This window comes from Anastrepha obliqua, chromosome 4, assembly GCF_027943255.1.
Source record: "Anastrepha obliqua isolate idAnaObli1 chromosome 4, idAnaObli1_1.0, whole genome shotgun sequence".
Classification (NCBI taxonomy): domain Eukaryota; kingdom Metazoa; phylum Arthropoda; class Insecta; order Diptera; family Tephritidae; genus Anastrepha; species Anastrepha obliqua.
In genome coordinates, this window is record NC_072895.1 from 93,762,182 (window position 1) to 94,050,539 (window position 288,358).

The following is a 288,358-nucleotide window of genomic DNA, read 5'->3' on the forward strand; positions in this document are numbered from 1 at the left end:
GCGATTTTTTTGCCTCCCCACAAATCGACCCGGCCTAATATGTATATAGATAGGCTACGCTGTATAAATTTTAATAATTTTACTAGAAATATAACGTGATTTTAAATAATGTATAGGCATCGAAAATAAACACATTAGTCGCGCTAAATCTAAAATAAAAACTGAAATCTATAAAATATGTTTACAGTATCAAATATAAAACATCAATTATTAACTAAAATCCCATGCCCTGCAGCACACTCAGGAGCGGCGGTACAGCTCTGTGCTTCTTGTCGTCATCGCTGCGACACTTTTTCGCATCCTCGTTGCGTTTATTATTTGTGCTGTCGTTAACATCGCCATCGGCATCGTTTTTGTTATCGCTATTCACTTCAGCCTTCGCACTATCATCAGAAATCGCGAGCTTATTGTCGGCTTTGTCGTCATTTTTGAGCGCAGCCGCCATGCCACTTCTTGCTTTCAACGCAGCAGGATTGTCATCGTTGAAGTAGTTATTGTTATTATTATTATTATTATCGGTATTGCTATTTTCTTTAGTGCTACGCACAGCTGTTGTCGCAGCATCCGCCGACGGTGCGACATCATCTTCGCGCGCATCCTCTGTCTCTTCCGGTGCTCTAATGATTTTTATGATATGTTGAACGTTCGTTACGGGGCCATCAACGTTATCGGTTGGCTGGTGCTGCGCTGCACGAGAAATCTGTTCGTCGAGCAATCGCTTGCACTCCTCGATCTGGTTCTTCCATGCGTGCACGGCAAACTGCGCTTGTTCTAGGAATTCGCTGGGTGGCAAATCAGATGCGTCACTTTTTATTGGCATACCGAATTCGTTGATAAGTATGCGTGCCTTAGTGGACGCTCCTGTTGAATTTGACTTGGCGTTCGTATTGACGTTTTGATTGTTGCCGCTGTTGCTGTAATCGCCGCGTTGTCCATTTGTTGGCGCCAGATTGTTGGTGTTTTCATTGTCATTATCATTGCGATTGTTGGTGCTCAAATAGATTAGTTTATTTTGATTGTTGTTGTTGTCACCGTCAGTGTCAATGCGCTTAAAACCGCCAGTAACATCAATATAGCCCACGCCAGACGAATTATCGCCGCGATGGCCAAATACCTCTTTACAACTAGCCTTACTCTGCGGCGGCCTTTTTGGATTAGTTGGATTTGTCGGATTAGTCGGATTAGCAGCCTTGGATCGTTCGTCCTGACAAGCACCCAAAAAATCTCCCTCCAGTTCGTTTATCTCTTTTACAATCGCCACTGCATGTTCGCGCATGCGCTTTATCAACAACGTCACATGCTCAATCGTATCCTTGGTGTCCTTCACCGCCGCATCCAAACGTGCTTGCTGTTCGGGCGTTTGTCCGTGGCACACGTATGCCGACCGCTGTTCCTGGCCATAGCGTTGTGAGTAGTGGTTGTCGCTTATCTCACGTTTCGGATGCGTTGCTTCATCGTCCGTCATACCAAGCCGATCTGCTTTCTCCATCTCAGATAGTCTATCCTGTTCGCCCGCATCTTGCTCCCTCTCTGCACCGGTTTGTAGATTATCTAGTTGTTGAACTGGCTCATCTTGGCCTTCTTCAACTTGCGCATTGTCCATTCGGCCCTGTTGCATGAATGCTTGCTCGGCATCTGAGCTGCCCACATCATTCTCTGCATTCGCAAACGAGTCGTAATAATTCGCGTCTTGATAAAAAGCGTCGGCGTAGTTGTCGTTGTTGTAGAGTACCGCGCCATCGACCTTGCTGGTGGACCACTGCAGTAGCATTATGAGTAACAAATAATATAGCAACGGTTGACGTCTGCTTATCGTCATCTTTTTTTCAAATGCTCAATTTTTTCACAAAAACATAAATAAATAACTAGAAAACAAAAAAGTCAAAAAAAGTCAAACTTTATATATTATATAAAAGGTGGAGGCATAAAAAATTACATTTAGGGTTACGAGCAGAGTTGTTTCCGTTAATAAATAATTTAATTTTTAATTTACTTTGGTAAATATATAAAATAAATAAATAAATATTTTTAAAGTCTTTTGAAATTTTAGCATAGATTTTGTCGTTTAGCTTATTAAAAATTGCTTCAACAGGGAAAAGAATCGCATGAATTAATGGGAGGGGTGATAAATTTCACCCGATTTCAATGATGTTCGAAATCGAATTCGAAACAGCTGATTGCCAGATAACAGAAACTTCCAAGAACGATAGAAACAAGATTGCGCCCATCAGATTGTGCGTGACGTCACATTAGCTGAGTTGTGTAGTGCTGCCAACCACTTGCTCTTCGCAAAAAATTTTGTATTTTTTCATACCTAAAATGCGAAAATTTTTAAGTTTGTTGTTTGTTTCTTTTTTTTTAACTTAAAGCTGCTTGCCAGTGAAAAGAATCGCATGAATTAATGGGAGGGGTGATAAATTTCACCCGATTTCAATGATGTTCGAAATCGAATTCGAAACAGCTGATTGCCAGATAACAGAAACTTCCAAGAACGATAGAAACAAGATTGCGCCCATCAGAGTGTGCGTGATGTCACATTAGCTGAGTTGTGTAGTGTTGCCAACCACTTGCTCTTCGCAATAAATTTTGTATTTTTTCATACCTAAAATGCGAAAATTTTTAAGTTTGGTGTTTGTTTCTTTTTTTTTAACTTAAAGCTGCTTGCCAGAAAGGGGACTGAATTGGCCTCAGAGACCTCCTAATCGGTCATCGACATCTTCCTGACAGTTGTTAAAGGGAAACTGCACAAATTATTTCTCAGGAAAGCGTAGGAAAGAAGGAGCTCCATTTCTTCATGGGCTATTTCGAAAACCCTTTGACCCCAGTACAATATACTTACGAAGGACTCAGAAAGTTCTTTGGACTCCTCGCCATTCTATTTCCAAACTCGTAGCTGTGTTTACCGGTTACTGGACGATCGGCACTGATGCGGAAAAGCAAGGGTTACCATTAAACCCCCATTGCAGAAGCTGTGGGGACCTTTCAGAGAAGTAGACTGTTGAGCACTTTCTCTCTAAATGTCCCGATTTGGTAGCTAGACGATTAAGATCACTGGGTGCTCCTTTCTTCGACAGAGTGGGGTGGTGCACTAACCTAAATCCCATCAATCTTCTCCATTATATCAACAGCTCTGGCTTACTGTAGATATCTGCCTGTTGGAGATCTCAAAATGGTATGAAAACGGCGCTTTAGTGCTACTTGAGGAGTGCCAGATTGGCACTTCAACCATTTCACCTACCTACCTTAACTTAAAGCTACCGAAACTGTAAGTTAAAAAAGGTTCACTCTGAGAAGATTGTAGAGTTAATGAAACAATTGTTGATTCTTACAAAATTTGATATTTAGAAAGTGAAAATTTAATTTTTTGCTCCTTTTAAGGTTATGCAAGAATATTAAATCTTCTTCTCTCAACTCTTCTTGCGAATTAATACCATAGAGGTGTAATCGTTTCTTTCGATCCTCAATCCTTAGTGGGACATAGGGCATCAAGAGGTGTATTCATAGTAAAAATAAGCAACAAAATACTAAAAAATACTGAAGAAACCACAACGACATTTTTACAAAAAGAGTACCTTACCTTGTTACATAACCTGAAATATAGCAAAAAAATCGTACCCTTAAAAAAAGAGTTTATCTTAACAAAAAACTCATAAATTAAATTGTACATAACCATAATAAATTTATTTAAAAAAACGCACATTTTAAAGACAATTTGTCACGCATACCAAGGTATTTCAGTAATTCAATAAAATTTTGGTATTTTATTTTCTTTAAATGGGCATTTGAGTGCGTTTTTATATCCAAAGCTAGGCAACACTGCAGTAGCGAGAGAGAGATTTGACTGCTGAAAGGAGAAAAAACCAACAATAACCGCAATCGCGCGCAATGCGACCAACTGTTAAAAAAAGTAAAGCTAAATAAAAGTGAGTGAATTATTGAACTAATTTTTAAAAAATATATATTTTACAAAATTATAAACATTTAAAAGTAATAATTAGAACAGGCTAGAAAAATTTTATGAAGAAAGAACTAAAACTTCGAGGCTAAATAACAAAAAAATCTGGCCATTCTGGTGCTACTCATTGTGCTCACTCGTTGTCAAATTTGCTGAGAGCAAAGTAACGGTACCACGAAGGCGCCATCTCATTATTCTTTATAATTTTGAATTGAAGATTTACGTTGAAACACGGGTTTCTTTCTCATTTCTTATACTTATTTAATACATCCAAAACTCTTGAAAAGTCATGAGTGAGTTGAGCAACGTCTTAAAAAATGATGATTTTCAATACTATTTATTTTACAAAAATAAGAATATAGCATTATTACATCATGATTCGACTTGTCTTTAGCAAAATTTAAAAGAGAATTAATAATTGTAAAAGTTATCGCTGTTTGTGTGTGGAGTCCCTTTCTCCATAAGTCCCTTGCGGTGGTCATCACAAGTCCTTGGAGATTCATTTAAAATCAATCGGACAAGAGAAATTAGTTTTAATAATAGATAATCTTGTACCTGATTGAAGTTTTTTTTCACAATTAATAATATGGCGGCCTCAGGAAATATTTTTCAGATTTTCGAGAAAAAAAAACCGACAATTAATTGTTAAAAAAAATCGAAATTTTGAAAAAAGTCCTTCGATCAGGCACAAGTTTTTTATGATTTTCAAAAGCAGTACAAATTTTATTGAAAGCTACCAAGCGGTTTTTTAGTTACAGTGATCACCAGTTCGAAAAACATAGTTTTGAGAAAAACACATTTAAAGTTTTGTTTTTGTTTGCTTTTTTAATGGTTGAAAAACTCGAAAAGTATTTGTCGGATTCACTTCAAATTTTCACACAATATTTTTGAAATAATATACTCCAAGAAAATGCAAATAAAAACAATCAACTACCCCTAACCCCATAAAGCAGTCTCTGCTATCTAGTTATGAAATCGGTGACCCCAACTGCTGGCTGCTAGGCGGTTCCGTCTACTCCTTAGAACCATTTTTGCTCTCAACTTATCATAATTCATTTGCTGAACCATCGCAACATAAATTTAAGAGCTCCTAACATCGTTGTATGGGCGACCGCCGTAGCCGAATGGGTTGATGCGTGATTACCATTCGGAATTCACAGAGAGAACGCAGGTTCGAATCTCGGTGAAACACCAAATTAAGAAAAACATTTTTCTAATAGCGGTCGCCCCTCGGCAGGCAATGGCAAGTCTCCGCGTGTATTTCTGCCATGAAAAAGCTCCTCATAAAAATATTTACCGTTCGGAGTCGGACAGTTGTACGTCCCTCCATTTGTGGAACAACATCAACACGCACACCACAAATAGGAGGAGGAGCTCGGTCAAATACCCAAAAAGGGTGTACGCGCCAATTATATATTTTTATATATATATATATTTTTTTTCACAATAAATACCGATGTTTTAATGATAATAACATTGGCGCATTTTCCGAAGAAGTAATCAATGTCTACTGAAAACAAATGTCAATTTCACAATTTTAGAGTAATTTTGCGTAACCGCTGCTACGCGATTTCAAAATGGGTGCAAAAAATAACAATAGCGATTTCAGGCACGTACCAATCGTTGGTCTTTAGTGTTCGAAAACGGAACAGAAAAAATTCAAAAATGTCAGTACGTTTTCGGTGATAATTTCATGCGGAACCGAGTTGCAGTATATGCTCGATAGTTTCATTTATCGTCACACACTGAACATACACCATATTGACATTCTGTTGGTGTGAGAAATTTTGATACTTCCGCAATGGTATGGTAATTTGACAGTAGTGGTGTATACTTCCGCATATGCAGAAGTAGTTGATTTTGTTGTGTGTATTAACGATTAGTTTAGTTAATAAAGAAAACTGTATACACATAAAGGAAGATGCAAAAATAAATGTTTATGTCTACATTTCAAAGTTAGGCAGTGAGCGACCAGCAAATTAATAAGCTTAAGTTTTTTGTACACCAACAAAGCTGCAGTATTGTTTGATAAAGCATTAAGAGAAATAACATTGCATAGTTTTTGGTGTAACTAGAAAATTCGGTGAACTTGAAGTTTTGTACAGCGCGTGTGCACTCATTCTAACAAATGTATTGCCCATATGTATAGCTAGTGCTCGCAGTCATGTACACGGCAACAGGCGCCTCTCTGGCGGTATGTATTTTATTTTCTTTTGTGCCGTTTGTCATACATATGCAGTGCTGCATGTGTACATATGTATGATAATTTAGCAAATAAATATTTTTAATAAATAAATTTATTTCTTCCAATAGTTTATAATTCAGAGTTCCCTGCCAGCTATGAAAATTTAATATACCTATATATTTGACGCTATTGGTAATCATATTGTAAATATATTCATAACATTCCTCACTCTCGACAATATGTTTTATAACGCAAACTTCATTGCAACCCTGTTTTATTTCCCTTTTGTATTCTGTATCGTGGCATTTGATCCAGTGCTCCCACCCCCCAAGAATCCAAGCCCACCAGATTTGATACAAAATTGCAGCTGATTGAAATTTTCCAAGGGAAAATTAAGCAAAAAATGTAAATGTTTGTAACAGGCAAAACAGCAAACAGAATAAAATAACCTTCACATAGCACAACACTTTTTTTATTTCCCTTTTACAAACACAAACAACAGACAAAAATCGATTCGGAATAAAAAACTTCAAATACTCAGCCGGTTTTACTTATGGAGCAATAAGATGCGGTTTTGGAAAACATTTTTTAATATTTTAAGGGGGTCTTCTGGTCTCCAGCGAAAAAAAAATCGATTTTTTTTTTTGCATAATTTTGTTGTATGTGTATGCGAGAATACGCCACAGAAAGAATTTTTTGAAAATCGCATTTTTTCACATTTTTCTGGGCACCGAAGTGTACCCTCCTCCGGCCGTTTTTATCATAAACTTTATCTTTAAACGCGTTTCCCCGAAAATCGTGTTTTTTAAGCATTTTGGTCACACTTTTCATAGTAGTTATACTCCGATTTCAATGGTTTTGGTCTTAAAAGGTTCGGAAAACTTACCGCTAAGTTTCCCCGTGTACGATTTTTGAAATTTTTTTTCATTCCATTTTTATAACCTTTTAAAGTTCAAAAAATGAGCAAAAAAAAATTTTTTTTGCAAATTGTTGCATAACTTTTGAAAAAAATTAAAAAAAAAAAATCTGTCATGGGAAAACTTAACCAGGGCAACTCTGAAGACAACGCATATCTAATTTTTGCTTTCTGATTACCCAGGTCGAAAAACTGTGACCAAAATGGAGACCTGTTTCGTTTGGAGGTGGACGTCTTCAGCGCCATTTCAAGGTCGCGGGTGTTAATTTTTTTCAAAGTCAAAACCATTTTTTAAAAGCCAAGACATGTACCTTTAAAATAAAAAATAAAAAATTTTTTAAATATTCACAGGATTTGTCACAATCAATCCCCAAAAAAACCCTTCATTTCAGGGCCTCGAGACCAGAAGACCCCCTTAATTCAAATTACTTTAGAATGCGTATATTTTAAAGTTTGGATTATAAATTGTGGTTGGTATTATTGGTTGCAAGTTTACAACATTTTTCCGAACATTAAATTGCTCACATGAACACTCAATAATTCAATAATTGATTTTTATTAAATTCATCGCTGAACATTTTCTTTCAGCAAGTGCGCTGCTATGGGGTAAAATTTTCAAAGTTAACATATGTTTTAGCAGATTATGGAAATAAATTTGGAATATGAATTTTTTGTTTTATTATTTAATTTAATTATATCGCTTATAACCATATCTTTTAAGTCAAGAAGTAAACATGCTCTCCATTCTACACTAAAAGTACACACAAGTATAACAGTTAAACTGCCATAGCCGGAAAATTGTCGCAGTAGGGTGGTACACTTAAACTAGCGTAGTAAATTTGCTGCAAGGTAGGTGGCAACACTGTTGTGATCAGGTGGCAGCAGAGAGCATTCATCTTTTTCTCTGGTGTCAGACGCTGACTGCGCTGCTTTTGTCGAGCAAGCTAATTGGGGGCCTAAAGCGCCTCACCGACATTTATTGCAATTGACGCTTTAGCTTTAATTTGTTTGCTTTTCGCCTTCGTTCCGTTCGCTCCAATTTATTCGTGCTCGCTAAAACGTGGATGCAAACTTTCTTTCAGTTAAAGAAATATTTTAAAACGTCGTAAGTTTCTGTTTGTTTTTTAAGAAAAACCTAATTTACTGTATTTTGTTGTTAGAGTTGTTGCTGCAAAAGTACGTAGTCGGGAGTGCACATTCTTTTCACCTCCAACTAAACGCGAACGCTTCGAGTATATGTATGTGCGAATTCAGGTTGCGGGACTTTCTCGGCTACCACTGACTGCGTGCGAATTGTTGTTGCGTTGCTTGAATTATTCGCGTGTAGCTTCATAAAATTCCTACAAAGTGCAAATTTGTGTTCTCCTATGGTGTGAAAAAAGTGAAAATTTTAGTATCAAGAAAATATTTATTATAATTCTTTTTAATTCTGTTCGTTAAAGTGAAAAGAAAAACGATTGTCTTTTGTTGTTGTCATTCCCCTTCTTAGATTAGAAGCGGCTGAATTTATGAGTTAACTCGTTTGCCCGTGAAAACAGCGAAATAGCGGAAAAGCAGCGTTGGTAATTGTAGCGCGCACATTATCAGCAAAAGCGAAAAATTTGCATATTTCTCTAGGTAAATATGAAGTATTAGTGTATGTATTTGGAGTAATCAACAGATTGCATGACATACGAATTTGCATTGGAGTGGATTTTGCGTGTTTTGTAATTGTGCCATTCTAATTAGAAGCAACAAGTGGTTGCGTGTACGTACATATGTACATACATAATATATGTGCCAATAATGTGTTTATCATGGTCTCATTGGATATTATTACATTTTTATTGAGGAGGCAGTTTGAAAGGTGTCAAAGAATTATTGACACGAAAAGACTGCGAACTTAGTACAAACTTTCAGAAAAATGGTGTTCAAAGAAAATCTGTTTGTCGCAACAAACTAAGGTAGAAATGTAGAGTTTGCCTCGGCTCCGACTCCATGTGTTCTCCCCTCACTTGTTTTGAGAGAAATATTACGAATTTTTCAATGAAATTCACAGGAGGTGTTCATTTCTTGCTTATTTTGCTAAAACTAGCACCAACACTATTCTGTTAATAATAGTTTTTAAGTTATTTGTTGATAAAGTTTGTCTTTTACCTTCACCAAATTTTGATAGAATAAGTGCATTTATCACATTTATTTTAATAAATATTGAAACTATATTAACATACACACACGTTTTTAACTCTTTTTATTTATTTATACCACAAATTAACCATTTATATTGCATTTTATGCGCGATTTATTATTCCAAATTTTCACTATATTATGAATATATTATATATATTCTTTTTTATATATTAAATATCTATATATAAAAAAGAATAGTTAAAAAATTTTAAAAAGAATATATACACCTTAGAGGTTGTAAACCCCCATTCCCTCATATTCTAACAGAAAAGAGTGTGTGGAAATTATGTTCCTATGTTGCTTCGTTTTCAATCGCATTCTATTATTTTTTTTTATTTTTTGCTTCTGGCAGCACTCCATTCAGCCATGCTTTTCAGTTATTGTAAATTTAGCTGGCATATTTGGAGTTAGCAACTTAAAAATGCAATATAAATGGTTAATTTGTGGTATAAATAAATAAAAAGAGTTAAAAACGTGTGTGTATGTTAATATAGTTTCAATATTTATTAAAATAAATGTGATAAATGCACTTATTCTATCAAAATTTGGTGAAGGTAAAAGACAAACTTTATCAACAAATAACTTAAAAACTATTATTAACAGAATAGTGTTGGTGCTAGTTTTAGCAAAATAAGCAAGAAATGAACACCTCCTGTGAATTTCATTGAAAAATTCGTAATATTTCTCTCAAAACAAGTGAGGGGAGAACACATGGAGTCGGAGCCCCTCATATTCTAACAGAAAAGAGTGTGTGGAAATTATGTCGCGCGATTTTTTATTCCAAATTTTCGCCTGCGGCGCTTTTTTTTTCTTTTTTTTTAAATATATATATGTATATATATATATCATATATTCATAATATAGTGAAAATTTGGAATTAAAAATATATATATCATATATTCAAAATGCATACAATCAAACATACTTTACTGAAAATCAAGCATTAATATATATATGTATATAAATATATACATATATCCATAAATATACCTATATATATATATATATATGAATAGACGTATATAATATAGAAATAATTTGTAAAATTTTGTATTTCTAGTCATTTATTATCTTCTAAAATTGTTTATTTATACGATGTCTGGCAGCACTTCGGCTGGTTGTAGTAACCAAAATAGGAGGATTCTTGGTCAATTTTACAATTTTTAAACTCAAATAACTTAAAAACTATAAGGCTCCGGCAAGTGAAGTTTTCACTTTTGGATAGTAGAATAGCCCCTCTACCCCCCCTTATACCCCTTTTTTTAAAAAAGTCGGGAGAACACATGGGTATTTTCCCTTTGCCTCATAATTGTCTCTCTCCGTCATACAATTTTATGTTGTATATTATCATTACATTCTTAGTAGACTCGACTACGACATATTACTTAGAATTGTTTTTTCGTAGCCGAATACTTTGCTGGTGTCTTTTATTTATCTTTTAAACAAAATTAGTTATTTGAACGTGCAATATATATTACAAAAACAACAACGAAAACCAAAATACGTCGTTTGCTGCGTTGTCTGAGAATTGTTTTCACATAAACAAACAACAGAAATGTAATTGTTCTTGTATATCGTGAGCCAGATAGCGCAAGTGATTCTTGCATATCGCATAAATAAGAAAACGTCTTTACTGGCCTCTGGTCACGATACAGCATGCTTGACTGCGCTTTGTATGTGTTAGTGCAGTCGGGTGGCGTCGTGTCACACATACTTGTTGTCGGTAAAAATCAAAAATTTTAGATATTAGCGTCAAGCACCCGACACGCACACATATAAAGTTATTGTCGAACAATGCTTGACCGTCACCAGAGGCCATACTGCTCAGAAAACGGAAATCGGTTAGAGTTAAAGCTAAATACACACCAGGCAACCGTTGCAGCAACACGGCCATGTTGAAGCAACCGTTGCCTCGTGTGTAGCTGTGTTGCCATATGATTTTCGTGTTGCTGCAACCGTTGCCTGAAATATCAAATAAATTTGATTTTTGGGATAGGTTGCTGCAACCGTTGCTTCGTGTGTATCATTGTTTACTGCTTTTACTCGTTCAGTTCGTTGAAAACAAGCGAAGAAGAAGGTTCGTGCGGAGTAAAATAAAGTGAAAAAGGAAAAAATGGCAATTGAAAATAATGAAAATTATGTTAGTTTTATTAACGAATATAAAAATTTGAGAGAGCTGTGGGATATAAGTAGTGAAAAATATAAAACTTCGTAGATGGCATCGCATGTCTCAACGACAATATTTTCAATAGCTTGTGGAGATACCGCCGTCGAAAATTTCAAGTCCGCAAAAGAGTTTTCTGTTGAAAAAATACCGCAAAGTTATTGCCAGTCTAATTTCTGCTGACATTGCCTCTCTCATTATGGTATCTTGTTTCGTTATTTTGGCCTTTACGAAGTCCAACAATTTTCTAAACAGGGCTTCCTCCATCCTCATGTAATTTTTATAGTCCGCTGGCTCATTTTCCTTCAGTTCTTTCAGCAGCCTCTCGTTTGAAAATTCGATTTTTTTAAAAGCCAATTTTTGGACCAAATTTTCTTTCTCTTCTTTTTTTTGCATCTCTTCTTCCTCATTTTCGTACAAAAGTTCGTCAAATATAATAAGAGAAGTAATTTTACGTATTTCGTCGATCATTTAAAAAATTTAATTTTACGTATCTTCCGCTTGTACCTTTCCTGCACCACAGTTATACACAGTACTGAGATTGCAGCAACGGTCGCAACGTGTTTCTTAAACAAAGGCAACACGTTGCTGCAACGGTTGCCTCGTGTATATCTAGCTTAAAACCCTATCTGCAAAAATTTGGAATCACTGAACCAGAAAATACAAATACAGCTACACTTGTGGACAAAATAATAAGTGTAACACCCACCACGCCCATTAAAAAGAGCAAGGTCACATCATTATAACTGTGAAAGTCCCAACCTCCTAGGAGGTCCCTATAGAACCCTCAGGAGAAGTTTAAAAATTAGGTTTTTTCCGACCGCATTTGCAGTTTGTACTGAAATACAGTTGAAGAGAAGTGTATACACTAGTCGTCAACCCAGCAAGCATTTAACTTAGGTTTTATAATTCATAGCACTTCTGAAAATGTTGTTTTATCGTAAAAGTTATGAGGGCCGCTGGCGAAAATTTAGGCTTAAAATTGTCCGATTTTGCACTATTTCACTATTTATACAAAATTTTTTGTAACATGTACTATGTATGTATATTTGAAAGCAAAAAAGCGCCGCAGGCTAAAATTTGGACTAAAAATCGCGCGATTTTTATTCCAAATTTTCAGTATATGTAAAAATATTTGTTTTTGTAACATGTATGTATGTATATTTGAAAACAAAAAAACGCCCCCAAAAATAATAATAAAAGAATTATTCCCTTTTGGTTGACTGGGGTTTTCTTATTTCGCTTTGCTCTTCTTTCTCTCATCGTTCGTTTGATAGTTCGCTCCTCACATTTATTCTGCACGGTATTACAAACGTTTAGAAGAACATTTGTAATAATAGAATTTTAATAGAATTTGGAGTATTATTTAGTAAAAATAGCTTTACATCGAATCTTCATTTAATAAAGAATGTTTATAAGTGAAAATTGTTACTTTTCTGTGTTTGTATTTAAGTGAAATAAGCCTCTGTAATAGGGAATTTTTTCAAGCTTATGCAAAAAATAAGTATTTTCAACGTTAAATATTGCTATTAATTCTTAATTGTAATTTTTGAATAGTACTATAAATCAAAAGGCTGATATAGTGACTACATTTGCGTGTTATAATTTTTAAATTCGATCCACGCACTTAGACATTATAAGCAAATATATCGTGGTAGAAATGGAAAGCTCAGCCAAAAACAAAACAAAAAGAGAGTTCAACTTAAATTTAACCGCTAGTATTTCAATAACCAGTATATCCTCCATGGCTCTGTATAAGTTTGCCTATTCTATTGGGCATGGATTTTATTAATTTTTGGCAAGTTTCTAAAGGGGTAGCATCCCATATTTCCTTGGTTTTCTGCCACAATTGCTCCTTGTTTTGGAATGCAAAGTCTGCCAGTCTCCTCTTCAAATCACTCCACAAGTTCTCAATAGGATTGAGATCAGGGGATTGACTTGGCCATTGCATACAACTTGCATTTCTTAGCCATGCGACACCAACCTCGAGGTATGTTTGGGATCATTATCTTGCTGATAACACCATCTCAAAGGCATGTTTTCTTCTGTATATGGAAGCATAACAGTTTGCAAAATATCCCTATACTCAACCGCGGTCATTGTGTCTTTTATCCAAAATAAAGGACCAACACCCTGCCAAGAGAAACATCCCCACACCATAATGTTTCCGCCTCCATGCTTAATGGTCTTTTTGGTATACTGAGACGCAAATTCTTTGCCTTTCGGGCGGCGTACACTTCTTTTGGAATCATTACCGTATAAATTCATCTTTACTTCGTCACTAAATAAAATATTTCGTCACTTTTTTTCTCCAGTAGGACCACACAAATCTCTGTGCTCATTAGCAAATGCTTTTCTTCTCTGTATGTGCACTTTTCGTAGAAGTGGAACTCTTCTAGCTTTTCCTCCTGGTAGATTAGCGTCCACTAAACGCCGTCGTATTGTCCGCGAGCTTATATTCAATCCCATTTCTGCTGCGATTTGTCGCGAAGACACAAAAGGATCCTTTTTGGTCATAAGCACTATACGGCGATCCTCTGCTGGGCCCGTCAATCTTGCCCGTCCACGATTTTCTTTCTCACACTTCTTTTTTAAAGAGTTCCTAACAAAGTTTTCCGACCGTCCCAATGTATTGGCAATGCAGCGATACGTTTTCTCTTCCGCACGAAGTTTCTTCACCAATTGAAGCTCTACCTCGGTGCAGTGGCTATTACGACCCATTCTAAATAATTATTGAACCAGTCAAAATAATACAAATTGAACAATGCAGCAAAACATACTTGATAACACTTCAAATAACAAGGTATTTTCGAAAAAATGCTGATACACCTATTTTTATGGCCAAGCGAATTCAATGAAACAATCATTACTTTCCAATAACACGCAAAATTACCAATTGAGTCGCAAAAATGTTTTTTACTTACGTTCTAGTTTCCCTTTTGTTTCATTAAAATGTAGCGGTATCAAAAATAAATAACAGTTATTACACTATTGGGCGTAACATCAGTACAGATTCAGCACACACCTATTATTTTGTCCACAAGTGTATATAATCGCTAAATTGTTATACAAATTATTCCAAGATAACGATCCCAAGCACAAACCCTCGGCAAAGTATACACGCTCCAACCGTTGTATCAACATGCGCATGTTGGATGAGCGGCTGTATCATGCATAGAATAGTTGTACAACCGATCTCCACCAACGGTTGCATGAAAATTAATATGTTTTAATTTTTGGTGGGCGGAGTTAGCGGTTGTAGAATGAGTTCGAACTTATTTGCTTACATTCTTCTTTTTAGACATTTACACAGATAAAAAAGAAATTAAGAATATATTAAAGTTCAATTAAAAAAAAATAATAATAATAAAAAATTGAAAAAAATTAAAAAAAATTGAAAAAAAAACAATTAAAAAAAATAAAAAAATTAAAAAAAAATTAAAAACAATTAAAAAAAAAAAAAAAATTTCATCAATTATTATTATTGAACAAATCTTACTTGATTTCTGCATTCTGCCAAATATTCAACACCACGAATATGGAAATAATAAACTTGGACAACCCGTTGTATATCATGTTGGAACGTACATACACATAGTAGAAAAAGTCTGCGTTCACCTATGCAAATATTCTTTGCATTAGAAAAAGTTCAAAACAATAAATATTTCAGAAATTTTTTTAATGAGTTTTATTTAGTTCACTTAAACGTAACTATCACACATTTTTCGCTACCAATAACAAAATCAAATTTAAAATGAGATCACATAAAATTAAAAAGGCCATTCAAACTAAACGGAAAAAGTTTGCGTTCACTCCAATAATAATAAAATAAAAAGCTTAAGATCATAGAAATGTTTTAAAATTAATAGCTAGTTGGATATCCACGCCTTTTTATGACTTCTAGAAGGCGTATTTTCATTGATCCAACTAGTTTGGCTGTTATTTCTGGACTTATGGCTTCCCATTCCTCTTTAAGCGCGTTCTTAAGCATTTCCTTGCTAGTTACTGTACGCTCTGTTAAGGTCAGGTGTGTTAAGGTCAGGTCTGCTGTGTGTTTCGGGTCGTTGTCCTGTTGGAAAACAAATCTTTCACCGAGTCCCAGTTTGATTGCACTTTCTCTCAAATTCGTTTTTAAAATATCGAGATAATCATGTCTGTTCATTATCGACTCAATAAACTATATATTTCCAACGCCCGAACTAGCCATACACCCCCATATCATGGCACCTCCTCCCCCATGCTTTACCGTAAGTACCAGATTTTGCTTTCCAAGTGCCGTTCCGTTTTTCCTCCAAATAATTTTACGACCTTTTATCCCGAAAATGCAAAACTTGCTCTCATCTGAAAAAATCACACTATTCCAAACTCAGGTGGCTTAAGTCGATTTACTCGCGATATGAAGGGTTGTTTTCGGGCCACTCTGCCGTGAAATCCGATTCTTTTTAGAATTTTTCTTACTGTATCTGGATGTACTTTCTTTTGGTATTTTACTTCTATGTCTTTTGAAATTTGGCTTGCTGTTAATCGTGGATTAGACTTCACAAGAATAGTTATGTTGCGTTCTTCTCTTTCCGTCAGTTTTTTTGGACGCCCAGAACGAGGCTTAGACTCCAAACAATTCGTTTGCTAGAAGTTGTTTATCACTCTTTGGACCGAGGAGTATTGCCTCCAAACAATTTTCGCGATTTCCCGATAGCTCTTACTATTTTGCCACAAACTTACAATGATTTTCCTTTCACCAATATCTATTTCTTTTCGTCTTTGGCCCATAGTAACAAAAAATGTATTTCTAATATCAATTTTTCCCTCTTTAGATTTGTTCTTAACCGCGTCAACTACATGAATGATTTAAAATTAAATTTAACGTAATTGCCATGCAAATAATCGTCACTATTCGAAATGAACGCACACTTTTTCTGCTCAGCCTATTTAAGTAACTGTACTATAATCCCGTTATCTGAACACGACGCAGCTCAAACTCCAAACAATTTTATTCATACCCTCTACGAATAATTTTCTTTGAAATAAGTGAAAAGAAATAACTGAGAGTTTTAAGATAAACACGTTAAATTATTTTAATACTTTATAACAGTGGGTGAACGCAGACTTTTTCTACCATGTGTACATACATATATACTAAACAGCCGTCCAACGCATTATACAACTTGTTGATGCAATGGTTGGCGCGTGTGTACTCTACATTATACAGGTATATGCATGGCTTGGTAGCTCTATAGTCGCTCAGAATTGTTCGGTAAAATAAGTTTGTTTTGTTCTAAGAATAAATAAATAAATATGTGCATTACTTTCGGTCGGTAACTACTTCAAACATTTTTCCTTATCAATTATTTTCGTATGAAAAGATTTATGAGACAAACTGTATGTTACACTTTAAAATATAACTTTAATTATGAAAATAATTATTATTCAGTATTTGGTTCTTGGATTTATTTGTAAAACCAACATACATACTTAATGGAATTCCACTGAAGTTATAGCCTTGATAAAGAATCCAAAGTTTGCTCTTTAAAACTAATTATAATCGTTTTCTGCCAGGAAGCTTATAAAGTTAAAACTTTTAAAAAGAGTCCGGTCCCAGAGTTGTTCTTAGAAATGTTATAAAAAAAATGGTTGCCTAGCTTTCAATGATTTTCATGCTTTCAATGCTCAGCAAAACTAAGAAGTTACACAGAATTAATAAAGGGTGGATCATCGGATAGGTTCTTCATAAAAATTATATACAAAAATATGGTTGCATATCTTTCTATAATTTCCTAGAAAAAGTGCATAGCTGGATAATCTTAATAAAGGATGGGCGATTGGTCAATAATAGCAACTATTGAAAAACCGGGAAAACTACTGGTCGAATTATCTCGTTTTTTCGGAAGTCCAAAAAATATTTCTATTCATTTTGAACTCATTATTCTTTTATATGGATGTAGTTTTAATAAATGTTTAACTTTTGATAATTCAATATCAGTACAAAATTATGCAAAGTGGTATAGGTTTGTGCGTAAGAGGACTAAGTTTAGATTTATTGAGGATTTTACGCATTTAGTGTTTGCGAAAGATTTCCCGTACCTTATTATCGCAGTATTCGTATCGATGATAACAAAATCACCATTCATAAATATCTGTCCCAAAAAACCTTATAAATCTTATTGATAAAATTAAAAAATCTAACTTCAGATCTCTGACGTGCATATTTGGGCAATATGCATATCGCTCGCCATTGGGAAACGCTATAAAAGCTCATGAACCGCAGAACACTGCTATCATAACATTTTCAAACATGTTCAAGTTCGTGATTCTATTGTCGGCAATTACCTGCGCACTAGGTGCAACTGAGCCTGAGGGTCTCGTCCCGCAATTGGATGGACGTATTGTCGGTGGTGCTGCTACAACCATCAGCACCTTCCCATGGCAAATATCCTTGCAGCGTTCGGGCTCTCATTCTTGCGGTGGATCGATTTACAGCGCTAACATCATTGTAACCGCTGCTCACTGTTTGCAATCGGTTACCGCTTCCGTGCTGAAGGTCCGCGCTGGTTCGACATACTGGAACTCCGGCGGTGTATTAATACAGGTCTCCGCATTCAAGAATCACGAATCTTACTCCTCCAGCTCCTATAACAACGATATTGCCGTTATCCGTTTGGCCTCTTCACTTTCGTTCAGCTCATCCATCAAAGCCATCTCTCTGGCTAGCTCTGCACCTGCACATGGCGCCGCTGCTGCTGTGTCCGGCTGGGGTACTCTAACATACGGTGCATCATCCTTGCCCAGCAAATTGCAGTATGTCGATACGAACATTGTCAGTTTGTCTAAGTGCGCTTCGAGTTCCTATGGCTATGGTAGCCAAGTTAAAGGCGCCATGATCTGTGCTGCTGCCTCCGGCAAAGACGCTTGCCAGGGTGATTCTGGTGGCCCATTGGTATCTGGTGGAGTGTTGGTTGGTGTTGTATCCTGGGGTTACGGTTGTGCATACTCCAACTATCCCGGTGTGTACTCTGACGTGGCTGCTCTTAGTTCGTGGGTGGTTAGCGCCGCTAGCTCAGTTTAAAAGTTTATATAGACTCAATAAAAAATTTGCAAGTGAATAAAATTTAAAAATTTTCTTTCGAAATATATTTTCGTTTTTATTGGAATATTATTGGTTTTTTTTTTACACACAAGCCAATAACTCAGGAAGCAATAATATAGGGTGGGCCATGTAAAATTTGCTTTTTGAATCGGCTATAAAAAAAATAATCAATATTTTTTCAAACTTTTTTTTTTATTTTGAAGATTGAACATTGTCGTAAATGAATGAAAAATAATGTCGTTCAAATGACTGCCACGACTGGCTTTACAGTAGGCTATTCGTTCAACCCAATTTTTAAGCACATTTTCGATTGTTTGGGCTCCAATTTCATAAATGGCAACTTCGATTTCGTGTTTCAAAGCATCAATCGTCTCTGGATGGATCGCATAGCGTTTGTCCTTAACGGCTCCCCACAAAAAATAGTTCAACGGTCTTAAATCACAGCTCCGAGACGCCCAATTGATATCGGAATTTCAGCTGATTATTCGGTTTTCAAAAACGGTAGCCAAAAGTTCGAGTGTAACTTTGGCTATGTGATAAGTTGCACCGTCCTGTTGAAACCAAATGTCGTCCATGTCATCCTCTTCAATTTTTGGAAACAACTCGTTGAGCATGTCACGGTAACGCTCGCCATTTACTGTAACTGCGGCTCCTCGCTCATTTTCGAAAAAAAATGGCCCGATGATGCCGCCAGACCAAAAACCGCACCAAACAGTGACTCGTTGTGGATGCATTTGCTTCTCTACAGTAACGTGTGGATTTTCTGAGCCCCAAATCCGACAATTTTGATTATTGACGTAGCCACCGATGTGAAAATCAGAAAAGAAGACTCACCACTTTGAAAATTGGTTTTCAATATTTCTCAATTTTGTTCAAGCGTATAGCGTCCCATTTCGTAAATGTCAAACCTTTAAGTAAATTATGAACACATTTGACATGTCATTTGTGTTACCATTCTCTAAAAAATAGGTGGTTCAAAAAGCAAGCGCTATATGGCCCACCATGTAGTACTATCAGTTTATTGGCGTGCGGCTTGCAATGGTGGCCCTGTCATCCCAGATTGTTACATGGATCTTTGGAATGTATTTAGAACAAACTTTTTCTCTAAATCTTGGTTTGCGTCTCTCAAAAAATCTAGGCAAGTGGCTTTTATGCTAACATTTTTTTTTGCAGAAATATAATACAATTTTTTTTTTTGCATGAATAGTTACCATATTTCATATTCCTTATAATATTTTAAAACTGCAAGCCGTTTGAACGCATCGATAACAAAAAGTAAAAAATAGAGAATAACCTACATTTTTGTGAACCGAAGGCATTTATTTAAATACCTACAGCATAAGCATGATGAATTCAGGGGGCTACTGATTGGTACAAGAAAGTCATCAATCAAAAAATGTTTAGGTTAGGTTAGGTTGACCTGGCTGGCTGAAAGCCATCACATAGATCTATTGGTCCTGGCGGCCGCCGTAGCCGAATGGGTTGGTGCGTGATCACCATTCGGAATTCACTGAGAGGTCGTTGGTTCGAATCTCGGTGAAAGCAAAATTAATAAAAACATTTTTCTAATAGCGGTCGCCCCTCGGCAGGCAATGGCAAACCTCCGAGTGTATTTCTGCCATGAAAAAGCTCCTCATAAAAATATCTGCCGTTCGGAGTCGGCTTGAAACTGTAGGTCCCTCCATTTGTGGAAGAACACCAAGACGCACACCATAAATAGGAGGAGGAGCTCGGCCAAACACCTAACAGAAGTGTACGCGCCAATTATTTATTTATTTTTATTTTAGATCTATTGGTCCTTAGTGGTACCAAATGGAGCCTGATCCCTACGTTTCCTTGTAGTAGGCTTTTTGTAATAAGCCAGCGTCTTTTGCGAATCTAAGTAAGCTCTGAAGCTCTATTCCCGAGGCATTCTAACCTCTCATATTGCAGAGCTCCTAAACATTTCATTCGGGTCCTAGCTAATGCAGAGCAAAAACATAGCAGGTGTTCTAGGGTTTTCCTCTCTTCCAGTTCATTGCAAAATCTGCACCTCTCGTTGTTTGTAATTCCTATCTTGTATGCGTGCGCCTCTAGTAAATTGTGGCCTGTGGCCAGCATGCTTACGATAGTTCTCCTTTCCTTTCTAGACAGGGCTAGTACGAATCTGACGAATCTGAATCTGCATTCTGTGTACACATGACTTTCGCGGTTTTACAAGTGGCTAGATTATTCTACCTCCCGTCTATCCGTGTTTTCATGTCCGTAGCGATGTCATTGGGGCTTTTGTTCCGCCCTTTTTTATTTTTCCCAGAAAAAAACCTTCTTCACTGTTAATGAGACATGCCCCTCTCGGCTCCGATTTTTCTTGCCATATATCCGGCTGGATACAAATACCAATATTCACTAAATGGTTTGAACATTCCCCACGGTTCACAAATACTTCAAAAGAAAACCCAGCGCTGCTCATTTTAACGGCTGCTGCGATGGTATTAACAACACCGCCATACAAAGCATCTTTGCAGGAAAGCATAAGGAATGTCAAGGAGCGAAAGAATAAGCCACTTAAATCCCGTAGCGGTAAGAAGCGTAGAAAGCCAAATAGGGAAATTCTTCGAGCGAATCTGAAGAAACTTTGCAGCTGCCGAGTTCAGAAGAAGACCCTTGGAGAGGCACCACCTAGTAATGACACGGTGTGTGCTTTTTGTAACAAGGTAACGAAGGCAACCCAACGTGGCTATCGTATTTACAATGCGATTTAGTTTGGGCACACAATAAATGCCTCCCTAAACGGCAAGCTATTTTTGTTTACGAGTCTTGTAAGCCATCTTAGAAAATTGGGGCTTAATATCTCTTCAAAACCTGCTTGTCTATCTATGTATTTTATTTGAAGTTTTTGTTAATCTAGTTTAAGAATTTTCATAAATTATTTAAAAATATACATCTGTACATATGAGTAAAATGTTTGTTTTTGTTTGAAGTTCTGAATAATAGATGAAACTATAAAAAAACTTCATGGGTCTTACTTTTGTACATGTTTGTTTGGGGCTTAACTTTTCCAGGAGTATAGGCGTGTAATGTGATACTAATATATATATCACTTTATCCGAATAGACTATATCACATTATCCGCCAAATTTTACAAACCTCCCTTTTCGACTATTTTTGATTTCAGTGGAAAATCTAACGATTGGCTGAAAATAGAATACTCCAAATTCAATATTAGCTACACAATACTTCAATACACTGTATTAAGCAATAATAAGTTAATAAAAGTTTGAAATTATGAAGTAATAGCAGAAAAGGGATTACCTATATCACAATACCCGAAGTTACTCTACTCGTTCGCATATTAAGTTTTTAGGAAATATGGAAATGAGTGCTTGAGAGGAGTATACATTTTTTTATTAACACTTGTCATTTTTCCGCTTACTCTTATCTCGACGATACTCAGTAAAAAAATCAAAAAATCCACAAACTGCGCCACACAATAACACCAACCCGCCCTTCGCCATACCCGATGGATTTTCTCCGAACTTTAACAAATCGCTGGGAATTGTGCCCTGTTTGTGGCCAGCTTAAATAACTAAGTAAATAATTTTCTTTTTTTCACAAATGGCATACAAATAAAATAAGTCTGTTTTGTCGGAATCTACTTCAAAAATGTTTCCTTATCAAATATTTTCGTATGAAAAGATTTATGAGACAAATACGCATTAAAATACAACTTTGATTATGGAAATAATGATTACACAGGCCAACAACCAAAAAACTTTTTCGATAATTTTAACTAACTACTTTGTAATTTGGTGTCCTGATTACGAAAAAAATTATTAAAAAGTTATATCACCCATCAATTTTTCACATTTTACAATTAAGTAAAAATAAAGTTTATGTACCAAAATGTATCGGATATATTTTTAACGTTTTAAATACTTTTTAGTTGGCAACATTATTAAAATGTAATCAGATTGGCAATGAAGGAAAATGTTTTTAAGTTGGTAGTTCTTATAAATTTAACAGCTGTTAGCTTTCTTTCAGTGAGTTATAACCTCAAATTGCTGTGCGTTTTTTGTTCAAAATTAAAATGGTTAAACGTGATTGTAAAAATGCTCCTAACGCTTTTTGTTACATATGTATGTGGTAATTTTGTCATTAAAAAAAATCAAAGGGAAATTACTGACTTTGTAAAAAAAGTTTACTTTGCATATTTTGGTTTAGAAATCAGTAATCAAGACAAGTGTTGGGTTCCGCATAAAGTATGTTATGTTTGTGTCGAGGATCTAAGGAAATGGCTTAAAAAAACGAAGAAAGCTTTTAAATTTGCAGTACCCATGGTATGGAGAGAGCAAGACGATTGTTATTTTTTCTGTGTAGATGTTAGTGGATATAACTCCAAAAATAAAAAAGCTATTATCTATCCTAATGTTACATCAGTTGATCAGCCGGTAGAACATGGCCCGAGCTTTTCTGTCCCTGTGTCACCTGAGGATATTGATGACGTTTTACAGTCTAGTTGACGACTACAAGTCGCCCGGGCCAGATGGCATATTTCCTGCCATGCTGAAGGAGGGTGCAGAGTTCGTGACAGCAGCCCTGAAGAAAATCTTCTCGGCATGCCTGGCACTGGCTTACATACCACGCTCTTGGAGGATGGTGAGGGTCGCTTTCATCCCAAAGGTTGGAAAAGACGACTACACCAGCCCCAAAAGCTTTAGACCAATCAGCATGACCTCTTTCATGCTGAAAAGTCTCGAACGACTGGTGGAACTGCGCATACGTCAGAAGTCGCTGAAGGCTCACCCTCTGTCTCTATTTCAGCATGCCTATCAGAGTGGAAAATCCTGCGAGTCGGCACTGCAAAACCTTGTTGCTAGGATAGAGCTGGCCATCGACAGGAGGGACTACGCTATGGGTATCTTTTTAGACATAGAGGGGGCGTTTGATAATGCCACTTTTGATAGTATGTGTAACTCTGCTAGTAGGCACGGCGTAGACCGGGTGCTAGTAAATTGGATTCGTTCGATGCTGGCCCAAAGAATCGTTTCGGTGCGAGCAGAGGAAGATCTGCTGGTGTCATCTGGGGTTAACAGAGGCTGCCCCCAAGGCGGCGTGCTGTCTCCGTTACTCTGGTGCATGGTAATCGATCCTCTGCTCACCACCTTAAACGATTCGGGAGTCTACGCACAAGCATATGCGGACGACGTTGCTTGTTTAGTAACAGGCTCTTCGCTTATGAACATCTGCAGGAAAGTGCAGAAAACTCTGGATCGGATTGACACTTGGTGCTGTGCGAACGGGCTGTCGGCAAATCCCGCCAAGACTGGTATTGTCCTCTTTACCAGAAGGAGGAAGCTTGACGGAATAGTTCTGCCAAAGCTAAAAGGAGTCACAATCCAGCTATCCAAGGAAATTAAATATCTAGGAGTAATCCTCGATAGTAAGCTCCTATGGAAATCACACGTTGAGACAAAGGCATCCAAAGCGCTGACAGCCTTCTGGCAGTGCAAAGGTGTCTTTGGGAAAACGTGGGGTCTCTCTCCTAGCAAGGTCCTATGGATCTACACAGCTATGATAAGACCCATTATCACCTATGCATCAGTGGTCTGGATGAGTAGACTATCCCTAGTGGGAGTCAGGAGGACCTTATCGAGACTACAACGCACTGTGGCCATCTGTTGCACCGGAGCTTTTCCGACTACTTCAGGCCCGGCACTAGATGCTCTGATTGGTTTACCACCACTTGATGCTTTCATCCGAGGAGAGGCCCTGAAGGCCATCTGCAGACTGAAACACAGTGGGAACTGGTACGGCCCTTGTCCAGCATTGGAACACAGAGAAGGCATGGACATCGATCCAACGATTCTCTCCATGCCCCTTGACTCAATGCCATCAAGAGTCGTACTTGAAAAGAGATACAGTGTAGTGTTACCAGAGGCTCAGTTGTGGGGAGACTCAGAAAATGAGCCCGGCAAACACTGTTTTCGCATTTTTACGGATGGCTCCAGGACCGAGCATGGCTCCGGCTCTGGGGTCTACGTGGAATCCAGCGGGACAAAACTGCACTTTGCTCTTGGAATGCATGCATCTGTGTTTCAAGCGGAGGTGTATGCAGTTCAAGAAGCGATGAACTTTGTTGTGGAAAAACGATGGAGAGGCAGATCTATTTGTGTCTGCAGCGACAGCCAAGCAGCGCTTATGGCCTTAGACAGCCCTCAAACCACATCAGGGGTAGTGAAGTCCTGTAAATCCAGGCTGAACTATGTCGGCAGACATAACAGCCTGATGCTAACATGGGTCCCGGGACACGTGGGTATCGCGGGTAATGAGACCTCTGACTCCTTAGCTAAGATGGGCTCTGAAGCCAACTTCTTTGGCCCAGAGCCCGCTTTGCCACTCCCCTCTGCGGCCATCACGGCCACGGTTAGCAAATGGGTAACTACTACCCACAAGCGAGCTTGGCAGGCTGAGAGAGGCTGCAGATGGACAAAACTGATGTTACCTGTCATGTCCGATCAACTGTCGCAAACCCTTCTGTCATTAAGCAGAGGGGAGTGCAGACGGCTGGTTGGACTAATGACGGGCCACTTTCTGTGGGCAAAGCACATGGAAAGGTTGGGCATCTCAGACAGTGTACTCTGCCCAGCTTGTGAAGAGGAGGATGAGACGGCGGACCACTTCCTGTGTGTCTGCCCCGCCTTCGCCCGAATCAGGTTTGAGGTCTTTGGCACTGATGTGTTAAGAAGCGACCATCTTGGCTCCTTGGCACCACAAGATCTACTCAGATTTCTTCGGAGATCGGGTAGATTTAAAGAAAATTAAAAGGGAATCCAAGTGTAGTACAATGGACTCAATTAATGTCTGAGTGCTGCACTTGCTAGTTGTCCCGACAAAAAAAAAAAAAAAAAAAAAAAAAAAAAAAAAAATACAGTCTAGTTTCGAATTTAGTCAAAGTCAATCGACTGATATTCTATTTGAATTGGAGACTTTTAGATATGCAAATTCAACCTTTCTAAATTTTAAAGCTGAAGAGTAGTACTTTGCGAGGCCGTTGTGGAAAATTAAAAAAAAAAACTTTACCTTGCTCAAAAAAAAATTTAAAAAATGGCCAAAATCTGCATTTTTTGACTATTTAACCTCAAATTGCCAAAAATCCTGACGTGCTGGAGCATTTTTAAGGTCATATTCGTTTTCAGGATAAAAAAACCTTCAGGAAACACCCATAGCGGTTTTAGAAACTGTAAAAAAGCGAGATTTTGCAGGCCTGTGTTATCTTGCATTTGGTTCTTGGATTCACCCTGAAGTATAGCCTTGATGAAGAAACCATAGAGTTCTCTATAAAACTAATTATAATCGTATTCGGCCAGAAAGCTTATAAAGTTAAAACTTTTAAAAAGAGTGGGACCGGCTGAGTTATTCTCAGAAATGCTATACAAAATATGGTTGCCCATCTTTCAATGATTTTCATGCTTTCAATGCTCAGCAAAAGTAAGAAGGGTGAGTGATCGGATAGGTTTTCGTAAAAATTATATTAAAAAAATATGGTTGCATATCTTTCTATGATTTTCCTGATTTTAATGCTTTCAAAGTAAAACGTTATACAATCTTAATAAAGGGTGGACCATCGGATAGGTTATTCTTAAAAATGGTATGAAATATATGGTTGTATTTCTTTTAATGATTTTAATGTTTCCAAAGTGAAAAGTTATATAATCATAATAAAGGGTGGGTCATCGGCTAGGTTCTTCGTCAAAGTGATATACAAAAATATGGTTGCATATCTTTCGATGATTTCAATGCTTTAATTACCTAGAAAAAGAGAAAAGTTAGATAATCTTAATAAAGGGTGGAGCATTGGTCAATAATAGCAACTATTGAAAAACCGGAAAAACTACTGATCGAATTCTCTTGTTTTTTTTTTGGAAGTCAAACAAATATTTCTATTATTCATTTTGAATTCATAATTTTTTCATATGGATGTAGTTTTAATAAATGTTTAACTTTTGTTAATTCAATAACAGTCAGTGGAAAGAAGAAAACAAGTCATTGAGAGTTTTAGTTACACGGGCAGCCTCAAGGCAATCTCAACTAGCGCCGACACTTGTCTGGCAGATATTGAAACACCGGTTATAAATTGACAAAATTATGCAAAATATCAAAGGTTTGTGCGTAAGAGGACTAAGTTTAGATGGCACGCGCTCAATTTATTGAGGATTTTACCCATTTAGAGTTTATGAAAGGTTTACCGTATTTTATATTCGCAGTATTCGTATCGATGATAACAAAATCACCATTCATAAATATCTGTCCCAAAAAACCTCCCTATAAATCTTATTGATAAAATTTAAAAATCGAAATTCCCCAACATATCTAACTTCAGACCTCTGACGTGCATATTTAGGCGATATACATATCGCTCGCCATTGGGAAACGCTATAAAAGCTCATGAACCGCAGAACACTGCTATCATAACATTTTCAAACATGTTCAAGTTCGTGATTCTATTGTCGGCATTCGCCTGCGTACTGGGCGCATCTGTACCTGAGGGTCTCGTCCCGCAATTGGATGGACGTATTGTCGGTGGTGCTGCTACAACCATCAGCACCTTCCCATGGCAAATATCCTTGCAGCGTTCGGGCTCTCATTCTTGCGGTGGATCGATTTACAGCGCTAACATCATTGTAACCGCTGCTCACTGTTTGCAATCGGTTAGCGCTTCTGTGCTGAAGGTCCGCGCTGGTTCGACATACTGGAACTCCGGCGGTGTATTAATACAGGTCTCCGCATTCAAGAATCACGAATCTTACTCCTCCAGCTCCTATAACAACGATATTGCCGTTATCCGTTTGGCCTCTTCACTTTCGTTCAGCTCATCCATCAAAGCCATCTCTTTGGCTAGCTCTGCACCTGCACATGGCGCCGCTGCTGCTGTGTCCGGCTGGGGTACTCTAACATACGGTGCATCATCCATACCCAGCACATTGCAGTATGTCGATACGAGCATTGTCAGTTTGTCTAAGTGCGCTTCGAGTTCCTATGGCTATGGTAGCCAAGTTAAAGGCGCCATGATCTGTGCTGCTGCCTCCGGCAAAGACGCTTGCCAGGGTGATTCTGGTGGCCCATTGGTATCTGGTGGAGTGTTGGTTGGTGTTGTATCCTGGGGTTACGGTTGTGCATACTCCAACTATCCCGGTGTGTACTCTGACGTGGCTGCTCTTAATTCGTGGGTGGTTAGCGCCGCTAGCTCAGTTTAAAGGTTTAAATAGCCTCAATAAAAAATTTGCAAGTGAATAAAATTTAAAAATTTTCCTTCGAAACATAATATTTTCATTTTTATTGGAATATTATTATGAAGCAATAATAATAATAATAATGTCAGTTGATAGATAATAAAATAGTAGTATTTGGGTAGTAGTAGTACTCCTAGATTGTTACATATATCTTTGAAAGAAACTTTTCCTCTAAATTTTGGTTTGCGTCTTGATGCTGTCTCTCAAAAATAGGAACCTAAAATTTTATGTGACTTCATTTCTATAGGTTGAATTCAGGAAAATAATTCAACTTGATTAAATCACATTAGAAAATCATTTAAATATCACAAACGCCACTTGGACATACATACCATCATACATACATGTATACTAAATAATCGAAAAGCTATTAATCCTCAACGCTTTTCTCTCAGCAGCAGTTTGTTATTGCGGAAAATTTAGCACATCTCCTTCCATACAATTCATGCATAAGAGCATTTGTTTGCCCCGCAGCAGCAATAATTTTAGCAAATGTTCGCTTTATTTTTGCATTTATTTACTCAGCTGCCAACACCTTGCTCCAATCGCTGGCAACGTCATCAACAGTGGGCAGATATGCCCACGAATGCGAGCACTTCCCAACACTAGCTCAGCCCACTTTCATCGTCACGTTTATTCGTTGTCTTGGATCGCTAAGTTTACATGATCTACGTGTTTTTAACATCTCTTTGTTTTAAGTGGTGTCTGTATTTTGTATGTATTGTATTTTTATTTCTTTACTTTCCAGAGATCATTGAACGCTTCATTGCCTACCTTTTCTTTGTTAGCCAAACAGGCAGTCAATGCGCCGACTACGTAGCTGGTAACTGATGATGTTGTGGCAAAGGTAAATGCCTTTCTCTTTTGCGCAATCGCGCAAATTTTCCCTTCAAGCGACAACGAAAAGCTATTTAGGCAGCACAGCCAAATTTTTCAATGGTGGTGCTGATCAACGCCAACGTTGCAAAGGGGTCATTAAAATATTGTTCGCACATACATACATACATACATATGTTTGCACATAGAAAACGGATAATTTTTGTATTTGATTTTTTTTTTACAAACTTGATTTGGTATTTCTGTTTAATGTTTGTCCAACGAGGCGCATGTGGAAATGTCAAAAAATGAGATATCAGATAGTCGCCCAGATTCTGAAACCGGTATTAGCCGTGTTAATGACGTGCTGGCTGCCAGTCGACTCTCCTTTCTGCCAGCTGCCTCTACAGTAAAAGCGCCACAAAAAAAAAACTAGTTGCTCGCTTTTTGCAGTGCACTTACCTTTGTCACATTTTTGGGTTGCTGGCAGTTGTTAGCGCCTTTGTGTCACTTTGAATTATATTTACTTTTATTAGAACTTCGCTATTTTGTATTGGAGTAATTTTCAATAAACAGTTGAATGTTTTCCTTACTTTTTATCGCTTCAAAAGACTAAATTATAATTTAAATATATTGAATTTTTTTTTTAATTTTATTTACTGATTCCCATAAATTAATTAAGTAAGCGGCATTTATTTCATACTAACCTCAAGGTTACTGAACTGTATCAACCTGCTTTTTTTGATTTTTATAGTAATTTGAATGCACTTTCTAATAATAAAGAGTTAAAAGTAATCAGTTGAATTTGACTTGACATGAATCATCATTTACATAAGTACATAATTTATATATGTACGAGGTGTGTTCAAAAAGTATCGCGAATTTTGAATTTTCACAGGTTACGTATATTCGAACTTCGATTTTTTTGTGGCGATGTGATGGTAATGATGTCTCTCACTCATGCCGACGAGTTCGGCCATTTTGAATGTTCAGTTAATTGTTGACAGCTGCTTTGCTTGCACGTGTTTCTGCTCGTTTTCGATTTTTACCTATTCAAAAAGATGAACTAAAGGACCTGTATCAAATTTTGTGTGAAAAATGAAATTAAGTGCGCAGATGCATTCCGAATGTTGGCTGCATCATACGGAGAAGCTACTTTGGACCAAAGCAACGTTTATCGGTGGTACAAAATGTTCTCAGAAGGCCGAGGAGATGTGAACGACGAAAAGCGTGCCGGACGCCCGAGCACTTCAACAACAGAGGAAAAAATTGATGAAGTGAAGAAAATGGTATTGGCCAATCGTCGAATCACCCTTAGAGAAGTTAATGAGATGTTGGACTCTGTCCGCGACGACCCAAATTTGCCCCAGAGGGTCATAACTGGTGACGAATCGTGGGTTTATGGTTATGACGTAAAAATCAAAGCTCAATCATCGGCCTCAACAACCGCGCTGTTAGTTCTGCCTTCTCCAAACTGGATACAGGGGCAGAGCGAATGGGTCTGGTGGTGAACGAGGCAAAACGAAGTACCTCCTGTCTTCAAACAAACAGTCGGCGCACTCGCGTATCGGCACTCATGTCACTGTAGACAGCTATAATTTCCAGGTTGTAAAAGACTTCGTTTATTTAGGAACCAGCATTAATACCGATCAAAAATGGGCAAAAACAGCGTTTTTTGCACTTTTAGGTTAGGATATCTCAAAGTCCTGACGGGATAGAGCAATTTAAACCCCGGATTCGGATTCTACGCAAAAAATTACTTCGGAAATGACACTACACTTTTATAGAACATTCCGAACCCATTTTTTTGCAGACCTGTGTAATGATTAGAAAGGCATAAGCGGACGGACAAACATTTGTTTTATGAAATTAAATTTTATATTATAAATAAATTTATTGTTTTTGCAAAGAATAAAATGTTATTTATATGTTCTATAATGAAGAAAATGAAGTTAGAGCTGAAGTTAGTCTTGAGTGCTATTTATCTGTCTATTGCGGTAATTTGTTATTCATTTTGTGTAAATTCAGTAACTTTGGTGCTAGTTTAAAGTAAAATAATGTTCATTAAAGCTTTCCGGTATTAAAGTAAAAAAAAATTACTTTACATTACAGCTGATACAAAAAATATGAAAGCTGCATATTTTTATCCACACCAGATTTATTACTAAAAAGTGACAGCTAATGATGATAGATAATTTGTCTTGTGTTAAAAATTACAGCGCTAACTTAATAGAGGTTGAGAAAGCTAATAAAAATTGCTTTTGTTCAGGCTTTTTTTGTTTGCTTCCTAAAAACACTTCGAAAATTTTCATTAGGGAGTTTACTTTTTAACAATGCATACATAAACGCGCCTACATTTAAAAATTCGTATCTGTGTGGGTATACATTTTTTCTTAATTTTCAAAGCAGCACTTCAACTGATTGTTTGCCTTTAATTAGTGATTCTTTCCAATTTCATGGATTTCGTATATAGTATAACTACACAGATGTTGGTATTTATATATTTTATACTTACATACAAGTATGTATGCACAAATACATAATATAATTTGGCAGCCATTGACTTCTTGAGGGCCAGTCAGCCGCCTCATTTCACCATCTAATTCCATTTACGCTTCACCCTATCTACTTTTCTACCTCCACATACATATTTTCATTGAAACCAAAAGTGTATTTTGCTTACGTACAACTGCATAAAACCACTTTCATTTTCTCCATTAACTGTTGCATGTGTTATTATTGTAATTATTTTATACCATTGGCTGGTTGATCATTTCGTGTGGCAGCACTGCTGTCGGACTTGTGTTGTAAGTGAAAATAATTGCAGACAAAGCAATTTTTTCAAAGTTTTTCACATTTATAATTTATTATTTTTTCTGTATATTTTTATTGTATATTTTCTACAGACACTGTTACTGCACTTGAAGCAATAATTTTTTTAAGGCAGCGTAAGGCTTCGCATTGCATGTAACCAAATACTCCATTGCATATAAATGGGGAGAAATATACATAAATTATGATTTTGTTGTTGCTTTTTATTCTTTGCTTTTTAAACAATATGGCGTTGTTATTCCAAGTGTTTCGCTGATAATAAAAAATGAAAGTCATTAACATATCGATGGTTTTCGAGAAAAGTGACACAATTCAAAAATACAAAATACTGAGTTGGGACAGTTTTCTAGATAAGTGACGCGCCAATTCGATTACCTGACAAAACGACACTAACGCCATCTCTCAGAATTGCTTCAAGATTCGCTTATGACGCTTTTCCAGATAAAAATGTAAAAACTCTGTAGTTGATTTTTGCTTTTAACGGCAAAACTCCGAATTCGAGTTAATTTTGAGTTGTGTCGCTTTTCTCGAAAACCATCGATATATGTATATAAATAAATTTACATATATACTTCCATATAATATATATATACATATATGAACCAATAACCAAGAGGTAACGCACTTTTTATCCTGGAATCATATTGGGCCATGCTCTTGTTTTGGTGCGTATCGAAAACACTAAACTCATTTACCCAATAAAAAATCACTTTCAGTAGCATGATTCAGGACTTATAATATACCCAAAACTCAATACAACAAAAAGAAAACAAATAATATATAAAACAGAACTCAAATTTTTATTTAATGTATTTTGTTTTTATTTTTAATATATTATTTTTTTTACAATAATATTTAATTTTTAATATATTACAATATAATATATTTTTTAATATTTAAATTTTTATTTTTAGTATTAACAGTTTTTTATTTTTAATATATTAATTTTTTTATTTTTAATATATTATATTTTTTACAATTTACAATTTAATTTTTAATACATATATTACAATATATTTTTTTTAATATTTAAATTTTTATTTTTAGTATTAATTAACATTTTTTTATTTTTAATATTGTATATTATTTTTTATAAGAATACTTAATTTTTGTTTTATTTTTAATATATTAATTTTTAATCTATTAATTTTTTTAATATTTAATACTTAAAATTTTGTTTATTCTTTATTTTTAATATTTACATTTTTGTTTATTTTTAATATATTAATATATATTAATTTTTTTTATATTTTAATTTTTAATGTATTAAGTTTATTTATATTTTTAATACAATATTTATCTTTTTTTAATATTTAATAAATTTTCTAAAGAAAATAATCGTATCCTTAAAAACAAGCCTTTGTTGGGTTTGAGTTGCCGATTCAACTCGATCTGACTTGATTTGATTTAACTTGTATGTACAGTAATTTGTCATGCATTTGATTTGACATCAGATCCGATACAAGTCTATTTGATTTTATTTATATGGCTGCCTTGATTTGATCTCCCCTAATAAAATTAGGTCTTACTTGATTTGTCTTGGCCTGAGTTGTGTTGATTTTAATTGACTTGGCATGGCCACTGTGCTGGCCTTATTTTCGCGTGGCCTGAGTTGCTGTGATGACTTGACTGACTTGTGCTATTACCGTTGATTTGATTTGATTTGATTCCCTCGATTTTACTTGACCTGATTCTTTATTCTACAGATTTGATTTCACTTTATGACTTAATTTGATTTGACTGTATGGCATGATTTGATTTCTGTTTATGACTTGATTTGATTTCACTTTATGGCATGATTTGATTTCTCTTTATGACAATATTTCTCTTAATTATAAATCGACTTGAATTGACAATACGATAAGACTTGATATGATCTGATTTGATTTGCTCGACTTGACTGTATTCGAATTAGCTTGACTCTTCACCTGATGGCTTGATTTGTTTTGAATTCACTTCCACCAGACAGATTGATGTGATTTTAGTAAGCTTGTTTTAGCTATTCTACTTAACTTAATTTGACATGGAACAGAAGAATTGGAGGTTTGCACTTCGACCAGAAGATGTGTTGTACCTCTACTCATCACAATACCTCATCGAAACCCAGTTCCCTAAGTAAACCTAATATGCAGCTGAGTTGCGTTAAGTGTACGTGCCTTTCTTCTGGCTGCTACAGGTCGTGATGACTATTACTTCTTCTAGCTATGGCGTCGCAATCGTGAAGAACGTGTATTGAAGTTGATCGCAAAAAAGACAGAGCCTATACAGATAGCTGCGTAACTAGCAGTGACTTGTGAGAATCCCATTGAGCATCTCAGTTTGTCCTTAGGAAGGGTTATGAGTTGCATGAAGCTCTTTTGATTAAACGCTCCAGTAAGGACTTCGTCTGACGTAGTACCATTATTTGGTGCCAGCTTATATTTCTTCTTTGGTGATATGTTGTCTCAAGGCAAGGAATGACTGTGGTCCCATTAATAGCGAGACCGAATTAGTTTGACAACTTGACGCCTTGACTTAACCAAGTGGAGTTGATTTATATATGTACATATATGTATATATAATTGGCGCGTACACCCGTTTTGGGTGTTTGGCCGAGCTCCTCTTCCTATTTGTGCCATGCGTTTTGATTTTGTTCAACAAATGGAGGGACCTGCAGTTTCAGGCCGACTTCGGCAGATATTTTTTATAAGAAGCTTTTCATGGCAGAAATATACTCGGTGGTTTGCCATTGCCTGCCGAGGGGTGAATGCTATTAGAAAAAATTTTTTTTTTCTTAACTTTGGTGTTTCACCGAGATTCGAACCTACGTTCTCTCTACATTCCGAATGGTAGTCACGCACCAACCCATTCGGCTCCGGCGGCCGCCGGAGTTGATTTACTATGAATTAATTTGCCTTGGCCTAAGCTTACTTGATCTGATTTTTTTCTGACGACTTGATTCGATTTGAATCATTGATTTCCTACGCGTCGACAGGATTTAACCAACCCATTCGGCTCCGGCGGCCGCCGGAGTTGATTTACTATGAATTAATTTGCCTTGGCCTAAGCTTACTTGATCTGATTTTTTTCTGACGACTTGATTCGATTTGAATCATTGATTTCCTACGAGTCGACAGGATTTACAATGCGTGATTTGTCCTGATGGTTTGACTTGAGCTGGTTTGACGTGGTTTCGCATCAGTTGAGTATCTTATATCTTATATGTATATGGTTACCAAGGATGATAGGCTATCAGGTTTGACCAATCTGAAATGGTGAAAAACGAAATTATACGAGTAACTTCGGCTGCCACATCACCGAGGACTCGGCCGCAAAATTCTGCCCGCTCATTTCACACATATTCACACACTCGATCAGTCAGTTGAGACGGCAACGAAGTAATGGGTGTGTTGATTTGTTTTTTCATATATCACCAACACAATTGCAGTTTTTCATAAACAAACGGCCCCGGTCAACTGATTCGTTCAAATTCGCTGAGAGCCGGTTAACAGTCTGATCCTGGTCACACCTCTAAAAATCGTTTCACTATGGCCATCCCCTGTGTGACGTCAGCCAATCAGCTGATTTCTTCAAAAACACTGAGAGCCGGTACACGGTCTGATCTTGGCCACACCCATAAATCGTTTCACCATGTATGGATGCTCTGACTAGAGTTACCTCATTCTATTAAATTTACGCCTTACACAAATTTGCACCTTATTATACCAGAACTAATATAATACTGCATATTTAACAATTTGTGTTCAAATTCTGATTGAAAAGTGTGAAATTTGGTTGAAAATTGGATGAATGTTTAAAATTTTTGTACAAAGTTTGAAACATGAACTTGTGATTTTTGCAATACAACGAAATATATTTCTATAACAAAGTAATCAAATTTTAGTTAAAAAAAAAAAGAAAAAACGTATCCATATGTGGTGACCTTATGTCCACTATGTCGCTCATTTCAAGATCATATTTCAATAATTCAATCAACTAATTTATTTCTTGTTTGAAATGGCATTATTCACAGTACAAAAATGTCTTCTGCCAATCAGTTGCTTTTCTTCTTCAGCTTTAATCTGCGTATCGAAAGTTTTAATATATTGAGCGAAATTTTTCTTTTTGTACGAATCGAAAATTTCCAACCATGCATATGCTTGGTATACGAGTAGACACGGCCCATAGTTTTCCAATTTTTGTGGCCCTCTTTCGATGGATTTCCTTTCGTTACGCTACGGCTATTTTTTCATCAGAAAAATCAATTACAGCACAATATTCAATTAGTTGATGTTGCCGACAAAACTCATTTGTAAGTGGAAATGATTCAGTGCAGCGGAGTGCATGCCCGCACTCCTCACTGGCGCGATCGCCAATCCAACAAACTGGCAAATTGATGTGTTGTTTGTTATTTTTACGCTATTTTGTTTTGTTTTTCAATCTTTATTTTAAATTTTCTCAATTTTCATTATATTTCATCACTCATTATTGCTTTCCATGGTAATCGTTTAATCGTATTTTCAATTACTTTATTTACTCTTTGTATTTCGTTCTACTTATTTCCATTCGTCTTATAAAGACTGTTGTTGCTGTTAATCGTGATCACGCAAGTGAGCGTCGTCGGCAGTGTAAACACGATTCGCTTTGGTTTTGTTGTTTGACCCAGAAACTCTCGAATTCCATAGTCGGTACGAGTTCATCGCATTCAGTTGATTGACTGATATCCAACCACTGACTCACTTCGTATGGTATAACTGTTAGTTTGGCACATTGTGGGGTATGCAATGTGCACTTACACCTAATGACTTTTGCTGGTTCCACAACTGAGTGAGTTTGGAATGAAAGTGGCTTACGTCGATTTGTCGGACCATATTTGGTGTTTTGAAAGAGTTCAAATTGTAAATTTTTAGTCGATGAAATAATTAGAATTGTTATGAACAAATTTGTAAGAGAACACTTTTTTGCTATTGGTGTTTTCGATTTGATTACAAATTTAGCTTGAAAGCAGCAACTAATTTACTCTAATTTAATTGCATGATGTTGCCCATTTGACCAATAATCCCCCTAATATTAGTCTCATTCAGGTAGAAATTTTTGTGTTATCTAAATAACCATATTTTATAACAATAGCGATAACAAAAAAATGTTTTTCTATATGAATTTCTTCATATGCAGAATTATATAATTATTAACGTAAGGCTAAAAGAAACTAACACAGTTAGAGTTTAGTGAACCGAAAACTTTGGAAGAATATGCCACAAGAGAGAAGAGAAATGTGGACTGAACAATGAAAGAGAGGATGAAGACGAGTGAAGCACCGTACCCAACTCCTATCCTAAGCGCAAATTTCAATAACAGTATAAAATTTCGATTTCCACTTTGATGTTGAAATATTAAAAATTTGCTTCAAATAATGATCGCCCCACGGCATGCAACGCAAACCACCAACTGTTTTTCTACAATTTGTGGGCAATAAACATCAAGATGTATAGCACAAGTCCAGAAAGAGGTTTGGTCCAAAACTGGCGGTCTCTTATTTTATTATATGTATATTTGTGCTCATATACAGGGTCCGGCACGCGAAGTGTTTTAATTAAAAATTCCCAAAATATAGTTTGAAAAATTAATTACTTTTATTCAATTTAAAGTAAAAAATGTGTGAAAATAATACAAAATTAAGAATCAATTTACTTTTGCTCGATATGACCACCTTTTGCCTTTACTATGGCCTTGAGGCGGTCCAGAAGCGAATCGCAAGTTGCCCGAATGTGATTTGCAGGTATTTTGGCCTACTCGCGGACCATGACTTTTTTCAGCGCCTCGAGACTGGTGAGTCTTTTAATTCGGACCTGGCTCTCCAAATTGGCTTAAAGAGAATAATCCATCGTTTTATATATATATATAATTGGCGCGTACACCTGTTTTGGGTGTTCCCGAGCTCCTCCTCCTATTTGTAGCATGCGTTTTGATTTTGCTCCACAAATGGAGGGACCTGCAGTTTCAGGCCGACTCCGGCAGATATTTTTTAATATATAAGAAGATTTTCATGGCAGAAATACACTCGGAGGTTTGCCATTGCCTGCCGAGAGGTGAATGCTATTAGAAATTTTTTTTTCTTAACTTTGGTGTTCCACCGAGATTCGAACCTACGTTCTCTTTGTGAATTTCGAATGGTAGTCACGCACCAACCAATTCGGCTACGGCGGCCGCCCATCCATCCATCGGATTCGCGTCTGGTGAATTTTAAGAGCCATTGTGTGGACGTTATGAAGTTCGGAACGTTATTTTTTAGTCAATCTTCTTCAGTCAGTCTTCTGAGTTCTCTTGAAACGTCCATGATCTGCCACTGAAATGTTTGTCTGCCGACGGCTTCAAAGCAACCTTCAGAATACTTTCGCGGTAATATTTCGCATTTACCTTGACGCCAGGCTCGTTGAAAACGATTGAAGAGCGCCCATCTGCGATTACAGCTGCCCAAATCATTACCCAAATTCCCGTATGAATGGTCGGTCAAATAAACCCTATCGTTTTGTGGATTTACGAATTGCTCAATTTGAAAAATTTCCTCGTCAGAAAGCGCAATGTTCGGAAAATTTACCGGCTTTCGCAGTTGCTTCGCTCTCCCAAGTCCGACTTGTTGCTGCTTTGTGAGATCATGCGCCTTTTGGATCTTGTAATGTTTGACTTAGAGATCATTTTTCAGTATGCGGCGGATGCTAGAGTCAGATATTTTCAGTTCTTTCGCCATTTGATGGGCACTTCATCGGTGGTCGGGGATTTCGCTCAAGCCGCTTCTTCACTTTTTGAACTGTTTCACGTGACGTTGCAGTCTTTTGATGACCACCTCCATGACGTTTCGCGATGTTACCAGTATCATTGTAACGAGTAATGGTGCGATACACAAAGTCTTTATTTACTTTAAGGTGCTCGAACTCACGAACAATCGCTGGTTATGGTTTTCCAGCCAAATATAATGCAATCACACTCTAACGTTTGAAATCGATTACCGATTTTCTTTTTTCGCGTTTACTCTCCGCAAAATGCTTTCGTGCGCTTGTAAACAATACTCTGGACCAGGGGTGGGCAAAAGCCGGCCCGCGGGCCGGATCCGGCCCTCTTGCTAATTTTATCCGGCCCGTTGAAAAATTCCGCACATAAATTTTTTTAAACTCTTTTATGAGATTTTGTTGACATCAGCATTATTAGTGTGCGTACTGTATATATAATAGTCTTATCAAAATGGGCGGTCGGCTAACTACACTAGTGTGGACGATGTCGTGAGCTTGAAACAATCCTCGTGTGTTTCACACGGGTCGCTCGCGACGATCGCTCTCAGGGCGGTTTTTTCGTCAAACACAAAGGAGATCGCGCTAGGTTCGAAATGCCTGTGAGTCCGGCATATGCCATAGATGACTAGATGTGAAACTCTTTTTCTCGTGAGAGCGCTGAAAAATGTGCATTTTTTATAACATTTTCCAATATTGCCACACCGGTAGAAACATGAATTGGGTATTTTTGAATCAAAGGTCTGGAATTTTTAGTTTCCACACCACCATTGAAGTTAGTATTTAGTGTGCGGTTGCCCAATAGCCTTATATCACTCGTAAACACCTACATATACTAAAAATAAGCACAATCCGTACGAAATATGTACATAAATAAGCAAAAAATTTAAAAATTTATATGTAAATGAAATTATTTAAAACTGAAATACAAAAGTAATTTAATAGTAATAAAGTTATGAACCCGAAAAACATAAGTTATAATTAAAAACATGACTTAATTATAAAAGAAAAACTACATGATTTTCCTGAATTGCAAAATAGAGCTTGGCTAAACGATTTCTCATTTTTAGTAGATATCGTAAAATATTTGAATGAACTAAATATAAATCTACAAGGGAAAAAACAATTCGCTTTCAATATGCACTCAAACGTCAAAGCATTTATGACAAAACTAAGTTTATTTGCTGAAAACTTTAATAATAAATTATTAAATCATTTCCCCTCATTGCAAGCACGGCGAGAATCATTGAAAAATACAGATTTTTTTGAATATAGTACAATAACACAAGACCTGCATTCTGAATTCCAAAGAAGATTTCAAGATTTCAAAGCTATTGAAAAACCTTTATCATTAATTAGCCAACCTTTCAATTTCGATGTGCAAGAAGCCCCTGTTGAAATTCAACTAGAACTAATTCACTTACAATCAAATATTTTACTAAAAGAAAATTTTCACTCAAACGAATTGAGTGCTTTCTATGGCGCTTTGAATGATGAACATTTCAAAAATTTTTTGAACTATGTTCAAAAATACCTTGTTTTATTTGGTTCGACATATATTTGTGAAAGAACTAAATATCGATCACAAATTACTGACGAAAATCTACACTCGGTATTAAGGATTGCTGCAAGTGATTTGGAACTCAATTTTGAAGAAATAATGTCAGATGAACATTCGAGATTTCACGTTTCGCATTAACTTTAAATATTTATTTTACCGTTTGATGTTTTTCTTTTCTTTTTTGAATTCTATTTACTATTATATTTACGAAATGCAATATAAATGTTAAATTGTAATAACTATGTGTCAATATAAAATAATTTGTATCATCAAGACATAAATAAGTAACAAAATAAAATGTTTCATTGACTGGTTTATCTAATAGGCATTTATTTATAAAAATATTTCTTTAAAAATTATGTGACATATTTTATTCAAATTGAAATGATACTTAGTGTTTTTGTCAAAAAAAAAATTGGCAGGGAAAAAACTCCATCCAAAACATCCGCTTGTGCAAAGCATATGCGGTATAGTCCTCCGGCCCGGGAGACATTTTGAAAATTTCATTTTGGCCCGCGCTTTAAAGTATTTGCCCACCCCTGCTCTGGACTGTCATTTAGCCAACTAACAGACAGCTAATGCCCGTACAACAGCTGTGCGAGAGGGCTGAAGTTGGTTACACTTCGAGTGGCGGACCCCGTACAAGTATGTACGATTGAAACATCAAACGAGAATTTCCAGTGCATCCTTGCATTTCTGATGTCTGTGTGTGTAAATCGGCACTTTCTCTCTTGTCGCTTGGAAACATCGTGGTTTTTGAATCCTCCTAAAGCATTCATCTACTTACCTAACCACCCTGTGTTTCGATGCATTTACGTGTGGCATCTCACATTCTTTGCTTTAATCTGCGCTTTGTTGATTCTATAAATTTGTGTGCTTCAACCGCCAGAAAGCCACCATGAAAGTGGCGAAAGTCACCTTATATTAGTGTGAAAGTTGTTACAACCGTCTAATGAATAGTTTGGCGAACAATTTGGTATTTTAGTTTCCGTGGACTTTTACGTTCTTTTTATGAGATTTTCTCTGAGAAATTCCTAAACAAATGGTTATTTCATCACACTGCAACCGGACATAAACCTTTAACCCCACATCTCCTCTTTCAAACAAATGTGTTTTAACATCTGTCACATTTCTGTTTTGACCTTGTCACGTTTTCTCAAGTTGGCACCTTCGGGTCTTAACATTTCATTATCAAAATGGCATCAAGTAAATCAGTGCCCTGTATTCGCGCATCTAAACGGTCCGGTAAAATGAAAATTGCGTTGGCAAACTACGAGGTGATAGCTGATGTTAAGGCAGTGATAACAGGAAATTTGGTAAGACAGATTTGTTTTAACAGTGAAATTCGCTGCCTCCCCTGACGTTTCTGTTTTAATAGAGTTCTTTGAACATAATTTATGAAAGGTGTAGATGTGGGGAAAGAAAATATCCAACCAATTTAACTATCCATGCTCGCGCTATCCCATTACTATTTGTGCCTCCGTGACTAACATTCAGAGCGGGAAATTTGAGCGCGGTCATACTAACATTAGTTAATCCTGAAACGACTTAACTTATCCGCGTAAAATTCATATAAAATGGTGAACTTCAATGTTGAGGCTTATTTGTGTTTTTACTCCCAACTTGCAGTTCTGTTGGAATTTCATTTATTTATCTCTTCCTTTGAGCTACTTCCATAAATGTGCTGCTCAATTATACACAAGTGCAGATAAACATTTACGATTGCGAAGTCAAGTGCATAAAACATCAAGGTGTACATATATGTATGTATGTATGTATTTATACTGATAAATTAATTGGCAGAAGATTGACTGACAGCGAATCGAAAGCGAGTCGCTGCATTTTTAAAGCACAAAAGCCTCACGAAAAAATTGCTAAAGCAAATCGAGCAATCGCTGGCTCTTTTCGCTATCATGGAGAGCCAAGGAACGAAATGAGAATACAAATTACGGATCCGTATTGAAGTGCACGCGCTCGGCATATACATGAATTTATATATACATACATTTGATAAATATATCTGAATGCCTGCATAAAAAATGTAAACAAAACAAAATTCGCAAAGCAGTCAGCTGTGGCGTGCCTTTGCTGCCGCCATATTGAACTCCTTGAGGTTGTGTGGAAATATTACTTTGCTCAGCTATTTGGCATGATTTGTTGGCAATAACAAATGTGCGATCATGCATTTGTTAATACTTTTCGATTTGTTTTTCGTTAAATGAGGAAACACTCATACATACATATACATACGTATATACAAATTTCTTTGAAAATTGTTAGTTTATGATTTTGCATAACTAATTGAATTAACATGGCCAAGGTCGGACGGAATAGTATTTAGAATACATTCATTTATGGCTAACAATTCGTACATTTAATCTGTATAAATAAAAGAAAGTCATGTTAGTTACACTATTTATACCTAACTCGAGAACGGCTGAACCGATTTGGCTGAAAATTGGTGGAGAGGTTGCTTAGAACCAGGAGACGGACATAGGATATTTTTTATCCCATTCGAACGCGTTTCCGTGAAGTCACTTTAAAATGTGGTATAACAAAAACGCATCTAATATGGAACACCAAAACGCAAATGAGAGCTAAACGTCATTCTGTCTATGGTTAAGTAGAAAATTTGATAATATAAATTTTGTCAGAATGGCTCGACTTCGTGCTTCTCAATCACAAGAGCAAAGCGAGGCAGCCCGTGAAACGGCTCGGTTGGTAATGCGAAATCGTCGAGCGAATAACAGATATCAACAAGTAGATCATTTTCGACGCACAAGAAGAGAATTGTCAACTGCTGATTTGAATCGAGCAGCGTTTCGATATGATTGCAACACTCATTACTGCTTGCATCCTAGCGTTTGCATTGGGCCAATGCACGTTGTTTGCGAGTATTGTGGCGCATTGAAGTTTTTCGGAGAAACGCCCGGAGTGTGCTTTCTTAGTGGAGGAATGAAATTGCCATTATTGACTTTCTTGGAGGCGCAATGATTTTACTGTCTGCCAGTAATTCCAAGATCAACGGCTGCTGACGAAATCATCGAATCTATGGCGCTATGTGAAGAAACTTCAGCTGACAACAAAAATGAGAGTTGCATTACTTAATGACTATCGGTAATGGTCGAGTACCTGTCGACGAATCGAGCGGATTGATTTCATTTTCTCATTGAAAGACGAACTTATCAATAAAGTATTCCCAAACATCATTAATAACTACAAAAATAATGAATGGTTGAGTGAGCGATAATATAATAAAAAAACTAACTTAATAAAATCAAAAATCTGCTTTGTTATTGCCTCTAGGGCGGAACAAAGTTCGCCGGGTCAGCTAGTATTTATATAAAATAAAGTTTGATAAAATGTAATATTTTCCTTATTTCAGACTACACAAATGTCAAGGCATCAAAAAAAAACATAGCAAGAAATCACGAAGCATAAAATTAGCAAACAAACGCAAATTTTACGTCATTCGCAACAATTTAGGTTTTTCTTTTTCAGCAAGCAAATAAAAATGCGTCTAAATAAAAGAAATAAAAAGAAGAAATTTATTAACATTAGTAATATGTTTGACTGCAGTCTGCACACTTTTTGGAGCAATTAAAAAAATGAGCATTGCTAAGAAAAAAAAAAATAATTCTTTGCATGACCTTGGCCGATGATGAGTTGCACAAAAAAATATGTAGAATAAAAATAAATAACAAACGCCAAACAAACAAATGAAAATGAAAATTTTCAATTAATTGAAAATGAGTTCATGCGCTGAATGAGCAAAGGCACTGCAAAGCGCAACGTTTTGTGATATTCTCTATTGCTAGTAGAAAATAAAAACAAATTGCCAAGAGTTTCGCACTGAAATTTCACTGCCATTTCTTGTCGAGCGTCAGTGTTTGCACAACAAATGGGTACGAAACATGAGAGCAATGTAAAAAGCGTGCATGTTTATTTGGCAACAAGGAAAATATCAGTAGAACAAAGTCTTCAAATTTTACTGTTTGTGCTTCAATGCACTAATAACGGTGTAATATTTAAATGGGGCGAATTCCTATTGTACCATGGCTTTTTAGCTTTTAACTGTTATATTTCTTTTTATTCCAATAAAACAAATAATTATCCAATGAGATCAGCCCCAAACGTTACACGATAGTGTCTAAAAAGAAATACCTATACCCTACACCTTTGTGTATCCGCACTAAACATCTGTACATATTTTTTCTGTTTGCTTTTTATTCTGACAACTGCCTCAAACAAAGAATCACGCTTAATAACTTACATATGTACAGTGGCTCAATAAAGAACCCAGACACCCAAGTGATATGGTTTTAAATTGAAAAATATATATTAAAATGCAAATCTAATGCGTTTATGGGTCACATTCATTTACGTTCTTCAAGCGTATTTTTCGAAACTACAAAAAACATAAACAAACTTCAACGTATTCGTACATAGAAAATACAAACATAAAAACTTAGCAAAATACATGACAAAACAGAACTCAGACTTTTATATAAAGTAGAGTTAGACAAATAATAATAATTAAAAAACAATATAATTGATAATTAGCCGGCAAGCATTTATTTTTTATCACAGCATTCAGTCTTCTTGGCATAGATTCGACCAGCTTCTTGTCTATTAAAGGATCTACCCACCCCCATGTTTACCATAACTGTCGGACGTAAGCTTTTTTATTAGCAACTCTTCATTAGCTCTTCTCCACAAATATGATTGTCCGTCTGACATAAATATGTTAATCTTGCTTTTATCTGGAAATAAAAGGTGCCTCCAGAAGAAGTCGAAATCCGTATTCCCATCACGCTTTGCAAATTGCATACTCTTGCGTCGGTTAATCTCGTTGATGAAAGGTTTTTTTCGTGCAACTCTTCAATTATTTTTTAAATTATTCTTTCGCAACACTATACGTATACTTTTGGGGTTTCAGTTAATATTAAGGTTTTGGGCGACTTCTATTGCGAGTTTAGGAACGCTCAAATTTGGATGTTTCTTAATTTGTTGCACTAGTCACCTTTCATATGCATCCGAAAACTGTTATGGTCGTCCCGATTTCTTCTTATTTTGCACGGATTTGGTTTCTTTGAAACATCTCATCACGTTGTACACAGCCGTTCGGGATCTATCCACTATTTCTCCGATTTCCCGAACTGTTTTGCCCTTTCTTTGATGACTAATAATTAAATTTCAGACTGCCATTGTGCTTTGTCCACTTATATGTTTGTTTGGACATTCAACAAAACACGGCTGAAATTTTATTTTATGTTTAATACATTGGGCTCTTTCTTTGCACTGCTCTACCGAGAGCAAATTAATTGTGAGATTCCCCGTTTTAAAGTGCCAAACAATCGCAATAATGTCAGATGTCCGACTTCTTTTTTGACACTAATTTAGCGAATGCTGCATGATACATTTTTTATAACAAGGATGTAATGGATTTGTAAATTATTATTACTTTTTTTAAAATCCCATTTAATGAATACCCAATAGAAAGATATAAAAATATTTAACTTGCATTTCTTCGAAAAATTTCGAATTTGAATCTGCATGCCAAGTATGTCCGAGTTCTTTATTGAGCCACTGTATATATGTATGTATATAATTGGCGCTTACACCCTTTTTGGGTGTTTGGCCGTCTTGCGTTTGCGTCTTGATGTTGTTCCACAAATGGGGACAGATATTTTGTTATGAGGAGCTTTTTCATGGCAGAAATACATTCAGAGGTTTGCCATTACAGGCCGAAGGTCGACCGCTATTAGAAAAAACTTCTTCTTCATTTTGGAGATTCGAAACTATGTACTCCGAATTCCGAATGGAAGTCACGCGCCAACTCATTCGGCTACGGTGGCCGTCGCTTAAGCGGTTATATACAGTTAGAAGGCCGAAAAAGCGAATTTTGCAGAATTTTTTCTGAGAAAACTTTTAAATAATAATAAATAAGCAAACTAAATTTTTTTGACAAAATAGGGGTTTCTCAAAAAAAAACAAAAATCGATTTTTGACCAAAATTTCGACCTTAAATTGGTTATTAAAAAATATATATATCGGGGAGAAAAAATCTTCGATCAATTACTAAAAAATATATTTAAGAAGCTCGTGTTAAAATTTGAGACTAATCGATTCAGCTATTTGCGAGTAATGTTGGTCACCGACTTTGAAAACACCATTTTGAGAAAAACGCACTGCCGCTCCGGCAGCAAGCACTATGAAACGCCTTTTCAAATTTGCGTGTAATTTCGAAAATATCAACCGGAACGATATAAAATTTTCTGTGTATTCTTAAATATTTGCACATTAAGAAAAAAATCTATTTTTTGAAAATTCTAACTGCATATAACCCCTAGAGGATTAAATAGGATAAAATCTCACTATTGTTGTGTTTGGAATAAAAAATCATCAGCTGAGTTATGAGATGTACCTTAGGTTGTAAGTTAGAATCAACTTGGGCGTCAATGCATAACGCAAACGCCTAGTTTTGGTTTGCCCTCTAATGCGCGAAAGCTTTTAAGCCAATCTTTATTGCACCGCAGTTACCCTTTTATGCTGTAAATCATTTCAGGAAAACATCACATAAATTTCTTTGCTTACTTCTATAGTTTCTTGCATTACATTGTCGCCGTTTTCTGTGCTCTTTTCCACATCTCAACTTTTAATTTTCTCAACAAATATTTTTCTGCTCGCCTCATTTGCGTTTTTGCTTGCCATCTTTACTTTGTCGCGATCGTGCTGCCGCGATCATTGTGCCAATTTTTGCTGCGCTCTCTTTTATTTTCCCCCTCCCTCTTCACATTGTCGTTCGAACGCTTGCTTCTTGCTATACCGCATGCGAACTTCGCAAGTTTCTATTTGAATACGCGTACCTACATACAAATGTAGGTATGTAGCACTTGAGCAATCGCGTTTTATGGCAAAGTTTTTGCAAATTATTTGCAATCTCCTACATTCCATTTGCATTGGCGCGTATTTACCAACCATATAAAGCGATAGCAATAAGTGAAATAATATGAAATAAAAACAAAAACAAAACGCATTACCTACCTACATAAAGATATGTATGTACGAGTAGGTATTTAAGCGTCACGTATCGCCTTCATGCGGGTATCTTGTCGATTTTGTGCAAAGAAGAAATGAACTGGAAACGCTATTCACTCGTTCGGCACGATTTGTGTAAGCGCGACAAGTGCGGTGGTTCATGGCTCGACTACCCACCCAACAACAGTTAATTGCTTCATATTTGCGCTGTGTTTAAATTAGTATATACAACACCTTTGTGTGTTTCCAATCTCATTTAGGCCATTTTCAATTCATCAGTTATTTGCGGTTCTTTCGAAAATAAACCGCACATGACTAAGCGTTACTGCCTAAAAGGAGCCAAGCCCATTGCGCATACACCCGCTTTTGCTATATAGCAGTCACTGCAGCTTGGGCGTTGCTCACTCTTTGTTACGTAGTTGTTTTATTAGTAAAAAATATGTAAATATTTCCCTTACTATTAAAATTTTCTCATGCGCTATCAGCAATCTACTACATGCATACATTCGCTAAACACAAATCTTCCCTAGTTTCTTTTTTTAGATTTCCATTCTTTTCACATAACTTGTGACCGGTGGTTGTTTAGCACTTTTTTCCTTAAAATTCAATTTTTTTTTTCACTCCTCCATTTGTTTAGTTTTTGTATCGCCTTTTCTCAACTATTTTTGCCCATTAAGTGGTTGGACTTGCTTTGCGAATTTCGCTTTTTCTAATTGTCAAGGCTGTTGAAATATGACGTATGCACTCTTATGTATTTGTGCACACATTACTCTGGTATTCTATATATGTATATATGTATGTGTTGGTCATAAATCGATATCGCTTATCTGGCATGAAGGGCGCGCTTACTAAATTTCTATTAGAGTATTGGATTTGCAATTTGTTTAATTTGTTGACAAACACCTCCATCCTCGCCTTATCATTCGTCTTTTTTCAAGTGCTTTTTAGTACCATAATCTCTTTATGCTGTACATTTCCGGTTTTCGTCATTATTACATTCATAGATATATTCATATAGATACATATATATCGGCCGCCGTATCCGAATGGGTTGGTGCGTGACTCGAGAATAAAGAAAAAGTTTGTTTAGAGTTCGCCCCTCGGCAGGCAATGGCAAACCTCCGAGTGTATTTCTACTTTGAAAAAGCTCCCCATTAAAAACGGCTTAAATGGTCGCTCCACAAATAGGAGGAGGGGCTCGGTCAAACACCCTTCATCTGCTATATTCGCCGTGACCGAAAGGTTCTTAAATCTTCCACAGCATATTTCTCTTAAGTCAAAAATAAACTTTCCGCACTATTTCATGTCAAACCAAACATGAGCCGGGTGATTTATGTTTATGCTGTAGGAGAGACGATCGTGTTTTTAAGACATAAGCGAAGGCAAGTCATTATCTTTCGTAGGCAACAGTTTAGGGAGGATTGCAATGATTGTGATACGCTTGTTGTTAAGTTCCATGTTGCACATCCATACAGAACTACCGACTTCACGTTGGATCAAATATTTTTTTTGTGTGTCTGGAGATGTGGGTGATCTACATACCTTGTCTATCATGCCAAATGCAACGCGTCCCTGAGATATTCGGTTGCGTATGTCAGTTGTTGATCTGCCGTTTTTTGAAATTGTGAAAAGGCGAGAGGTCTTCGATGCGTTAGAATGGAAAAACTAATAATAATTAAACTTTACTTTAATTTGTATTAGCTTGCATGAGAAAAGATAAATCATCTTCTGAAATCTTATTACAGGATCCGGCACTCGAAGTGTAACCAACTTCAGACCTCTCGCGCAGCTAATGCACGGGCATCAGTTGTCTGTTAGTTGGCTAAATGACAGTCCAGAGTATTGTTTACAAGCGCACGAAAGCATTTTGCCGAAAGTAAACGCGAAAAAAAAAATCAGTAATGGATTTCAAACATAAGAGTGTGATTGCATTATATTTGGCTGGAAAACCACAACCAGCGATTGTTCGTCAGCTCGAGCACCTTAAAGTAAATAAAGACTTTGTGTATCGCACTATTACTCGTTACAATGATACGCCATGGAGGTGGTCATCAAAAGACTGCAACGTCACATGAAATGGTTCAAAAAGTGAAGAAGCGACTTGAGCGAAATCCCCGACCCCCGATGAAGAGCCCATCAAATGGCGAAAGAACTGAAAATATCTGACTGTAGCATCCGCCTCATACTGAAAAATGATCTAAAAGTCAAGCCTTATAAGATCCAAAAGGCGCAACAAATCAAACTTGAGAGAGCGAAGCAGTTGCTTCGCTTGGCCGAAAGCGGTCAATTTTCCGAACATTGTGTTTTCTGATGAGAAATTTTTCAAATTGAGCAATTCGTAAACTCCCAAAACGATAGGGTTTATTTGACCGACCGTTCATACCAGCAGGCAACACCCGCCACAGGTAATGGTTTGGGCCGCCGCAACCGCAGATGGGCGCTCTCTAATCGTGCCTGGCGTCAAGGTAAATGCGAAATATTATCGGGAAAGTATTCTGGAGATTGCTTGGAAGCCGTGCGCAGACAAACATTTCGGTGGTAGACCATGGACGTTTCAATAGAACTCAACACCGTTTCTCAAAGCGTGAGTGAACCAAGAATGGCTAAAAAACCATGTTCCGGACTTCATAACGTCCACACAATGGCTCTCAAATTCACCAGACGCGAATCTAATGGATCTCCGTTCTCGTTGGGCCATTTTGAGAGCAAGGTCCGATCTAAACGGTTTACCAGACTCGAGGAGTTGAAAAGAGCCATTGTCCGCGAGTGGGCCAAAATACCTGCATGTCACATTCGGCAGCTTGTGATTCATTTCTGGACCTTCTCAAGGCCATAGTCAAGGCTCAAGGTAGTCATATCGAGCAAAAGTAAATAGATTCTTAATTTTGTATTATTTTCACACATTTTTTACTTTGAATTTAATAAAAGTAATTCTCCAAACTAAATTTATGAAATTTTTAATTGGTTACACTTCGAGTGCCGGACCCTGTAGTAAAAAGTTATTCAAAAATAAAACAAGTTGGATGATTAATTTTGTGCCACCTTGTATTTATATTCACACATAAAAGTGTAGTTATTTAAAGTTGTTTTTTATGAGGTTATTCGTATCTTTTTACGATTACTTGTTTTTCTTTTTCATGCTTCTTTTTTCCCCGCTATTAAGCTGAAACGATTGCATTGTTTTCAGTGACTGGTGTTGCGTTGCTCTGATGAGTGGGAGAAACCGAAGCTGGGTGGTTGCTTTTAAACATTAGCTCTTGCCGTGCCCTATTACATTGCAAGGTGCTGATTACACTGGTGTATTTGCTAGACTGCCTTCGACGCTTGTGAAGCCTTCTTGTTTTCAGCAAATAGCCTTGAATCACTTTTCATTTGCTTATCGATTTTGGGTTTTAAAGCTTGCAAAAAGAATAATAAAGCATAAAAAAGATTCACGCCAAATAAGTGGCAAATAAGGTGAAAGAGACTGCAAGATCGTGGCCCATGCGACTTGCACATATTTAAGTGGCTCAATGGAGCGAGGAAATAATTAATAAAATGTGTGCGTGTTCGTTTTAGTGATTTTTATTTTATATTATTTTTTTTCGAATAACACAGGCCGACAAAATTTAACCAACATTCAGACCCAGAAACCAGACTATATATTTCCGAAGGTTTATGATGCGCTGAATCCAAATCTGGCCTCAGAATTGCTCTATCAGCTCTGGTTTTCGAGATATCCTAACCTAAAAGTGCAAAAAACCTCATTTTTGCCCATATTTGAGGTTATGTAGCCTTGCAGATGTTTTCTTTCACCAAAATTAAAGGATGGCATCTTTAAATACAATCCTTCTTTTTTCAAATGGCGTTTTGTTTGCTCAAATATCATTTTTTTCGCAGAGATATCGCATTTTGAAATTTTCATGTTTTTTTTTGTATTTTTTGCACTTTTAGGTTAGGATATCTCGAAAACCAGAGCTGATAGAGCAATTCTGAGGCCAGATTTGGATTCAGCGCATCATAAACCTTCGGAAATATATAGTCTGGTTTCTGGGTCTGAATGTTGGTTAAATTTTGTCGGCCTAGTTCCATTAAACACGAAAGATACGATTATCGTAAAAACTCAAACTAATAAATTAATTTTAGTTATCAATCCGAATTTTGCATGGACAGAGAAGCAGATATTAGTTTAAATTATTTCGGATACTTTTCCTTGTAGACTAGTGTAATCACATCGAATTGGGTTCCAGTAAACACGGACGAATGAGTCAAGCAGCAAGCGACGAATGAGTCAAGTCAGAACAGTGAAGTTATTTCGAGTTTCCTACTTGCAAGGATGATAGATTACAAGGTTGGCCATACGAAGCAAAATTGTGGGAGTCATTTCTCAAGTATTCTTACGCTCGCCCAATCAGTCGTTGCTCAGATGGCAACTAAGTAAAATGACCAATGGCTGCGTTGACTTTTTCTTATATCATCAACACAGCCTTAGTTTTGCCGTAAACAAACCGCCGTCGCATCCCCTTTTACGTCAGCGAATCAGCTGATTCCTTCAAAATCGCTGAGAGCCGATTAACGTTGATTAACTAATGTTAGCCACGCCTACCGAATTCTGTTCATCAAGCCTTACTTCCAGTAGTGAAGGGAAAGGCCAGTATAGCTACTATCCATTGACGAAACTACTTCGGCACTTGCAGAATATCGGGCGTTTTGCTTGACCAATCATACGATGAAAAAAAAACACGAGTTACTCGTTACATAAATACCAGCGTTAGGTAATTGGTGAACTGCCCGCTTGCTTCAAAGGCCAAACTTGAGAATTTCGAAAAGTAAGTTCCGATAGTAAGTTTATTTTTCGGAAAGGTGACTCGTATCTCAACTTCCTTAACGTTTGGCATTTTGCTACTTTTCATCTATTGCAAAACGAAAAAAAAAAAAAGATTATTCACCGTCTCACAACTAACCCGCCGCAATTCTTACAAGAATAAAAAAATAGAAAGAAATGATTCGAACGTACACAGATCGATATCGGTGAAAAATTTTTGAAAGCGTGACTCAAAAAATCAATGTGTCGTTAATGACATTTGATTGATATTTTTTTGTGTGGGAGAGTGGCGGTTGCTGTTTAAATGCTCGCCCTTGGTAGTATATAAATCTGGGTAATTTTTGAACGCACGTTTGACAACTATTCCATGAGGAATGAACACTTCCAATGCAAGATTAGTGAGTTGAAATTAACTTAAATTAAATGTTTCTCTTTCTGAAGACTATTCAATCGAAATTCTTTGAAAAAAAGGTTGAAGATATCTTTCTTAAATAAACTTTTCGGTAAATAGGCTGTAAAGTAAAAAAAATTAATATCACCATTATTCGGAAAATCAGTTGTCTTGCCAAGTCTAACCGCACTATAAGAAGCTCTTCTTATGCGTACGTCCAGTACTGCAAGAAGTGCTCGTGAAGTTTCTGTGTAACCTCTTTTTCGAGAGTCCGGACTGTCTAGGTATGGTCTCGTGGGACGAGATTGCACAGAAGTTCGGGATAGTTCAACTGCAGGTTAGGGTATGACTGCTAAAAGGGTACTTTTTTTTTAATATTAAAATGGGTCTTTATGGCATCCAGGTGATCTTTTTGTATGCGTGTATTTTAATTTTTTCTCTTAATTGTGTTGTATACCTACTAAGAAATGAAGAACTGGCACAAACGAAATTTTCATTTAATTCACACTCATCTCTACACTCTCGTCACTGACGGCTTATATTATCTTAGCATTTTTAGCAAACCACCACAGTCCATGAAAAAAAAATGTATTTTAATTACAATCAATTAACATTTGCCTCACACACACATGCATACATACATACCTATCTATTTATGAATTAAAAATATCGAATTTATTTTTTTGCTTTTCAGCATTTTTTGGCAGCGTCCAGCAACGCTTTTGAACGCTTCGCGATTCATAAACAAAGAACGGCAACATGTCCGCAGCAGTCGCAACCTCGCAAACGACAACAAGAACAAAAACTGTAAACAATGCACCGTCACCTACAAGGAATAACAACAATAATATAGTCAAAACAACAGCAAAAGTTTCAACCTCTAATGTCGATACGACGAACAAAGCCAGCAAAGGCAACAATAACAATAATAACAACAGTAACAATAAAAGCAACACTACTAATAACACCAGCGGCACCGGTGGTGGCAACGACAATAACGAAAGTAACAACAGCAAACAGCAACGTCTCAAGTATATTGCGAATGTAGTGCGCGCCCTAGTGACGTCACGTAAGCCGCCGTGCAAGTTGCGCGAAGTATTACGCGAGTATCCGGAAATCGAAGGCGAACCATTGAATTTTCGTAAGCTCGGCTATCCATCGGCCAGGGATCTGCTAAAGGCGACAGGCGAATTCAATTTTATGCAATATGGCGAAGAGGTGAGTGGAGAGTGTGAAATTTATGTAATTTAATTTCCTAGATAGCAAATGAAAAACTAGAAACTCATGAAACTGAGATTTTTGTGCCTTTATTAGCGAGTTTTTTGTGTAATTTTGATGTTTCTAACTTCCGGGAACTTACTGCCAAAACGCCGCACGTAAACCACTTCATTACCGGAGCAGTGCAATAGGAACTAAATAGGAAACGGGAAGAAGAAGAAAATTTTAAATTCTTTTCATTCGAGAATTTCACCTTGTGTACATTGATTTTCAACTTAAACGAAACTTTTCGAACAACTGCATGTTCAAAATAATTCCAATTATAAATGTTGACTATTTGAAGATTTTGGTTAAAAAAAAAATAAATAAATAATAATAGGAAATTAGAAGATAACGCACCGGAATTTATTAAGTTTAAAAAATAAAAATTACAACTGAAAACTTCAAAATTCATGTTTCATAGTTTGTAAAAGTTGTGTATTTGTGTAGTTATTTTTTGTATCGAGTTTTTTTTTAAGAAAAGTTATTAAGGTTAGTAAAAATATAAAGAAGGAACATTTTTAATGTTATTTTGTTTAATTTTTTTATTTGATTTTTTTTAACAGCAGTTATTAAGATTAGTAAAAATGTTAATGAGAAACAGTTTTATTGTCGTTTGCTTTTTTGAAATTTTTTTAAACAGAAGTTATTAAAATTGGTAAAAATATTAACAAGGAAAAGTTTTAATGCTTTTTGTTTGTTTTTAAGGCTTGATGTAATAAGAAACATTTTAAATGTTGTTTTTTTTTTGGAAACTTTTTTTTAACAGAAGTTATTAAGATTAGGAAAAATATTAAGAAGAACATTTTTAATATTTTTTTTCTTTGAAAATTGTTTTTTATTTAAAAAAATTTTTTTAACAAAAGTTATTCAGATTAGTAAAAATATTAATAAGAAACAGTTTTAATATTTTTTTGTTTTGAATTTCTTTTTTAACAGAAGTTATTAAGAATAGTAAAAATATTAATTATTTTTTTGAAAATTTTTTTTTAACACAAGTTATTAAGATTAGTAAAAAATATTAACAAAAAACATTTTTAATGATTTTAATTTTTTTTTTTAATTTTTTTTTTAGCGAAGGTTATAAAGATTAGTAAAAATATTAAGAAGGAATATTTTTAATGATTTTCATTTTTTGAAATTTTTTGTTTAACAGAAGTTATTAAGACTAGTAAAAATGTGAAGAAAAAACATTTTTAATGTTATTTTCTTTTAATTTTTTTTTAACAGAAGTTATTAAGATTAGTAAAGATAGTAACAAGGAAGTTTTTGTTATTAAAATTTGTTGTGGGTTTTTAGATAAAGAATATTTTAAATTTTCATTGCACATTTGTTTTTGTTTTTCTAAGAATTATAGGTTAGTTTGTAAGGTTAGAATTTTGTTGTTGTTGCTTTTATAAGGATTTTAGCAGGCGTTATTGTGGTTTGCAAGTTAGGTTTTAGACGATGAGCAACCTTATTTTTTTTTTTAAATGGCGACGATAGATTAGGGTTTTTAGGTCAGCTTTTAAAGGGTGGTCTAGAGCTCGAAAATTTAAGGTATTTTCACGAATTTTTTTTTTTTTTAATAAAAAAATGAAAAACGATATTTAAATTTTTTAGGCTTTTTTTTAACTTCTTTTACATACAAAAATGAAAACAATTTTTGTTTTTTATTTTAATAATTTAAAAAGTGGTGCTGAAGTTGACCCTCAAACCCGCAAAATTGGACTTGGACAGTGTTGCCCCTTTTGGCTCTTCTATTTATCTGAAACACAAAAAGCAATGAATTATTAATCAGTAAGGCTGCAGCTATGGCGCGGTTTTGAATTTGACGCTCTAAAATCGCTTTTTTCAGTTTTTAAATAAAAAAATATATAAATTATTGAAATAATAATATGATTCTAGTACGGGCGATAGTAAATGTTGTGAGCAACATATTACAATTTCAGACGCTTGCGGTTGAATAGTGTTTTTTTTTTTTATTTTTTAACAAAACCAGACTGAAAAAAGACGTTTCGAGATAAATCAGTTTAAAGTTTGAGGCAAAGGAGTGATAATATTGAAAATTTCGGCATGAAAATTTCAGAGTATATTCTTAAGATACTATACTTTCGAAATATCGAAAAAACAAAAAAATCGATTTTTTGAAATTTATAGGACGCCGGGGAGTCCCCTTAAACGATGAACAATTAAACATTTTATTTTTTTATGAAAGTAGAATTTATTAATATTTATATGTTAAGTTTTAGATTGTGAATATTTCTTTGTATTATAATATATTTTTTTATAATATTTGCGAATTTTTGTAATTTAAATAGTTAATAAACATAAACTAGCTCAGTTAAAGGGTTTTTAAAAAAATAGTTTGTTTATTTTCGCATTTTTCGTTTGTGAGATCAAGGCCGGTTTAACAATAAACAAAAAATTAAATTATTGCCATTATTTATTTGTCGATATTTCGACCTCAATTATTAGTCGTTTTCTAATCTAGTTCGTGTTGGTTGTCCTTTTTTATCTCTTAAACTTAAAATCCTCTGTGTATCTGTGTTTACTTTGTATGGAAAACAATAACAGTTGTATATGCCCTTATGGATGGATAAACTCTCGCTTTAGTATGTTATATGTTGATGATCTTCCGGATGATTTTTTCCCGCTTGTTCACTCTTCTCGGGATTATAGGGCCTCGACAAGACATTTGTCTTGCGTTGGTTACAATAATCTATTTGATTTCTCACAGGTAATTAGAATGCCGCTACCAGTCCTAAACTTAGGAACAACGCCTTCTTACTGCTTGGAGCGCCATCTGTGTTTTACAGTTTTCTGCCAGAAGGATCGCACAGATGGTTGAGCAGTTCGCTAAATTTGGTGTGTCTGCGCTATTACCGCGGTTGCCCGCTCCAGATGATTAATCCAGTTAAAAAACATTCAGCTTATGTTATAAAGTAACTTTTTTTCCAAAAAATCGTTTTCTTTAAATACTAAGTACGCCCAAATCGAGTATACTCAATAAAGCATCGTGTGTTTTTTAAGAATTTGAGAACTTATAAACTAAACAGAAATATTGTTGAAATTAACTGTTTTTTATTGCAATCTAGTAGATAATTTCATAACATTTATTTTTTGAATATGATATCCGGAATATGTCCGCCGCAGCTACGAGTTACATGGTTCAGTTTTTGACTACTTTTTCTAGTAAATCTGAATTATAAATAAAAATGAAATGAAATGAAAATAAATTCAATTCTTGGACGAGCTGTATTTTATAGGCACGTAAACCAAGAACCTTCGATAAAAGTTTTCACGTAGTCGAAGGACAAAGGCCAACAAGTTGAGATTGATGACAAATAGAAATTTCGTCATTTTCTTCAACACCTCACTCGATGAACTTGCACGAACAGATTTTTTTTTTTTTTTTTCACCGTAAATTTCCACAATTTCGAAGCGTTGTTCTGCCGTTAAACGATTCATGATGACTTGCAAAATGACATGTAAACAGTTTGGCATTCTCAGCCGTCCAAGCGTATTTATCGATATCGTTAGTTCTCATAGAGCTAAAAAAATACTAATAATATTCTTTTTTCGTCCAAGATGAAAACCAACTTTTTAATCGCAAGCAACTTCCACTGCATTCTATTTTTGCGGACAATTCGTTCACTTTTTTTTCTAACTTCATTCTTCTTGTATACTAATTTACTCACCCTGTGCCTTTTGTTCTCCGTCACATAGTCGAAATTCAAGTCTTATTGTCTCTTTAAAATTGTTTGCTCTGCTCATCTGCTTTTTGCTACACGCTTTTGTGGCAGTGCATCCCCAAGACGCAGCCAGTTTGTCTGTGCCGTTTCTTTCGAAAGTTTTCTAAAAATATACAGTTCTAGTGCAACGAACTTTGGCCCCTGAAGAGTGTAGAATATTTACATAATAAATACAAACCTCATATGGATGTATAAACATATGTACATAAAATATTTATTTGCCTAAAATTGAAGTGCTTAAATATCACGAAAAGTTAAGTATTTTTCACCGCCAACTATTCATGCAAAGTTATTATATATTTAAATAAAAAAAAAAAACATTCAAACAGCTGTCAGTGGCGGCTATTTAAGGTCAGTTACAAAACAAGAGCAAATGTGCTCGAAAATGTTAAGTTCAAAAGCATTGTAAAAATATTTGTCGAATTACTGCATAGTGTGAGTGAAAGAGAGCTTTTATTTTGTTGTTTTATTTTATACATTACTGCAATTGATCACTTTCGATGATCAACATTTGAATAACCTCTCTGAGTATGGTTTTGATTTTCCTTTTCAAATAGTTTTTCCTCTCCATTACATTCGCATCGTTTTCTCATTCTAATTTAAATTCTCGCTCTTTCTCCCTTCATTTGCTACAGACATACATAAATGCCATACCTAGCCAAAAATCAGCGCACATCTCGTCGATGGTGAAACAGCAGAAGGCGAGCAAATCGACACGGATTACAGTGGCACCACAAGTGAGACAACCGAAACGCTCCGATCAGAGTTGGAATAAGAGCAGCTACTCATCAAACGTCTTCCAGCGCTTGCCGGCGACGGGTCAGCAGCAGCAGCAGCAGCGTTGGCGTAGTAACGTGAACACTGCCGCAACGGGGGCTGGTGATCGCAACAATAACAATTCGCAGCAGCAAAACAATAATAATCGCAATAGCACAGGGGTTGCCGGACAGCAACAGCAACAACAGAAAGAGAAAACGCAACAGCAAAAGCAAACACAATCGCAACCAAAAACACAGCAACAACCACAACAGCAGGCACCAAAGTCACCACAGAAGACTCAGCAACAACCACAAAAATCTCAGCAGCAACAGCAAAAACAACAAACGCAACAGCAGCAGCAGCCTGCTTTGCAGCGTCAGAAGTCAGTCGGCTCAACGAATAAATCTAGCGGCGGTAGCGAAAAGAAAGATCTGCGCGAAATGTTGAATGCGAAGTCGGCGCAACAGCAAGCCAATGGCGGCATAGCCAACAACGGCAATCAGGTGCCTACCTCAACAGATCTGCGCGAACGCTTGAATGCTAAGAGGCAACAACAACAACAACAACAGCAGCAGCAACATCAACCACAGCAGCAAAAACAGTCATCTGCAGCCGAGCAGCAGAAATCATCGCCGCGTCCGATTTTGGGGCAGAATAACAATTCGGCGATTGCCATTGCTTCGACATTGATATTGGCGCAGCGCGAACAAAAGTTGCAGGAGCAGCATCAACAGCAACGCGCACAGCTGTTGGCGGCGCAACAATTACGTCAGCAGCAGCAACAGCTAATACAAAAAAATTTGCTGCATCAACAACAATTACAAATGCAGGCGCAACAGCAGCTGCAGGCACAACAGCAATTGCAAGCGCAACAAGAACAACAACAACAATCGCAGCCGCGGCCATTGATGAGCATTAGCGTTGCGAAGCCTGGTGTGGGCGTTGGTTCAGTGCAGGATCGCTTGCGCATAGGTATTAATAATAATAACAACCACAATGGAAATAGTTATGCGGCGTCGACAAATGGCAGCAACACGCCAGAAACGTCACCAGCGCTGTCATCTACCGGCTCTGACAAGCTGCTGACGACCAGTCCATTTGCTGCTTCGGCGGCAATGCAGCAGCTGCAGCAACAACAACAACCGCAATTTCATAAACAGCGTTACATCGTCAAGCAGCAGCAGCAGCAACAACAACAGCAGCAGCAGTTTGGTGAAGCTAACGGCCAGGTAAATGGCTCAAATACTCGCACATCTATTTGTATGCCTTTTTTTACCGCTCTCTTTTCGTTCGCTCTCATTTCAGCACGTTATACCGCCACGCGTTTTCCAATTCAACCCCAAACTCGATCCCATCACATCATTGACGCAATATTGTGTGGTGCGCCGTTATACGCCTCCTGATTTCAGCGCCATACGCTCGAAATTCTCACGCCTCTATCAGTGTCGCGTCAATGTGAATGGCACCATTTTCTCCACATACCCCAATGAGTATCTGCACGAACATCTGGCAAAAATTTCATGTGCCCAAAAGGCCATTGAGCAGTTGAAATTGCAAGAGGCACGACGTCCATTGCCGTTGTTTTCAGAAGGCGATACCGATCTTATCGATAAACTCTACAATGAATTGCAACAGCATCCACATGGTATATTTGCCAAAAATATACCGGAGATGTTCGAAGAAGCATACCAGCAGGCATTGCCCGAACATTGGTGGACACTGGTGCAGACGTCACCCAGATTCACAACCGAATCGGCGACTAATAATGCTGTGATTGTGTTTGCTAACGAGGAAGCAGATAAAGACAAAGGTAAAATAATCATTGTGATGACGAGTGCATCTCGTTTGGATGGAAATTTAAGTAAGAAGTACTATTATAGTGTTAAGCAGTGGAAATCCAAATTAAAATGTGAAAAATGAGTCTTATTTGTTGGCTACCAGTGAAAAAGTGCGTGGATACTATGAGTGACAGAACAGATTCGTTAATCAATATTGAAGTAAGCACATGAAGCAAGGAAGGAGGAAGTATTGATTCTTAAAAACAGTACTCGTACATAAAATAACGCATCGTATTCTAAGCTCGTTATTGCGGCTATATGTAAAAAAATTCCCCTAAAGTAATTGAATGTGATTTTAAATGGACTTCAAATTCTAGCACTGAACTGAAACGATTACGGAAAATTTATAAAAACAAGTGTTTTTCCATTTGGAATTTCTGACATAGAAAATATAGTTTTTGAAATCCAATAGTTAACAAAAATTTACATAAAGGTCCCGGCGGTATGCCAACACCAAACAAATACAATTAAAACGCGCCATATAACAGGAAATTACATTTCCTATCACGTCTTAGGTATAAGTCAATCAGTAAGCAGTTTCGACAAATTCTAATATAGAGCAACCTCCACAGCACGCCTCAACATGATATCGATAACAAATCGTATCATAAAAATCATCACGAATCACGGCATGACATCATAGTATGCATTACATCACACTTATATCACTTCAGACAATATTCATCTTATCACAACTACAATATCAAATCATATTATGTCACAGAAATCACATCATAACATCACATCAGGGCAAATACATCAGATCACAACATAACATAAACTCACATCCACATCACCTCGAATGAGGGGGACTTTTAGATGAATCACGAAGGCGGAGCTGAGCGTTCGGAAGTTTATAACAGATCCTTGAGGGTTTTCTAAAGTCTTTTAGATGTCATAAAAGATACAGATTCTATATACATACATAGGTACATTCATACATATGTATGAGGTTATAGAAAAATGTGAAAATTATCAGCGTTTAAGCATTGAGTAAGTAATAATATAGAGTCACAATCTGGTCCCTCACCTCACAGTCACAGTACTGGCACCTCATTTTCACACGAATCTATTGTTCGTATCCTTTTTGTAAGAAGTGAAAAGAGTAAAAGTACGTGGCATCACAACGGCGCTTTAGTGCTACTTGCGGAGTGCCAGAGTGGCACTTTAACCATTTCACCTATCAAAAAGTACGTTCACATATGCAGTAATTAGCAATAAATCCAGGAAAGTAACCTACTTGTCACATATGGCAAATTACCTGCAAAATTGACAATCAGCTGTCAATACTGTTTTGAACGATTTTTTTTTTTTTTCAAATTGCTTTGGTGGGATAATTTTGGAGTTTTTGAAGTTAATTATTAAAATATGAAGAAAAGACAAGGAGAAGGAATAGTTAATTTAAATGCGCAATTTGCTGGTAGTAATAGACATTTAGAGGAAATCGGTAAACGACGTTTACTGAGATTTCAAAAAATTATTGCAGCAATACGCAAGCGCAATTCGTAATTACATTTTATAATAAGTAATAAGAGGACAAGGCGTTTATGGACGCAAGCTTTTTTCTGTAATATGAATGCATAATTAATAATATTTAACAAAAATTTTATTAGAATTATGCCTACAAGGCTGTTTTCTTTGCCGGCGTCCATTGTAAAGGTTTTCCAATAAGAGGTGTTATTTTAATATTCAAAGAAAAATGCTATTATATTTTTTAATATAAATGATCGGATGTTTATTTCATTATAAAGAGGAAGGTATGCCGTTAATAGTGGAAAATAACATCAGGCAAATGACCACCTCTACCACGCTTACAGGACAATATCCTTTTCATGAAATTTTCCTTAACCGAATTGCAAAGTAGCTGCTCTATATCCTCGATAGCCTCACGAATTCCATCTTTGAGCCCTTGAATCGACCCTGGGCTGTTGGCGTAGACCTTCTCTTTCACGTGGCCCCAAAGAAAAAAGTCACAAGGTGTTAAATCACAAGAGCTCGGTGGCCAATTGTGATCACCTCTTCGAGAGATGACACGATCCGGAAACTCCGTAAAAGATCAATGGTTTCGTTGCTTGTGTGGCACATAGCGCCGTGTTGTTGAAAATAAACGTTGTTCAGATCAATACCATCCAATTCCGGCCATAAAAAATTGTTAATCATCTCTCGATAGCGCAATCCATTCACCAATAACACCTGTTATTGGAAAACACTTTATTTAGTTTTTCCTTTGACGTTTCTCTTTACACTCGTAAAAATAATTATCGATAGCATAGGGTTGTATGTAAAAAAGTATGGTGATAATCTAGGATTAATTTATAATCTTAGATTTCGGGGGAGAAATTTTGTCTGGGTGACCTCGCTTTTTAATTGCGGATTGGAAGTTAAGCACGAAAAAGTAGATAATCTACTTATACATATGTGAATGTGATATAAGAAAGGAACAGGATAGACAAATCATCGTTTCGAGTTATAAATGCGACCAATAATGGCTTTGCTCGTATACACATAGAGTAAACGACGCAGAGTTCTGCGCCTCTATCATAAACAGTGAGAAAAAATGGGAAAATGGATGGATTTTGCTAAACATTTGTTCCTTAGTTGGCTAGACTACACTGAACCCCTGATATTCGGTTTTTTTATTCGGGTTTTTTTCGATTAAATTAAGTCTAAAATGATTATTATTTTTTTTTTTCTGAAGCATTCCAACAATACCAAATACACGTGGCATAAAAAGTATGCGTTCACCCAATTCGAATTTCTTTGCAGTGTGAAAAGTTTTAAATTATTCTTTAAGTTTTTTTTTTTGCAGTTTTGCATTTATTTATTAAAAACTAACTCTTACACAGAATTCAGCATCAATAACTTAATTAAATTTGTAATGAGCTCACATAAAATAAAAAGATAATTCAAATTGAAGAGAAAAAGGTTGCGTTCACTTCAAGAACAATTAAAAGAAAGTAATACGATTAGATATATTCATGAATTCAATAGCTTGTCGGATAGCTACGCCTTTTTATGACTTTTAGTAGGCAATTTTTTATTGACAGAATAACTTTCCCATTCTTCTTTGGGGACATCTTTTAGCATTTCTTTGCTGGTTATAGTTCGTTGTCGAGAGAGATTTTCTTCTAGAGTACCTACGTCCCATAAGTGCTCTATGGAGTTTATGTATGGTGATTGTGGGGGTGTATGCAGTTATTTTGAAATATTATAGAGCAACCAGAGCTTAACAAACTCATTTGAGTACTGCTACTTTAATCCCGTTATCTCACAAAGACGCAGCTGAAATTCCGCGAATTTTTTTGCGCATATACTCTTCGAATGGTCGCTTTCAATATTGGTCACACGAAATTGCTGATAATTTTTAAATTTTTCCAACTCAACACTTTATAACAGGGAGTGAACGCATACTTTTTATGCCATGTGTAAGTCTACATTTGAGGTAACAAAATTTTTGATTTTTGCTCGTTCAGAAAATACTGTGCGCCGCAGCGATGCAAGCGACGTGCCGAACGCACAGAAACTTAACAAAATTCGCTAGAAATGCTCGTATTCGTTGTTATAAGCCAAATATATGTATGTATGTACAGGGTGAACGATATGAAGTGTTACCAACTTCACACTGCTTGTATCTGTAAAACAGCTCTTGACATCAATGACAAAATTGTTCTAATGACAGTTCAATATATTGTTTATAAGCCATCAAAAGCATTTGCGTCTCGGTTTTTTCTGTGATGAAATTCAAACGTAATAGTGTGATTGCGTTATATTTGGCTGGAAAATCACAACCAGCCATTGTTCGTGAGCTCAGTCACCTCAAAGTGAATAAAATGTTTGTGTATCGCACTATAAAACTTTACAATGATAATGGTAGCATTTGCAAAACGTTATGGAGGTGGACCAAAAAAAAACCGCAACAACGCCAGAAATGGTTCGGAAAGTGAAGGCTCGACTTGAACGAAATCCACGTCGAAGTGGAAGAAAAATGGCCAAAGAACTGAAAATATCGCAAAACAGTATTCGACGCATATTGAAAAATGAGCTCAAGGTCAAGGCTTACAAGCTCCAAAAATCACACGATCTTTCACCCCAGCAAAAAAAAGTTCGGTGCGAAAGAGCAAAGGAGTTGTTGCGCTTGCACGAACGTGGCGAATTTCCTAGCATTGTGTTTTCTGATGAAAATAATTTCCCAATTGAGCAGTTCATAAACACTCAAAGCGATCGTGTTTACTTGACCGAACGCTCATACGAGAATTTGAGCCTACGTATGGCCACTCGAAGCAATTTCCCATCGCAAGTAATGGTTTGGGCCGCCGTGTCCGCTGATGGATGCTCTCCAATCGTTTTTATCGAGCCTGGTGTCAAAGTGAATGCGACTCATTATCGGGAAAAGGTTTTAGAAGCTGATTTAAAGCCGTGGAAACGCAAACATTTCGGTCGTATACCATGGACGTTCCAACAGGACTCGGCGCCGTCTCATAAAGCTCGTGTGAACCAAGAATGATTAAAAAATCATGTTTCACACTTCACACAAAAAAGTTATGGTGTTTTGAATAGGTAACACTTCATATCGTTCACCCTGTATATGTAAACATAGATAGAACTACAGCAAAAAAACAAAGCAGCACTGTTTCAAAGCTAATTTCTAACTTCACGGCGTTAATACTTATTTTGTATTAAACTAAAATAGTCCCCATTCGCTGCGAATGTCGCCATTCTGCCGCGCAATTGGAAGACATATTTATATACGTATGTACATATATACGTAAAGGGTCCTTAAAAGACGCGTTGTTGTTTTAAAATAAATTATGTAAAAATTTAGATAACAGGTTTCACAATTTTTATCCGAAATACGGCTCTTAACAATTATATGTAAGAAATTACATAATTTAAATGCCCACAAAAAATATCTACAGCAAGGATAATAGAATTAAAAATATTTTATAAATATATTATATTAAATATGCGCTTGCGTTTATGAATGGAATAGTTTTTGTTGTATGAAAGACCATTTTAGAGTGCTTGGCGGTAAAGCGGCCATTGCGCTGCGTATGTTGTTGGTCAGCGCTTATGCAGGTATTTTGTTTTTATATTATACAATTTTTGGAATTTCGACTGGTGGATGAGAAATTTCAATGAACAGCGAGCATATACAGTCACTCACACACTATTTGATACAGATAGGATTTTTTTGTAAAGTGTTCTATATTTCACAATATTTTACGATAATTTATTTGTTTTATTTTATTTCATTTCTCAACATAAAATACAACATAAATACGAAATACATTTCATCGAAATGCAGGAAAAAAAACATATAGAGAATTCACGCCGCAGTTTAAATGATGCATTTAAAAAAAAGCAACTATTTATTTCTAATTTTTTTTTTTTAATTTTAAGTTTGTTGGGTATCCTTTATTATTAATTACAGCTTGAAGTCTACGTGTCATCGATTCAACCAATGGTTTTGTGTATTCTGTATTCATATCTATGTATTTGTCTTCAAAACTGATTACGAATTTTCGATTACGTTCAAACCCGGTGATTGCGCAGGAGTTTCAACAAATGTCGTTACCGAAAGTCGTCTTCAATTTGTAATTTTCTAGCCCTTTCAACCAAATTTTCTTGCAGAAATTTTAAATAAAAACCAAATAAGCGGTTGCATCCAAAAGAAAATATTAAAATATCAAAAATATTTTATGGTATTTCCATTATACAAAAAAATCTTACATTTTTTATTGTTGCTATTTAACAATATAATAATAAACAATTTAATAGCGAAAAATGTTTCTTCATAAGAGAAATATGGCAAATTAAAATAATTCAGTTACAGTTTTGAGGTCACAGCTTAAATGATGCACTGAATTAAAAGTATTCAAAACACATAAATACATTAATATATTTAGATTTCATGATTACGGCTAATACTTAGTGGGCTTCCCTTTTGATTAAGAACAGCATTTAATCGGGAATTCATAGATTCTACAAGTTCTGCTGTATAATCGAAACTAATTTTATCCCATTCTTCCTGTAGTGCCCGTTTCAGATCAGAAGCATTCGAAATATTGTGGTTTCTTATTTTATTTTCCAGCACTGACCACAAATTCTCAATAACGTTGAGATCTGGACTCTGTGCAGATGTCTGTACTACATGTGGGCAGTTCGAGATAAGCCAAGTTTTTGCAATACCAGATGTATGCTTGGGATCGTTGTCTTGGTAGAACCTAAACGAGTCCTTAATGCTCATTTTATCCGCACTTTGTACTAAATTATCTTTTATCAGATCCAGATACATCTCTTTATTCATGTTTCCTTCGATAAATGTTAAATTTCCGACGCCTGAATAGGACATGCAACCCCATAGCATCACACTGTGCTTAACTGTAGAGCGCAAATTACATTTGCTTTCATCCACAAAAACAACGAACGAAATGTCTTTGTTCAAATGTTGTCTGCAAAACTCTATTCTTTATTTTCTATTACGAGCATTAATCAACGGTTTATTTCGGGCAGTCCTTCCATGAAAATTTTCTTCGCGCAGAACTCTAGGAACAGTTTCAGGGTTACAGATTTTGCCTAAGTATTTTTCGACTTCGTTCGTTAATTTGGGAGCGCTTAAGTAGTGGTTTTCTTTAACTTCGCAAACAATCCGCCTCTTATCTGCATCATTAAATATTTCATTTGGCGCAGATCTGCCCTTATCTTCTATCCTGTTTTCGTGGCGAAACCTTTCTATAATGTGCTGGACAGTTGAGGAACTAATAGCAACAATTTCTGCAATTTTCGTTGGCTTTTGGCCTCTTTATAATATCGAATAACGTCTTCCCTTTTTTCAAGTGAGGTTCGTTTTCTCATTTTAAAAAATTTTAAATTTTTTCATCTTTTCTTTACAAAATTTTTTTGAGAATGACTTAAGACGCTAAGCTAAACAGAAAAAATACATTTCACCGTTATTACATTCTCCGACAAAATATAAAATACACTGCATCATTTAAGCTGTGAACATACATATTTTGATGAGAAAACTATTTGTTTCTACGTTTTTTCAGCACTCTTTGTTTTTGTTATTGTTCTTTCTGCAGTGGTAAACAGTATCATATCTCGTTACAAGTCGTATACATTTTTTTATTAAATTTAATAAGTATCGAGTAATTTTCTTTTTCCCAAAAAAGTATTGCCTACATTAAATAAACAGTGAGGCACTGTATGGCAAACTCTCGCATATTACAATTTCGTTTGTTGAAATATGCGCCGCGAGTAGCGGCACTTTTAACTGTATCACTTAAGCTGCGGCGTAAATTATCTGTATCATTTTTTGCTTTTTTGCAATACAATGAATTGAGTAGACACTTTTTTGCACTTTATGTTGAGAAATTAAATAAAACAAAAGAAATAAATTATCTGCATATTCTGTTTTGCTATTTTCGCAAAATATTGTGAAATATAGAACACTGAACAAAAAAATAGTACCTGTATGAAATTAGGTGTGAGTGACTGTATGCACATACGTATATGTGTATGTGCATACGTTTACCGTACGCTTGCTCAGTGCTCAGGCAAACACAAATCGACACTGCATTTGCTTCGGGTCGATTTCTTTTGGTGTATACGAGCAAAGGCATCGTTCTCGCCAATCACAACTCGTCACGGTTTCCCTTCCTCTTTTTTCACCCGATCGATCGTATCAATTCGCCCGTTTGCTAAAAATTGAGTGATTGAGATACTGTCTTATTACTTATCCAATACTTGAAGTACAGCTTCCGATAAATAAAAAAATTGGGCTTTCACGAAATTTGCTTCTCTATTCCACGAACAGGTAACCATAATTTATCAAAGCAAAGGAGGTTCTATGTCAATAAATTGCATTTAAATAAGTATTTTATATTATCATAAAACTCCTTGCGTCAAGGCAAAGACAATCAACAATTTCTATTACCAATAAACAAAAACATTTTTTGTGTTTTTTTTTTCTAATTCAATCATCTATTTTCTCCGAAACAGCTGGCGCTGCCGGTGCAATCATACAAATGGACGGCATTGCTCTACCCTGGAAGCAAAAGTATTGGCAATTGTACGTCACCTACTGTGCTTCGACGGTGGATGTTTGGGCGCGTCTCTTCGGCAAAGAGTATAGCGAGCGTTTCGACAGTGTGATGGGCGAAATCGATGTGCACATGGCAACGCAAAAGACACGTCCACTCTCGCTCGCTTGCAAAAACATCTACTTGGTGTGCATCAACGAGTGCTGGCATCGTGTTCGCGTCGAGGAGTTGGACAAGCCAAATGCAACGGCGCGTTGTTTCTTCATTGATTACGGCGATAGCGATTGGGTAGCGGTCAGTGAGTTGTATATTTGTGAGGCACAATTCTTACGTTTGCCCGCACAAGCAGTGCCACTGTTACTATTCGGTTTGGAGGATTTCGCTGGTAATCCGAATGCGCGACGTCACTTGGATGCCATGTTGTCGAGCAAGTCGGTGGTGGGTGAGATTTTGACCAAGGAGAGTGATTTCTACAATACAGAATCGAGCGCTTGTGGCAAAATACAAGTGGTGTTGTATGACACCTCAACCGAGGAGGATGTGAATTTGAATCCTTTGTTGCTGAGCAAGATTTGTGATGACACACCGCCGCCAGAGATTAAACACAAGGGCGCCACCAATGTACTGGTGTCGCATATCAGCGATGAGGGTGATTTATACTTGCAGATACTCAACACTGACTTTAAATATGTGCAGGTGGGTAGTGGGTATTAGCGGATGAACGACATGGGCTTTTGATGAGCGCGTATATATTTTAAAAATATCTAATATTCTTTTTAGAAACTAATTCAACAACTCATCGAATCGAAATTCAAACGCGATCAGCATAAAATCAACGCAACCGATTTGAAGCGCTCAAATCTCTTCTTGATTTGCGATGACACAAATAGTGGCGAGACACAGTGGTATCGTGGCGCGCTCGCGGACGTGCCGAACTATAGTGCCGACGATGAGGAATTCGATATAGTCTATGTGGATCATGGTGTAACACGACGCACGCACATTTCCAAAATGTTCCGCTTGGAATCGTTGAGTACGGCGTTGAGCAAATTTCCACGCCAGGCTATACGTGCGCGTCTGCACAACATACCGCCCATAACAAAGAGTATAGTGGGACGTATGCGCGCTTTGCTGCCGTCTAATTGTGCTGCTTTTGTAAGTGAATGTCTTTGCCTTTGCATCACGTGGTTTTCCAGGTGCCATTCTTGTAAATCTCCAACTCTGTTATATCCATAGGTTAAAATGAATAAACCAGGCAAGTTACCCTATGTGACAGTTTACCGTCGCCACGAGAGTTCCGATATGTTGTGTAATATAAACGAAGATATACGCATGGAAGCCGAATTGGAGTGGTAGATATGCTTTTATATATGTTAAAATAATAAAAAAAAAATTATTTTGAACCTCGCGTTCATTTTCAGTTCTACGGCTTCGAATGGCGAAGACGACGATGTGCCAATCAATGGCAAACATTATGGACTCGCTAAGGACGGCAGCGGTGCCAGCCTGAATTCACCAACAACTCAACAAACATTTGTCGAAATGACCCGCGGATTAACCATAACTTCTTCAGTGCCAAATTCACCACATAAAGTAGCTGAGTTGCCAAAATTGCAAAATTACTCTGCGATACCGCATGACCCCAATGATTTTCTAGAAGTACGCGTCACTATGTCAGCGAATCCTTCCAATTTTACGGTGAGTTGGGCGGCGAGGGATCGATAAAGTATACCATCAGCTCAAATTTCTTTATTTATATATTAATTTAACCGAAATAAGGGGGCTTGTAATGTATTTTGTCACGTCATTATTTTGATATTTTGGTGGAAATTCATCTTATGGGTAGGCTAGTACTTCTAGGGCGGTCAACACATTTGCAGTGGGAGCATTAAATAGTAGTTTGTATATTTAGAATTTTATTTGATACTCCTTGAAATGTGAAAAGTCGAGCCAAGAAGCACCGAGAGATTTGGTAACTCCTAAAACACTCCAGCTACAAAGCCCATTGTATTTAAAGCTCTGGAAAGTGAAATGGTAGATAGTAAAGGAGGAAAGGCGAGAAGTAACAGAAGGAAAGAGATAGGATAGAATAGGGAAATAGAGATAAACCTGTAAGAATTTTCCAGATTCTTGGGCAAATCTAAAAATATCCTCCAGTTTGATCGAACGAATTTTAGTCGTTCTCATGACATCGGAACCCAAAATTCGCAGCTTTGCACTAACAAATGCAGGACATTCACAGAGAAAATGCTCAGTGCTATTCGCCTCCTCCAAGCAAGACAGGCAAATCGGATCCTCAATGATTCCAATGGTGGTCATATGCTGACCCCATAACCCATGTCTTTTTTTTCAAAGTTATCAACCAAATGTATTTTTTCCAAGTTTTAGAAGAAAGTCTGACAGTTTTCTGTTCGGACTGGTCACAAACACTTTGTGTTCTAGACGGGTCATCGCTCTTTATGTAAATTGGATAATCGCTGATCCACTTCTTGATTCCTGCAAAACCGATTCCGATTATTGCCTCTAGTCCCTGTGGGGGAGCCGCTGATCCACAGTTGGCCAATTCATCGGCAATTTCATTCCCTTGAACACCGCAGTGTCGTGGCACCCATATAAGTACAAGCTTATTCTGTCTTGCAACAGAATTAAGCTTCTTCTTACATTTTTGAAGAATCTTTGAGGTTTCGACTTTACGTCGGAAACTCCAATGGCGGTTAGACTTGCAATTATCGTTCTTATGTGTGCTTAAGTAAGCCCATAAATGTGTTTCGAATTATTAAATATTAAATTAGCGTTACATTTTCTTAAGGGTATTATCGTAGCGGCGGAAAGGTTATGTTAGGTTAGCCAAGTTGCTTGTCTAAGAAAAGACAATCGATGCCCCTAAGGCCCATTGTGATAATTCCATTTGATTTCCATGCCTGTTTTATTTATTTTAGCTGAGCTGCTTAAACCACTTAGATCTTTTTAAGAAGGTAATTAGTCCCTCTAGTGAGACATTTTGCAAATTACCCAGGTCTTCAAAGAAATAATCGCCAAGATATTTGGCACGGCGTCTTTGAAGTGCAGGACATTCACAGAGGAGGTGTTGTATCGACTCAATTTCTTCTTCATCTCCACAGCTCCTGCAGAGGTCATTGTGAGGTACACCCATTCTACTGGCTAGGGTGCCAATAGTACAGTGATTGTTACAACACCTGTGAGGACGCTGGTAGTTGATCTGTGGAATCCAAGCAGACATTTTCTCCTTTTAAGATTCAGTTTTGGCCAGTGCGCTTTGGAGACATCATCATCACCTTCTATTGGTAGCGGTGGAGAACACCCATAAAAAACACTTGTAGAATGCTGATTAGGGCGGGATGGATTTAAAAATCGCTCATTGCTCTGTGAAAATCGTATTCTAGGGATCAAAATAAGAAACTTTGCCGAAGGAACCATACCTCTAAAACGAATTCTGATGCCCCCCAATTTGGGGGATGTCCCATTTTTGGCCTTTACATGAAAAAATCAGCTAAATGGCTATGCTTTTTCTTTATTTTTATTTATTTATAATAATATCTATTTTTTCTCTTAAGAAATTTATTTAGTCAGAACATATGTAAATGAAAAAATTAATTTAAGTGAGTTATATAAAAGAAACTAAAAAGTTCGACCCATATTGGGGGACATCAGAATTCGTTTAAGAGGTATGGTTCCTTCGGCAAAGTTTATTATTTTTATCCCTAGAATATGATTTTCACAGAGCAATGGGCGATTTTTTTTGCCTCCCCACAAATCGACCCGGCCTAATGCTGATGGATTGCCAATCCTGGTCGGGATGTATCGTATGTATATATATATGTGCATTCGTGTATTTCTGGTCGCGCAGTACCGCCGACTGCCTGGTAAGGGCAGAAATTCGTTTGCCTGTAATAGCCAATGCCCCTTTATCCAGCACAAAGTAGCAGTTTGCTAAAAATTCGTATAAAATCATTTGAGATTGCAGAACCCACCCGGCTGCACCAAAAATGAGTATGCGATTTATAAATAATTTTTATATGCCACCTCCAAGCGCCAAATGGTTTTTATGAGGAGCCATTGTCTGCCATTGTCTGCAGAGGAGCGACCGCTATTAGAAAAAATTCTTTATACCAATTGGTGTTTCGAACCTGTGCACTTCTGACTGGTAGTCATGCACCAACCCATGTAGCCACGACGGCCGCATGAGTAAGAGCGGCAATATGCATAGCTACCTACCTTGGCTTCCACTATGTAACGAATGTAGCCAAGCGATTTATGGGTTTATTTAGCTTCCAGAGAGCCCGATCTTAATTATGTGTATGGATCAATGAAAGAATATATTCAATGCTTCGAAAACTGTTTACTTGAGTAGTTGCAGTATCGTTGGTCGGTAGGTATAGCTAGTGAAAAAAACATGGGTCCAAGAACCAGGCTACACTTTCCCGCCTTCGGTTGTCACCTTATGTCCAAGATACGTGACTCCTGTTTTGAGCAAGGCGCACTTCTTTCAATTCAATCACAATCGCTACTCTCACCAAAAAAAAAAAAAAAAAAAAAAAAAAAAAAAAAAAAAAAAAAAAAAAAAAAAAAAAAAAAAAAAAAAAAAAAAAAACTTAATTACCAAAATTTATCTACCAACAAAAGATAAAATTATTTCTATAAAAATCAAGTACTAATTGTGCTATGCACTGAAGGACTTCCTCAAAGTTTTTTCAGATAGCCGCCAAAAACTGTTACCCATAATGATTTTGTCATCCAGATAGACTAAACACGTTTTCCAGTGGAGCTCCTCAGTACATCTTCCATCAATCCTCAATTCCCATCTGCCATTAACCAAGTTTGAAATCAAGCGTGTAAAACTATTTCGCACCGAATAAAGCGCAGAGAGGTGCCATCTAACCGCTATCTGCCTACCAACCGCATATTTTTCTTTCTCCCCCCTTTTTTTCGTGACTTCACTCAGCTTTCTATAATCTACACAAAACCGAGTGCTACCATCTTTCTTTTTAACCAACACAACCGGTGAACTCCACGGGCTTATTTACGGCTAAATGACATCACTTTGTTGCATATCTTGGACTTACTGAGTACAAATCTGAACTCTTCAGAATAGCCAAAGAACATCAGGTTTTTGATATATTCGGTGCAACTTTACTAGGTGTCGTTAAACTTGAGGTTATATTTATAACATCACAGGTAGGTAGGTAGGCTTGGCAGCCGCATCGCACAAAGGAATAGCGATGCCTCTTAGACTACGAAATGGGTCCGTTGTGGGACACAGGGGCTGGACTATATATCCCCTTCCAGATTGAATCATCCTACGCTTTGGACAAAGCGCAAAAGGTTGTTGATACCTAAAGTGTATATATTATCCAAATTCATTGAGAAGTAGGATCTTAAATATCGGTTCCTGCTTCTGGCTAGAGCCGGGCATGTGCAAAAAAGGTGTTAAAATCTTTCCAACTCCTCTTCATTCCTACAGGTAAGACAAAAATTATGCATGTAAACGTCTAATCTTCTTGCGTGATTTGTCATGACACAATGTTCTGTGACCGCCCCTACTAAGGTCCTGATTTGAAGTGTACTCAATTTCATAATATTCTTGGAAAGACGTAAATTTAGCCTTGGCCATATTTGCCCAGCAATTTCACAGGTATTGGCACTAATCCATATTTAATTTACAGCATTGATTGGTGCGTCTATAACAAGAAGCTTACAAGTTGCGGGCGAAGCCCCTATAAAATGACTTATGCTTGGCATACAGGTACCTTCTCTTGCAAGTTGGTCAGCTCTACCATTTCCTGGTATATCTCTGTGGCCTAGGATTCAGCATAAGATAATACGCTACTAATACGTTTCCACGACAGTCGGTTCTACGTTACCGAAACGACCCGGATTAATATCCGGCCAAGGACTGTCACTCCAGCAGCATTCCCCGTATGTAAGTATGGGGAATGTTTATGCTGCTACAACAACAACAACAACGCTACTGTTTAGCCACCTCATTAAGAGATTGGCGACAATGTAAGACACTTCTTGATATTATTTGGACTGCATCCAGAGCCCGTAGGGCAGCTTGGCTGTCTGATAGAATACAGATATCTTTTGATGATATTCTGTTTATCTCTAACCATCTAAGGCATGTCATGAATAGCTTTTTTTTGCGCTTGAAAACTACTACAGTGATCCGGTTGTTTAAAGGATTCACTAATTAAAGGGCTTCGTAATATAACCCGGATCCTACACCGGTAGCCATTTTAGATCCGTCCGTGTAAATCTTAACGGAACTTCTTCAAGCCATTCCAGTCTAGAAGGGATTTTCACTGAGACATTCCTTTCGAAGCAGATAATAGGAGAGTGATAATCACAATCATTGAGTGTATCCGTTTAGGAGTCTAAGATGGTTGAATGTCCTTTTCTGGCAGTCTTCCATTGTGAGCTCGCTTTGAGCCTTCAAGCGAAACAGGTCGCTGAATATTTGAGACGAGATCAAGGGGTGTAACATGTTGATGGGATGTATATTTTTTAATGTATCACAGACCATTTTTTTATTTGTATCTGTTGAATTTATTTAGTGCGAAGTAATAAAAAAAGTTCACTTGATTATACCACAGGTAAATTACACTTTTCTCATTATCCGTTTTTTTCATCTCTGATCTTTCATTAGATTCAACCCTACAAAGACTATCCACGCCTTCGTGATCTCATGAAGGAGCTGCAGGAGTACTGTGAGAATAATGATGAATTCATACCGGCTGATATGGTGGAGATAGGACAAGCCTATGCGGCCAAGAATCCGGATGGTTTCTATCATCGGTGAGTGACCCAACAAACATTTCTAATTATTACGTATTTTAGAATGCAATTGGAAAGTTTTTGCTGATGCTTTAATTAAAAAGATTGGGTATGGGAATAAGTTTCCGCCCTCGTAAAAGAGGTGTCGCTGCTGATACTATTTTTGTGCTCGCTCTAGTAATATACTGGCGATTTGAAGGTGTATACGTGAGGTCTCAATCGCGGTAGTTGACATTCGTCTGAAGCTTAAAGATCCTTCTTTATCTGGCGTCAAAAATGTCTACGTTCGTCTCGACAAAACAGCATTTGCGGGAAGTCATGCTTCATTATTACCTTTTAAAAAAAAGTGCAGCGGAAACGTATCGTATATTGACCACTGTTTACGGCAATCACGCTCCATCAAATTCAACTTGTAAAGAGTGGTTTCGACGCTTCCAAAGTGGCAATTTCGACGTGACTGATACAGATCGCAAAGGGGCACCGAAAAAATTCGAAGATCCTCAACTACAACAATTATTGGATGAAGACGCATGTCGAACCCTCTAAAGAGTTGGATGTTGATAAATCAACCGTCGGTAAACGTTTGTAGGCGAGGGGAATGGTTCAGAAAGCAGGTAACTGGGTGCCACATCAATTGAAGGAGAGGGATATCGAGAGACGTTTGGTGACGTGTGAGATGCTTTTTGAATGGCAGAAAAGAAAAGGTTTTCTTTCGATGAAAAATTGATCTATTATGATAACCCTAAGCGTTGAAAATGTTGGAGCCTGCCAGGTGAACCAGTTCATCGACAGCGAAAAAAAATGCATGCTTCAAAGTTATGTTGTGCATCAGGTAGGATCAGAAGGGTGCCATCTATTATGAACTTCTTACACCACTGAAACCATCACTGCAGAAAAGCGGCCGGAATGAGACGGTAGACATGACAAACTGATTTTGCTGCATGAAAACGCCAGGCCACATGTTGCTAAATCGGTCCAGAAATATTTAGAGGGACTGAATTGGGTATTCTCGTCCCACCCGTCATGTTCCCCAGACATTGCAACTGGCGCCGGTTAGCACGAGAAACGACTGGCGCGCTTTGTTAAATTCGGCCAAAATCGCGTAAGCGGTTAGCGCGCCAATTAAGAAGAAGAAGAAGAATTGGAAAATCTCGTCCCATCCGCCATCCCCATACATTGCGCCTTCGGATTATCATCTGTTCCGATCAATGCAGTCAGCCCTTATTGGAGAGCGGTTAACTTCTTACGAGAGCATCGCAAACTGGCTCAACGAATGGATCGAGTCGAAAACTCTAGAACTTTTCGTCAGAGCATACGGATGCCTCCTAAAAGATGGAGTAAAATTATAGCTTCCCTTTAAATAATTCGTAACTTTGGCTAAGAAAGAACGGACACTTATTCCCATACCAATATTACAAAAATAAAAAAATTACTGAAAAAAATAGTTAATCGCTTGAGGCAGTCGTTTAGCAGTTATTCTGTGTTTCTGGATTGTGAAACATTTTTATTTCAATATTTTTCTCGTTATTTACTCTTCACCTTTCTAATCAATTGCATCCTTTTACAGTGTTGTTGTGGTGAACACGTACAATGGTGATATGATACACGTTTGTTTCTGTGATTTCGGTGATATTGCAATATTGCGTAGCGACCAATTGAAAATATTACCGGCCAAATATCGTCAATTACCAAAAATGTCGATACAAGCTAAATTGCATGGTGAGTAAATAATGGCGAATATTTTGAGAGATACGCCAAGACGTATGCAATTTTATTTATTCAATTGCCATTCCATAGGCATTAGCGCCACGCACGGTGACTGGAGTTTGGAAGATTGTCTACGCTTCCGTCAACTAACAGTCGGACAAAAATTTGTAGCGTCCATAAAACTTATTACATACGATAAATTAGGTTCACCTGACACACCAATGCTCGAGCTAGAATTGATTGATGTGACTACAGATGAAGATGTTTATATACATGAAATATTGTTGCAGGAGCAGCGTGCGGTCAAAGATGGCGCTGCTGCGAGTAATTAATAAGGCTGCTTGGTTGCTAATAGACATAGACGCAACACACGCACTCGGACTAAAAGGACTATTAACTATTGCGCGTAGATTTTAATGTAGGATAAAGAAGAGAATAATTTTCTTATTTGTCTCTTGAAGCGTGCGTTTTGCGTTTGTGCATTTTTTCTGTTTTTTTTTTTTATTAATGTTAAAGAAATTTGTCGCTTAAATAGTTTCGGCGCAAAAAAAAATGAGGTTTATATAAATTGTATGCGAACTGCTACGATATTCGATTTTTGAAAAACATTGTTTATAAATTTTTATTAACGAAAATGCACCGCTTCATTTTAGTTTTAAATGTCAGCAACAAAGATATTAATTATTGATTTATAACACTTTGCTTTTGTTAAGATTTTGAAATTTTTTTTTAATGATTTATTAAACTTTTGTTATATTTATTAATGAATGACGCTATATAATGCAACTCGTCGGCATTAATTAATCTCATTACTTTTTATTAAAAAACAAACACAAAAAAGCATCGAACTTGAATTGAAACTCCTCATATGTCAACTTTCAATATTCGTTTGAGCGCGAAAATCACATTCCGTGCATTAATTCTCATACACTTCATATTTTCGCGTTTCGCGTTTTGTTGGCACTTTTATTAAGCTAAGTCGTTTAGCTGTTTACTCTTCACAAATGTTGATGAATTCTACTAACGAAATTAATGTTTTTATTTTTTTTACAAATGAAATGAAATTTAATTAATTACCAAACGAAAAGGAAACTCTTCGGCATATGCGCGATTTTTTTAAGCATACGAAGATATCGAATCTTATAATTTTTCTTTTTAAAATGTTTAACACGAAATAATTTAGTATTTAAATTATAGTTTATGTTGTTTTATGTAATACTCGTATTACTAAAAATTAAAATAATAAAAAGAGAAAAGAGATGTAAAAAAAAAAAACGAGAAGTAAAGATTATTAAAAATGGAAAATTAAAATGTAGTACGTTAATGAAAACAGTAGTCGGAGAAGTCGAGTGAGAACAACTGATATTATTTTCGAAAAAGTGACTACGCAGAAAAGTAATGCAGATCGATTTTTATTTTATTTTTTGATGTTGATGCAACGAAATTGCATAGAAATAATTTTCTACTACCCGCAACGGATAGATTATGACAGAAATTGCGATCTGCTTACATTTAAATCAGATGAACAGAAAATTGTAAAAAAAAAGTTTTAGAAAAAAAACGAAAAATATATATGTAACATATAAAAAAAAAGAAATGGATTTACCATTCGAAATAAATATAAAAAACAAAAATGCCCAAAATGTATAAAAAAAAAATAAACAAATGGATTTACCATTGAAAAATTAATAAAAAAACCAAAAATGCCCAAAATGTATAAAAAAAAATTCAAATGTATGCAAAAACAAATAATAACCCTATGGTAAAATATCCGTAAATAAATGGGAAAGAAAACTTTTTTTGAGCAGCGAAGTTGAACAAAATGTGGACTTAACTGATAAAAAAACTTGATTACAAAATCAAGAAAAAAAAACGAAACAAAAAACAAGTACTGAATAATACTTGAAGCTTTTAAGATTTACTATTGGGCAAGGTGCACTCATTAAAGGTGGTGGCACTAGACCAACAACAATGTTTTGTACGTTCGATTGTCAAAGAAAAGTATTGGCAAAATAGAAAACAAAGAATGACTTCGCCTTATTGCATTCTGGGCTGACAGCCCAGCGAAAAAAAAAAAAACAAATCAGCTGATTTACTACCTTTACATACCACCTTTAATAGATTCGCCTTGCTGTTAGCTGAAAAGCTCAGTAAAAGCAAAAGAAATAAAAATATTTGTTGAAAAATCGAATGAAAATGTATGTGAATGAATTTTTTTTGTATGAAAAAGTATTCACAAAACTGATTGCATAAATAAATGTTTTGTTGTTGTTCTTGTAGTAGCAAAAACATTCCCTATACATGCACGGGGAGTGCTGCTGGAGCTGGGACAGTTCTTGGCCGGATATATAGTAAATCCGTGTCGTTCCGCTAACGTAGAATCGACTGTCGGGGGGAACGCGTTTGTAGAGCTGTGCTATTAATTGATTATTGAATATTTTAGTTAACCGTAAATTGAAGTTCAATCAATTCGAAATGTAAATTATTAAAAACTGAAGTCATGCAATTGAAAAATGTTTTACTCAAACTGCTCGAGTACTGAAGTGAATGCAAAGCACTAAATATATTACACTATTTGTTCTTTAAATATTACATCATATGTTCTATAAATATTATATTCCATTTAAATCTGTCACAAAGATTTGCTGAAAAGTGTAATGTGCGACAGAAGTCACTTTAGTACCAAAAATGTGTGATTTCAACTAATGCAAATCTAAGATTGCTAAAATAACAGCTTTTAGTCGGCTTAAGTCATACCGTTATGTGGCTTGGGACAACTTTTCAGAAATGCCCCTTCGATTTCGCAAAAAGGTGCTCTAGTGGTTTCTGTCACGCAATGCACTGCTATAGTCAATTTTATTTATCAGATTGTTCATGAAAATTCTCAAAGAAAGCATTTTGTTTCACGCAAATTTGTAAGATTGGAATCTACTACTTTTCATACATCAATACATTAAATTTTGCTAAATCAAGCAATTATTCAGTTTTGTGAATACAAATTTAAGAAGTGCAAAAGTGAGAAGCTTGTAATTTCATTTATCGTTCTAACCGTTCTAAGTTGTGGCATTTTGTTCGACTTCCTTTTGCTCAATACCCACAAAATAATTAAATATGCAAATTACCAACCTACTTTTGCTTAGTGAGTAAGCTTCAAAATCCATATACATATAAAATTACCAAATTATTAACAGAAAAATAACAGAAAACAGCTAATATCCAGCTATACATATACATATGTAAACACATACATATAATGTATCTATGTACTCCCAAACACATACATATATGCAATAAAATGAAAATCAGTGTGTAATATGCAAATTCAGCAATAGAAGTTAAATGTTTTCACTTTTCTACTTTCCATAGACTACTAAAGGGTGATCCGATTGGAGGTAAATTTTCCAATAGTATTTTTTTGACAGATCACGCGTGACTACTATCAAACTAAATGCATAGTTTTTTTCAGTATTCATTGAAAATTCATCATGACAAGATTTAAGCCTCAGCAATGTTTAAACATCGCACAAATGTATTATGAAAATCGACGTTCTGTAAAAAGTGCTCATCGTGCGCTTAGGCCAACTTAGCAATGTTCAGCGATGAGGCCCATTTTTGGCTTAATGGCTACGTTAAGGAGTTATATACAGATAAAATTAAATAAAAATCGATTTTTTTTTCTTTTTTTGTATACAGGGTGAACGATATGAAGTGTTTCCAACTTCACACTGCTTGTATCTGTAAAACAGCTCATGACATCAACGTCAAAATTGTTCTAATGACAGTTCAATATATTGTTTATAAGCCATCAAAAGCATTTGCGTCTCAGTTTTGTTGAATTTTTTTTTTCTGTGATGAAATTCAAAGGTAATAGTGTGATTGCGTTATATTTGCCTGGAAAATCACAACCAGCCATTGTTCGTGAGCTCAGTCACCTCAAAGTGAATAAAATGTTTGTGTATCGCACTATAAAACTTTACAATGATACTGGTAGCATTGCAAAACGTGATGGAGGTGGACCAAAAAAAACCGCAACAACGCCAGAAATGGTTCGGAAAGTGAAGGCTCGACTTGAACGAAATCCACGTCGAAGTGGAAGAAAAATGGCCAAAGAACTGAAAATATCGCAAAACAGTATTCGACGCATATTGAAAAATGAGCTCAAGGTCAAGGCTTACAAGTTCCAAAAAGCACACGATCTTTCAACCCAGCAAAAAAAAAGGTCGGTGCGAAAGAGCAAAAGAGTTGTTGTGCTTGCACGAACGTGGCGAATTTCCTAGCATTGTGTTTTCTGATGAAAAAAATTTCCCAATTGAGCAGTTCATAAACACTCAAAGCGATCGTGTTTACTTGACCGAACGCTCATACGAGAATTTGAGCCTACGTATGGCCACTCGAAGCAATTTCCCATCGCAAGTAATGGCTTGGGCCGCAGTGACCGCTGATGGACGCTCTCCAATCGTTTTTATCGAGTCTGGTGTCAAAGTGAATGCGACTTATTATCGGGAAAATATTTTAGAAGCTGCTTTAGAGCCATGGACCCGAAAACATTTCCGTTGTAGACCATGGACGTTCCAACAGGTCTAGGCACCGTCTCATAAAGCTCGTGTGAACCAAGAATGGTTAAAAAATCATGTTTCACACTTCATTTCATCCATACAATGGCTTTCGAATTCGCCAGACGCAAATCCGATGGTCTATTCTCTTTGAGCCATTTTGGAGAGCAAGGTGAGGATTAAAAAATATGCCAGTATGGATGCGCTGAAAAAAGCGATTATACGAGAATGGGCCAAAATACCTCAAGATCACATTCGTGCATCATGCACCTAATTTTTTGACCGTCTGAAGGCTATAGTCAAGGAAAAAGGTGGTGAATATATGTTAAAATTTTAATCATTTTTGAACAATTTTGTCTTTGAAATCAATAAAAACTAATTTCACACAAAGAAGTTGTGGTGTTTTGAATAGGTAACACTTCATATCGTTCACCCTTATATATAAAGGGTTTTCCAATAACATGTGTTATGAAGGAGTGGATTGCGTTATCGAGAGATGATTAACGATTTTTCATGGCCGGAATTAGATGGTATTGATCTGGACAACGTTTATTTTCAATAAGACGGCGCTACGTGCCACACAAGCAACGAAACCATTTGTCTTTTACGGGAAAAGATTCCGGACCGTGTTATCTCTCGAAGAGTTGATCACTTTTGGCCACCGAGAACTTGTGATTTAATACCTTGTGACATTTTTCTATGGGGCCACGTGAAAGAGAAGGTCTACACCATCAGCCTAGGGTCGATTCAAGACCTCAAAGGTAGAATTCGTGAGGCTATTGAGGATATAGGGCAGCCACTTTGCAATTCGGTTATGGAAAATTTCATGAAAAGGATATTGTCCTGTAAGCGGGGTAGAGGTGGTCGTTTGCCTGATGTTATTTTCCACTATTAACGGCATACCTTCCTCTATATAATGAAATAAAGATCCGATCATTTATATTTAAAAATAGCATTTTTCTTTGAATATCAAAATAACATCTCTTATTGGAAAACCCTTTATTTAAGAATACACACAGAAAATTTAATATCGTTCCGGAGAATATTTCCGAAGTTACACGCAAATTTAAAAAGGCGTTTTCGACTTAGACTCAATGCTTTTCAAACTTTAAACGCGTTCTTCTCAAAAGGGTGTTTTCAAAGTCGGTGACCAACATTACTTGAAAACGGCTAAACCGATTAGTCTCTAACAGAGCTTCTTAAATATATTTTTTAATTAATCGATTAATTATCGAAGATTTTTTCTCACCGATAAATATTTTTTTTTTTATAAACAATTTAAGGCCGAAATTTTGGTCGATTTTTTTGAGAAACCGCCATTTTGTCAAAAAAAATTATTTTGCTTATTTCTTCGATTAATTGCTAGATTTAACATTACTTTAGCCAAATCTGTTTAATTTTAGAGAATCTAGTTCAGAGACATAGTTGTCACCGCAAAACGTCGTTTTTGAGAGGAGCTCCCGGAGATCAGCTGTAGCTCCTTTCCAAATAAATATTTTTACTAATTCTTATTCTTAAAATACAGTTAAAAGATAACCATAATATGTGCACAAATTTTACGATCAATAAATTAAAAAGTTTTCTCAGAAAAAATTCTGGGGAATCCGCTTTTTTTCGGCCTTCTAACTCCTAAAGAAGTAAAATTGCCGTATTTGGGCTGAAGAGTAACCCGAAGCCATTCAAGAACAGCCCTTACATCCATTAAAAATACCCGTTTGGTGCGGCCCATAGCCTGGAGGAACCAACAGCCTATATTTCTTCAAAGACGAGGCTGACGCTAGTGTAACAGTGAATGGCGAACGCTAACGCGCCATGATAAACGACTTTTTGATGCCGGAAACTGAAGCAGGTGATCTCCAAAACATTTGGCGCTACTTGTCATACAGCCCGGAAAGCAATGGATTAACTGCGTTGTCGTTTTGGTGACCAGTTTATCTGTCGTTTTGGACCAGTGGATTGACCACCAAGATCGTGTGATATTACAGGGTCCGGCACTCGAAGTGTAACTAACTTCAGACCGCTCGCGCAGCTGAATCACAGGCGTCATTTATGGCTTTTTTAATTAGTTACACTTCGAGTGCCGGACCCTGTACACCTCTGGACTTTTATTTGTGAAGGTAAAATCCAGCTTCGACTGAGGCATTGAAGGCCAACATTACGAGATAATACCGACCGAAGTCCTCCAGTGAGTCATTCAAAATTGGTGTTTATGGATGGTCGGCCTAATCAATTTGAATTTTCGTTGTTTTATTTCAAATTAAAATCCGATACCTCTAAATTGATCATCCTTTACTCTAGGTACCTGGTACTTATAATAAATTTGTGTATTCGCTGCCCAACATATTGTCATCGAAAATGTGAGCCGATTCCATTATGAAAAACGAAGCAAAACGTTAAAATCCCTTTTCTAAGAAATATTCGAAATTTAACCAAAATCTGCAATAAATCATATAGTGGCTAGCAAGAAATCGCAGGGGGCAAGTGCAAGTGGCTCCTATACATACAGCCTCATCATGCGTTGGGGATCAATCGGCTCAAAAATGTCGAGAATATTTCTCTTTGAGTGACTGCCATTACAATAATACATCTTTAAATCAAGCATAAGAAAATTACTGACATGGAGCCCCATAAAAGTGGGTAACGTTGACCAGCAAATCTTACACAAAAGCGCGGAATGCCATTCATCTGCCACCGGCGGCACATAGTAAGCATACATTTTGTTGTTGTTGTTGTAGCCGCATAAACATTCCTCAAGTAAGTAAGAAAAATGCTGCTGGAGTGACAGTTCTTGGGCGGATATACGAGGGTTGTTTGAAAAGTCCCTGCAAAGACAGAGAGAAATGACACTACTGCCGCGTATCGAAGTTATGTTTAATTAGTAGCATTCCTTGGAAGAACACACACCAAGTTTCAGTCAGATCGGCCTATTTCTTTGTGTTTGGCATTCGTTTGAATCGAGAGGGTGGAGTGATTTTCCTTTTCAATCACGGCAACGCACCAACTCAGGTCTCAGCAGTTGTGGTCGCAAAATTAATGGCAATAGGGTTCCAACTCCCCCAATTTGCAGAAGTGGCTGGCGGGAAAGAGATTTTATTCAAACGAGGAGGTGATTGCAGAAACGAGTGGCTATTTTTCCGACTTGGACATATTTTTTTCTATGAAAGGGATCAACAAACTAGAACAGCGTTGGATGAAGTGTATAAGCCTAAAGGGAGACTATGTCGAAAAATACAAAAAAGGTTAACAACAAAGAATTAAGTGGTTTTTATTTTTGCACGGACGTTTAGAACGACTCTCGAAAATCCGGGTCGTTTCGGTAATGTAGAAACGACTGACGTGTGAACGCATGTTTTGTTAATATCGTTCGATGAAGGCGCTCGCCACTTATTGGTATCGATATTTCAGGGGTTTCCAGTATTGCCCTAAATGGTATAGCAGCTTAAACGGGATAAGTCCTGACTACTTTTCCAGCAGAATGCATATGAACAGTGCTCGTATACGCCAGCAACCTTTGATCTCAGTCGTGTTGGAAGCCGATGATGGCTTATTATTATTTAGGTTGCGCGCTGCTGCTTTAAAACTAACTTAAAAGTGGAAGACCTCTGATGTGTAGTTCCAATACAGCAACTCTTTAAGGTGTACGTATCGCTGGTGCCTATCATTAACGCCTAATAAGAGACGTGAACCACCTATTTTTCGTCAACCACTGACACAAATTTTCTTACTAATCATTGAAGAACAGGAACAAATTTCTGATGTTAGCAGAGACGGCTGTTTGGCCATTTGAAATGTAGGAGCAATCTACCATCGTGACTGTAAGTTCTAGACAAATAATGACGCCCACATAATAGAGATAAATCAATTATCGACACTTAAACCGAGCAGACGGACGTAGGGTATCCTTCACTCGTAACTAAACAGAATATTTATAAAAAATCACCGGGGAATATTTTGTATATCGAAAGCATATTTGCCAAATCCTGAGGAAGACCAATGGAAAACAACTGGACATACATCAACTCTCATCAACACATCGCTGATTTTAAAGCCGCCTTTGGTAGCACAGACAGAAATCACCTCTGTGCCGTTTTGCGTGAATAGCCCCGTGGTAGCCCCGCAAAACTAATATGGCTGTGTAAGATGATGTTGAACGCCACCGCAAGCTGCGTTAGAATTGGCATTAACCTCTCCGAGCCATTCGATACCAAACGAGGTTTGAGACGAGGTGATTCTCTACCCTGTTACTTTTTCAACCTCTTGCTGGTACCTCCCCCACTGGTACTATCTTCCACAAGAGCACCATGCTACAAGCATATGCCGGTGCCATCGACATTATCGGCGAAGCCAAGTTTGCTCGGCATGCTCCAGTTCGAAGAGATAGGCACGCAATGTGGGCCTTGTGGTGAATAAGGACAAAACATAGAACCTGCTGTCAACACACAAGGAGTTTTTGCGTCTTAGACACTTTGTCAGTGCTGACAACCAGCCAGTTGAGAAGGATTTTGACTACGTGGGGACCAGCACCAGCAACAAAAATGACGGCAGCCATTTCTAAACTATGCTGCGCCTGTCTGGTTGCCTGGAACTAGTGACACGCAGTGGATAAAGTTCCCGACTAGCCAAAACACTGCCATTCGGACAGCGATAGGTTACCTCTTGATGTCCGCTCTTCAACACCTTCACAATGAGGCACAGATGCTCCCTGTAATGGAGCACAATAAACTGCTCAGCAAGCAGTTCCTGTTAGAGTGCTACCGCAGGTTTCACCCTTGCAGACACCTGCTTGAGCCAGAGCCGCCTTCCAGGCACGTCAGGAGACACCTATTAAACTACGCCGACGAGATTGAGGACAAAACTAACAGATATTTACTGGACCAGACAGTGTTTAGACAGACATCAAACGACATTCATCGGGAGACCGTTACCACCTTCTTAAGCTCCCGACCACCGAATGCCGTAATCGGAGTCCAACCACCACCTACAGCAGATGAAGAGCTCCAGCTCCCCCGCGAGACCCGTACTAAACATATGGGCATGTGAAAAGGTGGTTAGTGTCGTGCGGAGTGCCTTCACAAAACCACTCATCTAACACACCGCTCCCTCTGGACCCAACCTGTCGAAACAGCAAGTTTCCTGGGCTTACCGTTATATGAGTTAGAAGAAGACGACCGGTGATATACACTACACTGACAGGGCTTGTATTGCTGCTACAACAACAACAACAATAACGGCTGCATGGAGATGAAGCGGAGAATAATTTTTGCCTATAGGTGTTACTTTGGTCTCACTAGACAATTGAGCAGTAGAGCTCTCTCTCGAAGCACCAAACTGACACTCTACAAAACGCTCCAGTCATTCCCGTCCTGCAATATGGTGACGAAGCATGAACGATGTTAACAGTAGATGGAAAAGCTTTTGGGAGCCTTCGAGAGAAAAATTCTACGTAAGATTCTTGGTACCCTCCGCGTTGGTGAGGAGTACCGCGTACGGAGGAACAGCGAGCTGCATGAGCTTTAGTTAAGCGTGTAAAAATGCAGCGACTACGCTGGCTTGGCCATGTTTCACGTATGAAACAAAGACGCTCCAGTAGGGCGAATCTACGACACGGTACCCCAAAAAGGAAGACAAGGAAAGGGAAGGCCACGTTTTCGTTGGAAAAGCCAAGTGTTGCAGGACCTGATAGCGCTCGGGGTTTTAAACTGGCACCAGCGAGCGCAAGACAGAAACAGCTGGCGCGCTATTTTGGACTCAGCCAAAACTGACATACGGTTGTACCGCCACATAAGTAAGTAAGCATTAATTGAAGATAGGATGTGGCTACTTTTGTGGGTAGATTACTCCTGTACAGTTCTTCGAAAGATAAACGAGTACTAATTTTTAGTTTAAATGTTGGTTATTTTTAAAATATTTATTTTTATTATATTCGCCTGTCGAAATGTTGCGAGTTTCATTATAATAAAATACAACAGGAGGGGCTTAAAGGGGTAACACCACTGTAGAAATTTCAAAAAATTGATTTTTTTTTATAAGCTTAAAAAATTCTTTGAACCTTTTAAAATACAGAACAAAAAGTTTTATACGTTACCGAAGTTTATTTCATAAATATTTTAAGCTTTTAACCAAGCGTTAGTGACTGCTACCTAACGACTTCTCCAAATTTCCAAACTTTAAACGCGTTTTTCTCAAAACACGTTTTCTGAAATTGGCACGCAGCATAACTCAAACAATTTTAAATATTTTTAATCAGGTTTTTCACTACGTCTGTATAATAACCTTCTTAAGAGAAGAGCGTAGGGGATTTTCGATAGATTAATTTAAACGATTGTTATAATTATTTAAGTGCCGTTTTTTAGTCCAAAATAGAGTTTTTTCCTTCAAATGCTTGCTAATTCCACAAAAATAAATATTTTTTAAATCCCCTACGTGTTTCTCTAGCTATTCTTATCTAGATTAAGAAAAAAAATGTTTCTTTGTTCCAGATTAAAATTTGCACCCTCTATGCTGCGTGCCGCGGAGCTCCTTCAAGAGAAACCACATTACAAAAATATCTCCAATGCCGCCATTTTGTAAAATTTTTCGATCAAACTTTGTAGTTTTGTATTTTAGTATATAAGTAATAACTTCCCAAATCAGAGTGATTGTTTTCCTTTTCCTTCTATACAAAAAAAATTGTTTAAAAATCGTGTTTATTTTACGCGTGTACAGTGGTGTTACCCCTTAAATTCTGCTTCGTTAACTAACTGCTCGAAAATTAATTGGTAGAATCCAGAAAATGTGCAATAATCCATAATGATTTGCTGTTGGTCATTCTAGGCAAATTTAATATTTAACGATTGCAGCTTTTAGGCGCATCTTTTTTGATTAAGCAACGTTCGTATGTATATGAAATATGAGTGAAGTAAATTGCAGACGACAAATGCAACAACGTTAGCAGTAATGTTGGTCTTTCAAAATTTCTCCTTTGACTGAGGGGAAGCAGACATTTTAAGAGGAAGTGACATTGCAAATCAAAAATATGGAAGTCAGCTCTAATTTGGTTGTGTCGGTTAGTACGCCATTAGTAAAGTGCTAAATAGCTGAACTGTAATATCGGCGTTTTAGCAGATATTGGCGTTCAGCTTATTGCCAAACGCTGGCATAAAAGCATAAAAAGAAAATAATGCAATTGGAAAACTTTTAATGTCTAAATTCTTTTTAATATTTTACTCCTGTGTATCTCATTGAATACCAATCAGAAAATCAGCAACAGAATTAATTGCCAATATTTGAAGCCGCATGATTGGTGTATAACAGTTGCTCGCTACTGAGGCGCTAATGTGAAGCGCACTGCTTTGCCAACCGCTACTTTACGTCTCATAACTGTGGCTGTAGCTCGTCGGCCTCCAGATATACATATGTCTGTACTAGTTGGAATACCATCGCTGACAGATGTTAACCAGCCGAACTGCTTGTGTTTGCACGTCTCTTTTTGACTTTTCAGTCAATCAGTTTGTTAAAGAAACGCGTCAATTGCACTCTAAACTGTTGCTGTGCGTTCGTGAGTGAAAAGTGAATCAATGTGAAGTCAATTTCTTATTAAATAAATAAAAGTTTAGCGGCACAAGAGCAGGAAAAAACCTCTACTAGTTTGCATATCAGCTGAGCGAAAAGCAAAAATTTAGAAGAAAAAAGTGAACGAGTGTCGGAAAGTAAAAATATTATAAAATTTTTTGAAGGCGCAACGCTTCTGCATGTTAGCAATTATAACCAGCAGACACCAAACGCACTCGCAATCGTCTGTTATGGCGACCGACAGCAGCAAATAGGCAGAACATCTAATAAAAAATGTGATTTTCATGTGCAAAATATAATTAAAAACTATCAAAGTGTGTATTTGAAAAAAAGTTAATAAATAAATTTAAAATAAAAAATATTAGAAAAAATCAACACCGTGCGCTGCATGAAATATATATGTACATATTTTTCGCTTTACTTGATAAGCGCAGGAATTTGGCGTCGCATCGGCTTCGGTACGCTTTGGATAGAGGCAAGCATAGAAAGACAACAGAAATTTTGAATACACCAACCAACGTTGACCAATTGCAAGTAAGTTGCTATGGAATGCATTTAATATATGTATGTACATATGTAAGTATATGTGTACAATTTATGTATGCGCATGCAAGCAGTGGTAACAGCAGTAAAAATTACACATTTTTTTGACACTGTTGCTGCCTGCTGTGTAAATACTGAGATTTCGTTTAAAGTGCGAGGTCAAAATATTACCTGCGGCAATCAGCGAGTGCGTGTTTTTGGTTTTGAAACTGCTCGTGCAAATTGTAGGCATATTAAAATCTGTTATAGTGATAATACTTATATATGAAAATATGTATTTAATTTTTATAAGACATTTTTGAAAATGAAAAAATGAAATGATTTTTTAGTTCAACGCTCAGTGCAGAAAATTCTTGTTCCTCATTCGAACTACAACTTTTTAGTAAACATTAAATCTATTTACCTCAGCGTTGCGCTGTGATTTGTGATTGTTGATAAAAACCACACTCTTACATTTATTTACCACTGCACACATCTATAAGAATGTTTTTTCATATACATATGTATATACATGCATATGCATATAAAAATCTACAATAAAAATAATAACTTTATACCCAGCAGCAGCTGTAAACAACTTTACTTTTCTCACATCATCTGTGTTGTGGTTGCTTAACGGGCTGGCTCTCTGTGCGTTATTGCGTTGTCCGTATGTGTTTACATATATACAAAAACACATCAATACATCGTCAGCATACGAAAAATTAAATGAGCACACATAAACATTGTATGCTCATAAATGTGTATGCATATAAATCTTGTTGCTGCGACTTTATTATTCTTTCCCTATTGCGTTCACTTGTTCTGTATTTTCGTTTCAGACTCAGCTCCACGCAAAGTGGGTGTTCAGTAATAGCATTTGTTTTTTATTCAAATTAAAAACAAAAATGTGATTAATAAGAAACTGTTTTAAATAATTACTTTATAATTACAACTAAAAATGGTTACGTGCTATAAAAAGCTCACAAAATTTAATTCCCTTTGGTACAAAAAAGAGATTACCTCAATTTCCTCACAGCGGCTGAGCCCAAAAGTTAAATAATCATTAATTGAGAGAATATGATTCAGTGCTTTGTAATAGTAGTAGTTGTTGTGTTGTTGTGGTGCGGATCACTAATCTGTGAGCACTGCATGAGCCAAATAACAAAAGTGAAAGAGAAAGAGAAACAAAAACAAAATGTGATTAAAACAATGCATTATTTGGTAATAATTCTAGAATTGCCCTTCGTTAAGTGTGGTCAGCTGTTTCACAACAACAATATGTAATATAATTTCATATACATACATATGTATGTATGTATTTGCTACTATGATTAAATTTACAGGTTACTTTGTTTAATGTTATAATAAATTTTTATTTGAAACTTTATAAACCCCCTTCGACTGAATACGCCTTTGTTAAAGTTTACCAATTCTAAAAGTAGTTGTTGATCTCAATTTCCGAAACAAGCTTCAGTGCAGACAGCACTTTACGTTGAATCTTTTCTATGGACTGGAAACGGTAGCACCGGATGAGGTCTTTTTATTTTATTGAATATCCAGATGTCACATGGAGCTAAATAAGCGGTCTTGTGTGCTTATGTCACTTGACGGGTCGAGTTTATGGTCAAATGACAACGAACAATGCATTCAGTATGAGACGTCTCATTATCGTGCCGCAAAAATCAAGAGTCGTCTCGCAACAATTTTTGCCTATTTTGCGAACAGCTTCAAGTAAGCGATGCAGAACACTCAGATAGTAAAGGGTGGTTAAGTTTCAAGGGCTGGTGTTGACTTTGAATAAAATATAATTTTTTTAGGAAATTATTGTCATTTCTCTTTATTATGATAATATTGGAGTGGCTCAATTGCGTATGGAACAAAATATCGGCCAAATGGCTGCTGCGGCCTCGGCGGCACACCACCATCCGATGGTCCAAATTTTCGATGACGCTGAGGCATAATTGAGGTTCTATGCCGTTAATGTGCCGAATTATCTCATCCTTTAGCTCTTGAATTATTTCTGGCTTATCGACATACACCTTTTCTTTGAAATAACCCCAAAAAAAGAAGTCCAACGGTGTGGTTAACGTTTAGGTGTGGTTCACATTCAACATTGGGCCTTGAAATTTAACCACCCTTTATAATAACAATAGTAGCCCTAGTCCCATGTAGATGGTCATTCGTGTCCGGCCCGTTTTTTTATGAAACTACTGCATGGTGCAGGTTTCATACCATTTGTTTATGATAAAATATTATTAAAATAAAAAATACAAAAATTGAAGAAATCTCTTCAGTTAGGTTTAGTTAAAGTTTAGAAGATACCTTATGCATTTTTTCTAATTTTCTGTTGGCGTTATATAGTAGAAATAAGCGCCAACCCATCGACATGGGATTAAGCGGTTAGGGGTAGCCAGAAGAATAACCGCGGGATTAGTATTCTAAATATCGCCTATAAGGTTCTAGTGAGCGTATTGTGTGAAAGGCTGCAGCCCACCATCAACCAACTGATTGGACCTTATCAGTGTGGCTTCAGACCTGGAAAATCTACCATTGACAAAATATTCACAATATGCCAAATCTTGGCAAAGACCCATGAAAGGAGAATCGACACACACCATTTTTCGTCGACTTCAAAGTATTTATGGTATTTGTATTTTATCAAAGCAAAAGCACAAAGAGCAATAAGTAGCGCATCCGTCGCTTGCATCCTAAAGCGATTATTGACATTTAACAAAAAAACAGTAACTGATCACAGTTTCCTCAATAGCACTCAAAGAAAGCACAGAATCATGAGTTGACATTTTCTGAAGTCGGACAGTAGTTATGCGCAAAGGTCAGTGCATTAAGCACAAGAGGAAAATCCAAGATTGTTTGAATTCTTAGAAACTCCTATCAACTGAGCTTCAGATGAGCTTGCAAATTGGCTTTCAGTAGTGCGCGAAAATTAAAAATCAAAAATGCGCATGTTTATTTAAATTAAGATATACAACGATTCGAAAAAATATACAAAACCTTTCTTGTATTCACGTGTACATGTATTTGTAAGCACATACATACATAAAACAATTTGTTTAAAACAAATCCAATTTAGTATTTGCGTCTGCTGAAATCTTGCCTTACCTTTTTTGTATTGTATAATCATATTTTTCAATTTTATTAATTTTACGATACATTCTTGGGCTGCAACATTTTATCACGATTTATTTACTTTTTGCATGTACGTATACGGACATACATATAAGTATATACATATATATTCATACATTTGAATAAGTACAGCCCGCGAAAAAAATATAGCACCCCAACATTTTGAGCAGTTTTGACTATTTTTTCGTTTTAATTTGTTTTTTTTTTTTAATTCGTTTTAATGTTTATTATTTTCTTTATAAAAGTATAGTTCATTATAATTATAATAAAAAAAAAAACAACTTATAAATCCAAATTTCAAACTTTATGCAAAAATTAGAAAAAATTGAAAAAATTTCATTCAAATTTAACAAGGCAGACAAAGAAAGAGGGAGATACCCGAGATAGAATGAGAGAGAGAGAGAGAAAGAATATATATCTAAATAAATTCACAACATTTGCAGAGAATACAAATAGACAAAATTTACAAAAAACGGAGAAGGGTCGACCGGTGTAGGTCAACGTCGGACACAAACCGTGGCAACAACGCGCACTACTCCGCGCGTTTATCACCCGCACTAACGCAGCGATTCCAGGACCGCAGCAACGGCACAAATTACCGCAAGGCAATACCAATAAATCCGACGCCGGAATGGATAGCACTTTATAGGACGCACAAGCACTAGCCAGGAAACGGAAATAAGCGCCAAAAATTAGGCACAAAAAAAAACGCCCCAAACAGTAGGCACCAAGGAAATATAACGCCAAAAAGTAGGCACCAAGGAAATATTACCCCAAACGTAGGCACCAAAAATATATTTCCTACAAGTTTGCACCAACAAAGCAGCGCCAAAAAGTAGGCAGGGTTATTTCCCACTAGAAATTAGCAACCACAAGAAAAAACTCGGGAAAAATAGCCTAAAGTGTATCTAAGATACATATATATAAGGTATAGCTCTATCTCTCCTTTTCCTCTCCTTTATATCTTTTTTCTCTCTCGCTGGACGATAATGCCCAAAACGTTGCATGGCCTTGAAATTTTACTCTCCATTCTCGCTCGTCCATCGACGCCTAAGAAGTTTCACTTCAAAAAAAAATTCATATACAGTTTATTTATTGTAATGTAATTTAATTCATAACCTGTAAGTTTTATAGCCCTTAAAATTAATCACCCTATCGGGAGATTTACACTGGCCACACAATTTATTCGTACACCCTGCGTAGTACGTAAAAACTTTAGGTTTGCGCAAAATATTTGCTGTGACAATATATTTCTTTTGGGTCAGTGTAAGAATGTTACATTCCCAATGAATTGCCGCAAACAAACCTCCTGTTACCTCAACTCTCACTGAAGGGTTCCAAGAAAAGCAGGCAGACGTAGCAAAAGGCTGTAAATTATTTATTCAATAAGAGTAACAGTAAAAATCGTTTGTGTTTTTACTAATTTTGCTGAAAACGAAATAAGATTGGTTTTTCTTAGTTTTTATCGTCGATTCAGTTTCAGTTCCGCGTAATATCTCGATTGAAAGTGACAAAATGGGACGAAGTGAGGATTTATCATTAGAAATGTGTAAAATTGTTATTAAATTGTATTGCGAAATTGAGAAAAAAAATTGGCACATTGCGTTCTATGGTGCAAAGCGTTATTGCTAATTACGTTAACACTGGTAAATTGGAAGCTAATCACCATCAAGTCGGAAGGCGTAAAATATTGGCTCCACGTGAGGAACGCAAAAAAGTAGCATCAGTCGCGCAAAATCCCAAAATAACCTACACGATACTATGCCGAAATATTCTAGAGTCTTTGCATAAAAAAGTAAGTCCACAACAAGTTCGAAATTGCCTGCACAACGCTGGTTATCATAGCAGAATGGCACGCTGCAAGCCCTACATTTCAGATATTAACAGAAAGAAGAGATTGGAGTCCCCAAATGCTTTATACATGAGCCAGTTTCTTTTTAGAAAAACGTTATATTCAGCGATGAGTCGAAATTTAATGTTTTCGGATCAGATGGCCCTCCAAAAGTTTGGCGAAAAGAAAATACAGAATCGAATGGAAAAAATCTTATTCCTACCGTTAAGCATGGAGGAGGAAACGCAGTGATTTGGGGGTGCATAGTTGCATCTGGAGTAGGAAAAATGGTTTGTATTGATGATAAAATGGGCAAACATCTGTATTAAGAATAATTTGCATGATAGTGCCATTAAACTTGGACTGGATGCTAAAGGGTTCTTGGCTCAACAAGACAATGACTCAAAACACTCATCTTATCTTGTGCAAGAATGGCTTATTTACCACTACAAGCAGCTTAACATGTTCCCGCCGGCATGTACCACTAGTGGTACATTGAGACCTATCCCATTGGATGGCTTGTACCATTGGTGGTACATACGCAGATGTCTCATCGGGCGGTTTACTGAGAATGCTGTTAACGGTTTTCTCAGCAAAAAGGAGAGAAATAGTTTACATTTAACTCAGGCATAGTCGGCAGCACTCACTGAGCGATATGCAATGACAGTTACTACAGCGCCGTCCGATGAAACAATGTTACAGAGCCGTCAGATGCCTAGAACAATAAATTCGGTCGCCGGCGGGAATGTGTTAAAACTCCACCTCAATCAGCGGATCTGCACCCAGTTGAGCATGGCTGGGAGCTCTTAAAAAGGAGAATCAGAAAGCGCAAAATAACATCAAAGGCGTCATTAAAGACAGCTTTAAGTGTTGGGTGGGAGAAAATTGCAGCTAATGAAACCGAGGTATTGGTATAAAGTATGCCTCCACGCTTGGAAGCAGTTATTAATTATTATAGTTTTTTTCCTATGAGCGAAAAAATTAAGAAAAAATAAGTAAAAAATAGAATTTAATTTTCAAAAGTGTTTACAAAAATTAATTTTTGTAATTAAGAATTCATTCTAGTTCAATCGCTAGTCTTAAATATGAAGATTAAAATGTCGTTTGGTTTTTCGATTTCAGATAAGCCAAACAGCCGCAATCTTGGTCACCGTCAAGCACCTCTTTTACTTTATGTCTTCTTGTCGGCCACTATAACTTTTATTCTATTATATATTTTGTCTTCAAAAAATTTGTAAAGCTCATTTAAATGTTACTAAAGATTATGTGAACACAATGAGATTTATTATTTTGATCGTTTGCCCGTTAAAAATTATTGAAAAACCCAAAAAAAAAAACAGACGAGAAACTAGAGGACCCCCTTAAATTCTCTAAATCTAGAAATGAATTTGGAAGTTTTGTTCCTTAAATGTTGAGTAAAAATGTTATTTTTTACGAATGTATAATATTAAAATTTTGTTCTTTTGTATAAATCGTGCTAAGTATCAGGTGTATCTGTTTATAAACTGTGAGTGTACGAATAAATAGTGTGACCACTGTATAATTTTTGCAAATGGCGTCATACGTCAATCACCTTTGACACTTGTGCAGTAAACCGCCACAGAACACAACTTGATGAACTACACAGTCAAGAAGTGGTGCGTGGAAAGGTCAAAGTAAAGATTGCTATCACTCAAAATCATTTTTTTTTATTTATTCAGTATTTTTATTCATTTTATAAAAAACTTATTCAAAAACAAAATTGGATGATGCTATAAAATTCTGTTGATCTTTTGTAACTTTTTTCTCTCAGGGTGTTGCGCAATTTTTCCACATAACCAATCCACGCAATTTTTTTTTATGTTGAGAAAAGAATTTTCAGCCACTTCAAACTTGCGCTTTCGTACTAAATTTTTCTATTTTTTTTATTCTGATTAAAGAATTTTTAATTTATTTATTTATTTGTTTAAGTCTATGATTACAGGAATCTTACAGACTAGATACATACATATATTTACGCACATTTATTTCAAGCCTTTGTGGGAAAAATTCTTACAGACTAATATTGTGTGGATCAATCTTAAAATTAGGACAAAAATAAAGTACCTGAGCTACGATGAAATACTAGTGATGTGGTGCAGAGAAAAACATACGTAAACATTTAGCTAAAAACTGTCTTGATTGCGTGAAATCAAAATCTAAAGTATTGAAGACTAAATTTAGTTCAGCAAAAATCTTTGATATGGGAGCGTTGACACTATAACTACTTCTAGAAAAGGCAATTTTAAAGATTTCTGAAAGGCGAAGAATTCTTGAAGAAATATTAAAGGCGATATTTTCTAAAAGAGAAGTGCAGTCAATAGAGGCAGTTATGAGGTTAATGACAAATGATCACGCTAAAATGGACCTTCAGTCCTCAGACGTAGGAAGACTAATTAGTTGGCAACGAGAATAGTAAGAAGGTAGATTTTTTTTTTTAATTTTTTTAATATAAAATACATAACACGGTTTGCTGACACTGCAATTAGTTACACATAAACTAAGGAGCAGTATAATTTTAGTAACATAAAGAGAATTTTGGGAAGAGATTTTCATAGTCCCTTCCTTAAGTTAACAGCCATCATGCCAGATCATGTGGTCGTCGGGTAGTGGTAGAGAGCAAAGAAGAAATTTTAGAAAAATTATTTGAACTCGCTCAAAGCCATTTGATTGAATTTTTGTTTTGGACCTCCACGCTGCATATTCTAGTCTTGATCTTACCAATGCAGAATACAGAGTAAAAGCTAATATTGAATAAGAGCGCGAAAGAATATAATCGGCATCAAAGAATATAATTGAATCAAATATAACACCAAAATCCTTCATTGGGTTCACAGATTGTAAGACAGAGCTAGAAATACTAAAGGGGTTTCCAATAACAGGTGTTGTTTTGAATAACAAGTGCTATTTCGAGAGATGATTAACGATTTTTTATGGCCGGAGTCGGATAGTATTGATCTGGACAACGTTTATTTTCAACAAGACGGCGCTACGTGCCACACAAGCAACAAAACCATTTGTCTTTTACGGGAAAAGATTCCGGACCGTGTTATCTATCGAAGAGTTGATCACAATTGGCTACCGAAATCTTGTGATTTAATACCTTGTGACTTTTTTCTATGGGGCCACGTGAAAGAGAAGGTCTACGCCAACAGCCCAGGGTCGATTCAAGTTCTCAAAGATGGAATTCGTGAGGCTATCGAGGACATAGAGCAGCTACTTTGCAATTCGGTTATGGAAAATTTCATGAAAAGGATATTGTCCTGTAAGTGTGGTCGTGGTGGACATTTGCCTGATGTTATTTTCCACTATTAACGGTGTATCTTCCTCTTTATAATGAAATAATAATCCGATCATTTATATTAAAAAATAGTATTTTTCTTTGAATAGCTGAATGGCTTGTCTCGGTTTTCATTCAACTTTCCTTGATTGGATTTGGTCCTATTTAATAAAGAGACGCTGCACTGTAGTTATCGATGGTGTTTCTTCGAAACACTACACTGCTACCTTTGGTGTACCTCAGGGTAGTATTTTAGGACCTTTGTTATTTATTTTGTATATTAATGATATTTATTCGTGTTTTCCCTTCGCTAATTTTCTTCTCTATGCTGATGATCTAAAAGTGTACGATGAAATAAGAAATTCTAGTAATTCAGCCGCCCTACAGTCTGAGTTGAATAATTTATTTTCCTGGTGCCTTATTAATCGTCTATTTCTTAATATTGAAAAATGTCATAAAATCACATTTTCTAAGCTTCAAAACCCCCTCAACACCTCTTATCATATCAATTATACATATCTTGCTTCGTCTGATGTGATAAAAGATTTAGGGGTTTTCTTTGATTCAAAGCTTAATTTTATCACGCACCTAAATTATGCCGTTTCCAATTCTCTTGCTATGTTCGCATTTGTTAGACGTCACTCATCGCACTTCACTGATCCATATACTCTTAAGATTTTATACTCTGCGTTTGTGCGGTCCAAATTAGATTATGCCTCTTTTATTTGGAGACCTTATCATGCAGTTCATATAAATCGAGTGGAGAGGGTTCAAAAAATTTTTGTGCGTTTCGCGCTATATTCACTCAATTTCTCAGACCCCAAACCGTCATACATCTCACGCTGTCGTTTGATTAGTCTCTGTCCATTAAGTGACAGAGGTACGTTTCAGGCAGTTTCTTTTATCTTCGATCTCGTTAATGGACTAATTGACTGCCCGTTTCTTCTAGAAAGAATACATTTTAATGTTCCTTGCAGGAACTTTCGCCGTGTCAAAATTTTTCATGTTGGCGTTAGGAGGACATTATATAGTTCCAAAGCGCCTCTTGTTAGAACGCTGTCTGACATTAACTATCTCGCCTCCCTTTTGGATCTAGACTTTTCCAGGGCGAAACATGTATTTAATACCCAATTAAAAAATTTCTTCCTTTGTAAGAATTCTAAATAATTACCAAGTATATTTTGTTAATTTAGTTTCCTAAGCTTTAATTTTGTTAATTACTTCTATATATATATAAATACTCTTAGTTCTATGTAGTCTGTAAGAAACTTTGTATTTCTTGTCTTACTAAAATGAATAATCCTCCTCTTTAAGTTATAAGAAATTTTATCTTTTTCTTTTACTCATTACAATTGAAGCTAGTTAATTATAAGTTTAATTTTACTTTGATTAATGATTTAGAATTAATCTGTTTTCATAGTCTGTAAGAAATACTGTATTTTTTAGACTATTAATTGAATTAAATAAATAAATAAATAAGTTACTTGAAAGCATTTATTGATATTAAGCGTCAACTGATTTTTCGGCACCATTCACTGACTCTATTAATGTCGGATTGAAGGTTGGTTGGGTCGCATAAATCTGTGATGGTTGCAAATATTTTAAGGTCATCAGCGTAAAGCAAGAAATTAGCAAATTTGGGATACACCTGAGGATGCGATGAATGGTGTTGAAACAACGTTGTCAACGGTTGCAAAGCAACGACAGTTAAGTAGGATTCAATCCAGGGCAAAAATGTTGAATGAATACCAAAATATATAATATAAATTTTAGCAGAAAGAAACGATGTGATACTGTATCCAAAGCTGGCGAGAAGTCAGTGTAGATAGTATCCACCTGAGATAGAAAGTATCAAGCCATGTTTTTGATGAAAATTTGTCGATTTCCTCTAAATTTTGTATAAAGTTTGAAAGTTGGATTAATATGGCCTTTATCATTATAAAAAATATATTTTATAATTTTATAAAATAATATATATAGTAAAACTTGTCCAAATGTTGAGGTGCTATATTTGCTTCGCGTGCTGTATAAGCGTGTATGTATGTATGTAAGTATATTCGCAAATACATTCATTGTTTTTCTCCCGCTGTTGCTGTTGCTGTCCGCTGATTAACATGCGCGTTGAATATATAAATATGGTCGTATATCTCCCCGCGTCCTGCCTCTGCCTCACGCTTTGGCTAATATTATTTTATTTACATATTTTTTACGAGTTTAATATCCAACTCGCGAACGGATATCGGCCATTGCGCGAAAGGTAAGTACCGAATATGTGCAAATGTCTGCGCTTGCGATTAAACGTGCACACTTTTCCATATGTATGCATGTGTGTGTGTGCTTACATGTAAATTAATGTTTATCAGCAAGACGTCAACGAACGCTCCCGTGGCTGGCTAGTTGATTGGTTCACCGGCTTTCGTCCATCCAAATCCAAAATCAACTTCAGCTGTTGTCGCTAATGGCCTCGGGAGACGTTCCAGCATGCTTGACTGAGCTTTGTGTGTGTTAGTGCAGTCGGGTGTCGTCGTGTCACACATACTTGTTGTCGGCTTTTGAATGATGAAAATCAAAAATTTTTGATATTAGCGTCAATCAGAGGACACGCACACATATAAAGTTCTTGTCAAACAATGCTTGTCCGTCACCAGAGGCCATAAATCATCGACGGTCGGTCTTCACTACATTCTGAGAATTTGTTTCGATTTCCTTTGTTGCACAAACATTTTTGACTTAAATTTTGTGACTTCAACTTAATTTGCATTAAGACATCATTGAATATGTTAATACTTTTTTTCCTTGTTTCTCAACAGTTGCGAAATTTTTGTACGATATCTCATTTCCGACGCCTTTCTATGAATTCGGCAAAGTGTGGAATTCGCGCTTAGAAAAAAAAAAAAAAACGAACACAAAATGTAAAAACTTGTCTTATGTAATTTTAAACTCAGAGTAGAGGTTTGCTAATAATTTGTTTTCTTAAAGGTTCGTATCGGGTGTTTTTTTAACTGCATGAGAATTATCGATATCGATAACTATGTTTAAGCAGCTGAGAATGACAAACTGTGCGGGCATTTCTGTTCAGTAAGGTAAATATATTTAACGGCCGCCGAAGCCGAATAGGTTTGGGCGTGACTACCATTCGGAAATGCGTGAGCTCGAATCTCCGTGCATGAAACACCAAATGGTACAAAAAGTTCTTTTTAAAATAGAAACGACAGAGGCTTTGTTCTGATAACTTCGAGTTTATTTATTCAAAATAGTCTCCTCTGGCCTCGATACACTGTTTTGCGCGATCTAAAAGCTTTTCGAAAGAGTGTTTCAGGTCATTGATCGGAATGTCCTTCAGGGTGTCGGTACAAGCCTTTGGGATCACCTCTACGGACGCAAAACGTTTTCCTTTCATGGCCAAATGCAATTTTTCGAATAGGTGGAAGTTATAGGGAGCCATATTAGGCGAATACGGTGAGTGAATGATAGTCAAAAGAGTGGATCGGTGGGTGGTGCAATAGCATGCAATAAGCGTCCGCTTCCTCCTTCGCGGTATTCAGGGCGAATTCGACAAATCCCATACAACAAACGCTTTAAAACGCCAAGATAAAAAGTTGCATTGACGGTTTGGCCCGTTGACATGAACTTCTTGTGGACAATTCCCTTGGAATCGTAAAAATGAGCATTGACTTGATTTTTGACTTCTCCAAATGCGATTTTTTGGATGGTGGCTCGTCTGTAGAAAGGGAAGTTCTTGTTTTTCTCGCCTCTTTAATGAGGTCTTTCGAATGTTGAATTCTGAGCAATTTTCCTCAGTTCTCAGTTAACTTATGCGGAATGAAAAGTGCATAGACCTTTCGTAAGCTCAAATGATCAGTTAAAATGGGATAAATCGATGTTTTGGAGATATTCAACTCCGGTTCCATGAATTTCAACGATGATTTCGGTTAATTTTTGATAAATTTACGAAGAATTTCGATGGAGTTTTCGGTGATTACTGATGTTCATTGTCATTTATCTATGTCCTCACAACCAACTTTGAATCGTGTCAATCACTCATGAACTCTGGCGCGAGATAGACAATCGTCCCCATAAACTTTTTTCATAAATGCAAATGTTTCGGTAAACGTTTTACGGATTTTAAAACAAAATTTGATATCAGCTCTTTGTTCGAAACTCATTTTTGTGCCGATGACACAAACATACTGACACTTTAGACGCAATAACTTCGTTTCCACTGAACCAAATGTCACCACGCTTTCACTGGAAGTCAGCTCGGGATATAACTTTCAACGCACAAGCTCATTAAAAAGATGGCGCCAATAAAAAAAGGATGTTTATTGTTTATTTTGGACTTCCCCTTGTAAAAAACAGTTCATTTTAATAAATGTTTCTGCTTTATATTATCATATTAAGTTCTCAAGCTCTTAAAAAATCACCCTTTATAAGCAAAAATGTACATACATACTTTTTAAATTATATGAACTTATATTTATGTCTGTATGTGTAGCAGAACGAGTGAAAATTTATACTAAATACTGACACTTTCCCGCCAAATGAATTTTTAATTAATCGTTAATTGATTCAGCTCAATAAAAAGTAGCTACACGCTTGCTTCGAACGGCAATTCGAGTTGTCAACGTATACAGCGGCTTCGTTTCAAAGTCTCGAAATACTAAACTTTAATTGAAATAATTGGTGTCGAACTAAAAATGATCGAAACATGAGCACAGTACTTTTCGTAAATTGTACCTACGTATCTAAGTACATTAATTGTTCATAAAATTTTCTACATACCACACATTTACTCTTCTCTCAATTAGCCAGCTCTAAACACCAGCGTCACTCACTCAATTTTATTAAAACTTGCTCGTGCGCGTGTGCTTTTGATTGATAGATGGAGGATGGATGATTGGTTGTGTGTGCCTGTAACATATAAGTGTGCACGTATATATGTATGCATGTCCGTATGGGAGTGCGATTGCTGGGCGGATGTGGTTCAGGGACGCTTAAATTACGCAAATCGATGACGGGCCGTAATTGTTTACCTTTGCCATTTTAGAAAAGCTTTTCCGCTGAGTTTTTATCAATTGCTAAATGTATGTACGTATATTTATAATTTGTTGTTGGTTTATTTTTTTCTATTCTCGAACCACTGGCGCTGTGCAAATTCTGGAGAATCTTTGCACTTGTGATGCAAAGGCAGTGATCGTGAGATTTTTTTCTAAAATAAACCTGATTTGAAAATAGGATAATTTTTTTTTCTAAGTCACTTCCGCTTTGTTTAAGAATTGTATAGGGTTATTCAATAGGTGCGTTTCAACTTTTTTCCGATAGGGAGGGCGAACGACGCAATATTTTTTATTTTTCGCTTGTCATTTGTAAACTTCATTAGTATACATTTCATCATGGAACGCTACACACTTGAGCAACGATTGCAAATCGTGCAAATTTTTTATGAAAATAATCGTTCTGTTGCTGTTACTTTAAGAGCATTACGGCCATTTTACGGTCCATTTAACAAGCCGTCCCGTTTTGGGGTTATGTGAAGTCATTGGTCTACAGTAACAAGCCGGCGACAGTTTGTGAGCTCAGAGCCAATATTGAACGCGAAATTGCTGGAATTGCGGCCGATTTATGCAAAAGAGTGGTCGAAAATTGGGTTCAACGATTGGACTTCGTAAAACGTGCACGCGGTGGTCATGCAAAAGAAATCGAATTTCATACTTAAATGTATATGTTCAAACTCGATAATAAAAAAAAATTAGTTAAAAAAGTCAAACCGTTTGTGTTTTATTCAAAAAAGTTCAAAAGTTGAAGCGCTCTTATTGAAAAACCCTATATTAAGTGGCTGGAAATATTTTTGAAGTTCAATTCAAAATTAAATTTTTCTTCTACACTTTTAAGGGGTTACATACGTCCAGCAGTGCCAAAAATGCGCTAAAAAATTGTTTTTAGAAGGGATAATAATAGAAATAAATATTTAAAAAATGTATAAAGGGTGGTTAAATTTCAAGGGTCGATGTTGAATGTGAACCACACCTAAACGTCAAAGACACCATTGGACTTTTTTCTTTGGGGTTATTTGAAAGAAAAGGTGTATGTCGATAAGCCAGAAATAATTCAAGAGCTAAAGGATGAGATAATTCGGCACATTAACGGCATAGAACCTCAATTATCCCTCAGCGTCATCGAAAATTTGGACCATCGGATGGAGGTGTGCCGCCGAGGCCGCAGCAGCCATTTGGCCGATATTTTGTTCCATACGTAATTGAGCCACACCAATATTATCATAACAAAGAGAAATGACAATAATTTCCTAAAAAAATTGTATTTTATGCAAAACCAACACCGGCCCTTGAAACTTAACCACCCTTTAGATAAGGAACTATTTGCGTTTGGTGGTCTTTGGAGGTGTGCCGCCGAGGCCGCGCCGGCCATTTGGCCGATATTTTGTTCCATACGTAATTGAGCCATATCAAAAATCCAGTTCAACAGACTATAGAGAAAACACTTTCGAATATTTAAAAGAAACCGCATCGAAAAATATTAAAAAATATTAAAAAAGTAGGCTCGAGAAAAACGAGTTCAAAGTGTGAGGTTCAGGAGCGCGCGAACCGCTCTCTACCTAGTTAATGGGCTGTAGAAGCTATAAGGAATTTCCGCATGAAAATTTCACGGATAATTTCTTAAGATACTCTACTTTCGAAATATCGAAAAAAAGATTGATTTTTTGAAAACTCTGGACGTATGTAACCCCTTAGGTTTAAAAAGAAATCATTCGTGTGGTAAAATTTTATTTTCAGCCAGCATACGAAGTTCTACGTTGCGCCCACTTCACACAACCTGCTTTGCGCAATTTTTTCGCATTTCAATCTCCTTCATGTAAAGTATTTTTCCACTTTGCAGCTGCCAATTTTGTTTTATGTCATATTATTTAGTCATTCGTGTCAATAACCAAAAGTCATATTTTTGCGTGAAATCGACACTGATAAGCTTTCCATTCGTTATAATTGTTTTCAATATGTATCGACGGCACTTTTCTATTCATGCGTATACTTACCGCAATACTTATGCATATGTATGTGTGTATGTAGTAGGAGTAGTATTAGAGATGTCGTTCCCGGTATTTTTTAGGTCCCAAAAATCTCGGGACTATTTATCAAAAATCCCGGTGTTTTCGGGATTTGTATTTTTTCAAAGCATATGAAATGCAGGGTTTTCCAATAAGAGGTGTTATTTTGATAAAACATCAATGGTTTCGTTGCTTGTGTGGCACGTGGCGCCGTCTTGTTGAAAATAAACGTTGTTCAGATCAATACCATCCAATTCCGGCCATAATAAATCGTTAATATTCTCGAGCTTCATTTTCGAGAAAGTGAGGTCCAATGACTCCGCCGGACCATAAACCGCGCCAAACAGTCACACGTTGAGGTTTGAGAGGCTTTTCAACAATAACTCTTGGATTTTCTGAGCCCCAGATCCGACAATTTTGCTTGTTGACGAAGTAACCGAGGACCTCATCGTTCAAAATGATTTTACGATGGAATTTCGGATCATTTTCATGCATTTTAACGCCCCAATCAGCAAAGAGACAACGTTGTTGATAATCGGCCGGCTTGCGTTCCTGTGTTAACTGGACTTTATAAGCCTTAACACCCAAATCCTTATGCAAAATACGGTGTAATGACGTTTGTGGAATGCCTAATTCCAAAAAACGACGAGGAATGGACAATCCTGGGTTTTCTTCAACACTTTCGGCTACAACTGCAATATTTTCGACTGTTCTTGAGCGACGTGCACAGGTTGTATTCTTCACATCACTAACTTGTCCCAACAGCTCAAATTTTTTCCCCAATTTCTGTATTGCGGTCCGACAAGGTGTTTCACGATGACCCACAAATATTCGAGTTTTACGAACCGCCTTTGCCAAATTTTCACCATTTTAATAGTGAATTTTAATAATTTCAATGAGTGGTTTACGCGTTTGTCGTTCCATTTTTATTAAGGGCGTAGTTTCTACTTGTCAAATATCAAAAAATGACAGCTTCAAAAGTGACATCTACCGAAATAGCGGGCTATTCAAAATAACACCTGACCTGTTGTTGGAAAACCCTTTAGAATAACTGTTGAGCAGTCGGCAGAATGGAGAGCGGTGTTACACCCCGTTTTCGTTGACTACAGTACCGCTTTCGACAGCATTTATAGAAAATGCATCTGGGAAGCCGCATATCGACGAGGCAGTACGGTAGCTGAAAGTGCAGGGTTCAACATAATTGCAGTCTATCGTCCACTTTTGATTCTATATCTGGTTTTCGGCAAGACTGCCTGATTTGTCCTATGCTGCTCCTAATCGTGCTCGATGACGTGCTTTCAAGATCTGTACACTGATACCGCAGAGGCATACAATGGAACTTCAGTGAACACCTGAACTTCAACAAAGTCGGGCTGAAGATAAATGGCGGAAAAACTAAATGGTATGTAAATACCGCGGATGCAAGCAGTAGCTTTGCCGTTTTGAATTCTTTGGTTATACTCTTCGAAAGGAACCCATAGAAAGAGGCAGGCAAGCAGTACTCGATTGGAATCCGCAAGGCAGTAGGGACGTCCTAGGTGCTCTTAGAAGAGAACTCTCCAAAAAGAAACTAAGGGGAAATCTTTCAAAGAAGTCAAAGTAATCGCGAAGGATCGTGACCGTTGGAAGCATTTTTTAGATGCCCTGTGTCCCATCAGAGGTTTGACAGGAATTAAGAAGATATGAAATGGGTACTGAAAAATCGGCTTCTAGAGTAAAAAAAGGGGCAGTGACTTTAACTTTTTAGCAAATTTAGATATGACAGAACGTTATTTTTTTTTTTTTTTGAACTTTTTATTTGTTTATTGAATCTGCCTTTTCAAAGGCCTCACAATAAGTATTCAAATCTTAGAACTAAAAAGAAAAATTTTATTTTATCTCATTTTCTACAATAAATAGTTATCAAATGGCCCTCTACTCATCGGGGTGGTAGGTCATTTCTTCGAAGCCTGGTCGTATGTTGCGTACTCAGGAGTTGACGTGCGAACGGGTTCGGGTGATCTTGCAATTTCAACTGATAGTTTTCACGAACTTTTTTGAATACTTCCTTCACCATCGGTACATCTAGGTCCCTATGGATGTTGTCGTTTCTTATATAACAGCCATAGAACGTTATTACTGTTTTTCTTTTCTTTCTTCTTTTTAAAATAAAAAGCAATGCCCGCATATGCATGTCTCCGTTTTAAAGAGTTACATTGACTTATTCGTTTAAGTGGGAGCAGGGGTTTTCTCTAAATCAGCCAATTAATCTATCTCCTTTAAGCTGCCGAACACTGCTATTGTTTTTCAAGCAGAAGCCTTTGCGATTCTGAAGGCATGCAAAATGCTTAGGGAGCGCGAGAACGAGGGAGATATTAACATTTTCATCCATAGCCAAGCCTAGATCAAGGCTCTGACGACGCCGTGGTACAGAATGAAATTAGTAAACTCCTGTAAGGAGGAGATCAAATCTCTTGGGGATCAAATCTCTGATCTGGATTCCAGGATATGGGAAAATAGATGAAAATGAAATTGCTGATGAGCCTGCCTGGAATAGGCCTCAGAGATCTCCTACCCGGTCATCGGCATCCCCCTGAAAGTTGTTAAAGGGGAACTGGAGAAATTATTTCTCAGGAAAACGCAGAAAAGATGAAGCTCCATTTCTTCAGTGCTATTTCGAAAACCCTTTGGCCCCAGTAAAGTATACGGATACACGTGTTTACCGGTCACTGGACGATCGGCACACACGCGGAAAAGCTAGGGTTACCATTTAACCACCATTGCAGAAGCTGTGGGGACCTTTCAGAGAAGGAGCCTGTTGAGCACTTTCTCTGTAAATGTTCGGGTTTGGCAGCTAGAGGACTAAAATCACTGAACGTTCTTTTCTTCGACAATTTGGGGCAGTGCGCCAACCTAAATCCAATCAATCTCCTCCATTACATCAACAGCTCTGGCTGGCTGGCTGTAGATATCTGCCTGTTGGAGGTCTCATAATGGTATCAACAGGAATGCCAGACTGGCACTTCAACCATTTCGCCTATCTACTTACCTATTCGCTTAAATTGGACGAGACTAAAAAATATTGACTTTCGAGTTTTTTCATCGAGCTTTTTCGGCATACCTTAACTTACTTTAGCGGATATGTTAACGCTAAATTATTTTTAAATGCGTATAGGTACATTTTATTTTTTTCTTCCACTTAAGTGGAGTTACAGCCGCTTAAGCAAGTTTGTCCGAATTTAACAAAGCGCGCCCACATTTTTTCTCGTGCTAACCGGCACCAGTTGGACCACCAACTGAAGTCAAGTCTTTCTCCTGGAGGATGGTTCTGTGGGTAGAAGTCCACCACGCAAAAGGAGAAAGTCCCTGAACTTTATTCACTTGGGATTTACTAGGATTTTTCTGCATCATTCGGTTCAAGCCACTCACAACTTTTAGGTATCGATCAAGTATCATCTGGATAGCTGCCGAACGTCCGTTTGGCAGCGAACTAATATGAGAAGGTGAAAAAGTCCAGCATATCTGCTTGTAAGCGGGGTTTGGGGCCCGCTGCGTAAAAATCTTTCCCCAATGAAAAAGAGAGCAAAGCCTCTGATGTGAATAGCTTTCGCTGTGTTTGGTTAGGTTAGGTTGAAGCGGTGGTCCACTATGGGGCACACTCAGGCACATAGCCTATTGTGATGCCGCGTGGGAAACTTGTCCTTGTCTCTTCTAAAACCAGTGTGTTTTTATTGTTTTACTAATGAAATCATTTTCGCTTTAAATAAAGAAAGGTATTTTTAAAACTTATTTATTTATGGATTCATTTATTTAAATTCCGGGATCTCGAAATCGTAATAACGGGAACCCCAACATCCCCACTCATAAAAATGTATATCCCTAGTACATACACACATGTATATGTACATGTATTTGTGCTGGAACTTCTACGCGTACGCGCCATGAGTCAGTTCCCAGGAAGCATACGCTCATAAAATCGTAAATATTGATCGCTTTCTTCCGATAGATACGGAGATGGGAAGGTAGTAAATAAGAAATTGTGCAAAGTAGCAATACTTTATTTTATGGTTGCCCATATCTGTTGACTATCAAAAGCCATAAACTATAATTTAACGATCGTACTTGATTATGGCGCAGATATCAGCGGAAGGAAACTTAGTGAGTGCATTCAGCTACTTCTCCATGTACTCGTATGAATTTGCAAACCATTTTTTATAAAGGAGGGCGCGTATTTATTAAAATTTTGAATTAAATTTAAATCAACTTCCATTTTAGTCGAAGATGTGTCGCTTTGTGCTTTGAGAATATTTGAATATTATTTATAAGCCGTTATATCGAGAATAACATCAAGTGTAGATGTTTAAGCCTCCACTACACAATCTTGAAGCGCTGGAAATTGGGAGTCCATAATTTTTTATTTTATTACGAGTATTATTATTTTTTGTAATTATGGTAATTTCATTATTATTGTATACTTTGATATAAATCTGGAGTCGATTTTGCGGCATCAGTTATAACTTAGATTCCAGGTGAGGTGATATGAATTAAGGCTGCCTTTCAAGCAATCACACAGAATTTATTTTTGTGAAATTTATAAATTTATACTTTTATTAAAGCTATCAACAGAATTTATTTTCGTTTAATTTATAAATTTATACTTTAATTAAAGCTATCAAGGAATTATGAACTCAATACGGCAATAAAAATATGTTTTTGACGTCTATAAGAAAATAAATGGCACACCTCTGAGTGTATTTCTGACATGAAAAAGCTCCTCATAAAAAATATCTGCGGTTCGTAGTTGGCTTAAAGGGTGTTCAAGTGTAGATCCATGAATTTGAGGTGTTTTTGCGAGTGCTATAAATAAATAACGAAAGGTATTTTTACCATCCATTTTTTTTCTTATTCTTTTTTTTAATTGGCGCGATAACCGCTTACGCGATTTTTCCCGAGTTTAACAAAGCACGCCAGTCGTTTCTTTCTCGTGCTAACCGCCATTTTTACCAGACATTTATTAATCTTTTTTATGTACTGTTACATAAAAAAAGCCAAAAAATTAAAAACTGAAAATTTTATAAGCTGTTGAAGTGGGGCTCCCGAAAAAAATGGCGCGCTAAACTTGTCATGCTTTCAAGCTTTCTAATGATCTGAATAAAATTAAAAAGATTATTATTTTAGATGAATGCCACTATCGTTGTTGAAGTGGTTGAGTATTTCTACTGAAATAATCCTAATTAGTGACCAGCGCCGTTTTACTACCACTGTCCTCGTGTGATGATGTCTTTTTTTCTCCCTTTTTTGCTTCTAAGTCAGCTCCATTTAGTGAGGTTCAAGTATAGCAGCAAATTCTTTATCTCGATGTCTGAAATCTCATTAATTTACTGTAAGTAGTGGAAAAGACTTTCCTTCACACCTCCCGCTTAACAACTTCTGCAGATGGCATTGAAGGAGAGGTAGAGTCTGGCTGTGCATGATCCCCTACTTTCCAATGACATGTAAGGGTTGCAGTGATGGGTGAAATGTTTGGTCGAGAACATCCTAACAGGTGATTCGTCCTTTGCATTTTGTGCGACGACCATGTTCTTTTTGTTGTAATACATGTAGTTATTTGCTTCCATCTTCTTTCGGCTAAAGCATGAAAGTGTGAAGCAATGGATGCTCTGCTAAGTCTAGTGTCTAGCCTTTTCTTGCTGTAAAGTGCTATATTCGCTTTCATTACCGCATCGTACTAACAAAAAAAATTTAAAAAATTTTATTTTTTGCTAAATTACGGCTGTCCAAGAAAAAAATAGTATATTTTTCCCTACTTTTTTGGATATTTCTGAATTTTTTAAAAATAGTAAAAAATTGTATTTTGTCAAAATAATAGTTTGTACGATAGAGATACGTATTGAAAAGACTCAGACCAAATTTGAAGTGAATCGGTTCAGTAGAACTTGAGATATCTTGTCAAACGTTTTGAAAAATGTAGTTTCGAGAAAAATGCGTTTAAAGTTTCGGGTACAACTACGCCTAGTGAAAAATTACCAGTTTTGAAGTCGTGTCACTAAAATGGCTATATCTCTAGAAATAATTAAAATTTTGACGAGCCCTTTTGACTTTTAAACCTTAAAAGGTTTAGCTTTGAAAGTATGAAAAAAATCGATTTTTTCAAATTTCTACACTAGAATACCCCCTTAAAACTGTAGGCTCCTCCACAGGTCCGCAAATAGGAGCAGTAGCTTGACCAAACACCTAAAAAGGATGTAAGCGCCAATTATTATTATTATTATTTGTAAAAAATTATTATTATTATTGAATGTTTTCCGCCAGATGCCTTTAGTGAGTCATAGGATTTTTTTTCGGGCGAAGCTTTTGCATAACATTTTTTGCTCTAAACAACAAATTCCTAATAAGGTAAAAAAAAGAATTCTTTTTTCTAGTGAAAACAAAAGAAATCCAAATCACAATGGCACAAATAAATGCATTTAGTCGGGTGAAAATGAAAAAAAAACTATAACTTGATTTCTACTCGTCCCTTGTTTTTAGCAAATTTGTCCGTTATTTATTTATTTTATTAATTATTATTTTTATTTATTTATTTTATTAATTATTATTTTTATTTATTTATTTTATTTAATAAGCTATTAACGAGCGCAGTATGAGGGGCACAACTCTCGAGTGCAGTTTTTCATGAAGAAGCTTCTAATAAGAAGCACTTTGAGGGGACACTTAATTTTTAGAGCTCTCTATTTGACAAAAAAACAACTCCAGAGTTACCTCCAGAAATTTGAGTAGAAGTCCAGCCTAATCCCAACTAGGTTGTATAGCCCAGTCTATTACTTATTATAGCACAAAAAAATGTTATTAAATTATTTATTAATGCCAGGAAGTCACGCAATCGCATACCTCTAAATTGGTTCACTTCAATTGCAGTTCAATGCAATTTTCATTACCCAATTGAGCACATGGGACTGTTGAGCTAACGAGTCAGCAGATAATTGCATTTCAATTTAATTATAATCGAAAACCAATAAAAACCTTTCAATGAAAATTAAAATAACAGGCGAAAAATGAAAAGCACAGTACAATATGACGAGGCAATAGAAAGTGAATAAATTTGATTTGATGAAGGATAAAATTGAGTTGGATAGACAATATGAGCAATATTTTTTTATAGACAATAGAAAGTCGTAATCCAAACATGTTGCTATTAACACCCACACGATTTTTGCAAAACAGCATACATACATACATACATCCTACATATGCAGTACTCATAAACTCTACAGGCAGTTAGTTAATCAAACGGCACTTGTTATGGCAGACAAATACGAGTATTTATTAAAGTCATAAATAGCCAGCATGTCATGGCGGCATTCCCACACCCAACACCAGAGTCAATGCCAACAGTCTTCGGCCAGCGCCCAATGACATTCTTCTGCTCACACTTTCTCATCATTCAAGTACATATGCATATGTATGTATGTATGTAATATGCAGCTGTATACAAGTTATGAACTGTACATATGTGCAGCGACGCAGCCAGCATAAGTCATGGGATGAGTCATACGAAATCATATAATATATCAGTGGTGCAAGAACAGCAACAAACAAATGTCTTTATCACACCAATACCAAGAATAATATTCTAACTGGAGTTATACACAACAAAGTAGTCGGCTGCAGTGGTGTGCCATGTCTGCCCAGCAGATAGTAAGAAGTATTAATAGACTCTGACCAATCGACGAATGGGTTATGTATTGTGTATCCTCTTAATAAGACTAATGGTTGTTGTTGTTGTCGTTGAGGTGGTTGAATATTTTTCTTCTGAAATTCTAATCCTAATTAGCGACCAGCACCGTTTACTATCACTGTTCTCGTGTGCTGATGTCTTGTGTTTTTTTTTTTAGTCAGATCCACTTTGTGAGATCCAAGTATAGCAACAAATTCTTTATCCCGATGTCTGAGATCTCATTAATTTGCTGTAAGAAAGGCTTCTTTTAGTACTTTTATCTCATAAAACTTGAATTTCCTGAAACGGCGGCATTCTCATTTGTCCTCCTTGATATTAGTCGAACTTGTCGAATGAAGCCTGAGTACGCGTTACCTTCTTCTGCAGCATCAACTGAAGGTCTTGCGGACAAAAATATCCCGACGAATGTTCGTGGCATTTGCGACGTCCTCAGGATGAATGTCGATCCTCTAGAAAGTATGCCTTTTCATTCGATGAAGTTTTGCATTTGCTATTCACATTCTCACTCGAGTTGATCGTCCGATTCTCGCTGACAGGACGGGTTCTCTGGCATGCCATCAACGACTGTTTGGGTAGAAAGAATGTTTTTCTTTATGAACCGCACTTCATCTTTGTTGCTTTCAGATCTTCACGCGAAAAGAGCCCGTTTTTTAAATAATTTGCTGCTTACTGAGAGGTCCCGATAGCTCAGCGTAAGTGCACTAGCCTGCCACCCCAGAAGTTGTGGGTTCGAATCCCACGAAAAGCACGGTCCTCGCACTTTTCCAAACTGGCTTACTTTCCTAGTTTCCTTTAAAAAAAAACCCTAAAATAAAAAATTCAATCCTCAACCCCAACAACTTTCGTTATTTGTCAGCGCCTTATTTGCATTGTGGCTGCTAAAACAAGCAAAAACAAAAAAAGTCACAGTTACACATTGCGTCAGTGGCGCCAGCAAGGGGAAGCGGCAATCGCGTTAATAGCACAGACACATCAAATTTAGCGAAGTCCTCAGCCATCTGTGCGATCCTTCTGGCAGAAAAATGTGACACACAGATGGCGCTTCAAGCAGTAAGAAGGCGTTGTTCTTAAGCAACGACAGGTGGGCATTTCCACCACTTAGGACTGGTAACAGCAGCTAATCACCAATCCTGCCAGAAATCAAAATAGATTAACGAAACCAACGCAAGACTGAGTCTTGTCGAGGCCCTATTCTCCCGAGTGGAGTGAACAAGGAAAAAAAGAGGCAGTGATACCGTCTCAAACTGCGCTAATTCTGCAATAGTCTGGGGACTTTTCGATTTACTGCGGGGTACATATTCATATACAATTACGTGCATGTGTGTATGTGTGCTGCTTCGGCTTGATAGGTCTTGTCAGTTGAATGACACAAAACAAATAACAGCAAACTAATAGCAAAAGATATGAGAAGCGTGAAAAGGGAACAAAAACAAACACGTATTCGTTGCAATAAATTTGATCGTTAAAGGTTGACGACGGCGAGGGTGTAAGCAATAGCAACAAGTTGCAAACACATTTGCACTTTTGCCCAATGCACAAACTACTCACACCTATAAGTACATATCATATGTATGCATGTAGGGATGTAATTTAAGTGCCGTTTCATTTGATGTCAATTTTAAATGTCGTTTCTCTCTCAATGCGATTCGATTAACAGTTGTGTTTAATTTTTTATTTCGCTCTAACGATTATACGAGTAGAATGAACAAAATTTTATTTGAGCGCGTAATAGTTAATTATTTTATTTAGACTGAGAATGGGAGGCAAAAAAATTCAGTGTTTAAAAAACTCGCTAGTTAAGGCAGATAGAACAGTTAAGTTCTAAGAGCATTTACATTCAAATTACTTTCATCGGATATTGAGATTAAGCCTATTTTTGCACGATTTGCCACTCTTTTCAATCTACATTTTGTGAAAAAAGTCAAGAAAACTGATCAGAAAACTCCAAATACTTTTTTTATTTTTTTTTTATTCATATAAGAAGACTTCACAAGGCCTTTACCGGCTTCTCGTAACTCAATTTTTGAAATTTTTATTTTGCCAAGTAATATATTTAGTTATGCTGGCCCTATAATATTTGAGACTGTATACAAAATAACGGTCTTCTCTGTAACCCGCAAACAAAACCCCTGTACTCTTGAAATTGAAATTGAAATTTGCAAAGGTCGAGCCAAGAAGCACCAGGAGATTTGGTGGCTCCTAAAACACTCAGGCTAAAAAGCCCATTGTATTTAAAGCTCTGGAAAGGGGGTAGATAATCAAGGAGAGAAGGAGAAAAGTATCAGAGAAAGAGATAGGAAATAATAGAGACAGAGATAGCAGATAGTTAGACCTACGAGCATTTTCCAGATTCTTTGCCAAATCTGTTGTAGAGAACGAATATTACTCATTCTCATGACATCGGAACCCAAAACTCGTAGCCGTGCTCTAGCAAAGGCAGGACACTCACAGAGAAAGTGTTCAGTGCTATCCGCCTCCTCCAAGCACGACATGCACATTGGGTCCTCAATGATTCCAATGGTGGTCATATGCTGACCCATGGGTTGTGTCCTGTAATGATACCGACCATCAACCGAACGTCTTTCCGTCTAAGTTTTAGTAGAAAGTTTGACAGTTTTCTGTTCGGACTTCTCACAAAACACTTTGCAGTTCTGCAGCGTTCTAGACCGGACCATCGCTCTTTATGTAGATTCCCTACATAAGCGCTGCTCAAAATCAAATTTCGTTTCCTTGAACACCGCAGTGTCTCTTAACCCATATACTATAAGTACAAGCGTGTTTTGTCTTGCGACAAAATTAAGCCTCTTCTTACATTCTTGAACAATCTTTGAGGTTTGCTTCGCGTTCTCCAGGGTATTCAGTGCAGCCTGACTGTTACTGAAAACTCGAATCTGTTTCCCGCTCCATCTAATCTCGATTATCCATTCGGCTACTTTCAGGATGGCAAAAACTTCTGTTTGGAAAAAAGTTGCCATTTCTCCCTGTACTCTTACTATTCTTTCTTTTCTATATTTCTACCTCACAATGAAGCCAGAAGGAACGAAATTTGGATTATTAGTCCAAGTAGGCCCTCGCGTGGGCAACCATACAACCTGTCCTAACCTACAAAAGATGGGCATGTGCTATGTTTTAGAAATATCGAGGGTCCAAGTGGTCATTTCCAAGCATAAATACTATAAGCAGATCACATCAATACTCCCTGATATTATTGTCGAAAAACGACTATGTTTTTCCAAATATATTGGCTGCTTAAGCCGATTTTGAAATCAAATTTGCAAAATTCAAGATGGTGAATGAATTAAAAAAAATGATTTAGACTACTGATTGCTACTATTGGTTAATTGTCACTGCTCTCAAATCAAAGACCAGATTTTCAAGTTTTTAAAATATTTTCTCTTGGACCGCTTCGCCCTCGTAGACTAATTTGTGGTCGCTGAACACGAAAATGAGTTTGATGTATTTTTCAAAAGCACATATAATATAAAATAAAAAAATAAAAAAAAATGTTTCAAAATATAAGCAAAAAATCCGTTTTCTGGGTATTGAAAAAATATTGTTACCAAAAAAATTGTTACCAAAAAACTAAAATGCAGAGAAGCAAAAACTAACTTTTTATGGACATTTACCGAAATGTATAAGGAGGCGCAAAATGACTCGCCCAATCGGATGATTTATAATTTTTGCAAATGACGTCAATCACATTTGACACTTGTGAACCAGACCGCTGCAGTATACAAACAGACAAGCAATGGAGCGCGTAAAGTTCAAAATAAAGATTTCCATAATTCCAAATCATTTTTTTGTTTAATTGGTAAAAAAGTTGTTCAAAAACAAAATTAGATGATTAATTTTGCGCCACGTTGTATATTTCGCCAGCTTGTATATTCCAGCTCTTAGCATTTATATAGTTTTTATGTCACTCGGAATAGTGCATTTTGCGTTAAACGAATTTGAATTCAAAAAATAAGTTGATTTTAATGATTTTTCGAGATATTTCCATTTTTATTCATTATTTTTAGTTGTAAAACTTAAAAAAAAAATTAAAACTGTTATAATCAAATACAACTTCATTACGAAAATATGAAAATATGAAAACTAAAGGCATTCAGTTCTGCAAAATTAATCATCGAACCAATTTTTTTTTTTTGAATAACTTTTCTATTAAACAAAAAAATTATTTTGAGTGATGGAAATCTTTATTTTGATATTCACGCGCCCTCAGTTTGCATACTGCAGCTGCCTAATTCACAAGTGGGTGTTTGGCCGAGCTCCTCCTCCTTTTTGTGGTGTGCGTCTTGATGGAGGGTCCTACAGTTTCAAGCCGACTCCCAACGGCAGATATTTTTATGAGGAGCTTTTTCCATGGCAGAAATACACCCGGAGGTTTGTCATTGCCTGCCGAGGGGCGACCGCTATTAGAAAAAAACTTTTTCATAATTTTGCTGTTTCACGCAAACTGTTTGCGATAGGTTGATCAATTTTGCACTTTCTTATCGTTTCGCGGGTGTAAAGTATTTTTGAGCTTTCGATTCATGACACTCTTCAGCTAACAATCTACATTAGATGAGTACGGCTGCTGTTCGGTTGTACTTTCTGATTTCTTGGCCAGAAATTCTGTCAATTCACCTTGTGAGACGATGCGTTATAGTCGTGCAAAATCTATGGAGTTTCAAATAATAAAATTCTTTATTCATCATCTGACCTTTGTAGACTTGAATGTACATATTTAAGTTTCCCAATATTTTCGCCCTACGCTTCATGACCATCCATCCACTAACAATCCATGAATGAAGTGCACTTCAGTGTGTGGGTGGTCAATAAAAACTGTATTTTGCAACTAACAACAATTTCAGACAGGTGCTCACTATCTCTTCGATTTCTCTTTTATTCACTCTCCAGCTTCTCCAGCTGTTGTATGCTAATTATGTAATGCTTTTATTTACTAACCGTTGCTTCCATAAATATTCTTGTTCATAAGCGATTATATATGCACATTTCTAATAAATTCTAATAAAATTGCATTATTTTAGCCAGTGAGTGGAAAATAAAACCGCAAAATTAGTTGAAGCTAATCACCTGTTCCATGAAGTGGCGAGAAAATGCAATTAATCCGAAAACCACAGGCATATTTAATATCTACTACAAATTCACTTAATTGCCAGTGAAATACAAAATGAAAATACACACCTACATACTCGTATAGGTGTAGGTACTTAAATTATTTTTTCTAGATAGTAGAAAAATCGAAAAAATAATTTCACATGAGACGATTTCGCTTAAATTATTTAATATTGACAAATCTCATTTCGCTTTAGTTTAAAAATATTTGTTTATGTCAAGAATTAACATAACAACCCGTTACCGAGTTACGGCCGACCTCACTAGCTCTCTCCAGGCGCCTCTGCTCCGCGCGCGCCTTCTCCAATTCTGTACACCAAGCGAGCATAGGGTTTCCTCCACCTGGTCTTTCCACCCGAACAATGGTCTTCCTCTGCGTCGGCTCCCTTGGACTTCGCCCTCGAACACCTTCTTTGCTGGAGTTTCTTCATCCATACGCACGACATGCCTTAGCCAAGCAGGCGTTGGATGGCGATGCGTTGAACTACGTCAATGTCGGCGTAGAGCTCAACAGCTCGCCGCTCATTCTTGAACGGTAGTCTTCGCCAACGCGCACAGGACCGAAGATCTTACGAAGAACTTTTCTCTCGAACACCCCAAGAGCGGCTGCATCGCTTTGTGGCACTACCCATGCCTCTGCGCCATAAAGCAACACGGGTATGATGAGCGTCTTGTAAAGTGTCAGTTTGGTCATGGGAGAGAGGGCTCGACTACTCAATTGCTTATTTAGCCCATAGTAACACCTATTGGCAAGAGTGATTCTCCGTTTGATCTCCAGGCTGATATCGTTGTTGCTGTTAACGGCGGTGCCAAGATAAATAAATTTTGGCACAACTTCGAAGGTATAGTTGTCCGCAATGACGTGCGTTCCTACACGCCGTGTGTTCCGCGTTGTAGACAGCATATACTTCGTTTTATCCTCGTTCACCGCCAAACCCACTCGTGATGATTCCTTTTCGATAGCAGAAAACGCAGCGGTGACATCTCGCTTACAGCGGCCGATAATGTCAATGTCATCGGCGTACGCAAGGAGCTGGACACATTTGTAGAAGATAATGTCGAAAAGATACAAGATAGCGTAAAATTAATCATCTATTTTGGTTTTGAATAACTTTTTACGACATAAAAAATATGATTTTGAGTGATGGAAATCTTTACTTTGATTTTTACGCGCTTCATTGTTTGTCAGTTTGTATACTGCAGCTGTCTAATTCACAAGTGCCAAATATGATTGACGTACGAGCCATTTGCAAAAATTATAAATCTTCCGATAGGGGGATTATTTTTGCGCCACCTTGTACCTCTATATAAACCTGATTTGAGCAATCCCATAACAAGTGCCTTTCGAGTGGGGGGATTTCTTTCCGTAACCATCTTGTCAATGTTTTCGCCGCCTCTGTGAAAGGCAGATATAATTCCTGCTCAGCTCCTTCCGGAAAGCGAGTCTAATATTTTCAATGCTTTCGTCCTCTTTGCGAAAAGCAGATGTTTCTCCTGAACGTCATTCATGCACTGCCTGCTCTGATTCAAATTTCGTTCTAAGATAATCATTTTGATAAACAGTTATTTTGAAATAAGAGTTATTTTAGTAAGAATCCATCTACCAAGTTGTCTCAAAATCGGCTACTTAATGAAACTTTCGAAACGAAGATTTGTAAACAAAAATGGAAGGCAACTTTCTATTTTTGGAAACCTAACCTTCTATTTTTGTTTAAACATGTTCTCCTTTTTTAACATTCTCTTCTTAGTTATATTACACAGCTCATCTACATACAATTACATTACGGTAAAGTTACGCTCTTTTTTCCATTCTTAGGTTTTAATAGGGCTCTGTACAGAGCAGAAATTCTGTTAACAATTTTCCCAGGGAGATGATGCTTTATCGCCTCAAAATTCAAATTTGCGCATAAGTGCCTTAACGCATGGCATTTCAACATTTGCGCATCAAGCTCGTCATTCAATAATCTCCCCTCACTTTACATTTATGAGTAAATACCCTCTCGCATATTTCTCGCAAAGAACTACTGAACTAATAAAAAATACTTCATGTCTGCGTTTCAACCAAATTTTAATTACTCTGCCTTGTGTTGCTCACTTTATTACTTATATGATTCTCCAGTTTGTATTGTTGTTTTTTACTGCGCCACTTTTAATGAATTTTGCAGAAACGTGATGAGAGAATCGTGTGTTGACTCACAAAAGGCCCAAAGCCGGCAAATGTAAACATTTTGTATTGAAACTATGCAAAGTATGTGAATAATGAAATGTTGTTTTGTTTTATGGCAATTTAATATGATTAAGCTTAGGTTTTGCGCGTATTGTGTCTAATGAAAAAAAGGCGAAGCAATGAGGGAAGCCCTGTTAAATATGCGTCATTGATTTCCGACGATTCGATGACACAGTGATGGGCTGTGAATTACTGCAAATTTTTTACCACTAATTTAATTATTACACCTCCGTAAGATATGCGTTTCGAAATCGTTTATTTTTAGTGCAATTCTTGTAGGGAAAGAAATTTCCGGTCAAGACTAAACGTTGCTCGCAATCGCATATGAGTTGGTGGAATTTTGAAAATGAGTACTCATCTGCCTATGATGCTAAAATAGTGAACAAAAAATGACTAAAGAAAGGGAGAGATGGATGGTGCTAAACAAACCCACAATTTTTAGAATCGAATGGCGCCCACGCTAGGTGTAGGTGAATTGAGAGACCTTGGATTTGTCAACATTGGGGGAATGTGGTAAATTTTTTATCTGAATTTTAATAGTGTTGAGGATTAAGTTGTGTATCAAATTAAGTTCTGTATCCGGGCAACGGCGAAGAAGCATGTGAAAGACTAACGTCTGATGAAGAAATCTCTTGAGTTTTCGAAACAAATCCAAATCCTCCTTTGTGAACATTTCGGAATGGCGAAATCGCGGAATGCTTCAGTAAAAGTTTGCTTCAAATAGAAAAACTACTTGAAGGTTTGTTGATATCGCTTAAAACCATGGTGAAGGGAATTCAGAAGGTGTGGCGAATATGTCCGTTCATGTAAAAATTATCCAGAAACTTGCCAGTAACTTAATTTCCGAGAAAAATACAGGGCGGCGCACGAATCGTGTTACAAAAACAAAACGTAATAACTTTTTTTCTAATCAATGTATTTAACTTTTTGTTTTTTTATTGTATAGATAATTCAATTTTATTTTATGTAACTAATTAGTTTTGAAAATAATAGAACGTAAATGATTTCCATGCTCATTCACGCATATGCGACACCTGATGGGAAAATTGTTCATTGCGCTCTGAAGGGTTGAAGTCGGGATCGCCTCTATTATTGTTGTGATGGACTGCTTCAATTCAGTCAAATTACTTGGTTTTGCTTTATACACCTCTTGTTTGAGATAACCCCATAAAAAAAAATCTGGTGCAGTGAGGTCAGGTGACCTTGGGGGCCAGCGGAAAGTGGAATTTCTGGATATCAATTTATTTCTAAATTTTAGTTGGAGCTCCTCCATAACCGGTCTGGCTATATGTGCAGTTGCTCCATCTTGCTGGAACCAAATGCTGTTAAAAGGGATACGTCTTCGCCGCAGTTCTGGATAAAAAAACTCCTTCAACATGTTTAAATAACGGTTCCCATTTACAGTCGCTATTACACCGTTTTCTTCGAAGAAGTATGGCCCGACAATGCACCTTGATGAAACTGCGCACCACACTGTGACTCGTTCTGGGTGCAGCTCCATCTCATGGAGTATTTGCGGATTTGATTGACTCCATATACGGCAATTTTGCTTGTTTACATTGCCGTTTAGATCAAAATGGGCCTCATCAGACATAAACAAGCAATTTATGAAGTTGTTGTCTTCTTCGGCCATTTCAATAATTTTTTGGCAAAATTCCAGGCGAATAGACAAATCCAGAGGGTTTAATTTGCTTGTGATTTGAACTTTGTACGGAAACAAGTTTAAGTCATCATGAACTATCCGCTGCAATGACCGTCTGCTAACTCCAATTTGCGCCGACAAGTTACGAGTCGAAACTCTTGGATTTGCCTGAATTGACGATGCTACAGCCGCGATTGTGGCTTCGACCCGAACATGGGGATCTCGATGGTACGGTCTGCGTGCGATGCTTCCAGATTCAGCAAACATGCTCACCAGCCTCATAATGGTCCATCTGCTCGGGGAAGTGCCGCCAAACTCCCGCCTAAATTCCCTTTGGATGGATATGATGGACTGCAAAGCATGGTACCGCTGCACTATCCAAATCCTCTTTTCGGTATCCCAAGCCTCCATTTTTTGTAAATCTAAATACTAATCTGCAAAATAAAAAAAATAAAAAGCCGATTACTCACACAGAAAAAAGTTATTACGTTTTGTTTTTGTAGCACGATTCGTGCGCCACCCTGTATAAAAAAATACATGAACGCAAACCCAGTAAAAAATTGCAAGTTTTATGAACAGCTGATTTAATATTTGGCAGGAAAAAATCACAAAAATTAAACATGTTTTCACTCTTGGTATTAAACTAAAAAAGGAATAAAGCAAATAATATGTGAAAAAAATATGCATTCCTTTCTTAGTTGCCGTACTTATCAAAGCGCCCTCATACCGCAGCACTGGCAACATGCATTTAATTGCGGGCGATTACGCATAGATTCGTACAAAGGGCGATGCATCATTCTATCGACACTTTGTTGCTGTAATGGCTTTAAAGTTACAAAAAATATTAAATACAGTACATTTACATACATATGTATGTATAAGTATGTGGCTCATGTACTTTCCCCTCACATCCAAATAAAATGAAATTCTCGCTACTTTTTTAGTCACCTGTGGCCTAATGAAGGCGCTGCGTCGGCGTACACTTACATATGTATGTACATATAACAAAAACAATGCCTGTAACTTCAATTAATGTTGAAATTATTATTCTTTCCATATTTTTTAACCCCTTTTATGCTACGTTAACGCTCATAATTGCAGTGAATAATGTTGGTTATATGGAAAATACCTCGCAATAAGGGGACAGATACCTGTAAACGGCCATATTTTCCCTGATTTTCATTAAAATTATTTAAAATGAAGAAGTCAATATATATATATTTTTTCAAAATTGGCAAACAGTTTACTTATACATTAAAATAACATAAAATTTTTTTAAATTTTATTTTCATCATTTAAAATGGCGGATGTACAATCATTTCTTCCAGGAAGGTCGCAGCGGAGCTTCTCAATAGGCGGGCATTGTAGCTCCGGCGTCAGTGACCTGAATACAAAAGAAAAAATGAATTTAGGGGCGAATTTTGCTACTATTTTTGCTTCGCAAAAATTATTTTTCAAATTTTCGAAGGCTTATAAATTCACATCAAAAGTAATATCATAAAAAAGATGTGTGCAAAATTTCAAGGAAGTCGGTCAATAATTTTTCGTGTTATCGTATACGCCAATTCGAAAAATACAGTTTTAAGAAAAACGCGTATAAAGTTTGAATACAACGTAACTATACCTCTACCAGCGCTCGAACGCAAAGAATAGAGTCGTCACGGTTGACGATTTATAATATGAGAAATACTTAAATTTACATTCTAAAAATTGTTTGACATATTTTTAAAGGATTATATTAACATTTTATGAAAAAACAAAAAAAAAATTTTTCGAAATTTTACAGGTTTCTGTCCCCATAATTGTCGCTTTGCTTCGTGTTCGTATTGATTGCTTGCCTTTAATTGTTTGGTAATCCGCCATCACTGAAGCGACAGAAAAAACTCGTTGGTTTGCTTGAAAAATGGAAATATTTTTGGTTGTAGGGGGGCTCACAGTTGACAGAGGAATTCCATACAGTGGGAAACAGTAGTACAATCAAAATTGGTAGAGAAGTTAAGCGAAGGATCACGCCACATGCTTTTGCTTGAATGGGACATCATGCCTCCTCTCATAGGCCTACCATTGTTTATCTATTGTATGACAAAAAGAAAAAGATTTGTGAACTTCTTTACTTGGAATTGAGTGCCAATGCTGGAAGCTGCATGTTATTCATGTTACTATTGAGGAAATGTGATGCAAAAACAAGAAAACAAAATATCACAGCCGAATCGCATCGTTCTGATGTGCCATAAATTATTGAACAGCTAAGTTTAAGTTCAGGCGGTAACAACCGACTGACTAAGGCGTGCAAGAGCGGCAACTAAGCAAAAATGAGTTATAGAATCTGATTCTGCGCCAGACTGATTTCGTCATACGTGAATCAGTGGTAAATTTAATGCGGGGGTGTGTTTACTCACTGTCGATGACAAAGGCAAATGTGTGACCAGCGGCATCAGTTCTATAACAGTTAATGAAAATCACCAGTTCTGGACGATTTGATGAAGTACAAAAAGAAAAATAAATCAATGAAAATATTAAAACCAGTTAATAGTGAATTAAACTGTTAGGTTAGGTTAGGTTATGGTGAAACGCAGGATTCGTCCCATCCCTACGCCAGACAGTTCTGTAAGAGAATAGAAAAAGTATTAAGCTAGACAACCTGCATTGATTGGTCTTTATGCAACTGGTACATTTTTCACCAATCTCGAGGTACTATGCCTTCTTCCATCAAATACCAGTTCATTAACTAGAATAAGATAGCTTTTCAATACAGAGGTCTTCGCTTTTTGCATAGTTGTTTGGTATCACTGAACTACTTTCTTGAAAGTTGGCAAATAAAAGAATAGTTCCCGTGCATCACCTGGCTATTATTTGGCTAAATGTCAGTCTAGGTTATTATTTACAAGCGCGCGAAAGCATTTTGCCGAGAGTAAATGCGAAAAAAGAAAATCAGTAATACTGTGATTGCATTATATTTGGCTGGAAAACCACAACCAGCGATTGTCTGTGAGCTCCATCACCTTAAAGTAAATAAAGTTTTTGTTTAACGCACCATTACTCGTTACAATGATGCTGGTAATATCGCGAAACGTCATGGAGGTGGTCATCAAAAGACTGCAACGTCACATGAAATGGTTCAAAAAGTGAGGAAGCGACTTGAGCGAAATCCCCAACGAAGTGCCCATTCAATGGCGAAAGAACTGAAAATATCTGACCATAGCATTCGGCGTATACTGAAAAAAGATCTCAAAGTCAAGACTTACAAGATCCAAAAGGCGCATGATCTCACACCAAAGCAGCAACAAGTCAGGCTTGAGAGAGCGAAGGAGTTGCTTCGCTTGGCCGAAAGCGGTCAATTTCCGCACATTGTGTTTTCTGACGAGAAAGTTTTTAGAATAGAGCAATTCGTAACGTCGTTTTGGGAGGATAGGATTTATTTGACCGACCGTTTATACGAGAATTTGAGTCATCGATTGGCCACCAGAAGGCAGCACCCGGCACAGGTAATGATTGTGCCGCTGTAACCGCAGGTGGGCGCTCTCCCATCGTTTTCATCGAGCCTGGCGTCAAGGTGAATGCGAAATATTATCGGGAAAGTATTCTGGAGATTGCTTTGAAGCCGTGGGCAGACAAACAATTCGGTGGCAGATTGGACGTTTCAACAGGATTCGGCACCGTCTCACAAAGCTCGAGTGAACCCAGAATGGCTAAAAAACAGCGTTCCGAACTTCATAACGTACACATAGAGGCTCACAAATTCACCAGACGCGAATCCGATGGATTATTCTCTTTAGACCATATTGGAGGGCAAGGTCCGAACTGAAAGATTTACCAGTCTCGAGGCGCTAAGAAAATCCATCGTCCGCAAGTGGACCAAAATACCTGCAAGTCATATTCGGGCAGCTTGCGATTCGTTTCTGAACCGTCTCAAGGCCACAGTCAAGGCAAAAGATGCTCACATCGAGCAAAAGTAAATTGATTCTTAATTTTGTATTATTTTCACATATTTTTTACTTTGAATTAATTAAACGTAATTTTCCAAACTAAACTTATGGCCTTTTTAATTGGCTACTTCGAGTGCCGGACCTTGCAGTTTGAGTTGAAATCGCTTAACTAAACGTAACCTGATTAATAGTGTTGCAAAGTAAAAAAGGAGACTATTGTAAACGGGAAAGTACTAGGGAAATCTCAAAAAAAAAAAAAATACCAGTCTAACGGTTAGACGCGATAGAAGTGAAACCTTCCGTAAAACAAACTGAGAGAGAATAAGACGAAAGCAGCATTAGGAGCGGGATAATTATAGGTTCATTATAATATTGCTATAAAGTTCATATTTTATTTTCTTCATTTTATTATTATTCATCCTCAATGTTTTCAATTTCAACAAATGATACGAGTGGCTTATGATAGCTAAAATATGATACAAATGCTTTGGTTTCGATGTTGTCAACATATCTTTGAAATACCGCATCAATGGTTGTTTTTGATCGTGTTGTCGATTCAGTGCGATTGTTACACATTTTTAAATTGAATGTTGTATTGAGAACGTCAATTAAAGGAACCGCTGTGTCCAATGCAAAATTTACGTTAAAATCGCCACTTAAAATCATTGGAACTTTATTGTAATCTTTTCTAAGTATCCGCGCTACTTCTGGTGTATACTTTATTAAATTTTCGTGAATGAATTCCGTGATGCTATTTATTGATTTTTTTTTTCTGTCGATATTCACGACACTTTTCTGCATTATTTTTCGGCATAATTGCGGTAAATATTTAAAAATGAAAATATTTACGAATATAAAAATACACACGCGGTTGCTATTATGAGCGTCCCCAGCAAAACCTGCGTGACCGAAACTCTAACACAATTACATTTTTTTGAATGTTACAAACACATATGCACGCAGGTTTTGCTGGGGCGTGACCGAAACTCTAACACAATTACACATATGCACTCGTATTTGTTTGAAAATCGACTTTTTTTTTTGGTTCTCCGTCACCTTTGGAAAATGTGTAAACAGTAAGCAAACTTTATTCATATATTTTTCCTCATTTTTGCATCAGTAAAATTAAACAAACGCCGTAGCCGAATGGGTTGGTGCGTGACTACTATTCAGAATTCACAGAGAGAACGTCAGTTCGAATCTCGGTGAAAACACCAAAATTAAGGAAAACTATTTTTCTAATAGCGCTCACCCCTCAGCAGGCAATGGCAAAACACCGAGTGTATTTCTGCCATGAAAAAAAGCTCCTCATAAACATATCATAAAATAAAATAAAATAACTGTATAAAAAATTTTTTTTTCTTGTGATTCGAACCAAGAACTTTGGATCGGAAGCTCACATTGCTAGCCGCTCGGCTATCGCGCCATGCTGTCGGCGCTGGCCTAAAAGTTATTTAGTTCGTCGCTACGTTTATATGTAATATTCGTAGCCAAGAGTGTCGCTTTTTTCGTTTCACTTTTTCTCAAATCACTCCCAACGGTTCTAAAGAAGTTTTCACTTCAAAAACTAAAAATTAAACCAACTACATATGTAAGTAACATCGCATTGCATAGTTTTTTATATTTAATAATGCGTAACTACCAGTCACTAGCGCTGAGTCCTGAGTCACTGTGTGTATGAAATACCAAATGATACAAAAAGTGGTTTCTATTAGCGGTCGCCCCTCGGTAGGCGATGGCCAAACCTTGTCGTAATCTATCATTCTTGCCATCTAGGACTAATTTATATGTCTCTTCGTAATTTATTGCTTCATGTTTTTTAATGATCCAAACATAAAAGCAAAAATAAACGTACAAGTAACCTCAAACGCCAGCACTTCCGATAGTTGCGCATAAATACTTGCATTTACATATCCCGCATTTCCTAAGAAATTCCAATGAGTGCGATGAGTACTACTCACTCATACGGCAAATCAACAAATTACACTGTGGTACAAAAAAAAAAGTTGCAAAAAAACTTTGGATCGGACATGGTGAGGGTTGTAGCTTATGAAAAACTGAAAATAATGGTATAGTTGAAATTTCCAATACACCCCCAAAATCTCATTTTATGGCCATAAAACCGTTTTTCAGTAGGTTGATATGAACAATCACTCCTAACTTCGCCAATTTCCATCCGATTTCGAATTTGCTTTTTTAGTTCGAAAGAACAAAAACAAGCCTTTTTGACAGTGTGTTAACATTTTTTCTGAAATGACAACTGACGAGACTGTAGACGGAAGTATTTGGAATTTTTTTATTTTTTCTCTATTTTTTCGACTTTGACATAATTTTTACGATATTATCCGATATTGAGGATTTTTTTTAGTACACTACTGTTATAGCAAATTTAATTTTGCGTCGAATGAGCTATATTTGACTGTAATTGAATTAAAATTAATAGAGTTGTGTGGGTTTTAAGATTTTTTCTTTTTTTACTACGAGATTTGGTATGCGTTTCGAAGCATGAAAATAATAACAAGTGTCATTATAAACGCATAATATTTATTGGAGTATTGTGTAGTGCAGCACTGTACGGTATGGTACGGTGCAGTACACAACGGCACTGGTTCCAAACTTAAAAATGCATTGGAAACGGCCCTTTGGAGTTTAGTATGGTACGGTACATGTGTCATTCTCTTCATCAGTTTTGAATACTTCTCTGTAAGAATTCGATCATCATCATTCATCTGAAGTCGTCATCAACTAAATTCCATTGTTTAAATCGAGAAGCGAGCGTTTCAGATTGTCTTCCCGATAGAAGTAAATCACGAGAAAGATCCTGAAAATCTGAATTTGATACAATGTCTCGTTCTGAAAACTTAGAACCAGACGGAAAGTACTCTTCATCATCAGGTTTATTGTTATCAGTTTGATCATCATCAGCAATGAGTTGAACTTCCTTCAGTTCATGACCTGCAGTTGAGTCAATCATATCGTCCAAGACTACGGGGTTCTTAACAGTTGCAACATCAGCATACTTTATGTGCTTTCGAGTTTTATAATGATGACCGTTTACGTCCGTTTTACAAAAATAACAATCATCTGGTTTATGATAAGGCTGATGATGCCATATCATCGGAGAATATTGAGAAATTTGACTTTTCTGGCAACGTTTTGATTTATATCTTTTGAATTTCAATGAAACAAACAATAAAACTTTGACGTTTTAATAAGGTTAAATTATAATAACAAACTTCTTTTGTTAATCAATGTACAGTGTGAACTTTGGCACACTTGGGAGCTTTTCCATATTTCTATTGAAAAAAATGTGCTATAATATGTCAGATATTTTCGTAAGTTCTAACCAGTTCTGTTGTATGCAGTACAGTGTACTCTTATGTATTCATATATACTCCAATAAATATTACGTATCTATAATAACGCATCAAAACACGTCCTTATTCCCATTTAGCGTAAGCTATACCAACATTCCAAATTAGTAAAAAAAAAAACAAAAAATCTTAAAACTCGCACAACTCTATTAATTTTAATTCAATTACAGTCAAATATAGCTCATATTTTCAGTTTTTCATAAGCTACAACCCTCACCATGTCCGATCCAAAGTTTTTTTGCAACTTTTTTTTTTGTACCACAGTGTTATCAGTAAGTAGATGAGAGTGAGTAATTGCCGAGGGCACAGTTGCAAAATTAAAAATTAAAATCACCAGCCTTTGGGTTTGGGTGGTGTTGTAATTAACGCAAAATTCTTTTCTTTTACTTTTACTTTTCACTCACTCTTTGTTTGCACTGTAAACAGTTGAGAGCGGCCGCCCTGGAGTGCCTATTCAGCGCCAACATCGTCATTCATTCATTGTTTTCATACCGTTTCGTGTTTGTTTTTCCGGCCTACATACCGCGCCTCAGCAATTCGTTGACCGCCATTGTTTATCACAAATGTACATACATACGTATATATGTATGCATCCATTAGTGGACACGAGTAATTTTTATGCTGCAGTCATCCGTAGTCGGTTGTGTATTTTTAATTAATTAATTATACAATAATTAATATTGCACACTGTTTGTATGTGTATGTATGTGTGCACGTACATACAGATGCTTTTGTAACTGAACACTACGTTTGGCTGTTTGTTTTTTTCACAATCCTTTGCTTTTGGTTACATTTGTTTAAGCTTACAAGCATGACGTATGTATGCATGGGATTGTGTATATGATTGTGTGATAGTAGTGCTAGAGTTTCCATTGACGCTCGTCCAACAAACAAAATAACCAACCTCTGCTCTTGCACACTCAGGTAGGTTTCACCTTACATTGCACACGCGCTTCAAACACTCCTACTTTTGCATTGGGCTTCGGTTGTATTATTTCTTTACCTGTGGCAACGAGCATAAAAATAAATTTTTATTCCGCGCGGATATTATTTTCCGAGTACTGAGTAGAATTATCATTTATGCCATCTGAGTTTCATAATAGGAATTAATTATATGAATAAAAATGTGCAAAATATTTCTGGAAAATGCAAAATATTTGTAATGCTTAATGGATTAGGAAAATCATGAGGAATCTATCTGTGTACTAATCTAAATCTGCTCGCTTGTGTTATGTAGGCATGCGAGTATTAATGCTATATTCCCTGCAGGAAAGCAATTAAGGGGTTAGGGGTAGTCAGAGGCCCGAAAAAATTATGAATTTCAATAACTTGTTTTTGCTAGTCAATTGCTTTGTTCTTAAAAAATAAAAACGTAGCATTAATACATCATGTTTCGACTTGATTTCAGCAAAATTAAAACAAAAATAATAATAATTGTAAAAGTTATAGATGTTTGTGTGGAGCCCGTTTACCTAAAATCAAGCGGACAAGAGAAATTAGTTTTATTAATAGATAATCTTGCGCCTGATCGAAGCTTTTTTTCAAAATCAACAATATGGAGGCCTCAGGAAATATTTTTCAGATTTTCGAGAAAAGACTGACAATTAATTGTTAAAAAAAATCGAAATTTCTGAAAAAAAAATCTTTTAACCAGTTTTTTATGTTTTTCAAAAGCAGTATAAATTTTATTGAAATTAACCAAGCGGTTTTTAAGTTATCGCGATCACCAATTTAAAAAACATAGTTTTGAGAAAAACGCATTTAAAGTTTTGCTATCGATGTTGCTTGCTCTCAAACGCTCCGGAGCGCCAGAGCGCTCTTTGTTAATTGCTGAATGACTCGAAAAGTATTTGTCGGATTCACTTCAAATTTTCACACAATATTTTTAAAATAATATTAATATAATTAAGAAAATGCAAAAAGAAATCCAATTTTTTGAAAATTCTGACTGCCCCTAACCCCTTAATGTCACACTGGCGCTCTTCTCATGAAATCAGGAACCGACCGTTGCACTATGAGCCAGAAACCCCTCAAAAGTGGCGAAAATTTAACGAAATCAAGTTCTGAAATGGGTTAAATGGACTAGACTATCTTATTATATGCGAGGTGGCGCAAAATTAATCACTCTATCGGAAGATTTATAATTTTTGCCAATGACTTCGTACCTCAATCATATTTGACACTTGTGAATAGGCAGCTGCAGTATGTTAATAGACAAGCAATGAAACGCGTAAAGGTCAAAATAAAGATTTTCCTCACTCGATGTGGAGGTTAGGTTAGGTTGAAGCGGTTGTCCTGTGGGACACACTCAGGCTCATAGCCTATTGTGATGCCGCGTGGGGAGCTTGTCCCTATCTCTCCTAAAACCAGTGTGTGCTTTTCAAAAATTTTAAAATATCTCTGATTTCTGTAGAACTGAGATCTTCTAACTCATTAAAAAATTGTCTACCCAGAATAGTAAACCTGCGTCTGGATAGAGCAGGGCAGTGGCACAGTAAGTGCGAGATTGTCTCTTCCTCGTCCTCATCTAGACAACTTCTACAGAAGTCATGTGTTTGCACACCCATCCTTTGGGCGTGTCTACCTATTAGGCAGTGCCCCATTATGACTGAGATCAATGTGCTAAGACTGTGTTTATTTTGGCTTAGCAGAGATTCTGTGCGTTTAACATTTAGAGTCGGCCACAGTTGACGGACGATTTTGCAGGTGGCTTCATTACGCCATCTTTCGTTTGCTTTCTTTACAATTTCTTCAAGGATGAGTAGCTTACATGTTTGTAAGGATATCCCTATGTCATTATCTATGTACTCATCAGACAATTTAGTGCCGAGTCTCGCTAGTTCATTGGCTCTACAGTTACCCTCAATGTCGCGATGGTCAGGAACCCATGTTACCTTTAGGTGAAATGACTCAGTCATCTCGTTAAGAGATGTGCGGCATTTCATGGCTACCTTGGAGGTTGTGTATGTATGTACATAAATCAAACTTCATACAAAATTTAGGAAAGTTCTAAAAAATTGTATCTGTTTTTGAATATAATTAGTCGAATCCTTTCAGAACGCGCTACTAACTACAAATCAAGGAATTCCTATAACTTTATTTCATACCGTTGGATCAGTGTTATTCCCATTTGTGTGGGAACCAGCTTCTTCTTCTTCTTTTTCTTCTTGATTGGCTCGATAACCTTACGCGATTTCGGCAGAGTTTAATAAAGTCGTTTCGTTCTTGTGCTAACTCGCGCTAGATGGACACAGTCCAAGTCCTTCTCCACCTGATATTTTTAAGGGGGTATTCTGGTCTAGAGCCCTACTTTTTGGGTATTTTTCAAACTAGGATAAAAGAAAAATTAAAAACATTTTTACTATCCATTTTTTTATATAATATTTATTGATGTTTAAGGTATATAAAAAAAATTAAAAAAAAAAAAAAGTCAAAAATTCATCCAGTGACAGGTCGGTGAAGTAGGGGTTGCTAGTCAAACAGTGCTCCCTGGTTGACATGATTCCAACCCTTGTAGTGATCTAAATCGAACAAACAAAGAAAATTCTTAATTAGTAAAGATGTCGCTACATCTTGAGCCTCGGCCGAAAAAAAAAAAATAAAAATTCACAAAATGGCGCCTACTTGAAAAAAAAAATTTTTTTTTACCCCTGTTTTTTGACCTTTACGAATTTTTTAAAAATACTTCAAATTAAAATTTTTCAAAATCCAATGCTCCAGTGATAAAGAGATGTATGAAAAAGATTCTCACCAAATTTCAAAGGGATCGGTCAGATAGAACTTCAGATATCGTGTCAACCACCTCAGCAAAAGGAGTTTTGAGAAAAACGCGTTTGAATTTCGCCGTCCGCTCCAACCAGTCTAGCTGTCGCGTCACTAAAATAGTTGTAATTTCGAAAATAATTCGAATTTTGCAAAATCCTTTTAGGGAGATATTTTTGAATACCTAGACTATCGAATTTTGAAAAAAAAAATTTTCGATTTTTTCAAATTTCTAGACTAGAATACCCCCTTAACGCAGAGGATGCCTCTTCTTCTGAATCTTTCAAACACTTCAAGGGACGCCTCATCGGATATTGTCATCGTCTCAACTTCTGCGCCATACGTAAGGACGGGCATGATGAGAGCCTTGTAGAGTGTTAGTTTTGTTCGTCGAGTTGGAAAGAGCGATTCTCCGTTGGATTTGAAGGCTGATATTGTTATCGGTGTTAATGCTGGTTCCTCGATAGACGAAGTCTCTTACAACATCGTGACATGGGATTTTTTATATTTTTTTTTATGGAGGTGGCAAAGAGCAGAGACTCGCCTTTCAGCTCACCCACCCCAGCTCCCTTTCCCTCCCGCGGGACAACCGTTAAGTAGTACTTCACGGGAGGGGAAGCGGCCTATTGCCTCTTCATGAAGATCTGCGCAGTTGTTCAGAGCGACGCAGTTTGAAGATTACTATATTTGCCATATTACATACAGCGGTCCAAAGTTCTTCTGACTCAATCATTATATCCACTAGGTTATCAGCCCTAATTGGCTTCCCCATCCCAGTGCTTAGCTTTTCCCTTTCGAACGCAAATCGTGGACAGACAAACAACACATGATCAGCGTATTCTGCAGTTGGTGCACAATAAGAACAGTACGGGTCGTCTTCGTGCTTAAACCTATTTAAATAAGCACCCATATCGTGTCAGTATTTGGATCAGATAGCAGTCTAACCGTCCATGTTATGAGTTAACCCATTTGGAAATTATGGGAATCACACTCTGAGGGCGCTCAATCGGTAGACTGATTTCATACATTCAACATATGAGTTGTAATTTGTGGCTTCCGCCCATGCTGGAGCTGCATACAGCAAAATCGATGAGACAACAGTGTTAAGTAGTCTCCTGCAGTTTTGCCTAGGACCTCCGAAGTTCATCATGAATCGCGTTAGCGCAGTTACTGCTTCTGCTGCCCTGGTGCTCACGTACGACAAGTGCTCTTTGAAATTAAACCTACGGTCAATAATTAGGCCCAGGTACTTAATGAATGGCTTCGATTCTATGCCATGATGGCCCACCATTATATTGGCCAACTCCACAATCTTCCTGCTGCTAATTAGTACTGCTTAAGTTTTATGGTCCGCAAGAGTTAGACCCCTGTTGCACAATCATTCCTTTACCTTGGCGACAGCTTGGTTACATATTTCCTTGGCTTGACGGAGTAACACACAACAGCAATGTCGTCAGCAAATTCTACAATTTGTGACCCTAGAGGGAGATTGAGGCGCAAAACTCCATCGTGCATAATGTTCCATAACAAGGCGCCTAGGACTGCGCCTTTTGGAACTCCGCCAGTTATTTTGTGCTCCTTTACACCAGCATCGGTTTTTTAGCACAGGGTTCTGTCAGAAAAGTAACTGGCGACAATCCTCGAATGTACATTGGAATGTGGAAACTATCAAGCGCGATTAGAAGTTTGCTCCAATTCGCCATATTGAAGGCGTTCTTAACATCCCGCGTCACAATTAGGCAGTACTCCTTGCTATCGTATAGTCTTCGAGTAGATTCAATTGCCTTCTGCGCAATGGCTGTGACTGCAGATACAGGTTACTACTGTGGGGAAAAAGTAAGGTGAATTTGGTTGTAAAATGAAAAATCTTTATTTATTCTTGTAAATCAATTTCATTCCCTTCAAAATAATCCCCTCTCGATGAAATACACTCATGCCAACGATTTTTCCAATCCCCGAGACATGTCAAATAGTCCATTTCCGGTATAGCCATCAGCACCTTCTTCGATTCAGCTTTTATCTCCTCAATCGACTCGAAACCCGTTCCCCGGAGTGGTCTCTTGAGTTTTGGGAATAGCCAGAAGTCACACGGAGCCAAATCAGGCGAATACGGTGGTTGCGGAACGATATGCGTGGAATTTTTGGCGAAATGGTCACGAAGAACGAGTGCAGTGTGAGACGGTGCATTATCGTGATGCAAAAACCAAGAGATGTTGGCCCATAACTCTGGTCTTTTTAGACGAATTGCTTCAGGTAAACGACGCATAACGCTCAAATAATATTCCTTATTAACAGTTTGGCCAGGTGGAAGGAATTCATAGTGCACCACACCACGAAAATCGAAAAAAACTGTCATCATGACCTTTATTTTTGAACGACTTTGACGTGCTCTTTTCGGTCTGGCCTCGCCTTTAGCACGATATTCGCTTGATTGGTCGGTTGTTTCAGGGTCGTAAGCATAAATCCAAGTCTCATCTCCCGTAATGATGCATTTGAGCTTGTCCTGATAGTCTGAAAGCATTGTTTCACACACATCAACGCGACGACTTTTTTCCAAGAAATTGAGAGCTTTCGGTACCAAACGAGATTTGACTTTTCGTAGGCCCAAATGATCTTTCAAAATGGTTTTCACAGATCCTTCTGATATTCCGATCATATCAGTAAGGTCTTTAACAGTCAACCGACGATTTTTGAGCACTTACTCCTTCACTTTATTGACGTGTTGGTCATCTGTTGACGTGGATGGTCGTCCGGAGCGCTCCAAGTCATCAACACGTTCTCGACCCTCTTTGAAGTCTTTGTACCACTTATAAACATTTTTCTGCGACATAGTCGAATCACCAAATGCCTTCTGCGTGCTAAACGTTTCCGCAGCCGAAATTTCATTCCGCAAACAAAATTTGATGGCACTTCTCTGCTCAATCAAATCAGACATTGTAAAAATCGAAAAATGCACTCTTGGTCGTTTGGTAAACACAAGCGTAAATATATAATATTAGTGATAATGAGATTCACGTGAAAGTTGGTCCAGATGTTATTAACAGTGCTGCCAACTCATGAAAAAAATAACTAGAGCGAAATTTTAATCCCGCGAAGTTTGACAAATAAATTCACCTTACTTTTTGCCGTTTTTACAGTAGTATGTGGTTAAACGCACTTTCCGGAATCCGAATTGTCGGTGTGATAGACTTCCAACATCCTCTATAAGTGACGTGGATGCCTGATGCGCGAATGCGCCAACTGTTTTTTCATGACAGGAGTTACTTTCCTTTGTACTCGTTCACCACCAGACCCATTTCCGTTGCTTCTTTGTGGGAACCAGCTTAATTTCCTTTAATTGGCTTGCAAATACCGAGTAGCGAATCCAGGTGTTTTATCTCATCCTACGCTTGACAAGCACAAAGTGGTCAGCCAGCTTAGCTGTAGATTGATCGCTGTTAGAAAATTTCAAATTAAATTAAATATTTCTTTACAAAAATACATATTTATTCAGCATACTTCAATTCCCAATAATAATACGTGCATTTCAAATTATTATTTACGTTCTCTCTTTTTGCACTCCTTTTCAGCATCCAGGCAAGACGCAAAGTCTTTTGTAAATGCAAACCGTTGATGTGAAATTTTGCAGCAGCAACGCCTGAATATAACAAATTCATATAAAACGCATAACTGTATACAAGCAAAGACCGCAAAAATGCCACGCAATGGCTGTGAGGCCAACGGAGGTGGTGCAAACGATGGTTGCACTTATCCCGATGAGCTGATCATGGAGCAGGGTGTCTCGTTCAATGTGCGGGTGAGTATTAAATTACATGGCATGCCATTCTACATTCCGTAAGCTTTGTACACTGTGCATCACATCACATCTTCCTGTCGTCGTCGAGCGAGTAATCATCATTGGACAAGGATGAACGTTCAGTGGGGGGAGGGGGGGTGCGCGGTGTGGGCAGGCTTGCCGCTTGTATTTGCTTGCTCTGCGGCATTTGCTTTATGCATTTCCTGTTTCCTTTTTGACTATACCCATTGTAGTTGCAGGCATTTTTTACTTGCTTAGAGTTCAATGCGCTTGGTTGCGGTCGCAATGACTGCTATGAGGCAGACCAGGAATTCTGGAAGTGCATTGCTGCTCATAATGATGGTTGTGTTGGTGGTGCCGCCGCTTAACTTTACTGCTATTTTGTAAGATTCAATTCTTGCTACCCAAGTATCTGCTGCTTTACTTCCGCTACTTCCGCTAGCTCTACACATACACAAACACACACACACTGCTGCTCCTCTTCAACCATTCAAAATACCTACGCCTGTTGGCTGTTGGCGCTTACCAGTGCCAATGCCAATGTCGTCGCCATGCAAAAGTGCTGGTTTATTTCCTCTGCTTTCTTCTTGCCGGCGCAATTTCATTTAAACATTCGTTCAACTTAGCGTTCAAGTGCTGAGCTACCTTTACCACTTCCATTCGGTTTTTTTGTTTTTGCTGTTCTTGTTTTTTTTCTTTTTATTTAATTTTGCGCGTAGTAAAATTTCTTTTGTTTCTTCCATGTTTCATTTTGTCACATGCACATAGCTCGTACGAGTATGTGTGTATGTACTTGTTGCCCACCTGCTTCACGAGCTAAAATCCACTGCATTTTGTTTTTTTCTACGCGCCACCCAACTGCACTGCCTTGCCACCTAGTTTTGCTTACTCTACTCTATTTTTGTGCCAGCACTCGAACCGCAATCCACTGGTAGTGGTTGGTATTTACTATTTTTCACTGGTTTATTTTTATGTGTTCTTCTTCTTTGCAGTACACCGGCTGTGTGGAGGTGAAGACTTCAATGAAATTGCTGAACTTTGAAACGAGAACCAAAGTTGCACGGTGAGTACTTTTACTTACTTATTTCTTACTTATGTTAGTATTTGGTTATATGCAAAGTTGCGGGTTAGGCAGCCGTACAACTTTGCGGTTAGTTGAGGGCTTGCGTTTTTCTTTAGGGTTGAACTCTAGACCAGCTTAAGAAGTAATGGGATTTAGTGACCATGGATTTGTATTTTACGATTGCTGGACAAGTCGTGACGCCTTAAATGAGAGCTCATGCAGCATGTGAAGTAGTCGGTGTGATGCGTAAAATGATATGACAAAGCGGATATCACCGACAACTGTAAATTTGAGTTGGAAAAAGTGGGTAATTGAATCCAATATGAATCTTTTCCCATTTGATGTGCTGAGGAAAAGAGTTTATGACCTCTGAGTCGCATTTCGATTGTTTGTCACCGTCGTTTGAGTAATTTTATACATTTAGAATAGAGTGAAAAAGCCAAGGTTATACCTGCCTATACAGGTTGGAAATACTCAATACATTAATATCGTATTTTCCAACTTGCAAAGTTAGTGATAACGAAAGTTCAAAGGCAATAAATTTTTTTGGGAAATATTGCAAGTAAATTTCTGAAACGTCAACCAAAAAGGAAACATGGCAAAAATATCTGTCGAGATGTACCAACCTTTTCACTGAGTCCAGTCTAGAAAAGTTACGAATACAATACTCCGCTTTAACCATTTGGCATATATTAAAAAAATAACGTATCCTGTATTTTAAAATAAGGTTTACTTTTGTTTTTACCATACCCTAATTAGTTGAGAAATTAGTCGTTGACTCGATTAAGCTGGCAGAATGGTATACGTTTAGGCATCGGTATACTGAATTCAACGACAGGCGCAAACCATCTCTATACCTAAGCAATACACCTCGATATTTATCAAGCCAGTTCTCCAGACTCAGAATCGGACATACTAAACTCACACACCAACACCTCCTCAAAGGAGGTGCCCAACAACAATGTCCATTTTGTGATAATAACGCATCAGGTGACCATCTTTTAAACGATTGTCGTACCTTAGAAAGTTTCAGAAAAAAACACTTCGGATCTACCAAACCTTCTGCTCTGCTGGCTACGGTTTCTACCACCAATATAACTTCTTTAAATAATTTTTTGAAAGATTGTAACTTAACTACTATGATTTAATATGACTTGCTAAAAATAACACAGACTGTTCTATCTATCTATCGAGTTGTAGGCCCTGGCAGCTAGTACTCGTTCTTGTATTAGTTTTAGTATTATATATTAATTCTAATAAATAGATAAAAATAAAAATAGTCGTTAAAATTTTTTACGGTCACACTGATTGAACGGTACGCCTTCAAAGTCAGCTGATTATCGTGTTCGCTTTGTGCACAGTTTGGTGGAATACATTGAAAAAAGTTTGATTGCTCGAGTTATCCAAATAAAACAAAGAATCCAAATTTAAATGATGGAAGGTAGTCCAGGTATATAAGATTATAGTTTAGTAACATTTTTTCAATTATGTGTGGTTTAGATTTTGTATATCGTCTTTTATTCATATGTATTATTTAAATTAGTCTTAACAAGTATAGGTGCGTTTCGTATAATAGAACTTCCAAGGCGCACAGAAGTGCACAGAGTTTTAAATGTAGAGTTACTTACTAAAACGTCCACAATAATATGTAACTAACTTTGTTTGCAAAAATTTGCCCCTTTTTGATAAAATCGCCTTTTACAGAGGGATATAATGTCGGGATGCAACTCATGCCAGTCTTGTCCCATCTGCAAAGCAATTACTTAATATTAAAGATATTATATTAATTCAGAAGTTTTCAAGCCCAAAACACATGCCTTTCAATATGGAATCAGCCCTTTGCATGCTTGGATCCGCTTTTTCGAGTTTGTGTTGAAACTTTCATATAGAGTCGAGATGAAAAAGTGTCAGGTTAAAGATTGCGATAAACCTCAATTAATATAATATTATAGCTCGAAAACAATTAATACAAAGGACAATGGGTCTCAATGTAGACAAGCCTATTCCAAACGAGAGCGGAAACTCCAATGACGGCAACACAGCAAGGAGGGCATTTTCTGACGTAGCCTTATTAGCCTCAATTTTAAATGTTGAAGAACAATTACTGAAAAACTTCTATATAATTTTAGTGAGCATTTCCTATGAGCATGAAATTAGCTCAAGCATGTTTGAAACCTTTTGTGGAAAGGTTTTTGAACTGTACCATTATAATTATCCTTGGTATCCTATGTCTCCTACTGTTCACAAGGTACTAGTACATGGTCATCAAATAATAAAAAACTCCTTGGTTTCTGTTGGCTGTCTTGGGGAACATGCATCCGAATCCCGAAATAAGTTTTATAAGAGCGATAGAAGGAGACATGCAAGAAAATGCAGTCGGCTGGATAATATGACAGATGTTTTTAACAGAGCCTTAGATACTTCGGACCCATTTTTGTACACTATCTTTTTAAAAGAACGACAAAACAAAAATAAAAAGAAAGACATACCAAAAGAAGTTTTCGCGTGCTTTAATCGCCATCTTTAAATATTTCAACAAATAATGACAAAGATTATCAGGACGAAGGTGAAGAATATGACGAAGATATTGAACTTGATGTGATTACTTCGGAAGAAGAATATATTAAAATTGAAGAAAACTAAGTTCATATTGGTAGTAAGTAGTCTCAATAAGCTGTTTGTAAGTTACGTAATATTTTTCTTTCTTCTTAGAACACATATATGCAGTTTAAAAATGTACCTAAGCCATTTTGGAGTGGAATTATCCACCCAGACAAATTTAATATAAAAACAAAGAAATAATTTAATTACTTTTAAATAAATACTTGTTGTTTAAGAATGCACAAATTCACGAAATAAATGAAATATATGGAAACACAAATTTACTATAAATTGTCACATTATTTTAAAGATCATGTTCAGGGCGGAGGTGTAGGCGTAATCGAATGAAAAAATAAACAAAAACCGAAATTCTACTTTAATCTACGTGATTCACCTGCAAAAATTTAAGTCATTATCTTTAAATTTGTGATTTATGCCAAAAAAATTAAAAAAATCCCATAGTGCATTGTACAAAATTGCAAGTGAAAACACTTTTCACCTTCTTATTTTTGTGAAAGGCACCCAGGTGTGAGTTTGACAGGCACATTGATGTGTGATGGTGTGAGTGCGTGGTATTTTTGCTTGAGAGTATTGGCAGAGTTGCCATGCCAAATCAGAATTTTTATGGTAACATGAAAAGCAATAGAATATCCAGAACAAAAAATTCAAAATAATATCCTTGACTTACAATAAGAAATATTATATTTTTAATATCCATTTCTTTGCTATAATAATGCTTTTTTTTTTTTGAGAAATATCTAATTTTATACGAAGTTTTTGATACTTTTTGATACGATTTTCTATGAAATTTTATAATTTCTCATGCAACCATGTTACAGAAAAGAGCGTTTTGGAATCAGGTGGTCATTTTTTGGCAATCAGCTGAGAGTGGTTTTACTTAGGGATTTGTACAATGGTCGAGAAATGCCCTCCTTATCACTGAGTTTATATATATATGTATATAATAGGCGCGTACACCCTTTTTGGGTATTTGGCCGAACTCCTCCTCCTATTTGTGGTGTGCGTCTTGATGTTCTTTCAAAAATGGTGGGACCTATAGTTTCAAGCCGACTCCAAACGGCGCGCATTTTTTATGAGGAACTTTTTCATTCGGAGGTTTGCCATTGCCTGCCGAGGGGCGACCGCTATTAGAAAAAAACGTTTTCTTCATTTTTGGTCTTTCACCAAGATTCGAGCCTACGTTCTCTCTGAATTCCGAATGGTAATTACGCATGAAAGCATGCCTGCCGATTGGAATTTAAGTGTGTTCTGCCCAATCCATAAGAAGGGCGATCCTGCAATTTGTGCCAATTACATATAAATATCGCCTATAAGGTTCTAGCGAGCGTATTGTGTGAAAGGTTGAAGCCCACCGTCAACCAACTGATTGGACCTTATCAGTGTGGCTTCAGACCTGGAAAGTCTACCATCGACCAAATATTCACAATACGCCAAATCTTGGAAAAGACCCATGAAAGGAGAATCGACACACACCATCTTTTCGTCGACTTCAAAGCTGCATTCGACAGTACGGAAAGCAGTTACTTGTATGCTGCGATGTCTGAATTTCGTATCCCCGCAAAACTAATACGGCTATGCAAGATGACGTTGCTCAACACCAGCAGCGACGTCAGAATTGGGAAGGACCTCACCGAGCCGTTTGACACCTAACGAGGTTTCAGACAAGGTGACTTGCTGTCGTGTGACTTCTTTAACCTGATGTTAGAGAGCATCGTACGAGCCGCAGAACTTAATCGTTCAGGCACAATATTTTATAAGAGCGTACAATTGTTGGCGTATGCCGATGATATTGACATCAAAGCGAATGGGTTTGGTGGTGAACGAGGACAAAAGGAAGTACCTCCTGTCTTCAAACAAACAGTCGGCGCACTCGCGTATCGGCACGTACGGCGCAGAAACTTGGACGATGACAACATCCGATAAAGCGATTATAGCGCCAATTAAGAAGAAGAAGAATTACGTACCAACCCATTCGGCTATGGCAGCATTTATCACAAGGCTCTCATCAGAAAATTTACGGACGACAAAAAATCCTCCGCTTTGACTACGAAAAATTTGCTATCCTTGAATTCATAAGCTTCTTTTCGCTAAGCGTTAAGAAGTGGCGAATAGATGAAACAATTGGTGAATCCTAGTCCACAACAATCCTGCTTTGTGTGTAACAACGTGAGATAGCAGGCCCACCATTGCAAGCCAGACACCAATAAACTGATATCAAGGCGAATTGTGTGCTATTATTGCTTCATCAGCTAGTAGCTTCTGGGTAAAAAAAAAAACAAAATAATATTCCAATGAAAACGAAAATATTTCGATAGAAAATTTTTAAATTTTATTCACTTGCAAAATTTTTACTGATGCTATTTAAATATGATATTTAAACTGAGCTAGCGGCGCGCACCACCCACGAACGTAGAGCAGCCACGTCAGCGTACACACCTGGATAGTTGGAGTATGCACAACCGTAACCCCAGGATACAACACCAACCAACACTCCACCAGATACCAATGGGCCACCAGAATCACCCTGGCAAGCGTCTTTGCCGGATGCAGCAGCACAGATCATGGCGCCTTTGACTTGGCTACCATAGCCATAAGAACTCGAAGCGCACCTAGACAAACTGACAATATTCACATCGACATACTGCAATGTGCTGGGAATTGACGACGCACCGGATGTTAGAGTACCCCAGCCGGACACAGCAGCAGCGGCGCCATTGGCAGGTGCTGAGCTAGCCAAACTGATTGCTTTGATGGATGAACTGAACGAAAGTGAAGAAGCCAAACGGATAACGGCAATGTCGTTGGTATAGGCGCTGGAGGAGTAAGATTCGTGATTCTTGAATGCGGAGACCTGTATCAATACACCGCCGGAGTTCCAGGTTGTGGAACCAGCGCGGACCTTCAGCACAGAAGCGGTAACCCTTTGCAAACAGTGAGCAGCGGTTACAATGATGTTAGAGCTGTAAATCGATCCACCGCAAGAATGAGAGCCCGAACGCTGCAAGGATATTTGCCATGGGAAGGAACTGATCGTGGTAGCAGCACCACCGACAATACGTCCATCCAATTGCGGGACGAGACCCTCAGGTACAGATGCGCCCAGTACGCAGGCGAATGCCGACAATAGAATTACGAACTTGAACATGTTTGAAAATGTTATGATAGCAGTGTTCTGCGTTTCATGAGCTTTTATAGCGTTTCCCAATGGCGAGCGATATGCATATTGCCTATTCCAGATGTCTGTTGAGCAATTTATCAAAAAGATTTATAAGGAGGTTCTACGAGTCAAATATTTATGAATGGCGTTTTTGTTATCATCGATACACTTGATATGATAGACACCGTTTGTAAATTATTAATTACTTATCTGAAACTATTCGAATTGTGGACTTCTTCAATAGAGTTTGAATTACGAATGTTGGGAATATAAAATACAGAGAACCTTTCGTAATCGCTAAAGGGTAAAATCCCCAATAAATTGCCACCTAAACTTAGCCCTCGTACGCGCACACCTGAACCGCATTTTATAATTTTTTTTCAGGGCGACTTTGCCAATCTAAAACCGGTTTTTCAATATCTGTCGGACACAGTTTCGGCGCCAGTTGAGATTGCCTTGAGGCTGCCGGTGTAACTTAAACTCTGAATTACCTTTTTTCTTCTTTCGACTGACTTTTTTAAAACCGCATCCATATAAAAGAATTATGCATTCAAAATGAATAATAGAAACATTTTTTTGACTTTTGAAAAACAAGAGAATTTGCACAGTAGTTTTGTCGGTTTTTCAATGGCTGCTATCACTGCTCAATGGTCTACCCTCTATTAAACCTCTAACATGCAAAATTGAGATCCTGAAGGAAAAATCTTAGTATGCTTTTTAGTGGAAGAGGGTCCGAAAAAAGTAAAAAAGTCATTATTCAATGCATTATCTAAAAGTTTTTGTATGCCTATAATTGAAAGAAAAAATTTAAGTCCGCCTCAGCGCAGCGTTGCCGGTGTTGGATTTCCAATGGAAGTAATCGACAAAAAAAAAAATATTTGTAGAACAGCACAAATTTTGCTTGCAGTTGGGTCGGCCAAGGGTCGGATCTTTGAAGCTAAGCATAGCTTGCAGTTTTTTTGCCCTTTTTGCATATTTGTAAAACCAGTCAAAATGAGTCAAAAAATGAGCATACACATCCCGAAGCGTGCATATGCAACTGGATGCTCAGCTCTTTTTCACATCCTTACGTTCTTTTCCATATGTCCATATGGGCATGGACGACGAGCAGAACAATTATCAGCAGAAACCACAAAACTAGCAACCCGGGACTCAGGCAACTTTAATACTTTCTCTTCTGCCGCTGATTTATTTGAGTCACTTAGTTTTTCGGAATGCAGTCGCCGATACAAAATGTACGCATCTGTTGCAGCCGTATTAACGAAATGGTAAAAAGGGCGCGTGATTCGGTTTCGAATTTTAGCTTGAATATGGTAACGCTCCATTAGGTACACTCCTCGGATATTAGTGCTGTATTTCCTTGCTTGTATTTCCGTACAATTATTGCACAATCGACATCTAGGAACGTTTGCGCTGTTTTACTCTTCGATCGTAGCGTGTTTTTTAATCAGGTTGCTTATTTTCGTTGCTCTTTTAAATGCACGAGCTCCAACATAAATTGAAGCAGTTGATCCCAATCATTCGGTTTTATTGACATTGTAAAACACCGTCTCATACTAACTCCATACGATAAAAACATTACCGGCTCCTATAAATTCACCAAAAGAAGGGACGTCAGAAGAACCAGCAAATTCAAGAGACGTGGGTTGAGAACGAGGTCTCTTTGTGGGTTTTACCGCTGTGGAAGTAATATCTATTGACAAATCAGAGGATGGAATAAATTAGTCAGACATTCAATTCCCATGGTTATGCTGAAATATTAGTTTGGGGAAAAAGAAAACCATTATTTTCTCGGTACATGGCTGTAGTAATCGATATCTCGTAAAGTATCGATCAAACAAATTAGAGTTTATGCTCGTTGCCTTTGTGACATTTCACACTAAAAAAAATCTGTTGCTGTTTTTTGTTTATTCCATTTATTTGTGAGTTACAGGGCGTGGGTGATAACAATCGAAGTCAACCGAAGAAAATTTGGTACATTTTACAGCTTTTCTTTGATAAAGCCGAAAATGCAAGCCAGGCCATTGTGGCTGAAAATGTGAATGGTGTTTATGATGGTAAAAGCTAATTACGTGAAATTTCACTTTTGTCGATTCTGTTCAGGCATTTTTGATGCTAAAGAAAATTTCGATGAAATCACAGAAATAATTAAAGTTGATCGGCATATTAGTAGTCGTAGCATCGCTGAAGAGCTAAAGATCAATCATAAAACAGTTTTAAAACATTAGCGCAAAAATAATAAATTTCTTTTTCCCAAACAATATTTTTTTTGCCATCTGGCTAGATTGATTCTGGCTTGTAATTGGGGTCTTCCAACTCGTCATCACGGCTAAAGTATTTATGATTTTCATCTAACTCAACTGCAGTAATTCTTCTTCTTCTTCTAACCAATTTGAAGCAAACTTTATTTTTCTTTGAAAATAAAGTCGAATCGATAAAGACAGCCTCGGCGCGGGCTTGCCTCTTTGAGGGTTAAGATTGTCTAACTTTTCACTTTTTCTAGGTATTGAAAACATTGAAATCATATAATGAAATGCAACTATATTTTTAATATCATCTTAAGCAGAACCTAGCCGATGGCCCACCCTTAATTAAGGTTATATAACTTTTCACTTTGAAGGAATTAAAATCATGAAAATCATTGCAAGATATGCAACCATATTTTTGAATATTATTTTTAAGAAGAATCTAGCCGACGACCCTCCCTTTATTAATATTGTTCAACTTTTTACTTTTGTAAGTATTGAAAGCATTAAAATCACTGAAAGATATGCAACCATATTTTTGCATATAATTTTTAAGAAGAACCTAGCCGATGACCCACCCTTTATTAAGTTTGTACAACTTTTTACTTTGAAGGAATTAAAATCATGAAAATCATACCATATTTTTATATATAATTTTTAAGAAGAATCTAGCCGATGACCCACCCATTATTAATATTGTTCAACTTTTTACTTTTGTAAGTATTGAAAGCATTAAAATCACTGAAAGATATGCAACCATATTTTTGCATATAATTTTTAAGAAGAATCTAGCCGATGGCCCACCCTTTATTAAGATTATATAACTTTTCACTTTGAAGGAATTAAAATCATGAAAATCACTGCTAGATATGTAGCCATATTTTTGTATATAAATTTTAAGAAGAACCAGCCGATGACCCACCCTTTATTAATATTGTTCAACTTTTTACTTTTGTAAGTATTGAAAGCATTAAAATCACTGAAAGATATGCAACCATATTTTTGCATATAATTTTTAAGAAGAACCTAGCCGATGGCCCACCTTTTATTAAGATTATATAACTTTTCACTTTGAAGGAATTAAAATCATGAAAATCACTGCTAGATATGTAGCCATATTTTTGTATATAATTTTTAAGAAGAACCCAGCCGATGACCCACCCTTTATTAAGTTTGTATAACTTTTTACTTTGAAGAAATTAAAATCATTGCAAGATATGTAGCCATATTTTTGTATATAATTTTTAAGAAGAACCCAGCCGATGACCCACCCTTTATTAATATTGTTCAACTTTTTACTTTCGAAAGTATTGAAAGCATTAAAATCACTGAAAGACATGCAACCATATTTTTGCATGTAATTTTTAAGAAGAACCTAGCCGATGACCCACCCTTTATTAAGTTTGTATAACTTTTTACTTTGAAGGAATTAAAATCATTAAAATCATTGCAAGATATGTAGCCATATTTTTGTATATAATTTTTAAGAAGAATCTAGCCGATGACCCACCCTTTATTAATATTGTTTAACTTTTTACTTTTGTAAGTTTTGAAAACATTAAAATCACTGAAAGATATGCAACCATATTTTTGAATATTATTTTTAAGAAGAATCTAGCCGATGACGCACCCTTTATTAATATTGTTCAACTTTTTACTTTTGAAAGTATTGAAAGCATTAAAAGCACTGAAAGATATGCAACCATATTTTTGCATATAATTTTTAAGAAGAACTAGGCCGATGACCCATCCTTTATTAAGTTTGTATAACTTTTTACTTTGAAGGAATTAAAATCATTAAAATCATTGCAAGATATGTAGCCATATTTTCGTATATAATTTTTAAGAAGAATCTAGCCGATGACCCACCCTTTATTAATATTGTACAACTTTTTACTTTGAAGGAATTAAACTCATGAAAATCATTGCAAGATATGTAGCCATATTTTTGTATATAACTATTAAGAAGAACCTAGCCGATGACCCACCCTTTATTAAGATTGTTTAACTTTTTACTTTTGTAAGTTTTGAAAACATTAAAATCACTGAAAGATATGCAACCATATTTTTGAATATTATTTTAAGGAAGCACCTAGCCGATGGATCACCCTGTATTAAAAGTTTCAATTTTACAAGCTTTCTGGCAGTATACGATAATAATCAGTTTTATAGAGAAATTTCGGTGAAACTCTTAATTTTTTATCCAGGCTTTGAGACATGGGCACAGAAATCTAAATTACATGAGTAAAATTTTGCAGCATATTTTTGCATGAAAATTCTTTTCTTTGCTTCAAATTTTTTCTAAACTCAACTAAATCATAATTTTAAATTGCACTTTTAATAATGGATAATAATTGGAATAAATCTCTTTCTTTTAAAAAAAAATTTCAGTGAATGCATCAATCGCGTCTGCGAAGCCGCCGGCCTCAAATCCGCTGGTAAACGGCGCGTGGATAAGAAAATCCTGCAGTATATATCCGATCAGCCACACATGCAAAATGCCGGCACAAATGTCATCATCAACGTGTCAAGTCGTGCGCTGGATTTGGTGAATGCAGAGACGGGTCAACGCTTAACCAGTCACAACATGCCACACATATCTTTTGCATCCGGCGGCGACTCGGTAAGTTCTGCAGCTCATGCAGTTTGCATGTCACAGTAACGGTATTTTAATATGTACATACATATTTTTGTTTTTGTTTCTTAATTTTCATTGTGTGCTTTCTACTCCCAGGACACTTTAGACTTTCTGGCATACATAGCCAAAAATGAGAACGAGTGGCGTGCTTGTTACGTGATCGAGTGCATTGGCGGACAGAGTGAAGATTTAATATTGACAATCGGCAAAGCGTTCATGTTGCGCTTCAATGCAATCAAACATTTGAAGTGAGTAGATAGAGGTTGTAAAATTAGTTTTAAAAATCTGAAGAATTTTCTAGTGCTTCTTGAGACACTCTCAGGAGTTCGAATGCATGCTATATAAAATAAATATTTTTATTATTATAAAATGGCTATTTGTGCACTGCGACCTAAAAAGATATATTGTGCAGCCAAGTAACCTACTCAAAGAGTTTTAGTCTATTAATTAGCTAATTGGGCTATTAATAAATCTTAAAACTGCTGTAGGCTTAATTTCTACCAGGAGGTTTGGATCTATAGCCCCATTTCCTAGGTAATTTAGTCTGCTTGGTACCGCTGCTGGGCAGTCTCATAGAACGTGCTCTACTGTTTATTGTGCCTCTTTGCAGAGTCTACAGGAATCGTTTTCTATCACACCTATATTTTTCATGTGATAATTAAGTTTACAGTGTCCCGTTAGTAGTTTAGTGTAAATGTTTATGTCCTCTCTGCTTTGGTTAAGGATTGCTTCTGCCTTTATCCGTTCTGGATACGTTAGTCTTTTCGATTGCCGAATGCCCGATTGGGCTCTGCAGTAGTCGATTAGGCCTCGCTGTTCCTGCTCACGCAGGAAGGCACTTTTGAAGTTGTTATTTACCCCGCAGAAAGGTTCAGAACCTATGAAGGGAGTATTTGCCCCTTTTTTCGCTAAAGTGTCCGCAATTTTATTCCCTTCGTGCCCCTCATGTCCCGGAGCCCACATCAAGCTAACAAAGTGAGGATTTTAAAACAATCCCAGACCAACCTTGATTGGAATGCGAAGCTATCTAGCGATTTTAGCGCTGCTTGACTGTCAGAGAGAATGTTAATATTGCCACCGCGCGTGCCTCTGCCTCTCCGTAGACATTCTCTGGCACACAGCTCTAAGGCGTGGACATCCGCCTGGAAAATGGAAGTGGTTTTTCTCATTGCAATTGCTTTTTTGAAATGTGGTCCGACAATTCCAGCCACGGCACTACCGTCTTCCATTTTGGACTCATCAGTAAACCACACCTGTACGCCCTGGTTTAAGAATATTTCATTGTTTGTCCACGCTGAGCTGTTTCTTGGAGAATTCTAGTTTCCTTTCCATCTTTTCGTGAGCTGTCTGGCTCGGAAAGTTCAGGATTGAACCCAGAATCCTTACATATCCTGTAAGATTGCCTTCTTTGAGATGGAATATATTAGGAAGCCTTAGAGCTGCACTGATTGCCGTTCCTTTGGCTACAAGATATAGTGGAATGAGTAAAGTGACCATTCCTAACAAAAAGCCGCTGTGAGGCATGTTCGCATTGCTCCCGTTACGCTCAGACAGGCTATTCTGTTTACCTTGTTAAGTATTATCTGAGTCTTAGTTTGCTCTACTTTTAGCCACCATACCAGAGAGGCATAGGTGATCATTGGCACTATTATTGTCTTATAAGACCATGCCATCATCTTTGGCCGCAGACCGCATGTTCTACCGTAAAGCCTTTGGCATACATATTTTGCTCACAAGGCTTTATTTTTGATGTACGAGAAGTGATTTTTTCAGGTCAAGGTTTATCAAGGATTACTCCCAGATTACTCCCCCTAGTTTAAGGATCCATAGACTTAATTTTATTCTTCGGGTGAAGAGTACCACACAGGTTTTGTTCGGATTTAACGGAAGTCCTTTCTCCCGACACCAGTTTTGCGTAATGTCGAGAGCTAGTTGCATGCCATCAGTTATAGAAGAGTCAAATTTGCCTTTAACCATGGTGACTAAATCATCTGCAAAGCCCTGAACTTCGTATCCGAGACCGTCGAGAGTCTTTAGGAGCTCGTCAATGATCAATAGCTAAAGGAGCGGTGATAAAACGCCTCCTTGGGGGCATCCTTTGGTTGGCTTGACACATTGTGTTTTTGGCCCAGTTTCAAAGATTGTCGTTCTATTCCTCAGCATATTGAGAACCCAAGTTATGACTAGTCTATCTATTTCCTTCAAAACCATACTCTCCTGAGCTGCATCAGCTGAGAAGCATTGTCGACCGATGTACAGAGAGCAAAAATATATATATTATATTTAGGCTCGTGCATATGTACATATATACGTACGTAGTACCTGTAAGCAGCTTGTAAATTCAATTTTGCGAAAAAAAATATTAAATCATTATTATTATTACATGCCTCCAAATAACACACGCGACATTTTCTTGCTCCATAGAAATCAAACCGGTGTAAATCTCAACACTCCAGTGGAGAATAGTAAAGACTACTACAATGACTTACCCGATAAATTGCCACCGGAATTGCTGCATGAAAACGATTTACCCCCTGAATTAAAGCAGCAATTACTACAACAACGATTACAACAGCAACAAGAACAACAACAACAGCATCAGCAGCAGCAACAACAGCAAACGCAACAGTCACAATTACCTCAAAACAAAGTGGGACATCTGAATTTGAAGAAACCACGTGACCGTCTCAGTAGTAATCTAATTGACTTGAATAGTCCGCCACCCGACCAGACTACCACCAAAATGAACCTCAACAATTTCGACCAGATGGCCGGTGTCGAGGGTGCGTGTGCGCTTCCACAAGTGCCCGTACATGATGTCTTCGATATGCGTGAGTAGTAGTTCCAGGTTTTATGAAGTCAGGAGTTGTAACCATAAGTAACCTCTGGACCAAAAGTAACCTAACCTAACCTAACATAAACCAGGACCGAGGTCAAGAGGTTACTTATGGTTACAATTCCTAAACAGAATTGCAGTGGACAGCGGGTAACGGGTTGACGGGTACCCGCTGTCAAAATTAGAACACATTTAATAGCATGAAATTGCACAGAATTGCGGCGGGGACGGATTTCTAGCTGGCGTTTATTTTTACGGCGTCAAAATTAAATTCATTTCTATTTTCTCCGAGCGGTTGAAGACTCAGTGGTGCTCTACTGATTACTTGATGACAAATTATTTTTTTACAAGCAACAGCAGGCAAATAACAAAGCAAATAATATTCGGGTTGCACAAGAAACTCTGCAAATCATCAATAATTTAGAAAGAAGTTGTTTTTTGGAACATTGAGCTTCAATGATTTGCTTCACAAATATAGCAAACGAAAATATTTTACTATAAAACTAATTTTATTGTAAACGCAAAATGTCAGCTGAAGAACGTCTCACCGCAATCGTTTTTCGTCCCTGTCGCAATTGCGTTTAACCGATCGAATTTTCTGACGGCAGTGGATCAGCTAATCACCACCCGTCAACCCGTTACCCCTGTTTCGTGCCTAGTATATCAATTTTCCTTCATTTTTCTCCCTCCCTCTCTCTTTCTCGCAGAGCCCTTTTCGCTTTCCGCCGAGGTGCAGCGCTCTCAACTAAATACCGAATTGTGGTTTCATGCGGGCATCAGTCGTCAAATAGCAGAGAATATGCTTAAGAATGATGGTGATTTTTTGGTACGTGAATCGCAGGGCAAACATGGTCAATATGTGCTTACCGGTTTGGAGGTGAAAACACCCAAGCATTTGCTACTCATCGATCCGGAAGGCGTTGTGCGTACAAAGGATCGCATTTTCGATAGTATCAGTCACTTGATTAACTACCATTGGGCTAATGCATTGCCAATCATATCGGAGGATTCGGAATTGGTGCTGCGCAACCCGGTGCTGCGGCAATCCACAGTGCAACACAGTGCACAACAGCAGCAAGCAGTGCATCATACAGCAGCAGGTGCGGCCGCCGCCGCCGCTGCTGCCACTACCGCCACTGCAATGCAACATCATCAGCATCACACACTACAACAACATACGCATCATGCGCGACCGATTGTGAATTCTTGATGAGGCTACTGAAAGCTTCCTGATGAGGATAGAAGGAATTGATAAAGCATTGAGATTTTTAATATAAAATATTTGTATCGCAAATAAGTTAGGTGTTTAAGTTGCACGTAGTGAAGAGGAAGAAAGGCAAAAAAAAAAAATGTGTCTGAGTGTCAGAATGTATTTTGTTTGTGTAGTGGGATTTTGAGTTTTTTCGAAAATCCCAGAAATAGATGTAAAATGTATTAGTTAATTGTTTACATTTGTATACTCGCTTTGGGCTCCTTGAATTCGTTCGCAAAATACGAACATACATACATATGTATGACTTTTTTTTTTCAAATTTAATTTCATACATTTTCGTACAATAACATAATTAACAACGCAATAAATTCCGATAATCTAAATTTTGCAGCTTTCATTTTGTATATCGTTTTTTTTTCTCTTTCTTTGGCTCAATAAATTCGTTTAAAGTCAGATTTATGCAAAATTATTTAAAACGCTATTTTTCATAATACATATAACACGGTGTGACAAAAAAAAAAAATTAAATATACTTTTATGGAGACCTAGCACGATTTGTGGCTATAGAAAAACTAAAAAAAAATGGTATAGGAGAAATTTCCAATACACCCCCAAAATCTCATTTTATGGCCATAAAACCGTTTTTCAGTAGGTTGATGTGAACAATCCCTCCTAACTTCACCAATTTCCATCCGATTTCGAGTTTGTTTTTTTAGTTCGAAAGAAGAAAAACAAGCCTTTTTGACAGGGTGTTGACAATTTTTCTGAAATGACAACTGACGAGACTGTATACGGAAGTATTCGGAATTTTTTTATTTTTTCTCTATTTTTTCAACTTTGACATCATTTTTGCGATATTATCCGATATTGAGGATGTTTTTTAGTACACTACTGTTATAGCGAATTTAATTCTGCGTCGAATGAGCTATATTTGACTGTAAATGAATTAAAATTCATAGAGTTGTGCGAGTTGTGCGAGTTGTGCGAGTTTTAAGATTTTATTTTTTTTACTAATTTTATAGCAAGTGTCAGTATAAACACATCATCAAACAGTACAGGTTTAAAATTTTAAAAGATGTCGGGAAAAACTAATCTTCATTTCAAAAATGTTTGCTAGACCTGCTCCGTTTATAAGAGTCATCACAATTTTAGGGATCCTTGTCGGGCCTCAGATTCGAAAACTCATGCGAGATGAGAAATTTACGAGTAAGCTCAATGCAGTGAAAAGACGGGCATAGGAAAGTTTTAAATCATTGTGTGAGAAGTTCCTTGGAAATAAAAAGAGCTCTGATTATGTTGAAGTCGTCAAAGAGTTTTTGAGTGCGTACGAAAAAATGGAATGCAATATGTCCATCAAGATACACTTTCTGCACTCACATTTGAATTTTTTCCCGGAAAACCTGGGCCAGATGAGCGATGAACAGGGTGAAAGATTTCACCAGGAGATAGGAGTCATCGAAAAACGTTTTCAAGGGAAGAATTCCATCAACATGCTTGCTGATTACTGCTGGTCCTTGAAACGTAAAACAAATGATGACTCTTATAAACGGAGCAGGTCTAGCAAACATTTTTGAAATGAAGATTAGTTTTTCCCGACATCTTTTAAAATTTTAAACCTGTACTGTTTCGTACTGATGATGTGTTTACACTGACACTTGCTATAAAATTAGTAAAAAAAATAAAATCTTAAAACTCGCACAACTCGCACAACTTTATGAATTTTAATTCAATTACAGTCAAATATAGCTCATTCGACGCAGAATTAAATTCACTATAACAGTAGTGTACTAAAAAACATCCTCAATATCGGATAATATCGCAAAAATTATGTCAAAGTTGAAAAAATAGAGAAAAAATAAAAAAATTCCGAATACTTCCGTATACAGTCTCGTCAGTTGTCATTTCAGAAAAATTGTCAACACCCTGTCAAAAAGGCTTGTTTTTCTTCTTTCGAACTAAAAAAACAAATTCGAAATCGGATGGAAATTGGCGAAGTTAGGAGGGATTGTTCACATCAACCTACTGAAAAACGGTTTTATGGCCATAAAATGAGATTTTGGGGGTGTATTGGAAATTTCTCCTATACCATGTTTCTTAGTTTTACTATACCTACAAGTTGTACTAGGTCTCTATAAAAATATAATTTCACTGTCGCACAGTGTAATTTGTGTCTGCCTAATTGCGTAGATGTGATTTTCAATATTTTCTTAATTTGTTATGATGTACATAAATAAAGGGTTTTCCAATAAGAGGTGTTATTCCCATAAAAGATCAATGGTTTCGTTGAAAATAAACGTTGTCCAGATCAATACCATCCCATTCCGGCCATAAAAAATCGTTAATCATCTCTCGATAGCGCAATCCATTCAGCGTAAGTGTTGCTCCAGCTTCATTTTCGAAAAAGTAAGGTCTAATGACTCCGTTGGACCATAAACCGCACCAAACAATCACACGTTGAGGATAGAGAGGCTTTTCAACAATAACTCTTGGAACCCCCTCTTTCTGAACCCCAGATCAGACAATTTCGCTTGTTCACGAAGTCATCGAGGTGGAAATGGGCCTTATCACTCAAGATGATTTTTCGATGAAATTTCGGATTATTTTCATGCATTTTAACGCCCCAATCAGCAAAGAGACGACGTTGTTGATGATCGGCCGGCTTGAGTTCTTGTGTTAACTGTTCTTTACAAGCCTTAAGACCCAAATCCTTATGCAAAATACGGTGTAATGACGTTTGTGGAATGCCCAATTCCAAAGAACGACGAGGAATGGCCAACCTGGGGTTTCTTCAACACTTTCGGCTACAACAGCAATATATTCGGCTGTTCTTGAGCGACGTGCACGGGTTTTATTCTTCACATCACTAACTTGTCCCAACAGCTCGAATTTGTTCACCAATTTCTGTATTGCGGTCCGACAAGGTGCTTCACGATGACCCAAAAATGTTCGAGTTTTACGAACCGTCTCTGCCAAATTTTCACCATTTTTAACACACTTTTATTAGGTCGGGTTGTATGTATGTATGTATGTAACGGAATCTTTGAGCTCAATTTTCACTGGCTTCTAAAAATCTGATCGACTGGAAATTTTGCATACCTATCAAGGACCGATGACAATGCAATAATTTGATAAAAGTTTTCCATTATCCTTATTAGGATTGCCAGGATTAATATTTTCTTTTTTTTACTGTGGGCAAAAAGTAAGGTGAATTTGGCTGTAAAATGAAAAATCTTTATTTATTCTTGTAAATCAGTTTCTCAGGCTCCCTCCACGAAATAAGTTCTTCATCCCGATTACTTCTTTATCACGGCCGATAACTGCATAGCTTTAGACTCACAGTCGATAAGAAAGGAATTAAATATAACTCGAATATATCGAATCATTTATTCACTGACTGCAATGATAACAATAAATTTCATTCATAATAAAAAAAAATAGTTTAAAGAAACTAAAAAACACGTTTTTATTGCTAATCTAACTAAAAAGTAGAAAATAAATTTTAATGACTAAGAGACCTATAATGAAGTAATAGCAAATCGAACGATCAGTCATAGTCAACTACCTCAGAACAAAATTATAACAAAAATTAAGATACAAATAGAATAATTCAAATTAGAGTTAAAAGCGTGGGATGCATTTTGCTTCACTTTCATAACCCTCTGTACATAGGTAGTTGCCAATAGAATGATTGTAATATTTACTATATCAAGCATCCCACGCTTTTAACTCTAATTTGAATTATCCTATTTGTATCTTAATTTTTGTTATAATTTTGTTCTGAGGTAGTTGACTATGACTGATCGTTTGATTTGCTATTACTTCATTATAGGTCTCTTAGTCATTAAAATTTATTTTCTACTTTTTAGTTCGATTAGCAATAAAAGCGTGTTTTTTAGTTTTTTTAAACTATTTTTTATTACAGTGAATTTTAATAATTTCAATGCGTTGTTTAAGCGTGTGTCGTTCCATTTTTATTAATGACGTAGTTTCTACTTGTCAAATATCAAAAAATGACAGTTTCAAAAGTGGCATCTACATACATTCTGTACATACATACATACTGTTGAAAAGATATCGGGAATTGTTTATTTAAAAAGTGCGCATTATACCGACATGTGTCTAAATTTTTTTTGCTGGACTGTTGGTACAACCTCCATAGTATCGCAGAGATTGAGCCTGATCTGCCAATTAGCCTGTTTTTGGCATTTAATCATATCAGTCAACCGCAGGTGTGCGCTGCGATTATCACTATGACTAAAAATATCGAACAAAGAATTTGTCTTAAATTTTGTGTTTTGAACGGGATTTCGTCTGCCGAATCGTTGAAAATGTTGCAGAAATGTTATGGCAAATGTGATTTATCAAAAACACGGGTCTACGAGTGATATAAAGCTTTTGCGGAGGGCCAACAAGTCGTGGAAGATTTGCTCCGATCTGGTCACCCAGCAACGTCTTCAACGGATGAAAATGTCAACAAAGTCAAGGAAATGGTGCTGGAAAAGCAGCATTTAAGTTTGAGGGATGTAGCTCATGACCTTAGCGTGTCTCCCAAATCAGTTCGCAACATTTTACACCATCAATTGGGCATGAGACGCGAGAGAGTTGAATTTCTTGCAAAAAATTCATCGGAAGAAGGTGGCTGAAGACAGGCTTGAGCAAGTGAATTCGGACCCAACGTTTATCCAGCGCATCATAAGAGATGGTGAGACGAGGATATATGAGTTTGACATGCAAATCAGTCAACAGGCGGCTGAATGGCGCTATCCCTATGAGCCGAAAAAACCACGTCAAAGTCGGTGAAAAGTGAAAGTCATGCTACTCGTGTTCTTTTATTATCCTGGTGTTGTGCACTCGGAATTCGTTCCAAACGTTTCTACGGTAAATAAAGAATATATTTGGAAGTTATGCCACGTTTGAGAGAGAATATGCGCAGGAAACGGCCCAATTTGTGGAAAGAAAACTCGCGGATCTTGCATCATGATAACGCACCGTCTCACAAGGCTGATATTGTGAACACTTTTTTGACCAAAAACTCGACAAATATCAACGAACAACCACCGTATTCACCGGATTCAGGCCCCTGTGACTTTTTCTTTTCCCACAACTTAAAATGAGTGGCACTCCGCGCACGCCGCTTTGAGTCGATACAGGCCATTGGGAGAATTCATTGAAGGAGCTGAAGAAAATCTCTTCAAACGCGTTTAAAAGGTGCTTTGATTACTGGTCTAATTGTTGGCTTATGTGTATTGCTTCGAATGGAGCCTATTTTGAAGGCGGCAAAATAAATTTTGATGATTAAACAATTATTTTGCTTTTAACTGAACAATCCCGCTACTTTTCTGACAGAATATATGTATGTAATTAATTCTTCTTCGTTATTACAATACCCAATATTTTTTTGACAGAATGTGTATCCTGCTTCAAAACACAATTCGTAAAAACCGAAAGGCTCAAAATTAGCTAGCCATCACCTTTGTTGAAATCCATAAGTTTAATTCCATTTAAAACAACAAAAGTGGCCTATATGCCCCATGTAAACACCCTATTAGACCGCCTTTTTATCCCACTTCCGAGAGGAAGCTTAGTGGGGACCCAAAGTTTTTGGAATTCATTAGGCCGTCCATCATTAAATGGTCACCGAGTGTTATTTTAGGTTTGTGCTTCGGGGCAGGGAATACTCAAGTATGTGCCTTGCCATTTCATGTTCTACTCTGCAGAGAGAATCTGCTGATTTCCCAGTTTATTTAGGTGAGAGTACAGCTTGCAATGTTCTGTTATAGCCCAGACAGGCTTTTCTGCGTTTGTCATCACCTTGTCAAACATTTCGGGTTTTATAGCATCGCTTTCGGCACGAATATTTGCTTTAAGCTGGTCAATAGTTTGCGTAAACCTTACTTTACAGATAACCCTACAAAAAGCAGTCCCGGGGGGCTAACAAAGGTGATTTGGGGGACCAGCCGATGTCGCCTCTTTTTGACACTAGACGTCCCGGGAATTTTCGTTGCAGAAATTTAATTGTTGCATTCGTAGTGTGGCATGGCGCACCGCCTTGTTGAAACCAGTAACCGTCTAAACCTTTCTCACGCATTTGCGGGCAGATATAATGAGCCAACATTCATCGATATCGGTTTCCATCGACCGTTTGCTGGTCCAAACAGTTACTTTCCGGTCCTGCAATGACGTTTAATGGATCTCGTGTGGATTCTCAGTTCCCTAAGTGCTGCAATTTTGTTTTTTCACGCTGCCAGAGAGGTTAAAATGTGTCTCGTCACTTATCAAAATTTGCTTCCAAAAATTGGGTTCAGTGTCAACCATTCGAGCGATTGTTTGGCCGTATTTCAAGCGACGCGAATGGTCTGTCGGCGAAATTCTTTGTGTCAATTGCACTTTTTACGGAAACAAATTTAAATCATCCTCTAAAATGCGCCGCATTGTGGTTTCACTAACGCCAAAATGCTGAGCGCGACAACGATTCGACACTGTTGGCTCCTGAGCAACGCTCTCCCTCACTGCTTCAACAAGTTCATTGGAACGTCTTGGTCGTTGATGAACGGCATGTTGACGATCTGCCACTGTCCCGTGCTCAAAAAAATTCAACATCAAACGACGAATAGTATTGTCAGGTGGTGCCTGTTTGACGCGATAATTTTGCGTTATGTGCGTTGAGTTAGAAAAATAGAACGACTATTTTCGATGCCTAGCGTCACTATTTCAGTGCGTTGTTTCGGTGTAAAACGATCCATGGTTTTGTACACAAATTGTACTGAATTGATTTATCGAAGACATATACATATGTTGAAGACCATCGGTTGATAAATGACAAAGTTATTCAGCGCTTACATACCGACATAAAAGATGGCGCACCCTGTAATTTAAGATTTTTTTAAATAAATCATTATTTCTTAGTACCAGGCCAGCTAATACCCGTATTTGTTACCGGCAATCAGTGATAGTAAATGATATTTTGAAAAATCCCTACACAGCCCAAAAAAATTCCCTACTTCTCCCTACAAAATTCCCCACATATTTTTCTCCTGTGTTTACACTATAATGACGCACTTGCAACGTCAAAATTGAATTATTTGCTTAAGTTTTGGGCTTGGTGCTATTTTGACACTTTATAAGACACTTTAAGAAGACATTTTATTTCAAAAATATATATAAATACACATATATGAAGAAAAATTCAGCAAAAAGACTAAAAATTAGACTTTTTCATTACATTCGGTTCTGTTTAAAACAAGACAGAGTTTCTATTTTTTCAGAATCCGGCACGATTACTTTTAAGATTGGGATAAAATGATCCACCACTTGCAGCGCGACATTGTGCTCAGCGAAGAACATGCTATATCTTATTTCGAAATTTCTGGAACCATTTGGTTTACTCGGCTTTTTTTTAACTGTTTATTTTAGGTGTCTTTTTTATTGTCTTCATATTTTTTTGGTACGTTTTTGCTTCGGCGTGCTTCTGCAAATCAGAATTGCCGCAGTTTAAAACTTTGTCGCACTCAGCGCATTTGCATTTGAATGGCTCGTTAGCCACAGCTTTCAACCAGCCACTAAAATTGTCGTCGTCAAGCCACTTGTTATTGAACTTTTGTTTCCGATACTTGAATTTTTCTCCTGGTATTCCTCCGAAGAGTCAGTCGAAGAGGAGGAGCTCATTTCTGTAAATTATATAAATTTTAAATATAAAAAAAGCTAAAACTAAAAGAAAAAACGCGAGACAACTAACAATTTTCGCGCGAAGACAAAATCGCGTTAGCGTTAACGAGGAAAAAAATGGCAATGTTGCCGTATTAACGCTTTAAAAGTATGCTGCCATAAGTAAAAAAAAAATACTGGCATGAAATCTTACTGCGGCTTTTTATTTTAAATGAACTTTTTTAATATTTCCCGCTATTGTAAAATTTTTTCTGTCCTTTTGGAAATTCCCTACATTTACAGAATTTAAAAAAATCTGTCCTTCTTTTTCGACAAATATCCCTACATGTAGGGAATTTTCCCTACATTTACCATCACTGCCGGCAATCCATCTTTTACTGACAAAACCATCCCATAAGCAAATCAGCTGTTCCCTAATGCGCGTATCAACCATCTGTTACGATTTTAATCAGAACTAACTGCGCCGGTAACTCCGACTAACGCCGCTATCTATTTAGGCAATTAGTGGTCTTCTGATTATTATCATATTTTATTGTTCTTAACTTACGTTCACACATGCAGTGTTTAGCAATGACTCCGCAAAACATAATCTACTCGATCCCATTTAAGTGCAAAATTTACAATCAGCTGTCAAGACTGTTTTTGAAAGTTTTTCTTGATAGAAATTGGTTATGGTTTTTATTTGTTTAATTATTATTAGCGATATAAATAAAAAGCAAAGCGAAGCAATAGTTAATTTGATTGCGCAATTTATTGCCAGGAATACTAGACAGTTGGAGAAAATCGGTAAATGACCTCTACTGAGGTTGCAAAAAATGGCGGCAGCAATACGCAAGCGAAATTCGTAATTACATTTTATAATAAGAAATAAGAGGACAAAGAGTTTAGGAATACACACCTTTTTTCTGTAATATAAATGCTTAATTAATAATTGGTCTGTCCATGTTAAAATTATCCAGTAACTTGCCAGTAAATTAATTTCCGAGAATTCGCTCTCAAAGGGAAAAATATCAAGAGAAATAAATGAACGCAAACCCATTTACAATTTGCAAGTTTTACGAGCAACTGATTGTTGTTGTTGGCATGAAAAATTACCAAAATTTAAAGTTTTTTCAGTTGTATAAAATAAAAAAAGCAAAATAAAGCAAATAAAATGCGAAATAACGAGCTTAGGCATCACATTATTTTTTTTTTGTTCACAATAATTTGTTCCATTTCATCAACGCTGTCAGATGAAGAACAATCCATTAGCAATTGTACTGTGGCAATCACAGCTGATTTCCATATTTTCTTTGCTTCTGTCTATGCATATATATGTACATATGTATACATATATGTACATTTTACATATTGCCAAATTAGTAGGTACAGTTAGTAACAGAAGTAAGTATACACCGGACACGTTTTCAATTTTCCCCCAATCGATTCCTTCAAACAACCTAAGTTATAACAAAATTGTGTTTTATTTACATGAATGAAACACAAAAGTCATATTTAATCCAAATAATGACAAAATTTTAAAAAGGAACAAAATTATAGCTTTTTATATTAAACTTTATAAAAATTCATGTCTCAAAAGTAAGTATACAGTTCATCATATTATTAATTTGTGAAATCAGAAACATATTTAAAATCAAATCCTAGTATGTGGTAGGATAACCATTAGATTTTACAATCACTTTAAGTCGTGATTGCATTGATTTTACCACGTTTTCACTTACAGCTGGTGGTATTTTATTCCATTCCTCTTGAAGGACGTTTTTCAGTTGTTCCTGATTTCTAATCGGATGTTTACGTATTTACCGCTTTAAATGTTCCTATAAATGTTCGATTGGGTTGGTATCCGGGGACTGTGGCGGTGTTTTCAGCTGTTTTCTCACATTGTATATATAACAGCCACTCTCGTACAATGTTGGATGTGTGCTTGGGGTCATTATCCTGCTGGAAGATAAACGTTCCTCCAAGGCCTAATTTCGTAACGCTTTCTTTCAAAATATTTAAGTAACCATATCGGTCCATAATATTTTCGATAAAGACCAAGTTTCCAACCCTGATCGCAGCCATACATCCCCAAACCATCACAGAGGCCCCTCCATGCTTCAGAGTGCCGGTCATATTGTTTGGATCCAATTCCGCGTTAACTTTCCTCCAAACTTTTTCACGGTCATTAGATCCACAGATACTGAACTTACACTCATCAGAAAATATGACTTGGTTCCAAAACGTTTGGTCATATTTTTCATGATCTTTTACGAATGAAATCCGTTTACACCGATTGACACTACTCACGAAGGGCTTTTTCCTAACATTGCGCCCAGGATAACTAGCACTATGCATTCCCGGCGAATAGTTTGGGTACTAAATTGTTTTCCAGTCTCATTTTCAACTTCAGATTTCAATTTGGGGGCACTTATTTTAGGGTTTGTCCTGATTTTCCGTACGACTAAGCTTTTTTCTTTGAGACTTAAGAGCGGCGGACGCCCACAACGTTCTTTATTAGTGGTGCTTCCGGGACTTTTATATTTATTCACAATCTTTTGAACTGTAGCAAAACTCCTATCTATCAAACGACCGATTTCTCGCAATGATTCATGTTCCTTGTGATATTTTATAATCAGTTTTTTTAAATCATCAGAAAGCTCTTATCCTCTTGGTGCCATTATTAAAAATGTCGCAAAAATTAATACAAAACGTACTTCTCTGAATTTTTACACTCACTTTAATTATTTCCTTTTAATAACTTTAACTTTTTTAATCAATATGTACCTAAAAATAAATGGTATGCTAACTGAACAATCGTTTGCTGTATACTAACTAACGGTACCTAAAATTTACAGCTAAATAAAGGCGCATATGAAAGCTTATCCCAGTTCACAATTACCATGTGTAAAATATTTGGATTACATATTAAGGAAAACGTTAGCGTCAACAATTCCATAAATCAGGCTCCTGTATACTTATTTAAGTTACTAACTGTAGGTAGGTGGGGTGGCTGTCGCAATGACACACTTAGGCCTTTCATATGTGGATTGTGATACCACTGGAACTTATCCTTACGCTATGGGCTTCTTTTCAAACCGTCTGACTGTTTCCTCTTCTTCTGTATTAAGACACCTTCTACGGAAATCGAAGTACGGGAGTCCTAACCTTCTAGCATGGCTGCATATTAAACAATGACCAGTTAATATCCCTATCATTTTTCTTATAGCTTCTCTGTTAAATTTTAACAATCTTTTTGATCGACTGCTGTTCCATTTCGCCCATATCTGTTTGCTTAGTTCGCATGTTGAGAGGTTTTGCCAACTTTTATTTACCTTATTGATGGTTTCCCTATCTATAAATGCCCTTTTAGTTAATTCCCAAGAAGTACAAGCATACAACCCAAAAAGATATCTTCAAGGCTTTCCATGTGCATTTCGCAAACTGCAGCAACGGTTACTGGAGGCTATGGTTCAGAAGTACATCATTTATCAACATTTTTATTTAACATTTGAAATTTGTCGCAAATTTTAATTCCTCTTTATTTTTACTTTGCTATCAGCTGTTTTTCTCACTAGCAAATTCTTACTCACTCCCTTGCAAACTGAAATATCATTTTCCTCTCTCACTTTCCGCTACTTTGAGGGCACCTTTGGATTCTACGTCATTCGTTTTGGTTTGAAACCCACCGCCGGCATATCTGTCAAATTCGCTCAGAGCCGAATAATGGTCTGCTAGTTAGTATACCTCTAAAAATCTTTTCACCATGCAGACCTAATATCTAACACAATTTTTATTAGAATTATGTCTAGAAAGCTCTTTTCTTTGCTGGCGTCTATTTTACTTAGTTTTTACTTTCACGTATCTCCTTACAGTCGTAATAATAATTATCGAGAACACAGAAAACCCAGGGTTGTACGAAAAAAAAAACGATTTTCATGAACTAAGGTTGTTTTGAAATCTCGGATTTCCGGAGAGAAATCTTTTTGGGTATTCTCGCTTTTTCTTATGGACGAGGAGCTAAGCGCGGAAAAGTAAATAATCGATTTACATGTGAACCTATTATTAGATAAGCAGATGCTTTGCCTGAAACGTTTTTGGTTGTCCAAAAATGCTATGGAGTGCTTCAAACTTGATGGATTATCCACTAGGGTTCACTTTGAGTTCGCCCTTTTCTAAAGGTTGGATTCTAAAGGTTGTTGGATTTCAAAAAGTTCTGCAACTTTCGGTACGTTTCACAAAGGCTTCGGCAACCTAGTATATTTAAAAACTAGAAGTTCCCACAAAAAAACAAAATTTGGAGACCCTTTGCTTGTTATAAAATTCAACTCATATGGAAAGTGTTAGTTATACTTTAATTCCACTGAGCTCATAAATAAAACAACTTGAATATAATGGAAAATATGAGCGAGAAAAAACCCCCTTTCGTGCTAAAAAAAACCCCATTGTGTCACGTCCGCTAGTGCATTTGATTTGTTTGTTCCCCGCAATATTTGCTGGCGAAATTACTTGCAAAGTTACAACTATAAAATCCGTGTTAGAAAAAGGTATAGTAAACACCCATACAAAGATATACGCAGAAACATAAGGAGACGCCCAAAGCAATGCACTTACAATTATCTTATCTCCTATTTTCTGTGCTCTTATTTTCTTTAACGCACCGGTCAAGACGTTTTATTTATTATATTATGGTTGACGGGCGTCCGGTGGTCGAAAGCTTCTGCTATACCGGCTGCACTGCAGGCTTAACAAAGCAAGGGGGGCATTCGGGCGAATGCATACAGTATGGGCGAGTTCGCAAATCTCCAGGCGCACTAAACTACAAATATTCAGCTCATGTGTGAAGTCTGTATTGCGGTACGGTAATGAAACATGGCCGATCTCTAACAACATCACACAGAGGCTACAATCTTTCGTCAACAAACTGTATCGAACAAACCGCATCAACTGTATAATATTTTGGCCAAATACCATCAGCAACGAATGAGGAGCCCATCTTATAGCAAATCAAAAGCAGAAAGTAGCGGTGGATAGGTCACACGTTTAGAAAACCTCCAGATTGCATCACGAGAATGGCACTGAACTGGAACCCGCAAGGGAGCAGAGGTCGCTGTCAGCCAAAGATCACTTGACTAAGGTCGATGTTGCGCGAACTAGCAGATGCCGACTTCCTATGCTCTCCAGCGAAGTGAACAAGGATATAAAAAAAAGATGTTTTATTCGGAAGTGCATCCGGCATTTAAAAATATCGTTTAACATCATCACGCAAACTCACCTTTTCACTTCACGTAAACAATTTTTGTAAAAACGATGATTCACCGTAAAACTCACTACCGTTACACTCCTTAAACGCTAATTCTAATATTTAAATTTTATCCAAGAACTCGGTGCTGGGTTTAATCAATCCGCCCTTAGCTAATTGCATTGTGTTAACCCAAGTGAATATAGGCTCATCGGTCTTTGATTTTCGTATTATATGTATATCCGCTAATGTATTCAAACGCATCTTCGCGTAGGCTATCAAAGTCGACGAACTCATTGAAACGAAACAGAATCAGCAAAATGTCTTTGCCTCCTAACCTTTTTAGAAAAAGCTTTTATTTCTATGCTTTTGAGCACTTTTTCTTCAGAATTTCCTGTAGAATAAAAATAAGAACATCGCAGAACATCGAGATGGTCGACACTGGGGGAAAATTAGATATCTTACACCACCTTTAAGGGGGTCCGGTGGTATAGAGGTCGAAAAAAAAATGAAAAACGATATTTAAATTTTTAGGCTGTTTACTTAACTTCTTTACATACAAACATAAACAAAACAAAACTTTTCTTTTTGCAAAAATTAAACAAAATAATTTTTTTTTTTTTTAATTAAATTAAATTTTTTTTTCGCAAATGAAAATGAATAGTATATTTTTCGGGAGGGTCAACTTCAATGCCATTTTTTAAATTAAAAAATTTTTTTTTTGTTAAATAACAAAATTCGGGAAGGTCAAGTCCAGCGCCATTTTTTAAATTAAAAAAAAAAATGTTTTCCATTTTGGAAAAAAAAAATTCATTTTTGAAAATTTATTGGAAAAATTGGACCTGGACGGTGTTATTCATTTTGGCTCTTCTATTTATCTGAAACACAAAAACCAAAAAAATTATTAATCAGTATCACTTTAGCTATGTCCCTTACTAAAGGGTTTTTCAATAAGGGAGGGTAGATGTTGAAATGGAATAAAATGGCGTTTGCTGTGTGGCACGTAGCGCCGTCCTGCTGCAACCACATGTCGTCTAGGTCCATATGGTTCAATATGGGCCATAAGAAATTGGAAGGGCCACCACGTCTACCGAAAAATGGGCGCAATGCGCGCAACGTTTGCGTTAATGAACACTCATTTTGATAATAAAGTTTTATCATTTGAACGTGCTGTTCAATCGTGTAACTTGCCATGATGATTTGGCATAAACATCTGAATAATAAACAACAGATTTGACAGATGTCACCAAAAATAAAGGCTGCCACAGGGCGCCAAAATCGACCCGCGCCAATTGAAAAACCCTGTAAAATAGAAAAAAAAAATTGACAAACTGACGCGGTTTTGAATTTGACACTCTTAAAATCGGGTGTTTTTCAGTTTTTTAATCAAAAAAATACGAAATAATTGAAAAAATAATGTGATTCTAGTACGAGCGATAGCCATTGATGTTGTAAACAACATATTATAATAAAATTCCAGACGATTCGGTTGAATAGTTTTTTTTTACAACACCAGGCCGAAAAAAGTCGCTTCGAGATAAATGAGTTTAAGGTTTCAGGTACAGGAGCGCGCGAATTATATATTTAAAATGAAACAGTGAGTAGTTTGCAGAAAACATGACCTTAATCTTCAATGTCAACTTAAGACTCATCTGTACATTCTAAAATAAATTGCTTATTACCTAAAACAAAGCTGCATTTTATGAACAGTTAAACAAAAAGCATTACACCACCTAAAAGCTCAGTTGCAATGGTACTTTTTCATCCAACATTCCTTTTTACTATTTGTTTATTTGTTGTTACTAGAACTGTTTAATTTAGGTTCCCCAACATTATTTTTTCATTAACAGTTGTTAACATTTAACTTCTTAACATTTAACATCGTTTATATTGTTCAACATTTGTTTAACATCACTATTGTGTACTTGTCATGTTAATAACATTAGCTCTGTTATTAACAGAGGCTTATACATAACTCGCGGAGCGCTTTCTACCTAATTATTGGGCTGTTGAACCTATAATATTGGGAATTTCCGCATGAAAAATTCACAGTATATTCCTAAGATATGTATTTACTATACTTTCGAAATAGCAAAAAAACAAAAACATTATTTTTTCAAATTTCTAGACCACTGGGTCCCCTTTATTATTGCTTCATGTTTTAAGGTTCTAATTAATTTTTTGACATCAAAGTTGTGGAAAATTTCAAGTAATTGACTCGATCTTAATAAATGAAAAACAAATGAAACAATATGATTCCTAATCAGGGAATGTTAAGAGATTTTCCGATGTTAGACGTTATAGTGTACCGACCAAACAAAAACGAAAGCATATAAAGAGCGCTCCTCCCATACATGCATACATACTTCCGCAAATGTTATATAATATATATTATAATTAACACAGGGTGAACTAATTAAAGTACTCATAATTCTTGATGGTGCAGAGTAATTCTTTTCTTTTCATATGGATGCCTCTGCTCTCTCTCTCTCTCATTTTGGCTAGAAACTAGTTCTAATGTATCATACTATGTTTTTATGATGAGCGCGATTTAAAAAACTGACTTTAAGTTGGAATTTGATTTTAACTAAAACATCTTTTGTCGTTGGACTATGCCTATGGGCCATTACATTTATACTTTGTTTTTATTGCTTAAGCAGTTTTTTATTTTTTCCCTGTTTTTTATTAAAATTTTATTTTATTTTATTTGTTTTGTCTTTTATTTTTTTTAACTGTTTTTTATAAAAAAAATTTAATATTATGTTTGTTTTATTTTGTATTATGAATGCAAAAGCTATGGTTTATGCAAAGCTTAAACCAACCCGAACTGAAAATATTTTAGACTTTATAAGGAGTTTGAAATCTTGAAATGAAATGAAAGCTAAGCTCTAAGCAAAATGTTTGCTAACCTGAGCGTATACGTATGCATACATACAAAATAAAATATGTAGACATAAAAGAAACATAAATATTTATACTGTAACAAAAAATGTACACTGATGCATATAAAAATATAAATGAATTTATAAAATATTATACATTTATGGTAGGTCGCAGAAAGTCTGCAGAATAAAGAACTACAGGAATTTCATCGATTACACACACAAGCATATACATGTTTTTACTATATAATATAAATAAAAACATATGGATATGTAATATATGTATATTTACGAGGTAGCCTACAAAATATCGAAGTACTGAGTATTTATTGCATTACGACACTCTGCAGAATTGTTTTATTTGAAGTTGATTGTTTCGTTATTTCAAGTATAAAACATAATTACTGTTTTTACAGACCATTTAGAGCTAATATGAGCGTAAAATTACTACAGATAATTGTTAAATAAATTAAAAAAAAAATTTTAGAAATTAATAAACTTCATCCTTTGAAACCGAAAAGTCAAGCGGAAGAGAACTCGAGATCTCATTGAATCCTCTTGGAGCGCGGGCAATAGGAGCATTACCCGCGTAATTCGTGTTAAGAAATTTAAGTATTATGAATATGAAAGTGAATGCTACGTAATAGGGATGAACAATCGCTTTCTCCTTCAATTACACTACCATAAAAAAAGACAGTGAGAGTATGAACCTTCTACTCTCTAAAGACGTTAAGTAAACTTAATTCAAACGGGAATTATAGGAAGGGATAGGATTTGAAAATTTTAACGACCTGAAAGCATATTTAAGAAGCACTTTCTGTACAGTGTTCTCAATTGCAAATTGCTGACAAGGCCTCCAGATAATTGTTGCATAATCCACTTTAGAGCGAACAAAGAAAGTATGTAATGTTAAGTAATTTGTGAGTGTAGGGGTCCTAGAACAACGAGCTATTGCGCCGTATAAAACCTAAGATTAAGTAAAAAGTGGATACAATAAAGTTAATGTGACTATTGATTGAAATTAAAATATTTCAGTTACAGTTTTGAGGTCACAGCTTAAATGATGCACTAAATTAAAAGTATTCAAAAAACATAAACACATTAATATTTCGATTTTATGATTACGGCGAATACTTAGTGGGGTATACCTTTTGATTCAGAACAGCTTTTAATCGGGAATTCATAGATTCTACAAGTTTTGCTATATAATCGGAACTAATTTTATCCCATTCTTTCTGTAGTGCCCGTTTCAGATTGGAAGCATTAGAAATATTGTGGTTTCTTATTTTATTTTCCAGCACTGACCACAAATCTGGGCTCTGTGTAGATGTCTGTACTACATGTGGGCAGTTCCAGATACTTGGCTTATCTTATTTTACAATACCAGACGTATGCTTGGGATCGTTGCCTTGGTAGAACCTAAACGAATCCCCAATGCCCATTTTATCCGCACTTTGTACTAAATTATCTTTTAGCAGATCCAGATACATCTCTTTATTCATGTTTCCTTCGATAAATGTTAAATTTCCGACGCCTGAATAGGACATGCAACCCCATACCATCACACTGTGTTTAACTGTAGAGCGCAAATTACATGGTTGAAGCGCGGTGTTTGGTTTTCTCCAAACGCAGGACTAACCATCAAATCTGAAAAGGGTATATTTGGTTTCATCCATAAAAACAACGGACTTCCAGAATGAAATGTCTTTGTCTTTGTTCAAATGTTGTCTGCAAAACTCTATTCTTTATTTTTTATTACGAGCATTAATCAACGGCTTATTTCGGGCAGTCCTTCCATGAAAATTTTCTTCGCGCAGAACTCTAGGAACAGTTTCAGGGTTACAGATTTTGCCTAAGTATTTTTCGACTTCGTTCGTTAATTTTGGAGCGCCTAAATAGTGTTTCTTTAACTTCGAAAACAATCCACCTCTTATCTGCATTTAAATATTTCATTAGGCGCAGATCTGCCCTTATCTTCTATCCTGTTTTCGTGGCGAAAACTTTCTATAATGTGCTGGACAGTTGACTTTGGCTTTTGCATTCTTTATAATGACGAATAACGTCTTCCCTTTTTTGAAGTGAGGTTCGTTTTCCCATTTTAAAAAATTTTTTCAACTTTTCTCTTCAAAAATTTTTTGAGAATGACTTAAGACCGTTTCACCGTTTTTGCATTCTCAGAGAAAATATAAAACACACTGCATCATTTAAGCTGTGAGCAAATTTTTATGAGAAAATTATTTGTTTCTATATTTTTTCACCAAGGTTCGTTTCTGTTATTGTTCTTTCTGCAGTGGTAAACAGTATCATATCTCATTAGAAGTCGTATACATTTTTTTAATAAATTTAATAAACATGGAGTAATTCTTTTTTCTTAAAAAAATATTACCTGCATTAAATAAGCTGTCAGTCACTGTAGATCTTTGAATTCATGAACAGATTGAAGTTAAGTATTATCAATGCTATAAGATGACTGGAAAACATTTTGAGTTTTGGTGAAAGTAATATGAAAACATTTAAGATGGTTGTTTAACTGTGTCGCAATGTTTATGAGAGTTGCTTTTGTATTCCATATAACATTTTCTATTTTAACCAAAATAAATAATCTTTTCATTTTCAATAGACCAGAAAACAAACAAAAAATTGTGTGGGCGTCGTGAAAATATTCAGTGCTAAGATGTGTTGTGCGCCACCCTGCACTCTAAGCAAATACAACATAATGACTTAGATTCTACAACAACTGTGACCACAGCAAGCAAAGAATCTGCATATTTTATACTAAATATAAACATATATACATATATACATACATACATTTGCAGGCGAGTAGAAAATGTGTTTAAGTATAATAATAAACATTAAAACTATAGATAAATATCTACCTATCCATACATACATACCTATGTACTTATACATGTATATTTATATCGTGGTGCCGCTGCTCGGCTCTCCGTGAGTTTAACAGAATCAGCTGTTGAGCCTTCGTTATTGCTGATCTCTCTTTGCAAACTACTTTTTTCATTCTGCGGCTAAAAGATTTCCAACTATTAAGCACCAGCTGAAGGATTTTAATGCAATATTGAAACTATTAAACAGCATTTTTATTGAATTCTTCTGTCAATGAATAGAATTCATTGATCTAAGCGCCTTTTCAACATATCTCTCTTCATGTGAACATTGCGAATCAGAAAGATAAACTTGTCGACACCATGAATTCGATTTATTTTTCTTTCAATATTTACATATTCCATAGTAGTGAAAGTAGAAAACTGTCAAAATCAGCTGTTTTACAGCAAACTATTCATAAAATATTGTTGTTTTTTTTTTTCGAATAATAACAAATATAAACAAAATGGATGAGAAAGAGAAATAAAAATGCTACAAAAACTGTGCTACCAAAGAGGAGAGTTTTGGGCAGCAAAAACATTGAAATTTGTCAAACAGCTATTTTGAGTGGCGAGAAACGCTAATCGTTTCAAAAGATTTCACGAAGACATACAGATAATCGCCTAGACAGACGACGGCGTTAATCGGAAGTACCGGCGCAGTTAATTCTGATTAAAATTGCAGTGTGACAGACGGTTGTTACCCGTATAAGTGAACAGCTGATTTGCTTATTGGATAGTTTTGTCAGTAAAATATGGACCACAGGCAACAAATACGGGTATTAGCAGCCCTGGTAATAAGAAATAATTATTAATTTAAGAAAATCTTAAATTACAATTTCTCAAATTCCTCCGAAATATCAAAACAATTAATGTTATCTCGAACGTGTTAGAGCAAACTAGTATCACGTCCAGTCTTTCTTGTTCTTCCTCTTGAAAGTTGCATTATTTTTAATTTACAATAGATTATAACTGTCATTTTTCGGCAATGTTACCATCGAAAATTCCCCTAATCCGCTTAAATTATGAGAATAAAATCAAGTTGTCAATCCATGGTGAAAAGATTTTTAGAGGTGTACTACCTAGCAGAACGTTATTCGGCTTTGAGCGCATTTGACAGATATGCCGACGTCATTCGTTTTGTGTTTCACAAAATTTTGCTTTAGCTTAGTGAAACACAAAACGATTGACGTAGAATCCAAAGTTCTCTCAAAATTGTTTTTTTCACCATACCTAACGAGCAAACCCGGTATCTATCATCCTTGTTGTCAATCCGTATTAGTTGCACTTCATTCCTGAGATAATTCCGCATTAAGTTGTTAATCACAATTAACGCCACCGTCTGTCGAGGCTTTAACAGCCAGTCGAGTGAAGGGAAATCTGTTTAAAGAAAAGATAAATTTTAACAGAAAATTGAAGAAATTAACTAAAAAATTCCGTGTATTGTTTTTGAAAAATAATTAAAAAAATATTGAGCAAATAAATAAATCAGCCACTTAAGTGAAATGTGGTGCACCATTAAAAAAATAAAAATCTAATAAAAAAAGAAAAACAAAAAATTAAAGACAGTTGCGAAAATATTAAATTGCATGAGGATCTCATTTAGTTTATCGGTAAAGTTCCCCCTAAATTCTCAAACAACAACCGCACTATAAAAAATTGTATAAATATGTACTTATGGGCATTCCAACATACACTAAAAATGGAAGAAATATTTCTAAATCTATCTACGAAAAGCCACACTTCCGAATAATTCGAAAATAACCACCAAAAAACGATTTGCACCGAGACGTAAAACTCTGAAGGAAAATCTTAATCAGCAAAACCATAATCATTAAACCTAAAGGTGTTAGCCCAATGCACGCTTTCTTTGCTTCAACTGTCAAAAAAGAATAGAAATGCACTGTAATGTAGGTATGAAAGTTGGCCAAATGGATTTAAAGTTTCGAGTAGCGCAATGCTCTATTTCGTAGCGCTTCAATGACCTTTGGCATATCAATTTTAACGTAGTTTCGATTTTTCCTATTATTTTGACAGAGTTCCGAACTGCCATTTGGAGTTTTCAAAGTAAAGTAAAGCAAACAGAAAGCAAGAGGACAGCACCTTAAGGGATGCCGGTGGTCTAGAACTCGAAAATTTAGTGTATTTTCGGGATTTTTTTTTACAGAAAAAAAAAAAAAAAATGAAAAACAATCTTTAAATTTCTTAGGCTTTTTATTTAACTTCTTTTACATACAAATGAAAAAAAAAAATATATTATTTTAATTATTTTAAAAATGGCGCTGAAGTTGATCCTCCCGAAAAATTGGACATGGACGAAACAAATTATTAATCTTTATGACTGTAGCTGTGTCCCGTATTAGAATAAAAAAAAACTAAAATTTTACCAAATGACTCTGTTTTGAAGGGTTTTAGTACGGGTGATCAACATATTAAAATTTCAGATGATTCGGTTGAATAGCTTTTTTTGACAATACCAGGCCGAAAAAAGAGATAAATGAGTTTAAAGTTTGAGGCGCGGACCGCTCTTTATCTAGTTAATGGGCTGTAGAAGCTATAATATTGGAAATTTCCGCTTGATATTCTTAAGATACTCTACTTTCGAAATATCGAAAAAACGAAAAATCGATTTTTTGAAATTTCTAGACCACCGGATCCCCTAAGGCCTCTTTAGAACTATTAATAAAAATAATTTGCATATAGCCTGTGAATTTCAGGCATCATCTCAACATGACGAAAAACCTGTGCGAAATGAAAAAAACTATTTTTTTTGTTTTGCTTCTTTGGAAAGCCATTACCTTTCATTATATACATTTATTTAGTCATATCTCCGAATTGCCTTATTTACCCCGCAAATTTGTTGGTATCGTAGTGTACACACATACATACGTATTTGGTATCTAAAACTTCGACAAAGTTTGAATATAAATGTTCTTGAAAAAGAAAAAAATTGGACTATCTTTGATAAATTTATATATTTATGTATAACAGTTATAAAGGAGAATACAAACATCCATACATGTACTGAGAAATATATAAAATAAATGACGTAAAAATTTATATACGTCTATTAATTATTTTCTGGTGGGGAATCTTCGAAAATGATTTTTTGTTTCAAAACTGTGACATCAGCAATATTCACACTGAGTTTTTTAGTTTGGTCGTTCGTCAAATGGCTCTGCGTATGGAGGTATAGAGGTCTTTTAGTTAATGGCTTCCCGCGCCAGATAAGAGAAGTTTCGTAACAGCTGATTGCTATTCAGGGCCATGATTCAATAATAAAAGGTTTTCTCACTTGTGAGATTAGAATTCTGACACTCCCTTACAAAAGGTTGCATTTGAGAAGGGTGGGGAAAGGGGAGACAATTTAATCCCTCTTAATGATAATGGTAATAAAAACCTGCAAACGGCTTAAAACATTATTTATTTATTTCAAAATTCATTGTTCATGCACAATGTAAATCTATTTGGCATACATATGTACATACTTCTAGTGAAGTATAAGTGTATAAGTAAATATGTATATGGTATAAATAGGAGTTTTAAGCAGAATTTGTCTAGGGAGAATTAAAGCAAAAAATATTTTAAATTAATCAAATAACTAGATTTTATTAATTATTTTTTGGTTTGAAAACAGATCATGAAGTTGCGAAATTTCGCCAAAATGAAGCTAGCATGCCTAAGCAAGAAGACCGGCTACTTCCAAGAGGACTTAAGTCCACGTGCGATCACAACTTGCACGTAGTTGCATGGACTGCGAATGGTGTCGTTCATCGGATAGTCCAGAATATTGTTTACAAGCGCGCGGAAGCATTTTACCGAGAGTAAAAGCGAAAAAAGAAAATTAGTAATGTAAAGGGTGGTTAAATTTCAAGGGCCAATGTTGAATGTAAACCACACCTAAAGGTCAAGTTTTTTCTGGATTTCATTTGACATTTTTCAATTTCAGACTAACTCAATTTGATTCATGGAAAGATACACAATCAACCAACGCGTTGAAGTTATTCAGGCTTATTATCAAAACGGGCAACAGTGAATGACCAATTTTCGAAGAAAATCATCTTCACGGATGAGGCACATTTTCACCTCAGTGGACTCGTCAATAAGCAGAATTGCCGCATTTGGGCGAATGATAAGCCAAGAGTGATGGCCGAAAAACCAATGCACCCACAAAGAGTGACTGTTTGGTACGGTTTATGGACCGGCTGGATCATTGGGCCGTATTTTTTCCAAAATGAGGCCGGTCAGGCAGTTACTGTGAATAGTGTTCGCTATCGTGAGATGATAACGAACTTTTTATGGCCCAAATTGGAAGATATGGATGTGGACGATATGAGGTTTCAACAGGACGGTGCCACTTGTGCAAAAAATTTTATGGCCGAATAATCTCACGTCGCGGCGATGTCAATTGGCCGCCAAGATCATGGGGGTTATTTAAAAGAAAAGGTGTACATCGATAAGCCAGCAACAATTCAAGAGCTAAAGGATGAGATAATTCGGCACATTAACGGCATAGATTCTCAATTATGCCTCGGCGTCATCAAAAATTTGATCCGTACTTAATTGAGCCAGACCAATATTATCATAATAAAGAGAAATGACAATAATTTCCTAAAAAAAATGTATTTTATTAAAAATCAACACCGGCCCTTGAAACATAACCACCCTTAATTTCAAACGTAATACTGTGATTGCATTATATTTGGCTGGAAAACCACAACCAGCGATTGTCCGTGAGCTCGATCACCTTAAAGTAAATAAAGTTTTTATTTATCGCACTATTACTCGTTACAATGATGCTGGTAGTATCGCGAAACATCATGGAGGAGGTAATCAAAAGACTGCAACGTCACGTGAAATGGTTCAAAAAGTGAGGAAGCGACTTGAGCGCAATCCCCAACGAAGTGCCCATCAAATGGCGAAAGAACTGAAAATATCTGACCGTAGCATCCGGCGCATACTGAAAAATGATCTCAAAATCAAACCTTATAAGATACAAAACGCGCATGACCTCACACCAAAGCAGCAACAAGTCAGACTTGAGAGAGTGAAGGAGTTGCTTCGCTTGGCCGAAAGCGGTCAATTTCCGAATATGGGTATATTCAATAACGCATTATAATGCGCAACGTACTTTTGCAGTGTTGGCAATGCGTTCAGAAATGCAAATATGGCAGTACTGCAAATGCATCGCGTTCCAAAACGCCATTTTTGTATCAAACGTCGCGCATTATTTGCAGGAAAAATTTTAATACTGCCAATCTATCAATTGCAACACTTGTCACGTTGGAAGTGCTGCCAGCGCTGCAATTACTGCGCATTTATAATGCGTTTCTGAATATACCCTATAGTGTTTTCTGACGAGAAAATGTTTAGAATAGAGCAATTCGTAACGTCGTTTTGGGAGGATAGGGTTTATTTGACCGACCGTTAATATGAGAATTTGAGTCATCGATTGGCCACCAGAAGGCAGCACCCGCCACAGGTAATGATTTGTGCCGTTCTAACCGCAGATGGACGCTCTCCAATCGTTTTCATGGAGCCTGTCGTCAAGGTAAATGCGGGAAAATATTCTGGAAGTTGCTTTGAAGCCGTGGGCAGATAAACATTTCGGTGGCAGAGCATGGGCGTTTAAACAGGATTCGGCACCGTCTCACAAAGATTGAGTGAACCAAGAATGGCCAAAAAGCAATGTTCTGAACTCCAATACGTCCGCTCAATGGCCCTCAAATTAATGAGACGCGAATCCGATGGATTATTCTCTTTGGACCATTTTGGAGAGCAAAGTCCGAACTGAAAGATGCACCAGTCTCGAGGCGCTGAAAAAAGCCATTGTCCGCGAGGGAGCCAAAATACCTGAAAGTCACGTTCGGGCAGCTTGCGATTCGTTTCGGGACCGTCTCAAGGCCATAGTCAAGGCAAAAGGTGGTCATATCGAACAAAAGTAAATTGATTCTTAATTTTGTATTATTTTCACACATTTTTTACTTTGAATTGAATAAAAGTAATTCTCCAAACTAAACTTATGACCTTTTTAATTGGTTAGGCTTCTTTCGCTCTCCGCATTATGTGAAATTAAATTGTATTAATATTTACTCGATTTGGGTTGAAACAGTTACGAATTTGGAAGAACTATTATTTATTTCATTCCAACTGCAAATGCTTTCAATAGTAACAGGCAAAGCATCTTGCGATAATTTCGCCCCGGATACAAAATCCCCTGATTCTGCCCATTGTCAAGTCTACAACTTTGGTAGGTGTAGTTCTGCTGCTTAGATGGGTAAATACGGCTTAAGTTTTTGAATTTTTATATAAGAACTATTTTTGTTTTAAGGAATTTTTTAAATGCAATTTTGCTGCTTTTATAAAAGAATAATTCAAATTGTTAAAAATGCTGCATTTGAAATAAATTTGATAGCCGACTACGAGTTTTATCTTGTTAATTAAGGAATTTTTAGCGAAACAATTATTTTTATGTAAAGTTGTACCTTTCATTAAAAAATAGAATTTTTTAACAAAATTCTCCAGTGCAATTACATTTTCTTGTCGGTAACTTTTTTGTTTAATTTAGTTTATTTTTGGCGGAGTCTTCAATAAAAGGGCAAAAATTAAGGATATTACATTTGGTATTATAAAATAATGTTTTTTTGTTAACATTTTTTTTAATTTTTTATACATAGTATTTTAAATAAATGTGGTAAAAGAACAAAAAAATTGCGTGTTTTTGTAATAAATTTGTTGAAGGCTTTTAGAATTTCAGCTGAATATTTTTTCAAATATTTGTCCCACGGATTATAATTTACAATGGGTTCTATGCATAAAAGTCAGCCTTAGATAAAACCTAAATTTTCCCAGTAAAGTGGGAGTTGCTCATATCTTTGGTCTATAGTTGGATGACTTCTTTGATAAAATACTTGTACATAGATATAGGTACATAATGAGCTAGCCAACCTAAACCGAGTTTTGATAAGCTGCTACAGCAACAACTATCAGGGCAGTCTTTAACTCCGACACCTTGCTCGAACTCGTGGAAGCTGAGCCAAATTTAACAGTCGGTATGATAGCTCAGAGGTTAAATTCATCGCATGGAACAGTTCACAGGCACCTGGTTCAGTTGGGAAAGGTTTCAAAGCTGGGAAAATGGGGTTCGCATAGACTTTCTGTCGCCAACCTTCAGCAGAGAGTGAATGTGTGTTTTCAGCTGCTACAACGGCTGGAAAATGAAATTTTTGGACCGTATCATTACTGGTGATGAAAAATGGGTCATTTACAATAATCCTGTTCCCAAACGCCAATGGTTAGATAAATATGAAACACCAGAACCGACCCCTGGCAATGGCCTTCGCCCCAAGAAGATTCTCCTGTCTATTTGGTGGGATATGGCCGGTATTGTTTATTATGAACTTCTGGAACCAAACCAGACGATAACTGCTGATTATTATTCCCATCAGTTATCAAACCTGAATGAGGCACTTAACAAAAATCGACCGTCTTTAGTGAATAGTCGCAAAGTTTTTTTTCACCACGACAACGTAAGAACTCATACCGCAAGGCAAACATTAGGCAAGCTGAACGAGCTCGGATGGGAGCTAACGCCACATCCACCATACTTTTCGGATATTGCACCTTGAGATTATCACCCTTTCCGTGGAATTCAATCCCATATGAGTAACAAGAACTACTCCTTAAAAGAAGCTATAAAAAGGGATATCGAAGCGTATTTTGGCTCCAAGGACAAACAATTTTTGAGCAGGGAATTAAAAATTTGCCTAAACGTTGGGAAGTCATTGTAAATAATGAAGGAAAATATATTATTGATTATTAAATACTTTTAACATCTTTTTTATTAATTTTAAAAGCTTCTTTAAAAAACGCACGAACTTATGGACTGACCTGATATCAACACCAACCAGGCCAAAATAAGTAGTACAATGGTCTCCTGCCTGAGTGGGTGGACTTGTCCAGCCCCTCACAAATCTAATCTAAATCTAAGAATTTTAGTTAGATTGCCGACTTTTACAGTGATTTTCAAAAAAACTTGTCTTCAATATACGATTAAGTGAGAATTTTAAAAATAATTCTAGAATTTACAATTTTTATGGAGATTTCTATACATTTTTGAATTCCGTATTTCAATTTGAATTTCGTATTTCAATTTGAATTCCGTAATTCAAATAAAAAAAATATCATCGCAGTAGCCATGAAAAATTTTTTTTTTCAAACACAAGTAATAATCAAGCAGGCTGTTTATGTTAGTTTTTTGAAGAAAAACAGAGGAATTTTTAGCCTTGGTAAAATCGTATATAAGGATGTGAATTACGTTCGAGAATTCACTGCTATTTTGCTTCGCGCAGCTGGCGCATGTTTTCTTCGTTTAGAATTTTTTTTTTTTTTTTGTTTACATTTTTGTAACATACAAAATTAATTATATCGCGTAATTTTTCCAATATTTTATTCTCAAGTTTCTATTCAAACTACCATTTACTTTTATTTTTTTTATTTTAATTAATGGACTATGAATAAGTTCGTGCGGTTTTTTCGAAATTTGAAACTTTATTGACGTAAAATGGTTACAAATTTAATATTCAAAGTATTGTCCATCGCTTACTACTACTTTTTCCCATCTTTCTGGCAATTCACGGATTCCCTTTGTGAAAAATTCGGTCGGTTTTGCCGCAATCCACGAATCGATCTATTTTTTGACTTCATCGTAATTACGGAAGTGCTGGTCAGCCAGGCCATGTTGCATCGATCGGAAGAGATAGTAATCGGATGGCGCAAGGTCTGGACTATACGGCGGGTGGGGTAGGACATCCCATTTGAGCGTTTCTAAGTATGTTTTGACCACTTGTGCAACATGTGGCCGAGCATTGTCATGTTGCAAAATAACTTTGTCGTGTCTATCGGCGTATTGCGGCCGTTTTTCTCGCAGTGCTCGGCTCAAACGCATCAATTGTCGTCGGTAGACATCCCCCGTAATCGTTTCATTCGGTTTCAGTAGCTCATAATACACAACACCCAGCTGGTCCCACCAGATACACAGCATAACCTTCAGGCCATGAATATTCTGCGCCGACGTCGATGTTGAAGCATGACCAGGGTATCCATACGTTGCCCGACGTTTTGGATTGTCGTAATGGACCCACTTTTCATCGCCAGTCACAATTCGATGCAAAAAACCCTTTCTTTTGTGCCGTTGAAGCAGTTGTTCGCATGCCATAAAACGGCGTTCAACGTCTCTTGGCTTCAATTCATACGGCACCCAATGGCCTACCTTTCGGATCATTCCCATGGCTTTTAAACGTTTGGAAATGGTTGATTGATCAACTCCCAAAGTTTTTGCAACCTCTTCTTGCGTTTGAGCCGGATCTTGATCGAGCAATTCCTCCAATTCGGTATCCATGAACTTTGGCGGCGCACCCTCGCGTTCTTCGTCTTCCAAGCCAAAATCACCACTTTTAAAGCGTGCAAACCACTTCTGGCACGTTCGCTCAGCTAGAGCATGCTCACCATAAACTTCCACCAAGATACGATGACTTTCGGCTGCTTTTTTCTTCATATTAAAATAATGAAGAAGAATTCCCCGCAAAAACACATTATTTGGCACGAAATTCGACATTTTCAAGTGTGGTAAAAATATTGTTGTTTACGCTTCAAATAAAAAACTTATACTGACGTTTGTGCCTTACGACAGTAGCTCTCCAATGAATGTTTGGAAATGTGGATCGATGGAATAATAATCAAGTTACGCCATCTGTTGTAAAACCGCACGAACTTATTCATAGTCCTATTATTAAATTATTTTTTATGGCTTACAGTTTTATATTTGAATTTGTAAGTTATTATTATTTAAATTAATTTCTTAAACTGAAAATATTTACATTTATTGTCTACAAAATAAGTATTTTCAAATTATGGCTTAAACAAACATATTTTCTTATAGCATTTTGAACATCTTCTTCAATTTTTCTGAAGAGAGATCTAATAAAAATGAAATAATTGTTAGCAATCCGTAGGCACTCTTCTTTTTGCTATGTTAATACTTACCAAAGATGAGTTCAATCGCCTAAAGCCCAAGGAGTGGAATCTTGCTTGCTCTTCCTTCTAGATTAAAACTGCTGTACATGGCGTCATCTTTGAATAGGTGATCTGTCAAGTATCTAATAAAATTATTTTTTCAAACTGTTTTTGAAGTACACGATTTCTACACACCATCTCCATAACTAAGGTTTGGGGCACCCAGAATGATTTCTATTTCTGTTTCTCTTATTTCTTTAATCTCCTTTTCTAACAGAAACTTCTTGCATAAAGGCTTAAGTTTCTGTCAAAAACTATTGCAGTTATTTCATAACACTCGACTATATCCTCTGAAATCGTATAGCTTACGACTTTTTTTAATTGCCTCCTTCAAACTTTAAATCTGAAAAATCTTTCTCAACTTTATATGAACTTCTTGGTCTATGTAAAGGTAGACTTTCTCGTTTGGAACGATGCTAAAAGTTGTTTGTCGAAGACTGACAGTAATCCAAAATCAAACATGCGCTTATATTTTTGTTTTAATTCTACCTTAAGGGTTTTTAATCCCATATCCGCACTGAGGAGCTGATTATTTGTGTTCGTATTAAGCAAAGCTCCTATCACTTTTGTTTTGATAATCCATGTCGAAAATTGTAATAAATCATCGTACGAAAATGTTCATGAGCTAGTTCCATCTTTCGGGCGAGCTGAATTCTTTAACTCACTGAAAAAAAGAACAAATAGATCTTGTAAGTGAAAACTTTATATGTATTTTTTATGCTCAAAAATACCAAACTTTTTCTCCTACTTTGTTTTAAATTATCGCTGAAGTACTCGATTTCTACACACCACCTCCATAACTAAGGTTTGCGGTGCTCAAAATCGCTATTTGTATTTTAATTACTCATATTTTTGTAACTCGCCCCTTCTTGCATAAACGCAGTGACGGCCGATAATTTGTGTTCGTACCCAAGCAAAGCTCCTGCGCATGCCGCAAGGGAAGCTGCGTGCTGAACCTTTGGAACAAAATTTGTTGCGTCTTAAGAAGTTTTAGCATCTATTTTGTCATTTTGCTTATTAAAAACTTCTGCAACAGGGAACATTTTAGAATTTGTGGAATTATAATGGCATTAATGGCATAATGGCGCGATTCAAACTATTCTTTTCTGCCGCTCAAAAAGCATCTCACACGTCATCAAACTTCTATCGATATCCAATCAGCGAATTCGTTCTCGTCATATGCATTGTAAAATTTGTCACAGAATGTATGACGGACTAAGTAGATGCCCAAAAATCGTCAAACGTTTCCAATTAATGGTAAATGATTCTTCTTCTTTTTTTAATAATTTTTCGTATTTTTCTTCTTCTTAATTGGCGCGATAACCGCTTACGCGATTTTGGCCGAGTTTAACAAAGCGCGTCAGTCGTTTCTTTCTTGTGCTAACCGGCGCCAATTGGACACACCAAGTGAAGCCAAGTCCTTCTCAACCAGATCTTTCCAACGCAGAGGAGGCCCTCCTCTTCCTCTACTACACCAGCTGGTACCGCATCGAATACTTTCAAAGCCGGAGAGTTTGTATCCATTCGGACGACATGTCCCAGCCAACGTAGCCGCTGGATCTTTATTCGCTGAGCTATGTCTATGTTGTCATAAAGCTCATACAGCTCATCGTTCCATCGCCTGCGATATTCGCCGTTGCCAACGTGCAAGGGTCCAAAAATCTTCCGCAGAATCTTTCTCTCGAACACTCCAAGCGTCGCTTCATCGTATGTTGTCATCGTCCATGCTTCTGCGTCATACGTTAGGACGTAACTAATTAATTTTTCGTATTACCTGTGGCATAATTGGCCTTATTATCTACCTAAAATTTCCAGAAAAAAGGACCCTAACACCACCCATGGCTTGCTAATTTTGCTGAACATCTGTCCGGTGCTATCAAACGCATCTACGTCATCGATCAAAAATATTAAATGACTGTCAATTACAGTGCGATAAATGCCTAAATGAATGTCATCACAGATTTTTTATGCATTGCATTCGTACGAACGCGTACGCAGGTGCTTGCTAATGACTTAGTCGTACTGTCAGCAGCTCATTCATGATCAGAACACTCACGGTTGTGAGTAATGAATGCCAGTAAAGGCGTTTTATTTATAATAGGGGTTTCCCCAACGCGCTCGTTAAGGTTGTATTCGTTATTCTTTAACTTCGGTAGTGTATTTTGTTCTTGTAAAATTTCTGATTTAAATCAAATTTAGCCAATAAGATTTTAGCGAGTTACAGGGATCTTATCCTATCTTAACAAAATTTGTTAATTCACCAACTGGAGTGCTTAGACGAGGTGTGTTCAAAAAGTTTCGCGAATTTTGTGTTTTTCAAAAATTATTCATTTATTCATTAATATCTATTTTGCCCCCTTCAAAGTAGTCCCCATGAGATATTATGCACTTGTGCCAACGTTTTTTCCCATCTTCGAAGCACTTCAAAAAATCATTTTTTTTTTTTCAACTTGTTCAGCTCCTCCTTCGATTCCGTCTTTATCTCGTCAATCGTAGCGTTTCGTCGTCCTTTTATGGGCCTCTTTAGTTTCGGGAACAAGAAAAAGTCACAGGGGGCCGGAACTGGGGAATACGGTGGTTGTGGCACTATTAGTATGTTGTTTTTGTCCAAAAAGTCGCGCACAAGCAACGATGTGTGAGCAGGGGCGTTATCGTGATGCATGAGCCAATTTTTGTTCTTCCACAAATCCGGGTGTTTCTGGCGGAATAATATTCCTTATTGACTGTTTTACTTTGTGGCAAGAACTCATGATGCACAACGCCCTTGCAATCGAAGAAAACGGCAAGCAAAACTTTTACATTCGACCGAACTTGGCGTACGTTTTTCGGTCTTGGTTCGTGCAGCAGCTTCCATTGAGATGATTGAGCTTTGGTTTCCACGTCATAACCATAAACCCACGATTCGTCACCAGTTATGACCCTCTGGAGCAAATTTGGGTCGTCGCGGACCGAGTCCAACATCTCATTAGCAATGTTCTGAGAACATTTTGTACAACCGATAAACGTTGCTTTGATCCAAAGTAGCTTCTCCGTATGACACAGTCAACATTCGGAATGCATCCGCGCACTTAATTTCGTTTTTCACACAAAATTTGATACAGGTTCTTGGATCCATCTTTTTGAATAGGTAAAAATCGAAGTCAGCTGTCAACAATTATTAACTGAACATTCAAAATGGCCGAACTTGTCGGTATGAGTGAGAGACATGAGTACCAACATATCGCCACAAAAACATCGAAATTCGAATGTACGTAATCTGCGAAAATTCAAAATTCGCGATACTTTTTGAACACACCTCGTACAAGGCGACGGAAAATTTTTGCAAATTACGTCTTACATTAATCATATTTGACACTTGTGAACTAGACAACTGCAGCATACAAACAGACAAGCAATGGAGTACATAAAGGTCAAAATGTAGATTTCCATCACACAAAATATTTTGTTTAATTAGTAAAAAGTGCAAAGTTATACATTTTGGATGATGCCTTTAGACATAGAAATAAAACTTAATAAATATTCAAAAACAGACCCGAAAGAGTGAGAAGCCAATAAAAAATGGGCAAAAGAGGAGCTGCATAAACTTTTAAACTCTCTACCCTAGAACGTTGATATTGCGGTGAAATGGGTTAAAGCATCTTCGGGCCAATAAATAGATTTGGCCACAGCTGCGCGCTATGGCTAATGGTGCTCACACTCATCAACGTAAACGTACGCCCTTATCAGCTGACACGATGAAACTAATGAGAGCCCCATGTAAATGAATTCACACCACCGTAAATCGTTGTTTCATCTTGTAAGTATGTACAAAGCATTATTACGTCAATTCCTACATATCAGTCTCGTTAGCCTTTGTTTAGCCAAAAGCCTTTGGAAGTAAGAAGGTCAGTCCTCTATCCTTCATTTGTTGATAGCATCAATGGCAGTATTGGCTGCTCATTTCATTTGGAAAGAATTAATATACCACAATGTAATTCTCGAAGCTCTCTACTTTTATGAATCTCGGGTTCTCTCCAACTAGATTTTTCATCTCCGGAAAATGTATTTTTTATTACAACATATTCTACTTTTTAGGTATTTAAATAATGGCCGATATTTATCCTATATATTATTTGTAATTAGTTTGCAACATTTGGAAGCCATGCACTGGCTATGTTTACGGATGGCTCGAAGTTGGACGGAAGAGTTGGTGGGGGAATATTCTGCGAGGAGCTCCCCATCAAGCTTAAATTAAGGCTTCCGGACCGCTGTAGTGTTTTCCAAGCAGAAATAGCCGCAATTGAGGAAGCTGTGAATTGGTTGCTCGCTTCTGTAATTACAGTAAAGGAATTAAATATAAAGGAAGTAAATAAATAAAGCCAATAGGGCACTTGGGCTCGTTGTTTTTGAGTTCGAAATTAGTAGGGGATTGCCTTCGTTCCCTCTCAATTGCAATAGAATACTTCGATATTAGGTACATTTGGGTTCCCGGTCACAGCGGCATACAGAGGAAACTGCTCGGCCGATGAGTTGACTAGACAGGGGACACTTGAGACGGCTTCATGGCAATAAGAGAGGATTGGAGTTCCCTTAAGAACCTGTGGTCTGCTACTGATAGGCTGGGCTAGTGCGCAAACGTGCAAAGTCGCGACATTCTTCTGGCCGCGGGTAGATCGGGCGCGCTCGAGAGAACTTCTAAGGCTAACAAAGCAACAGCTATCGAAATTGGTCTCTGTCCGTTAGGTGTCTATGCGGTGAGGCATGCCATTGCTGCAAGCACTTTCTGCAGAAGCTGTCTCAAGGATGAGGAGGAATCATCTCAGCACCTTCTTCTCAGCTGACCTGCTCTCGTCAGACTAAGGTTCAAATATCTGGGCTCTCATGTTTTCGCTACACCGGCGGATATTGCGAGTTTAAGTATCACACATCTGGTGAAATTCATCACCAGCTTGAAGCGGTTAATAAATATGTTTAAATATCCCAGCCCTGGATTCTGTCTGGTTCCTCCCCCTCTCCTGCTTCCCTCCCCTCCCCACTGTATGATATCGCACAAATTTTTAAATTTTTGTCCAAGTGGGCCCCTCGCAAGGGCAGCCATTTAACCTAACCTAACCTAGTCTGAAGAAGCTTGTGTTCATAAACTAAATAAATAAATAAAAATTTGCCTTTGCTCAATACGTCTAAGGAGGATGGAAAAATAAGATTATTCAATAATGCATTAAAACTAATAAGTCACCTGCAAACGTTGTAATTCTCTCAACTGCATGGTTGTGAAATATCCAGAGATTTTAGACTTCACACTTTTTCGTTGCATACTACTTTATTTTTTTTTTTCAATGTTGAAACAAACAAAAAAAAACAGACACAATCATTTTCAATTCATTTTCATTTTAACGACAAAGATGAGCAAAAAGGCGTACCACATTTAAAAAAGTTTACCGAGATACCGAATAACAAATACAACTTTAATGCATACGGGGTGAAAAGCCCTATAATAAACAGAGTTACTAACAAGTATTTGGCTGATTCATATACATATGTGAATGTACTATACTACTTATATAATATATTTGTTTACTCCTACACGTGGGAGTCAAAATGATTATCACTATGTTGTGAAATAACGACATTGACCCGATTTACACGAGGAGACATCTGGAAGGGAGACACTGGAAATTCTCTTTTCATGTCTCATTCGCGTACACACGGGCAAAAATGTTTGCGCGACATTTTGACATTTAACACATTAGCATCGTCTGGTTCGGATGTATTCTAGCACGCACTTACATGTAAAGCAGAGAGCGTTCGACAATAGTTTCTTAAATACAATATATGAATGAAAAATGCAAACTGGTTAAATAATAAATAATTTGTTGTTTTTTTTTTATTGAAATATATTTATAAATTCTTATACTTGAATAAAAAAAATTAAATTAAAAATACTTCATATGTAAATAATTAACTTGAGTATCTAGAAATGCAGGGAAAAATTAGAAATCAACATAAACATGTCCATAACTATTTTAAATTATACCTACTTTACTAGCAAAAATAATCGTGCATTTCCCAAGCAGTGTTCGAACGTTTGTCATCTTTGCTATCTTCCGTTTGCTTGAAAACCAACACATAACTCAGAATCTTCTCCCACAAAAGAAGAAAACGAATGAAGTAACTGTCAAAAATTGCTTTAAGATAAGAAATACGAATAAGAAGAGCAAAGCGTGTCGCCGAGTACGGGAGACAAAATCCCTTCCCTCTTCCCCAACCGTCCTTCGCCCTTGAACAAAATGTTTCCCTTCCAGATGTCTCCTCGTGTAAATCGGGTCAATAGGAAAATGAGCATTGGTGGTTGAAAACGATTTTATTTATCATACTTTACAAAATATTCTCCACGATGATCAATACAATTTTGCGCTCGTTTGAATGAAGTTTCGAAGCACTTTGTTCAATGGAGTTTTCGAGGCGTTTTTTAATTTTATGCCATCCAACGCTAACACACCTTTTCTACCACAAGGTGATCAATCAAAATCTAACTAACGTCCAAGGCTGCCTCAAACTTATGGTGACACGACGATGTCGCTCAAGGATTTCGCGCTCATTTCTGGCACAACTGATTTGGGACGACCTGAGAAAATTCATTGCACCAGATTTTACTGCTATAAAAGAGGGTGATTGCTGGGCGATTTTACTTCATCGATGCAGTTTTGTCTTGTTAATTTACGTAGAATTCAAATTTTTTGCCGAGATGGATTTTCTAATCTACTATTAACAACACTAATCAAAATGTTCTGAATGCGTTTATGGTAAAATATGTCAAACTTTCCACAAGAAAAGTCAGTTGGAGCCTAACAATGGACAGATGTGCCCAAGGCCAGAAATACAGGGTGGGCCATGTAAAATTTGCTTTTTGAATCGGCTATAAAAAAAAAACTAATAAATATTTTTTCAAGCTTTTTTTTTATTTTGAAGATTGAACATTGTCATTTATGAATGAAAAATAATATCGTTCAAATGACTGCCACGACTGGCTTTACAGTAGGCCATTCGATCCACCCAATTTTTAAGCACATTTTCGATTGTTTGGGCTTCAATTTCATGAATAGCAACTTCGATTTCGTGTTCCACGGGCTTAAATCACAGCTCCGAGACGGCTAATTGATATCGGAATTTCGGCTGATTATTCGGTTGTCAAAAACGGTAGCCAAAAGTTCGAGTGTAATTTTGGCAGTGTGACAAGTTGCACCGTCCTGTTGAAACCAAATGTCGTCCATGTCATCCTCTTCAATTTTTGTAAACAACTCGTTGAGCATGTCACGGTAACGCTCGCCATTTATTGGCTCACTTTCGAAAAAAAATGGCCCGATGATGCCGCCAGACCAAAAACCGCACCAAACAGTGACTCGTTGTGGATGCATTTGCTTCTCTACAGTAACGTGTGGATTTTCTGAGCCCCAAATCCGACAATTTTGCTTATTGACGTAGCCACCGATGTGAAAATCAGAAAAGAAGAAGAAGACTCACCACTTTGGAAATAGGTTTTCAATATTTTCCAATTTTCTTCAAGCGTATAGCGTCCCATTTCGTAAATGTCAAACCTTTAAGTAAATTATGAACACATTTGACATGTCATTTGTGTTACCATTCTCAAAAAAATAGGTGGTTCAAAAAGCAAACGCTATATGGCCCACCCTGTATAAGGGAGTGTCAAAACTGCATTTACAAAGGATGCTGAAAGAGAGGAAAATGTTATATATATATTTTTTTTTTTTTTTTGTCGGGTCAACTTCCAAGAACAGCACTCAGATACAATTTAGTCCATTGTACTGCACTTGGAAGCACCTCTGTCTTCACTGACGGTTCCAAGATGGAATCGGGAGTCGAAGCAGGGGTTTTCTCTAAATCAGCCAATTAATCTATCTCCTTTAAGCTGCCGAACACTGCTAGTGTTTTTCAAGCAGAAGTCTTTGCGACCTTGCAGGCGTGCAAAATGCTTCGGGAACGCGGAGCGAGAGAGATATTAACATTTTCTCCGATAGTCAAACCGCGATTAAGGCTCTGACGACACTATGGTGCAGAACGAAATTAGTAAACTCCTGTAAAGAGGAGATCAAATATCTTGGGTGTGCAAGTAACAAGCGTACCGGACGCTCAACAACAGACGAAAAAAATGATGAAGTAAAGAAAATGGTATTGGCCAATCGTCGAATCACCGTTAAAGAAGTTGTTGAGGACCTAGACATATTGGCTCGTGCCATCCGATTTTTTCCAATGATTTGGGCATGATACGGGTCGCCGCAAAATTCATACTAAAACTGCTCAATTTCGACCAAAAGCAGCATCGCATGAACATTGCTAATGAGACCGAAACTGAAGAGGCCCATGAAAGGACGACGCTACGCTACGATTGACGAGATAAAGACGGCACGGAAGGAGAAGTTGAACAAGATACAAAAAAAAAAATTTCTTGAAGTGCTTCGAAGATTGGAAAAAACGTTTGCACAAGTGCATAATATCTCATGGGGATTACTTTGAAGAGGACAAAATAGATATTAGTGAATAAATAAATAATTTTTGAAAAAAACACAAAATTCCCGTGCTCGGTCCTGGAGCCATCTGTTTTATATATAGGCGCTTACACCCTTTATTGGGAGCATGACCGAGGTCCTCCTCCTATTTGCGGTGTGGGTCTTGATGTTGTTTGTGACGGAATCTACAGTTTTAAGTCGACTCCGTACGGCAAATGGTTTTTTATGAGAACCTACGTTCTCTCTGAATTCCGAATGGTAGTCACGCACAATCCATTCGGCTCTAGCAGCCGATAGAAAGTCTAAAAAGTCCCTATAAAGTCAGTGAAGTGGTGAGCGTCGAACGAAAAATGAGTAAGAGCGAAAACTTTAATCGCGTTTCTCGTACGTTTTTCCGGGCTGTCGATAATAACTCAAAAAGTAATAAAGATATCAACTTAAACTTTTACAGGTACATATGTTCTTTTTTTCTGGCCTTTGTATGTACCTCAAATTGTAATTATTAGTAAAAATATTGTTTTGAACAATTTGTTTATAACAAAAAAGTTTAATTTTTTTTCTTTTTCAATTCAAATTTTTATTTTTTTTTTACTAGGCAAGTGCAAAGCGGTATAACTTATTTTAATGAAAAATTTGTGCCTGGTGGATTTCCGTTGATTATGATATATTCCACGGCGCAAATTAAAGAAACCACGTTTGAGCAGTTGTAGCGCCATTTTTTTTCCAAAAAAAGTTTATGTGAATTATTTAAAATAATAGATACGCTCGATTTTTCGCAAAAAATTATTGGAAAACCCCTTGTCAGCCCCTGCATTTTCAGACATTATCAGCTCCACTTGAATGAATTTTTATGAACAGTGCCGTATTTTCTATTGTTGATACATACAATTTTAATATACGGTTCTTAAACCTGCTTAAAATCTTCTGAGATCTCCTCTGTACATAATTGAAAAAGAATTTTTGTTAGAAAATATAATATGCAAATAAATTCAGACATATTTTGGCATTTAACATTCCACGAAGAAAATCAGCTTACTTTAATATTCTCTGACAATAATAAAACTATGGTAGTGCTACTATTTCTTTTAATTTTAATTTTTAGTTTTTCCGCTTACTTATTTTGAGCAAATTGTGACAGATACACATATGTACATACATTCATATACATACATATATGCCGGTCAAGCACTATTTTATTGAATGAGCGCTTACAATCCGCATTCTTTTATGCATATTTTAAAATAGTTTAATATTCACACAAATACGCTCACCATCATTCCTTGTGTATTTACTTATAACAGTTTTTTGCCATTTATTCACTAGCTGGTTGCATAGTGTAGCGGTTATCGCGTCTAGTTTACACGCAGAAGGTCTCCAGTTCGACGCTGGATGGATGGAACCATGTAAATTTATTTTTTTATTTTCTTTCTTATTTGTTACTTTTATTATGTATTTCGATTTTTTCGTTATTTGAAATTTTAATGAATAATTTTTTTTGGTATTTAAAGGACTCTGATTGCCCTATTACGCAGTTATAATTTCATTAATGTATTCATAATTGATTGTTTTGATTAAAATATTTTTTATATATGAAATGTATAGTAATTTCTTAAGTAAATTTTATTTAACTTCGAACAAGTTTTTATTCCGCTACGCTGTTAACCGCGACCTTTCGAGTTGTAAGTTTTCTTCTTCATCAAAGTTCGAATATCATCGATTAGAAGCCAACCCCACTCGGCGTGTGTTACTTTAAATATACATACATTTGTGTGTATGTATATACATATTTGCTTTTCAATTATGACATTTGTGTGTATGTATATACATATTTGCTTTTCAATTATGACTTTGTATTTTGCCTTTACTTTAGGGTTGGTAGAATTTTCGTTTCACTATGGAACGTAAAAGCCACTTCATGGCAATTCTCATCGGGTTTGTGACGTTCTGTGAACAAATTGTTTTATTTATGCGTTACAAGTTATCGCTTCTCGGCCTTATGGCTAAGATCAAAGTGTAGTATCTGTTCTTATCAGCTTAACATCTGATAGATCCTCCATCGGAGGACAACAAATGTTAAACTGATTTTTGGAAATGGACGGAGTGTTTTAGGGGCTTGCTCCACCTCTGTCACGGGTTGGCCCGGTATTGCAGTACCGCCGGGATTTCGGCCCAAATATTGAATACATTCATTGGTAAAAAAATCCTATAGTTTTTTGTATTACGGCATTAAAAGTAGGATAGAGAGACGGGGGGAAATAATATATCGCACTGTTACGTTACGAGAATGATAGAAACAAGATTGCGCACATCAGGGCGTACGTGACGTCACGTTTGCTGAGTTGTGCAGTATTGCCAACCATTTGCTCTTCGCAATAAATTTAGTGCTTTTTTATACCGAAAATGCGACAATTTTTAAGTTTGGTGTTTGTTTCTTTTTGTTTTTAATTTAAGGCTAGCGAAACTTTAGGTTAAAAAAACTGTATTATTATACAAAAGAAGTTTAAAAAAGGCCACTCTGAGAAGATTTTAGTGCTAATGAAAATTTTTTTACTCCTATAAAATTTGATAATTTGAAAGTGCAAATTTAATTTTTGGCTCCATTTAAGGCTATGCAAAAATATTAAATGCCCCTCTCTCAACTCTTCTTAAGTTTGAAAACTTTTTACACATTTTAAAAAGCCTTTGAATTTATTGAATGCGAATTAAAACCATAGAGGTCATCAATCCTTAGTGAGACATAGAGCATTAAGAGGTGTATTCATAGTAAAAATAAGCAACAAAATACCAGAAAATACTAAAGAAACCATACTGACATTTTTACGAAAAGAGTACCTTATCTAGTTACATAACTTCAAATATAGCAAAAAAGTCGTTCCCTTAATAAAAGAGTATCGCTTAACAAAAAAAAACTCATAAATTAAATTGTACATAAGCATAAAACATTTATTTAAAAAAAACGCACATTCTACAGACAATTTGTCACGCATACAAAGTTCTTTAAGTAACACAATAAAAATTTCGTGTTTTATTTTCTTTAAATGGGCATTTAGTGCGTTTTTATATCCAAAGCTAGGCAACTCTGCAGTAGCGAGAGAGCGATTTGACTGCCGAAAGCAGAAGAACACCAGCCACACCGGCAATCGCGGGCAATGCCACCAGATGTTAAAAAAAAGTAAAGCTAAATAAAACTGAGTGAATTATTTAAATAATTATTAAAAAATGTATATTTTACAAAATTATAAACATTACTTTTAATTAGAATAGGCTAGAAAAATGTCATGTGGAATGAACTAAAACTCCGAGACAAAAAATAATAAAAATAACAAAACAAAAATGCTAAATCAAGTTACGAAAATGGTAATCTGGCCATACTGGAGCTAAAATCACGTAACTAGTTGTCAAATTCGCTGAGCGCAACGTAACGGGACCACGATGGGCGCCATCTCATTATTCTTTGCATCATGGTTACGTTAAAGCGTAAAAACTCAAAATCTGAACATTTTCAGTAGAGACGAAAAACTGTTTCCGTAAATTAAATTTAAAGCATTGTTTCATTCTTATTTGTTTAGTAGTTGCGCTAAAATAACAAATTTTTGAGTTGTTACGCTTTTCCTGAAATTTTTTTATACACTTAGTGGTAACAAACCGTTTGGTTGTAAACAGGCACAATTCAAAATCCATATCCCGGGTTTAACTTTTACCAAGAACCAAGCGGATTTTTAATTATCACCTTTCAAGAGCGCGTAGAGTAATAGAGAACAGCTTTGGGATATTAACGGCGCGATGGAGAATTCTTCTCACGACGATTGAATGTGACCCTAAAAATTGAGCAAAAGTAGTGCTAGCCTGCATTGTTTTACACAATTTTATAATTTTAAACGATCCATATTCCATATTTCTTATGCTATAAAATTCAAAGATTCTTATAAGTAAACTTAAAAAAATTCAATAGAAGATAAAGATAAAAAAGAATTCAAGGAATTTTAAAACTAAATTTAAAAAAATTCAAACTAATATAAAAAAACTACGAACCCTCATTCCGGTTCCTGCTCTATTTTAAATATTACCTCCAGTATTCTTGCGTGGCCCGGGCTTTCTTAGCTGCACCCATTGAGCCAATCATACAATATAACCGAATGAGTCCGCTGAGTTGTTTGTTTTGTTTTCTTTTTCAAGAAATCGATTGCTTCCAAAATGCCATTTTCATGCTCAGCACTTCTGTCGCGTTTTTTCCGCTGTAAAATTTGTTTTTTAATATGATGTATAACATCTTAAAAATTTCATCATAAATATCGAAAGTAATAATCTATTTAATATTTTTATTGAGTTTTGTGTCAATTATAATAATTAGTTATATACAATATTATTTGTAAGTTTTATTGATGAGAAGTATTCAAATATTAACTTAAACCTATCACATTATTTATTTCATAAATATTTTTCCAACTTCAATACATAACCTTCAATTTTCTTATTTGTTCTAGACGTACATCTTAATCTGTAAATTAATAATAGATTTTATTAATGTTTAAGATAAATTCATAGCAAATTATTTACGGTTGAATTTACATTTATACATTGCTTTAATTGATAATTAAAAAGATTTAAATATACTTAACTTGTTTATTTGGGACAGGAAGTAGATATGGAATAGATATGTATGATATTAATAAATATTTTTCATTTTTACTTTTTTGAAAATAGTTTGTTTCATTTTGAATTTTTTATACACCGAGAAGATTTGAAAGAACAACGATATGTTTGCTCTTTATCAACAAATATATTTTCACACATATTCACTAAAGTAATACATGATCAGTAGCTGTGGATACTATTCACAGACTTGATAATTCTAGTCCTTGGAGTCCGGGACAAGGTTAGGACTCCAAGTATAGTTGCCATCAATCACCAAATAGTTCGTGGATAGTGGCTGTAGATACACTTGTCATGTAAAATAATACTATATGTTTGGAAAAGCTAATTGCATTCGGCATTTTTTTGATATGAAATGAATGGTATTTTATTCATGAACTTTAGTATTATTTTTTCCTTTCCTAAGCAGATATATGTAGCTTCCAAGTATAAACTTGAATGTACACTCATTAAAATTAGAAAACAGGTTTAAGAACAATACTGTAGTGGAGAATTGTAATATGCATAAGAGATTAGTGATTAACCATTCATCTAAGATAGAAATCATTTCATGTGTCGATCGATACGTACGATTAGAAGAATCGATATCATTTAAAAACCTATATCAAGTTATTTAAAACTACTAATTCTATAAAAATAATGATATCCTAACCGAAGATTAAACAATGAACTTTAAGCCATGTTAATTTTGCTTTTATTAGACCTGAAATCTTCATGGCTAAGATCAAAGTGATCAAAGTGTGTTTTATGTCTTTTGTTTTTCTTTGTTTTTTTGTCTCTTGTTTTTCTTTGTTTTTTGTCTTTTGTTTTTCTTTGTTTTTTGTCTTTTGCTTTTCCTTTTCCTTTGTTTTTTTTTTTTCTTCTTTTGTTTTTTTTCTTTTTGCGAGTGTCCAACTAGACACTTGAATGATTATTTACCCATTTGTGGAATTATTTGTCAATTCACACAACAGTATTATTGAGAGTTATAATGGCGGATGAACCTGCGGGGGATTCTGGCGAGCGGCCGGGGTCACCAACAGAGATTGTCATTGAATTTCCTCCTCCCTCAGAATTCCGATGCCCAAAGTGTGCGGGTCCTCGGAAAGGACGAGGGGCCTATATCTACTCCTCGCACGGAGGGCTTGCTAAACACATAAAGTTTGACCATCCGGGTGAATATGTACTGGTCTTCCAATGTCGCGTTTGTGGCTACAGAGGGGGGACAGCATATCCCGCCAAGGATTTGCGAACTCATCATGCCAAAAATCATGTCGTTAACCGGCCCGCTCTATCGACAGAAACGAGGGCACGTGGTCGCACCGGATCTGACAGGACAGCCAATAGTAGTTCAGCTCAGATAATTCCCTCATTAGCAGTAGTGTCACTCCCGACAGAAGTAACGGACCATCACCAGGAAACCCCCCACCAAGGACCACTCGGAGACCTCCATCCCTTAGTTCCCAGCGTGATGACACTGGCGCCACGATCTCTCGACCCTCCGGCCGCACTATCACCACCAGAGTTACGGCGTCGACTACCTCCTCCACTACCAAAGGCCATCCAACAACATCGAGGGGGACACACAATAAAACACCAACACAACCCAGGGCTTCTCACGCTGCAACACCCCCTACAAGGAACACCAGGGCTCAAAGTACCCCACCGACATCTATGCTCCATAGAAAGCAAACTGCACCATTGCGTCCAAGGGACTCAAATCGCTTGGTTACTGTCATCACTACCACTACAGCCAGCCCTGTCACCAGAAGCAGGTGCATCATGAGCCTCCCACCCGAGACAAGAGACGTTTTGCAGAAGAGAAAGGGGCTCACCAGAGCGAATACAGAGAGTACGAACAGCTCCCCACGGGAGTCGAGAGACACACCCATCCCATTAGCACCCCAGCCAAGAATGCCATCAGAACCATCACAACCGTCACCTCATTCACCAACAGATGGAAATAATGAAGGAAGCGAGCACCCACCATCAACCGGGGCGGCCTATCTACCCCCTTCAACCAGCATCACTACACTGACCAAGGTAACAACTAGTGTCAGCACGTGCGGGAGACCGATCGTGACAGCAAGACTGATTGGTGAGGGACCACAGATAGTGTCAACTACAAGGGTGAACCCAACGGCCACCCAACATCTCCTTAGCAGGATCCAAGAGGAAAGATGCACTCACCAGAAGGAAGTCCAACGTCCATCAACATCCCATGGGACTACTGAGGGTAGGGAATCGGGGCGTCTCAGTGAAGTCGCGCTGAGGAAAAGGCGTGGAGGTGGCAGGCAACTGAGCTCATCATCATCGTCTTCGTCATCATCGTCGAGCCATTCTGTCGGGGCCCAAAGTGACGATTCAGTTTTTACTCGCAATCCGGTAACACACAGTCCTATGAATAATAACCTTAATAATATGAACGACAATGTAATTGATGTAAATAATGATAGTCACCGATCTCCGCAACTAGAGGCATTGCAAAATCCGGTACGACAGGCACCGCCCGCGTTTGCCCCAAGCTTCTCAGCATCAGTACCTCGTGACCACTCTTTGCGCAACCCTCAAACTGCTCATACCGAACCCAACATTTTTCCTAGATCCTCAACAGTTTCCCAACTCCCGAAGTCCGGTTCCGCGGGGGCGCGTGCTTCTGGGGGGCTCCATCAGGGGGGCTGGCTCGGTCTGGACATGCTAGTCGCCAGACACAGAGAAACCATGGGACCATCAATAGGGGAAACAACCCAGCGACGTCCTCCACGAGTGCCCAGAGGACACGTCCTCACCATTTTCCACCTTTGAACTTTAAGCCATGTTAATTTTGCTTTTATTAGACCTGAAATCTTCAGAAAAATCGTTTAAAAAAATAAAAAAAAGCATGCACTCAGTTAAATATTCGAATTATCTGAATTATTTAAACTATTCGAATTATTCGAATAGTTCGAACTATTTTAACGATTCGAATAATTCGAATAGTTCGAACTAATTCGAATAGTCCAAACCATTCGAATAGTTCGAACCATTCGAATATTTGAGTCGAATCTCGGATCGAATAATTTGGTTCGATTCGCTTCGAATAGTTCGAAATTTCGAATATTCGCACACCCCTAGACTACACCCATCTCGAGTTGACTCTTTCTTTGGGGTTATTTGAAAGAAAAGGTGTACGTCGATAACCCAGCAACAATTCAAGAGCTAAAGGATGAGATAATTCGGCACATTAACGGCATAGAACCTCAATTATGCCTCAGCGCCATCGAAAATTTGGACCATCGGATGGAGATGTGCCGCCGAAGCCGGCGCGGCCATTTGGCCGATATTTTGTTCTATATGTAATTGAGCCGTACCAATATTATCATAATAAAGAGAAATGACAATAATTTCCTAAAAAAATGTATTTTATTAAAAATCAACACCGGCCCTTGAAACATAACCACCCTTTATTTCAAACGTAATACTGTGATTGCATTATATTTGGCTGGAAAACCACAACCAGCGATTGTCCGTGAACTCGATCACCTTAAAGTAAATAAAGTTTTTATTTATCGCACCATTACTCGTTACAATGATGGTGGTAGTATCGCGAAACGTCATGGAGGAGGTCATCAAAAGACCGCAACGTCACGTGAAATGGTTCAAAAAGTGAGGAAGCGACTTGAGCGAAATCCCCAACGAAGTGCCCATCAAATGGTGAAAGAACTGAAAATATCTGACCGTAGCATCCGGCGCATACTGAAAAATGAAAACAACAAGTCAGACTTAAGAGAACGAAGGAGTTGCTTCGCTTGTCCGAAAGCGGTAAATTTCCGAATATAGTGTTTTCTAACGAGACAATTTTTAGAATAGAGCAACAGGTAACGTCGTTTTTGGAGGATGAGAGTTTATTTGACCGACCGCTTATACGAGAATTTGACTCATCGATTGGCCACCAGGAGGCAGCACCCTCCACAGGTAATGATTTGTGCCGCTGTAACCACAGGTGGACGCTCTCCAATCGTTTTCATCGAGCCTGGTGTCAAGGTGAATGCGAAATATTATCGGGAAATTATTCTGGAGATTGCTTTGAAGCCGTGGGCAGACAAACATTTCGGTGGCAGCCCATGCAGGTTTCAACAGGACTCGGCACTGTCTCACAAAGATCGAGTGAACCAAGAAAGACCAAAAAACCATGTTCCGAACTTCTTTACGTCCACTCAATGGCTCTCAAATTCATCAGACGCGAATCCGATGGATTATTCTCTTTAGACCATTTTGGAGAGCAAGTTCCGAACTAAAAGATTAACCAGTCTCGAGGCGCTGAAAAAAGCCATTGTCCGCGAGTGAGCCAAAATACCTGAAAGTCACATTTGGGCAGCTTGCGATTCGTTTCGGGACCGTCTCAATGCCACAGTCAAGGCAAAAGGTGGTCATATCGAACAAAAGTAAATTGATTCTTAATTTTGTATTATTTTCACACATTTTTTAGTTTGAATTGAATAAAAGTAATTCTCCAAACTAAACTTTTGACCTTTTTAATTGGTTAGGCTTCTTTCGCTCTCCGCATTATGTGAAATTAAATTATATTAATATTTACTCGATTTGGGTTGAAACAGTAACGAATTTGGAAGAATTATTATTTATTTCATTCCAACTGCAAATGCTTTCAATAGCAACAGGCAAAGCATCTTGCGATAATTTCGCCCCGGATACAAAATCCCCTGATACTGCCCATTGTCAAGTCTACAACTTTGGTAGGTGTAGTTCTGCTGCTTAGATGGTGTAAATACGGCTTAAGTTTTTGAATTTTTATATAAGAACTATTTTTGTTTTAAGGAATTTTTTTAAATGCAATTTTGCTGCTTTTATAAAAGAATAATTCAAATTGTTAAAAATGCTGCATTTGAAATAAATTTGATAGCCGACTACTAGTTTTATCTTGTTAATTAAGGAATTTTTAGCGAAACAATTGTTTTTATGTAAAGTTGTACCTTTCATTAAAAAATAGAATTTTTTAACAAAATTTTCCAGTGCAATTACATTTTCTTGCCGGTAACTTTTTTTTTTGTTTAATTTTGTTTATTTTTGGCGGAGTCTTCAATAAAGTATTATAAAGGGCAAAAATTAAGGATATTACATTTGGTATTATAAAATAATGTTTTTTTGTTACATTTTTTTTTTAATTTTTTATACATAGTATTTTAAAGAAATGTGGTAAATTTACAAAAAAATGGCGGGATTTTGTAATAAATTTGTTAAAAGGCTTATAGAATTTCAGCCGAATATATTTTCAAATATTTGTCCCATGGATTATAATTTACAATGGGCTTTATGCATAAAAGTCAGCCTTAGCTAAAACCTAAATTTTCCCAGTAAAATTTGTGTTTTGTTATTCTCAAAAATTTGCCGGTTTGAGATCAAATACTGCTATTGAGATCAAGCGGACATATCTTGAGTGAGAGTGGCGAGTTGCTCATATCTTTGGTCTATAGTTGGATGACTTCTTTGATAAAATACTTGTACATAGATATAGGTACATAATGAGCTAGCCAACCTAAACCGAGTTTTGATAAGCTGCTACAGCAACAACTATCAGGTCAGTCTTTAACTCCGACGCCTTGCTCGAACTCGTGGAAGCTGAGCCAAATTTAACAGTCGGTATGATAGCTCAGAGGTTAAATTCATCGCATGGAACAGTTCACAGGCACCTGGTTCAGTTGGGAAAGGTTTCAAAGCTGGGAAAATGGGGTCCGCATAGACTTTCCGTCGCCAACCTTCAGCAGAGAGTGAATGTGTGTTTTCAGCTGCTACAACGGCTGGAAAATGAAAGTTTTTGAACCGTATCATTACTGGTGATGAAAAATGGGTCATTTACAATAATCCTGTTCCCAAACGCCAATGGTTAGATAAATATGAAACACCAGAACCGACCCCTGGCAATGGCCTTCGCCCCAAGAAGATTCTCCTGTCTATTTGGTGGGATATGGCCGGTATTGTTTATTATGAACTTCTGGAACCAAACCAGACGATAACTGCTGATTATTATTCCCATCAGTTATCAAACCTGAATGAGGCACTTAACAAAAATCGACCGTCTTTAGTGAATAGTCGCAAAGTTTTTTTTCACCACGACAACGCAAGAACTCATACCGCAAGGCAAACATTAGGCAAGCTGAACGAGCTCGGATGGGAGCTAACGCCGCATCCACCATACTTTTCGGATATTGCACCTTGACATTATCACCCTTTCCGTGGACTTCAATCCCATATGAGTAACAAGAACTACTCCTTAAAAGAAGCTATAAAAAGGGATATCGAAGCGTATTTTGGCTCCAAGGACAAACAATTTTTGAGCAGGGAATTAAAAATTTGCCTAAACGTTGGGAAGTCATTGTAAATAATGAAGGAAAATTTATTATTGATTATTAAATACTTTTAACAACCAGGCCAAAATAAGTAGTACAATGGTCTCCTGCCTGAGTGGGTGGACTTGTCCAGCCCCTCACAAATCTAATCTAAATCTAAGAATTTTAGTTAGATTGCCGACTTTTGCAGTGATTTTCAAAAAAACTTGTCTCCAATATACGATTAAGTGAGAATTTTAAAAATAATTCTAGAATTTACAATTTTTATGGAGATTTCTATACATTTTTGAATTCCGTATTTTAATTTGAATTTCGTATTCCAATTTGAATTCCGTAATTCAAATAAAACAAAATATCATCGCAGTAGCCATGAACATTTTTTTTTTTTTTTCAAACACAAGTAATAATCAAGCAGGCTGTTTATGCTAGTTTTTTGAAGAAAAACAGAGGAATTTTTAGCCTTGGTAAAATCGTATATAAGGGTGTGAATTAAGTTCGACAATTCACTGCTATTTTGCTTCGCGCAGCTGGCGCATGTTTTCTTAGCTTACAAGTTTTTTTTTTTGTTTACATTTTTGTAACATACAAAATGATATCGCGTAATTTTTCCAATATTTTATTCTCAAGTTTCTATTCAAACTACCATTTACTTTTATTTTTTATTTTTATTATTAAATTATTTTTTATGGCTTACAGTTTTATATTTGAATTTGTATGTTATTATTATTTAAATTAATTTCTTAAACTGAAAATATTTACATTTATTGTCTACAAAATAAATATTTTCAAATTATGGCTTAAACAAACATATTTTCTTATAGCATTTTGAACATCTTCTTCAATTTTTCTGAAGAGAGATCTAATAAAAATGAAATAATTGTTAGCAATCCGTAGGTACTCTTCTTTTTGCTATGTTAATACTTACCAAAGATGAGTTCAACCGCCTTAAGCCCAAGGAGTGGGATCTTGCTTGCTCTTCCTTCTAGATTAAAACTGCTGTATATGGCGTCATCTTTGAATAGGTGATCTGTCAAGTATCTAATAAAATTACTTTTTCAAACTGTTTTTGAAGTACACGATTTCTACACACCATTTCCATAACTAAGGTTTGGGGCACCCAGAATGATTTCTATTTCTGTTTAAATTTCTCTTATTTCTTTAATATTCTTTCCTAGCAGAAACTTCTTGCATAAACGCTTAAGTTTCTGTCAAAAACTATTGCAGTTATTTCATAACACTCGACTATATCCTTTGAAATCGTATAGCTTACGACTTTTTTTAATTGCCTCCTTCAAACTTTAAATCTGAAAATCTTTCTCAACTTTATATGAACTTTATGGTCTATGTAAAGGTAGACTTCCTCGTTTGGAACGATGCTAAAAGTTTTTTGTCGTAGAGTGACAGTAATCCAACAACAACCATGCGCTTATATTTTTGTTTTAATTCTACCTTAAGGGTTTTTAATCCCATATCCGCACTGAGGAGCCGCTTATTTGTGTTCGTACTAAGCAAAGCTCCTTTCACTCTTGTTTTGATAATCCATGTCGAAAATCGTAATAAATCATCGTACGAAAATTTTAATGAGCTAATTCCATCTTTCGGGCGAGCTGAATTCTTTAACTCACTGAAAAAAGAACAAATAGATCTTGTAAGTGAAAACTTTATATGTATTTTTTATGCTCAAAAATACCAAACACTTTTTCTCCTACTTTGTTTTAAATTATCGCTGGAGGACTCGATTTCTACACACCACCTCCATAACTAAGGTTTGTGGTGCTCAAAATCGCTATTTGTGTTTTAATTTCTCATATTTTTGTAACTCGCCGTTTCTAGCAGAAATTTCGTGCATAAACGGCTCCTGCGCATGCCGCAAGGGAAGCTGCGTGGTGGCCCCGCTGAACCCTTGGAACAACATTTTTTGCGTCTTAAGAAGTTTTAGCATAGATTTTGTCGTTTTGCTTATTAAAAACTTCTTCAGCAGTGAACATTTTAAAATCTGTGGAATTATAATGGCATTAAATAGAGTGCGTTCGGTTGTGTATTAATAGCTTGACATATTTTTGGAGGCATTCTAGCCGATTTCTGTGAAAATAATATTGGGTATGGTAATAAGTTTCCGTCCTTTCTCAGCCAAAGTTACGAATTATTTGAACAATTAAATAATGCATGACATTATGTGAAATATGTGCCACAGTAATAACTTTACTACATCTTTCAGACAGCATACGGATTCCTCTGACGAAAATTTCTAGTTCTTTTGACTTGATCCGTTCATTGAGCCAGTATGCGATCCCCTCGTAAAAAGTGAACCGCTCTCCCATAAGGGCTGACCGCATTGATCGGAACAATGTCTGCGGAATACGGCGGGTGGGGCAAGATTTCCCAATTTAGTTTCTGAACCGATTTAGCAACGTGTGGCCTGACGCCATGCAGCAAAATCAGTTGTCATGTCTATAGTCTTATTCCTGCCGTTTTTCTTTGAGAACACGATTCATAGGCATTAGCTGGAGCCGGTAACGATCGCCAGTAATGGTTTCAGATGGTTTAAGGAGTTCATAATAGATGACACCCTTCTGAAGCATAAATATTTTTTTTCACTGTCGATAGACCTGATTACCTGGCTGGGTCCAATATTTTCGACGCTTAAGGTTATCATACGAGTATTAGATCAATCTTTTCTTTTCTGCCGCTCAAGAAACATCTCACACGTCATCAAACTTCTCTCGATATCGAATTAGCGAATTTGTTCTCGCCGTATGCATTGCATTTGTCACAGAACGTATGGCGAGACTAAGTAGATACTCAAAAATCGTCAAACGCTTCCAATTAATGGAAAATGATTCTTCTTCTTTATTTACTAATTTTTCGTATTCTTCTTCTTCTTAATTGGCTCGATAACCGCTTACGCGATTTTGGCCGAGTTTAACAAAGCGCGCCAGTCATTTCTTTTTCGTGCGAACCGGAGCCAGTTGGACACACCAAGTGAAGCCAAGTCCTTCTCCACCTGATTTTTCCAACGCAGAGGAGGCCTTCCTCTTCCTCTACTACCACCAGCTGGTACCGCATCAAATACTATCAGAGCCGGAGCGTTTGTATCCATTCGGACGACATGACCCAGCCAACGTAGCCGCTGGATATTCGCTAGGCTATGTCTATGTTGTCATAAAGCTCATACAGCTCATCGTTCCATCGCCTGCGATATTCGCCGTTGCCAACGTTCAAGGGTCCAAAAATCTTCCGCAGAATCTTTCTTGTTGTCATCGTTCATGCTTCTGCGCCATACGTTAGGACGTAACTAATTAATTTTTCGTATTACCTGTGGCATAATTGGCCTTATTATCTACCTAAAATTTCCAGAAAAAAGGACCCTAACACCACCCATAGTTTGCTAATTTTGCTGAACATCTGTCCGGTGCTATCAAACGCATCTACGTCAGCAATTGCATACATTTTTGCTTTCATAAAACAATTCGTATTCCTAGGTTGCAACAATTTTTTAGGTTTTCGACCCCATTTTGTAAGTTTTCCACTAGTACTGTTGGGCCGGTCAGTGAAATACACTCTGAATTTGAACCAAATTGGAGAACAAATACGACTTTTCGAAGTATCTGGATACGAACGCCCCCTAGCGGACCAATTTTATTTCTTTTTACACTGCCGGCATAGGTTTTGAATGAGTTGATGCGGACCATTAATATAATATTTAGAAATATTTCGACACCGGCGCGAAACCTTGACAGTAATATTTTTAAAATTAGCCCTCAACCTGCTAAGAAAAATTTTTCCACCTATCAGTGCAACTCGCTTCAAATCCGGTCAGTTTCATGGATTAGTATGTTCAAGTAGGCAAAGTTTTCTTTTTTTTTGAAATAGACTAAGCTTTTATCGCGAAAGAATGAGATTGGTGGTTTTCCATGGAATACCAAAGGAAAAAACTTCGTATTATAACTTCATTCATTTATTCATTCCACCAAAGAATGCCTCTAACATATCACACTCGCAAGCTCACTCGTTTGCAATCGAATTTTTGTTTGCTTTCAAAATAATGCAGGCTTTTATATTTTAAGGTGACTAATCTTTACTGAGCTTCCAAAGCTGTGCCCGCCGAGCGTTCATAGCGGGAATATTTTATATACATATTTCAAGCTTTCAAAATTAATCAGTTTTAATTTTTGAAGCCTTGGAGCAAAAGGCGACTTGGCTGCACTGAACTTTGAAAAATGGCTTCATTGCATAAAGTTTTGTAAGCTGCCAAAGCTTCAGTAGTGAAGTATTCTTAATTTTATTGAGCTTTTGCAGTTAAGAAATGGCTCTATAGCGAATTTCCTCTAATGGGCTGGGTTCGGTGAGCTTCAATAACTGCGAATAATTTGAAAAAGACGGAAAAGTATTAATTTTTATTTAAGCTTTAAAAAAAATGAAAATACTTAAAAGCGAGAAATTTATGTTTTTAATTTGTTCAAGTCTTAGTTACATCCCTAATTTTTCACATTCAACCAATTTGTGGAATTATGTTTTAATAACTTGACATATTTTTGGTGGCCCTCTTACACCCTCTTGCAGTATTTCTCACAACAAAATAGAAAAACAAATTTACTTTCACCTTCATATATAAGACAATGCCTGTTCACATCACAAAATGAAATTCTTCTTCTTCACAAACTTCATTTATTTCCAATGCAAACTCTTTTTATTCAGACACTTTCCGAGCAAACAGATTCAAATACCAGCACCTGTACTAACTTTCGTAAATCGCTATGCCTCTGCGACAGCAGGCACCTCTTTTACCACTTTTCTAAATTCCGATACACTACAACAAACCACACCTCCCCTTTTCAATGTTTCCGAAAGCCAACTGATCTCAGCGCATTTGCTCTCACAAATCGGTGCATGTCTCGAAGCTGTCGCACTACTCTCCACCGCATTCGCACTAGCATCGTTGTATACACCAAAAGCCGTTGCCTTATCGTCTTGCTTCACGACGACCCACAACAGTTCGGGCACTGGGAATTTTCCATGTTCACCCGCTGCCGGTTGTAGATAGAGCTCCAGCTGCTCACCATTAGCACCATGCAGCACTTGAATGCCATGACTACCCACATAAATATCCAATGCTGCATTTTTAGTTGCGCGATGATGTGCAAGTATATCTTCCTTGAGCGTCGTCCATGCCGTAAGATCGTCATGTGCAACAAAATAATTCCAACCCAGTTTCTTCACTGCGTGAAATTGTGTACTGCTCAGCAAGAACTCATCCACATAGTTGGCTTTATGTAGGAATGGCGCCCGTTTCAAATGTAGCGCTTGGCGTATACGCTCATAGATCTCATCGAAGTGTAAGCCACGGAAGAGCTCACTTTTGTAGCGTCCATCGGGATGACGGCGTTTGGTTAGAAAGTCTTTGGGCAGTTGTTGCTGGTAAACGGAATCTGGTAAAGTTGTTCACAGTTAAAAAAAAACAACAATGAAGCATGATACTTAACATAACACCCCACTTACCCGTGTCACTCAGCTTAACATGCGCAAATATTGTACGCCCCTCGCTTTCATCGTAGCATGCCTCGCCAATTATGCGCGTCAAATGATCCTGTGGATTGACGTAGCCAAATGCCACCGCTGTCCATGCCTGATTGGTGCAACCATTCACATTGCTTAGCACCTCTTCGACAACACGCAAATCGCAACCAAACTGATCCACCGCCTTCGGCCCCTTCTTCGCGTCCGATACGCCGCCACTCAATGCACTAAACTTGCCGCCGCTTTCACATTTCACATTCAAAACCTCTGCGCGGTTATAGTTTTTCAGATAATTAGGTCCGCATGAGAGTATGGCCTCTGCGCCAGCGGGTAAATGCACACTTGCGTATTGTTGATCTGCATCCACTTGCGTGGGATACAACTCGCCGTTGGGTTTGTAGATCAATGGCCATTGAATGCGATTGTAGTGTATGGAGCCGATGGGCACAATGCAATCATCGAGTGTCTTAGCCACAGCTAACGCAAGAGTTATAAGAAAAATTCCATAAGCAACTAAACCCATCTCGAGTTGGCAAACTTTTGACTGAGATGCTGTTTACAACATGAAATTTTATTTAATTCGAAGAAGAGATTTCAAGCGAAATGCTTGTAAGCTTCAGTTGTTTCCTTATCAGCTTTGTTCGTTTGGTTTTTCTTGACCGCAGAACAGATTTTTTGTTTCAATGCATAATTATGGGTTTTTTATTGAAAATGTATTGACCTCAAGTAGCTGATAATTTCAAAGGTGAACAATAAATAATATGCATTCTTGAGTAAATACAGTTTGTGTAAGAAAAAAGGAACCGCGATTATTCTTGAAGTATAAAAGATATATATTTAAACAATTTTTACATGAAAATATGTACAAAACTACGAATCGCAATTACTCAATAAGCCATGTAGTCTCCCTCGTTGTTGAGTATAGCATGGCATCTTCGCGGCATGCTTTGAACCATCTTTTCTGCGTAGCTCATCGCCAAGAGGAGCAGATTTTGCGAACTTGACGTACGAGTTGCTTTAAATCGTGAAATCGCTTTCCAGAAAGATGCGCTTCCACACATTTTCAATGGGATTGGCGTCTGGGGACTGGGAAGGCCAGTCCATTACTGTGGCGCTATTTTCCTGTTTTGTTGTTTCTCAATGCGTTTTTCTGAGAGCCGTGGCTTTGATGATATGGAACGGTTGGTCGGTTCGCCTCCTTCAGTTGTCGTTCGATGGTGTTGATACTCACATCTATTATCTTTTTAGCAAGAATTGTGCGTGCTTGGCGTAGTCGGAAAGAAGGGTCCCGCTTAAAAAGTTGGACGATCACTTTATCCTGTTTTTTTGTCGTCACTCGCTTCAAGCCGCGCTGGGAAAAGTCAACAACATTTTTGTGCCGCTGGCTGGCTGTAGATAGCTGCCTGTTAGGGGTCTCGTAATGGTATCAAAACTGCGCTTTAGTGCTACTTGGGGAGAGCCAGACTGGCACTTCAACCATTTCACCTACCTACCTACCTACCTACCGCTGATTTCACATCACAACAAACTTTTTTGATTTTTTCATCACTTTTGCACTTTTCATAACTTTATCTTTTTGCAATATTCGCAATATTTTTCTCGACCAATCTGTTGATGCCGTTCCGCGAAAAATCGCTCGGTCTAGTGTCAAAGAAGTTGTTGAGCCAGTTTTAAGGATCTTTTTGTTATCGAAGGTAACGCCTCTCATATGGTTTGGCAGGGAGCGGAAAAGGTGATAATCAGTCGGTGCAAGGTCCGGAAGATACGGCGGATGCTGATAGACCTCCCATTCGATCTCTTGGACTTGCAGTGAGGCTTTGACGACTTGTGCAACATGGAGCCTAGCGTTGTCGTGAAGTTGTATGGTTTGACCAAGTCGATCAAGACTTTTCAGTCAAATGGTGTACCTGGGCAATGTAGAGCTCCTTGTTGATCGTGGCATTCTTTTCCAGCATTTTCCTATGCACCATGCCCCCCCAGTCCCACCAAACACATTTCATGATCTTCTTTGGATGAATATCCGGCTTTACTCTTGGCTTTGGCGTATCTCCTGGAGCCACTTACTCCTTTCTTTGCCTCATATTTATGTATAGACACCATTTTTCATCTCCCGTGACGATTCGGTACAAGAAGCGCTGTTTAGGACCGCATGTTGCTCAATGGCGGGCGAACTGCTGATAAGTCATTTTAAGGCGACTTTCTTCGTTTTTTTCGTTGAGCTCGTTAGGCACCCAAGCTCCCAATTTTTCGGAAAATAGAAAATTACTGAAGTAAGGTGATTCAGAATCGTTTTGTGATTGGGGTTCATTTTCTTCGCCAATTTACGGTGTGTTTGTCGACCGTTCTCCTTCAAAAGTGATTTGATACGTTCTTCATTGAATTAAGAAGGCCTTCTGCTGCGGGACGTGTCATCGACGTCAAAGACGCCATTTTTGGACTTTGCAAACCATTTCCGTGCTGTAGACTCGGGCTGCTTCGGCAACTTTTTGACCACGAAGATAAGCAAAAATGTCGAAAATGTTGGTTTTTGCCCCCTGAGTAATCCATTTCTAAGCTTAAAAATTAATAAAAAATTAAATAGCTCAAAAATTAAATTAACATACATAGTTTTCCAGAGAATAAGGAGTTCCTTTGCCAAACAAATCGTTGTAAAATAAAAGAAAATATATAAACGCTATGAAATTACTCCCCAACCCAATACAAAGTTTGGAACTTTGATTTATAAGATTTTTGTTAAACAATTTAACGTGAACAACCTTTCGAGTACATATTGTAAATTGATATTTTTTACATCCTGCTTCACTCCGTTTGGGAGCATAGGGCTTCGATAAGACTCTTCCAACGTAAACGGTTCTGAGCTGTTGTTTTTGCGCCGGCCCATGTGATGCCGGCATCTGCTACGTCGCGCAACACCGACCTTCGCTAAGTGATATTTGGCCGAGCGCGACCTCTGCTCCCTTTGCTGGTTCCAGTCCAGTGCCATTCTCGTGTTGCTATCTGGTGGTTTTCTAAGTGTGTGACCTATCCACCGCTACTTTCTGCGTTTGATTTGCCATAAGATGAGCTCCTCATTCGTTAGACTCCACAGCGCATCCTTGCTGATGGTATTCGGCCTATTATTCTACAGAGGATGCAGTCATGTAGATCGCCTTTCTTGACAACTTCACGATGATGTCTTTTGTCCAGGACGGGGGCAGTTTTTCATTGTCTCAGGCGGCGGTGATGTGGGGATGCAGAATTTCCGCTGAATTTGTTCAGCTTCTTGATTGGATTATTAATCTCCGCTAGACTAGGGCAGGATGTTGTTATATTGCTGCTGATTGTTGTGCTGTCCACTTCGAAGCTAGATTCTAAAAAGAGATAGTGACTTAATTATGTATGTGAGCACAAGTGTGCATACAACCAACTACCTGCTATTTACACTGCTAAATTGTGGGTATCGTTCACTTGTGAAGTTGTGAGCTTTATAGTAATTTTATGTTCTACGCCGTGCACTTGCTGCCTACTTCCAGCATTCATTTTTTTAACATTCTCTGGTTTTACTATTTCTAAGCGTTTGGGACAATTTAGATAGTTGGCAGTGTGACCTTCCTTATTGCAATTTATACAACTTACAGGGATACCTATTTTTCTAACTAACTGACCTGTCTCACTATCAGTATAAACATGTTCCTTGTGATTATTTTCCTTAAGAGGTATTTTACATTTTCCAGGGCCATGATTATCTAGGCATTTAATACACCGGTAGGGTAAATAACAATTACTTGCCACATGTGTATAACGTTGACAGTTTTTACATTGTGAGGGTATCATTGGTTTTAATTTTTCCAAATTAACCTTACAATTAAGAATATATCAAATATTATAGAACTCCGACAAGTTAGATTTATGGCCAAGTTGAATTAGCCAATTATTAATTTTGAATTTTGATAATTTTACAATTTCAATATCAAGTTTTAAGTCATTAAGATAACTAACTATTTCATCGTGTTCGTAAATATTTGATAGTTTCTTAATAATTATTGAAAAGGGTTTTTCTTCATTGGGGTGTAAGTATAAAAATTTACTTTACTATCTATTAAATAAGTTTTAATATAGGACTATGAATAAGTTCGTGCGGTTTTTTTCGAAATTTGAAACTTTATTGACGTAAAATGGTTACAAATTTAATATTCAAAGTATTGTCCATCGCTTGCTACTACTTTTTCCCATCTTTCTGGCAATTCACGGATTCCCTTTGTGAAAAATTCGGTCGGTTTTGCCGCAATCCACGAATCGATCCATTTTTTGACTTCATCGTAATTACGGAAGTGCTGGTCAGCCAGGCCATGTTGCATCGATCGGAAGAGATAGTAATCGGATGGCGCAAGGTCTGGACTATACGGCGGGTGGGGTAGGACATCCCATTTGAGCGTTTCTAAGTATGTTTTGACCACTTGTGCAACATGTGGCCGAGCATTGTCATGTTGCAAAATAACTTTGTCGTGTCTATCGGCGTATTGCGGCCGTTTTTCTCGCAGTGCTCGGCTCAAACGCATCAATTGTCGTCGGTAGACATCCCCCGTAATCGTTTCATTCGGTTTCAGTAGCTCATAATACACAACACCCAGCTGGTCCCACCAGATACACAGCATAACCTTCAGGCCATGAATATTCTGCGCCGACGTCGATGTTGAAGCATGGCCAGGGTATCCATACGTTGCCCGACGTTTTGGATTGTCGTAATGGACCCACTTTTCATCGCCAGTCACAATTCGATGCAAAAAACCCTTTCTTTTGTGCCGTTGAAGCAGTTGTTCGCATGCCATAAAACGGCGTTCAACGTCTCTTGGCTTCAATTCATACGGCACCCAATGGCCTACCTTTCGGATCATTCCCATGGCTTTTAAACGTTTGGAAATGGTTGATTGATCAACTCCCAAAGTTTTTGCAACCTCTTCTTGCGTTTGAGCCGGATCTTGATCGACCAATTCCTCCAATTCGGTATCCATGAACTTTGGCGGCGCACCCTCGCGTTCTTCGTCTTCCAAGCCAAAATCACCACTTTTAAAGCGTGCAAACCACTTCTGGCACGTTCGCTCAGCTAGAGCATACTCACCATAAACTTCCACCAAGATACGATGACTTTCGGCTGCTTTTTTCTTCATATTAAAAAATTCCCCGCAAAAACACATTATTTGGCACGAAATTCGACATTTTCAAGTGTGGTAAAAATATTGTTGTTTACGCTTCAAATAAAAAACTTATACTGACGTTTGTGCCTTACGACAGTAGCTCTCCAATGAATGTTTGGAAATGTGGATCGATGGAATAATAATCAAGTTACGCCATCTGTTGTAAAACCGCACGAACTTATTCATATATTCATATTATTTTTGTAGTCATTTATGACACATGAACTTATGTGTGTTACATTTTTGTTGATAATATTAAACACAAAGTTTTTGTGTTTTAATAACTGCTGTAGGTTATTTGTCATTTCTTTTTGATTGATATTATAGCAAATAAACACAGGCGGGTTCTCTTTCTTTTTTTTAATTTCAGGTTTTGGTAGTATGAATTTTGTCAACTTAAGCGTTGTTTTTGGACAACTTTCCATTGTCTGTATGCGGCTGTCTACCTCTCAGCAAGTCCATTGTTACGCGTGCTGTGTGGCATGTGGCACCGTCTTGCTGAAACCACATGTCATGCAAGTCAAGCTCTTGCATTTTGGGCAAAAAAAAACTGGATATCATTTCACGGTAGCGCTCACCATTCACAGTTACGTTACGATTCGCAGCATCTTTGAAGAAGTACGGTCCAATGATACCTCCAGCCTATAAACCGCACCAAACTGTGACCTCTTCTGGATACATTGGTAGCTCTTGCAATTCTTCTGGCTTATCTTTACTCCAAAATCGACAATTCTGCTTATTTACGTACCCATTGATCCAAAAATGAGCTTCGTCGCTGAACTCAATTTTTCGATAAAAAAGTGGATCTTCGGCCAACTTAAACTTTCTTAACAGAACACGCATTTTTATACTAAAATTCAACGATTTGCAAGCGTTGTTCGTTTGTAAGACGATTCCTGGTTAAATTATAGACCAAACTGAAGATGTTTGACAGTGAAACAAAACACGAAACGTGCGTCAGCTGTTTAAACCAACTGTTTAGCTAAAAAATCACTACAAGGCATCATCCGGAAATGATAAAAGTTAGAAATATAGGTATAGCCAAATTAAAATGAAACCAAATAATAAAGCTGACTACAATTCGCATATGTCTGGTGTATTGTAGATAGATGCGACCAAATGATCTCGTACTACTCTTCTCCAAGGAAAAGCATACGATGGTATAAAAAAGTAATTTTTATATTTTGGACCTATGTATGTGTTTCGAACTTGTCTAATTTATCGAGTTAAGAGAGTCTCTTATAAAATCATTAATTGGATTACCAAAACATATTTCAACTGGTAAGCAACCAATATCATCAGAGGCAACATGCGGTTGGCAACAAAAACAAATAGCTCATCTTCTTTAGCTTTATGCTTAAGAAATACTAATCAACATTATATTGAACTAATTTCGACACCAGAGAATAAAAAAGAAAATAAAACTTATCGTCGTTGCAGAAATTGTACAAAAAAAAGGTCCAAAAAGAAACTTGTTACAGATGTAAAACATGTCCTGAAAAGCCAGATGTATGTCCAGTATGTTTTGAATTTTATCATTTGCTTCTTGCGGCAAATGTTTTCTAAAACCAAATTGATTAGCTCTAAATAACTCAAATTTTTCTTACGGTGCTACAAATTTTTGTTCTTTGATTTTGGTATTAAAAGAAGATGTATATAAAAATAATGGGAAAATAAAGTTATAGTTTAAAAATATACCTATTTCATTTTTTTGGTACATTATTTTCAAAAAAAAAAAACGTTAAATATTATAACGTCTATAGCAGTATTTTGCTTATCAGAGAAATCGAAGCTATAAAAAACAAATGACGGCTATAGACGTATACAATTTTTTAAGAAAAAAGGCAAAAAATATAAAAATTTTAATTTGTACGCATGAAATCTTCATCAAACTCCTCAAGAACTAACTACTTGGTAAAAAAACAAAAAGTACGTTTTTGGAAGCACCAACTGATTTCCAACTGAGCGTCAAACGTGTTAACCTTCAAATATGGGGCATTGCCTATTCAAGATGAATTCATAGAAATAAACTGTACACACCAAAAAAATATTATATTCTTCTTCTTCACAAACTTCATTTATTTCCAATGCAAACTCTTTTTATTCAGAAGAAACTTAGAGTAAACAGATTCAAATACCAGCACCTGCACTAACTTTCGCAAACTCCTACGCCTCTGCGACGGCAGGCACCTCTTTTACCACTTTTCTAAATTCCGATACACTACAACAAACCACAAATCCCCTTTTCAACGTTTCCGAAAGCCAACTGATCTCAGCGCATTTGCTCTCACAAATCGGTGCATGTCTCGAAGCTGTCACACTACAGTCCACCGCATGCGCACTAGCTTCGTTGTATACACCAAAAGCCGTTGCCTTATCGTCTTGCTTCACGACGACCCACAACAGTTCGGGCACTGGGAATTTTCCATGTTCACACGCTGCCGGTTGTAGATAGAGCTCCAGCTGCTCACCATTAGCACCATGCAGCACTTGAATGCCATGACTACCCACATAAATATCCAATGCTGCATTTTTAGTTGCGTGATGGTGTGCAAGTATATCTTGCTTGAGCGTCGTCCATGCCGCAAGATCGTCATGTGCAACAAAATAATTCCAACCCAGTTTCTTCACTGCGTGAAATTGTGTACTGCTCAGCAAGAACTCATCCACATAGTTGGCTTTCTGTGGGAATGGAACCTGTTCCAAATGTAGCGCTTGGCGTATACGCTCATAGATCTCATCGACCTCATAGAAGCCACGCAAGAACTCACTTCTGTAGCGTCCATCGCGATGACGGCGTTTGGTTAGAAAGTCTTTGGGCAGTTGTTGCTGGTAAAGGGAATCTGGTAAAGTTGTTCACAGTTAAAAAAAAAACAATAATGATGCGTGATACTTAACATAACACCCCACTTACCCGTGTCATTCAGCTTAACATGCGCAAATATTGTACGCCCCTCGCCTTCATCGTAGCATGCCTCGCCAATAATGTGCGTCAAATGATCCTGTGGATTGACGTAGCCAAATGCCACCGCTGTCCATGCCTGATTGATGCAACCATTCACAGTGCTTAACACCTCTTCGACAGCACGCAAATCGCAACCAAACTGATCCACCGCTTTCGGCCCCTTGTTCGCATCCGATACGTCGCCACTCAATGCACTAAACTTGCCGTCGCTTTCACATTTCACATTCAAAACCTCCGCGCGGTTATAGTTTTTCAGATAATTAGGTCCGCATGAGAGTATGGCCTCTGCGCCAGCAGGTAAATGCACACTTTCGTATTCTACACCTGGATCCACTTGCGTAGGATACAACTCGCCGTTGGGTTTGTAGATCAATGGCCATTGAATGCGATTGTAGTGTATGGAGCCGATGGGCACAATGCACTCATCGAGTGTCGTAGCCACATCTAACGCAAGAGTTATAAGAAAAATTCCATAAGCGACTAAACCCATCTCGAGTTGGCAAACTTTTGACTGAGATGCTGTTTACAACATGACATTTTATTCAATTCGAGTAAGAGATTTCAAACGAAATGCTTGTAAGCTTCAGTTGTTTCCTTATCAGCTTTGTTCGTTTGGTTTTTCTTGACCGCAGAACAGATTTTTTGATTCAATGCATATTTATGGGTTTCTTGTTGAAAATGTATTGACCTCAAGTAGCTGATAAGTTCAAAGATAATTTCAAAGGTGAACAATAAATAAAATGCATTCTTGAGTAAATACAGTTTGTGTAAGAAAAAAGGAACCACAATTATTCTTGAAGTATAAAAGATATATATTTAAACAATTTTTACATGAAAATATGTACAAAACTACGAATCGCAATTACTCAATAAGCCATGTAGTCTCCCTCGTTGTCGAGTATAGCATGGCATCTTCGCGGCATGCTTTGAACCATCTTTTCTGCGTAGCTCATCACCAAGAGGAGCAGATTTTGCGAACTTGACGTACGAGTTGCTTTAAATCGTGAAATGGCTTTCCAGAAAGATGCGCTTCCACACATTTTCAATGGGATTGGCGTCTGGGGACTGGGAAGGCCAGTCCATTACTGTGGCGCTATTTTCCTGTTTCGTTGTTTCTCAATGCGTTTTTCTGAGAGCCGTGGCTTTGATGATATGGAACGGTTGGTCGGTTCGCCTCCTTCAGTTGTTGTTCGATGGTGTTGATACTCACATCTATTCTCTTTTTAGCAAGAATTGTGCGTGCTTGGCGTAGTCGAAAAGAAGGGTCCCGCTTAAAAAGTTGGACGATCAGTTTATCCTGTTTTTTTGTCGTCACTCGCTTCAAGCCGCGCTGGGAAAAGTCAACAACATTTTTGTGCCGCTGGCTGGCTGTAGATAGCTGCCTGTTAGGGGTCTCGTAATGGTATCAAAACGGCGCTTTAGTGCTACTTGGGGAGAGCCAGACTGGCACTTCAACCATTTCACCTACCTACCGCTGATTTCACATCACAACAAACTTTTTCGATTTTTTCATCACTTTTGCACTTTTCATAACTTTATCTTTTTGCAATATTCGCAATATTTTTCTCGACCAATTTGTTGATGCCGTTCCGCGAAAAATCGCTCGGTCTAGTGTCAAAGAAGTTGTTGAGCCAGTTTTAAGGATCTTTTTGTTATCGAAGGTAACGCCCCTCATATGGTTTGGCAGGGAGCGGAAAAGGTGATAATCAGTCGGTGCAAGGTCCGGAAGATACGGCGGATGCTGATAGACCTCCCATTCGATCTCTTGGACTTGCAGTGAGGCTTTGACGACTTGTGCAACATGGAGCCTAGCGTTGTCGTGAAGTTGTATGGTTTGACCAAGTCGAACAAGACTTTTCAGTCAAATAGCCTCATTCACACGGTGTACCTGGGCAATGTAGAGCTCCTTGTTGATCGTGGCATTCTTTTCCAGCATTTTCCTGTGCACCATGCCCCCCCAGTCCCACCAAACACATTTCATGATCTTCTTTGGATGAATATCCGGCCTTACTCTCGGTTTTGGCGTATCTCCTGGAGCCACTTACTTCTTTCTTTGCCTCATATTTATGTATAGACACCATTTTTCATCTCCCGTGACGATTCGGTACAAGAAGCGCTGTTTAGGACCGCATGTTGCTCAATGGCGGGCGAACTGCTGATAAGCAATTTTAAGGCCACTTTCTTCGTTTTTTTCGTTGAGCTCGTGAGGCACCCAAGCTCCCAATTTTTCGGAAAATAGAAAATTACTGAAGTAAGGTGATTGAGAATCGTTTTGTGATTGAGAATCGTTTTCTTCGCCAATTTATGGTGTGTTTGTCGACCGTTCTCCTTCAAAAGTGATTTGATACGTTCTTCATTGAATTAAGAAGGCCTTCTGCTGCGGGACGTGTCATCGACGTCAAAGTCGCCATTTTTGGACTTTGCAAACCATTTCCGTGCTGTAGACTCGGGCTGCTTCGGCAACTTTTTGACCACGAAGATAAGCAAAAATGTCGAAAATGTTGGTTTTTGCCCCCTGGGTAATCCATTTCTAAGCTTAAAAATTAATAAAAAATTAAATAGCTCAAAAATTAAATTAACATATATAGTTTTCCAGAGCATAAGGAGTTCCTTTGCCAAACAAATCGTTGTAAAATAAAAGAAAATATATAAATGCTATGAAACTACTCCCCAACCCAATACAAAGTTTGGAACTTTTCATTGTCTCAGGCGGCGATGATGTGGGGATGCAGAATTTCCGCTGAATTTGTTCAGCTTCTTGATTGGATTATTAATCTCCGCTAGACTAGGACAGGATGTTGTTATTTTGCTGCTGATTGTTGTGCTGCCCACTTCGAAGCTAGATTCTAAAAAGAGATAGTGACTTAATTATGTGAGCACTAGTGTGCATACGTGCATATGTATATAGATAGAGAAGCAATCACTTTGTTTACATTGCCAAATTCTGAGTATTAATAAAATAAATTCAAGTCGAGCGATAGTGAAAGTTGCTTGAAATGGAGTGAATCATACTATAATCTGTCATCTTTATTTTGAAATATTTATTATGCACAGTGTCTACCAGAGTTTATAAGGTCATAGAATCTCGCTAATTTTCTTTGCGGTACACAACATGGGGAGAATGAAGGTTCATGTAATTTATTATATAGAAGAGACACAGAAGTCCCATGAATTTTTTAATTTTTGAGCTAAATGCATGATTCAATTATTAAAGGTTTGCTCACTAGTGACTTTCGATTTTTGACACTCCCTTACAAAAGGTTGTATTTAAGAAAGTGAATAAAGTGGAACAAATTAAATCCTTTTTGGTAAAAATGGTAGCAAAAAAGTACTTTCTTACTTAAATGGAAACAAACTCCGAACGGTTTAAAAAATTAATGTTATTAAATATTGGAATGTAAATAATTGTAAAAATAGAAGTTATAAGCGGAAATTGCCAAGTCTAATATTAAAACAAGAAATTATTTCACTTATCCAAAATTTTATTTTGTGAAATAATTATTAAATTTAAAACCGATCGCGAAGTTGCGAATCTCCGCCAATATGAAACTATTTTGTTAAAATTAAATAAATAATTGACACGTACAATTCTGTTAGTTGGTTGGCTTAGATCCTCCTCCTATTTGTAGCGCGTGGCTTGATGTTGTACCACAAATGGAAGGACCTTCATTTTTAAGCCGATTCTGGCAGATGGTTTTTTATGAGGAGCGTTTTCATGCTGGTACTGTGCTTTGTTAAGCCTCCTCTTGACACTTCATTCATCCATGGTAAGGTGGCTCATTGGAAGCAAGTTCAGTCAATTCCTACTTTTTTATAATGAGAAATGCAATGCAATATCCAATTATTCTCTTTGTCGTAACTCTTTGGGAAATGCTAGCTCTTTGCAAAACATGAACTCCCTCTAAATCAACATATCACAAGAAATACAGCTTTGTAAATTCTCATAACCGTTAAAAAAGGGTTAGTGGCTTTCTCATTTCAGCACACAATTATACACAAATTCACTAAGATAAATTGCAATTTTGTTGCGCAAAGAGCACAATTGCAAAATTGGAACTATGTGCCAAAAAATACGAATCCGAACGGTAGTTAATTGCAAATTGGTTGCCGTTGAGAGCGACCTTTGCGGTTATATGTTGCATGAGGCATACCGATAAATAAATTAATCTCGCTACATCGCATGAATTTTGTAAAACGACCAAATTCATGTAATCATTAAAGATTTGCGGTTAGGGTTAGTCGTTCTCTCACTTCATTAAACAATATTTCACAAAACAAAACTCGCATTTTTATTGCGCAAAAAAACGCACAGTTGAAAAATCAGAACGAACTATGCGCAAAAAAATACGAATGCGAACGGAAGGAAATTTTAAAATGGCTACCATTGAGAGCGACCTCTATGATTATATATTGGGAGCTGCATAACCAACAAACAAACGAGTCTCGCCATGTCAAACAGCTGTGCGACAAAGAGTGGCCACATTTTTACATTTCTTGCTTATCATTTCGTGTTGCGCTCATCCTATTTTAACAATGTACATACAAAGCTATCTACATAATTTCACATTGCACAAAAATACGCTCTCTCTCCTACTGCCAGCTGCATTTATCGCTCAATTATCAAAAATGCTCTTGATTCCCTTTTATATTGTTTCTTTCTATGCTGCATACAGAGAACGCCAATAGTATATTTTAATTAACGTTCTCTGGACTGCACTTTGCATGCATTAGTGCAGAAAATATTTGCCGTTTGTTATTGAGCAGTGCATTCGCTTTATTGACACAACACATTGCCGCTGTTGTCGTCTTCGGTGGTGAAATTATTATTAATAAAATAAAGCAAAAATACATACACACATATGTGTGTACATATGTAAGTGAAAGAGTGCGGTCGGTGTACAGTGTACATACCTATTTAGTAAGAGTTAATACATAGTACAAATTTAGTGAAGTGTGTAAACAAAAGAGCAAAACTTATCAAGTTCATTTTGTGCTGTGTGGAAAAGGCATTTTGTTAGATGCTTTTATCAGCGCTAATAGATAATAGAAAAATATGTAGAAGAAGAGTTACGGCATTCAGTAAATGGTGAGCATATGACTTGCTCATCACTTGTAGCTATTATACAAATTAAAAAGAAAATACTTATCCACACACATAAATACATATCAATTGTAATAGTGCTGCGTAAGAGATTCCTTCGTGAATTTGCGTTGCTAAAATGCAACAGAGTGCAAAATTTGTATGTGCATAAATAGTTTTCGTTCGGCAAACAAACACACAGCCTGTTTGCTTCCGGTTTCGGTACAACGCTCGCGGTGGTTACCTGGTGGTGGTGGCAAGCGAAGCCCTAACAGTGCGCGCTTTAGCACGTCCGCCCCCTTTTTCACAGTTTTCATTTTATACGCTTCTGGCTAATCGACGACGTACTCGTCATTGTACACAGTTACATATCAACACATCTAACATTCGAACTCTTTGCTGACCCACTTTGATTGCAGTTTGCGGCTATGCCTTTCTCATCTATTCGATCGCGTCTCTCCTATCGTCGGCAGAACGATGATGCGGAAGTGGGTGTTGTTGGCCAACATCGACGTCGGGACTATGAAGGTATAACTGGCAGAGGTGAGTACAAGCAATGCTTTGTACCCGAACTGAAAAATTATTGAAAATTATTAAAATATAAATGAAAATAAATTAGTAAAATATTTGCTAAACGTAACTTATTTATAACTCTTATTGCAATTAAGAAATTCTTTGTCGTACCCGTATGAATCAGACATCAGCGATTTTTAAGGGTATTTTTTTTATGACATGATTCACTTGTTGAACCCAGTGAGCCTAAATGAGATCTAAGTGCGTGAATATACTCGTAGTTTGTATGTAACTTTTCACTGATACGTTTTAAGCGTGCAGTAAAACTGAGTAAATAATTTTTAATTCAAATACTGTGAAAGCAGCGGATCTGGATAAATAATGGCATAGTCCTATCTGGGTTAATAATTATATTTATCGAATATAAAAGGTGGTTAAGTTTCAAGGGCCGGTGTTGATTTTGAATAAAATACATTTTTTAGGAAATTATTGTCATTTCTCTTTATTATGATAATATTGGTATGGCTCAATTACGTATGGAACAAAATATCGACCAAATAGCCACCGCGGCTTCGGCGACACACCTCCATCCGATGGTCCAAATTTTCGATGACGCTGAGACATAATTGAGGTTTTATGCCGTTAATATGCCGAATTATCTCATCCTTTAGCTCTTGAATTGTTGCTGGCTTATCGACGTACACCTTTTCTTTCAAATAACCCTAAAGAAAGAAGTCCAACGGTGTCAAATCACATGATCTTGGCGGCCAATTGACATCGCCGCGTCGTGAGATTATTCGGCCATCAAATTTTTCGCGCAAACGAACCATTGTTTCGTTAGCTGTGTGACAAGTCAACAGGACGTTGAAACCACATATCGTCCACATCCATATCTTCCAATTCGGGCCATAAAAAGTTCGTTATCATCTCACGATAGCGAACACTATTCACAGGCCTCATTTTGGAAAAAATACGGCCCAATGATGCCGTCGGCCCATAAACCGGGTGCACTCTTTGTGGGTGCATTGGTTTTTCGGCAATCACTTTTGGCTTATCATTCGCCCAAATGCAGGAATTCTGCTTTTGACGAATCCACTGAGGTGAAAATGTGTCTCATCACTGAAGATGAAGTGCGCGATATACATTTTGACTTGAACGTCCGTTTTCATAATAAGCCTGAATAACTTTAACACATTGCGCGAATGTATATGTTTCCATGGTTAGAATTGAGTTAGTCTGAAATTGAAAAATGTCAAATGAAATGCAGAAAGAACTTGAGGTTTAGGTGTGGTTCACATTCAACATCGGCCCTTGAAATTTAACCACCCTTTACTTGAAAAAATTTATACTCTTATGCGAACCATATTGGCAAAAAAAAATTACTCTTAAGAAAAAACAAAAAGAAAAAAATATTGCCTCTTTAAAACAAAAATTTCCTCTTAAAAAAAAAAAACAAATGCCTCTTTAACTCTCTAATGCCCAAGAATACCTATGTGTATTTATTCTTCTAAAAGTCTGTTGGTAGCTTTGAAATACATATTTACTAAAAAAAAACGAGACCAACTTAAATAATATTGTAACAGAATTACATTATTTTCAATATATGTATATTTGAAATATTTTTTACAAAAAAGTAACAACAACAAAAAAAAACTGTCCTACACTGGATGGATTTCACAATTAAAACTATTATTATTAGCTGAGAATTTCTCTGCTAGCCAAACATCAAAGGAGAGTCGCAATGTGTGAAACGGGAGCTTTTCCTACAAAATTAGGTATTTTTGTACAATACCAAAGGTATAGTTCAGCCCAAAACCTTTTTTTTTTTTTTTGTTTTTTATAAGGAGGTTGATACATTATGACAGGTGCCGTCACACCAATGGCATGTATGACCCTAACACTATAACATTCCTCCTCATCGGCTCAAAGGCAAATGAAGGTTAGCTGATACTAAACTATGGAGATACGCCAGGCGAAAGCCTTCTTGTTGACGGTCCAACCAAAAGAGGTTTAGAAAACTCATAACCCTCCGTAAGGATAAACTGAAGATACTCACCGACGTTCTCACAGGCCAAGGCAGATTCACCTGCACAGGATTGGTTATGGTCTGTCTCTTGTCGTTTCTGCGACCAATCTCTGGAGACTCCAATACACCATCTCCTTGAATACAGCGCTAATAGCGCGGTGAAAGGTGTGACATCTCGGCCAATTTCAGGCAGAAAAAAGGTACATGCGCTCAGTCCAACCCAGCTTTTTCTTAAACTTAATAAGGAAAATAGGTTTAAATGAGGTACTATGAGGAATAGAGGCTTCAAAAGACCATGAGATCGAAGTGCAAACCTCCATTTAATATATCCACATATCTATCTATCAGCTCATCCGCTTCGCAGTTTCCCGCAATGCCATTATGACCAGGTACCCAGGTTAGCCTTATGTCAAAGAGTTCGGATGCAGTCGAAAGTGAAACCAGGCATTCCGTGACCAGTTTCGAGTTCACCATAATAGAGCCTAGGGCCCTAATTGCCGCTTGGCAATCGGAGTAGATGTTTACCTTCTTAACAATTATTTCGCAAGTAAGTAGCCAATCAGCTGCTTCTTTGATTGCGGCCACCTCTGCTTGGAACAAACTACAGTGATCCGGTAACCTGAATTTGAGTCTGATGGGGAGTTCTTTGCAGAATCCTCCTCCTGAAACCCTAACGTCCAACTTCAAGCCATTCGCGAACAGGTTCACCAAGCCCTGTCCCCAAGTGTTGCACCCGACCCACTCCTCTTTTGATGGGATATGCGTGGAGAAAGTTCCGTTTGGACTTAACGAGGGTATACACTAGTCCGTTATCGGAGGAAGAACCCAAAGTTTCTGAGGATACTTGAGTGTACGCAAGTGAAGTCGGGCCTGAAACCCAAACCTCTCAGCCTGATTTCGGTACGTGCAGCGGCAGTTTTACTCGTATGTATTATTACAGGACACAATCCATGTGGTCAACATATGACCACCATTAGAATCATTGCGAACACGAAGCAGGCAACTGCTTAGAGGAGGCGGCCCACTGAGGATTTTCTCTGTGAGTGTCCCGCATTTGCTAGAGCAAGGCTGCGAATTTTGGGTTCCGATGTCATGAGAATGACTAAAATTCGTTCGCTCAAACTGGAGGATATTTTCAGATTTGCCCAAGAGCCTGGAAAATTCTCACAGGTCTAACTACCTTTATTTCCCTATTCTATCCTATCTCTTTCGTTCTGTTACTCCTCTCCTTTCCTCCTTGACTATCTGCCCTTTAAATTTCCAGAGCTGTAAATACAATGGGCTTTTTAGTCTGAGTGTTTTAGGAGTTACCAAACCTCGCGGTGCTTCTTGGCTCGACTTTTCAAATTTCAAACAAAAAAGGGTAAATAAAAAGTTACAAGAAAATGTGCAATAGATTGTAAGTATGATAGTTTATTGAATCAAAAACTTGTCTATACTACTTCGTATAGTCTCAAGGTTTGTCCTAATTACAATTTTTGTTTCTTGAAAGCTTCCGCTATGTCATAAGCGGGTTTAAAGACTCCGATAGCGGCTAAATTTCGAAAATTTAAAGGTGTGTTCAATCACGCGTGGGCGTAAGTAATGAATTCGCGCAGTCACATGTGCGTATGACGGAATAAAGCGCCTAAAAATAGACTTAGCTTGTTTGTGTGTTAATGTGGCGTTTCACCATATCAGCAGCAAAAATATTACCGTTCCAACTGTAGGATACAAAAGCAGTTGCTATTAGCTGAATATACGAGTACAAATAAAAGACAGCATGCAAGCGGTTAAGTGAACATTTTTGAGTGTGGCTGTAATAACCACGCATGCACGCCTAAAGTTAGGCCAGCAATGTCATTAAAACTCACGTTAAATTACAAGATAATTGAAAAAAGAAGTGATTTGCAGCGACACACCTCGATTATAATCGCTGAATTCAATTCTTGGCTAGCTTCAACTATTCAAGCGGGTGTGAGTACTTTCGCACTTTAATCATATAATCCTTAGTAAACCTCTTCGTATTTTCATTTGACCTGTATGCGCCACTCCTTTTGCGGTCATTTTGCTATTTTTTTTGTAGTTAATGATCTTAGAAAGGGCACACCGTATATATATGGAGCCATTTCAGGGATGAGTTATAAAAAAAAAGAATAAAACAGCAAAATTTAATTAAACTTAAATTGTGAAAACAATGCTCATAAAATTTTATCTATTCTTTTTAATTTTCAGCTTCTCATATGTATGTATGTGTGCATGCACTTACTCCCAGCGACGTTACTAGCCCCTTACCATGCGATGCAGGTTTTTCTTTGTCGCTAAGCGGTTAACTTTTACTTGTTTAACATTTGCGGTAATTTTTTGTTTTTCGACTTAGATAAATAAACCTAAAAACCGCAAAACCCAGTAAATTTTAACTACATGTTTACATTTAGAAATTCATTTTTCAAGTAGTGATATACTATCATTTGTTGAGACGCTCTTCTTTCACCTATATTATACGAGGGTCGTTTGAAAAGTCCCTGCAAAGTCAGAGAGAAGGCACAACTAGCGCGTATCGAGTTTATATTTAGTTAGTAGCAGCTCTTGAAAGAACACACACCAAGTTTCAGCCAGATTGGTATATTTCTTTGTGCTTCTATTCTTCAAACGAGGCACCTTTGCAGAAACAAATGGCTATTTTTCAGACTTGTACATTTTTTTTTATTCGGAAGGCATCAAACAAACTATAACAGCGTTGGACAAAGTGTATAAGCCTAAAAGGAGACTATGTCGAAAAATAAAAAAGGTTTACCCCGAACAATTAAATAGTTTTTGATTTTGCATGAACTTTTCAAACGACCCACGCATATATAATATTTCCTTAAATCTTCTATCTTCTAATTTCATTAAAAATTCTCTATTGTTCTTGGTGTCGTTGGATTATTTTTCTGCTGCATAATGGACCCATAGATCTTCTACAAGATTGAGGTCAGTACTGTTTCTGAGCCAGCTTCAAGGTTTTGTATCCAATTCTTATTCCTTATATTTTTAGTTTATTCAAGTGCAAAATTTTACATTAAAAACAAAAAAAAAAATTAAATAAAAAATTAATAAAATTGCAATTAAACTTCAATTTTAAATTAAAAAAACAAGTAAAAAAAAATTAATAACAACAAGTCTCATAAAATTATTACTTCCTTACAGCGACACCTCAGCGACATTACCCTGAATCGTTTAAAAAATCTCGCCTTCAGTGCACTGCGGACGGGGTTCTATAGGATATTTGCTATGATAACTTCATCATCTTTATCTGCAATTTTTTAAATGCACCTGCATAAGTGGGCATCAACCGCAATAAAAGACGTTTCCATGGATGGCCAAGAAATGAAAAATCGCCATCGATAGCCAGATTTTTATATGACCAAGGACTGTCACTCTAGCAGCATCCCCCAAAAATGTCAGAAACATCTCAGAGGTGCCGTCACACCAATGGTATGTGGGGCACGCTCTCACTAATACTATAATAATCCTCTACCTCGACTAATTCTACCCTGGGACTACAAAAGTATAACCGTGGGTAGAGCCGTGTTTATGTCCAAAGACACAGCAGGTTCCTGCGTCCAGGTTCCTCTCTTTAGGCATATTAAGGCTATATGCAACCTATCAGCAACCAATGACAATAGTCGCCTGCGATTTCCCCCGAGCCCTCCTACATTAGAGAGGAGTCGCGTCAGGGCACTATTAATAGAAGCCGCCTTGGATCGTACATACATTTATTAAATGTTGCCTGAAACAAAGTTTTGTATCGATCCAGACCCCTGTTTCGAGATTATTCGGCGGCTACTTAAGTTCAGCTCAAAGGATTTTCGCCCTCCATCACTTTTTAGAACTGCTTCGGTTTTGTGACCTGCTAATTCTAACGTAGTCTCGTTAAGCCATCGTTGCACTTTTCCTTCAAGTAATCCAGTTTTGTATCAACTACCACCAGGGCAATATCATCGGCGTATTCTACAATTTCGGCGTTCTCCTTCAGAACTGCATCGTACATGGCGTTCCACAAAGTTGGTCCCAGCAAATTTGAACCCATCTGCCAGACATAACTGCTTGAGATGGGCCTCACCTTGTCTATTAAATATGAGTGCTCTTCCTTAAAAATCGTCTTTTTGGATAGCTAATTGCATACTGAACAATGAGAAATTTCCTTTATCTCGATATTTTTGGTCAAATAAAAATATATTTTAATTTTCGCTCATGTTTACTTCGTTAATTGATATTTATGCAAAAAAAAACAACCACGAATACTTACTAACTAATTAATGACGGCGAACAGCTTTGTTGCATTGAGAGCATCGAGTGCGGCGCTAGTAGTGTCATCGAGTGTGAATAATATTACCTTTCGTTTTTGGGCTGGTTTGTTTAATTACTGGCAGTCACGACATGTTAAAATTAAAAATACAAGTGAAGAGCATTTCCGAGAGTATGAGTTTTATTAAAAATAAAACGAAACTACTTCAAATCAGTCTCGAACCACTATGAGTATTTACTACTGTGTCCAAAAAATAAGGTGACATTGTATTTATTTTGAAAATTCTTTATTTATTCTTCCAAATCAATTTCATCCCCTTCAAAGTAATCCCCTCCCGACACAATGCACTTATGCCAACGTTTTTTCCAATTTTCGAAACACTGGTTGTAGTCACTTTCCGGGATGGCCTTCAGTTCCGTCTTCGTTGCGGCTTGAATCTCCTCTATCGTGTCAAAACGGTGTCCCCGGAGCGGTCTTTTGAGCCTGCTGAACAGCCAGAAGTCGCACGGTGTCAGATCAGGTGAATACGGTGGTTGCGGAACGATATGGGTTGAGTTTTTGATGAAATGATCACGAATTACGAGTCCAAAAAATTCAATGTTTTCGGTACCAGTCGAGATTTGACGCGCTTGAGGCCCAAAACATCCTTCAAAATGGTATTGACTGAGCCTTTCGATATGCCAACATCATCAGCAAGGTCTCTAATCGTTAATCGACGGTTTTTCAACACCAAATCTTTGATTTGTTGGACGTGAGCTTCGTCAGTTGAGGTTGATGGTCGCCCAGGACGCTCTTCGTCTTCGACACGTTCACGACCGGCTTGGAACTCACTATACCACTTGTAAACATTTTTTTTAGACATAGCCTCATCACCAAAGGCTTTCTGCACCATCCTCAACGTATCCGAAAATTGATTCCGCAAACAAAATTTAATGCAAATTCTTTGCTCAACAAATTTCGACATTGCAAAAAACGAGAAACTCACTTTTAGCAGCTCACAAAACGACGCGTATCTCAAACAGTAAATGAATATTTCACATGAAATTTGACATAGATGTCACTCACAGTACTACCAACCTAAAAAAAAAAAGAATTCTCCTAATCCTTCAAAGCGCGCAGTTTAAAATCAAATGTCACCTTATTTTTTGGACACAGTAGTATACATATATGTGTGCATGTATGAGCTAAGGCTTATGACATTTTTCTAGTATTATTAAAATGTAGCAAGAAATGTAGGAATTCATAAATTATACAATATATAAATTTGTTTAATAGAAATAAATTACATTATTCTCAAAATAATTGTTTTTTTTTTTAATAAAATAAAATTAAAAATAATTTAATGTGGCCCATGAGGGGATCGAACCCGCGACCTTCGCGTTATTAGCACGACGCTCTAACCAACTGAGCTAATGGGCCAGTTGTACACCTTAAGACAAATGCATCAATTGAAATCAAAGCACTTGAAGCAACTAAGAGTTTATCTACAGCAGAGAAGCGAAATACTGAGACCAGGAATACTCTCATTGCATACCAAGATTACTCTCATTGTATACGACGAATCTCATTGCATACCAAGAATACTCTCATACTCGTATGTAACTACACTCGTATGCATGCCCGTATGTCTTATCACACAATGTGGATGTTTTCCTTTTTATTCTCCTTTTGTAGCTAAACATTTTTTAATTGCTTGAGTGCCCTAAAGCACCTACAAATTACTACAGGTATTCCAATTATTTTATCAAAATAATACTTTATTAAAAGAACAATTTTTGCCTGCATTATAATATGTATGTACTCATAAGAATCAGCTAAAACAAAGTCGAAATGCTTTTGTGTAATTTCCCTTCTATACAATTTAAGCGAGTACTAAAAAATTTCAAAATTGTGGTGGAAATTTGAAAAAAAAAACTTAAAAAACAGAAAATTAAAAAACAGTTGTTAAAAACAAATCGAAAAAAATTGATCTGCGCCCAACGTGGGGCTCGAACCCACGACCCTGAGATTAAGAGTCTCATGCTCTACCGACTGAGCTAGCCGGGCATATTAAACATCTGGCTAAAATGCCTACTTCTAGTCACTGTCACTATAGGAATTTTTACAAGGATTGTAAGGAAAAGTATCAAACATAAAAAAACTGATTATCATGAAAATCATGTGGAAATTCAATTTAATTTGTTAAATAAGCAACGTACTTTGTAAACATAGACTAATTTTAAATTGGACACCCAGTTGAGTTCATGAAAATAGTAGTGAAAGAGCTTCCTATATTGAAGATCCATTCCTAATATTAACAGAACGTAAAGAACCGAATATAAATGTGGAATTTTATTAAAAGCTTTCTTAATATTATAGCTTCTTAAACAAAAATGTTTGTAATATAAAAATAATAGCGAGTTCAACTTCCAAATTACTTTTTTTATTATTATTATTCCATACTCTTTTAGGAGCTTAAGGGGTTACATGGGTTTCGTCGGGTAAAAAAAGGCCTATTTTCAATATTTTTCTATGTAAAAAATTATTTATTTAATTCAAAATGTTTTCTGTTTTATAGATACATATTTAAAGAATAATTTCTGAAATTTTCAAAAAAAAAGTTAACACTCCTCCATTGTGACGTCATTTCCGGTGACCCCTCGAAAAAAAGGTGTGTCCGCGTTGTCAGCATAACTCCTGACAGGATCATCTAAAATGAAAAAAATAGGTGTTTTAGTTAAGCCTATAAACTCGTGCTTGAACGAAGGAAAGAAGAAAAGTAAAAATTGGAATTTTGGCAGACATTATTCCAAAAAAATTATAAATTTCGGTCAAATTTGCTTGACATTTTTTTTTTTTTTAAATAGTTGTAATTGAAAAAAAATCCTTCGTCCAAGCACGAGTAAATTGTATCTCGAACACTTGTGTAAAATTTCATCAATATCGGTTAAGTAGTTTTCGAGAAAAACGCGTTTAAAGTTTTGAGTAACAATAAAAGTGGCTTGGAGCGCACACCTTCCAAAGGCTGTATCGCCGAAACTATTATTCTGATCGACTTCAAAATTTAGGATAATATTGTTGAGATTTCATAACAACGGTCCGTACCACTTCTAAGATGTGAAACTTGCATCTTTCAGTGTATACTCGACGAGGAAGGCCGGCCCATATGTTCCCTAGCGGATTTAAGTACGGGAATCGTAATGGCCTCCTTAATATTTTAATCTGCTTCTCCTGAAGCCAACTTCGGGTGGCGCGAGACGCAAATATGCTAGTGTTATCTTGCTAGAATATGGAATTAGGTGCTCCAGTGAATCAAGACCTTGTCGAAGAAATTTATGTCGCCATTTGCGTTCATACGCCCGAAAATTTTGCACATGGATGTTCTGCTTAAATTTAACCTTAGCTTAAACTAGCCTAAACCATCAAAGACCCACATCCAAAATTTGGCTTGGCAGATAAACACTTGAGGCCCTTTAAATCTTCTTTTTCTTAAAACAGAGAATCAATGGAGCGCGTAAAGGGCAAAATAAAAATCTCCATCAATCAAAACTATTTTGTTTTATTTTTTTTTTTTTGTTATTTAGTAAAAAAGCTATTCAAAAGCAGAAATGGATGATTAATTTTGTGCCACCTTATATGTACAAGGAACATATGTACGTGTATATTCAAGTGGTGTTATGCTCAAGTTACTCATTTCAAGATATATGTAAATATGAAAGCCTATAATTATATTCTTAAAATCTTCAGCAGAATCGTTCTCTCAAACACTCCAAATGGCGCCTCATCGGATAATGCCATCGTTCAAGCTTCTGGGCCATACGTTAGGACGGGTATGATGAGAGCCTTGTAGAGTGTTAGTTTTGTTCGTCGAGAGAGGACTTTACTACTCAATTGCCTACTTAGTCCAAAGTACGTCTTGTTGGCAAGAGAGATTCTATGTTGGATTTCCGGGCTGACATTGTTATTGGTGTTAATGCTGGTTCCTAAATAAACGATGCAACCTCGAAATTATAATTGTTTACAACCTCGATATTATAATTGTCAACAGTGACTTGGGTGCCGATACGCGAGTGCGCCGACTGTTTGTTTGACGTACTTCGTTTTTCCTCGTTCACCACCAGACCCATTCGCGTTGTTTTGCCCGACATTCCAGGTACATGCCCTCAAATTATAGTCCATCGTTCGTTTGCAGGGGTCATCATCAGCAACACTTTCTTTTTTTGAAATTTTATGTTCAACATAAATATACCATACTCGAAGGCGTTAGGCAGTCGTTAAAAAAAAAGAGCTTCACTAAATATTGAATTTGAAAAATGTAAATTTAAACATTTGATATTTACTTCGATGAAATAAATGTAATAACTTGCGCCTATATTATGTTCACGCTGAAATACACATTGTTCCTTATCTTCATTCCAAAAATGAACTTGGAAATCAAGAAAAATATCTTTTGCCCCTGTCCCTATTATTTTTTCAAACCTATGTATGTAAATTTTTGTTCTCAAAAAAACATTGGTTTCTTAGATAAAAAAAAATTAACTTGCGCCCAACGTGGGGCTCGAACCCACGACCCTGAGATTAAGAGTCTCATGCTCTACCGACTGAGCTAGCCGGGCTAATGTCACACTAACAGCAAAATTGCTTAATTATAGTGAAGCAACGTGCAAAATTGGTGCAAAAAATAAAGTAACATAAGTTTGCAAGCAAGTGTCCAGTTAAGAGAATCTCATATGTATGTAGCTTGTGTGCGAATAAAGAGACAGTGTATACGAGTACAGTGAGCCAAGTAGCCGAGACAAAAAATGCTTACATGTATATTTGACAATTCGTTTGAATGCATTGGTAGAAATTTTTTATTAAAGGCCTCTTCTTTTCGCCAAGAGTTAGCAAGTGGCAAATAGATAAAGCAACATACATTGCTGTTGTTTTTGTTGTTGTTGTTGTAGAATCATAAACATTCCCCGTGCCTTTACGAGGAATGCTGCTAAAGTGAGTCCTTGGCCGGATATAAATCCGGGTCCTTCCGTGGGAACGTGGCAACGTACGTCGGCAACGCGCCTTATATTACATAGGCACATGTGTTGGTAAGGCAGTGTGGCCTAATGAGCTATAGGCATACTCGCTAGCGGGCGAATCTTACTCGATAACATTGTTGTTGCTTTCGCAAGCAAATTTTTCGTCAAGCTATTCGAGCATAGAGATAACGAACGGGGAGGGGAAATGACGATTAGAAGAGGCCCTAAGTGTCATTACTTTTAACCCGAATGAAATTACTTTTCAGTTGTGGAAATTAAAAAAAAACATTTCGCAAACAAATGTCATCATAAGTTTGCTGACTCAATTGTGATTGTGTGCCATGCGACGATTTTGCAAACAAAAACAACAAAAAAATAAATAAAATAAAATAAAAACGAAAAACTGTGGGCACTTGCGTGCCGTACTTCACTGTTGTCCACAGCTCACATTTGTGGGACTAATTTCAGCAGTTCAACCCACTTTTCTGCTCCAAGCGTGAAAGCGTTTGCGTCCAGATGCCGCCCGACGCAGGTTCTTCTTCAAGCGAACTTTATTGCCACATCTTTGTAGTGTTGGTAAGTGGATAAGGGGTTTACTAGACAGGGCTAGTTTTCGGGGGCGGCAGCCCTTGGTCGGGAAAAACCTGAACGTAGAACCGGCTGCCATGGGAATGTAGTGTTGGGAACTTAGTATTCGCCGATTCAAGCGGTACATATCTCATGGGCCTTCATTTGTTATTTAAACAATATGGCCCAGGGAGTATGAAAACATTTAGAAATTTTAAATAACCGGAAGAGATTTTTGCTAAGCTCCCTCCTTCAAGATGCAATTTGTGGATTTGTCCAGATTTCTCAATTTTCCTTGCTATGTGTTTTGTGGTGAAACATTTTTCCACTGGTAATTAATCATTTGCCAGCAAGCTGAAACGCAAACGGAGTAAGAAAGGTGCATTTGAAAAGGATTGGGAAAGGAAAAGGTTTAAAATAAGCTAGCAATAGGTTAATGGAAGCAAACATTTAAATTCACAACACATGCAAATTGTTAAAGAAGAATGTTGTCTATGGCTGGCTCAATTTGTACACTGTACACTGTGGATTAACTGACATTGTCATACGAAGCGATATCTTAACACACTCTCTCTGGCGCAACGGGAAATGTGTACAAATTTTGCGTAGCTCTCGGCGCTTGCATAACTAAATACCTGTTTTGCTTGCTTAGCTACAATTCGATGTTGTTTCTTCGGTTGATACTTCTTTTTTTCATTTATTTAGTTTTCGATTCAAACCAAATTAAAAAAAATCGTACGCCCCCGGGTGGGCTCGAACCACCAACCTTTCGGTTAACAGCCGAACGCGCTAGCCAATTGCGCCACGGAGGCAGTTATTTACTTATAGTCAAAGTTACTACTTCAGTACCGCTTGTCTGTGTGTATGCTGTATTTACGCTTAGTGAAACGTTAATGCGTTGTTAGTGCACGCGATATTGACTACAGTTCAATAAGAAGGTAGTAAAGACGATGCGAAAAGTATGAAAAACGGATTTTTATTACTTTTACTGCTGTTTTTTTCTTTAACTAAAAGGTGCAACTAGGGTTATTGTGATGGAGATAAAAGGCGTTTCTTGGGAATTTGCTGAAACAAAAATTCTTTATTGAATATTAACAAATTTGGTAATTTTACAGTAGTTTTCTGCCAGGACAATTAGTGCTGATCAATTTTTTCCTTAAATCGAGTACTAAACCAATGATTTATTTTTCAATTAAATCAAAAAACATATATATATATACATACATATGTATATATACTAAAAATGTGTCGCTTGATTGAAGTAATGTAAAATTTTTTTATATGGAAGAAAACACCCAACACCGTCAGCAGAAAAATTTTTCAAAAATCAACGTAATTTTTCACTTGAGTCACTTGAAACTTCCACTTTGCGCAACAAAATTCAATGGACTAAAAAAAGGGAATAAACTCTGATTACAAAGTTTGAAATTTTGATGAAAATTTTCCCAATTATATAAAATTTCTACAAAGTTTGAAACTTGCGTTCTATGGTTTTTGTTTTAGTTGTATAAAAAAAAATTAATTGAAATTAAAAAATTAAAATAAACAAATATTCACTATTTGTCAATATGTGGTGTACATTTGCTTTTGACGCTTACTGGATATATATATAAATTCAATTGATACTCAATTGGGTTGTTTGGTCTCGGTCTCAATAACTTCATATTTTCTCTGCAGAAATGGTGTTTTTATTTCATGTTCAAAAGGTTCCTCAGGAGCCTGTTGAGGGATTAGTGGAGAGATGGAAACTTTTCTTCATGTTTGATCTGTAATTTTTTTCTTTGCTTGCTCTAATCATCTAATGCCTACTCTAATCATCTATTATAAATGGAGAATAAAAAAATGAATGGAGGGAACATTTCTAGAGGAAAAGTTTAGTAGAGCTCTGTGAAAGCACGGAAATCATGTACCGATACGCCTAAGATATTCAATCTCTTTAAGTTGAATAAATATGCTAGTATTTTTATAGATACACCTATATTTTTATTAATATTAATTTTACTACTTAAAATTAAAAATTACTAAAAAATCGTTTTTGTGGCCCATGAGGGGATCGAACCCGCGACCTTCGCGTTATTAGCACGACGCTCTAACCAACTGAGCTAATGGGCCAGATATTAGAATAATGTCAAAATACCATTATAAGCGCGCATGGGAAATGTATGCAAGAGAGCTGCAACTTAAATAAGTAAACCAATAGTCCAGAGATGAAAAATCGTACAGGTTAGTCTGTTAGTAACTAACAGCGTCCTACACTTTTAGTTAATCGTCAATATGTATTCAAACGATATCAAACTAAAAGTATCCAGTAAAGGCAGCTCAAAGCAAAAGCCAATTACAAATAATCATCAGGCTGCAAAGTACATAAATACATATACAACAACAACCCCTATAAAATGCCAAAGAGACACCACCACAGAGCATCGATACAAATGAACATTGCCATAATATTAGCTCCACAAAAACAATAAATTCTCAAAACATTGTTTTGGTTGTTTGTCGATGATAGCGGCGGCGCTCTTCCACTAATTTACATTTGTTGTTGCTCACAAGAGAATAAAATGTGCTAAAGCAGCACTAATATAAATACATGCAACAATAACACGAACCAATCGAGAAAAATAAGTGAGTTTAACAACAACGACAATTCGTGTATGTCAGACAAAAGCTGAGTAGGAGCGACAAACACAGAGAACAGAAAACAAATAACAAACAGTGAGTTATAATAGCAAAAAAGGGAAATCGCAAGCCAACACCAAAGAACATACCTACAATATATGTACGTATGTATGTATATGTAATTTCTTCCAATTTACCTTCTGTGGTCAGCTGCCGCCATCAAAGCGAGCGAATACGCGCCAAATGGTGCGCCAAGCAGTTAAGAGTGTGTGATAGCGTGCCGCTACTTGTTCAGTTGTTGCCCTGCACTTATTGGCTGCTCGCCTGGTATTTTCGCTTAAACATTTCTTGCTCTTTTTTGTATGGCTGCTACGACGGACGCGAAAGTGTAGCAAAGTAGCAGGACTGGCTGGCGTGCTGAAGGGATTCTGCTACTGTGAAGCCACAACGGAGTTCAGCTGAAAAATGGTACGAGGGAAGAAAAAGAGTATTTTTTTGGTGCAGCAAATTAAGCGAAATTTTTGAAAAGAAGGAAGAAATAAATTCTCATGCATGGGTGCTGCTGCTCTAAGAGGTATTCAATTTTACCTACCACTACCATAACGGAATGTGTGGTGGCGTTGGTTTTGTATGGTTAAGCCCCGTTTCGAAAAAGTAGTTAACTGTGATTTTGAAGTCACATTCGTAGCAGTGCATCATGATTTGCAGAAAGTGCCCAATAGTAGTAGTTAATAAAAATTGGCTTGAAGCTTCCCTTAAGTGCTTAAGTGCACACTTTAACACTTCATATGAGTTGGTGGCACAAGATAAGTTCGCTGAAAGCACTCTTCTTTTAAATGCTTTAAGTTAAAAAGGCGCTTTTTCATAGCGGTGTTGCCCTTTAGCGAAGAGCGCTTCCTACAAAAGTGCTTTTGCCACACTTTGAAGGTCAAGCGGATGAAAAAGAGATTGTGTGCTTGAATTACGTACTCTTTCTGTCGATTGATTGATAAAATAGAATTTTGTGATTAACTCTTTTTACGATTTTACTTTTTAATTTTTAAAGGTTGCATAACTTTTTCATATTTCACTAAGTTGTAAAAAAATGAGGTTGTCTGTAAAGTCAGTTCACTGGCGATAGATAGTTGAACGTGACAACGTCATAAAAAAATACTGATGGAATGGTTGTATTTTTCAAAAGAAAATTTTAATTTTATTTGTTTGATAGATATTTTGTATGGATAAAGAGAAGGAGGTAAATGGAATCGCAATGGAATTGATCAAGTTACATTTATTTGTACGCATAAATACAATTATGTAAATTTTTTTTTACAATGTACATAGTTTTTACAAGTATGAATGTGCGTTGAGCAATTGTTTTACAACTGTTAAACATGTGTGCTATTTTTGCAAGTTTAAAACATGTTTGATATGTAACTTCTTACTATTTGTGTTATTCTGTTGAGCATAGGATGATGATAAGTAAAGTAGGAAATGAAAGAGAGTGTCTCGAGTGTAATGTGTCTTGAAAAAGTTAAATCGAAGGTGGTGCCTCTTAGTGTTGTTGACTTATTACGTCTGATACACAATCGACATTGAACATGTCGTTCATAAATTTGATAAATGTTTCGTCATTTTAAGTGACCACAAAGAAGAATTGGTACATCGGTATCAACTTCCATGATGGGATGCACTGGGATGGCTGTTGTAAACATACCAAAATAGTGGTTGATGCAGCAGAACACTGATGTTAGAGATATTTGCTCCAGGATGAATTTAAACTGCGCCAAGAACCATTTTAAACGTGGTATCAGCGGTGAAGCATTTGACTTCTGCCAAGCAAACGTCACCAGTGTTTCTAATAAGGCGGGTTGTATTCGACAGTTCAACGTTGACAATTTTGGCCGTCGATGATAACTTTCTATAAATTGCCACTCCATCTGCTGCGTTTGTTTCAGAATCTGATCGATTATTCTGCCGGGTTACACATTAAAAATTTTCAATTGTAATTGGATCACAAATGTCACGCATCCACGTTTCAGTCAGAATCGAATAATTAGACCTTGGAATTACTGTGTCCTGTTCAATATCTGCAAAGTGAGCTGGCAAACACTGTGAATTAAGGTTCGTTATTAGAGTTTGTCCTGCATTGTTTGAGTCATTACCGAATTGTACTGCAGTATCAGTAATTGTTCGAAGTATGTGACCACGAAGTCGAATGTACTCGTAACGGATATCTCTTGTTGTCTGTGAATCGTTTCCCGTGTTTAAAGCGAAATGGAGCATCTTTTTCAGTGATAATATGCAGGCCTTCTATACTTGTTACCCGACTCAGCGCCACGTACAAAAACTGTTGCGGTTGCTTGGATGAGTATTTATAAACAATGACAGCAAACGTCCCACCTTGTGACTTGTGAATAGTGATGGCACAAGCAGGAATGCAAGTAAACTGTTTTCGTTTGCATTTTATAGTTTTTGTTAGTGTAATGGTTACTATTTTCTTATCAACTGGTACCCAGTTTGTAGACAAAGTGTTTTGCTTGTTTTGCACGTGAGGTCGACATTTAACTTTTGCTCTGGTTCCTGTTGTTTCTTCTGGAAACTCGCACCATAAAGTAACAATTTCTTCCCTAACTGCTGGCGAAGTTGTACTGGTCGATGGTCCTGCTTCTGCAGAATTGTCATCTACATTTGACTGCTGACGTTCGATATGTCGCAAGACACCAATTGCTCCATTTACCAACCCGTAAGCGACATCTATGTTAGAAGTTATCATGTAGGAATATCCTTCTGTCAAAGGCAGCAGGTACCGTAATCCATCGGTTTCTGCCACTGTCATCTTGTGTAGTTTACCTTGGTACTGTCTCTTCTCTTTTTCACTTGAATAACCAAGCATAACATCATGTGCGAGACAGTTGTATGCATTTAGAATTGCGCTTCGGTTCTACGAATCCACTTCATTGTTACTATAATACAGGCTGACAGCATTAGGCACGTTTTCCTTGCACCAAGCGTGAGTTTTATGTCTGGACTCAATAAGGGAGATATTATCGTTGCTTAGTTGAAGTCCATCAAGCCTTAAATGGAACGCCTCAGAGCAATGAAATGAAATAAAATAAAACATAAACGAAAAGAAAAAAAAAATAAATATATATATTGTACATATAATATATACATACATATATTAAATTAAAAAAAAAAATAATAAAAAAAAATAACATTAAATAAAACAAAATAAAATTAAATCCACCTATCAATCAATCCAATTATTTAAATCAAATTCAATTAAATGTAAATTTTTTTATTAAATGTTTAACTAGCATTAGATAGTTTGATTTAATCGGTATTTTCTACATATTTATTCTTTGTTTTTGTTTAAAATTAAATTTTTTGAAATTACTGATCAAGTTTAATCACAATGAATAAAAAATATTTTGTATGTAAATTTAATATTTTAGTATTATTTGGTATTATTCAGAATATTTTAATTTTTTAATTATTAAACGATTTTTTATTAGATTTGGGAAAACCAAACCAGGAATTTTTCGAAGCAGGGCTTCGGAGTATAGTAGAGCTAAGGAGCAAAAAGAGGAAAGAGCTAAGGGACGGAAAATTTTAGTCGGAGCAGAGCTGGAACATAAAGCTAAAAAAATTCATTAAGCTCTTTAGCTCAATAAACGAAAAATTTAAGCAAATAAATTCGTTGATTTTTTTCACAATAACGAATCTAAAACATTGTTGCTAAAATGCAGTAGAACGTAAACAATTTCCGCAATAAATTTTTTCTTTTACAAAGTGAGCCAGAAATTGTCAGCTTGAAATGCAACCCAAGAAGCAGAAGATTTTGAATGCCATTTGAAACTGATTGCAAACCGTAGATATCTTTCCAAAACTACAGTGTCAGGAGAGAGAGTTTCGAAAGAAAGATCGATATAACACATGGGCTGAAAAGTCCCGGGCTTAAGGTTAGTGCTAACTGAGAAAGAGGTGCAATTTTTTTTGCAATTTCTTTTTGCGCGTTTCACCGAGTTTCAAAACATTGTGGACAAACATTTTTTTAATTATTTTTAATATTTTTTTTTTTGACATTTTATATAATTCATATTTTTTTAATAAACATTTACATTTGTATACCTATGAAATGATACTTTTTTCAATTTCAAACGTTTTTTAACAAAAAATGGTTACAAATTTAATCTTAAAAACAATAGCCATCGCTAGCATTTTTCCCATCTCTCAGGCAATTTGTGGATGTTGCGCCATAAAAATTGTCCGTCTTTGGCCGCAAATCAATCATCGAGCCATTTTTTGGCTTCTTCCTGAGAATTGAAGCGCTCCTCGGAAAGTGCGTGGCCCATCGATGCAAACAAATGATAATCGGAAGGCGCCAGGTCTGGTGAGTAAGCCGCATGCAGCAGTGGTTCCCAAGCGTACGTCTCCACCAATTCCTGGGACGCTCATGTTCGATGTGGCGGTGCATTTGGCGATGCATTGTCATCAAGAAAAATTACTTTGTGACGCCGATCGGCATATTCTGGGCGTTTTCGGTGTAAAGCGCTGTTCAAATCGGCCAATTGTCGTTGGTAGCGTGCATCGTCAACTGTTTCACCTGGTTTTAATAGCGCGTACCAAATCATACCGCGCTGACCCCAGAAAACACACAGCATTGCCTTGCGGCCGAAGCGATTTGGTTTGGCTGTTGTTTTTGGCTTGTGGCCGGGCGGACCTTACGATCGTTTACGCTTGGGATTGGAGAAATGCACCCATTTTTTATCACCCGTAACGATTCGATGCAAAAAATACTTCCTTTGAACCGGGAGAGCAGCATTTCGCAAGTGGTTTCACGATGTCGGCAAATCGTAGTTTGAAGGCACGAAATTCGACATTGTTAAGAGCGACAAAAATGCATTGTTGTATGAAACGTAACAATGAACTGAATATTGTTGACTGATGACAGACGAAAAAAACAAGACATTTGGGAAGGTTTAAAAATACTCCTAGCGACATCTATGGACTAATAGCTGAAAGTCTCACTTCCTAGGTATATACCTGGTATGTATTTAAAAAATTTGTTTTCGCCAATACTAGAGTAAATTTAATACTAAAAATATTAGCTCATGATTTCGTTATTTGAAGCATCATCCCTTATTTTCCAAGAGAAACTTAGCTTCCTCCATTTAATTTCAGAAATTTCTGCTTTAAAATTTTAATTTCATGTTCTTACAATTTTATATTTTACACATTTAATAATACAATATTAGTTCACTTTAAAAAACTTGTGTTAAAAATTTCCTCCACAAAATGCAATATATTTTTAGTTAAAAAATTTTAGCCCATTTAACCGTATTTCAAAAATGTTTAGTTTAGAATTTCATAGTTGAATATTTTCTATGCTTATATGCAAGTAATTAAGAAGGTTTCTTTCAACTGCAAATTTGAAGTCTGTTTCTTTTCTGCCTTAAAAATTAATTTTTTATGTTTTTATAAACTCTTACAATATTTCTCTTAACTTTATTCATACTTGGTCAAAAGTTGTATACGAATTGCTTTTATATACTACTCTTTTTTTAAACTCATATTTTGTTGAAACAGAGTCATTTCTATTTAGTCGACTTTAGTTTTAAGAGAACATATTTTCTGTGCATTATTGTTTTTTTATCATGCCCTGAGTACTTTTCTTGGCGCACTTTTCACACTTTATCACATTTACATGATGTTTGCTCAATGCCTGCGCTTACTTAAGAGTGCGCGCACTAGTTTTTCGTTGCGTTCGAAATAAAATGTTTACTCTACATTTTTGTGTCGTCTTACCCACTTATGTGTATATATTTTATTTTCCCTTAAGTAGCAAATTTTTTCGTAGTCAATGCCAGCGCAATCTCAATCGGATCTCTTTGATTTGAATGTAACTCTGTTGTTTCTACGCTTCATTTGCGGGTTGACTGTTAGAGGCCGACGAACCTCTTCGCTTCAACAATAACAACGCATGTACGCCATCTCTTGATTACCAAACATTCCCTCTTTGTATGCGGCGGGTCGTTTGTAAAATTTAAATGATTTGATGAATTGATTTGTTTGATATACATTTTTTATTTATTATTTTTCTATTTCTTTACTTTATTTTATTGCAAATTACAAAGTTAGTTAGTTTTTTGCTTTATTTGAATTCTCATAAACAATAATTCTCTTCAAAGCATCCGTAATTAATTAGCGCAGGTTCTTTGCCTAAGAGATGAATATAATTTTTACAGTGAAAGAGGCCACCTTGCGCGCCTCCAGGTTCGCTTAGATTGCTGACAAACAAAATTTAAGCATTTTTACTAGGGCAACAGAAAATTTAGCAAGAGCCGTGTTGTGCCTCTTAGGTGAAATTTTTATTAGTAGGTATACTCATACTTTACTTGTATAAACTCATTTATATACATATATACCTGGTTTTAGGGATGCACTAAAGCGAAAATGTAAATAAATGAAAATAAATTCTCTTGCGAATGGGAATGTTTATGCTGTTATAATAACAACAACAACTATATTCAAGTGAGTATTACAAATTTTGAAGTGACTGAACAACTCGAAAGTAAAAAGTTATTATTTCTCGATAACAATGTATCTGTAATAACAAAGCGTAGTATAAGAATTAAAAAAAAAAGTATGGCAATAAAAGCCTTTTTGGAGAAACTAACATTTTAATTGAGACTTTATGTTAAAAAAAAATCATGAAGGTAACAACTAATTATGAAGGTAGGTAACAACTAATTTTGCTACATCTGCGATATTCTTATAAGGGTTTGTGTTGTTAATTTTAACACTCTGATCTACTTGGATCTACTTGGATCTTGATATATGGATCTTGATATCACTTTGAAGTTTTTATTTTCGAACAAAAAACGTAAACGCAAATTTAAAAATATTGATTAAATAAATTCCTTTTTTCACAAATTGTAGAGTGGCGTAACTTCTCAGACCATATTTATAGTCTGCAAAAATCCGAACAGAATGTTTTATTCAATTGTTTATAAAAGCAACAGGTACGGGGGGCGCAAAATTAAACACCCTATCAGAAGATTTATAATTTTTGCAAATGGCAGCCTATGTCAATCAGATCCGACACTTGTGAACTAGACAGCTGGAGTATATAAACAGACAGGCAACGGCGCACGTAAAGTGCAAAATAAAGGCTTCCATCACTCAAATTCCTTTTTTTTACTTGGTAAAAAAGTTATTTAAAAACAAAATTGGTTGATTAATTTCGCGCCCCCTTTACATTTGAAAAACACGTCTTTACATTACAGATTAGTGAGGTGTTTCGAACTCATTATTTTTCTTTTTTGTGTGAAAATTATGTCTCGTCTTCCATTTTCAAATTTCGATAAGGTTTCCATGCAACTCAAGTAGTTGATGGCAATAGCGTAGAGCAGGTTGTTGTTGTTGTAGCAGATTACAAAAGCCTGTCAGTGCGTTGTAGTTACCGAACGCCTTCGTCTGACTCACCTAACAGTAGACCTAGAAAACGTGCTGTTTCGACAAGTTGGGTCCAGAGAGAGAGCGAGAGGGATCTTAGGTGAGTACGTTTGATGGGGCATGTGAAAAGGGGGTTAGTGTCGTGCGGTGTACCTTCACATGCTAAACATACAATATATTCGGTGTGTCGGCGTCGATTCTAGACAAGTAAGAGTCTAACCTGCTACAGTATCTAGAACGCGGTTGGGTCAAATTTAGGCGGGTTTCGCGGGCCAGCTGAAGCTCTTCGTATGCAATATTTGGTGGTTGGTCGGGAGCTTAGGAAGGTGTTAAGTATCAACCGAGAAATGTCTTCTCATGTTTGTCTGCATACTGTAAACTAGCCTTGTCTAGTGCACCGTACTTTAGTGCTGCAGGCAGAGTATTATTCCTCATTTTATCTATTATGTTTTGGCCTTTTTTCTTCAGCAGCCGCACGAAGCGAGCAAGAAAGGTGATAACCAGGCCAACTCAAAATATGCACTCAAAAGGCCTCTTCGATGAAGCGACTGGTACAAAGAAACATTTTTTCGTAGCGTTAGAAGCACTAAATCAGTATTACTAAGACCGCGTCCATACAGGGAAACATTTGTTGCATAAACCCATTACTTGTGATACTCTTGCACTTTTGCCCTGTCAACAACCTTTGTGTTCACGTTCCTCTGAATGCGTTTGTTGGCTGTAGCCCAAAAACTAAGCAATTATCGGCAACGATGTTGCCGATAGGGAAGTTGAAGCAATTAAGGTCTCTCTGTATGCACGCGGCCTAATAAAACTCTCTTGAAAGAGAGTTCGCAGCATTGAAAATAATGAGTTATATTTTTAAGGTATCAAACAACTCTTGAGTCCCAAGTATATTTTTCAAAATTATACAATAAAAACACAGACTGGAAAATGTTCCGAGAAACCTGTTAAAAGCGCAATTGACTGCATTGGACCGCTTAAAACTGAAGAACAAATCGACGGCGCTATTGCGTTTTTCACCAATACAATCATTCACGCACTAACTTTATCAACATCAACAGTCAACCACACAAATAAAAAAAAAATATTTTCCGGACTAGATTAGACACGAGATAAGACTTAAAAGAAAACTAAGGAAACAATGGCAAGCAACAAGACATCCAGACGACAAAACGAGCTTAAATAAAATGAGACTAAATAAAAAGCTACAATCTTATCTGGCAAGTTTAGACTCTACAAAAAATGACAAATTCTCACTATTGAAAGCGACGAAGAACATTAACAAAACAACACTTCACCAACATGCAATTCTTACCGAAAATAATACGTGGGCTAAAACACATTTGGATAAAGCTTGCACACTTGCAAAATACTTTAAAAATACCTTCTACAATTCAAAAAATAGGCAACAATACATTTGAATGCAAAGAAAGGAAACATCAGAAAAGTGACCATACATGATATACTGACAAAAATTAAAAACGTAAACAAGAAAAAATCTCCAGGCTTCGACAGAATTAATGGACAAATTATAGGCAATCTACCCGACAATGGAATTAAATATCTAAGGAAGATATTTAAATCGTCAATACTTTTTGTAGCTCTCGATGCGTTTCAGCCGCCGTTTTTTTCGAATGAAAGAGGAAAATCAACACTTCCTGCAAATGAGGATTATTTGGCACAAAATCAGACATTTTCACAAAACCAAAAGTATATGATACCAAAACAAAATCACTAATGTGTCGAAGCAGTTTGTTTGCCATATGTCTAAGCTTGGTTTATGACGTTTAGGTTATGTTAGAATCGACTAGCACACACTGCTGGCGGCATCTATTGACAAACAGCGGGAACTTAGATGCGCAATAATTTTTGTCCGTTAGTCTAACGTCGTCGTAGACAAATTGTACGAAACTCTAAGATTTGACGTTACGAGTGTATTCGGTGAATGCTACTTTATGAATTTCGAATGTACTTTCGGAGCTATTCGAATTGCATGATTATATATAGTTTCTTAGTTTCTACGAAAATCAGGGCTGGTTATTTCCCTTATTTACTGCTGCTTGCAAATTAAAATTCGTCCTCGTTAGTATTTCCATTTTAATATTTTTAATATTCTTAAGTTCATTCAATAATTTGTTAATTTTCATGATTGCATTTTACGCTCAATAATAACCTAATCTACAAGACTATTAATCGACTTGTGATTTTTTGTGTGCAAAATACTCAAGGATCAATAACCTATGCGAATATTTCGCGAAAATTATCAGCAACTATGATATTTTTTGCCAATAATGTCGTCATGGCTATTCGCTCTCATTGTTGTTTTTGCTTCCATTTGTGTTCGATTGTTTTTTTTTTGTTATCTTTACTCTAAATCCTTTTTCATCAATTTGCCAGTCAATATGATTTGTTGCGGGTGTCTGTTTGTTTGGCATTTTGATTCGTTTCGTCGTTGAACTTTGACAAGGCCACCAAGCAGCATTTAGACAATGGCAGTCAGACGTGCAAGCCTTTAATGGCTTTTGCAAATGTAAGGTAAACAAAAAATTAAAAAAAATTATACACATGCCATACTAGACTACACTTCCACGCTACTTCAACACCACGCTTTTAGTTCTTTCTTTGCTCACATCGTTCACAACTCTTTGCGCGCCCAAGACTCTTTAGCTATGTGGCGTGTCACAGAGTGCGCAAATTTGTTTTTAATTTTGTATACAAAAGTGTAGTGGTGCAGAATAAGAAAGACGGAGATGCCGCAAACTAAAAGAAAAGAATTAAAAAAATAAATAAAAACCCAAAATAAAAAAAAAAATAAAATGAAGCCTTTAACACCTATGTATGTCGCCGCTCTTACCTGGCGCACAAGTTAAAGTGTCGAGTGTCGATCACTTGAGGAAAGCGGCAATTCATGCTGTGAGGATGTGTTGCAAATGATTATGTTTACAAGCAAGAGTTTTGCAGTGTCAACCTGAACTGTGGAGCTAAAAATATTTGTCACGCAAGAGTTACAGTTTTTTTATTTATTGTTATTTTATGGATGCCTTGAATGCCATGCGACTCAGAAAGTTTTTGCAATCATAAAACAGCTGAGAAGCGAGGTATTTTTTAAGGGGTTACATACGTTCAGAATTTTCAAAAAATCTATTTTTTTTTTGTACAGATTATTATTCTTCATAGTTTTAGGCGTATTTCTGTGGAAGTCGATTGTAAAAATTCCACATAGTTACAAAGTTGTGTTAGAAAATGCCCGACGAGAGTTTGATGCGCACAGGTAGCTGTACTTCGTTTGAGGCAGCGAAAATGCACTTGAAAGTGAAAATTCGTTTTTCTCGAAACCACTTTTTCATATTTTTTTAAATATTTTTTAATATTTTTTGAAGCAGTTTTTTTTTAATATTAGAAAGTGTTTTCTCTATAGTCTGTCGAGCCGGATTGCTGCTATTTTCATTAGACAAATTTTATAAACATAATTAAAGTGTGACATTTACAACGTCAAACGCATACTTTTTTTAAAGTGCCGTAAATTGCAAAATTTTTCGAAATTCAAAAATCCGGCAACTTTATTGGACAAGAATTTTTTTACTATTTACAGATCCATCAACATTTCAAGGTGAAATGATGCAGACTGTGGAGCAACTTTTTTTTCATTGTATTTTGGGTCATGTTATTTTTTATGTACTAATTTTTGTAAAGACAAATTAAAATACATTTTTTTGTAAAGTTTAAGTACTAATAAACAATGTATACAGCTTTTTTAAATTTATTTCTATTGTTATCCCTTCTAAAAACATTTTTTCTTTTAGCGTATTTTTATCGCTAAAAGGAAGTGTGCAACCCTTTAGATATTTCTTCAAACTCAGATATTTTAATATATAATTTTACACTCCTATTGCCTTTGGTTCAGCTTCGACTAACCGTTTTTTTGTCTGCAAACAGTTATTTAGTGAACCTCATATTCTTACTTGAAACTTTCGGGCTTCTCATTTTTGGTATTTCCACTTTTGCTAGGGCGAAATTTACCTATCCTTCATTTCAGTCTACTATTTCACAAAAATTAGAGCATTCAGAGCTTAATATAAGGAATGAAGAAGCTCTCTCTCTCAAAGACAATGGCTGTAAGAGGAAAAAAAATTGTGACCGTCGAAACTGTGCAAGTGAAAGCCACACAAATTCTGTAGGCGCTGAGAGAATAAGACTTCCAGCACTATTTCGAAAAATTCAAGTTTGTTAGAGATAGAGAAGAAGTGTATACTCAAAGTGCTAATGACTAAATGTGTCTTAGACGAAGTAAATATTTTATAGCTTAGAGCTGATTTGTCATAAAATCTCCACAGTACCAGGTGATTTTATCTGAAGTGCCAATCGAATGTAGAGCTAATCTAAATGAGCTGTCTAAGCGGCGTACCACGAATGTTGTTTGGGACTCTGGATAACAGATACATTTTTGAAAATTGCATCGCGGATCAGCTGGCTAGGGGGGGCACTGATCTTAAATCAGTAAATTCTGCAGAATTTTTCTTAAGGGGACCCGGTGCTCTAGAAATTTGAAAAAATCGATTTTTTTTTCTCGATATTTCGAAAGTTTAGTATCTCAAGAATATACTGTGAAATTTGCATGCGGAGATTCCTAACATTAGAGCTTCTACAGCTCATTAACTAGCGAGAGAGCTTTGCGCGCTGCTGTACCTCGAACTTTAAACTCATTTATTTCGAAACGGCTTTTTTCGGTCTGGTGTTGTCAAAAACAAAAAAAAATCTATTCAACCGAATCGTCTGAAATTTTAATATGTTGTTCACAACATCAATGGTTATCGCCCGTACTAGAATCCTTTTATTATTTCACTTATTTCCTATTTTTTTTATTAAAAAACTGGAAAACAAACCGATTTTTAGAGTGTCAAATTTAAAACGCCGCCATTTTGTGAAAATTTTTTTTTCTAGTAACGGGACATAGCTACAGTTATACTAGTTATTAATTGTTGTGGTTTTTGTGATCAGTTAAATAGAAAAGCCAAAATGGACAACACCGTCCAGGTCCAATTTTTCGGAAGTGTCGACTTCAGCGCCATTTTGTAGAATTATTAAAACTAAAAAAAAATGTTTTCATTTTTAAATGTAAAAGAAGTTAAGTTAAAAGCCTAAAAAATTTAAATACCGTTTCTCGTTTTTTTTTTTATTGTAAAAAAAAATTTCTGAAAATACCCTAATTTCCGAACTCTAGACCACCGGGACCCCTTAATTCTCCAGTAAGCTGTGGGGCAGGTTGGTCCATATCATTCAAGCCAATAGTAGATGCACCATGGAGATACCTGAACAGGTCTGATCAGAAGGAATGAGCACAGAACTTGGTTCCTCGCCTTCCATCAATGGAATCTTTGGTATTATACCATCTCCAAGCACTGCCTAATGCAAACACATGGGAAGTATATTGGAACGTGACATCGCTGTTAAACTTTATATCCTTTGGTGTCTGGCAGATTTAGAATATGCAGTCATCCACAACTTCCTATTTACTAGAGATACGAAGTGGTATCACCACATTGAGAATTAGAGGGGGAACTTAAGCTCAAACCAGTAATATCATAACGGGCCTCCAGGCCTATGGAGAGTGGCAACCACGAATCCTAACCGAAGTTAGTCTAAAGCTGGTTCAGTAAAGAAATTAATGTTCGGCAATCGACCGTAGGATGCAGCTCCGCTAGGCTTAAGTCTGTGATCAACTAATTTTGGTCACAGAAGCACGGACCTGTTTGCAACTCCTATCGGCAGTCTGAAATGTTTCGTGATGAAACACACACCGTCATGACAAAGTTCTGCTTACGTTGGACTAATGTGATTTTCGGGCTATCGTTGGCCTAAACAAGGTATTCATGGCCCTGCATTCGAAATCGAAGTACTCCACCTCAAAGTAATTGAGATAAGAGACTCGGTTTTATGTGAAATGTGTCTAGAAGACGACGAGTCTCCACTCTTTTGTATGTCTGAATGTGCAGTTTTCGAGCGGATAAGGTACATGAACTACGTCAGGACTTTCCTCACGGATATGCATCTCATGGCGTGCAACCCAATAAACTTTCTTCATTTTACAAACGCGACGCTACGTCTGGTTGAGCTTCAGAGTCTTTGGGAGCCTTGGGAGACGTGGTTGGCCAGGACAGTGAATCATTAATCGGTCTGGACTGATTGCTTGGCAAGTGGAAAGCCGTTTTGCGAGATACAGTGGACAAACGCTTGCGACTGTGAGTCGCACCCGATCTCTAAATACAAAACTGTTTTGCAACATCAGTCTCACTATTGAATAGCGCCACCTGGTATACCGAAAAGCATTGAGGTTTTTGATTACATTTCGTTTTTGAAAAGCGGTTTGTCAGTGCACTACTGTTATGTAAGTTTGTAGCGTGCACAAGGATCACCATACATACACAAATCTACCTATTTATACCGACATCTTAGTTGCTCTTTTTTATGAAAAAAAAAAATAATAAATTTTGCGTTTTTATTTTTAAGCTTACACAGCTGTCTCTACACCTTCGCTGTCTATGAATTGGTAATATTTTATGCCACGCGCGCTGTTCGCCCAGCCATCGGCATGAGTTGGTTCGAGTTTGATTTGTTTAACCCACTTTCGTAGAAAGAAATCTTCTCTGTAGTCGCTACTCATCAGCTAAAAGTCAACAGCCAAATAATCGTGGCTTTCTATGCCGTCGCAGCGTAAAGAAAAAAGCCCTCATACTCGTATATAATCCACTTCGAACAGAAGAAGCTGAAATTTGCGCGCCCACTTTGTCTGCCACATGCTTCCTTCCGTTGCTTACTTATCCTGTGGCGCCCTTGCCATTAATGTAACCAAATCGGTTCGAAGGTTCGTCGGTTGGTTGTTAGTTAGTTCGTTGCTCCAACTCGGCTTGCTGCTGTGCTTCGCTGATAGTGCTTTAGGTTGGTCGTGTGCTTGAATGTTTGGCTGGTTTGTAGTTCGCTCCAATTTACTGGCACAGGTTATGTTGTTTGTCTGCATTGTTAGTCTGCTTTCAGGCGCGTCGCAGTTACATTTCGACTGTTGTGCGGTGCAGACGACAATGTGAGAATGGCGCCAATCACTGAAAGTTCTTAAAAACGAGAAATAACGGTTTGTGCTTACGGTCTTTACTTTAAACCTGTCCACTTCCGTTGTAAGCGATTGTGCGTGTTAAATTAGCATTAAACTACAGTTATTAAACGCGTTATTAATTTAAAGTGTTATTTCCGCGCTCTGCTTTTTCTCAAACTTGCTAACGTGTGTTCGACGCTTTTATAAAAAATAAAAAAAAGGGGAAAATTACCTACAAAAAAGTGCTTACATCTTCAAAATTCACCTACTACCGGTTTGATAAAATTTAAATTTTTTTGTACCGCCATCGCGTGTATTTAAATTGTTTGCCTGCGCTTTGTTTTAAATTTAGCACCTTCGCTTCGTTTCGTGCCCGTTTTAATAAATGAAATTTATTTATGCAATTCTCGTTCGTTCTACGTATAACTTTACGTACTTTACATTTTGAGTTTTTGCGGTGCGAGATTTTGTTGGCGCATTCCTTTGGTGCGCGTTGCTGTTTTGTATCGTGTGCAAATTTGTATAACTCAATTTTTTTATATATTTTTTTTTGTTGTTTTTACTCGATGGAAATATGAAATACGTATACAGCTATGTTGGTGTTGTTGCTACTGTAGCAAGTGTTTTGCGAGCGCTTTCACCGGCTACCAAAATCAACTCCTTTGCTCGTTAAATGCTGCTCGCCAGCTTTGGGTGTATTTATTTATGATTTATATGGCTTATGGAGTTTAATAAGTCAGCGGCGAAATTATAGCATACATACGGGTGTGAAAGCTTTGAAAATGGCGCGGTAAATACCTTGAGGTGTTTCCAATATAAATTTTAATACAAAAATACGTTTTTATTGTGTAATCTACGGCACATATAAATGACAGCTAAATGAAATTCATTTCTATGGTCATAGCAAGAAAATCTGCTTTAGAAATAGGTTACTGCTTGACAAATTATTTGAATGAATACTTTAAAAAATATATGAAAATGGCATAAAATCGGTTTATCCGAAAATTATTTTCAAAAATTTCAGATGAACTATGTTATCCGAAGGGTTATACCAGTATTGGAAAACAAATTTGCATACTGCTTTTACTATTGCACCCCAAAAGAAATCCATGCATGTGTTATCCGGATTATCCGAGTTTTGTGTATATGTTGTTTTTATAAAAAATTTCAACAATATTCAATATTGTTTTTTGAATATGATATTGTTTGTTAGGATTATCAAAGTTTTGTGTAAGTTGGTTATCCGAAAATGATTACGTTTTTTTATTTAAATTTTAAATTAAGTTTTCCGAATTTTTTTAGTACTGATTTCATTATTGCATACCAAACGAAGTCCATGTTGTGTTATCCGGATTATCAAAGTTGTTTAATATGTGTGACAAAAATATTCAAACAATTTCAATATACATATATATATATTTTAATATGTTATTTGTTGTCTGGATAAGCCACGTTTAGTGTAAGTCGGTTATCCGATAACTATTTTAAATTGTTTGCAATAAATGATATTATCCGAAGAGTGATAACAGTACTGCAAAAATTTTTTATTACTTCATCCCAAAATAAGTCAATGTATGTGTTATCCGGATTATCCAAATTTTGTCCAAATACATTTGCAATATGTTTAATAAAAATATCCAAATTTTGTATAAATAAATTTGTAATATTATATGTTTGATACAAATATTCAAAAAATTACAATATTTTTTTTTAATATTTTCTTTGTTATTTATATTATCCATGTTTGGTGTGAATCGGTTATCGGTAATTAATTTAAATTATTTGCGATGAATTATGTTTTCCGAAGGGCAGTAACAGTATTAAGCAAGTTTTCTAATTCAAGATTTCATTATCGCATACCAAAAGAAGTCCATGTATGTGTTATACGGATTATCCAAGTTTTGTGTATATACATTTGTAATGATAAAAATATTCAAAAAATTTCAATATATATTTTTTGTTACCTGGATTAACCACGTTTGGTGTGAGTCAGTTATCCGATAATTATTTTAAGTTGTTTGCGATAAATTATGTTATCCGACGAGTGATACTGAGTACTAAACAACTTTTTAGTGCTCTTATTATTCCAATACATGTTTTCCGAAATTTTTTAGTACAGATTTCATTATTTCATACCAAAAGAAGTCCATCTATGTATTATCCGGATTACCCCAGTTTTGTGGAAAAAGGGTTATTTAAAAAAATGTTTTTAATATATTATTTGTCATCCGTATTAACAACGTTTTCTATAAAAATATCTAATAAAAATATTTAAGCAATTTAAATTATTTTATATTTGTTTGGTGCTCTTATAATGTAAAATTTACTTTCCAAAAGCATTCAGCTAATTTTTATATTTATATTTAGTACTTTTTTCTTAAGATTTTTTAGTGTTATGGTATAAGTATCCCCCGTTTTCCGAAAATATTCTCTAGCAAAAGTATTTAAACGATTTTACATTTGTTATGTGCTCTCTGGATTATATAGTTTTCTCGTAAAAACGAATATTAAAAATATTTAAGCTATTCTAATGCTTTCTTATATAGGTTTAACGTTATCCGAGTTATCCAAAATTTGTTTTCCAAAAATTTTGTGTATGTAAATGTTTTTTTTTACATTTACGATTAGCATATTTTTGTAGAGCTGTTTTAGTGCTATTTGTAGTAAGATACACAAGCGAAAAACACGTACGTGTTTTTCGGGTTATCCAGAGTTTCCTTTCTAAAAATATGCAATATTTTTTATATTTATTTTCATATATTTATATTTATTATATACATTACATTAATTATACATTTTTCTGGAGTACCTAGTGAGTGGTTCGCATTAAGGTCTGCCGAAGCAAACACGTACTTATAATATATGTTATCCAGTTTATCAAAGATGGTATCCGGATTATCCAGATTTTGTTTTCTACAAATATCCATAATTTTATTTTATTTTAATTATTAATATACATATATTTCTATAGCATTTTTTGTGCCAAAGAAGGCCAGTGTGTATTATCAAGTTTAAAAATTTTTTTCAAAAATATTTAAACAATTTTATTATATCTTTATAATGATTTTATGTTATATTGTTTAGTCAAATATTGATTTTCAAAAATATGCAATTTTTATTGTATATTATTTTATTTTATTTCATTTCATTTCATTTCATTTCATTTAATTCTATTTTATTTTATTTTATTATATTTTATTTTATTTTATTTTATTTTATTTTATTTTATTTTATTTTATTTTATTTTATTTTATTTTATTTTATTTTATTTTATTTTATTTTATTTTATTTTATTTTATTTTATTTTATTTTATTTTATTTTATTTTATTTTATTTTATTTTATTTTATTTTATTTTATTTTAATTTATTTTATTTTATTTTATCTTCTTTTATTTTATTTTATATTATTTAATTTAATTTTAATATATTTTATTTTATAAATTTATTTTATTATATTTTATTTTATTTTTTTATGTTGAGCATTGTTAAGAGTAAAAGAAAACTACTTATATGCTATCTGCTTTAACCAAGTTTTGTATTAAAAGGTTAAGTAAATACATTCAAATAATTCCACTATCTTCCTAGATTTGCAATTTATCATCTGCATTAATCTAAGCTGGTTTCCCAACAATATTCTATTAATTTTTCGTAATTTATACTGTTTCTACTCTACTAATGGCATTATGTATTTGCGGAAATCATATTTCATATATTTAGCCTCTCTTTATCCGCATGTCTCCTTCTCCTATGGCATATTTGCCATTACAATAAATGCAATTTTCTGCTTTAACGCCTTCGCAGTGAGCCGTTACCCTGTAGTTGGACAAACCAACTACAACAAAACAAATCAACAAAAGTCATTGAAAGCTGTTGGCAATGCTTGAAACGAAACAAAACTTACATTTTAATGCCGACAATAAGAAGAGAAAACAAAAGTGCTATAACATTTAAAGCTGCTCAATCCTATTATTCTAATACTTAACTGGACTTTGGCCACAAGGCGCTTGTGAAGTGTACTGAACTTCATTCACTTAAAATACTTTACATACTTTGCGGCTGCCGTCATAGCTTTGGTTCGCACGGCATTCACTTTCTCGTGTTAAATTCATTCGTGCAGCTTCAAAGTGGTGCCGTAGGGGGTGCTGCATTAATTAACTGCATTGCGGTAAATTGTAAATTTTAAAGAAGAATTTCGATGGAGGGACGTATGGAGTAGTTATGCATGCATACATATTTGTATGTATGTCTATGAATAAAATTGGAAATAAAATGGGCTTTCATGGATATATGCGCCTACTGTGGGCTCTGCTAAAATGCTGAGGTGAAACGTTCTAGATGAATTTTCTTATATGTTTTATATTTATTTTTTATTTAAATGTTAAAATAATTGGGGAAATTTCACTTTATTCGTGCAGAAACACCAAAATTATTTTTAATACTTTGCATACGCTTTTCGTTTAAGAATCGTCTGCTTCCTCTTTGCTCGTGTTTCCACTATATTTTTCCAGTACATTACCTCACCTGCTTTCTACATTTGTTCTACGTTCACACTTTTTTCGCAATTTAAATTATCTACGCGCTGATTTAACACTTCGCTGAATGTGTTAATTGCAAAATATTACCAACTTTTTAGCATTTGCCACATCGTTGAAAAATCCCTTCAACGCAAACGTAACTCCATATTTCAAACCTCTATCAATGCCTTCCTTTCATGGCCTCACTCTCTCACCCCTACCTAACAGGAGTACCTAGATGAGTGCCTTGCGAAAACTATAGTGTCTGGCTCAATGCTTTTGCTTTGCTTTGCTCTATTCACTTCGTTGCTTTTCCACATTCAACGACGACAAATTAATTAAAATTCATTTCAATTTCCTTTCAACGACTTTTTAGTACGCGTACTATGTGAGTCCTTTTTGTGTGTGTGCTAGTTGCTGCAAACTTTTACATTCGTTGGCGCACTCACTCGTCAGTGTGCTACAAGTTGGGGCTCATTCACGAATATTAAAATCTATGTAAATACCTATGTAAAATAAAATAAATATGTGACACATGCTTAGTTCTGCTGTAAGCCAAAGTTGGCTTTCCCTTTCATGACCTTTCAAGTGTCAGCTGTGTGAATTCTCATAATTTCGAACATTCAGCGAGACTTTTATTTTTGCTATAAATGAATAAACTTACAATGGATTTTAAAATGTTGGCATGTATAAGGGTGCTAGAGTTTGTGTCCTCTTTTCGATTTGCATAAATATTGAGATGGTTAAAAAATTTGTAATCTGAAATTTGAAACGCCATTCTTTCCATCCCACAATGTATACCTTCGCTTAACACAGTTCAAGGTGAGACCACTGGAGTAGTTGAGGTGAATTATATTGTATGAGTAGTAACGTAACAGTTTGCTAGCTTGTAGTAACCGCGCGGCAGCAGTTTGTTAAATTGATAGGAATTGCTTTTATAACTGCAAAGTTATTATTCTAAATAAAGCGCGAAGCAATAGATATTCATTGTTTTCTGTTTCTTTAATATATTTTTATCCAAGTTATCCGTAAGTTCTAGGTTCATTGTTTTCGTTTATTTTCATATCAAAAGCATAAAACAGTATAATTTAAATTGGAAATTTGTCTATCCGAATTATCCGTACACGAGTTTCTCTAAGTTTATATATGGGAAACACGTAGAAGCTATGAGTTAAAATATATATTTTTTTATCCAAGTTATCCGTAAGTTCTAGGTTCATTGTTTTCGTCTCTTTCCTCTCCAAAAGCATAAAACAGTATAATTTAAATTGGAAATTGGTTTATCCGAATTATCCGTACACGAGTTTCTCTAAGTTTATATAAGGGAAACACGTAGAAGCTATGAGTTAAAATATACATATATATTTTTTATCCAAGTTATCCGTAAGTTCTAGGTTCATTACTTTCGTTTCTTTCCTCTCCAAAAGCATGAAACAGCATAATTTAAATTGGAAATTTGTTTATCCGAATTATCCGTACACGAGTTTCTCTAAGTTTATATAAGGGAAACACGTAGAAGCTATGAGTTTGAATATATATATTTTTTATCCAAGTTATCCGTAAGTTCTAGGTTCAATGTTTTCGTTTATTTCCACTCTAAAAGCATAAAAATGCTCGAGTGAAAATGGAAATTGTTTTATCCGAATTATCTGTGCATGATTTTCTCTAAATTTCTATAAGGTAAACAAGAGGTATATGTATTTTATATATTTTATGCTTGTGAATTACTTATTCAAACACCTATAAAATAAGAAACCTTGAATAATCATGGAATTCATCGAATTCACCACCTCGAATTCATCGAACAATTCAATGAAATTATCCGAAACATCAATCTATCTCAAAAAGCTAAAAGCTAACTTGTTTTATCCGTGTTATCCATGCGTAATCGGATACAAATTTTTCAAAAAATTTGCGCGTAAAATACAATATAAAGTGTAAGTATTTGCTATATTTGGAAAGTAATACATAATGCAGCTCGATTAACTAAAGTGGCGTATCAAACTTTCTGCAGCACCTTTTTAATGCAATAGATGGTACTGAAGAAATTAAAACAGGGTTAATCGAATATTTCAGTAAAATTATCCGAAACATTAAATTTTCGTTCTTTCTATCGAAAAAGCTAAAATCGTTATAAGTTCAGATACAAATTATTTTATGCGAGTTATCCGTATGAAACCAGATACATTTTGTACCTAAATTTCAATTTAATAAAACGACATTCCATACATTCTTTAGTACCTTTTGAGTGCAGGAAATGGAACTGAAGGAAATAAAAATTAAAATACACATTTTTTTTCTTAATTTACAGGAAAGATTTCGGCATATACCCCATTTGCTTTTTGCTTTTTATGTTTTCTATGTGCACCTAACATTTATCCAAATTATGTTGGACCAGTTATATTCTTACCTTTCAACTGTGAAGCTTAATTGGAATAAATGACAAAATTTGAAAAAAAAAACATTTAGGGCGAGGTTATTTTATCCGATACTTTCCAACGACATCTGTAAATAGATTTTGTGCAAAATATTGAAATATCGTGATCAGAAATAGCTTTTTCGTGTCTATAAACAACTGTTTCTAGTTCTTGTACAAAATATTGAAAGGTCGAGCTTCTGAATGGCTTGTCCATTTTATCCAGTTAACTCCGGATACACTTTTTGTATTTTTTTCACAAAATATATGAGGTATGGTTTATCTAGATAAACAAAAAGTATTTTTTTTTTAATTGGCTAACGCCGGATAATAACTTAATCTAGATCACTTTCTGTGCGAGTCTTACCATTTCAAGGCAAAGCGGATAAAGGGGATAACATATTTAACTTGGTTTCATTTATTTATTTTTTCAAATGAAAGTATTCATTTAGCGTTATCTAGATAAACAAAAAGTATTTTTTTGCTTACATGAATAACGCCTGATAATGACCTTTTGTCAATTATAAATGTTAATAAAAATTATATCGAATTATGTGCGAGTTTTACAATTTTAAGGCTAAGCGGATAAAATAGCTTAAAAATAGTTTATACATCTTATACAGTTGATTTTGGATAAACTTGTACCTTTTGCACTAAAAATATGAGACATTGTTTATCTAGATTAACAAAAAGTAAATTTTTATTGGATCAATAACGCCGAATAATGACTCTTTGTCAACTTAAAATGATAATAAAAATTAGATCCAATTCTGTGCAAGCTTTACTACTTTAAGGCTAAGGGGATAAGCTTAAAAATAGTTTATCCCCCTTATCCAGTTGACTCCAGATACACTTTTTGTACTTTTGGCACACAAAATATGAGGTATGAATTATCCAGATTAACAGAAAAGTATTTTTCACTACATGGATAACGCCGGTAAATAAATTTCTGTTATATAAAAGAGATAATAAGATCACATTCTGTGCAAGTTTTACCACTTTAAGGCTAAGGGGATAAACTTAAAAATAGTTAATCCATCTTATCCAGGTGACTCCGGATATACTTTTTGTACTTTTGGCACACAAAATATTAGGTATTGTATATCTAGATTAACAAAAAGTTATTGTTTTATTACATGGATAACGCCGGATAATATCTTTTCGTAATTTAGAAAACATAATAAATATTACAACTCATTCTATGCGAGTTTTACCACTTTAAGGCTAACGGATACTCTTCAAAATAATTTATCCCTCTTATCCAGTTGACTCCGGATATACTTTTTGTACTTTTGGCACACAAAATATTAGGTATTGTATATCTAGATTAACAAAAAGTTATTGTTTTATTACATGGATAACGTCGGATAATGTCTTTTCGTAATTTAGAAAAGATAATAAATATTTCATCTCATTCTATGCGAGTTTTACCACTTTAAAGCTAAGGAATACTCTTCAAAATAATTTATCCATCTTATCCAGTTAACTCCTGACTCTTGGCACAAAAAACATGAGGGATGGATTATTTATATTAGCAAAAAAGTATTTTTCATTACATGGATAACGCCGGATAACAACTTTTCGTCATATTTATTTTCTTATTCATTCATTCTTTATTTAACTCAAGCGGATAATGCCGGATAACATTTAAGACAGTAAAATTTTAGACTTTTCAATCGTTATTGACGAGTTTTACACCTTAAAATGTGTATGCAGAATTTTATAGCTTCAGCTGCTATTTTCCCCCGACTCCGAGCTCATTCCTTTGACTTTCTTGTGACGTACGCGTGTGCATGCATACGCGAAAATGCAGCCAAGGCACGTTTTCTTTGAAATACGGCACAATTTCTTAGCTGATAATAGCAGTAAATATACGTAATAGAATTATTGATTGGCCACTTGAAGGTACAATTGCCGCCAACCTATTTCCAATTGCAATTGAACTAAGAATAAATTTATGGAATAATGTGAGAAATGCGAAGCCACATCAGCCAGTGAAAGGCCGGTGAAAGAGGAAATTTGTGCAGGAAAAGAAAATTTACTTCAGTTCAATGATACTGCTTGTAAATAAAAATAACTCAAGAGTTCGCTGATGATGATGCCGAAGGGCAAAGGGGTGAGGGCAAATTTGTATGAAGAAATCTAAGTATTTCCTGTTACAGTATATATTTTTAGGCGCCGAGCCAAGAACGATTTTCGTTTGTGTGAACTTAGTTGAGAACTGATTTCGAAGCGAAAAACTCGAGTTTATGAGTGTTGGTAAAAGCGGCTGGCTGATTCTGGAAATGCTTTACTGCCAATTCGAACAATGAAATTGTCATTTGTCCAAGTTTTGCTGATTAAGTGGCAACTAACAACAACAAAACAGCAACAGCAAAGCAGCAATAAAAACCATAATAAGTAGTGCGTCCAAATGTATGTTTAGATTTTTCGAGTGAATTTTTACTCTTCACAACTCCAGCAAAGGCTGAATTTGTAGGTTCGCAAGCCTCGAGCTACCAACCAGCTCTTATTTGACTAATACATAGATACTTCTCAAAATGGTAGTAGGAAAACGTAAATCGTGCAATTTTTGCAAAATACATTTGAACGTTGAACTGTTGTATGCTTTTTGGCACCGAAATTTACGAGCCAACAACAACTTACCAAATAAAGTGTAGCGGAAAGTGAAGAGAATGCAGACAATGTGAGGAAAATTGCGCGGAGATTTTTATTGCCTAACTTGTGCCAGAAAATATAATAAAAAAAAATAAATAAAAAATAAAAAACAAACGCAAAATTATATACGACATAAAATGTGCCTTTTTTTGCTTTGCTGATATTAACACGAAACCATAAAAGTATTAAAAGATAATAAAACCAAAAAAAAGAAAAAGTGGATAAGTGAAATTTCAACACAACCCACAAAAAGTGCCTTCAAAAATTCTTAATGAAACAGTGACTTATAAAGTTGTGGTAACAGATATATTTGAAAAATGGGTGCAACCGGAAAATAGTAGTTGTTGGACTGCCACTTGCGAAGCGCACTACCAGCTGGAAAAGCGTACTACTAATTTAAAATTCCTAAAATCTCCACTTCAACATGTCCGGCTCGCTGAACTTCAATCGCCAGTCGTTAGAGCTTCGCAGCCAGGAATCCTCACTATTGCCCGCCATTAGCGCTGGCACAAATGCTGAACATGTCAATGCCAGCAACACAGATACGTCGGCATCTGCTGGCACCGCTTCTGCCTCTGTCTCTGCCTCTGCTACTGTCTCAGCTTCAGCCTCAGCCACGGCCACAACCACCAACATCGGCTTGGGTGCCTCACAGCGTCGCCGCCAGCGCAAAGGCATCACACAGCGACAGGATTCGTGGTTTCGCCACTCAATGCCACCAGCATTGACGCGTGATTTTGAATCGATCGAGAATTTGGCGCAGAACACTACAAATGGATTGGATGAACAGTTGGCCGCCTCGCTTTCGGGTCGCTTTGGCGCATCCACATCAGCGTCATTGGCCGCCTCGGCGGCGCATAGTGGCGGTAGTGGCAGTTTGACTGTGTGCGGCTTTGGCATCGGCGGTCTCGGTGGTTTCGGTGGGAGTGGACAGAGTGGTGGTGGCGGCGGCATGGTCAATCGTGTTAGCGGCGGTGGCATCAATCTCAATAGTGCCAATAGCAATTTGGGTTTCATCGATTCGGATGAATCGAATACACAGACTCCTATTACGCCGCTTGCCTCGCATTCGGCATCCATTTATGGTGGTTTGCAGCAACAGGGTTCTGTGTCGGCTGCTTCGATGGCTGGCACGGTTTCATCGTCGAATGCGATTGGTAATGGTGGCGGAGGTGGAGGCGGTGTCTGTCGAAGGCATAGATCGAAGCGGCGCAAGGATTCGAGAGCATCGGTGTTGTCAAAGCATAGCGGTAATAGTGTGAGAAGTCGCGCCTCGGCTTTGGCTGCAAGAGCTGGTCTACATATGACAGCGTCGTTTTTGCGCAAAAAACGAAAGGAGTACGAAGGTGAGTGAGTGGATGGAAAGTGGAAAAGTAGATTTACTGCTTAAATTTACCAACGTACGTAATGTAAATTATTCAAAATTTAAATTTGTTTGGTTAATTTGAAATTTTTTGTTATATCCATTCACGAAATTAGTCCAGTAAGTTTTTCTAATTAACGTATTTTATTTTTGAATTCTTGAAATTGATTATCAAAATATAATTACTTTTTAAATGCTATTTCAAATCGGATTTTCGATTTTCAAATAATTTTCCAAATGGATTCATAAAGTTTCAAAATCATTTCGGCGTTTGGAAATTAACTTTAAGTTTTGAAGTTTACTTTGGAATTTTCCGAGCTTCGTTGTGCGGTTCCAAAACAGAAAGGCAGTTTATTGCAAAATTCGCATGCTTGAATGTTTTTTTTTTCGATTAAACAATTGAAAAAAAATCTTAAGAGTCTCACAAAATTATTGGTTTTTCTTAATTTTTTAAAAAGATTCATAAATTTGAAAATCAGATCCGTGTTTTGCAAATTAAATTTAAGTTTTGAATTTTTTTGAAATTTTCATAGCTTTGTTGTGAGTCTTGAAAACCAGTACAGAAGTTTTCGATGGTAATTTAGGAGTTTTTATAGCCTATTTGCAGTTTAACTTCGATTAATCAGTTTCGTTTTGAAAGTCTGCATTTTACTGCATTTTTATTTTAAGATATTGTTTTTTGTGAAAAAAAATAAAATTCAAGTTTTTGAAACACTTTCTTTCGAATTATTAAGGTGCATTTTTTATCTTTAAATCAGTTTAATTTTTCGTTATTCTTTTTCGTATGTTTGAAATTATAAACTTTTTTTAAATAATAATTTTTGAAATCAATTCATACTTAGTAATTTTTTTATTTTTTTTACTAACTCAATTGTACTTTTTCAATATTAGCACAATTATTTTTTTAAATTCAATATATTTTTACTTATTTCTGAATTGCCAAATTTCTATTCAAACTCTCAAATTTTGTTTGGAATCGTCAACAGCCATTAAGTATTTTCTAAGCCTGCATAATTAATTTTTTTAAATAATTTTCACATCAAGTCCTCGATTTTCAAATATTCTTTTCATTTTCGAAACTATGTTTTGAAGAGCTTTATGAATAGCTTAAATTCATTTCTGTGTTTTGGAAATTTATTTTAAGTTTTATGCTTTAAAACTTTTGAGGCTTCTCATTGGAGTTTTAAAATGTCTTTTTGAATTTTTAATATTTATTTTTGAGTTTTTTATTCGTTATTTTGGAATAGAACCAGCCCATGGATTTCGTTCTCTAAAATTACATTTTTCTTAGTTTTCGAAATTCATTTTTGTATACATAGATTCAAATGAAAATTTTCGAATAAATTCAAATCGAAATTTAAAACTTTTATTTTATTTATTTATTTACTTGCACTACATCTGTGTGATCCTTCTAACAGAAAAATGTGAAACACAGATGGCGCTCAGTTAGAGGCGTTGTTCCTAAGCAATGACAGGGGGCATTCCCACTATTTAGGACTGGCAGCGGCAGATAGAAACCAAAATAGATTAACGAAACCAACGCAAGATTGAGCCTTGTCGAGGCCCGCTGCTCCCGTATGGAGTGAACAAGGAACACAAAATTTTTTTTTTTTTAATTTTTATTTTGAATTATTGAACGGGTTTTTACAATTTCTAAAATAAGTTTGAGTTTAAAGTTATTTTCGATGTTGCCATGCTAAATTTAGAATTTTCAAATTTTTTTTTGTATTTTTTGATAATCCTCCCTTACTCTTCAATCTTTATAATATGTTTTTCAATCTCTGTGGGATTTTCTTGGTGTAATACTTGACCCCAAGTTCCACTGGAAGCTACACATAGAAAATCGAGTTAAGAAGGCCAATATAGCCAGCCTTTTACGCCTGTAAATATATGCTCGGAAAAAAATGGTGTCTCAAGCCACGTGTCGTACTCTGGATGTACAACTTAGTGGTTCTGCCAATTTTGACATACGGTTGCCTAGTTTGGTGGGTAGTTCTTCAGAAGGGCTATAACACCACTAAACTAGAGAGAGTGCAGAGAACTGCATGTGTGGGCATCACTGGTGCTTGTAGAACATGTCCTACTGCTGCGCTCAACGTTATTCTGCACTTACTTCCTGTGGATCTGCAGGTTAAATCCATTGCTGCTCAGAGCGCTATCAGGTTGAAGGAGCTTGGCCTCTGGAGACAATATCCTCTAGCACATAGTAGCATCTTGAAGCAGATCTCTCCTTCCTTCTCTGTTATCTCTCCATCCGCAAACTGTGTTTTGAGGGTTGTGCTAGGGCTATCTTTCCGAGCAGGCAAGACTGGGAGGAGAGGAGAGGAGAGTCGGCACGGATATAGGTACCTCTGTTTTCACTGACGGATCCAAAATGGAATCTGGAGTGGGAGCGGGAGTTTTCTCTAAATCGGCCAGCATTTCGGTCTCTTTTAAACTGCCGGAAACGAGCAGCGTTTTTCAAGCAGAGGTCTTCGCGATCCTGCAGACATGCAAAATGCTTCAAGATCGCTGTTGGGAGGGAGACATTAATATTTTTCCGATAGCCAAGCTGCGATCAAGGCACTGTCGTCGCCGTATTGCAGCTCTCTTCTGGTGAACTCCTGTAAGGAGGAACTCAAACATCTCGATCGAGCAGGAAACATCTCCCTTATCTGGATTCCTGGGCACAGGAATATAGAGGGAAATGAAATTGCCGACGAGCTTGCCAGGAAGGGGTCGACAGAACCGGCTTCAGCCCTCGCAGATATCGGTGTCCCTTTGTCCGTTGTTAAAGGGAAACTACACAATTTCTTTCTAAGAAAAGCGCAAGACAGATGGAGGTCTGTCTCATCGTGCGCTATTACAGAACACTATGGCCCCAATACGATAGTGTGATGGGAATCCCCCGCCAAGGTGGTGGGAATCCCCCGCCATTCAATTACCATTGCGGTGTTCACTGGTCACTGGGTGATCGGTACTCATGCGGAGAAGCTTGGAATTCCGTACAACCCCTATTGCAGAAGCTGTGGGGATCCTACAGAGAAAGAGACTGTTGAACATTTACTCTGCAAATGTCCGGCTCTGGCGGCTAGGCGCTTGAGATTCCTTAGCGTGCCCTTTGGGGATGACTCGAAGAAATTCTCCAGCCTAGATTCCTTTTCTCTCCTCCACTACATCAACAGCACTGGATGGCTGTAGAAGGTTTTTTCTTCCCAATAATTTTTCTTGGCACAGGTAATGGCCCACATTATGCTATCAAAATGGCACGTAAGTGCTACTTGAAGTGTGAATGTGGCACCTTTGCCATTTTACCTACCTACCTATTGTTTTAAAAATTTTCGAACTTGATATAACATTCCCAAGTATATAGTTTTTATAGCTGTAAGTATGGAATATGGAAAACTCGAAGTTGGTAGTTACACAAAAAAGTTTAAGTTGTCTTGCGCTAATTTCTTTGTAGTCATTTTAACTATGCAAGGATTAACTTTCCACTAAACTCAGTTTGTCTCTGCTGCATGCTCCGTGAGCAATTTTTTAAATAAATTTTATTAAATTTAAAAAATATTTAAAGGTGAAATATTTAATTATATTTCATTTTCCATTTCTTCACGATTCACCGAAAAGGTTATTGAAATGTTCATGTCCTTATTGCTTTCATAATCAGTTGACCTGCTCTAATATTCTCTAAGAACCAAAAGTAAATTTACTTTTCCGCAGTCAACGAAAAATAAAAAAAAAAAAAAACAACAGACAAAAACACTTTCAACTCTTTATACAAATAAAATTCTAAAAGCCAAACAATACCCGTGGAAAGTTTTCATTGGCGCCAGAATGGCTGAAATGTGAAAAATAAAGGCGAAAAGTAAGTAAAAAGACAAATAAAATACAGCAACAATAATGACAAATTCATAAAATCCAAGCTAAGACAGAAGAACGAACGGTGGCAGAACTGCAACTAAATTGAATTGTGCGGAAATGGATAATGACAAATAAAAAGAAAAGTTAAGAATTCAAATAATAAATACAGAACTAACTGTGGAATTAAAAAAAAAAATTAATAAATAAATAAAACCAAACATATTTCGGGTGGAAAGGAAAATAGTCAGAGTAGGAAGAAAAATATTCGATTGGAGTAAATGAATGTTTTCCACTGACAATAAATAGTATTGGGTAAGGAATGTTAAAAAAATTTAAATAACACCAACGTTGATTGCTTGAAAAATTCTTTAACATTCATTCATTCATTCATTCAAAAAAAAAAAAAATTAATATTAATATTAAGAATAATAAAATAAAATGAGTTCAAATAAAATGAGATAAAATTAAAAAAATAAAATAAAATCATAGAACTAAAATTTCCACAACACCCATCAAAAACCTTAAACTTTTATACTCAGCGAGTCATTTCGCCAGCTGAGCCGCTATCTCTTTCGTTGGCTTATTCCCTTTTCTTCTCGTTGACTTATTCCCTTTCTTCTCGTTGACTTATTCCCTTCTTCCCTTTTCCTTTTTATTGCGTCTATGTAAACTTTTGGGCTCAGCCGTAAAAGATTCTGTCAGCAAACACGTCGTGCTATGAATTCACCATCAAAGTTGAACGACACTGCGGGCATTTTATGAATATACATACTTGCGCCTTGGTGTATGCAACATTGTACATGTTCGCTCTTCATGCCAAAATGATATTTCGCAGGATAGTAAAGATTTCCAATATGAGCACTCTATCGCGATTTTAAATGCGCATAGAATATAAATATTGGTTGGAAGTGCTGTAAAATGTGTGTCCTTTAGTCGAGTTGAAGGGAGAACAAATGCGCAATAGAGTTTGGCATATCTTTACCCATATCCTTACTGGGCTACGTTTGCACGCAGCAAAAGTAGGCAGTTGCACTTATCCAAATGCAACTTCAAACCCTCGAGTCAAGTTTACTCATCCTAGCCACTGCTGAAGAACTGTCGCTATGTTTTTTTGCTTGGTTTTTTTTTAAGAAAATTCACGCTTTTCCTGCATCATACCGAAGCATACTTTTCAGCGTGCATTTCCACTTTGTTTGCATTTAAGAGCAGCTAGCAGCTAAAAGTGCTACATTGTAAAGTGTGGGAGCGCTGAAATCGAGAAAATGGTTGAAAATGTGTTGGTTGATATTTTCATGTAAAGCTAGCAGGCAGCAGCGCCTGCAGGTATGCTAATAAAAAGCAAAAAATGCATGAGGTGTAGAACACAATTCTTTGTGTTTGGTAATGCATTTGAAATGAGCAAAGGCAAAGACTGAAGGCGGAGTGAGATTTTGTAATAAAAAATATTGTCTTTTTTCAGAAAGAAAAATAATGCTATAGAATTTTTTTGGTGGTTAAGTAAGCTAATGTGTGCGTTACAGCATTAAGTGAATTATGTTGGTCTTTGCATTGCACTTTTTTTTGACATTTATCTTGCAACTGGTATGCGAATCATCCAATTCAATTGCCGCTAAGTGGTCATTCTGTTTGAAGGATTAAAAATAAATTTCGCATACTCAGCAAAAATGTGTGCGATTTGTTGAGCTTTTGTTGCCATTTGGCGGCTGAGCGAAGACATGGATAACATAGAATAGAAGCACAAATTTCCCACCCATCATTGCAATGGACTACGAGCCTGATTGTATTCCAATGTGGGTAACCCCTTCATCCTAATCTAACCTGAGCTTTCTCACTACTGCCTTTTTAAGTGGGTGGTTAAGTTTCAAGGGCCGGTTTTGATTTTAAATAAAATACAATTTTTTTAGGAAATTGTTGTCATTTCTCTTTATTATGATAATATTGGTATAGCTCAATTACGTACGGAACAAAATATCGGCCAAACGGCGGCCGCGGTCTTGGCGGCACAGCTCCATTCGATTGTCCAAATTTTCGATGACGCTGAGGTATAATTGAGGTTATATGCCGTTAATGCGCCGAATTATCTCATCCTTTAGCTCTTGAATTGTTGCTGGCTTATCGACAAACACCTTTTCTTTCCAATAACTCCAAAGCAAGAAGTCTAACGGTGTCGTTCACATTCAACATCGGCCCTTGAAATTTAAGTACCCTTTACTTTTATGACCTAGTGGCCCTCTACATAAGGGGTTAGAGGTAGTCAAAATTTAAAAAAAATTGGATTTTTTTCTGCATTTTCCTAAAGTATAATATCTTAAAAATATTGTGTGAAAATACTCGGGCGCTGCGGATCGTTCGAGAGCAAGTCGCTAGCAGCAGCTGCAAGCAACATTGATAGTAAAACTTTAAATGCGTTTTTGTCAAAAATATGCTTTTTGAACTGGTGATCACTGTAACTTAAACCCCGCTTGGTAGATTTCAATAAAATTTATACTGCTTTTGAAAAACATAAAAATCTCGTGCCTGATCGAAGGATTTTTTTTTTAATTTCGATTTTTTTAAACAATTAATTGTCGGTTTTTTCTCGAAAATCTGAAAATTATTTGCTGAGGCCGCCATATTGTTAATTTTGAAAAAAGGTTGGATCAGGCACAAGGTACAAGACTATTAATAAAACTAGTTTCTGTTGTCCGATTGATTTTAGATGAATCTCCTCCAGGGACTTGTGATTATCACCGCAAGGCATTTCTGAAGCAACGGGCTCCACACAAACAGTGATAACTTTTACAATTTTTAATTGTTTTTTTTTCAATTTTGCCAAAGTCAAGTCGAAACGTGATGTATTAATGCCATGTTTTTATTATTGTAAAATAAAGCAACTGACTAACAAAAAAAAAAAATTATTCCAAATCATCATTTTTCGGGCCTCTGACTACCCCTAACCCCATAAACTATATTGAAATTGAACAGTTTGCAAGCCCTAATCTTGGGATAGAAAATATTAATTTTTGTAGAAAATAGTTTGCATCTCTCCTACCCAACGGTTTTAAAATTTGCTTCAATTTATCGACCTCGGTTTAAGCTAACCCGTTTCAACTTAATTTTTTAGAATAAAAATCTGTTTATAGTACAAATTTTCCACCCTATTTCCCTGCTGTAATTCAAAATTTATGCACATCACATTTTAGTCATCAAGTCCCAGGTCATCACTATATCAACTAACAAAAAGAAACAACAAAAAAAAAATCATAAACAAATTCATTAAAATGGTGATGGCATGCAAATACCATTTCGCACTGTTGCAACATGAGCATTAGCATATTGCATGCAACACATTAACATATAAAAAACTCATTAGAGATTTGCTACACATTTTTACCCAAGCGGAGTACGCAGAGAGGAGTGGTGGAAAAGAATAAATAGTGGCGCACACAATAAACATGATGACATAAGAAAAATAGGTTAAAATACTCATTTGGATGCATTGCTTTATTTGTTGTGTGGGTGAAGTGAGAGGGAGTAGGGGAAAAGTGAATGGGGGATAAAGGGAATGGAGAAGTTAAGTCGGTGTTATTGTTTGCCAAAGGCTATCTGACGGAGAGTTGTGAATGTGTCGCTGGCAGATTGTTGTCGTTCGCAGAAGTTCTGCGCGGAAATATAGGTAAGAATACCTCTGAAGAAAGCGCAGAGTTGTTAAGCGATGCAAGACTGAGGAGAGCGCTGAAAAGCGCTGAGGTTGAGGAAAGCGCAAATCGATGATTATTCTTATGGATGTGAAAGAAGTAATAAAAACATTTAAGTTGAAATCAATGAATGGAATTAAAATTGTAAGAGTTATGACAATTTCTGACATATTTAATGCCATTGGAAAGGATTCAACGACTCGCTGCTCTGTGCATAACAGGAGCGATGAAAACCACTCCAACAGTGGCGCTGGAAATGATATTCAGCATGCCACCTATTGATCTTATGGCGGAAAACCTGGCAGCGAAATCCGCGAGGATGTTGGTGGCTGCTGGAGTATTCACCTACAGAAGCTTCGGTCACAGCTCAATAGGAAAGTGGAGCTCAGGTGGCACGGACTACATGACTCCGTACTTTAATTGGGAGAGAAGGTTTCGCACGACAATTGAAGAGGAGAAATGGCACAAAGGCATGAAGCCTGGCCATAGAACTTTTCACATCTATACAGACGGCTCGAAAACTCCAGACGAAGTGGGAGCGGGTATTTACTGCTCAAAACTAGGAATAAGGCAGCCTATCAAGCTGCCAGACCTCAGCAGTATTTTCCCAGCGGAAGTTTTTGCTGTGGGGAAAGCCGCGGAGCTAGCCTACACTAGAACTAGAAAGAACTCCACAATTAATATATACGTGGACAGTCAAGCAGCAATAAAAGCAATAACCTCATATTGTATTAAGTCCAAAAATGTTCGACGGAGCAGGAAGACCATAGAAAGGCTAGCCGCCAACAGTAGGTTGCATATCTACTGGGTACCTGGTCACAAAAGCATTATGGGGAACGAAATAGTAGATGAGATAGCAAAAAGCGCTGTTAGACTACCTTTTGAACAAGAGAACGGCATACCACAACCGCTAAATACAATATACAAAGAAATGGACGACTACATGAAAAGGCGAGTGGAAGCTAGGTGGACTAATCTGACCACATGCAAAACAGCAAAAGTCATGTGTAGAACTAAAGACGAAAAACTGACTCAATTCGTACTTACGCTCTCGCGAAAGGACTGCAGAACTATTATATGTATGCTAACAGGTCATAATCTATTGGCTGCACATGCGTACAAGATATGGATTGCTAACACGGACAAATGCAGGAAATGCAGAGAGGATGTTGAGGAAACGTTTGTCTGGCATTATTAAAAACGCGTTTAAAATGCCTGGGAGCCCCATTGTTTGAGGGTCTGGAGGACGTCTGAAAAGCGGATCTCCCACCGCTGCTTAGATTCGCCAAAAGCGTTGACATCCTACATGATGTCTACTTTCGGTATTCATGGAGGTCGGTCTCCATCTGGTATTGGTAGGGACCAAAAGGTCTATGCGTGGCTTGTTGCCAACCAGGCTAGCCTAACCTAACCTATGACAATTTCTCTTTTTGCTGACAATTTTTTTATATGGAAGAAAATGGCTAGTACCGTCAACGAAAAAAATTGTCAAAAATCAACGGTAGTTTGTAGCCATTTGCAACTTACATTTTTTTGCATCAAAATTGAGTGCGCTACAAAAAAGCATACCATAAATTATTCTAAAAATTTTATTTAAAAAATTTGAAATTTCGGTGAAATTTTGTATAATTTTTGTAAATTTCATAATCTTCTTCTATCTATCTATATATATAAATGTGAAAATCTGTCCCTATATTCGCTTAAAACTCGCGAACGGGCTCACCTATCCAAACCAAATTTAGGCTTTGTTTGGACTATTCAGTAGATGGTTTGTGTTTTAAAATTTTAAGAATCGGATACCAGGGTCTCGAGAAATAAGCCAAAACGTGAACCCGGGTAACCCTAGGATGTGTTTGTACAATATGGGTAGCAAATGGAAGCTGTTGGTGAATGCTTTAGTTCAGAGTATTTTTCATGCCGCTCCGTGACTAGGGTCCCGAGATAGAGACCAACACGTGGACCCTAGAATGTGTTTGTACAATATGGATATCAATTGGAAGCTATTGGTGAATGCTTTAGTACAGAGTATTTCTCATGCCGCTCCGTGACTGGGGTCTCAAGATATAGGTCAAAACGTGGGCCCGGGTAACCTTCGGATGTGTATATACAATATGGGTATCAAATGGAAGCTGTTAGTGAATGCTTTAGTTCAGAGTATTTTTCATGCCGCTCCGTGACTAGGGTCCCGAGATAGAGACCAACACGTGGACCCTAGAATGTGTTTGTACAATATGGATATCAATTGGAAGCTGTTGGTGAATGCTTTAGTACAGAGTATTTCTCATGCCGCTCCGTGACTGGGGTCTCGAGATATATGCCAAAACGTGGGCCCACCGTGTCTTTGCCCAGCGAAGCGGGTCGGGTTTGCTAGTAATAAATATTCACTTCTGAACCTAATATTTTTAATATTTAAATTTTTTTTTTGCTAATATTAGACATTATTATTGAATTAAAAGTACGCCGATGTTCAGCAAAACTTTTTCTGAGTGTAATTTAAAATAAAAACACATAATAAAATGTATTTTTTTAATAAAAATTAAATATACAATTAAAAAATAAAATTTGAAATAAAAATATAAAATAAGAAAAGTCCGTGTAGCCGAGAAAGAAAGAGGGAGAGCCCCGAGAAAGAATGAGAGAGATAGAGATAGAGAGAGAGAGAGAGAGAGAGAGAGAGAGAGAGAGAGAGAGAAAGGATATATATCTAAATAAATTCACAAAATTTGCAGAGAATACAAATAGAAAAAAATTTACAAAAAACGGAGAAGGGTCGACAGGTGTAGGTAAACGCCGGACACAAACCGTGGCAACGGCACAAATTACCACAAGGCAATACTAATAAATCCGACGCCGAAATGGATAGCCCTTTATAGTACGCACAAGCACTAGCCAGGAAACGCAAATGAGCGCCAAAAAGTAGGCACCAAAAAAAAAACGCTAAAAAATTGGGACCAAAAAACGCCCCAAACAGTAGGCACCAACAAACAAGAGCCAAAAAGTAGGCAGTGTTATTTTTCACTAAAAACTAGCAACCACAAGGAAAAACTCAGAAAAATCGTTTCGGCTGCAAGGCAATGCGGTGTGTTTTCTGGGATCAGCGTGGTATGATTTGGTACGAGCTATTAAAACCAGGTGAAACAGTTGACGGTGCACGCTACCAACGACAATTGGCCGATTTGAACACCGCTTTACACCGAAAACGTCCAGAATATGCCGATCGGCATCACAAAGTAATTTTTCTTGATGAGAATGCACCGCCACATGCACCGCCGCATCGAACAGGAGCGTCCCAGGAATTGGTGGCGACGTACGATTGGGAACCGCTGCTGCGTGCGGCTTACTCACCATACTTGGCGCATCCCGATTATCATTTGTTTGCATCGATGGGTCACGCATTTTCCGAGCAGCGCTTCAATTCTCACGAAGAAGCCAAAAAACGGCTCGATGATTGGTTTGCGGCCAAAGACGGCCAATTTTTTTGGCGAGACATCCACAAATTGCCTGAGAGATCGGTAGCGATGGCTATTATTTTGAAGATTAAATTTGTAACCATTTTTTGTTAATAAACGTTTTCTTCAACGTTATATCTTTTTTCTCTCTCGCGGAACGAAAATACCGAAAGCGTTCCATGACCTTGAAATTTTATTCTCCATTTCCGCTCGTCCATCGACACCTAAGAAGTTTCACTTCAAACATTTAAAATAAAATGTATTTTTTCTTAAAATTTCGAAATACGCAAAAATTTGAAAAGCAGATTTTATCAAACAAATTTTTTTTGCCCTTTTTAGTAACATAAAAAAACCATGATTCAATTATAGAAGGTTAGGTAAGTAGTGACAAGGGCGCTTTGACACTCCCTTATTTTAGGGCTGCATTTACGAAGGATGGGAAAAAGGGAAAAATGTTTTCCCCTTCTTGCCTAAAGGTAGTAAAAAAGTACGTAAAGTAACTAATTAGTCCTGTACTAAGAGAAAAACAAGTATATTGGTTATTTAATCTACATTAAAACAAAACGACAGAAAAATTATAGTTTTTTCTTTAAACAAATGTAATATTTATTTAGAATATTTTCGATGTTTATCTAACACAAGAGCACGCAGAACTATGTGATGTTACTTATGTATGTGTTTTTTTTCTGGCGTTCGGAGTCGGCTTGAAACTGTAGGTCCCCCCATTTGTGGAATAACATCAAGACGCACACCACAAATAGGAGGAAGAGTTCGTGTACGCGCCAATTATATATATATATATATATATATAATCTTGCAATAGATTTGAGTATATTTTGTGGAAGAGAACAAAAAATAGTCATAATAAAGAAATTTAATGTGTTTAATTTACTACAATAGTACAAGTCTTTTAATACACCAAAGGTCAAAATATAAAGCGTTTTTCAGTAAGAGCGCTTCAACTTTTTTTTTTTAATAAAACACAAACGGTTTGACTTTTTTAACTAATTTTTTTTTATTATCGAGTTTGAACATATACATTTAATGTATACTAATGAAGTTTACAAATGACAAGCGAAAAATAAAAAATATTGCGTCGTTCGCCCTCCCTATCAGAAAAAAGTTGACGCGCACCTATTGAAAAACGCTTTACTTAATCGACAGGAATGAGATGAAACAGATGTAGATACATGTAGTAAGTTACCGTAAAGACATTGCGAAAGCAGAAGTTCAGTCGATAATTTCTAAATATAAGAAAAAAATTGAAATTAGAAAAGTTAAAATAGTTTGCAATAAAAATTACAAATTTACTAGTTTATAGTTTAAAATTTGTCTACCTTAATATACTTTGCGTCCCTAATATTAATAGGAAAATGTAATAATATAAACTAAAACTAATACATCGAAAAATTTTAGGTATTGGTAATATAATCCACTTTTAGTAATTGTGATGGTTTGTAAATTTACGTATATCAATACCACGTGTCTCAGTAATGAATCAGAGTGGAAATATGAGGAATGTGGGTGCACTTGCTCGTATAGGTGTTGGAACGCTGCACTTACTTCAGGCAGAAATCAAAAACCTGTAAACCAAAAACTTAAAAATAACTCACAAATATATCATTACAACTTATCTGTAATTGTAGACTTAAAGCGCGATGACTTGCTCGTGTAGGTGTTGCGCATACATCTACGTACAGCATATTGTTCTAGACGGGGTAAGGTATCGACGTGGACAGCCAGTTCGGAAGTCAAATTCATTTCAGAGGTAGCAGTACTAGGCACATAATAACCGTCACATGTTAAACAGGTATTTGCACCATCATACACAACACGCTCCATGTCTCCTATGAAATTGTCCGTAGCACCACATGAGACAATGGTAGAAATACGCGCATACGTGCTTTCGTTTCTAAAAACCACAATAGTTGGGCCACCTAGCTCTTCAACACACACCTTCCGCAGCAATTGCTCGTCTGTGAAGTCCTACAAATAAAAACTTTATTTATTACAATTTATTAGCAAATATTCTAAAAGAACTTACTAACTGTAGTTTATGTATTGTATGTAAGGTGGTCTCTGTTATATTTGCAAAAACGCTGCTATAAAACCTATGAATGAAAAAATTTAATAAGAATTTTTACAAATGTCTGATCTGGACTTACATGTATGAAAATTTACAAACCGGTGGTTTTCTGCAGCAGAAAGCCGACTCCAAATAATCGACTATCACCATATGTAAGACATAATCGACCTAAATAGTGAAAAACGACATTAATTTACAAAATAATTAGCTTTTATTATTATACTTACTTGAATGTTTACAAACAGATAAAAGATTTTCAACGAATAATAACAAAGCAAAGCGTCAAAGTGGAAACGGTGTTGCCGACCAAATAATTTGCACCAAAAGTTTAGTTTTTACTACAATTGAAAAATTTTTTTGTGAAATAGGTACTTTTTTTTGTAAAGAAGCAACACGTTTTCAAATAAGGGAGCCGATATGTCAAGAGGGAGCGAGAAAGCTGTTTACTAACCTAACCTTCTATAATTGAATCATGTAAAAAAACCATAATTTGACTTTCCGCAGCCAGACCCAAAAATCGCGGCAACCGGTGTAAATATCAAAAATGCATTCGATTACTGTGCAGGTACCATATTTCTGGAGGCACCTGGTAGACAATAACTAGCAAGTAAAGCAGTTTTGGTGTTTTTAGCATTTTTAAAAGGGTTGACGAATGTGTAACTTTGTGAAAAAATGTCAAGCAAATCAGACGAAAGCTCGGGGAGTTATAGAACTTCGACTGACACAATTTAGGCAGGACAGTTTGTTACTGCGAGACTTTATGCTCATACGACAGATTTTTGAGGTGGGTACAAAATGTTCACTGACTCTCTGAAAAGTATTTCCTCATTGTGCTTTTTTCTTAAATAACACCATTCCCTGCAAACATGAGCTCTAAGCGGCACAATAATAACCGTGTCCCTAAATTTGCCTCGCGTTCCCTACTCGCTCACTGAAGGGAGAAAAAAATAATAATAAAAATCCAGAATACGCCCACATATGTATGTAAATACTCGTGAAAAAAATATTGTATTAGTGACAATCGTGGTTTCTGCTGCTTCTCAGCCATCACTCAGCCTCCTCGAGTTCCCATGTGCTCCCACTGCCTATGCACTGCCACAAGCACTTTGTTGGTATTTTTCCGTTCACTACCGCCACTTTTTTGCTTATATTTTGAGAGTCGCATTTGAGCCTTGACATGTTGACAGCGCAACAGACAAGCGCATGTATCTATACACGCCAGCACAATAAAAACAACACATTCACACATACTTACATGCTTCTAGTTACATATATGGGATTTTTCATCGACACAGGCATTTGGTTTTGTATGTTGAGTAATGAGGCTCTTTGCGCATTATTTGAAATGTGACCCCCGTTTTTAATAACTTCCGCTCGTTTCCGGTAATGACACCCAGCTAAGAGAACGTGTCCTTGCCGGTGGGCTTAGAGCGTGTGCGATGTGAAAATATTGCAAGTTCTACGTTTTTGTTTCGCCGCCTCGATATTGACTTATGGGGCAGCATTTGACATGCAGTTAATGGATTTTAGAATTTTACATAGTTGCACAATGAAATGATAAAAAAAGTTTTTGAAAAAAGTAAAAAATTATATATTTATGAAGAACTTTTTTGGAAGTCTGTCAAATGGAAGGAAATACTCGGCGTAGTATGCAAAGCAAAAAAACACAAAAAAAAAATCAACTTGATTTTTGAGCGACTTCAGGCTTACACTTTATTATACTAAAATTCAATGGACTATAAAACTGCATACCATAAATTATTCTAAAAATTCTGACTAAAAAATGGATAGAAGTTTGCAAAAGCTTCCGATTGAGAAGTAAATAATTTTTTTTTAATTTTCGTGAATTTTACGTAAAGTCTGGAAGCTTCCTTTACAAGGTTTTTGTTTTACAATAAACTATATTATTACATAAAATTAACCAAAAAAAAAAATGTAACATAAAAAATATCGCGATAAAAAGATAAAGTGACTTATTTATGTGTTCCACTAACAAATTTCAACCCAACATTTTTGCTCCGTGCATCGCACTCATCTTACGCACACGTGACTCTAAAATTGAAATTCCATTCAAAGCATTAATCCATTTAAACTTTCAACAGCTTATGAAAAGCGCCTGCTATTTCAAGTTTCTTGTTGTTATCCATAGCAATAACAGCTCACATTGTTATGCTGCTCAACTTTTTTCCCACTTTCATACTTAAGCTGTTGCGTTTGATATTTCCTTTGTTATGCATTGTTTTTGTAATATTTATCGACAGTGTGGCACACGCATAAATACTTGTACAGGCAAAGGCGAATGGTTTTGTCAATCGACATTTTGTGGCGGCGGAGCAGTTGTTAAGAATGCTGTTGGTTAACCTTGAGTTGCCGCGAGTGTACGTGCTAGTGTGTGATTAAATTAAAATTATATTGCCACTTGTTCGCTTTTGACTGGAATTTAGGAGAGAATGCTAGAAATTAAATAAAAAAATTTAAAGTAAATATAGCCCTTTTTGTGTTTATTTTTTATTTTTGAAAATTATGAACAGTTTTTACTGTTAAAATGGTGTCTTTCTCCAAAAGCTTGAATGACGAACTAAAACTAAAAAGACTAAAATCGAATGCGTTACAAGGTTGGAGAGCTGCACCTTTTAGGTGGTATAAATTTTAGTTAGTATTATGACATTGCGAAGAAAAAATGAAAAAATTATAAATAAATAAAGTAAAATTAAAAAAAAAAAATAAAAACAAAGAAAAAAAATTAGAAATAAAAAATAATAAATAAATAAATAAATAAAACAAAAATTAAAAAATGGAAAAAAATTGGAAAAAAAAATAAAAATAAAAGAAAAAAATTTTATTGAAATTGATTATTAAACCAGTCTATCAATTATTATTTTGTCAATTTTCACTGGTTCCCTGTTCACGTGCTTTTTCCTATTCTCACTGGTAATTTTTTATGGAAAATTTAATGAATATGAAATATGAATATGCTTCCGAAAAAACAAAAAAAATTATTTTTTTGAGTTTTTTAATTTTTTCGCTTAACGCTTAACCTTCTGAACAGAAAAAATCGCGAATTTCAAAATTAAGTTTAAAATTAAAGAAAATGTTAAATAAAAAAATTACACAATGTGTGGCAAATATTTTTTATCTAATTCAAAAAAAAAAACAAGCAAAATAATTTGAGTGCAACAAACCATTTTTTTTATTTTGTTATAACTTTCTAAATCTTGGAAACGAAAAATGAAGTGAGTTTCCAATGGTTTGCGCGAGTGTAAATAGGTCTTTAGTTTTTCACGAAGCAAAATATGTTAAGAATTTTGAAAGTAAACATACAATATTTAATTATATTTGTTCCTAAAAAAAAAGTATTTATATTTTATTATACGTTTTTATTCATAAAAAAATCAATTTAAAGTTTTAAAAGTAATAAAAATTAAAAAACTTATAAAATTAAAAAAAAACTTAAATTAAAAAAAACAAAAAATAATAAAATTTAAAAAATAATAACACTTAAAAAGTAATAAAGTCAAAAAATATTAAAATTTTAAAAATAATAATATTAAAAAATAATAAAATTTAATAAGTAATAAAACAATAAAATTAAAAAAATAATAAAATGTTAAAAATTAGAAAATTAAAAAATATAAAAATTAATAAACAATACAACTTTAACTTTTTATTCTTGCATTTTTGAAATACTTAAACCTTTTGGCTTAATAATTTTTTCAAAATGCTCTAGTTTAAATTAAGTAATTTTTTTTAACACATTTTGGTTTGTTTGTTTATAAAAAAGTAGTTTTATTTTTTGTATCTTGCGTTTGAATTTTTATATGAACTCAAAACAAATAATTTTTTTGCAGAAATAAAAATATAAAATAAATCCGCAAACTCTTCTAACGAAAACTATTTTATTATATTTATTTTATGTTTTTGACGAAGAAGATTAGTATTATTTTTTTTATATTTCTAAAATGCTTTCTTTTTATATATAAAACTATTTTTGAAGAAATAATTTTATATTTAAAAATAATTTTATATAGTGTTTAATTTTTGTAAAATAAAGAACTTTTTTGTACAAATTTTATTTGTAATAATTTTTTTTTAACATTTTATTTTTATAAATTTTATTTTGAATACATTTTTTTTTAATATTTTTTTTTATAAATTCTATTTTGAATAAATTTTTTTTTTATAATTTTTTTTATAAATTTTATTTTCAATTAAATTATTTTTCATAATGTTCGTTCTACAAAATTTAATTAAAAATCAATCATAAATTAAAAATCAAATATAAATTAAAAATCAAAAATAAATTAAATAATTTAGTGGTTTTTTTTTTATAAATTTTCTTTTGAATAAATTTTTTTTCATATTTTTTTTTAACAAAATTGTTATAAAAAAATCTAGTTCGCTTTTTTATAAGTTTTATTATGAATAAAGTTTTTTTTCACATTTTTTTTCTATTACTTTTAATTTTTTTGTTTCAATAAAACTTTGTATTAGTTTACAAAGTTACAAAGTTTACAAATTGAAAGGAACATTTTTGTAATTAAATATATTTTTTAAGAAACAGCTTTTTTACAGTACATTTTCATTGTTTTTGCCGAAACTTATTCAATTTTTTCCTAATTTTTTGCATTTTAATTGCTTTATTATTACAAACCGTATCCAATATTGGTTAGTTTTGTCTCCGAATATTTTTTTTACCTGAATCAATGGATAATTGAAAAGTTTCATGTGGCGCAATGAAGTCATCAAAGTGCCATTATTTCTAACGCAGTCCCAGCGGTACAGTAATTACATGCAGAGTGGCCGATGAAAACTGCTGAAAATCACGACAAATAACTAACGATTAGGGATTTGACGTGGAATATTAATAAAGTGAACAGCGTGAAAGGAAAAATGCGTATTTAATATACACACAAAACAAAGAACAAAAAAAAAAAAAACAAAAAAAATGTATAAATACATTTTATAAATCGATGCATTAATTGGGAATCACGGAAGGAGTTGGTGTAATAGTGTGTGACCAGCCATAGGCAAGAGGGCTCAGAGCAGGATAACTGTTTATGCTGTGACGTTAAAAGAGCTGCTGTATAAATATAGGCTTAGCTTGCCAACAACACAACCAATTTTCTCTACTTTCTGTGTGCGTAGCTTCTTTTGCCACAGGCATCCAGTTACAGGATGAACAGTATTTGGCCCATGAGAGCCCATTTTCTTGACTTATCTCTTCTTGACTTTCGAAACTTATATAAATTTAACAAAACAAATTATAAATTTTCCTAGAAATCTAATAAAAGTAACCACTTTATGGAATTATTCTCTGTACGATCCAATTTTCGTGCAGTCTTTCGACTTGTGCAGCAGCAAAATATTAGGCATTGGCGCTTTTAACTTTCAACTAGGCACCATTCTCGCTTTCCACACTTGCAATGATATGCCAGCCAACCCGCCAATTACAACTAATTTTACACCGCAATCGTTGGCATCCTGTTCGAAGCGATTTGCCTGCCGCAAATTCGTATTTTATTGCGATTGCTACGGCGGTTGCCAACTCTCGCACGACGCTTTCGCGCTCTTTCTGCTCTAACAGGCTTTGTTATTATTGTTGCTACAATTGTTTTGCTATTATTTCGTTATGCCTGACTACAAACAAATTAATTCAATTTCGGATTTTATCGCGCCGCACGCATTTGAAGGTGGATGAGCGACGCCGAAAGTGGCGCAGCGGGGGGTGTGGTTGGCACGGAGATGTGCATATCGCTACCGCTATGGCAATCAGTCAGTTAGTCAGCCGATAAGGAAAGTGCTAACTTAATGCATTCAATCACGGCAATTTGACGTTATCTGAATTGGAAAAGGCAAATCACAGGAATTGAGTTAAGCTGTGGTAAAGTGGAGAGCGCTTAAACGCATAAGTGTGCGGGAGTGTGAGCATTTGAGTGTGTATGCATGTCGTTTCAGACAAGCCTTCCATTTGCTGTGCATTGATCGAGTTTAATTTAATTGTAAATAACAAAATTGATTTGATTATTTGCTCACCGAGATCGGTAATATGGTAGTGGGGGGCGTATACGTAATATGCATATAAATTGATTAAATGGTCCTTTTCAGAGCGTTATTGAAATGGCGACAGAAGCATGGTTTGGCGGAAATGAAATTAATTCAGTCCTTCACCGTCCGATGCTTACATTTTATTCACCGTTGCTTGCTTTTCATTTGCCTGCTGCCTGTTCAAACACAACGGCGAACGTGCTTGGCCTACAAAATGTTTGGCTTTCAGTGGCCATTTCACATTTCAAATTCAATTTTACTAATTTGATGATGAAACTGTCAAGCGACTTGTCACTAAGAGAAAACAGCAATAAAAATTGCCTACACCAATAAAAATTTGATTAGCAACAGCTAGAAGTGGCTGATGCTGCTTTTCAAAACTATCACATAACTATTCTAGAGCTGTAAAAGTATGTGTTAGTTGTCGCATGAAAAAAAGCTATGTATTAATAAATTTGGAAGAATATAAAATTTCAATTTCCCAGCAGTCAAACTTACTAGTTCTGAATTAGCTTTTTTTCAAAACTAGGAAAAGATATTTTCAGCATCAATGTTAATTGTCAGCCCCTACATCAGTATTTTAGCAGTTAATGAACTAGTTCATAATAGACTTAAAAACAACTAGCCCAGTTTGGGGCGCAAATCACCAGTTTGGGATGAGTTGAAAAAGTGGAGTAAAATTAAAAAGTAAACGATTCAAAATATTTTATTCTAAATTATTTTATTATTTTATTTTATTTTAAATTTATATATTTTATAAATTTTTTTTTTTTGATAAAATTATTGCTAGACTTCTGAATTTATTTTTAAAAATTACATGTATCAGAATTTTATTTATTCTATAACTAAATGAAAGCAAATCAAATTATAAAAGAAAAAAATTCTAGTAACAGCAAATATTATAATATTATAAGGTATTATTAATTACCCTCCTCACTCCAAACCGGCAAGTGGACCGCAGTGTGCTTGACGTATGTAACATTCTGGTTTTGACGCTGGCCCAAGAAAGGCAGCTGTTTGTTAAGCGTTGAGGTCTGAAAATTTTCAGCTATAGAAAAAATTCATTAGCTTAATAAAAAGCTGGAGATATATCATTGCCAGTCATTTACAGAGAGAGGGTAGTATCGTTTTTTGATGAGAAAAACGGATCTGATACATCGAAAGTGCTGGAATGAGAGTTAAAATTTTGGCTTAATGGTGAAACTGGTCCACTAAGCTCGTGATTTCTTCTATATGGTTTTAAAAAAGAGGCCTACGGTGCCTTGATACAGAAGAGGAAATATTAAGTTCAAAATCTGTTAGAACAAATGGGCTCGAAATCGACGCTGTGGACAGTTTAATGTGGACATTTTATTCCCAACATTTTTCTACGCCAAACAAGAGTTAGAAGATTGTTAAACTTTATATGGGTTACGATTAGCTATGATTAGCTATTCCAATCGAAAATAGGATAATATCAGAAATACAATAATATTTCTTTCTTTGTATACAGCCTTAATTCGTCATTTTGCATCTGGTACAGTTTTAGTTTCTTTCGAACTACTTTGATTTCTTCCTTCAAAGACCACTTCTGATGAACTAAAATCTTTGTCTTTCAGTGTAATGGTATCATAGCTGATGTCCAACTAGATATGTGTGGTTCTTTCAAAGCACATACAAATTAGACACACATATTTTTATATTTTAATTAAAAATTGGTTTGAAGAGTAAAATTGGAGTACAAATATGAGTAGGGGTAGAAGTAGTTGTGGGAGTACGAATAGGAAGCGGAGTGGATGTAGGACTAGGCAAGCACTGAATGAAGCTAAATGAAAAATAACAATACAATTTTCAATTAAAATTTTTGTTTATCTTTGGTTCAAAAATGTCTAGATTTTATGCCAAGCAAAATCAGTATGCCTATAAAAGGTGCACAGATACCTTGAGCAGTTTTTTAAGCGGAGTGGATGTAGGACTAAGATAAAGATAAAAATAACAAAACAAAAATTTTACTTAAAATTTTAAACTTTTTTGGCTCAACAGAGTCTACATTTTATTTTAAGCAAAATCAGTAAACTTTAAAAAGTGGACAAATACCTTAAGGACTTTTTTGCAGTTATTTTTTCATGCAATTTACCAAATTTTTGAAATCATGCCAGTATGATTTCTATTCTAGTGAACTGCAACTGAAACACTACATCGACAAAAGTTGGGTGGCTGTGTTGGTATAGTAAACCGGACTATCATCTATGTAGTTTATTTCCAAAATGTTATAAAAAGATGTTATTTGATTATTGCTCTGTTAGAAAGGGCGAACTGTACGAACAATCGTACCTGCGTATTACAATTTTCTTAAGAGGTCCCAGTGCTTTAGACCTCGAAAATTTTCAGCGCTTTTTTTAACAATAAAAAAAATGAAAAACGACATTTACATTTTTTTAAGCTTTTTATTTAACTTCCTTGAACTAACTAACTTTATTTAACTAACTTAGATTTTTTTTTTTTAATTTGAATAATTTTAAAAATGGCGCTGAAGTTGACCCTTCTGGGCGGTGTTGTCCATTTAGGCTCTTATATTTATCGGTTTTGAATTTGACACTCTAAAAATCGGGTTTTTTTTTCTGTTTCTTAATAAAAAAATACGAAATTATGGAAATAATAATATGATTCTATTACGGGGGCGATAGTCATTCATGTTGTGAATAACATAGTAAAATATCAGAAAATTCGATTGAATAGTTTTTCTTTCGTTTCGAGATAAATGAGTTTAAGGGCTTAGGGGTAGTCAGAATTTTCAAAAAATCGATTTTTTTTTTGCATTTTCTTAAAGTATAATGTTTTAAAAATATTGTGTAAAAATTTGAAGTGAATCCGACAAATACTTTTCAAGTTATTCAACAATTAACACAGGGCGCTCGGCCGCTCCGGAGCCGATAGTAAAACTTTAAATGCGTTTTTCTCAAAACTATGTTTTTCAAACTGGTGAACACTGTAACTTAAAAACCGCTACGTAGATTTCAATAGAATTTATACAGCTTTTGAAAAACATAAAAAACTTGTGCCTGATCGAAGGATTTTTTTTTTTTCAAAAATTTCGATTTTTTTTTAACAATTAACTGTTGGTTTTTTTTTCTAAAATCTGGAAAAAATTTTCTGAGGCCGCCATTTTGTTCATTTTGAAAAAAAAAAGCTTCGATCAGGCACAAGATTATCTATTAATAAAACTAATTTTTCTTGTCCGATTGGTTTTAGATGAATCTGCAAGGACTTGTGATGTTCACCGCAAGGGACTTCTGGAGAAACGGGCTTCACACAAACAGCGATAACTTTTGCAATTATTAATTTTTTTTTTTGAAATTTTGGTGAAGTCAAGTTAAAACATGATGTTTTTATGCTATGTTTTTATTTTTGTTAAATAAATTAATTAAGTAGCAAAAAAAAATTCGTGAAAATCATCATTTTTTCGGGCCTCTGACTACCCCTAACCCCTTAAGAAGCACGTGGACCGCTCTCTACCTAGTCAATGGGCTGTAGAAACTATAATAACGGATGAAAATTTCACAGTATATTCTTGAGATACCAAACTTTCGAAACATCGAAAAAACAAAAAATCTATTTTTTGACATTTCTAGACCACCGGCTCACCTTAAAGTGACTATTCATAGCTAGGTATACTTCTACGTGCATTCACTTAACAGTCCATTTGATTTTCTAAAGAAAAAAAACTGCTCTCAAACCCACTTTAATTAAAATATACACCATCAGTTTAACTCCACAAACTAACCTGATTATCTGCCAGAAGAAATATGTCGTAAGAATTGAAAAGAAAATGCAATAAAGGCTACCCCACATTGCAATTTCCACCGCAATCTAATTGGCCGACGCGGACATAGCTGTGCGGACGTACATTTTAGCAGCTGCTTACATAAAATTTTATTACCCAGACAGACAGGAAGCGTGTAAGGCGGCGATGCCTCTTTGGAAGGCAAAGCGGTGAGTGGCTGCTCTTTTGATGCAGACGATTCTATGTATAGGTACACTTGTGTGTCAATAAATTTGTTTTCACCTGCTACTCTCACCGTGCTACTCTCCATAAAGGTGTTGGTGATGCTGATGTCAGTCGTTGATGGCCGGTTGTGTTGCTGGATAGTTTGTTCGTTGAGAGGCGCGCGAAGTAAGAGCGAATGCGTTTGCTGTGAAGCTGGTTAAGTTGTGCAGAATGAGTGTGACTTGTATGTGTGTGTGTGTAGAATTTTACTGCAGCTATATGAAGTCATCATTCGACAGTTGAATGTGGGTTTTTGCAATGGGATGGCTATTTTCTTTAACTCTTTTCCTTTGCTCTTCTTCTTTAGAAAGAATAAATTTTTGGGGAATGTAGAGTATCTTTGGCTGAATTCTTTGCAGAAGGTTCTATTTAAATTAATATGTAAAAAATAGTAATTTTTTGAATAAAAAATAAAATATATAGTTTTGATAGTACATAATGAGTATAGCATTTTTTGTAGAAAAATTGAATTCAGCACTTCTAATCTTCGTTTATATGTACTACATTAGAGTTTTCAAATTTTGGTTAAATAAATATTTATATTACGTGTAAGCCGATTTCTGATAGAAATATTATTGGCAATGTTCTATAGTAGAATTTCGCAAGGATAATTTTTGCAGAATAATTCAATATCCTAGCTTACCTGCTTCTTTTTAAGAAAAGTCAAAAAAGTCCTTTTAAAAGGCGCATTAGGAACTAAAATGTTATACGGAAATTTTGAGAAAAAATTTCAGTGGTGGTTACCGAAGCCACAAAAGGTGTCAATATAAGCACTTACTCATTACTCAGTTGGTCAGTAAAACTATAACGGAAAAATAATTGATATGCACGTGAAACTAAAGATTTTTGTCTCGAAATGTTGCATACTCAGTTTCTTACTTACTCTACAATTTAAGTTTCTAAAGGATTAAAGTTTCAAAGGGCTTAATTTTTAAAAAGTGGCTTTAAATATTTCTACTCAATATTTGACACTAATATGGTTATAAAACCATGATTGAGTATAGCATAGTAATGTTCTTTGAAAAATGTATCCTTAAAATATTACTGAAATTTTCAAATTAAATATTTTCAGAAATGTTCAGAAAATGTTCTTTTGCTGTTTTATAGTTGAACTTAGCTCCTGTTAAATAAACTACTCTCAATTGATAGTTTTTTCCTTTTTCTTTTTGAAACTTTAAAGTTCTTTAAAAAACTAAATTAATGATAAAGAGTGGTTAAATTTCAAGGGCCAGTGTTGATTTTGAATAAAATAGAATTTTTTTAGGAAATTATTGTCATTTCTCTTTATTATCATAATATCGATACGGCTCAATTACGTATTGAATGGCCTCGGCGGCACACCTCCATCCGATGGTCCATCCTTTAGCTCTTGAATTGTTGCTGGCTTATTAACGAACACCTTTTTTTTTCAAATAACCCCAAAGAAAGAAGTCCAACGGTGTCAAATCACTGAATCTTGGCGGCCAATTGACATCACCGCGACGTGAGACTATTCGGTGATCAAATTTTACTCGCAAAAGAGCCATTGTTTCATTAGCTGTATGACATGTGGCACCGCCCTGTTGAAACCATATATCGTCCACATCCATATCTTCCAATTCGGGCCATGAAAAGTTCGTTATCATCTCACGATAGCGAACACTATTCACAGGCCTCATTTTGGAAAAAATATGGCCCAATGATGCCGCCGGCATTGGTTTTTCGGCAATCACTCTGGGATTATCATTCACCCAAATGCGGTAATTCTGCTTATTGACAAATCCACTGAGGTGAAAATGTGCCTCATCACTGAAGATGAAGTGCGCGATATGCATTTTGATTTGAACGCCCGTTTTCATAATAAACCTGAATAACTTTAACGCGTTGCTCGATTGTATGTCTTTCTATGGTTCAAATTGAGTTAATCTGAAATTGAAAAAATGTTATTGTAAATGAAATGCAGAAAAAAACTTGAGGTTTAGGTGTGGTTCACATTCAACATCGGCCCTTAAAATTTAACCACTCTTTACAATTCAAATCCATTTTTATATAAAGCTTTCAGTTTCACGTGCGTATAAAATTTTTCCTGGATTACAAAAAAACTGAATTTTTGTCGCACGGTGTAATTGATCGAATTCTTGTGCTGTGTAGTTATTTTGAATTTACTCTACTTTTTTTTTTAAATCGACCGGGGCCTGGGCTCGAGAGTAATTCGAGTTATATGAATTGGACATAATTGGAAAGGGCCCGCATTTGCAATTTTCCCCCGGGGCCCGGATATGCTCTCTACGGCCCTGGACCCCTCTTTTGTTTCATAAATTCGTTCGCAATTTTATTTCCAATGCTTTGCCTTTTCTTTTTTATTGAAAAGGCTCAAAGTTGAAAGACATACAATTGTTTATGCAAAACGGCTGTTAGTGCAGAAAAACGTTGGTTTCAACTACAATTCGCACATGACACATACTTTAGAATTGATAAACAAAATTTTTTTGAGTAACAGCGGCAAGTTTCAGTGATAAACTCTGTCATTAGTCAGCTTATCATACAAATCATTTGCTTTTCTTGCAGGCTTCAGAATCATTCGCTTTTAGTATTGACATTACATTTTTTCCCATAAAAATTAAGCTGCATGTGTCTGTCGGTATGTTTTTTATAGACTCGAGAACTGCTTACCCGGTATAGCTAAAATTCATAGCAAATGTTTGTCTTAGAGATTTATTTTGCAGGTAGCAAAAAAAAACTCCCGGAGAAAGCTTCACCTAAAATTGACTCGATGGGTAGTGCTAGAGGCGAGATGCTTCTAAAAATTATATTTGGTGTCCAACTTGATTCAGCGTAGCGCTGTGGTCGCCGTTTAGCGGTTGCGCGTCGTGTAGCTGCATCTGTTGGGAAGCCACAGACGCCATTACAGAACCATCCGATCGAGTCTACATCTGTTTGCGTGATTTTAAAATGCCTCCACCTATTGAGAATCCCGCCGACTGTGAAATGCGCGCTGTAATACGGTTTCTCTGTGCTCAAGGCTTCAAATCAGTTGACATTGATCACCAAATCAGTGAAATGTATGGTGAAAACATTATGAGGGATGGAATGGTGCGGAAATGAGTTAGGACCTTTAAAGATGCAGCACAAACATTCATGATGAGGAACGAAGTGGGAGACCCTCAGTCATTACCGATGAACCGATTCAAAAAGTGAAAGAGAACAGATTCATTCACGATTCCGTCCTTAGTTGAAAAGTTTCCTGCTGTCTCAAGAAGTGTTCTTTACGAAATTGTGTCCGAACGTTTAAATTATTGGAAATTGTGTTCACGCTGGGTGCCAATCCGATGATGACAAAGTGAAAAGGAGTGTGAAGCAGTGGTTATCTAATCAGGTGGCAATCTTCGTTGACGATGGCATACAAAAGCTGGTCCCAAGATGCGATAAATGCCTCAATAATAGTAATGGAAATTATGTAGAAAAGTAAAGTATGGCCTTTCAAGTGAATAAATTATTTTTGGAAAAAATTTACTTGTTCTATTTTTATGTCTAAACGGTACTTACTTTAAAAGCACGCCGCGTACTACAAAAAAAATTAATTCATTAAATAAGTGTATATTTTATAAAATAAAAAAAAGTATAAAAAATAAAAAAAAAATTGTAAAAAAATTATTTAATTCTTTTTATTTTTTTTTATTTATAATTTTTTTTTATTTTAAAATTTTTATACGATTTTTTTTAAATTAATTAAAATGTACATAATGTTTTAAATAAAAATTCCATGGGCTATAAAACTGCATATTTAAAATTATCATAAAAAAACAAGTTTGAAATTTTAATGGAAATTAAAAAACCTAGTTTGAAATTTTAATAGAAATTGAAAAGCAAAGTTTGAAATTTTAAAGGAAATTAAAAAGCAAAGTTTGAAATTTCAAAGAAAATTAAAAATCAAAGTTTGAAATTTTGATGAAAAATATAAAAAAAAATTATTTCCATTTCCATTAAAATTTCAAACTTTTCATCAAAAACAAAATTTGAAATTTAAATGGAATAAAAAAAAATTTTTTTTTGCATCAAAAATTAAAACTTTGTTTTTTAATTTTAGGTATGCAGTTTTATAGTCCATTCAATTTTAGCATAATAAAGTGCAACTTTCTGGTAGCTCAAAAATTGCCTGGATTTTCGCCAATTATTTTACGTACTGTGCTGGTTGTTTTCTTCCATTTAAAAGAAATGTGAACATTCATTACGAAGAAAAAATGCACCAGACCACCGCAAAAAACATTTCAAAAATACACACGAGTTTTGAGTTACTTGAAACACAGACTTTATTATGCCAAAATTCAATGGGCTATAAAACTGATTTTTTTTTAATTCTACCTAAAAGCTTGGACATTTGAATGAAATTTTGTTGAATTTTTTTTTGCGATTTGCATAAAGTTTGTGTGAAAAATTATTTATCAAATCTTGGCATCACCTGTATTCATGTTATGTGGCGACTTAATTTTTACACATTCTTTTCCTTCTCTTCTTTGTTTTTTCCCCCTAACGAAATTTAATTGCTGTGAAATCATTGTCCAGCGCTTATCATTGAAATATTTGCACAGTTTGAAACTTGGATTCTTATGGTGTTTTCAGGAGAATTAACCATATTTACATACAAAAAATATTTCAATTAAATAGGAGATAAATAAATTGGTAAAACTTGTTAAAAAGTCCTAAAAAAGAAAATAGACCTTTTGGCCGAAAATTGGCCGATAGGAGCACTAAACATTGTCTTTATGACCCGATTACATTTATATGTGGAATGTATTTAGTTGTGTGCAAGAGAGTAGTTTAAACCAAAATTTGGCAAGTTTTTATAAATTTATTTTATTTCGCAACATTGACACATAACATCTTTGCAACGTTCTACCTGCAGTAAAAATATAGCAAGATTAAATCGAGGGCACCGCTATTTAAAAATAAGATAATGTCTTCCTACCACGTACCACCTGGCGGCGCTCAACAGCAGCTGAAATGAAGTCCCTGGGATTATCATGCAACAAACTAAGATTCCTACCAAAAAACCGTGTCCGTTGGCGAAGAGGAGCGCTTGACGCCCTATGCTCCAAATAGGACTTAGATGATCGCATATATACGAGTACTATATATTCCTACCTCGAATTTCAATGAAACCGACATTTCAGATCTGCCGCTTGATTTCCAACGACTACAATTTTCTGTACATAAAAAAATAACATGGCTTCGAGGATAGTCTCTTCATGTGTGCGACTTCAATTTACTCCATTTAACTCCATAATTAAAATCCATTTTCCCACTCAGAAACCACATCTCTCAATGTATAGAGTGCAGTAGAGCTCACCGGGTTAAAGCGAATTTTATACGAAAAAAAAGCATTTACTCCATTGGCTTTTCATCAAAAAAAAAGAAAGCTGTTTGCTGATAAAATCAGAAATAGCATTGCGTAAGTGTAGCAGTTTAAAAGTTATGTCAAGTTGAAATGCGTTTATTGATTTTTAATATTGAAAAATAGAAATAGAAATGGTGCCAACGTCGTTGCAATGTGTTCGCTTTCACATCAGATCATAACGACCACGATTAAAGTCATTATTGTCGAAGACATTATTGTGCTGGCATATGAATAAAATAATCACTGTCGGTTTGCTTCAACTTTTCCAACATTTTCTAAAATATATGTGTATGTATGCATAGAATCCTTTCACTACAATGAAGTAAGTACGCGCACACGCGCATCCTAAAGACACACCCACAGGTATCCTTAACTTTATAATGATACTGGTTCACAATCATGAAATGCGCTGATTACTGCAATGGCAATAACAATAACAATAAAGTGATTTTTTTCGCACAAACACTCACACACATACATATGAATGTATCATTCTACGTACATGTTTCTCCATTACTCAAACTGAAATGGGTAGAGCGTTGGTCGCTTGGATGAAATCATATATCTACTTGCTTGTATCGTTTCTTTGAAGGTAATAGTCATTACTGTGGTGAAAGTGTCGTAAAAGCAGTGCGAGCTCGCGGAGGCATATACAGTGAGTTGCAAAAGGGTGTAGATGATTCTTTGTTTATTAATGAACCAATAATTTGTATTTAGAGACAAAATGTAAGGTTTTTGAAGTTATATACAGCAAATAAGTAAGAATAAGAAATATTTCGTTTTTAAATTTTTTTTTATATTTTTAATTTTTTAATTTTTTTAATTTTTAAATTGTTTGATTGAATGCAGGAGCTATGAATTCAAGTCAATCGAAGCAAAATTTACAAAGTTGCGCGTATTTTAGCGCCCGTTACTCCATACCGGAAATTCTCCTCGGCGCAGCATGCCTACACTAAGGGGAAATCTACAGAAACTGCCTTACACTCGCTTGTCGGGTTGGTAGAAAAATGTTTATCAGATAAAGAGTTTGCCATGGTTGCCTTCGTAGATAGAGAAGGCGCCTTCAA

General features: G+C 36.4%; 10 protein-coding genes and 6 non-coding genes across 18 annotated transcripts; 6 read left to right on the forward strand and 10 right to left on the reverse strand.

The window, feature by feature from the left end:
* Positions 1-214: 214 nt before the first annotated feature.
* On the reverse strand, positions 215-1,771 carry LOC129244287 (putative mediator of RNA polymerase II transcription subunit 24). Its single transcript, XM_054881902.1, has one exon. The coding sequence runs from the start codon at positions 1,769-1,771 to the stop codon at positions 215-217; it is 1,557 nt and encodes a 518-aa protein (XP_054737877.1).
* Positions 1,772-5,871: 4,100 nt separating this feature from the next.
* On the forward strand, positions 5,872-79,417 carry LOC129245699 (uncharacterized). 3 transcript variants are annotated; one of them, XM_054884039.1, is made up of 12 exons: positions 8,056-8,161; positions 8,546-8,673; positions 52,646-53,169; positions 57,578-58,930; positions 59,007-59,511; positions 67,541-68,277; positions 68,362-68,736; positions 68,818-68,933; positions 69,003-69,279; positions 74,249-74,397; positions 75,944-76,095; positions 76,174-79,417. In XM_054884039.1, the coding sequence occupies exons 3-12, from the start codon at positions 52,711-52,713 to the stop codon at positions 76,413-76,415; spliced, it is 4,365 nt and encodes a 1,454-aa protein (XP_054740014.1). In that variant the 5' UTR covers positions 8,056-8,161; positions 8,546-8,673; positions 52,646-52,710; the 3' UTR covers positions 76,416-79,417. The 3 variants fall into 3 exon arrangements, with proteins under 3 accessions (XP_054740016.1, XP_054740014.1, XP_054740015.1); XM_054884041.1 differs by lacking the exons at positions 8,056-8,161; positions 8,546-8,673 and adding an exon at positions 5,872-6,149; XM_054884040.1 differs by lacking the exon at positions 8,546-8,673 and having other exon boundaries at positions 8,069-8,161.
* Positions 17,682-18,519, forward strand: LOC129245700 (trypsin alpha-like). Its single transcript, XM_054884042.1, has one exon. It carries the CDS (start codon positions 17,682-17,684, stop codon positions 18,450-18,452), a length of 771 nt encoding a protein of 256 aa, XP_054740017.1. The 3' UTR covers positions 18,453-18,519.
* On the forward strand, positions 26,936-27,728 carry LOC129245701 (trypsin alpha-like). Its single transcript, XM_054884043.1, has one exon. It carries the CDS (start codon positions 26,936-26,938, stop codon positions 27,704-27,706), a length of 771 nt encoding a protein of 256 aa, XP_054740018.1. The 3' UTR covers positions 27,707-27,728.
* Positions 79,418-88,056: 8,639 nt separating the features above from the next.
* LOC129244594 (SHC-transforming protein 2) lies at positions 88,057-151,656 on the forward strand. Its single transcript, XM_054882315.1, has 7 exons — positions 88,057-88,721; positions 135,381-135,607; positions 136,600-136,670; positions 147,087-147,318; positions 147,430-147,581; positions 149,758-150,164; positions 150,877-151,656. Exons 2-7 carry the CDS (start codon positions 135,506-135,508, stop codon positions 151,377-151,379), a joined length of 1,467 nt encoding a protein of 488 aa, XP_054738290.1. The 5' UTR covers positions 88,057-88,721; positions 135,381-135,505; the 3' UTR covers positions 151,380-151,656.
* Positions 141,599-142,442, reverse strand: LOC129244595 (trypsin alpha-like). The gene has a single exon (XM_054882316.1). It carries the CDS (start codon positions 142,435-142,437, stop codon positions 141,667-141,669), a length of 771 nt encoding a protein of 256 aa, XP_054738291.1. The 5' UTR covers positions 142,438-142,442; the 3' UTR covers positions 141,599-141,666.
* A 38,934-nt stretch (positions 151,657-190,590) lies between the features above and the next one.
* On the forward strand, positions 190,591-190,788 carry LOC129246634 (U2 spliceosomal RNA). Its single transcript, XR_008582502.1, has one exon. It is a non-coding gene; the product is annotated as a U2 spliceosomal RNA (small nuclear RNA).
* Positions 190,789-204,231: 13,443 nt separating this feature from the next.
* Positions 204,232-205,666, reverse strand: LOC129245441 (uncharacterized). The gene is made up of 2 exons (XM_054883609.1): positions 205,086-205,666; positions 204,232-205,015 (listed from the first exon to the last, which is right to left on the reverse strand). Exons 1-2 carry the CDS (start codon positions 205,624-205,626, stop codon positions 204,342-204,344), a joined length of 1,215 nt encoding a protein of 404 aa, XP_054739584.1. The 5' UTR covers positions 205,627-205,666; the 3' UTR covers positions 204,232-204,341.
* A 6,681-nt stretch (positions 205,667-212,347) lies between these two features.
* Positions 212,348-213,748, reverse strand: LOC129245442 (uncharacterized). Its single transcript, XM_054883610.1, has 2 exons — positions 213,192-213,748; positions 212,348-213,120 (listed from the first exon to the last, which is right to left on the reverse strand). Exons 1-2 carry the CDS (start codon positions 213,730-213,732, stop codon positions 212,444-212,446), a joined length of 1,218 nt encoding a protein of 405 aa, XP_054739585.1. The 5' UTR covers positions 213,733-213,748; the 3' UTR covers positions 212,348-212,443.
* A 12,728-nt stretch (positions 213,749-226,476) lies between these two features.
* Positions 226,477-226,550, reverse strand: Trnai-aau (transfer RNA isoleucine (anticodon AAU)). The gene has a single exon. It is a non-coding gene; the product is annotated as a tRNA-Ile (tRNA).
* A 554-nt stretch (positions 226,551-227,104) lies between these two features.
* Positions 227,105-227,177, reverse strand: Trnak-cuu (transfer RNA lysine (anticodon CUU)). Its single transcript has one exon. It is a non-coding gene; the product is annotated as a tRNA-Lys (tRNA).
* A 2,476-nt stretch (positions 227,178-229,653) lies between these two features.
* On the reverse strand, positions 229,654-229,726 carry Trnak-cuu (transfer RNA lysine (anticodon CUU)). Its single transcript has one exon. It is a non-coding gene; the product is annotated as a tRNA-Lys (tRNA).
* A 1,704-nt stretch (positions 229,727-231,430) lies between these two features.
* Positions 231,431-231,504, reverse strand: Trnan-guu (transfer RNA asparagine (anticodon GUU)). The gene has a single exon. It is a non-coding gene; the product is annotated as a tRNA-Asn (tRNA).
* A 1,226-nt stretch (positions 231,505-232,730) lies between these two features.
* Trnai-aau (transfer RNA isoleucine (anticodon AAU)) lies at positions 232,731-232,804 on the reverse strand. The gene has a single exon. It is a non-coding gene; the product is annotated as a tRNA-Ile (tRNA).
* Positions 232,805-257,854: 25,050 nt separating this feature from the next.
* LOC129244288 (putative lysozyme-like protein) lies at positions 257,855-258,784 on the forward strand. Its single transcript, XM_054881904.1, has one exon. The coding sequence runs from the start codon at positions 257,855-257,857 to the stop codon at positions 258,782-258,784; it is 930 nt and encodes a 309-aa protein (XP_054737879.1).
* A 12,258-nt stretch (positions 258,785-271,042) lies between these two features.
* On the reverse strand, positions 271,043-272,150 carry LOC129246166 (T-complex protein 1 subunit theta-like). Its single transcript, XM_054884738.1, has 5 exons — positions 272,073-272,150; positions 271,925-272,013; positions 271,804-271,870; positions 271,390-271,745; positions 271,043-271,342 (listed from the first exon to the last, which is right to left on the reverse strand). Exons 2-5 carry the CDS (start codon positions 271,993-271,995, stop codon positions 271,324-271,326), a joined length of 513 nt encoding a protein of 170 aa, XP_054740713.1. The 5' UTR covers positions 271,996-272,013; positions 272,073-272,150; the 3' UTR covers positions 271,043-271,323.
* Between the last annotated feature and the right edge of the window lie 16,208 nt (positions 272,151-288,358).

Excerpts from the sequence above, each read along its gene's own strand:
- LOC129245699 (XM_054884041.1), top strand. The coding sequence starts at position 52,711 with ATGTCCGCAGCAGTCGCAACCTCGCAAACGACAACAAGAACAAAAACT. Across the intron at positions 53,170-57,577 it reads TTATGCAATATGGCGAAGAG|ACATACATAAATGCCATACC; the intron begins GTGAGTGGAGAG and ends CATTTGCTACAG. Across the intron at positions 69,280-74,248 it reads CGAATCCTTCCAATTTTACG|ATTCAACCCTACAAAGACTA; the intron begins GTGAGTTGGGCG and ends ATCTTTCATTAG.
- LOC129245701 (XM_054884043.1), top strand. The coding sequence starts at position 26,936 with ATGTTCAAGTTCGTGATTCTATTGTCGGCATTCGCCTGCGTACTGGGC.
- LOC129245442 (XM_054883610.1), bottom strand. The coding sequence starts at position 213,732 with ATGGGTTTAGTCGCTTATGGAATTTTTCTTATAACTCTTGCGTTAGAT. Across the intron at positions 213,121-213,191 it reads TGTTAAGCTGAATGACACGG|ATTCCCTTTACCAGCAACAA; the intron begins GTAAGTGGGGTG and ends CAACTTTACCAG.
- LOC129244595 (XM_054882316.1), bottom strand. The coding sequence starts at position 142,437 with ATGTTCAAGTTCGTAATTCTATTGTCGGCATTCGCCTGCGTACTGGGC.
- LOC129244287 (XM_054881902.1), bottom strand. The coding sequence starts at position 1,771 with ATGCTACTGCAGTGGTCCACCAGCAAGGTCGATGGCGCGGTACTCTAC.
- LOC129244594 (XM_054882315.1), top strand. The coding sequence starts at position 135,506 with ATGCCACGCAATGGCTGTGAGGCCAACGGAGGTGGTGCAAACGATGGT. Across the intron at positions 135,608-136,599 it reads GTGTCTCGTTCAATGTGCGG|TACACCGGCTGTGTGGAGGT; the intron begins GTGAGTATTAAA and ends TCTTCTTTGCAG. Across the intron at positions 147,582-149,757 it reads AATGCAATCAAACATTTGAA|AAATCAAACCGGTGTAAATC; the intron begins GTGAGTAGATAG and ends CTTGCTCCATAG.
- LOC129246166 (XM_054884738.1), bottom strand. The coding sequence starts at position 271,995 with ATGGTGATAGTCGATTATTTGGAGTCGGCTTTCTGCTGCAGAAAACCA. Across the intron at positions 271,871-271,924 it reads GTTTGTAAATTTTCATACAT|GTTTTATAGCAGCGTTTTTG; the intron begins GTAAGTCCAGAT and ends TTTCATTCATAG. Across the intron at positions 271,746-271,803 it reads CAATACATAAACTACAGTTA|GACTTCACAGACGAGCAATT; the intron begins GTAAGTTCTTTT and ends TTTTATTTGTAG.
- LOC129245441 (XM_054883609.1), bottom strand. The coding sequence starts at position 205,626 with ATGGGTTTAGTTGCTTATGGAATTTTTCTTATAACTCTTGCGTTAGCT. Across the intron at positions 205,016-205,085 it reads TGTTAAGCTGAGTGACACGG|ATTCCGTTTACCAGCAACAA; the intron begins GTAAGTGGGGTG and ends CAACTTTACCAG.
- LOC129245700 (XM_054884042.1), top strand. The coding sequence starts at position 17,682 with ATGTTCAAGTTCGTGATTCTATTGTCGGCAATTACCTGCGCACTAGGT.
- LOC129244288 (XM_054881904.1), top strand. The coding sequence starts at position 257,855 with ATGTCCGGCTCGCTGAACTTCAATCGCCAGTCGTTAGAGCTTCGCAGC.